Source organism: Betta splendens, chromosome 4 (assembly GCF_900634795.4).
Source record: "Betta splendens chromosome 4, fBetSpl5.4, whole genome shotgun sequence".
Classification (NCBI taxonomy): domain Eukaryota; kingdom Metazoa; phylum Chordata; class Actinopteri; order Anabantiformes; family Osphronemidae; genus Betta; species Betta splendens.
The window spans coordinates 25,258,989-25,542,066 of NC_040884.2; the positions used below are offsets into that span (position 1 = coordinate 25,258,989).

Consider the following 283,078-nt stretch of genomic DNA (forward strand, 5'->3'; position numbering starts at 1 on the left):
CAGTCACTCAAGCTGCGTTTGCTTAGGGAAAATCTACATCTGACGGTCTGATTGATTTACTGTGTATTTGTAAAGCAAAGCAAATCCTTGTCCACATTATGTTATGTTTAAAACAATGCAAATAAAAATAATAGAATTGAATCCCTAGAAGTGATAAGTATTGTAATACTTATACTGTAAGAGATGTGAAAGTTGGACTGTCTGGGGCAATTCTCATTTCTATTCTTGTCTCTAGTTTCTTTGAAATGTTAAAGAGATTCCTGCTCCAGTTCTCAAGAGACCTCAAGGGAATAGAAGCTTCTGGATTAAACTAGTGAATTTACTGTAAACACAGGTAGTCGCCACGCTGGCTCTGTTTTATTATTTAGTGGTGCATTGTTTGTCTGTCATGTGGAACTGCGACCTGAAAATCGAATTTGGGAGCAGAACAGAAGCAGAAGGAGCGCGTCTCCAGTGACGAGGCTTCCAGCTCCTCGTGCTGCTTGTTATTGCTCGCTCGTCCCTTCTCTCTCTCGCCACTCATGCTACCAGGACCAGGACGCGTCCAGGACGATGGTCTCAATATGTGAAGTCACTTAAAATGATTCTGAAGTTCAGGGAAAGTTAAAGTCGGCCGCTGAGAAAGCAAAAAGAGGTCAACGTGGCAATAAAATATTGTATTCCAGATAATTTGAGAATATTGTGTGTATTGTGTTGCGTTGCCCATTTTCCTTTTCTGAGCCCACGCCATCAGAAGCAACCCTGGTGTGCACAGAGGTAGATAAGGAATTGCATGGCTTCGTCGTTCCTTTTCATAAAACACCGTTGTGTCTTTACATGCAGCCTTTTCACCACACGTCACCTGTTATGTAATATGATTCCCATAATGAACAGAGAACAGAGGAGATGATGTCCCTGAGCTGAGTGGCAGGTGAGTACAATTCAGGCAAGGATCCTTTTTATTCACCGTCCTGCTCGTGGAGCAGCCCAAATCCCATCACTGCTAATATCACGTCTAGAGCCAGTCTGTCATGTAGAAGCCACAATGTGAGGTTAAATCGCATCGCACGCTGTCAAAAAACCTGTAGCATCAGAGGCGAGAGTGACCTGAGCGACGGCGGCGTCCCCATCTCCCCTCGCAGCTCAGGGGGTTCAGTAAACAAACAGCAGGAGGTGCAGAAGCTTCTCCACGTTCACGTACGCCTCCAGATACAGATGAACTGAATCAGCTCCAGTCCATCTCTCGTAATAGTTATTGCTGAGTGTATCATCTTATCAATAATAATATTGTCTTCTATGTTATCTTCTGGCTTTTATCCTGTGTCTTGTGATTGTTTGTTCTGGCCGGTTGTGCGATGAGAAGATTACGTTTTATCTTACTGAACGGAGAAGAAGGAAACAGTCTGCGTTCAAAGGTATAAATCACGTTATCATCAGCAGTAGAACAACGTAGACGTGAGGAGAGAATCAACGTTCGCGGGTCACAATCATAAACAAGAATCATTCTAATAATAATAATAATGTCTGAAATGGTAAACATGGATTTTTAGCGTTTTGAGTTTAAATATTTTGTGGCAGTTGTGCAACAAAACCGCTCCACCTTATCCTGGCTTCCACCCCTCATCCCCCCGTGTGGTTATAAACACATTCTTCTTGGGTGACATATTTTGCAGTATTTTGGAGGCTGCGGATGTGGGGGCAGAGGATCCCGAGCCTTAAATATTATCCCCGCCAATGGGTTCAATTTTCCCCCACCCAGGCAGGCAGCTGGAATCAGCGCTAGCACCAGCTCTGACAGACTTAATTCATTTTCTGTCAAAGATTTCCTCAGGACTTCAGATTCCAGTGACTAGAAAGTAACATCCAGGACTCGGCTCTACACGCACAGAAACCCTCATTTTCTTATGCTGGACTTAGAGACAAAATGTGCGTCTTCATCGCCAGCGTTCTTCGTTCACATACTAGAACTTAACAGCGGGATAAATTGCAGAGACGATGTTGTCTGCTCCTTCATGACTGTCTTTAATGGCGCCATTATTCATAACAGCCCCTTTGCATTTAAACAAATTGCTACGCTTAAAGGGCAGGAGGTGAGTTTTGTCATGCGAGGCGCTCACCAGAGGTCAACTCACTGGAAACGTACAGCGCCGCCGCTGATAAATGCCTTTGATCCCCGGACACCTTGACAGCCGGTGATTAAGTGTTCCCGCCGTCAGGGCTTCGGCGAAACACGCCGGCGCTCTGACATCATCGCTTTGAACAGGTTTAATTAAGAGCCCGCTCTCAGCATTGCAATGAGGCTTCACGGCAGAGTGTGCGGCTCGCGCGGGGAGAGGCTGAAGCGCCGACGCAGCCGACCGCTCGGCTCAGGGTTCTCAGTGGGAGGTCCGAGCTCCAGTGCCATGTAGGAGATTGTGTTCTGTTGATTTAATTAGGTTCCGTGGAACCGCAGCGGCGCGGTCAAACGGCAGCTGACAGCTCGGAGTGGCGGCGGCCTTTAATAGCAAAGGCGTATCGCTGCTCACACAAACTGAACTGCACAGCGAAATGAATCACAAATGAAATACAATTGAGCCGGCCTCTAATTTGTTCTAGAGCAGCTTTCCATTGTGTGACTGCTTCCTCTGTGGACAGTTCTTCTTGGTGCCCTACACTCAAACCTGACCACAGGTTTGTGCTTGTGTTTGAGCGGCTCCGCTGCAGCCGTGAGAGGGTGAGCGCATCGTGAGCGCGCCTTCATGTCTGTTTGGGCTCGGCTCAGTCCCCGAGAGAACTCCCCTCAAGGCTCCAGCTCGGGCTTTGTGGTTTTCCTCCTGTTTCTTTACATCGCAGGTGCACAGTGAGGTACATACAGTACTGTGCCTGCAATAAATGCCACGCGCCGCAAGAAAAGCGTATATGTAACTGCTTGACTTAACTCCTGTAAAAACATGAAAACCATTGACAAATTAAAATACATCAGTATTTATTTTTAGAACTTAAACAATTTCTCTTTTATTCCAGATGTACAGTAATGTGTGTCATACAGAGCCTTGCGCTGCTTAATGGACTGGCTCACAGCGCAAAAACACAGAAGACGCCAGCCAGCTTGACTGATGCTACACTTCACAAGCACAAGCAATTTCACTTCAACTGATAGTGACAGCGAGGTGTAAATGACTATTATAAAATGCTTCTCCTCCTGTTCGCTGAAATGTCACTGGGAGCTTTTCACCGCACGCCTCTAACGCTGGAGGATCGTTTTGTTTATGGAGCCCTGATCCGTTTGTGTGCAAAGTGTCCTGAGAAACGACGAGAGGCCTTTCTCTGAAATGGCACTGGCTTAAACAAACATTGCTGCTGAGTCTCAAACTTTCCGTTGAGCCCACATAATCCTGAAACTAATATAGAGCGAAACAAACGGTAAACACTTTTATAATTATGCTTTTTTTTATTCTGTTGGAGGTAAAAGCTCATCTTTTCTGTCCCGTTCGGCTTTGCCAGAGAACATCACGCATTTCAAATGTTTAACACAGCCCAACACAATAGATGGGATAATTGAATCGAGTTGTTATTAACCTTACATGCACTGAACAAAAGTGCTTTCTTGTTTGTTCAGCGCCTTATTGTTCCTAAATCTTAATGATTTCCTTGGCCAGTCATGCCTCCCGCCTGCTGCAGCTTTCATTTTTTTCCAGACAACTTTGTACGCTTTAATCTCCATAAATCTCATTTGCATGGGAAACAAATTTCCCATGTTTTAATATAGTCCAGGTCAGTGGAAAGGTCTCTTTTTTGTTTTACAGAACACTGATTGCTATCATAAGGAGATGAGTGTGCTTCTCAAGAACTGTGTTGACATTTTGAATGTTTGCACTCTTAAACTTATTAAGTAGTTTTATTCAAAGAGTATCAACAGTGAGGATGAGAGCCCTCGCCGGATTTGCAACGCTGACTTCATACAATGAATGCAAATTAGTTTCTCATTAGAAAGTCGGAGGCTTTTTTTTGTTTAGCATTAATCAGCATTGAAAATCAGATCACACAACTTTTTCTTGATGGATATAGAGATAAAGATGACACAATGCTAGTTAAGCAATGGCTTATGGCAGGAGAACTAACAATCAGCCTCAATCAATTCTGTTGGCTTGAAAGACATGCTTTATGTACCAATAATACACTTAGATATTTGAACTAAAGCTGAAACAACTGGTTGGTTAGTTAGTTAAATAACAGAAAATGCATCAGTGACTATTCTGACAAAAAATTAATTAATTACATTTTAAATTAAATGGTTTCTGATTTTGCTTTCAATTTGTAGTTGACATTTATTACCACATTTAATTGGTATTAAAATGAAGTATATTGTGGAGAGTATTAGTAGTAGCAACCATAACGCAGTCGCTAGCTTTAATCACAGTCACAATCATTCTCCCCTCTGACGTGACCTTGTTTCATGTCTCTAACAAGACAGAGCGTGGTACGTCCCCAGTTAACACAGGGCAGGGCATAGTTAGGTGATTCAGATCCTCTCAGTGAGTGTAGATAAAACAGAGCTCTCTCCAGGCTCCCTCTCAGCGTTCTGGGAAGTCTCCCTAAGGAGATAATAAACAAAGCAACAACAACAGCAAACCAAGTTGACTTGTGTGCCCACAGAAAACCGCTACGCTCTAATGGTGTGTGTAGTCAAATGTTTCCATGGCCACGTGTGTCAGTATGCGTTTACTTGTCTGTCATTTACCTGCTGAACAATAGCATGCGTGGGAAATATATGTGAATCCCTGACCAGAAAATGGGTGGACGGATGGCTGGATGGATGGCTGGATGGATGGATGGATGGATGGATGGATGGATGGATGGATGGATGGATGGATGGATGGATGGATGGATGGATGGAAGGATGGATGGATGGATGGATGGATGGATGGATGGATGGATGGATGGATGGATGGCTGGCTGGCTGGCTGGCTGGCTGGCTGGATGGATGGATGGATGGATGCATGGATGGATGAAATGTCCTAATAAGCTCAGTAATGAATATTCATGATTATTCAAAATTTGTACTGCACCACGGCCATTTATTTGGACCATGTGTTCTGTATATATATCATGAAATTTGCATTCAACCCAAAAGCGGTTGTGTCATGAATCAGAAGTTGAAAACAATCACGTACGTGCTCACCACCTCTGCCATCACAGAGCAGTCAGGCCCGTGGCCATGTTTCTCCTCCGTTCATTAATCCACGTTGTGTGAAGGAACACGTCACCAAAGGTCACGGTCAGTCTCATCGAACGCTCCGCATTTACTGTCTGTCATGTCTCAAGCATTGACTTGAGCAGAAATCTGAATGCACAAACTCCGATTGAGGCCGTAAGTAGGTCAGAGTCTTTGAAACATGTTGGCAACAAAACACACGAAGAACTAAAAATAACCTTCGAATGTTCCGTCTTTCAGCCCCTCATTTAACATGTTACAGATGCGAACGCAACGTTCCTTGCTCCTGCTGTGTGTAAGAGTTCTCCATGGGAACATCTTTACAGTTCCACCAGTTAGAAACCTCTTCCTAACACATTATCCATTTATTGCCTTTTGTATTGTTCAAGAGTCAGTTTGAGGATATTTACAATTACTTCACAAAACAACAGATTGCTGTGTTACCTTTGACTAATTCTATAGCTTGAGTCAATGGGATTTAAATCCTGGTTTAGGTGATACACATGATAGTGTAAAGATATGTGCATATATATAGTGTAAAGATATGTGCATATGTGAAAAAAGAAAACTGAAGCATGACTTACACAGAATTAATTTAACTAACATTGCTAAACATGATTCATTCACAAGATAAATCAAAAATGCATATTAATCTTTCATAGCTCTTTCGCCTCCAGCTGTGAGCTCTGTGCTCGCTCCGCCTGCCTCCCTGGCTTTCGCTGGCCCTAACGAGTGTGTGATAATGTGTAATTGCTCCAGACACGCGTGACAGGATCTGCCCTGGTCTGGTTCGGGCATATCAAGCTTCCTTTGTCTTCACCTGGGCTTCATAACATGTCAAGTAAGAACAGATAAAGTTTGAAATGCTGGCTGGTATTTTAGCAGCTTCATTGTTCCTTAAGGCTGAGTGAGATGATCATCAGCAGGAAAAGGTCAGAAAGCTAATGAGGCTGAGTTCATCCCAAGGGTGGCTGCAAATAATGTTTTTTTCTAGAAAGACTGCCAGTCACTGGAATAACTAGATCTGATCAGCATCAATTAAAAAGCTTCATTTCGTTCAGGTCTGCCCAGTGGGTCTCTGGGTTCAAAGTCATACTTTGACTAAAATACAAAATCTGACAGGAGCTGCTCATTCGTGTGTGATTGCGTTCTGTCCCGTGCTCTTTGTTGTTATAATGCAGGAAGGCAAGTGAAGTGAAGAACAGACTTTTACCCAGATGGTCATTTTGTGGTTCAGACTGACATTTCTGGCTTTGAGTGACATGTTTATATGGATTGGAACCAGATTTTGAAGATAAATTAGAATATTACTGCATCTCCTTAATGATTCATCAGTTTGAACATCAGCCCAGATCCTGTGCGAAGGCTGAGCTGATGCTGTTCTAGTCCTGGATTCTGTGCAGGTCACATTTTCCCTCATTGAAAATGCTTATATGAAACGATTTCTGCCGTAGGTGATTCAAACAACCCCTAAAACATCAGTTCACTCCCCTTTTCCAGGACTAAAGCTAATGGTTTGTTCACCGAGTGTTTATTTCCTGTGTATATGTGTCCATGTCTGTGCCTCTTCCGCTTTAAGCTCAACGCAAATAATGCGATTCCTCTATTTTTGAAGCGTATGCGTAATTCACATCTGGTGCTTGGCAGACAAGCCTCCACGCTGAGCGTGAGGCTTCCTGGTATCTAACCTCCGAGTTACATGCAGAATTTTTCTGATCTATTTTGGGGACACCATATCATAATGCACTTCCCTTTAGAATGTGCAGGGATTTGAAGTTCACAGGGGAGTTGATTGACACTGACGTGTTTTCCCTGAGGGACAATAAAAGAGATCAGAATATTTGAATTTTATCTCGCCGTGATGTCTGCCGTGCATGGGAATCAAGCCAGGGCACAAAGCAGCCAAGACACCTGAGCGGCTCCAACAAGCCGAGAGTCAGACAAGGAAGGAGACCAGAGACGATTTGTTGAGCATCAGCCGGATTATGTTATTTTCCAGATGGAATATGTGATGTTGCTCCTATAAGATATAATATATCAGAGTTTGGTTACTTCCCTATCTTACTAACTTTCTTTCTGGCTAAAGTAGTTTCAGGTTATTAAATAAGTAGTATACCAGTATGTATACAGTATGTGCTGTTTGACATGTACAGTAGTTGACAACCAGGCAACAATTAGAGATTACAACTATATTTTAAAGTCAAAACAACATAACATCATTTGTATTACATTTGTATTAAAATATGACACTGAAAATAATTCCCTTTGTTTGTCCCCATCAAGTCAGTAACAGTTACATCATCAAGTCCGTAACAGATGTATCTTTGGACGCAGCTACAGCAGTGAGCTCATTGGGAATTCCCAGTTCTTTCTTGCTCCAAAATGGCTCCAGCTTTGTCAGCCTACATGGAGATTAAAGTCTTGGCTGTGACTTGGCTACTTCACAACATAAAATGTCTTATCTGATTAGATTTTGATGGCCAAAGGTCAAAGGTCAAGGTGACCAGCTGTCCATCCCAGCACTACTTGGCAAACAATAATACATAAATATCACAGTAATTCCTAAAATTAAATGCATTTAAGTATGGCACCATCATATTACTTCATTTATGACATTATGATAGACTGGTTTATTGTGCATTAGTCTTCAAAGGTGAAAGGTCAGTGTCTCTGAAATTGTCACTGAAGTATGTGATCACTTTATGTAACTATTTATGAATATAACTAAAGGAAATAAATGACTCAGTGTCATTTCAATGAGTGAGTCCAATCTTTCATGCATAGCTAAAATGCATATCTAATATTTCCATGTGTGGGGTCCCCTTCACCCCAGGAGCAGTGGATGAGAACTATGCAACTCCCTATGTGTGTCACCTGCTCTTAATGTGTCTGTGACCCGCTAATGAGGCGCAATTCAATATTCTAGAGATGCAAGTGTGATTAGGCCATAGAGAAAGGTCAGCTCCAGGGGAGTTGTGTGAGTCGCTACTACCACTTCCTGTCCCAGGGGGAACTTGGATGAGTACGGAAGGTTTGCTCTCATAAGGACAAAGAGTTTGTGTGAATAGTGTGTAAGAGTGTGATGATAAGTCCATTAGCTCACTGTGTTTTCTTCCACTGCAGACACACTCATGTTTCTGGGATTTACAGCCAAGTGGCAATGATAAAAGAGGTCAAAGTCTTTCTTCCCTGTGACTTCATGTTCTCTCCTACAAGTGTCTCTCCCACTTTATTGCAAGAAGGTTTACATGACTTGACTCCATCTATTCTCAGGTGCTGACTTAAACAAAAGCCTATTATCTGTTCCCCAGACCTGTTACTTTCTCTAATATTTGCATTGAACTAAACCTTCTCTACGGTTCAGTTTCTCCATATGCAGTGCCCGATCGCAAGCGTTATGAATGAGAGATAAACCCGGGGCACTTGTATTCTGTCAATGTGAACAAGGCAAGCTGCTCGGGGCAAAAAATAACTGTGTGAAAACTGCTGCTGTGTATGTGGATCCTCGCACAAACAAAAATAATGAAGTCCGGTGAAACGTAGGTCAGGTGTATTGAAAAAGGCCAGTTCTGCCGCTCCTGTTCAGGGCCGCTGGCCGGGAGGAGCAGAGCGAACGCATTAATGCTAAACAGTTCCTCTCTGCAGGGCACTGGGTCGTTATCATTTCATAAGCTCTGCATGCTGAGATGTCATTGTACGCCGTTTGGCTGTAAACCAGGAAGCGTGCCCGCTGCTGCGACGGGGCTGATGCTGAGCCCTTCTTTCTGCACCCAGCAGGGTTTACCACGCGCCCACACTACACGTATCAGTCACGCAGCTATAGGTGATTACAAAGGCAAAACTCCCAGCTCATAAAAATACCAAACAACAGATCCAGTATATAAAGATAAGAGCTGGGGTTTCACAGAGCCACGATGATGAGTAGATACTATTGTGACACTAAGTTGACATCAGACAAACTGACATTAAGCAAACCTGCTTCACTTTTCTACTGTACACCAGCCTCTTTGCCTAATGCAGCTCCTGGTAAGCACAGCTGCCTTAAAATCCATGTCTCTCCATGATGAATTATTGATTGACCACAATATTCAGAACGAGTAGTGTTGTGATATTTAGTAGAGTCGGACTCTTCTGGGGATAGAGACAGAGCGGTTCTGTGGACGTATTGACTGAAGGTCGCTCACTAATTCTCCTGTCGTGCTAAAAGTCATTGTGTTTCCAGCAGGACTGCTTTTACCGACCAGGGCTCCTGGGGTGACGGGGATCTGTGAGCTTCAGTTGACCCCCCCTCCTGTCCCTCCCTTTATGTATTACAGGTAAGAGATGCGCTTTCAAGTACAACACATACAGCAGAGAGCGGCTTCGGATGTTATCACGCCATTCAATGGTCATTATCAGTGGTTATCAGCCCATACGTATGGGCCGGTAGGTGCCCATCTACCTGCTGGCAGCGGTGAATAGGTGCGGTAGATCGTGGTCAATGATCCGTAAGGTTGATCACGGCTCGGATGATTTAACCAGCAGAGTCAGTAGGGGCGCTGTTGAGCGGTTGTTGTTCCGACGGGAAGATCGAAGTTTTGGATTTTGATTTATTAGCGAGCATAACTCGCTAATATAGCAAGTAGCTAGCGGTGTTGTGTTAGCTAACTGTAACCTGAACCCCCCACCCGTTATCCAGCCCTAACCCTAACCACAATAACCTCTAAAGCTGCTTAACATAGCAACTTAGCTAGCTGTTAGCTGTTAGCGAGGAGGCAGAGCAGGCACCTACTGGCCCATTCGAATGCGCTGATAAGTTCTGATCAGCCCATTCGTAATGGCTGATAACATCCGAAGCGGGTGCAGCAGACCACTCATGCACTTTATATATAGTCAGCAGACGTGATTATTTTAAAAAGGATCAGATAAACACGCTACGAATGAAGCAGCTAGAAGCCACGACACAGGGCATCTGCATTAGATATGGGACCTTTAATGAATATGCACTTTATGGAAGTTAATTAAACAAACACAACTCAAAGAGGTGGTGATGCTGTTGTTCCCAGGCTCGTTCCATATTCACGGCTTTTAGAACTACGATGTTCACATTGGGTTCAGGAGCCTGTATAAAAATTCAGCGAGCACCAAAGCAAAGCAGCACTTATTGTGGAAGTGATAATAGGCAGAAGTGTCACAGTGGACAAAAAAACGCTAAAACCACTCACGGGGCCGCAAATGCCGCCCCGTTTGCTGCGTCGTCATTCCAGCAGACGGGAGATTTCCCCGAAATGAAAGTCATCTTCTCATTCTCATGCCGCCTCATAGGGGATGATTAGGGCAGCTTTCCGCTGTCTGTCGGACGGCCGTGCCTGTCAGCAGTGCGTCTGTCAGCACTTTGGCTCAGGCGTTATTTGTGCGGCAAACACCGAGCGGGAAAACGCAGAGCCATTAATAAAAGAAGAGAGGAGCGAGTTCGCCTGACGTCAGACGCCCTTGTGTCGGCGGGATTGTTTTACATCAGCATTAGCATCACTTTATTTTTCAACCCCTCAGCAGCTTGGCTGCCTAATTCATCTCCCCATGTATGTGCTCTGAATTCCAACTTGGTTTGTCCTACTTATTCCAAATAGTCCAGATTGAGGGCCTCTAATTGAATCAACATTTCTTTCTCAGAGTGTCAGTCTGCTTTTCTACTGAGGCGTCAGATCAACAAACGCCTCACGTCTCCCATCATCTTGGTTGCCGTCACAGACAGGCTGCGAAAGACGGACACCTTGTTCCTGGATGGACGTCAGACTTGCTCCTCAACCGAATGCACGCCTTTAATTTAGCTGGAGTTCAGCTTTAGTAAATGAATGTTTCTGATCTGACACCTGCAGCGACCGTGCACATCAGTGTGCGACACAAATCATGAGGCGTGTATACAACCAGTGCACACGAGCACAATGGAACCCCCACATATACTCAACTCTGTGTATGGTGGTATTTTGTCCTACCTTGATCAAGGACAAGTAATTGACTTATGTTTTGGCACCTATCGATTTTTTGTCCTTTTTTCAAGATCAATGTGAACAATGTTTGAAACAACCATTGTCCTTGTAGGCAAACGAACCTCACAGGTGTTTGAGAGGATTTAACACCAACAGGCGTTTCAGTTGTTTTGCTCGTTTATTCTCTCATTTGTGTCTTTATATGTCTTATGTATAGCAAATAGCTCTACTAATAATTTACATTTGAAATTATACTTGGTTTCACATTTTCCATTTCGCTGTTACTGTATAAAATGCACACAGTTACGCCATAGAACAAACACAAACACTGATATTGTCCAGAGGCAGAGGATAAACAGCCAGAGTCACTTTGTAACAAGTGAAAACATGAGCAGAGTGAAACTTGGAGTCTCTCTCACCAATTGGTTGTTGTTGTTGTTGTTGTTGTTGTTGTTGTTGTTTTCTCATTTCAAATAAACACACCTTTAAGGTAAAGTAACACTCACATCAACCAGCCTTGACTCTTTTACTTTGTGAGTCAGTCATTCGCTCCATCCACTCGCCAGTCGTCCGGTCAGACGTCCATTTGGACCAGAACCATGACAGCTGGTGCCTCAGCCACTTTGGCCTTCCTGCGCAGCAGATGAGACAGGCTCCTGAAAGACGGGGTGGACTGGAGCAGGAGCTCCTTCAGCCCTGCGCGGAACTCCCGGCGGATCAGGCAGTAAAACACCGGGTTGAGGCAGCTGTTGGTGTGCGCCAGACACACAGTGAGGGGGAAGGCGTAGGCCTGCGCGTTGTAAAAAGCCTTGCTGAAGGGCACGAGGTCAAACTTTATGAGGACTCCCCAGAGCGTCAGCGCCTGGTTGGGCAGCCAGCACAGGAAGAAGGACAGAACCACAATGGCGATGGACTTGGTGACTTTGGAGCGCCGCGTGTGCCGGCCCGGGTCCGAGCTGGCGGCGCCGGCGACGCGCCGGCTGAGGATCAGGCGGAGTAGCAGCACATAGCAGACGGTGATTATGACCAGAGGAATGAGGAAGCCCAGGAGTACCTTCTGCAGCTGGTACAGGCCCAAAAGAAGCTGCGGGTCCCAGTTGCCCGAGTCCGGGAAGCGCACCAGGCACAGCTCCTCGTCCGACACCTGGGCGCTGGTGGAGTAGATGGCGTGAGGCAGGGTGGCCAGCAGGGACACGGCCCAGATGCCCCGGCTGGCCCACTTGGCCCTGGCGCCCGCCGCGTGCCGGCTGTGCATCTTCAGCGCCGACGAGATGGAGTAGTAGCGCGTCACGCTCATGGCTGTGAGGAAGAACACGCTGGCGTACATGTTCATGGTGGTGACGGAGTTGATGATCTTGCACATGACGCGGCCGAACGGCCAGCGGAAGTCCAGGGCGGTGTCCACGGCCCAGAACGGCAGAGTCAGCACGAACTGCAGGTCGGTGACGGCCAGGCCCATCACGAAGCAGTTAATGGACGACTGCTTCTGCCGGTAGCGCGAGTGCAGCAGGTACAGAGCCAGCGAGTTCCCCACCAGCCCCAGAGCACACACTATGGAGTACACGCACGCTATCATCACGCGCACAACCACACTGGAGCTGTCCCCCTGGAACTCCATGATGGACTCCTTGGTGAGGAGCTGCAGCCAGCAGTGCAGGGACAGGTTGCTGGTTGGAGTCCCGGCCGCGTCCCCAGCGTTGTCCTCCTGGAGGATCTGCTGCTCGCACGCGTCTGGAGCCAGAGTCCGGACCCCGGTGTCGTTGAGCTGCATGGCCGCCCGCCCGCGCGCGCTCGCTCGCTCGCTCACCTCGAACAGCAAAGTTGGACGGAGAGTTGCCACAAAGAGAGGGGAAAAGTTGCCCGGCGCGTCATTCTGAGCGTGCCCGTTATCTCCCGGCGCGGATGTCGTCCTCCGCCGCGGCGAGCGTCTCCTCCTCGCTCCACGACAAGTCGCGGCTGTGCGCGCCGCGTCTGTTTATAGGTGCCACGCGAACGCGCAGCGCTCGGCCGCGCGGCTGACGCGCTTCTCCTCGCCAGCCGGCGTGATTGGACCGGGGCGAAATCCGCCGTGAGAGCCGCAGCCACATCAAAGTCCCCGCGGCGCGTCCGTCAGAGGTGAAGCTTAACGCGTTGTGACGCGACACCGACACCTTCTAGAAAATCGTGTTTGCGTGGTGTCGGGCTTTTCCGGGACGCGAGGAAAGAAAGGCGCGCGCGAGGACCACGGGAAGGTGCGGAGGAGACGGTGCCGGTGCCGAGTTCCGACTGTGTTCAGGTGGAGGAGCAGGATCAAGGACACGAGAGCGAAAAACATGATGAAGCTGTCTTGCTTTTTTCTTTTTTTTACTGTGTTTGCGTTTGCAAATCCCCTGATGCAGCGTTTGAAAGGACGGAGTAAACGGGGTCAGCGGAGAGCGACACATAAATAAAACATCTTAGAGTATTATTTTATGTATTGTAGGGTGTTTTGTTCCAAATATTACATTGCACTGACCTATTTATCTCAAGCAGCAACGGTTTGTAAATAATCCACCTTTTTATGCATTCAGAGAAGGGAATTGAGTTTTGCAGGAACATTAGGAATGTAACGCGTTTAATGGGAAACCGCCCAGCAGAATTTAGCTTTCTTGTTGGGCTTTTGTGCTCCTCCGCTCACTCAAGTAAATGTTGTCTTTGATCACACGCTGTGCTGCAGAACCACCGTTATTTAATCAGAATTCGACTTCCTTCAGCTCCCGTCGGCCTCCAGCTGGCATTAAACGGGGAAACACGCTGCGCCCCCCGCTGCGCTCGCGCTGCTCGACAACAGAGCCCAGGTAGCCCTGAAGACCGGCGGGGGTTGATCCACACAGAACAGAGGTTTCCACGAGCCCGAACCCCGAGCAGACGCTTCCGAGGAGCGCTGCCCTCGAGAGCAAGTAATCTCCCCCGCAGTTTCCTTTTTGTCGAGGGAAATTAAAAAGAAAAAAAAAATAATCTGCATCAGTGCAAAGTCACTCCTTGTCATCTTAACGCGCTTAAACCCCCCAAATGCGCAAGTACTGACAGTGTGTCTGCTTTAATGTTCTGAGCGTTCAACATCTAGACGCAGATTAAGCCCGCGCATTAGGACGCGCGTGGCACTTCGCTGCCTGCGCACCGAACCACTTTTCATTTACGCAGCGTTATTATGCAGCTGCGAACCACCTGGCAGCAACACCGCGATCAAAACTAAAGGCACCGGTAATTGCGGAGGCAAATGTGAAGGAGTCTACTATCAGTTATACTCCTTTTTGACGGTGTAATATTGTTTTTCTGGTTAAAAACAGCAATCCGCGCGTTCAAGGCTGAGAACCCATTTGAGGAAGAAGAACAACTATGTATTAGACTTCACCAGCAATCCGGATAAATTGCAGTGGCTGAACCCCTGTTCTGGCTCTGACAGCTAAATTAAACTAAATGCTCCGGAAGCAAGTGGAGCATAGTGGGATGCAATATTTATGTTAAGACAGAAGGACTTGTGGGGGAAAGCGCAGGGAAAAGTCGGCCGTCACAGACAGTGTTGGAGACTAGACTCAGTAAGAGCACTTTGAGGCGCGGGGAGAACAAAGGGCAGCAGCAGATCAACAGGAGCATCCTGAAGCCCTGACACACGAGCCAGGTGCAATAAGGATCGACTGCTGTGGCAGGAGGAAGCCGAGCGATGCCGCTGCCGCATCTGCCGCTGCCGCTCCTGCCGCTCCTGCCGCTCCTGCCGCCGCCGCTGCTGCGCTGAAGCAAAGCCAAGGTGATGTTCAGCTCTGCGTCTGTGTGAGAGCTGCTCTGACCACGTGCTGATGGATGCGCCCGAACGACCCGCGTCTGACGGACCCATTCGATCATCCTGCGGTGACAGCATAATTAAAATATTATCTAGTGATTAAAAGAATGCGTTGTGATGTGGATATGGCTGGAGTTCAGACCGCCTGCTTCGCTATCATGTCCCGAGGGAGCAGAGATAAAGCTAAGTGAATACTGACATCGTTTTAATGGCATGAAAATGTGAGGCCGGACCAGCTCAGTTCACAAAGCCGACCTTGGACCCGCAGTCGGGATAACCTTGAAGCTAATTACTATTCCAGAAGAACAATTTTACATTCTGATCCTTTGGGCTAATATTTGATGTAGGCGCTGCGAGCAACTCTGCTCTTAAACTTTAATCTACACAATCGTCATGACAAAATGCTTTACGGACAATTTCAACTCACCCTGTGTCCAAATAAACTGCTTTGTTTGTGCCCTGAATTCAGAATTAGCAGCAGTCTTCTCATTTATTCTCCTAAATGCATAATGACAGCAACCCATTAGTTCATTAAATGCAGTGTCAGGCCTGTGTTTCAGTGCTTTGGGAGCAGCTTGGGATTTTGGTGCTGTTAAACAGTGTGTGGCACTGTTTACTTGCGTGTCTTTAGGTGAGTGTTGCAACCAGCTCTGTGGTGACACGGTGCCCGGTTAATGAAACCTTCCCTTGTTTGCACTGTTGTTACACTCCGGGCGTGTGCACACAAGGCTGCTCTGGTTTGTTTGCAATGAATTTCTTCTTCACACGACATCGTTAAAAAGTGCAGATGAGCTTTAAAAGGGGACGAACATCTGTCTGATCGTAATAAAAGTCTTTATTCACAGATTAAACCAAACATATGTCAGAAGCATCGTTCGACTGTAGTTATGCAATGGGCTTATTGTCAAGTTGTTCCCCTCCCAGCATGATGTCTGCTCTGCTGACATTTTACAATATTCACTCCACCCACATGATATTGTATTGAACACAATTGTAATGACTTCCAGACGCCTCCAACCATCTGCGTCCTCAGAATTTATTCAGATCCATCCAGGCTGGTAGGAGCTTTCACTGCAGCTGCTGTGATGTGTAGTTCAGGTGACGATGCATAACATCCAGTGGTCGTCTGATCTTTATCTGCATGAATATAACAAGCTGTGTCGACATCAGTGGAGGTTAAAAGAGTGGAGTGCTGACTGATTCCTGGCGTAATTCATGCTGAGTCAGTTGTGATTTTATTGATTTGGTTATGTGTATTTGGTGTTTGGTTGATCTGTCACGGAAAGCTGGTCTTGGTGAAGGTCAAGCTATTTACACAGTTTACAAAACTGCAGCTGCACCATTATACAAAAACATGATAAGTGATACGACACTGGTCAGAAAAGTAAAGTATGAACAAAACAGCTAAAAATAAACGTGTGTGTGTGTGTGTGTGTGTGTGCGTGTGTGTGTGTGTGTTTGTGAGAGAGAGAGAGTGAGAGACTCATTTCCCTACTTTTGTTAAACTGCGCCAGAGCTTGACGCCGTCATGAAGTTCATTATTAATTCTGCCTGACTTGCAGTCATTCACAGAGTCAGTCATTAATGTTGACTAGAAAATGTGTACAACTTATGCACAGACAATGTTTGAATGCTATATTAAAACAAGTAGGTAATGACGACATTAAATCCACAGACCTTTTGCTGTCACACGGCTCATTTAAGCAAGAGCAGAGTTCCTGATTAATTGTTGTGCTATTTAATGTTTGCCTCTGGTTCCTCACAGTGGAGATTATAAATGGGAATGAAGCTGTGGAAAAAACTGAGCAAAACAGAGCATCTCTGCATTGTGGACAGGTCAACAGGCCATCACAACCTGCAGCTAAGGTCACATCCTGTATATGTGAGGTTATCAGTCATCCAAGGTTGTGTTATGGTGAATAAATATAACGCTGACCCCTCTTCTAATTGTTTAGCTTATATAGATGTACTATATATTTTTAAGATACACACAGATAAGTCAGCTTTGTTTTATAGCACTTGCCATTAGTTAAACACACATCACAACCTAGCAAGAACAAAAAGAAATAAAAAATAAAGCTGTTGATCGGACTCTGCTGCTGAGTATTGATCCAACCCTGCGCCTTCAAGCTTCACTACGTGTTCAGACGTTTTAATTCTGTCCTCCCTGTGAAATTGAAAAAAAACTAAAAAAAAAAAACCTATTTTGTTAATTGTTCCTTCAATTTCTGTTAGGAAAGTTTGGAGGTGCTCAGGAATTTCCCATCAAACAGGCAGCACGCCAAGTTTGCCCGAGTCAGCGTCACACCTTGAAAGTGGAAGCCCATTTGTAGATTAGAAAGCAGACGAGGCCACGCTTTGATTCGGGCCTCCCACCGTGCCCTCGGGTGGAGCCAAACGGTGGGAGCCGCTGTGCGGAGGCCGCTGTGCGGAGGCCCCTGAGCTCCGTGGGGATTTGGGTAATCAGAGAGATGGGCTGAGGTGCTGATTAGAAACGCTGGTAGTCAACAGACTCTTATCTTGATTAAAGACAACGCTGGACAGACTGGAGTAAAAGGAGGGAGAGCGTGGCCGATGGGCTTCGCCGAGTCAAGCCATTTACACATCACCCTCTCATACTGACACAGCACATATTGTTTGTTCACGAGTGCATGAATTACATTCATTACTTTTATAGCTACGGCTGATTGTGTTAATGTAACACTCAGATCGCATCAGACGGAGGACAGAGGGTCTTCTGCAAACTGGTTTCTTATTTCACCATTAATAAAGCCAAATGTGACACTTTAATATTGTCTGTTTGAGCTGGGAAAAGACAGAATGTGGTCACAATCAGTCGTTACAGATACGGTAAGTATTGGATGGACAGCTTTGCTGCTGGGCTGTGACTCAATATTATCGACATGTGGAACCAGGCCATAACAACAATGAAACAGTATGATGTTTTAATATTGACTCATGATGAAATGTTTGTGTTTCTCCATATTTGTTTGGAATAATTTTACTAGATTTAAAACATTTTGCATACTTTATATCAGTTTTCCTCAAGTTGCATGTTCTGTACATCCCCACAGAAATGAATCCATAAGTTATGTCTGATGATGTCTGATTTATGTATTTAAATGTTTTCATTTATGTAAATTGTTTTCCACTCTGTTTATTCATGTATTTATGCCTGTTGTCATGCAGACTCTGATATGCACAGATTATAGCTGCTATACTTGGAGACATAGACCCCACGCGCCACAACCCAGGCTTCAGTGTGGACACCTTTTCCCCCCTTAAACCTCCTCTTCACCAGAAAAAGCGATCTGTTGCTCCAGGCAGAATCACATCTTTGTGTTGAAAGTTTTAACTTTCCCAGCTTCAGTCTTTTATCAGCTGGCAGCTGATTTGACGAGTTACAGGCGGCACAGTGGAGCACGACAGCCATTTGTTGGTTTAAAGAGCTGCAAGTAAGAATAGGTTCAAAGAAAGAAATGGCTGCACTCACTTTCTCTATCACACAACCAAACATATTCATGATCATTTAATGCTGATTATTGTGATTTGATTATGACTTCCATTTTAGGTTCAGTTCAAACTGCAGCTTGTTTAAATGTCACGACTGTTCAAACAAAGGTCACACAGATAAGCCGCGAAGGGATGAGTGACAGCAGCGTTAGGAGCCTCCACTGACGAGAACGCGCTGCTTGTCTTCACCGAGTAAATATATCGGCACGGTAACTAGTCTGAGTCATGAGATAAGAGGTCGACTGTCCTACCTTTAACCCAGTTTGCTGTTTCCCAGTAAACAGTAAACTCACTGCTTTTTTCAGGCAGAACCTTTGAATTTTTGCAGCTCCAAACTAAAACAAAGCCACATTGTTCATACCCCACTGATCCCAGTTTGTTACATACTTTTATTTCATGCAGAAAATCTGGACTCCTCCAATCAGTTCTTCATGAAAACATGCTTTTTAAAATCCAAAAGAATCAAAAATCCAAACTATACAGATCATCAGAACACGTTTAAGCCAGTGTTTTCTAATTTACATTTTACCAAAGTCAGGTAGCAGATTCACACTTTACCCTGGCAGGATTTAAACTCATGTACTGATATAAAACAGTCTCACAAATGTATACAGACGTCACATATATTAAAGGCGAAACAGGAATAATTAACAGCTAACGTGTGTAAACAGCAGCCCCCATAATTCCCTGCTCTACCATTAGGAGCAGGACAAATCGGGGAGTTTATTGGGGATCATTTCTTCATCTGTGCTACATGTCATCAGCATGCGGTCGCAGCCTGGCAGAGCGCTGGGGGTCCAAGGTCACGCTAGCTACGTGACCAGTAATTGGATCTACATGAAAATGACCCGTGCCTCCCTCCTGAGTGCCGTTCAGAGACGCGGCCTCCAAACCGGATGGCTCCCGGTTCACTGCCAGCTCCTCCATCAGCGCCGCGATGCCGTCCAGCCCCCGGTCTCCCGGGAGGTGCCGGTGCAGATGCTCGGACTCGTCCTCGGCGGGCAGCGGGGGATCCATGACATGCAGCACCCGCGAGGCCTGCAGGTTCTGCAGGGACCGTGACTGGACTGGGTGAAAAAAAGGAGGCCCAGCGTGATGACATGACCTTAGCTGTGTATCAAAGTAATATTTAGTGCAGATAAGTAAAGCCTAATATCTTATTGACACATTCCTCCAACTAAAACCTCTCTCGGTGAAGTTGCCCTTTAAGCCAATAGCAAATCCTCGGTCGGCCGAGGACCGCAGGCCCGGCGGGGCGGCCGGTCCCGCTGCGGGTGAGAGCGGCGCTCTGAAAGAGCTCATGGGCTCTACACACAGCCACTGGATTACCTGGCAGGCGGGCGCACGCATCGGCCGCCGCCAAAGGTTACTCACTTCTGACTGGACTGAAGTCTCCTTGGCTGACCTTGGTGTCGGAGAGGGGCTTGAGGCTGGGGAAGAGGATTAGAGAGAAGGACAGCAGCAGCACCTGGGGAGCGAACAGGAAGGGGAGACGTGGAGTCAGACACAGGTCTGTATGCGGGCGTTTGTGCGGACGCGCGCGCAGATGGCGATGCTCAGGAGGAACAGCTGTCACACCGTGCTTTACTTGTAGAGCCACGGAACTGAGACGCATTCATATTCATGGGCAGAAAACCCCTCGCCACTCACGCCGCCTGCAGCCTTGAGCCTTATTACACTACAGCGATCAAAGGCAGTAAATGGCTGCTGTTCACACAGCGTGTGTGCGTATGTGTAGGGGCACTGTGCGTTCCTGTGCTTTTTTTTGTCCTGGACACATCCGTATCGAACCCGTCGCAGGGGCCACAGCGGCTGCAGCTCCCGACTGTGGAGTGGAGGTGGGTGTTTGGGATGGAGTCACATGGAGCATCACTTACCAGTACACATGTCCCAGCCTGGGCCGTCTTGCCAGATGTGTTCATGACCAGAGCCTGCAGCCGGCGCAGCTGTTCCATCAGGGAGCTGCAGAGGATGCGGGAAAGAAATCATAATTTTAAGTGCGGGGCAAAGCTGAAGGCATGTCATACATACAGAGTCAGGACAATATAATGGCTCACATGTTGCACTTCTCCAGCTGGGACACTTTTCTCTGCAGCTCCTGGTTGTGTGCGTTGCAGGCAGCCATCCTGGAGGACAGAGAGAAACCACGTTCAGCCCGGTCGCACCGAGACGTTATAAATGTGGCATTTCCGTCAACACGCGCGCCTTAATCTATTGTTCCAGTGTGTGTCCACACACGCGTCAGCGAATCTATAAGTCATTTTCTGGACACATACACACCATGCTACGACGATGAAGTGGAAATCTGACATGATAAAGCGGATTATCTCTGAGGCGAGCTGTCGTTTAAAAAAACACAACGACATTGATATTCTTGGTGTCGGCGGCCGCGGGAGGCGCCGTGAGGAGGGGTCAGACGACAAATGGCAAAAGCCAGAATCAAACTGGGATTTATTCAGCCCCTGGGATGCCACAAGGTGACTTTCATAATACAGGGAAAGGAAATGACTTTGGGCTGCCCTGAGGGTGTGAGCACAGAACCAGCAGGGCCAGTGTATTATGGAAAAAGGATGACAGTAATGGGAAGATTTGAATATAAATAATGGGCTACGAAATATTCAAAAGCATCGTGATTTTGTTTGTGCGCTTGGTGAATAAATCCACATTTACCTGCTCTCCAGCCCATCTATATACTCCTTCTTCTTCTTCCTGCTCTCCTGGGCAGACTGCTTATTACGAATCTTCCTCCGTATCTTCTTCAGGATCCGTTCCTCGTACTGGCGACAGAGGGAAAGTTTGAGCCCCTGCGGGATCAGCTCTTGGGGAGTAATAATGGTTTCTCATTGTTAAATCATTGATGGGTGTTTACCTTGGTGAGAGGCAGCTGAGTGGGCAGCGTCACCCCTTCTTTGGCTAAAAGCTTCTTCTCGTCCTCGTTGAGAATCAGCTCCTGAATGGACTGCTGGGACGGCGGTGGGGGCTGAGGGAGAGACGCGAATACTAAGACCGGCGGCGTCGTAACCAGTTTGACTCCATTTCCTCTTTCCCTCTCTCTCCCCAGAGCCTCTATCAGGCCACCTTTATCAGCTTCATTTCATGCCTCCCTCAGAGTAATTACAGTGTGGCCGCCCATGTTGCATTCTGCCACTCACTGCTTCATCTTATTAAACTGGGCCGAGGAGATGGGATCAATACCCACAGCGTGCTGGAATCCACACAAACTTTCTGAAGCGCTTCTTCACATATTTACTTCGTTACCTCGGCTTTTTTGGGGGGTAATTAAATCGGTAATATTATTCATACGATGCAGCATGAAAATGCAACGTGGTGAACTTGCAGAGTTCTGCGCTGCTCTCACTTTAAAGAGGTCATCACTTAAAAAAGTGACAGAGTGGAAGTTAGAACTTCCAATCCAAGGAAGGTTTAACATTTGACTCAGTGATTCCGCCCTCACAGCTCCAGGTGGTTGCCGTGACGCCACACCCTGGCCAGCTGTCTCATGGATGGAGCAGCCATAAACCCCCCCCCCCCCATCGTCCTTCCACAGACACTTACGGGCTCCGGCGCCCCAGACAGGAGCAGGTCTTTGACGGTCAGAGGGAAACCGGAGCACGGCGGCAGCCTGCATTGGGTGATCCTCGTCCTCCCTGTGGGGAAGCTGGGATCCCAGCCATCTGACACAAGGACACACCAACGAATCAATGGGTGGATATGCTGGTGTCACGGTTGGTTGAGTGTGATAAACAAAAACACTGGGCTTGTTCGTTACTCATCATTGATGTTACTGATGTGTGTCGATGGACTTACTGAGGTCGATGGAGACGTTGGCTTCCAGAGCCGCCTTGCTGTGGAGCTTCGCACCAAAGAACCGAGTGTCTCCGGGGGGGCTCTCGGGTCGTCGTGGGCTGTCCATCTGGTCTGAGGGAGGGTCCTCGCTGATCCCACTGTCGCTGGGGGACGGCGACCAGAGCGGCGAGCCTGACTCCGAGTCGTTTCCACTCAGGAGGGCGCTGAGGAAGTCGCTGTCCGCGCGCTGCGGCGGCTGCAGCATCTGCAGGGAGAGCGCCGTCATCAGTCTGTCTCTGTGCACCAGACCTTCTACCCATAGACCCATGGACCGCTGGCAGGAAGACCCCTCGGTTTCACGTACGCTGGGCTCCGGGTTTGGCCACGGGTGCCGGCTGCCGCCGTGTCCTGCCTCCACGTGACGGAGAATGCCGTCGTTCTGATCAAACAGCCAGTCGAGCAGCTCGATGCCGTCAGAGCCCTTGAACGAGATCAGGACAGCGAATGGCAACGAGCAGGAAAGAGCCCGGGAAGACGGTTTACTGCCACAGCTGTGCAGCTTTATGGCCAACAATCATTACTCCTGAACACACTGTACTGAGCTGTGTGATCAAATGTGGAGATATCTGTAATCAGTGACACCGAGGCACAGTGGTAATTACCACCGGCTCAGTATGTGTTCACATTTCACTGCTGTAAGCGTGAACATATTCCTTCAAAGCCAAACTTTGCTCAGACAGACTAAAATGTGATAAAACATCAACGCGTTGATGTGATTTACCTGATCTGAGTAATGCTCCATAGTTTGTCTGGCCGAGCGACTCCAACGACGACAACCCCCCAACAACGGAAAATGAGATCCAGCCGAAATATCCAATTGGCCGAGTTGTGAGTGGCTCTGTCTTGGTCGCTGAAGAGTCTCCGCAGTATCTCTTTACTCCTCTACCGGGGTCCAAAGTTTAAACTCCAACACAACACGCCTATCCGGCCAGGCTGCTCCGCTCCCATTGGCCGCGGGGAAGATAAAACCTGATTGGCCACGAGCAGACGGCCAGCGAAGGAACGTCAGGAGGAGACAGAGGAGCCTGAAAGCACCACTAAGGTCAAAGTCTGTTGTTTCCTTTCCTTTTATTTTTTTGATAACATATTGACATGAGGACAGCTCTGACCTTTGGCATATATTCATAAAATAATCAACATGAAGCGAGCAGGACGTAGAAAATACAGTCAACAACCGTGGTTTTAGAAACAGCATTAAACTTAAATACTGCTTAATTGGTTCATTATGGTAAAATAAATATAAAACAAAAAACCTAGTTGCTGATTTTAGGTTATGTTTTAAATTGGTTAAAAGCATCTGATGGAGCCTGATGCTTTCACTGGTGAGCTTTTCAGGTGCTTTTAGGCAGATTTTGACAGAAGCCTCTCAATCCCTCTGAGAAATGTTGCAATAGCTCAGTTTTCAGTGTAGAAAATTTAAATCCTCTTGATATTTCCTGTGGGGTGTAAAACATGGCAGAACCATCTCTTCTCTCTATTCCAGCACAATTTCACCCTCTGTCTCGCTGTCGTGCTGAAAGTTGAAACAGGGTCAGAATCAATTCTCCTGTCGTCGATGGATGTAGGTTAAATGAATCTGGCTGCGTTCGTCCACGGCTGCAGCAGTTCATTTCATCAGTGGGGTCTGCATGTAGTGGGTACGCTGGATAGCCTCCAGCATAGTGTACAGAACCCGCAACCCTCATGTGGATGAAGATGAGCAGGCAATGGGAGGACAGCAGGAGGCTCAGTCGCAGGTGGAGGAAGCAGAAGCAGAACGAAACGCCTGAGATTCGACAGGTCGGACAATCTGGATGTGGGCTGACACACAGAAGAAGCATTACCTAATCATTATTACTCTGTGGATCCAAAGGGTAAAAGCTGGTGCCTCCCCTGACTGATGACTCCGAATACAGGAATCAAACTAACCGCAGAGTAATAATAAACTGAAATATAACAACGCCGTTTTAATTGGTTCATTTGTTTGAGTGAAGTGAGAACGTATTTACTCTAGCAGCATCATGAATGATGCTGTCGCCACTGTTTTGTTCTGCTCAGCAGCTTGGCATTTAGTTTAGCTCAGTACAATATCCCAGTATTACTGATTTTATGATATTTTTTTGTCAAAGTTCAATGAAATGTTATGATCCTCTGATCTCTGATTTAAGGTTGAGAGGAGGCCGAGGTTTGTAATAAATATGCCATTTATGACCAGATACGGGAGAAATGAAGCACTTCTCCTCAGCTCACCCCGTGTCCTCATTTCTGGCTTATTGAATGGTACGTGGTGAGTTATTCATGCCGCAGGGAAAGCGAGTGCTCAGAGGACAATAGACACTGGAGACATTCAAAAACCCGTTCCAAGGCTAAATTACCACAGAGTCTCTGTAGTGAATCGCGTCAGTTGAAGATATGTTTGTCTGCAGCAAAAAGAAAAGCGTGTACTGGTGGAGTGTTGGAGGCGCTTCACTACAACCGGACTGAAACTGAACTTGGAGGCTCCACCCACAACGAACAGCAACACGAGTTATGCAACGCCAGGTGACCTCACTAACGAAAGCGATAATCTGTGCATCTCTTCTTTAAAGCCGTGAGGAGTTTGCAGCTCTGACCAGGAGTGTGTTTCCGTGCACGCGCCTTCACATGCGCCCCAGGAAACGTGAGTTAACGAGGGTCTGAAAGAAGAAGATGAAGTGTTAAATATTCATTCAAAGACGTCTGGAGGGATTCAGAAGGCGTTGGACTTCCTGTAGAACCTTTGTGATGAAGTCACTGTGAACCAGGCCATTTAGTTCCTATGAGGAACGCCTTTCAAGGATTATTGACAGCTCTTTAGTGTATGAGGCCCTGCAGGAAATAAGAGCTAAATGTGCAGAAATGTGAAGCCGGGGTCAGATGAAGCTCTGCAAATGTTGAAGGTGAAATTGTGAAAATGAAACATGGGCCAAGCTGGAGCTGTATGACCGCTGTAGCCGGCAGGCATCCTGCTGAATGCTGTGGTCAGAGTTAACTCTAAAGGCAGAAAGTTAAACTGTAAGGACGGTTCAATCCGGAAGCATTTTGCTTTTGCATATTCTTAATACATTTGCAAGTCTTTTTAGCCTCTTGAGACTCAAGAGTTGTCAAACAAAGAAGAGGAAATAAAATCTGCTGCAGCTGATAAAGGATCTACCAAGAATACAGAGTATCAACTCAAGGTCTGACTCCCAGAAACTATTTGCATTTCAGACCAGTTCGACACTCGACTCATTTGCATCAATTCTCTCGAGTTAAGGTCGACATCAAGGCTCCGCGAATAACTCTGATCTGGGATCTGTGTGATGTGTTTTTATAGGAGAGTCTAAATACAGAAGGAAAGAGGGACGGGTTCAGTTTGATGAAAGAGATGTTACTGAAACAACACTCTAAGATCTTTAGTTCAGCACCAGCTAACAATTTGTAGATTCAACTAAACAAACTGAAATGCATGTATAAAAAAAACAGGACAGATGGGGTTTTATACTCAATACTAAATTCTCATTTTGAGAAATTACAGTAGATTCCAGCAAAGATACAAATGCTTCATTAGCTGTTATTAACACTTTCACAAAATGTGTGAAACCAAGTTGACCAAAAATGAAAAAAATGTTCTCCATTTCAATACTAAAAATAACATTTTCATAGAATATATGAAGAAGTTGTGCACACGTACAAGGGGTCAAGTAAGCAGAACTAGATTGAAGCCATAAAAATTCATCAGCAAACTGACTGGACCAAACTGCATCAACAAAAACAAACTGACCTAATGAACTAGACCCAAGTGGGTGAATGTTTACTGGTTTACTCATCAGGCCATTTTAAAGGAGAGGGGCTGCAAAACCAAACCGACTGAATCATAGACGTCAGTAAACACAGCAGAGTCCAAAACAGTTAAGATAAAAAATAAACAAAATTCCTTCAATTAGAAATCCCACCCATTCCTAAATAGTCATGAAAAAACACCCTAATGGATGGATCTTAACCTGAGTGTCAGCTCTGCACTTTGTTAGAAGAGCTGCTGAAGCCTTTACTGTGAGAAAGCAGCTGACCACCCTTAAACACTTTAATATGGAGGGTGTTTGACTTCTTTTAGATCGTTTAGTTGAGCTGCATCAGTAGTTTTAATAGAAAAGGACACATTTCAGTTCTGAAAGCATCGGCCTGTGTGATCATGACTGTGTGATTCTGGACGAACCGAGCCGAGGTCATTCGCGTGCAGAGCAACAGCCAAAGTACCTGAAATTTCAGGTGTGGTTGGATTACAGGATTTAATGTTGCTGATGTTTTGTTGTCGTCTGCGTCTCAGAGGCGACAGAGTCAAACTTTTCTCAGTAGCATGTACAGAAACTCACAAACCACAGTCACATCTTCACCAAAATGCGCTGAAGCGTGAATGGTGATTCGCCTTTATGCGTCTGCGCCTGCTCTTCTGTGTCTTTCCTTGTGTGCGGCTAATTGCTTTGTTTGCTCAAATTGCTTCATGGTAAACATCGCGTGTGCGTTCCAGCTCTGCTGGTGATCGGACTGAAGAAACGATACCCACTGAGGTGTTGTGCCTAATGTAAAGTTGCTTCACAGTGGTTTTCCAGCTCCTTCAGCTGATAAAGTTTCTCTCTCCCAAACAGCGGCTATCAGGATCTTCTTTCATCTTCACACAGTACATCACTGTTATCCAGCCGCTGTCGCCTAGCAACCACAACCAAGAGCCAACATTTTTGTGTGATGTCTAGAGTCATTTGCATAATGATGTGGTCCTTCTGATATTATTTGCATATAAAGGATTGACCGTCGTCAACATTCTGTAAATAATAGGACATTTCCTCCAACCTCAGGAGCTTGTGTCAAGTTTTTTGTCTCCTTGCAGTGTTGGCCCACGAATGAGCTCCATGGATTTCATCTCCCAGTAGAATGGGAATGACTGGAGCTCATCCATAACACAGCTTGAGGGGGTTTGCTCAAAAGGACATCTGTGTTGTTTTGCTCCCTTGTCACAATGAATGTTGACAGTATGTGCCAATAAAATACAAGAATAGCCTTTTTTTTTTGTCTGAGAGTTATTATTAAATTAGTCATTGTTTCAATGCAACATGCAGATCACAATACAAGAAGCAAGATGACGATTAGCCAGTGATACTGGATCGAACATGATCAAGTAGGTCGTGGTTTAAAACAAGATTTTCTGTTTAAAGTCTAAGTTTGTGTTTGTGTAAAAGTTGTTTCTCAACAATATTACCACAAACTTTAATCCATCTACATGTATAGCACATACACACAGCTCTTTCACAATAGGATTTCATTTTTATAGTGTAATAGCGCCAATAAAATAGATTCATATCTACCATGGATATAAATCATCACCTCTTTTACAAATTACAAGCAATTGCAACAGGGATATGTCAGCAATACTTGAAGCAGCATGACTGATAAGTGACAGTTAAAATTCCTCTGCAATGAATTAGGCTAAACAACAGAAAACGTCTGCATCTAAATATATAATTCACTCCTTTGACTAGAAACAGCACAAAAACATGAAACACTGGTGTTTTACAACCCTATATTGTGGGGAGCAGAGGCTAAACTAAGTGGCAGTGAATGGCCAACGTGATGCGTGGAACTCAAAATGGATGGACGCAAAGCAGGTTTGACCTTTGACCTACAGCACAGACATCAAACAGACTGTTTCCAGCCAGCTTCCTGCTCCCAGGTCTGTTTTGAAGTGAAGAAATCATCCAAAGTAATTATCCCAGTGAGAGGGTGAACATGATGAGGACACTAACTGAAGTGAGAACACGCCTCACACAGGCAACGTAAGTGGGAGCTGCCTCCGCCAGGCGCAGACACGATCCTGTGAAGGTAGAAGGGAGCACATACAGTAAATGAACACAGTAATACACACTACACCACAAACACGCTGCCAGTAAATCCAGTGCACAGTGAGTGAAGGTGCTCAGGGCAGCGACGACCCCTGTGATGCTAATTATTATTTAAGTGTTGTTAGCGGGAAATATCTTAACTATTCATAACCTGCTGGGTCGTCGCCCACCGTAATTACCTGGATATGTGTTATTGATGCTGATAGAGAACTGATGTTGAACTGAAACCATGATACAGGCTTTAAAGCGTTTAGGGTTAAGGTTAGGGGAGAGCCTCGGATTTCTGTCAATATGGATTATTAAACGCATATGTGATATTTAAAAGTCCGCTTTAGGGGAACTGGCAATAATTTATGACAGGTTAGTCATTATTTAGGCTCAGACGCCCTCCCGTGACTTCAGAGGAGACCCACAGTGGAACACAGGCTCCATCTGGTGGTCGGCGGCTGGAAGTACAGATTGGATCACAGCTCAGAGCTTTTCAAATCACCTTCAACCCTGACTCTGTTTTCTCTTTTGCATTTCTCTTCAGACATAACTGAAACATTTAACTTTTCTATTATTCATAAACATCGCATGGATAACAGTAAAACCAATTTTACACCTCATATCACATCTCACAAGTGTCCCCTACATTACATTGACACTATTTTAAACAGTCTTAGTGGTTGCAGTGATAAATTCATTTGAATGTAGTTATGCCATTTATCAGAAAAAAGCTTGGGGCTCAACGGGTTAAACAACTTTGTGTGTTTTAGAAGAATTTGGGGATTTCTTTAGAGTGAGAAACACTTGACAAAAACAGTTATGAAAATTCTGACTTCTACAGTTCTTTTGATCTGAAATCCTATAAATGACACTTGTTGTGTAATAAGTCAGATTTTCATTGTACTGGTTTAGCAGGTTATTAAAACATCAAGTAGCTTCTTGACTTCTCTCTACTAATGCATTCACTGCATTCACGCTCCAGTTTAACTGGATCATCAAATGCTTGTACAGTTTGTTTGCCTGCAAATAATAACCCGTGTGTTATTTACCAGAGTGAGGGATGTGTCTCTAGAGTCAATTCTGGGTTCAGATTATTATTAGGTTTTTTTTGCATTTTGTCAACAGAGGATGGACGAGTCAGAACAAATTCAAAATGATGAAACATTCTTCGATTTTATGTTAGAAACACGCTCACAAAAAGAGCTTTGACGGCTGCAACAGGACCAACGCCGGTGAAAACACGGACCTCCCTCTGAGGCGAGCGGCTCTGATCGATACGGCGAAGGGTTCTCCGCTGCCTTCGGCGCAGGGCAGAATCACCTGGAGACTCCAGCTCAGCCTGCTCTCATCACATCTCATCCGCCCGTTAGGCCAGCGGTCCATAAAGGCCTCTCCTCCAGCGTGATGTGGCACCATCACTTCCCACCCTAATTTCCTTGAACAACACCTCGCAGTCGAAAGGCCGCGCTTCGCAACGCGTGACTGGAGCGCGGCGCCGGATCGGGCGCCGGGGGACGAGCGCAGCTCTCGCCGCTTATTAAAGTGCAGCGAGAGCTTTAAAACGTCGCCGCGCAGAGGAGACGCCGCTCAGAACCGGGCGGCATATGGCGAGTTAGACTCTCTGCTCGCTTTTTGTTGTATTTACACGGGATGCAAATGAGCTAGTGTTGGTTTTGGATAATTAGGGGGAGGATAAGTGACAGGGTGCAGCGTGGCTGCCTGTCTCTGCCTCCCCGTGGATCCTCCAGACCTCCCAAGCCAGGCTGCCTCCCTCTCTGGGCCCCGACTGGTTAACAAGCATCAAGCGCAGTCAGTTAAATTGTATGTAACTTTTTAGTTTGCACTAGTAGTGTGACCTTTATTGATTTCCTGTCTCTGCCCTCGGCTCGGCAGAACACTAATGGTATTGGTCAATAAAAAAAACATGAAGTGGAAGTTCTCAATACCTCTCCCCATGTGCTGACCACATGTCTAAAAATACCCCCCCCCCCCCCCCTCGCAGGCCGGTCCTGACGGCTCCTTGCGGACGAGGCCGCGAGCGGGCCGACACGCTGGGCCGTGGGCCCGGGCCCCGGCTCCTGCCCCCATTCAGGGCGGCCGCGTCCGGCGAGCGCCCGGCCTCCTCTGATCAATCGGGCTCCAACACAATGAGGCGACGCTGCGACCTGGGCGGCGCCAATCGAAAACAAACAGCACTTTCCCTCACACAGGCACCGTGGGACCGGCGGCTCCATAGAATCACATTCACATTTCCAAAAAAGCAAGTTTACAATACGACTCCCTGCGTCTGTGCGGCGACCGCCCACTGTTTTATTGACTGCTAATGTCAATGCGTGGCCCTGCCTGCTCATGTATTTCCCCTCACACTCTCACTTATTGAACTTCGGAGACACAAATATTGTGAGCGGAGTTGAATCGAGCTGAAGTGAAGCGGCCCCGGCCCGGCGCTGGTGGGCCGCTCCGCCGCCCTGACGCTGTGGATGGGGGGCGTTCGCTCGCCTCTCAGATTTGCTGCTGAGCAAAGAGCGAGGGAGGCAGCTCATCCAATTCGTCCACCCAGTGTTGCAGCCACTCAAAAGTTGAAGTTGTGGGAAGGAGGAGGAGGAGGGGGCTCGGAGGGGGGGCGGTGCCGCTCCCACGCAGTAAGCAGCAGCCAGCAGCAGTATTGATTCTCTTTGCCGGCTTGAGCCCGCTGTCACAGACAGTATATCACTTTATTCAATCTGCTGTTAAATAGGCTGTAATTAGAAATCTGTCCAGTAAATGTGTTTTAGTTAAGGGGTGGTTTGTGGCAAAGTCGCCAGTCAACTGCACTCCCTGTTTCCACATGAATCCATTTTGCCACTGTTGCTCCGTTCCAGTATAATGTTCTGGTGGCGGATTTGGATCTGAGCGCTGGTGACAGTGTCTGCACAGAGAAGGCGAATGATGCAAATAAGCCGCCTCCGGGGGGATTAACGCGCTCGCTGTTTGAAAAGCACTTACAGTAAGTCTGCTAATTGTGGTTAATGTTTGTTGGTCCCTTGACTCGATCTAATGACCGATTGCAGATGGCCGTATCGCTTGCCTTGGATATAACGCACAGGCACAAACGCTTTATAAAGTTTTCAAGCCCAGTAGAGTGATACAGCAGAACACGATGCTGCTTCAGACTGAGGCTGTGAGTTTTGCAGCACTGTGCCTCAAGCTGCAGAGTTTAGATAAACAGGATACACAATTATCACTGCATCTGGAATCATCACAATAAGTAACTTACAACTTACTGTACTGAGAGTCCCTCAGTAACACGGTGGTGACTTATGGTTTAATTCCAGCATCATTTCAGGAGATGGTTCTAATCTTTTGGTGGTCGTATTACAAATGAATGAGGGGCAATAAATCGCTCTCCACATTTGCATATTTCAGGTGTTTGCGTTTCCCCTCCAACTCCTTCCTGAGGTGAAGTACCGCTTAAACGCCGCTGGGTGTCGCTCCAGAGTGCGTAATAGCGCCGCTGTGCGTTCACGCCGCCACCGTCGCCCCCCTTTCTGCCTCGTACTGTGTGTGCGTGTGTGTGTGTGTGTGTGTGTTGTGTGTCGGATAGAAAGTCAGCCTGGTTTCCAGCTGAGTGCTTGCTCTCTCACAGTGTGTGTGTATATGTGTGTGTGTGTGTGCGCGCGCGCGCGCGTGTGTGTGTTGTCATTATTATCCACTCTGCTCCCAGCTCAGAATGGCCAGATTCACTCAGACTGAAACAAGAAGGCAGCACCATCCACAGCAGCCCCAGCCCGCTCACTCCAGCTTGGTTTTCACCGGACCGGGGGCACCGCCGACCCAGCCGCCACTACTACTTATCCCACATCAGCACCAGTACCCTCAGATCACATTTCCGAAACCCATGAACGGGTCAGAACCCATTTCAATTCATCCGGAGAACGGCAACATGAAAGACCAAGATGCCATTAAGCTGTTTATCGGGCAGATACCGCGGAACTTGGAAGAAAAAGACCTGAAGCCCTTGTTTGAACAGTTTGGGAAAATCCACGAACTGACAGTTCTCAAGGACCGATACACCGGCATGCACAAAGGTAACGTGTCGCCCCTCGAACGGCTGCGAGGCCCATTTAAATGTCTTCACAAATGCTTTTTAACACCTGTACATTCGGAGTTGTGTTGAAATAATACGGCGTGAACGCGGCAGGATGCTCGCTACTTTTGAAAGCGTATACGTTCTAATAATCTATAAATGATTCCAGTCTGTTTCCTGACAGTCATCGGTGTAACGCGCGTCCCCGCTTCCATGTTCTGATACAATACTGAGGTTCGGCGTGTGTCACGTTTCTGCTTGTTTTCGCTGGTGAACGCGTCCACACGGAGCAGCGTTTTTTTTTCCGAACCCGTGTCCGCGTCTCCATCCTGCTCGTCCCACGCTTCTGCTCGCACACGGGCGCCCAAAATGGGAGACGCGCGAATGGTGCGAGTGTTTTTTCGGGATCACGAGTGATTGGGTGACAAAATGCGTTGGCTCTGATCTTTATTTTAATGCAGCCGAAGAGTCTTAACACGCTTTTAAGTGGGGCAGAGGCGCTCGGGAAGGATGCATTTTTAAAGAGCCTTCCCCCTGCGAGCCCATCTATCGCGGAGGGGAGGCATCATTTATTCATCCGTATGCTTTCTTTAACATCACCCCCCCCCCCCCCCCCATGTGCGCGAGCGGCGCGGGCTGGGCGCGATCGCGACACGACGCGCGGTCAGTTCGGTGCCACGGTGCGTCCAAAGGGCGCAGGAGCCGCCACAAGATGACGGACGGCGCCGCGGAGAGTGGGGCAGCGACGCCGCGCCGCTCCTGCTGAAATGGAAGGCAGCGTGGCGAGCGGACCCACGCGGCGCGGGGCGCGCGGCGGCAACTTCCACCCTCCCCAGTGAAGTTGATCGTTAGGGATGCACAATGTAGAGATCGCGGCGTGGGCGGGGACGGGCATTTCACAATATGTGGTCTTTGATCAGCCCAGTGTAGCATCATCATCATCATCATCATCAGAACCATCCTCATCCTCGTCGTACATCGGTGCTGTTTTGTTGACTGATTTGTGTTTGCACTTGGTCAGGTGTCTGGTAGGGCTTTAGAATGGTTGAAATAATCCCAATGACATGTTTCCATGGCAATAAGGACGATGGCACCTATCAGCAGCAGTTTTACTTTAACGTATGTACATCTATTCCGGTGTTAAAATGGTGAAGTCCCTGCTTTCCCATCTCCTTCCTTGGACACCTGCAGGTGTTGGATGACGTTAGAAAAGCACGCTTAGAAATGAATTTGGGAGAAGACAAATGAGCGCTCGTGACAGTAAAGTAAATGTCATTTGGAACCATTACACACGGCGTGATGTCTTCTGTGACATATAGCATCACCACCAGGTGATGTGGAATTTGTTATCATTATGTTACAGCACCCTAAAGCTTGATTCTGCCGGCCCAGTCAGACCGATTGATTGACAGCATGTGACTGTGGCATGACACGATTTAAGGAAGAGCATGGTTTCAGTCCATTTCTTCAATGTTATGCTCATGTTAAACTTCTATGCTGATCGAAAGGATCTGCTGCAGTCTGATTTTTAGTCATCACATTTAGAATACGAAAGGTTAGTTTGAGCTCTATGAATGGGTTAATGTTGTGTGTACGCTGGTTACGCTACCACAGCTTCTATTAATGGTGTGTTTCACGAAGCCACATTCCTGCAGCTGATCTTGTCAGCTTGTCAAGGGGACGTCGCCTTTTCAGAACAGTGCTCGCTTGGCATTCATCAGTGTGTGTTTACATGTGCATGTGTGTACATACATGCACCAAAACGTAATTGCCCTGTGTTGCATAATCATTGCAGTATTTAGCTCTTGAGTGATTGTTGCCTCATCGTGGTGGCAGGAATAAGACAATTTAGACAATAGAAACCAAGACAATAGCTCTGATCGATCTACATATAATTCAAGTGTTTATGACACAATGATAACCAGTGAATAAATTCAGGAGCATATTTGTAAGAGGCAGTGAATCGTTTATTGATTCAGAGATTTCTTTTTACATTTGAAAGGTTTTCTTCATATTATCATCATCAATTAAGAGATGGATTGAAGACCTTAAGAGATATAAATGTTTTGAATGAAATGTCCAACTGCCCGTATTCAGTTATTGTCAGAATGTTGTTCTCATTGCAAATTCAAAAAGCACTAGTAATTAAAAAGCCCCACAAAGCTTTCTATGCCATGTTTTGAGTTTGGATGCTTTTTAAAAATAAAGCAACACACACACACACACAAGATATTGTCTAAATGAGAAAATATAAGTTTTTTTCTGACTTTTTCTCGTACTCATTAACTAACCTAATTTATTTTAGATAAGTCAGTCAAATTAAATGGCTTAGAAAGTAATGAATCCTGGCCACAATATATAATCAAACCCTAATACTGAATGTCATTGATCTTTGATGAGGGTATTTTACATTTAATCATGTTATTAAGAAAAAAAAAACAGGATTATGAGCATGGACCCTGGTAGAAATAGTCATACAGAAAACACATGCAGGCTGAGAAATACACGCACGCACGCACACACGCACGCACGCACGCACGAACACACACCCTTGTACCTACGTCAAACTGAGGACCTCCATTGACATCTAACCCTTGCTCTAATCTGAAGCAAAACTAAACCTCAAAACCATATCTTAACCCTCAAACAGGAGAACCAGCCAAAATATCCTTACTTTGGTAGGAAAATACGTTTCTCCTTTACACACACACACACACACACACACACACACACACACACACACACACACACACACACACACACACACACACACACACACACACATATGTGCTGTGAGCACATGTTTTGCTCTTCTGATTTTCACTTCATCCACTCTGTGTGTTTATTGTTTCCTCTTTTCTTAAGGAACTATTTTTTCCCCGTGGTAATCCATGAGGGAAAACAAGGAATTAGTTTGTAAAGCGTGATAATAATGCATGGCCATAATAACTCGACTCAAGAGGATTAGCAAATGTGCATTGTCTGAAGCAGCAGTCTCCTGGGTGATCAGCTGGTTCCCTCCCTAAACAGTGGCTGCCTTTGCCAATTAAAAATTCAGTCTAGTCTGCCTCTTCAAATGATTAATTCTGCCCACGCTGTCAATGGCCTGTCAATTATTGTTGCCCAATTGGTATTAATAGACAGAGGATTTCCTGATGTCGAATTTACCACATAACTTCTTCCTTTGGCTATAATTAGCTTCCACTTATATCACCTTGACGACGCATGAATGCATTTATTCAAGTATGCGTTTGAAACCGAAGCTTCAATCAATAATCAGCGTTCCTCAGTGTGTTCAGCTTTTTTCTATATCAGCAGCTCCCTTAAAAAACTGAATAGTGAACCTGTTTGACTGAAGACTCTGGACAGATTACGTCCTGAGTTTGAGTCACGCAGTTAAGTAAAATGCACTCAAACGAGAGTGAAGGGAGGAAAGATTTTCTTCCCGCTACAGGTGTGATTCAGCAGAGTGAAAAGACGGACAGACAAAACAATCCCCTGCACTGCTCCAGTCTGCTGGCTAAGGCAGCCCAGGTATCAATATTAAGCTAGTGTCGGGTATCATTGTGTTAATGCATTTATAAATGGACCTGAGATATTGCAATAGACCCAAGCCACGCAGAAGCACATTAAATCACAGAATAATCTAATGAAATATTTATTCAAGGTTTTTTTCATGCATGTGAGTCTGATGGATAGTATTCCTCTGTGGTTCATCCTCACAATAAAAATGAGTGAAGAGATGGAACAGAACACGTATATCAGACCAAAATGATGTGGTATTAATACGAGACGAAGCTTCTCTATATCAAGTGATGCCTGAAAGGCTGCATGTTAATTAAAGTTTGTTACAGCCTCGCTGTCCCTCTCTACTCTTTGATGTAGTGGGAACGTGAGCGGATCTACACATCTCCATATTGTGCGCGCCTCATGGAGAGAGTGAAAGATCACGGCACTGCTGTAGGACAGATACCCCCCGGAGGAAACAGATGGGACAGGTTCACTTACAGACCATAAACAGAGCGGGAGCAGTCACATGGGCGGTACTGTACATACTGTACTGGAACCAGAGTCTGACAATTCATTCAAATAAACGAATTAAATGGAACACGTGAAGAAGGTCTGGAGACTAAATATATTCCGCTCCACCCCCCTCAGCCTCCGCGTGCGGCCATTCGATTGAACAAATCCAGAAGCGAGCGCAGGCCACCAGGCCGGGCTAATGCAGTAACAACACCCGCTCCGCAATCTTTAAACTTTCGTAAATATTGTAATAAGCACCGGGGCTTTCCTCATAAAAGATGCAGCAGGTCGGCCCGCGCTGACAGACGCTATGGGCCTTGACTTCAGGATGAGGAGCCGCTCCTCTCCTGTTTTCTGCTGCCTTTCCAAAGAGATTGCCAATCTCAGATGCCGACAAGAGCGCGCTGTGCTGGAGGTTAGCGTCCGCACAACAAACAGGCCTGGCTGCTGTTCTGTCTCTGCTGCTTTCCCCTTAATCCCTGCCCGGGAGAGCCTTTCAGATGGATTGATTTCCTGCGAAGCGGCATTCATTATGGCTCGCAGTATATTATGCTTACAGTATTTTGGAAGCGCTATTATTTTATGACCTTTGTGGAATATGTTCGCTCTTAATGGGCAACTGTGGCGCAGGAAGGTACGGAGCGGTGCTGTGAGTTGTGAGGGAAACGAGGAAGCGACTTTGGAGCGATGCCGCCCAACTTAACCTGTGCGGTGGCATTACACTTATTGATTAGTTTTCATGATGAGCTATTTAATATCAATATGTGCAGCGTTAATGCAGCAGGTGCAACAGAAAGGATGGGAATTTTAATATGTCGTAAAACGATATTGCTTCTGCCCGAGCTAATAGTGCCTGAGCTCTATTCACTGTGTTGCAGGTAACATTTCTCTTCTGAAGGTAGAAGTCTTGTTCGCGCACAAAGGTCACAGCTATTTCCTTAGTCTAAATAGAGGGATAGAAGCCTATCTATTTTGTATGGGTAGCTTAGCAGAGAGTGCCATTGCCTTCAGAGCAGAGTGTACTCTTATGAAGGGGGGGGTTTATAAAGGCACAGAGGGAAAAAAAGAGGGAGCGAGCGAGGAGGGGGTTGGTGCTTTCTGATAGAATAGCATGAGCTCTTTAATGTTGTGTTTGAGCCTGGCTGGGCACAGATTCATTTTAGAAGGAAAATGAAATAACAAGGGAGAGGGGAGAGAGGAGATTTTAATGCAATGTTTTGTGATAATCCCTCTCCATTTTGGAATGGTTCAGGAGAACTCATGCGATAAAGCCTTGTACAAGCCTGGAAAATAATAAGTTATTTGTCTTGCCTTATAGTACCGTGCCCTTGGAGGGCTCACTAACCTCCGTGTTTTGGCCAAAAAACAATCACAGATTAGTCAAGCTGTCACATCGCTCTGATTGCCAAATGGCTGAGCCCTTGATGCTGGTATGAGTGAACAATGCATAAATGTCGTACATGTATCTGTGTAAGAGCGCTCGCAAACACGCAGCTGTGTGGGGATGACTGAGCGCTGTCAGTCCCCCCCCCCCGTCACGCCGCCCGTCAGGAAGGGATCGGACCGGGAGGACGGCACATGTGTGCGGCAGAACCCACCAGGGAAATGACAGACGCACGGGCCCAGAACAATGGATGCGCGGACAGATGGATAAGTGGAGGGCTAAAATAAACTGTTTGTCGGAGATGCAGAAACAAATGGCTGTTTATATCCCGAGGCAGTGGGAGAGAAGAGTGATGCCTCAGCTCGGGACATGACGACTTCTCTGACAGGTTGAAAGCTGCTCGGGGGGGGGGGGCGCGTGGGCGAAGGCTGGAGGATGAGGAGCAGAGGCCGCGTTTAGCCAAAACAAAGCTACGGTGGGAGCAGCTAGCACGCAGACATAAACGATTGCTAAAATAAAAAAAAAATGTAAAACACATCTGTCCCCTCAGATTTTGCCTTTAGTATTTTTACTGAACATTTATTTGAAAAGTAGAGTAATAATTATTTTTAAATTATTACTTTATTGATGATACAATCTAGAGTTAAGTCATAAAACTAGCTAGCAGCAGGTTCACACAACACGGTCAACAAGGTTACTTTTACTCCCTGTGAGGATTTCTATCTAACCCGTACTTTTACCTGCAACTGTGCTGCTGCTTCTCCTTAATTAAATCATCTGTGGTCTTTCTCCTCTGCTGCCGTCGGTGTTATAACATTTTAAATGCTCCACTCCCTCAATGCCACTTACGACAATGATAAGCATCTCCATCAACATCGGGCCCCGTGAATCCTGAGCAATCCCCAACTTGTGATGAAGACGCGCTTGAGACTGTGAATTCTTAGGTCCGCGAGGGACGCGCGAAGATACACGCTGCTCAGCGCGATTATAAATAGAAATTCTGTGGTATTTCCGAAAATAGGTTAAGCTGCCATCGCTGCACGGCTGGCATGACATCACTGATTGCCTGCCAGCCTTCCCCAAAAGACTGCTGCCATATTGTGCTCAAAAGGAGAGAGAGAATGAGGGAGCATCTGTGGGCGACTGTAAGGCCATGTCCCCTTCTTTCTAGTCCCCCCCCCCCCCCCCCCCCCCCCCCCACACACACACACACACACACATGCACTGTTCCTTTCATCCCAGCCATCTTCTCCATCACTCCTTGCATCTAGCCTTCCCATTGAAGGTGCAATGCTGTAGTTAACAGTGTCTGTGCTTCACTGCCAAAGACACAAACTGGTGCAGGGATTAGCACTGAGGATATATTGCAACCGTATCCGAATTTACTTTGTGCGTGTGTGTGTCTGTGTGTGTGTGTATGTGTGTAAGGCAAGATGACTAGCAGACGAGACAGATGAAAGATGGAATTTGTGTTCTTTTTTTGATGATTGAATGTTAATTTGGTTGAACGAGCAGAGTGTGTGGACTTTATGGGAGTTCCAAGATGGCACTCGATCTGTGGATTACTATTCAGTAGAAGATCCGGTCTAATTATAAAAGACAAGAGAAATGAATTAATGGATGACATGTTCAACCTATTTGTCTGCCTGCCTGCCTGTCTGTCTGTCCGTCTATGCTTTGTTCAGCTCGCCAATATTTCTGGAGTCTTCAGGACTGATTGTGGTTACTAGGAAATTCACGTCAATGCAATTCAATTAACACCCTGGTGCCTGCTTGTTAGTCAGATGATTAGTGTTAATTATTACTCTTCTCCAGCACAGTGGTGACGAGAGATACTTAAATAAATAAATAAAAGAAAGCTGCCGACAAGGACACAAAGTCACATTTCTGGCATACAGGGCATAATTGAAAATATGCATTTTGATTACAGCACGTTATGTTCTATTCGCTGCATACATTGAATGAATAGAAGAGCCATGAGAAGCTCCCACTCAGCCCTAGTTTGTTTATAAAGACACGTCCAATTAGTTTTCCCTCTCATCTCTGGGTGGCAGGTGTGTGTGTGTGTGTGTGTGTGTGTGTGTGTGTGGAGGGCGGGGGGGTTCTCCACCTCACTATCTCACTATCTTCCTCACTCCCCTTTCAGTCATTATGGCAGGGAGGGTCTTTGAAGTGCTGTCTTTAAAGGTATCTTTCAGTTTGTAAAATCAAAGTGACTGAAAACCTGATCTGTGCCTTTGTCCGCAGTCGGTTCGCGGCTGCCAATCATCTCTGATTGTGGCTTTACTGCGATCAATTTATCTGTCTCAAAGGTTTAATTGCCTTTAACCTTTTCCAAAAAGGACAAGCATAGTTAGGAAGATGCCAATTATTTACATCTAATGAAGACTGTGCATCAGTGGGAACATACTGTAGTGCTCAGAGAGTACTATACAACAGAAGTGAGAGGGGCTAAGAGAAACTTTTATTGATTTCTGTGTAAATCCCTTTGCTGGAGCAGACTTGGCTACGGAAGGGAGGGAGGGACGACGCACTGAGACGGGCCCGGGCGCTGCCCAACGCATCATGGCAGGAGGCACTAAGTGTGAACATACACATTATTTACAGCTCTGTGAAGCTTCATCCATTAACAGTATAAATTAGCTTGCTCATTAGGGATGTAGACCACTAGATGTATTTATAGATCGGGCTCTGGCTTTAACAGCAGGAGAGGGATGAAGTAGAAGACTTACTTTAAAGGCTGCAGTGCAGCAGAAGATGCCAAAGTGCTGTATCCTTTGAGCATTAGCCAGAGAAACATATTGAAAGAGCTCCGGCCAGTTGGGAATCAAGGGCCGGCAGCAACCTATCACGTCACCTTCCAAAACTGTACCTGCCATCAAACAGCAGCATCTTAGGAACTGTGGTATTGATTTTAGCCTTCTTAACACTGGTACATCCCAAGTAAATTTGTCAGTTTTGTAGAAAAACGCTGTGCATTTGGGCTACATGAAGCACCACTTGTAGTCTGACAGAACCTAACCTCTGACTAGCTGGTAAGTATGAGCGTGTCAAAGTCCACAGTATGTCCCTGTGTGGTTCTAATGGCTTCTTCGCCCCAGTATTGCTCTTATAATAATGCACAGAGCCTTCTGGAAAGAATTTATTGCCCTTTTCAGACTCATTGTCATGTGTGCGTGCCCTTAATGCACACTCATGTTCTCATCTGCACATGGGTAGTCATCTGTTTTTTTTGAGCCAACAAATCACGGCTTAAGTGACAGAGATTCCCAGGGAGAGACCGGGACTATTTCTTGTGCTCATTATGGTCATTCCGATACTCTTCGACTCCTCCTCACCCTCCCTTAATCACTGGTCAAGGTGAAGAGATGATATAAAGGAAGTAAAAAGAAAAATAAAGCCAAAGGTTTTGGTGATGGATGCTGCAAAGATGAATGGATATAATGACTGATAAAGGAGTGATGGTTGGCTCAGGAGCTGGTCACTGAGCACAGATGGCTGCCTTTAAGGTGACTGTCCGACTTAATTAAGGTTTACAGGTTACGCTAGGCTACTGCTCATATTAATGCACTAATTACCAGTTCATTGGCCAATGGACAGAGAAAATATTGTTGTCAGAACAATGAGTGAGAGTCTTTTGGGAAGTCACTGCTAACTCTGTGCTCATTCTCATCATTTTAATTATACTTATCCATCAGTAATCCCTTAGTCTGTTCACCTTCTCCCCGAAAAGTGACATTATTGGTTTGAGTGAATGAGCATTGACAACCTTCATTTAATTTTTAAGAGCAAGGAAGTGATTATTTGAGTTAAAAGCTTCTCCGAGACCAAACTGCCTCCCCGGCTAGCAATAATTCAGATTATAATCACATTGTATCTGTGCTGATGATGGGTATTTCAGCATCTGACCCCTCTGAAATGGTATCAGTTCCCTAGGAGCCCCACATAGCAGTAAGCAAGAACACTACCCACAGTGATAGCATTTTCCAAAGAGTGCAAATGATGTGTGAGGGAGCGGGCGAAGGTAGTGCCAGAACTGGCTTGGTTTCTGCTACCTTCACATTTTCTGTCCAAGTAAATGCCACGTTCAGAGCAAGTTCACACTTTTTCATTACACTGGGGCAACTTGACTCCTCTGGGACAAGGAGATGGAAAAAACAGAGCAAAAAGGGTATGAACGGAGACTAAAATGAGGGAAGTTGTCTTTTAACCCAGCCCAGTCTCCCAGGATTTATTTGCCGATTTGAGAGTGAAAGCTTTAGGCCCAACAATGGCAAACATTGAGGCTGCCATTTCCTGGAGGGCACAAATGAGGCTTCAGATAAATGTCATTATCTTCTAAGGCAGTTGGTTTGTTGACAAATGTTGCAAAAACAAAACAGCCAGTAGCTTTTAATACAGTATCTGCTGATAATTATCAATAATCAGCAAACAAAAGAAGGCATCATTGCTCAGTGTTATGAACTACGTCTTTTTGCACTTTAATTTATTAGCTACTATCTATAGATTTCTCATTGAGCTGGTTGGTGCAATATGGGATATTTAGCCATTTGTTCCGTCAGAGAGAAGCAACACACAACTCAGTGACTTATACCAAAAGTGCAAATATTACAGCATTTGTTTTTTTGGATTGTTTGACTACGCTGTGTAAATACTTTCAAGAACCCTAGAATTAGCTTTGGAAAGTGACAATTTAGCTAAATCGATTTTGAATCTCAACTAGCCAGGTTACAGCAGGCATCGGTCAGATCCGACACAGCTAAGCTGTAAGAAGTAAGTAAACAAGTAAATGTTTCTTAATTACGAAACATTTGTGCTTTTGTTGAAGTTATGAACTAATCCCACTTTGCCGGTGTTAATAACTGCGTGTTCAGTAGAGTCTCAAGGTGGGATGACGTGCGAAAGCTCTCGTGAGTCTTGAGAGAAAAAATCGTGAGAAAAAATAAAGGTTACTAAAACAGTCAGCTAGCATAACAAGTGAATTACACCATTTGTGACCAAATACAAATAAAGTCAACTTTATCAAATACAATTTAGATAACAGTTAAGCAAGTTAACATTACTTAATGCAATTGCTACTGGTTTTAGTTGCTATTAATTGTTAGCTAGTTGCCACTAGCTAACAAATCAGTGCTTAATGCTAGCTCTAGCTAACTAAGTAGCACATTTTATTGTAGTAACTACAAAATGGCATTCAGTGATCCTCCATCATATGTTATGATGTAAAAAATATGTAGTAATAATAATAAATGCTAATAATATTTCACCCAATACAAATAACTTAGTAATTATACTATCCACATATTAGAGACAGGTTGCAAAATCAAGGCAAATGGCTGCTGTCACCCTGGCTATTTCCATTCACCCTCTCTTCCATGTAGGACTCTGTGGGAACTGTACATTTCAACACAGGGGAAATGGGGGGATGATTCCCAAAATATGCGCACTGCACACGGTAAAAATATATTATTTAGAAATAGGAGACAGGCAGAGCTGAGTTGAACAAGAGAAAGAAGTCGGGACTAGGAGAGGAGGAGAGAGGACGGGGCAGGAACAAAGACGAGAGGAGGAATCTGTTCTCTTTAAAGCTGAAATCAATGCGTGAGATAAGGCTGTTTTAGGTTTCTATCCGACCATGCAGAGGATCATCTCCTCACAATGGGAAGGCTTCCCCCACTGCAGTGTCAGCAGGCTTCGATTACTGTGCCTTTTTGTTGTGTTTCAAACTATTTCATCATGCACCCCCCCAACGCACTTTTGCGCTTGGTATGCAACACAGCACCAACAATTTGTACGTGTTTGGATTCCAATTATGGAGTTGTTAAAGCTTTTTTTGCCCGTGGCCTGTAAATTCTTATTAAGCCATACATTAAAGAGCACAGAATCACATTTAAATGGAGTTCATGTTTCTCTTTTGTTTGCTACTGTTGTTGTTGTTATTAATTTACTCTGAACGCCCCGTGCTTTACGCATTAACAAATAAATTTTGTGATAGACCTTGTGATTGTAATGCAAAGTACTTCTTTCTCATTTGGTGATACAGGGCCAGCATTTGTCAAGTAAACCAACAACTACATGCCCGCAGACAGAAAAAAAGAGAGAAAAACAACCACTAAAACAGAGTCATTCCCTCCTATTACCCTCGCCCGTTTGAGAAACAAACAAACAATCCCCAAACAGCACTGACATTTCCGCAGTCCTAGTGCTTTTTTTACAAGCTGATGCAGAAAGAGACGGACAGCAGTGTGAGTGACTGAGAGATCTTCTTTGCAGGCATCGGAAATCATTATATTAGTGGTGGTGGGACAGGGGAGGCCACTGGGAGGGCTGCAGCACGGCCGTCCACCTCAAAGGTCACGACCCTGAACAGACTCAACCGCTGTCTGTCTTTATCAAAAAAAAAGGGCAGGGTGATGAGGGACTGTCTCAAACTCAAGGGGACATTTCATTACACAGGAAAGAAATGTATTTACTTTAATTATAGTGGCCAAAAGGTGTTATACGTTAAAACAAAGGTGTGCTGCCACAGACACACGTGTCACTCTAGATTTACTGAGGCGGAGCAGGTTACAGGTCAATCAATGGGTCAGCGTGTCTCATAGCATGTTAATCCTTCTCTGTGGTGCAGAGGTTACAGTGAAGGCCAAGCAAGTGTAGGTCATTAAAATGGCTTAAAACTACACATGCACACACATAACAACAATAGATGGTGTTTAATAGGCAAACGCGATCTCGCATGCAGCATGAAAAACGGATTGGAATATTGTCAGTGTTAAGACACTTAATCCATCACCACCCACTGAATACATTTAGTTTTTGAAATGAGATCCAAAATGCAGTGGCTGCTAATAAACCGCCTTTAGAGTGGCAGAAATATGATGTAGGGTAACCCATATGAACCTCATTAATAGAACACAAGCAAGTCTATTTATTTAGACAGTCAGGGGGAAAATGATTGCCTCGGTACTCCATCTGCTCGCTTTCTATCTCGCGCGTCTCGTCTTCATACAGTGGATTTGACAGATGTTGCGTGTGCATGTTTCACACTGGCTTTACAGTAGTGCTTTTGTCTTTGTGTATGTGTGCATGCACGCCGTCATATTTTGAAGTCTTATATTCAGGCGTTCACCCTGGAGAACTTTAACACTACTTTTTGCTTGCTCTTCGTCTGCATTCTTACACTGACTTACTCCCATCCCCTCTTCCCTTCCTTTAAACCCCCCAGTGCTCCCCTGCTTCTCTTCTTCGCTTTGTCTCAGCTGCTGTCACAACAATTCAGGGTGGGAGCTACAGTATGGCCGGGCTTTGGACAGGACATGGCATCGGGGATGGGGAGACCAGACATGCTTAGCAATTCATCTTTCCAAATCTATGCCCATCTCTTACTTTGCTATGATTTTATTTTTCTCTCACCCGCTGCCAACAAAATTTACATTTAGTGAAATGCAAAGTTGCTTGATCTGATTTTGCAAGGTGTTTTTATAACAGATCATACACTAATGTATATTATTCATTTTTCGTTCCAGGTTGTGCATTCCTCACCTACTGCGCCCGGGAGTCGGCCATCAAAGCCCAGAATGCCCTGCACGAACAGAAAACACTGCCAGGGGTAAGAATCTGTCTCTTTCCACGTCTCTTGCAACGGTGGGCAGCCGTAGCATGTACACCAGGCTGCACACCAGCTGGCATTCTCCTTGTATAGTTCCAAAGATAAAAAACACTTCAATCAATAGCTCAGCCCTTTAAAGGCCTAGTTTCAACTTTTACATGTGCCTGTTCTCTAGGGGATATTGCCAGCATTGATCAGACCAGCGCTGCCTCATATTTTTAAAGCAGTCACATACAGTAGAATGTCAGTTTGTTAGTGTCAAGGCAGTTTGTATTTCTGTCTTCAGCAGATATAATTTTAATAGAGCCTAGATTGACTAAGATAAAGTGAACATCACCTACTGTGTTTTATTGAGGGTACTATTCAACTTATTTATACTTTATGCCTGTTGTTTGTCTGGCTTTTGTTCTTTTGTAAGTGTGCTTGTAACTGTTTCATATTTAGAGGTAAGAGTCTCTATGGAGGTCAAACAGGAGAAATTTTGGTATTTATTTGCAATATTCAATCATTTAGCCCCCATTCATAACCCCATAATAACGAAAAAGAGCCTGAAAAGTGCAGCTAAAAGGCCAAGGTTTTGAGGTCTGTGGTGAAGTTGTTTCATTCATTTTGTCTGGAGGGTGTCATTGTTCTCCTTTTTCCCACTGCATTTGACTAAGAAGACAGAAGACGGAGAGAGGGAAATGGCACTCCTCCATTACGCCAGAGGTTTTGTTCATGGGTTAAAGATGGGAGCATTTGGCTGTTTTTAAGCACACGGTCCAGCTGGGACCTTTCTCATGATGTGTTGCAGTCATAATGTTGGCCCCAGCTCCAAACAGGCTGACAGGGTGTCTGTGAGACTTTACTGTACATGGTGCTGGGATTAAATAGCCTTAACAAAAGAAGCCTCACTCTAAAGAGAATGTACAGAACTAGTGAACCTCCTCTTACCAGGTGCACTTTTCTCAGAAACATTTTAGCTTTACCATTTGTGTAGAAAATGCTCTCACACACACTGCGACTTTGAAAGTTGACATCACTTGAGAGAAATAAAACCATTTTCTTGTACCTTTCAGTCCCGCTTTAGTCCTCCTGCTGACTTCCCCTCTACCCCACCCAGTTCTGTCCACCCCGCATCCTCCTGTCTCCCTTCTCTCCCAGTGCTCCACTGCCGCTGCTCTTCCTGAGACAGAGCGTGTCATAGAAATGGAACAGGCAGACGTTGATGAGTGTCAGGCCTCACAGAGGATGCTGCTCTGCTGTTCCCTTCCTTTCAACTTCACTCACACACACAAATGCCAGCGGTCCATGAAAACGCAGGCAACGTTTGCTATAATACTGCAGCTACACGTAACACATGGATGTAGTACACTGCAAAACACATTACTGCAGCAAGTGAGTGTCCCCTAACATCCTGTAGAAGCAACAGTATTGATTAGAAAGTCAACACATACTGCTTTATATACATAGCGTTTTTGTTTGTCTGCTGTGTAATGCTTCTCCTGCCATCATCTCTTGAGCCTCACACACATTACAATATTTAAGAATATTTTGCAATATGACCCCTGTTGCTTTTCTGCTTAATGGTAAGTACATATACCGATTGTTTGTTTGCAAAATCCTGCTTGATATGCACTTTGCCTGGGGCTGCGGTATAATTAATGTAAACTAGGAATTCTCCGGTGATGAGTTATGAGTTATTAATGTCTGCATTTTGTCATTAACCTCAGTGTTGCTGCTCTTTTGCATAAAACTTTGACCGGTTTGGCTTCATGTCAATTCGTGTTATTTGGAATGTTAGAATTTGAATTCATGTCATAACCTAAAATCCTGCTGGACTTGTTGCAAATGACTAGACCAGTGTAGGGAAACTGTACCACCTAACAAGCTACTCCGAGTCTCACGCTGAGCCCTTTACTGAAGGAAAAGCACAAACAAGGCTGTGCACACGCACACATGCTAGCGCATCCACAGACACCAGCATGTACACCATCATTATCAGACACGCACTTGAATTTCATGAGATGGAGTATTTCTGGGTAACTTTAAATAGAAGGTCTGTGTCAACTGCAGTGTCCTTGGACAAAGCTTTGAATCACTCACTTCTGTTTTGATGAGACAAGAAATTACTTTCAAGTTAATATTGTTAACATAATAGGAGTGGATCATTAAGTACGTTGCTACTGCTATTGTTATCAGGTTGTTAGGCCTAGACATGCATTGTGCATCCGTACAGCAAATAAACTGTTGGCTGAAAGGATCCCTGTTTTAATATTCAGATAAACACAGTCAGCTGTGTAATCCGGTGTCCTTGTACTGAACTCGTGATTGAATGTTGTTGGCTTTTCACTTTAGCATTGCGATGAGCACATGCATGGATTGTTGCCTTGTTTGTCTCTGCCGCACACGTGCACAATTGCCTTTCGCCCAGGGAGCCAATTACAGAGTAGTTCTTTAAATATCATTTGTTTTTCCATGAAACAATGCATTCTAGTATAAGTATTTTAATTACAATGACAAACATGTGAGTGCGGTTGCTGTCCATGCTGCATGTTTGCACCCGCTCACATGTGGGCATGAAGCCACTAGAAACACACACGACCAGTGCCCTCTGATTACAAAAAGAAGTGCCGCTGTTCTTGGATGTTATTATCCACGTCCCCCTGTTACACATTAGCTGCTGAAAGGAACAGTATGGCCTAATGGAAGTGTACTGAACTGGAATATATATTCCTGCTGTGAAGGCTGATGGGAACCTTGGGAATACAATCGCCTGACATAAGTTTGGCCACCGAACAGGAGAAGCTCCGACAGTTGGCCAGGTGTGCGTTGCTCGGCTTTATTAGCCGCGTGTGCTAGCTGGCCTTGCATTGTACTGTAGTGGGCCCTGCGATATGGGGAGTGGTGTATAATGGTGGGAAGAAAAACATGTGCACATGGCAGCCTGCCGCTATCACACACCGCCCACAACAGTGAGGCTTGAATGTGTTATTTGCGTGCTTGTTTGCAGCTGATGGAAAGGCAGTGCTTTTTCTGTTACAGGTACGTAACCATATGAGTACTTTAGCGTATGTAAATATGCGTGTGTGTTAACTTCAACACTCAACTCATCAGGTTTTGTTTTACCATGTTAAGTCTAAGCAGTTCCGGATGACCTAAACTATATAATGTTTTTGATAATCCCTTACACATACTTTGTTCTTATAGATGTGTGTGTAGGTGTGTGTTTGTGTGTGTGTGCGTGCGTGTGTGTGTGTGTGTGTGTGTGTGTGTGTGTGTGTGTGTGTGTGTGTGTGTGTGTGTGTGTGTGTGTGTGTGTGTGTGTGTGCGTGTGTGTGTGTGTGTGTGTGCTTTTGAGTGTCATGGCTCTCTACACAAGTCCGCAGGAGATTTACTCCATCCAGCTCAGCATCATGACAAAATCCTGCTTCCTTCACACTATCCGCCCTCCCATCCCCCTCACTCAATCCCCAGCTACCCCTCTCTACTCAAACTCTCTGTCCCCTCAGTGCCACTCTTCAAATCCAGCAGATCCAAGAAATAATATCACTGCTGCAACTCTGTTTACTGTAGCACAGGAAAACATGCCACACTCCCCTCCATTTGGTCATGCTAGCATTGTGTACAGCAGTGATTGTCTTGGAGAGGAACGGGTGGATATGTGTTTGCTGCATGCATTTGCTCCTAGTATTAGCACAGCTCGGCCTGGGGAGAGTGCAAGAGGCTGGCAGTGATTCAGGAGGCAGGTTTATGGAAATAGCACTCACATTAAAATCCCAATGAGAGCAGGAAGAAGATTATGCTCTGGCACACACATGTGGGCTCCTGCAATGTCAACACTCTAAGTAGATCCCCTCCCTCTCAATTGCCGCTGTCTCCATTTCTCTCTCTCTCACTTTCTCTCTTGCACTAAACCCAATGCACATACACACATACGTTGCGTGAAATCTTAGCCGATTGTGAGTGCATGCGGATTGGTGTGTGTCTGCATACAGTACATGTGCATGCATGGGTTTGCATGCATTAGCATGTGTAATTGTGTGTGTGTGACTGGATGTATGCAGAGCAGGGAGCAGAGCTTAGCTGTGTTGGCCAACCTTGTTCAGTGGAAATAAGGCTGGCGAGCCACCATACTTCTTTGTGCATGCTACCCACCTGTTTATCAACTACAGCCAAGCTATCTTGCGTGCCGTCCTAGCAGCCGCAAAGGCTGAATAATTCAGTGCTACCCTCTGTGAAGGTTGGCGGGGTGTGAGCGTAGTGTACTTGTATGACTGTGTGTGTACTGTATGTGCCTGTGTTGAGTGGGCCGGGGTGGGGGCGGGAGTGGAGCCGATCGGTCAGCGTGAAGCCAATTGGTACTGGCAGGATTGGAGGCCTTGTAGTCAGGGAGAGGGGACTCGTCGGAATTTAGCCCTTGGTTAACAGAAGAGTGTGCATGTATGTATGTGAGCTTAAGAAAATCATACTGGAGGGGTAGATGAAAGAGTAATGATCAAGGTCTTTTCCTCTTTAAAATAATTTTTTCTGCTTTATGTCGAAAATTAACATTTGTATTACAGTAAATTACACTGTGTCCTTGCTGCTCAGCTTGTCTTATGTTTTGCCTTTTTTATATTAACCTTGGACATAACGTTATTAATAAACTCCTGTATTTTATTTGGGTTGTGTTCCTGCAAGATATTTTTTCCACTGGAATAAGATAAGTACACATTAAAGGACTCAGGTATTGGTTAAACTACTGAACATTGTCTGTGATTTAAATTTAATTTCCACACACACAATTGTTAATCCATGCCAAAAAAGCAGAGATTTGACCAAAACCACAGGAAGGTACTATAGGTCCAAGAGCTGACCCAAGTCAATAAAAACAGTATCAAACTAAGAAAATGTAACTACAGAACCATCAAGTTCAATTCAATGCAAAATAGGGTTATAAAAGGTCATGACTACTTTAAATCAGAAAATTCAATTCCACTGTTCCAAGTGCAACGCATAACAAATCTGTCAAAAGCACAAGATGCTGCATTCCAGATGATCGTATATGACAGAGCTTAGGATAACTCACTTTTGGGGCTTTTGTGTGATGCCCAATAGGCCACTTCACAGTGAGAATTGTTCTATTTTTTCTGTGGTACAGGTTCACAAAAAAGCTGAATTATTAATGTTTTTGATATTTTTAGCCCGTTTAACCTATTTCTGGTTGCGGCTGGAGACTGCTCGCCTGCCTGTCATGTGGCTCGGCTGTGATCTGGGTTAGAATTTGTTTATCTGTGTACTGTAATTAGGGAAGGGTGTGTGTACATAGTCTGTGGGTAGCTTTGTTTTTTACTTTCATTGGCAGCACACCTGTGCTCTCGTGCCTAATTTTGATGCAACACAGTTTGGATTATCTTATGTTTAGTGCTGTGAGGCATCACTGGTACCAGAGGGCCTAAACCAGATGAGTCTGGATTTATTCCAGGCTGGAGGGCATACAGTAGCTGTGCAGACCTGTGTAAAAGGCAAGGCCCAGATACCAAATGACAATCCGTCTGTGGCTCCCTGTACAGACTTGTACAGGTGTGCCACTGCCTGCAGACACAGAAGGAGAGTGTGAGTGAGCAGAGGGGGCACACATGGATGATAAACCTCCTGAACACAGAGTCAGAGCACTGCACAATAATATAATCAAACTTGCGATTTCAGCCAGTGCAGTTATATACATGTGAATGCCCCTGATTTAATTGATTATTAATTAATTATTATTAATTATTTAAATATGCGCTTGTAAGGTTGAAGCCTTTCTTTGTTAGTGTGCAAATACCTGGTTATCTGTGGTCAAAATAATACGATGACAAGTCATTATCTGATGACGGTAAAGTAGAAGAGGAGGCTGAACATTTTTCTGCTTATATGTAGGGTTTAATATTAGTGACATGGAGCAAACATGGATGTGTTATGTAAATCACTAAATATACTGTAAGTAGCAACATTATGCGACAAATCTTTTTTTTCACAGTATGAAGTTTGGTGAAAGTCTTCACATATAGAGAAAGTGGACTGGACACAATCACTCAACAATCAGAAAATAACATTCATATAAAACTTTCACTACTAAGATATTGTGACTGTGTTCTTTTACATTATACATCCATACATGTTACAGAGACCAACTAACACAAATCCTGAAACCCAAATAGAAGCCGTACAGTGCAATGACAATTTCAGTTGAGAACATGTCACTTAACTCATTAATGAAGAACACAGTTAACATGCATCATTAATAATGCTGATAGGAGCTGACATCTCTATTTTTGGACCTTGCACCATTGCAGGACAGAAGGAGGTGACCCCTGGACCCTGTCAATACGCTTGAATCTTAAACAACCCTCCTGTATGTAACAGGTCACATTCTTTACTGCATGTGTCACCTGCTCCTCTGCATCCATCTCCTGGTCTACTTTACACAGTGTGTGACCGTATTTGACACAAGCTAAACAGATGCTGACTCATCATGTGATTGTTATTGAACATCAGCGGAGACCAGGTTGTCACATTTACACAATTATTGCAGCATTGTGTCCTTATATACTATACACTGACGTTGCAATCAGAACTACCATGAAGTGCAGTACTAGTTAAATACAGAAAAAGAACAGAGGAATACCCACAGTAATGTTGCCACCTCACATTCAAAATTATGACACTTGTTTGTGCATACGCTGCACATATGAGCCATGTGCCGTACAGTCTTTGTATGCAGATGGAAAAGTGCGCTGAAGCCAGAGGGAGCTCATTTGTAAGGCAGATCTAGCTGTGCTTTGGTGTAGTGTCCACAGAGAGGGTAAGGGAGCTGCACAGAATGACAGCAAGCATTTGTCAGCAAAAATCAGAACTAATGAAATACAGTACACATAGCTGGAGGGCAAGGAGAGGATTGTGACTGACAGGAGGCATGAGTGGAAACAGCCTGTGGCAGCCCTCCATCACGGCTACCAATGCATCAGCCAGGCAAAGCGATTTGTTTTAAGCTGCGGTCCCCTTCCTGTCCTAGATAAGGGCAGCAGGATGAGGCATAGGGTGCAGGAGGGGAGCAGCGTGTGGAGGGATCCCTGGGGATAATGACATGGAATACAAGTGTATTGGGAACGCCAGTGATGGGGCTGCTCATGTGGAAGTGGGTATTTGCATTGCAGAGGAGGCCTGTCAGCACAGCTCTCTCAGGGAGCCAGTGTCAGGGTGATCGCTCGTGGTGAAAACTTCTGTCGGCTGCCCTGCAGAATGCCAGGGCGCCGCGTACAGCAGAGCCGGCGCTGGCAGGATCCGGAGCGTCTTTGTGTTAGGGTTCAACAGGAGTTGTGGAGGGTGTGTTTTTGAAGCTAGACTTTGCCGGACCCTCTAATTAAGTGATTCCTTTTTATCTGTCATGGAAACCTTGATGGGTACAAGAATGTACAAGAGCATTTATAACCTTCTGGACACGAGGTATTAGTACTGTAGGAATACCTCCAGACAGTATGCTCTGCATGCAGTACTACATTAAAACATCTGAGGTAAACATCCACATTTTTCGGATTCATTGGCCCAGTGTTTTGGGGGTTTGTCTAAAATACAATTTGACAGAAGGTGTACACTACAGTATGTGCCAGGTTTTATTGAGCAGAGGTGTGCTCACTTTTGTTGTAAGTTGTTGTACAGCATGCGGCCTCTAAACTATTTCAGTCCCAGCTACAATAAGGGGCAGCTTTTCAATAATTCAGAGTAAAACAGTATACTGGATGACTTCCAGGCAGCAAGTGAACATTTAGATGAAACACTAAATTCCCCTCTCCCACCACAACCCAAAACCTTAGTGAGGCTGCATCCGATACCCGTGAAGGGCTTGTAGCGTTCAGTTTGTTGGCACGGTACAAAGCTTTACATTCATGTGTGTACATGTGTGTGTCTGAGTGACTGTGAGTGAGACTGTGCTCGTTCACCCTCCTCTGTAGCTCCCATACATTTACTGTACCTATGTGTGGCACGGTTTAGAGGGTGCAGTCTGCAGAGGGTTAGCCCGTGTGCATCTTTTAATGTGCTTTCTGCACATTTGCAGACTGGAGGTGGCTCTGAGAAGTCAGCTTGGAGATAGGGAAGAGAAAATGGAAAAAGAGGGCAAAAGATGAAGATATGTGGATTAGAGAGAGAGACACACAGGAAAATGAGTGGGGATGGGTCAAAAAGTAGACGGGGCAACTGTGAAAGCTATTTGAATCACTGAGTTGTGAAGATTAAGAAATGTCATGCAGGGAGTGAAAGTGAAATGGAGAGAGGGAAATGGAGAGTGGGAGATATTGATGGAAGGCCTCGCTGCTTGATTAGGACTGGTGGTTGAAGGCCTTACTGTATGAATCAGGAGGAAAGCTGCACAGCTGTGGTCCTTCCTTTATTGAATCCGGTGATGAAGTCCAGCGGCATCCCAGAGGCAATCGTTAGGTTGACAGTGTGGCGCTCAGATGCCACCTCTCAGATTTTCATGTTAGAATATAAATGTATAAACTGGGTGGATAAAAACTAGTAGAGCAGAGAGCAGCGTCAGGACAGGAAGGATGTAGTCATGTACATCCAGCTGGGATACGCAGTTTGACTTTTGTTTGTTGTTTTGCCAATATATTAATATTTAGTATTGATGGGGTCCATGGAACATCTTTCAGTATTTCAGTGGATGAGACCCACAGCAGTGGTTCTGTATTGCCTTTAATTTATAGGCCTGTATTTATTCATTACGTCATGTGATGACATTTGTATTGTTTGTACTGCATCATGGTTTCACAAATGTCTATAATATATGTATATGTATATATAATAGTGTGTTAATGTTATGTACTGTACTAGTAGGTGACAGGTGTGTGTGTGTGTGTGTGTGTCTTCCTCTGATGCTGATTACTGGAAAGGAGCCCTCCCTGCCCTTTGGTATGAGTTAGTATTTCATTGGTTGGAACGTATAGATTTGATACAAAGATGTGTAAAATTCAACACGGTGCTCAGGCAAATGACTGCAATGGAAGTGGAGGCTGAGTTACTGGTTAAGTGAGGAAGCACATGTACAGTCCATTAAGTATGAGGATACAGGGCGAAACAGCACATTATTTAAACACGTTATTTGACCTGCTTTTCTTGATTCATTATTTATGAATCCACCAATCTGGATCACAGCGCAGCAGCATCAGATTGAGTTTAGGTCGCCACTTTCCAGCCTTTCCACTTTTTTATGCGTCACTTCTGTCTGTCTGTGTGTCTGTGCATTGTCTGTCTGTCTGTCTGTCTGTCTGTCTGTCTGTCTGTCTGTCTGTCTGTCTGTCTGTCTGTCTGTCTGTCTGTCTTCCTGTTTTGCTTTCAAAACCTTTGCTTTGTTCATTGAAATGTCTACTGTGCAAACCACCTCCTCCCTCTCCTCAGTTCCTTTCTTTTTTTCTACCTCTCATCTCTTTGTATCTTACATCTTTGTCATCAGAGTATTTCCCTCTGTTCTTTGATCTTTTATTCCAACTCTAAAACATTTTTAAATTATGATGATGACTTGCAAATTTATCTCAGATTAATTTGATGGGTTCAGATTGTACCCATTCGCCTCATGGGTGTGCTTTTACTGCTGTGTTATTAATATATTCTTGAAAGACTACTCTCCAGTGCCCTTGTTTCGAGACCGGGGAAAGCCAGAGCATGTTGTCCAACCCGCTTCATCTACTCTTCTCCAGTATTTCTATAGTTCTAAGAACCTCTTTCCTCCCAATATCCCCTTTGTGGTTTGCTCTTGTTCTGCCAGCTGAGGGACTGCTTTTAATGGTCCTGTAAAGCATTATACTTGTTTCTGCAGATTGTTCAAACGTCATTGGAAAATGAGACGAGAGAGTACAGTATGCGTTATGTATGTCCTACAGTACGTATAGCCATCAGTAACAAACTGATTTTGAATGCGTCTTTAAAAGGAAAACCGTAACACTGACCCTTGAAAGCTCTATAGGGGACTGTTAACTAACTTAACACTGGACGGATTGGACTCATGGGAGGAGCAAAGAAAGTCTGTCATTTCCTCTGACACGTCTAAGAGCTCTTAGGCCGTTTCTGCTGACTGACCACGATCTGATAATACCACATTTGTTATTGTGTTTGTATATAGTGAAAGCCCTGTGGGTATAGGGTAGTCGGCTATAGTTACAGTGCCTGTAGAGTAGTTTCTAGGAAAGAATTTTCAGCAAGAAAACATAAAATCCTTTTCTATCTCTTGTTCTCACTTTCACTTTTTCTGACTCTCTTACAGTACTTTCTTTGTCAACACTGCTATCTTTTGCAGTCCAGCCTCCCTTATTGAAGATACTTGATAGTGGTCTGGCTATAGCTTACAGAAATGGGACACACAGTAATAAAAGCAGAAGAGATGGCAGGTTATCTGAGGATCAGCACGGAGCGCAAAGAAAATAAGAAATTACAAATATCAAAAATGTTGACCCACCCCAGCCATATTCTATCAAACCACAGCATCTTTGAATTGTAAATCCTGGCTTATTTTTTGCTGCAAAGCAAAAGGCAAAAAAATCATCATTCCTCTTTCAATAAAGAAGAATAATGGCACATTGCCGGGGTTAAGATGAATGCTCTGATAAGTGTGTTTGATAGCTGGTCGGTCGGGACAATGCGGTGATGTGTTATTACTGAATGTCACATACTGCTCTGTACAGTAAGTGTAATGTGCAGGGAGATCAGCGTGGAGTTGCTCTAAAATTAATTATAGGAAGTAGTGCTGCACTGCATCTTTTAACATGTTTTGAGATACAGATGCTTTATAACAGGAAGCCTCTAGGACAAGAACACAGGCTTTGAACATGACCTATCTCTCAGCCTGTTCAAATGAAAAGGCAAAAGCAAACTCTACAACGACAGAACTGAGCTAAATTTCTGTTAACGCTGTTTATATAACGCATAAGTCATCCGTGTGTTTGATGTGACAGTGTCCAAATTAACTCACATTAGGGAGGACAACACAGGCATGGCTGCTGGATCCGCTCTCATTGCCTGCGAGACAGGAAGAGACAGGGTGAGGAGACAGAAACGAGGGCATTCCAGAACAGCAATTCAAACGCAAATAGCAGTACTTTTATAGATTTTATGTCTGTATACGTTGTCAAAACATTTTTCTAGTCACAGTCTATAAATGCATCTCTTTTCAAAAAACGAGCACTCATTGAATAAAATAGAATCGTGTGTCGTGGCTGCAGAAAAGCCTGCAGTGAGTGATGTACACAGTAATCATCACCAAAGGCATAAACTGTTCCTGAGATTCAAAACAATACAAACATTTAAATACCCCCCACTCTCTGCTGAGCTCCCATTTAGCGTTTCTTCTACATTTGGAGCCATCACAGTGTTTTGAAACAAATTATGAGCTATCTGTGTGTTTGACACTGCAAGTGTCAGTGTTTAGTTTGACTAATGGATTTCTTCTGACAGAGATGTGAACGGGATCTCTTAGTGTCACTGGTGAAACGCAAACACAAATGGATGGGCTTGTGCTTGTTAAGTGTGTGTTGTGTTGCCTGCATTCCAAGCGCAGACAGAAGGAGTGTTTATGTGTCTGCGTTGTGGTGAGGCCTGTTTTGAAGCATCAGAGAAGACGATTCAGATGGTCTTAATATTTGCCAAAGACTTTCTCTGGGCCGTCTTAGAAATGCTTCTGACCATGTTATTATTGCAAATGGACCAGTGGTCCAATTCCACAGAAAGTGCACAGTTGTGCCTCCAGATTTTTTGAACCAGTTTGCCTCCACCAGACTAACTGTACTCTGTGTTTAAAGAGCTGATTGTATCCTGTGCTTTTTCAGCTTGGAAGGAAGATGAACCTTTTTCCCACTGAAGTCTAAGACAACACTGGAGGCAGTGTGTTATTTGTGTTTAGGTCGCTCAGTGGTTGGAGCATTGGACCTGGACTCAGGTTCAAATCCTGTCATAGCCACCCAGTGCTCCTTGAGCAAGACACCCTCACTAGCTCCCACTAGCTGCCCACTTCTCCCCCCTAGGGGATGGACTACAATGGTGAGAACAAAATTCATTCATTGTAACATGTGATTTGTGACAATAAAGGTGCATTCTTCTTATTTCAGAAGAGAAAATCTCCCATTCTTCATACCACTGCAGTAATATTGTACTAACATAAATATGACCTCCACATATTAGTCACCACAGAACATGTTGCCTTGCAGCACTTGTACCTTCAGTACCATGTTCTGCATATTTGCTGTCTATTTGAACTGGAGCGCATACAGTAGCAGCCGCGTGTAGCACAGCCGCAGCCATGTTCTGTATCTCTGGATCATTAAATCTTAAAGTCCTTTGGCCCTCTGAGTGAGAGCCATTAAGTCAGACTAAATTAAATTAACATGGCTGCTTCAAATGAAATGTCTTTGTTTGACTGTTGATCACAGTGGTTGGCTTATTTAGGTTTGCCATGGGTTACAGGATGAAGGAAGGTTTTACTCTCCTATTGAGGAACTGTGGAAATGGCTTCTCCCCTTGAGCCAAAACAGTCTCTAATGCATTGCCTCTTCTCTTTGATGTTGACTATAAATATGAATGGACTGGGGGCTGTGAGTATTATTGTATAGAAATATTTTTTGGAGATGTTTATGGAGAAAAACACTAACAGCAGGGGAACTACCAAGAGATATAACTCCATAGAATTGTAGCGATCAGTGACCTTAATTCTCATTCTTAACAGTACTATTAGAAAATTAATTGTATCATTCACGACAACATATTTGTCAGAGTTACTCTCAAAATAAGGCGAGATGAATGTATCCTCCTAAACTAGGCTATGTGTTGTGGGAATGTGAGGACTGTTCAGCGTAAGGAAAAATGATAAGAGCTGTGGCTGTCTTAATATTACAGAGCTGTGTAGAGGTAAAGCATTGCATCTTGAGCTTTCACTATCCCACACGCTCCCACGTCAAGCCCATATATTTAGCAGGGGGAAAGCTTTTTTTCTTCTTCGTGCGCTGTGGTGCGAGAAGTGCACAGGGTTTCTGAAATGTTTGTCTTTGTTCTCCTGGCAGAGTTTTCTGTGTGTGGGCGTTCACAGTTTCTAGGAGCACCTTGGGAATGCATTTCAGCAGATGGAGGTTTTAACTGGAGTGTTGGCTTCCAAAATCAGGGCTATATGCTTTTGTAGCCTGCTATTTTAATTTGTTTGTTTGCTTGCTTGTTTGTTTGCTTATGTGGTGTTTTCTAGCTGGATAATCACAGGGGTTGCAGACAATAGTGCAGTTGCAATTATGTTGTCATGTAGCTATAGGGTGAGGACGCTAATCAAATATTTGCCATGTCTGACACAATATTTTATGGTCTGTGTTCTCTTCATTTGATAGCTAATTAAAGAGGATATTTTTAGATGTAAGCTGTCAGACAATAAACTCCACTTAACATAATGCAACATTAAACTGAAGATCAATTTTAAGAAGGGAGCACTAAACTCTGCTGCCTGTAGTGCTGTCCATGGTGCTGAAATAGCTACTAGCATAGGCGCCGCTTCTTGTACATGTGCAAGCGGAGTGCTCCACAAATCAACACATCTGACCTGATTGAAATTTGTGTGATGGAAGCTCTAGATCACTGGATGGAAAATGTTTTTTTGCAAAGAAAAACAATTCTTCCAGCGCAAAAACCGTTATGTTATGACATCTATTCACTGGTCTACTTTCTGTCTTTTGTCTAACTCGAGTTGACAGCCTTAGAAAAGTGTAATTGCTTTTGTGACCTGTAATTTTAACTCAGGCCTTGTATAAACCAAAATGCACACCTTTGAATTTTGTCATTCTGCCGAAGCTTTGAATTACCTGAACCAGCAGTACAGTATGTGGGCCAGGCTGTAACTACAGTCTCTCTGCACGGATGATGATTTTCAGTCCACAGTGTTTTGCATTAATCTTAATGAGTACAATGATGACTATACATTACTGTATACTGCTGTTCTGTATGGGACATCTATTTGCATACATCTCGCCTCATACTGACTTTATCTTTTGGACAGTCTGTGTCTGTTTGAAAGCATCCACTCATTATCCTCTTTTTCTGTCTGACTTGTTTTTCTGTCTCCTCCTCAGCCTTTATTTCTCACTCTCACCGCGTCGCCTCTTTGCCTCTTCTCTACATATTTTCGTCTTGGTGTCTTAAAGCCATTTTTCTTCTCACTCAGCGGTGGTGGCACTCCTCTTGGGACCATGGGTGCTATAAAGCCTCAGGCTTCCCTGGAGCCAAAATGTAGCCTACAAACAGTCTGTCTAAGACCAGACAGGACTACTTTATATTAATCATTAAGTAAATACAATAATTGAATATCTATTGCAGTACAAACAATTTGTCCTCTAGAATCAGTCAAGCTAGTTGTCCTCAATATTCCATTTTTTCACTTTAAATAAATAAATAAATAAATAAAATTCTCAGGCTCTCAAGTTCAACTTCATATTCTCATAATGCAATATTTAGTTAAAATGTTCATAGTTTGTACTGTATAAAAAGGGCCAAACAAATAGGTCACTGTTATGGTAATATGCTATAAATAGTGTGTGGGTGTGCATGCAGGCTAGTGTGCAGCCCTGTGTGTGTCAGAATTGTTTTGTCTAATTTTAGGCGCTCTGGAGAAGAGAGCAGTGAGGAGATCAGGAGAGTGAAGGAGGAATAAACCCCAGCTCCAGTAGCTAATGGTTTAGTGTGTTAATAACTTGCTCAGGAGTTATCTCATGCAGTAATGTATCTCTTCAGCCAGATAGCCCTCCATGCATTACCAGTGTGTATAAAAAGCTGAATCCAGCTTTGGCTTTCCATTAAGTGGATATTATTAGAGCATCTATGTCTAATAAATAAAGCGGGATGTGATCTGCATCACCTTCCTGTTTAGACCTTATTCCAAGCCGGAATGAAAGCATGGGTAAAGTAGATCCTGACAAGAATAAATACAGACAGATCCTAATTTATTAATGCACTTTTTCTAAACTTCAGACTGACTTGCTCTCCGTGCGTAATTTTTAAGAGAAACTCATTAAAACCTAGCGCTCTATAAATAGAACAGATAAAAAAATAGATAAAAATGCATTCACAGGATTATGGAGATGAAATAACCGTTTTAGTTTCCAATTAAACTCATGCTTTATAATTAGCCCTAATTTCAGTCCTGTTTTTTTTTCAATCCGCCACATTGCAAGTGAAATTAAATCACTTTGTGCCCAGTCATTCATGTGGAAAGCTCCCTATTATAGTACATTTTGTTTTAATGCAGAGAGACAGCTCTGTCCTTTATAGTCATGGCCCGTTCCTGACAAATAGACCCCGAGCTCTTCATAGTCAGTTGCTGCTACTTGCGCAGGCTTAGTAGTCAAAAAATGTTACCACATTTACTACGTTTACATTCTTTGTACTGTAATAGCACTAAAGACGGACTCTAAATAGTTACGGTTTCTGACTGAGAGGGGAATGCATAATGCTGACACTGATGATGTACAGTACTCATGATTCAATGAACAGTAACAGAAAATCTTCAGATTCAATTGATTTTATTACTTTTATTATTAATATTCTGCATTGTCAGCATGGCATACTGCTTTACTTGAGCGTCGCAATACTTGCTAAGCATTGCTCTTTTCATTTTATATAGTGTCAATGCTCATTCATAGCTTTATGCAGGACGGGCACAAATCAACAGTAGGTCCTGCAAAGTAAATGCGAGGCTGTGAACACTCTCACTTGCGTTGCTGCTGCTGTAGAGAACCATTCCTCTCCTGGCCCAGCAAGAACAAACAGTGCACAGTGGTCATTTTTTACTCGGCTTTGATATACCTGCTCAGTTGCCTTGAGAAGAAAGAGCAGATTGTTTGTTTTGCTGAGGCGTCTTTCATTTTGCGCAGGAGAAAGAGACCATTAATTTTGTCTTGCCATACATCTTATACACTGATAATGCAGGCATTGCTTGAAGATGAAAAGAAATAGTGCACCCTGTCACCCTGGCAAATGACACATGAAGCTCTCACTGGGCGCCCGCTTTGAATTGCCTCGATGCTATTAGGTAGCAGATGCATAAGGGAAACAACAGGAAAGCTGAGGAAACAGGAAGAGTGGAGGCTGGCGTGGCGGAGAGAGGAGAAATTAGGTTTGATTAAATCACCGCTGAGGAAGGACAAATGACTTAAAGAAGAAGTGGGGGGAAAGGAACAGGAGGCAGTGCAATGCTAAACAAAGAGAGCCACAAAGGATATGCTGGAAAATCACAATATTTATGATATCCCATAAAGATGATACAGAGACTCTGCTTGTCCACAGGCTCCTCTATAGAGAGTTAGTAAACAAATCACTACAGAAATATTAGCTTCTGCTGCAGTCGAGAAGCCTTAAATCTAGAATGCTGGTGCAAAGCAGCAGTTTTATAAATACATTGAATAAAGGTAAAGGCACAACTGAGCAGCGGTAAATTGGCAAAGCAGCAGTGTCACAATGACAAGAAGTACAATGTGCAGTTCAAGGTTTGAACTATGATATAAATATTTGCATTTATTATCAATTGGATTACAGTAGTTCACATGCCTATAGGCTCAATCTAAGATTCATAAAAATAACGTGGCCATGCTCAGTTTGTAAGAAAGCAACATCGTTGTGTATCCGTCTAACACCTCACAGCCTTAACTTATTATTATGTTCTGCATTTTTTTTTGTTTTGAATTGCTGCTCTCTCCCCCCTCGTCTGTCCCTGCTCGTCATGTGATCCAGCTGCAGACTTGTGGGAACTGTAGTGATGCTGTCAGGTCAAAGGCCTCCCCAGAGCCCGGGAGGAAACAACAGAAACACAGGAACAACCTCAAAATGTCGACAAAACTTGTGTATTTGTCAGGCTGACCTGGATTCGCTCAAAACAGCACTCAGTCTCGCCGTGGAGAACTGTCACCACACAGCATACGGCTTTATGAGCGATGGGGAGGCAGATGGGTTTGACATTGTTAAGTGCAGTTCCCCTCTTAAGATGTTGCTGCATCTACTTGCGCTGGAGCAACTTGCTATGCCCAACGAGACAGGAAGAAGTCGCAATGTTAAAGCATAGGCACGCGCTATTGTGCACAGGCCTGCTCATATCAACCTTATCTGTTTGCTAAACACAAGTGTGGCATATTTACATTTCCCAGATCCCTCCAACAGATCTCTACTGCGCCTTTGACGCTCCTCCACCCTGCACCCATGGCATTCAGACTACCAACCTCTTCCTGTTTATGCCTCACTGGCAGACTCAGCTTTATTTCCCTAGTGGAAATATGGGACTGTCAGTCAGATCAATTGCCAGTGTCCAGGGCACTTCATGGTTCCTCTAATTATAATCCTGTGCAGCTGGCGCGGACCCGCGTAGCTGTGGGGCAGCCATTGTAATAGAGGCATCACTAGGCTATAGATGGATAGAGCGAAGCACTGGCCAAAGCCTTGCAGTCATTGCTCGCGTCGGTGGAGAGGCTTTACTCCAGCAGTCAGAGCAGGGGCCAGGGTGTCTTATCTAGCTCCTCCATGCGGCTCGCTGTATGCTGGGGGAGTGCATTACCAATCCCCCCCCCCCCCCCCCCCCCCCCCTTCCTCGCTAGCCCGTGTGCCACCCCTCGCTCCTCACATCCTCATGAGAAGCCCAGGCACTTTGCCATGTTTGTGTGCAGAGACAGAGGTGCCGTCTTCTCTGGAATACTGCATCTGAATGGCACAAAACCATGGCCTTGTTGCTTTGTCGAGCACTTAAACTGCGCGGGACTGAGTTAAACTTTATTTTTGGGGACGGCAAACTACTTTTTCAGGAGCTCAAATGCAACTTTATCCTCGTGAATATTCGGCAGTTACATTAGCGGTTAACCGGTGGCGCAGAATAACCTTCATCTCTGTGTCTGTGACAAATATTGCCACACATTTTCTGCTTCTGAGCCCTGCAGTGCTCGTTCATGTCTCCACAAGTGTGAATACTATGTAGAAATGACACTTCTCCACCCCCTGTCCTCACTGGCATTGTGCGATTCCCATCTCAACATGCTGAAAGAGGTGTGAGAGAGAAGCACATGTGACAGAAGGAGTGGTAAAGAAGACAGAAAGGGAAGGAATGGAATGGAAAAGAAGGCAGTGTGACAGGGAGGAAAGCAAGGGTGGAGAATTGAAATGAGCGCCATCCAGATACGGCTCGGGGTGAATAGCGAGGGAGCAAAGCTACGTGGGGGATGTGGGGAGAAAGAATCAAATGTAACAGAAGAGAGCGCTAACGTGAGGAAGTGCCCAAAGCAGACACAGGTGGGGACAGGGAGGTGAAGAACAGAAGAAGGAAAGGCAGAAATGAGGCATGCCATGTGCAAAGCAGCATCCCAACAACACAAGCTAACGGAGTTACATAAGCTGCTGCCGCCGCTGCTGGGGAACCGTGGGACTCTGCTTGAGACGAGGAAGGAAGGAGGGCAGACAGCGTGGAGTACGACAAGACACGAAAGCAGACAGAAAAACCGATAGAAGCCTGTTAGAGGAACTGGAGGAGTCCTTGCGACAGGCTAGAATGTTGTGTGCTGGTGGCTACGTACTGTATGTTTTATGTTGTTGACACTGAGAACATGCTAGTTGTAACTTTGCTCTTTTATTAATAGTTTGTGTGTGTATGTGTGTTTCTGGCCTCAACCATGAATTCGCAGGGCTGCTGATAAGGGCAGAGGGGAGGAAGCTGCAAAGAAAATAGACCAACAAAGGGAGAAATACACACACACACACACACACACACACACACACACACACACACACACACACACACACACACACACACACACACACACACGCGCTCCTATCTCCCATCCACTCCCCAATGCCCAATTCCCAGTGGATCACAGACTCCAGCTCTTCAGTCCATTCCTTTGTGTTTCAAACCAGTGGTTCCCTTTGCTTCCCTTCATCTTTTGTTTCATTTCATTTTTTTTTTTTGGGGGGGGGGGGTCTTGGTAACGTTTTCCTTCACTGCCTTTCTCTCTCTGTCTTTTTCTTCTTGGGATTCTCCATCCCTTCTTCTTTCACTCTCTTACCTCTTCTGCTGTGGCCCCTGGTCTGTCAGAGGTGTGACAGGTATGTCACAGCTCTCTCCATCACTCTCTCAACTTATTGACCTTTGTCTCAGAGATTAGCCTGCTCACAGCTCTGTCCTTGCCAGCTCGGATTGACAAGATATCCCGGCAACACGAGGTCTGGCTGATGCATTGTGACTATGCCACCCAGTCAGCTGCCCTCATTCCAACCTGCCACTCAGATGAACGGGCTCTTGCATGTGGGCAAGCTCATATTTTATGTGTACTGTACCTACAGTAAGTAGCCCGTATCGTCTAATCTGTCTGAACAGGGCCTGAATAATAGGTCCAAACATCTCAGACATTTTGTAAAACATAGAAGAAAGTTGATTATGAAGAAAAAAGAGAGAGGAGCGTTTGTATGTGTCAGGACGGCTGCCTATCTGACTCTGAACTACTGTTTCTCCCAGTGAGAGTGGTGTATAATCGCTCAGTCTTACCACAGCAACGACACCATCTGGGCCCTGGAAGAGAACAGGTTTCCTTTAGTTCAATAATAGATTCCATAGATGCAGAGCGACTTCTCTACTCTCAACCAGGAAAACAAGTTTGGCTGATGTTCACCATTGAAGGTGTTTCATCTGTAACTCAACCTTTTTGAGTGTCCATGCATTTTCTACCGCTTAATTCCTTATGCGGGAAAAAAGGGGGTGCTGGAGCCTATCCAAGCTATGTACTGAGGGGGGGGGGGTACACACCCTGGACAGGTCGCCAGTCCATCGCAGGGCAACATACACAGAAAGACAACCATTCACACAACTAATAAACATTTTTGGACCGTGGGAGGAAGCTGGAGAACCCAGAGCGAACATGCACCAGCACTGTCAGTGCCAGTGTCCAGTGAGTGAGAAGACAGTGCAGTGAGGACAGATGTTAGTGTTTACACACTGTATAATGCAGCTGCCAGTGTCCAAGGTGTAATTAAAGATACAAAATCCTCTCCTCAAACCTATAGGCGCTGTAATCTGACTGGACAAGTCAACGGCTCCTTGTCTTCCTTAAATAAAGCTCTGTCACCTCAAGGTGTTGTTGGTAGGACTGAAGAATCAATTTAGGTTCAGGTTTTCAAATCACACACACACACACATACTATAAATTCATTTTTGATGATGGTGTCGAAAAAGACGGCACAAATAAAAACACGACAATGATGGTTCCCAGTGACCTGTTGCCATGGGAACACGTCTCTATTGATCTACCCAGCGTTTCCCTCTTACATTTGCCTTCGCTCTCGGTCCCCCCCCCACTACCTCTCTTCAGTTACTCTCCCCGTCCTGGGCTTCTCTCGCCTTCCATCTGTCTGTCGTGTTCTGTCATGGAGATTGATGCCTTGTGGGGCTATGCTAACCTTCACCTGTTTCAAGCATACATTCTGCTCTTCTGTTCCAATCTGTCAGATTAGATCCACCGCTACCTGCCTCATCCATAAACACATTTATTCAGAATTTAAATCTGAACCTCGGGCGATGATTCAGTAAATACTTTGAAGTGCGGCTGCATAACGTGATTGCATTATTAAGTGTTCTCATGCCCAAATATAGACAAACTGCAGACTAGGAACAAAAATGTACTTCATGCTCATTCACATCATTGTAATTCGTTCCGTAATCTATGCTGCATTTGGCCCCTGACACCCTGTCGCTAACATGCTCTGCACGTTTTCCATTTTATTTGCACCACTTTTTCACTTGAAAAACCACAAAATAAATAATGCCTAAGGTTTAAAACTACTGTTTGTATATAGTGCAGAGCGTGTACAGTACTCACGCTATTGTTTTACTTAGAGTCAGAAGAGATCAAGATGACGGGAGTTTTTTTAAACATGACAGATGTTCACTTGTGTTTGTTCACATCTGGAAGCACACACGTTTTCCAAGGCCGGTGTGATTTTGTTTTGCGTGACTTATGCACAAATTAACCTTAAAATTCAAGCCCATCTCTGTGCCCTGAGGGCTCCTCTCTAACGTATGAATGTACTAGTGTGTGTTCATTTACTAGTCATATCTAAGGGGCCTCTTTTCTCTTCGACTCTCAAATATATTATTTAACCAAACAAAGAGAGGAGTGTTTTTTTTCTGACCTGCATGGTGACTGCTATTTACATTGTGATTTCTTTCTTTTTAATCTGACGGGACCACGAGAAGCGGCAGGGAAATGTCGAATGTTGACAATTAATATTTTGAGTGTTGAGCTGGACCATTTTATATAGTCCAAGGAAGAAACAGTTTTAAAATGGAAACCACACAGGCAGGTCACAGACCTCCTACACAAGAGTACAGTTGTAAAGCACATGTGTGGGCCTGTGTGTGCACATGTGTTGTGTGGGTGCATGGTTATGTACTGCTTCAGGCCACTAGTAGGTGGCTAATACTTCATATTACTGCTGCTAATGGACATCAAGGAACACATATTAAATGGAGCTAATCTTCGACCTCCATTATCAACTCGGAAATACAAAATCAAAGGTTTCATTCAGTGTGAGTATATTGTAGCATAGAGCTATAGCGCCATAGATCCCACATACAGCACAATTTGTAGATCAGCCTTTAGTCTTACATTGGTGTAACTGATGTCATATAAGCTGACACTACTTGGTGACACGAGGGCATTCGCAAATCTTCAGCCATCATTCAATCACTTAATCATTCAGTCTGTGTCGTTTGTGGCATGTTGCTGTCAATAAGATCCTCTTTAGAAAGCGTCAATGTGTTATAGCGCTGACATCTCTTGTCAATAGTCTGGTGTCTCTGTTTCTCCTTGCATCCCATCTTTCATAGTTGTCCGTTATCCTCTTTGTGCGGCTTGTTACTGGCATGGCTCCCCACCTACAGCCTGCCCCCCCCCAAGCCTGCCTGTACTCCTGCCTTACTGCGTGGCTGCCTTCACAGTATGACAGTCCACTAATGAAAGCAAGATAAGCATGCCAAGTAAACTGTTCATTTCAAATTAGAAAAAAATCCCCTCACACAAAAAAAAATACAAGTTTCTCTCCCCTTATCGTTGCTGTATTCCTCCCTCCGCTGCCTGTCCCTCGCTAGCCGGAGCAAATTTGATTGGGTCTGGATAGGGAGAGAATGGCAGTAGATAAGGCACCCGAAACTGTTGCCAAACGAGGCCTGATGCAGCTGAGGATAAGGGCTGAAATGCAATTATGCTGGCAGAATTCTTATATTAAACCCCAAACACCAGAACAACACTGCCGCCACCTCCATCGCCATTTCTCCACCCCTCATCTCTCTATCCCTCCATCCATACCTTACTGTGAATGATGAGTGTCTAATCTCTGTGGGTACAGATCTCTCTCTCAGGTCTTAACGTGGCTGTAATCACACCCCTCACCCCCTTCAGTCCCTCGGCCTCCCGCTCTCCTTCGCAGCCCCCGCCCCCCGCCCCCACCCCCCAACTCAGATGGACTGTGCCTGATAACAACGCCGCTGAAGAAACATTTTTTCCCCTCGTGCAAAAGGCCAGCCTTGCTGTCAGCTTGGAGATAGTTACAGCTGTTTTCCTCTTTCCCCCCTTAATGCGTTTCACACTTTGACGCTGTAATGGGGGGGGGGGTACATGTCACAGCTAAGAGCGGCACGCATGGTTTCAAGTTCTCAGATTGAAAGCCTAGTAACTGTATGGTGTCATGGCATATTCTAATTTATCCTGTATAGATTACATTTTTATTCTATTACCTTGTGCCTTGTTCATTACAAACGGCTTAAAGAAGACTATGAAAATTTTGGACAGTTTTTCCTTCAGCTACTTAGTCACAACCTTTTCACGAGTCCTTTACTGGGGCTTAAATATTTTCTGCTAATTACATAGGGGCATTCCCTTTGCCTCTGCTCTCTGTCAAGGGAAATGGACTCTAATTATAATAAGGGTGAATAGCTCTGACAGTCAATAGAAATACCTGCCTTTTTTCCAAATGCTGCATTATCAATATCAGTTTTCTGGTGTCTAGTATGTTGGACAACTCAAAGATATTTGGACATTTCAGATTCCCAGTCCCAGATTGGTGTTGACAAATACTGGACGCTAGTCTTCAAATAGCACTGATGGGATTATTATGCAGGAAGAAAATGAACTGCACCATTGTGAATAAGGGTTGATGATGGGATCTCGAGAGGAGAGTGGTGGACATATATATAGGGGGTTGTAGTTTGGAAGAGGCAGTGGGGGGTGAACATGCAGTATTCTGCTGTTTCCTGTCCTCCAGCTGTGAGGGCCGTGGCTGCCACAGCACTATTAGGCGGTCTGGGTCACCGCCTGCCGAGTGCTCCATTGTCAGTTGTTCGCCTAACAGATAGAGAGGGGAGAGAGTAGTCCAACCTCTATTGTGGCACCATTGCAAAACAGCAGAGCAGATGAAAAAGAAAACATCTGACTGTATAATTACACAGTGAATCCAGGCTCTCCCCCACCAGCATTTTGCCTTTTTTCCTATTCATTCCTTTTCCTCCCCCCACCTCTTTCTTTTTTTTCCGGTAGAGTGTCTGCTAATTAAGCGCTTCCATTAGGCAGCCTGTAATTGGTCTGAAAAGTAATGACAAGCAGGTTTATTTACAAGGTAATTAGAATAAAGGCAGGCTTTGTGCTGATAATAATCATTTACAATGGCAGTAAAAGAGAGGAAAAAATCATAGTCACTAGTTTTTGACAGGCAGGCGGTTCGCCACACTACGTATCTACCAATGTGTTGTGCTCTGTGTAAACACGCTGCAGCCTACTCATGGGCGGTAATGCCCATGCACTTGGACATCTCTGCCCTTCACTTTCCAGGCAACAGATGGAAACAGTGTATTAAGGCTATGCCAGGGTGCCCAGGGGCAACCCTGGGCACCCTGGCATAGCTAAGGCATGGTCAGTTCAGGGGGAGCAGGTGGGCATCTGTTCCATGCCCTTAATCGCTTGCCGCACCTGCTATCCCTGTGGTGAGCTTGGCTTTTTTGTGTATATATGTGTTGGAGTGTGCACAGGGATGTATTTATGTCTGTGTGCAGCATGGGTGTCCTGGCGTGTCACCTCTCTGCTGCCTTCAGTCCGGAGTAAAGGAGATTTACTCTGTGGCTGCTGCCTGGCTTCACAGACGGAGGCTTACAGTGGGAGCTGCACTACAGAGGCTTAGTCAAATCACCTGAGGAAGATGTAAATATGACTGTGTTAGACAGGGTCAACGGCATCAGGCGCAAAGGACCCTAAATAGGCAAATAGGTACTGTACATTCACTGGTATCCTCCCCTTCACTACTACACAGCAAATAGGACAATGTTGTCAAAGATGAGCCATCTGAACAAATGGGTTGAACCGATGTCCTGAGCTGGTCTCTGAGTGTGGCGTAAATCTGTGTCGGTACAATAGAGAAGCAATGAGACTGCATGAAAGCAGTCCCAGAGAATCCAGCAGCGTTTTATGTTTGTGGGCCTAATGTAGCCGTGTGTCTAATTGCTAAGTGACTGCAGACACACACTTCTGTGGTAAAGCACCGCTAAAGATTTTGCTCTTGCCAGCTCCAGTTTCTGTGCATAGCTTTTTAATTTTGAATCAGCTTTTATTGCAAGCATAAACAGCATTCAGTAAACGTGATTGGCAGTCATGTTTCAAAGCCAGGGTAATTCCATTAAGCTATTGATCCCTCCCTGCCTTAGCTCTGGCCCTGTGTTGGCTATGAATACCTGTTTACTTTGTCCTGGCCCTGGGCTGCCTGTCTATTGGCCACACTTACAGCAGGAGAATACCTTTTTTAGACATCTCTCAACACGGCGCTGCTGAATAGTGGATAAAATAAAAAGGAGCAGCTTGCACAGAGGCGCGTACTGTGAAAGATAGGTGGAGGCGATTCTGTTACAGCTCCAATATTTGCTCCTTTAGCCTGTGAATGATCGTTGTTGATCTGATCTGAGTGCCTAACCACGTTTTTTTCTACCATGCACTAGTACTGACTTCCAGGATATCACGTTGTTCTTTATACTCCATGTTGTCTATTATCTTATATATCTTTTCATGTTTTCTATGTCTTCCTTTGTCGTTTGTGACTTGTTCTTTGTCATCATTTCGTACACTGTATTCATCTTCTGCCCTCTGGCTATATTTCAGTCCAAAATGATCTGTATAAAAAAGTATATTACGAGCTCTCCCTGCCTGAGCAGTGCACTTTATTGCTGTCAAACCAAGCTTGAGATTTGGTGGGAATCGGGAGCAAAGGGGAGGGGGGTGGTGTGAGGGATTGAGGCAGGAGGTGAGGAGAGACGGCGAGAAAGAGAGACGATGGCTCAGGCTCAACTTGACTGCTGTTCCACTTGAGTTTTACTTTACTGAGCAAATCATTTGGTTGAGTGGCGTGGCCCCATCCCCTGTCTTCCAGATTGAAGAGAAGGGTGTGTGTTGTGGTGGTGGTGGTGGTGGAGGAGGGGGGGCGGGGTGCCTGGTCATGAACTGGGGTATAAGCAATGATAACTTGCCACAACTCCCAGTTCATTGGGCTGCTGGATTGGTGGCTCCACTCCATACAAACAGCAAGTGCTGCTGCTGCTGTGTGTGTGTGTGTGTGTGTGTGTGTGTGTGTATTTGCGTGTGTGTGTTTGCGTGTGTGTTTGCGTGTGTGTGTGTGTGTGTGTGTGTGTGTGGAAATTGTCCTACTTTGCAGTCAGTGAGGAGCTTATGAAATTTTAAAGTTAGTCCCAGTATGTTTTTGTCTGCTTTCACAAACAGACCACACACACATGTAAGCCCACACAAGCGCTACACACACAGATATAAATGATGCACTATGACTATACGGTGGAGTTTATTGTCTTTTGCCCCTAGGTAGGATCTGTGAGCTACTTCACAGCACTGTCTGACATATTATGGACTCGAGAATGAAGTGCTACTTAGGAAAGCAAAACCACATCCTGATCTTATTTCTCTTTCACATTTAACTACACACAGACAAAGGATACACATGCAAACAGCGGAATGCACACGCACACACACACACGCGCGCAGTAGCTGAGCTCTGAGGAGTAACGAAGCAAACAATGAGCTTCCCCAGTGCATTGTGGCTCGGCTGCCCTGCTTTAAATGTGAGCCGAGTCATCAGCACTTAAACGCTTGATTGATGGCACAGAAGTGAGGATGATTGTGGGATATGCCAGCTCCAAATGACAAGCAATTACTCATTTTGTGTAATGAAAACCTTAACACCAATCATTGGAGCTTTACACCGTGCTAACGCTTTATGTAATTTTATATGTTCCCTTCATCCACCCCTACTCCCACCCCCGCTGCCATCCCTCGGGTGTCGCGGCAGACGTTTACTAAATAACATAATTTGTAATGGCTGAAGTGATGGCACAACAGGCCTGCTAAGTGAGCGAACGGAGGCGAGTGTTTTATGACTGAGGGTTGCTTTTGCATCAAAGCGGATCTACGGCGCTGGGAGCAGGTCTGCGTGCCACCGCCCCGTGGACGTCAGTGTCATCACGTCTGGAAGCGCTTGCGGCGCTTTAAACTAACACCGTCATCCGCCCAGCAAGGTGTTTCTATGGAAACTTAGGCCTAATTGCGGTTTCACGCGTGCGTGTGTTTGCGCGACTGTGCGCGTCCGTACTGTACGCGCTCCTTAGCCGGAGCTGGCGTTACATGCGCGTGCGTGTGAATGTGCACTTTCTCACAGGGGAACATGTTCGTCAACAGCTCTGTGGCGAGAGATAGTGAAAGTGCTGTCCTTCTGCCTCGCCTCTCCCTTTCCTCTGCCAAGACTACAATTACCCCTGCGCTCCTCTCCTCCACAAAATCACTGTAATTATCTATAGCCTGCATGGGCACACTGGCTGGCAACAGGTGCCATGTGAATGCTAATCCCCTCCCCTTGGCTGCATGCTATTCTTCTGCCTGGACTTTGACAAACCAACTGTCACTGGCAGAGGGAGAGACACTCCAAAGCTGCACTCCTTCAGAGCCGCATGTGTGTGGACAATAATTAGGCTGCCCTGAGATGTTAAGTTGTGGGATGTCAAGTGTAGTTAAAATGCAGAGCTCTTCCTGAACATCCACAGTGTGTGTGTGTGTGTGTGTGCACGTGCATGTGTAGGGGGGGGGGGGGGGGGGGGTGGGAGGGCATGTGTATGAAATATAGGAGCCTTTCACTTTTAAAGCAACACACACACACACACACACACACACACACACACACACACACACACACACACACAAACACACACACACACACGCACACACACACACACACATACACACACACACACACACACACACACACACACACACACACACACACACACACACACACACACACACACACACACTTGACATCAATCCATGGCATTAAATGAAGTGTGGAAAACCAGGTCAGAGAGGACTTCCTGTCTTTGTAAACAGCCTAAACGCTATCCAGATGTTCCATGCCTCTCCTGTCCCTGTGAAATCTGCTCATGTCAGCGCTGAATGGCAAAATATAGCCTCTTTAAATTGATATACCCTAACTGAGTCAAGGACATTACTGTATAGTGCTTTGGCTACTGCACTTTGACGACGGTCTGGAGTAAAAATGTCAACTTCTTCTCTCTATCTATTGTGCATTTCACTGTCTTTGCTTTAATGCCATCTGGGTTTAATGAACGATATCTCTGTCTGTACAGTACCTTTGCCTGTGTCAGGGATCAGCTGTGCTTGCTGTGGACTTCATGGCATGACACAGCTACACAGAACAATGCGCATCGATTTGGTCACTCTTACATAGAAGCAAAATGAATGAGTGCGGGCACAAGGGGAGGAAAAGCCTTAGCAGAGCCCAGAGCTGTCCTAATTATATTACTGGCTTTTTAGGAAACGGCCTGTATCGATGCGGAGCATTTTCAGCGTGGTGCCAGTGTGGCGTAGTCTGAACAGGGGGATCAGGTGTGGTTAAGTGTATTTCGACTGTTTGAGACAGTGTGTCCTACAGTAACTGGCTCCCCTCCAGCTCTGTGTGGTGATAAAACTGCTGCATATACATGTTATTGCCACGAGAAGGAATATCAAATATCTATTCACATTTTTTGTATTACAACAACAGTAACAATACAACACTTGGGGTCAGATTACTATGAATCAGTACATGAATGAATGCAGGCCACACCCAAACCCACTGGTGCACTGTGGTGGTTCTTGGCGTCTTCCCAAATGGCTGTCAGGAACATTGGTCTGACCTTTTCATCTCTACAAAGAAGCAGAAATATCAGGACAACTGATTCCTGTCTCCCTCTTTATTCCTCCTCCTCTGCCATGTTAAGTCACCTATTATTCTGGACGCAACCCTTTTGACATGTGGGCCGTGTTTAATGTTTAATGCTGTTTGTTTTATATTCCTGCCTCATTTCCTTATATAAAAATTTATGATGACATTCTCTATCTTCCATAAAATATTCATAAATGTCATTACTAATAACTTTCATAGATCATCTAAATTGATCCTTCTGTCTGCCTTTATCTACAATGCTCAGCATGGATCCATTAGTTAGGAGTGCATTTGGTTACTCACTGTATAGGCAGATGTAGGTGTGTGTGTGTATGTGTGTGTATGTGTGTGTGTGTGTGTGTGTGTGTGTGCGTGTGTGCGCGTGCGTTGTTTGCTAGACGCTAGACACGTCAAGCTCATGTTTCATCTTTACCTTTTGCATCCATTTGTTTGTAACAGAGATTCTGTTTGTTCTTCTTTTCCTGAAAATTCCTGAAAAATATATATATAAAATCTATTTATTTTATACCAATGACATGTAAAACAGAGAGGGAGATGAGATGCTAAGGAGGAGCCTTAGTGAAATGACAACAATTTGTTGTATTGTTCCCCTCATCTGTTCCTCTGGATTTGCTGCTTGTCTGTTTTAATGATAGGTCTCAGAATCTGAATGTCCTTCTGTCTCCTGTCCACCACCCTGACACAGAGTTGAAAGATGAAATGGAGATTGTGACTGATGCAATTATGGTGCTGCTGATTGAAGGAGAGGCCAAATTATCACCGCCCTGATTGGGCTTTGTCTGGACTGAGAGCATGACACGCTCTGATTTAAGTGTCAGAAATGTGCATGTGTGTGTGTGTGTGTGTGTGTGTGTGTGTGTGTGTGTGTGTGTGTGTGTGTGTGTGTGTGTAGCACAGTAGAAAGGCTTTGGACGGTAGAATGGAAAAGACACTTTGTCTTTTTTAACCTTCCCACTTGAGTCCTCCTCAGCAGAAACAAAATCAGTGTGCAATTTCCTGAATCAAACTTTGACACTGCGATGACATCAAATTAGACTCCTTTGTCAAACGTATTCCTTTTTGTCTCTTATCAAAGAGAAGCGTTAATAATCATTTCTTCAAGTACGACCTGATTCCCTCTTTCCAATCTCTGGTGCATGTCCACCTTGCACCACTGGAGGCCTCCTTTCTATCTGTCTATCAGAAGTGCAAGCTCATGATCTTCACATACATATTTCACTTACTGAGTCAACACATGTTTTTCTCATGGATGCTTTTCCGTCTTCTATCGGGCTCCTTTCTCCTCTCCCTCATTCTGGACTCCCTCTCATCTCCTTCTCTACTCTTGCATCAGTCTTTTTCAAACGGCTTGTGTTCAGCTGAGCCCCAACTTCAAACATACATTTAAAAGAACCGAAACTATCTCATGTTAGAAAAAAGCCCCAGAGTCTTATTTGCCCAGCGCCGCCACACTCTCTCCCCCTTTCTGCTTCTCTCCAGCCCTCCATCCATCCCTCCCCATCCAAACTGCTGTTTGTTTATCATCATTGGAGCATTCTAGCTTCAGGTTGTTGCATCAGAATTAGCAGGCTGAATAGCTGTGGCGAATATGTGTGTGTGCGCGTGTGTGCTCTTGCATGGGGAATGGTGCTATTGGTTCATTTCAGATTTCACAGGGAGTTAGTTCATCCCTTGGGCTGATCCCAGGAGCCAGCGGTTGGCTGTAGCTTGTTCTCACTAGTCTCACACCATCGCAACATGGAGGCAACAAACATCGTAATATTACCCACCCCCCACGATCTTGTAAAGGACCTTCTTCAAAGAATATACTTTCTCTCAGCCAGAGACTGAACCCTCATTGGTCTGTCTGTACATGCATGCTTCATTCTACATGTACAGTATATCTGCTCTCGCCTGTTGTACAGTATATGCCATAAAACAAGTATTTTTAATTACAAATCAGAAGCTAGAGCTCAGTAAAGTTTAACCCTTTCAATGTGCAGTGGGGTTCTACCTACTTTTTGCAGGCGCCTGCGGGTGAAAGCCTGGGTGTTTTAAACCAAGCCTGATGTCATTTGTGGGAAAAAAGGTCTGGTGACAGCACATCCATCTGGCGATCCCAGAGCTTTATCTGTAAAGGGAAGCTCTGAGTGGCAATGTCTGAAAACAAGAGGATGATCCTCACCTAAAAGTTTAGGCGGAGTAATATATAATTTCCGCTTGTTGAAAATATATGCATTGGATTTGACGTTAGCACCCATTTCGCTTGTTTATGGGGATAGTAAGTCTTCATCTTCAGTGTGGGGCTTCTATTTAGGTAGTGTGGTGAAGCAGGTGGAGAAAAATATCCTAACAGATTTCAAGCTATACATACAGTAATAATAGGCTTATTTGCTTCTGTTATAGAGACAAAAAGAAAAGAAAAGGCAAGAAACACTCGCCCACTAAACACTCCAAACTAAGATCTGGAGAACAGCTATATATGGACGACTTCTATTGTGTCTTCAGTAGCTGAGCTGTACTTTTTACCATTCCACCTGCCAAGTGTAGGTTGGGTTGAGAGTAGTTGTTGGGATTTGGCTTCGTCCAGGCTCCCACAGATGTATATACGTATGAGTAGTGTTGGTGGACGGACCCTAGCTCACAGCTTGAGTCCTGTTAATGCAGATGGCTGCTAGCGTATGGGCAGCGCTAGGGTGCGATGCCAACTCATATTTATGTACTTAAGTACATTAATGGTGGGAGGCTCCTGTGGTTGTGAGAAGAAGACTGGGACTGAGAGCCTTGGCGATTGTCAGGGGGGCCGAAAGGGCACTGGAAACTAGCTCGAGGGGATGAGGATTCCTATCTGGCTTTAAGGCTTAAAATGTCTTTCTCTCTATCACTGGGACTGAAACATGAATTTGCAATTCATACATTGGGTTAAAGTTTCTGGGCAGTCTATCTTGCGATAATGAAAAAAATAAAAGGACGAAGGGGAAGAATAAAACCACTGGTAAGTCAAAATACTACTACGACAATATAGTCCTAAAGCAGCTGCACATGTTTGTGTATAGTAAGTATCTTGGGGTTCATCAGCATTAATCCCCTTTAAGAACTTATAAATAAAGGTAGCAGATTCTCTTAAAGTGTCTTTTTTATCACTTAATGTGTTGTTGACTTTATCTTCTGGGTGGAGTTTGCTGGACTTTCATTGCAATGGCAGACTTATGGAGAGCAGCCTTAGTACTCCACTATTGAGTATGTAGTGTGTACAGTGCAAGGACACTACTAATCAAATTCTCTCTCTTTCTTTTCCCCATGCCTCTGCCTCTGGTGCATCTCCAACATCAGGTAAGAAATTGGTCCATCATTCCAACAATCAATAGCAATATGGCCTGTGGCTAGCAACACACTGACACTGTGTACACTCAAAAGATTTAGATGTGTGCAAATGGCAACAGTGATATTTTACTCCAGACACCTACAATATTATCAGAGCTCAGGTGGAGCAGCATAGTAAATCCACCGCTCGCCCTTTGTTTGGATGTTTTATCAAGACTGATACTTCCCATGTAATGAAAGCTATTTGGCAAGAGCTGTCGCTGTGTGAAGATGGCCTGACTCACGGGGAAACAGCCCAGTGCTAGACTCAGCCAGCTGTTCCGCTCCTGCCATTGTGAGCTGCGTTTCAGTCCTCAGCCTCCTGTCACAGCCTCTCCCGGCCTATAACAAATGGCGGGGCGCTCGTCAGGCTAACAGGGAGGTAATGCCGGTTGGTTCATTAGTAGTGCAGGTCACAGTGGGTCAGGACCAGACAAACACTGCTCGGCGCTTCTTGGGCCGATGCTGACGGGAGGAAATCTTCCTGTTGACATATTCATTTTTCAAATAATTCCACTATGTCGTCTATTCATGTTTGAAATCTCTTCTAATAATGGAGTGCTTAAGCTGATCCCAACTAACCTCTCAGCTGACCTTGGCCCCGCAGACTGGAGTGTCCCTCTGGTGATTAGCTCACATTACGTGTTGTTCGCGCCATAAAGGTCATCACTTTTCAATCAAAAAAGTCTGTCACAGTTCTATCACAGCTTGTACCTTCAATCAATAGTCCGGCTCAGCACAATCCCGCCGAACCATTCTGCTCTTCATTTTTCACTCGCAGCAACCTCATCTCACCCCAAAGTCTCTCTGTTTATCACCTCGTCACTCACACTCTGTGTTTCTCCATGCTAACTAAGGGCTCTCGGAGGGCTGCAGTCCAAACTGCTGGCCCTGTCTTCCTATTAATAAATGGCATTAACCACCTGGCCCTTTGGGGACTATTCATTTTAAAGATGAACTACCTTAAAGTACAACACAATGCTCTCTCATTTTTACTGCTTCCTCATTACTGCTCAGGGCGGCTCAAGACTCATCACTGACACTCCTCCTCCGCCCTTTCACCCCCCCCATCCCTCTATCTTTTCATCTTGCCATAGCCACTCCCCTCTCTCGCCGTCCTATAAGCCGAAAGCGACCCGAGCATCTATAGCTAAATCAATAGTAGAACAAGAAAAATGATTATGATCACAATCATAGGAAAGTTGCCTTTTCTCCAGATGGATTTCTAATTTTACTAAACTCCCATCAGCCCAATGGTTTGGCCTTTGGATAGCCACAGTCCCTATTCCCAGCTCTCTTAACGCACTCGCCACAATTGTGATAATAAATCTCAGCCTTCATGTTAAAGTGTTTTATTCTTACATAATTACCATAATAATCAACTTTATTGTGGAGTGGCATGCTATGTGGTACCATGGGCTTTTCAGAGCAATTACTGTTATAAACGTGCCACATTGGCCGTATCTGCACAATACTAAGCTGCCCGGGCCAATTTACTGTGATCCATGACAATGTACACTCCACTCTACTAAACAGTTTGTATTAGAATAAGTAGATTCCATCTTAGGTTTTAAATAGATACTAAATAAGCGCCAGCATCATGATTGCTTATTCCACATGGAGATCTTTATATTGGCACCAGTTAATCAAAGTAAAATAAACCACATCAGCATTTTCTTATTTAGTTTACAACATTTAAAGTGTTTCTCCTGCCATTACATTGATGTTTTTGTAGAGGATGAATTAGAATCATTGCAGCCATTGCAGACATCTTTCCTTGTGTCTTAATGTCAAAATATTTGTTCCGGGTTTGTTTTAGAACCCTGGGAAATGGGTGAGGGGAAGATTTGAAGTTTTAGAGGAACAGCCTCATTATACTCACCAAGCTGCACAGTTATTCTGTATGAAGTGGAGATAAAAGCAAGTGAAAAGCTGAGAGCAAGAAGAAATAAAGAAGATGGGGGGTGGGGGGGGGGGGGGGCATGTGGAAAAAAAGATGAAGCTTGAAGGAAGAGAAACGTGGGAATAAAAGGGGGCAGGATCAAAAAGATAAGGGGGAGGAAGAAAGGAAGGGAAGCGCCACGTGTTTCTAAAGAGGAAGCAAAATACAAAGTGAAAGAGATAAATTATACCAAGAGATACAGTAGTGACCCCACCGGTATGACTGGTTTATCAGCTGGGCTTAATGGTTTAAAGTCTCTGTCTCTCACTCATTCTCTCTGAAGTCCTAAAGACAATTTAAGATTACCTCATGCAAATGTTAATTAAAAGCTGAATGCCTTAGCCCTTACTGTGCCCATAAATGAAGCATCACACCCTTTCTTTCATTTCTTCCCTTCTTCCTCGTCGCTAATTTAACACAGCTCCAGCATGCATGAGGGCACTTACTGTACAGTACTAGTAATGACAGAAATGTCCAGAGATCCTGTATAGTGGAGATTTTAATCCATGATTCCTTGGCCTTATTTGATTAACGAGGGTACTGAACTAGACCTTCGCACTGTGATGTCTAATATGTTAATAAACACAAGTGATTTACTATAGAAGCTCTGAATTCTGGAATTTTCAAATCCCTAGTTTTAATGAAAAAGAAAATTTAATGCATAGCTATGCATTCAGACCAGCCATACTGATCTTAGAGCATGGCATGATTATAGGGGAAACTATTCACTTCTAATGGAATGAAATTATTAAGATCTTCTATGCATCTGAATAATTTATCGTCCTTTGGCATTCTCATCGTGTACTTCGCTTGCTTGTGTGCTTTATGTCTGTGTATGTGTATTTTATTGGTAAAGGACCGCCATTAGCACACCTCTGGGTTACAGCCACAGCCCAGTGTGCAGCACAAGGAAAGCAGCTGCCAAATGTGCTCCTGAAGACTAGTTCTGAGGCAGCAGTGCACACGTGCTTCCAGCTCACTAATAGAAATTTGTGCACTTGACACTACGCAAACTTTGCTCCACACTTCACCAACTCACATTTTCATGCGGGGATTCGTGCAGCGAACGCAACACATAGACACTAATTCACGTGCACATGCGGGCTTTCCCAAGGTAGAGGCGCACAATCGAGACACAGTCCCATCATTCCTCAAAGACCAGGCTCCACTGGCTCTGTTTCATTCTTGCCTTGTCTGTCTGTTAAAGGAGACAGATGTACTGTATATTTCTGTTGAATTACTGAGTCGAAGAAAATCACTCTGTTTTTGTTCTGAGATGCGTCAGTCACAATCCCTCAATAAGCCATCTGGCATCTTTTTGGCAGTGGCTATTATTTATAGATGGCATAATTATATTAGGATTGCATGACTGATTATTTGGCAAAAGACAAAAGCAGACTTATTGTTTCCTACTTGTCTAAAACCATGTACTGTGGGAGAATCTAGTTATTGAATCCACAGTTTCAAAGACAATATGTAAATTGCCATTGCAATGTTATAATAGCACGATTTCACAAATGCGACTGTTTACACATGGCCACACAAGAACTGAGCCTTCCACCTAATATAAAAAGAAATAATGAGATGCACCAGGGCAACAGTAGCTAATAAAGGTGTAGATCTCTCTGTTCTGTCATGTTTGTCTCCTCCCACATTGAATATGCAATCAAAGAGCTCTTCTAGCTGATTAGATGGCATCCAAACTCTCATATCCTCCACACGCGAGATAGGAAGGCTTCTTATAGTGGGTGTGTGTGCGGGATTAGGGGGTCGTACCAACTGTTGGAATCTGGTCTGTGATGAAAGATTCAAGAGGTGTCGCCAGAGTGTATTCAACTGTAAGCTGTAAAATGAAGCCCTGGGAAAGCACTCCACCATCACAGAAACCTATTGCTTTCATTATCGTCAAACTTTGTGAATCAAAGCCTGTGTGTTACTAAAATAACCTTTATGTTGTCATTCTTCTACAGTGGGAGGCTCTAAATGGTCATTTGCATACATTATATATGCAACTGCATATATACTGTAACGTGCTAGTCAGAAACATTACTGCAGTATTTTTATTTTATTCGAAACATTAGAAAGCATTGAGTTTGTACTGAATACCCTTCGTACACATTCTAAATGAAAGTAAATAGGTGGCATTAATTGCACAATGTCTGAACTACTGCGAGCGGTTAATCCTACCGTTGATTCAGACCTTGTAATGATTTATGAGCACTTTTACAGATAATAATTTTCAGAATTTGCAGAGGAGCAGTGGAGAGTTTGTACAGTTGAGTGAGGGAGTAGTCGTATAGTGAATCAGGCCAGAGGCAGGGTGGGCTTAAAGTTGCAACACGCAGAGAGGAACACAGAGCGTCCCCTGTGGGAAAAGACGGACCACCGCAACCGTGGTCATAACATTTCCGCAACTCAACACTGACTGATTCTCTGACTGATTAGGGTTACTGGGCCAAGGTGAAGCCCAGTGAATGGTGTCACATTGCTTTATGGTTCCCATAGGTCTCCCCCTGCATGGATCCTACAATGCATTAATGCACATCGTACACTGAACCTGTCCTCAGCAGGGAAATGTCAACATTGGTTCAGTTTAAAATGGCCTCATTTTCCTACAGTAACCTCTCGTGGTCCTGATGACACAGGCTGCTGTCTGTAGAAGTATTACTAAATATGCTGCTTGTAACATACATAATCTGTATATGCTGTAATATGCTTTACTCAAATTGGCAACAGATTATGGTCCTAATGACTGGAGTCAGTGTGTTTAATCAGAGTCTGGATAGATTCAGATAGAACTACTGTGTGCTGCCGTGCTACATGCTCAACTACTACAGCTACAATTAAAGCAGTTTAAAATTTGTACCCCTATGATTCACACTTCTGCTTTGCATATTCTCTTTAGCGAAGGCAGCAGAGGCTCATGGGTATTAGAGCCATCTGCTGTGCCACGCTGAGATAATTAGAACTCCTAGCCATACAAAAAAACTATGGGATAGCTACACTATCCAGGAGACTACCATGTTTCTGCACGGAGTAAGGTGGAGAATGTAATTGAAAGAAAACAATACTTGGAATTCAAACCTTAGATGAGAGGAGAGGAACGCATATGCACGATGTGAAAAGAGAGAATGTTAAAGGTCCTGGCACGTCTTTGTGAATATGCAGCATGTACAGGTACATGCTGCAGGTTCTATAGGAAGTGAAAGTGCACAAATCTGTGTCTCTGGGCTCGGTCTCCTGCCAAGCACACAGACCAGATCCCAAAGGAGAGATGCAGGTTAATCAGACATGTTGCTCTGAATTAGAGTTTCGCAACCTGTCACCGCCGCCGCTATCGCTGATTTCCTCGGGCCTGCCATTCTCCATTCTGCTCAAGACCGGGTTGCTCAGCAGTAATGGAGATAACTGCCGTGTAATAGACTTTTTTTGTCGTATCCACTGGTGTCAAAGCTGCATGGGTTCCCAGTGACGTGACTATCGATTCCTGATTGGGCCTGCTCACTGGAGAGGTTACAGAGATGGAGAGAGAGATGGAAGGACAGCCCCAGGGCTAATGGGCCAAAAGGGGCAAGGCTGAAGGGTAGAGCAGGTCCAGGATAGAACTCTTCAATAACCGTCCCTTAGAGCTACACTGTCCTTTAGGTAAATGACTCATTTCATTATAATGATTTACTGGAAACCTCTTTCTCCGTCCGCCTGTCATTGCCTGTCTTTTTAGGAGTCTATTGCTCTCTCTTGTGCTTTCCCGTGGCGTTATATATTCTCTTGTTCCCCCTCCCACTCTGTTTCCACCCCTCTCTCTGCCTTTTTCTTCCCTAGCCCATAAAAAAGCGAGGGGCCATAACTCAGGCCAGGTCTATAAAAGCATCAGTATGGCAGCAAGCATGGACCTTGCATTATAGGGTCAGCCTGGACTTCATTACCACAATTAGACCGAGGTGCTGGTGGCCAGCTTAATGGGTTACTGCTCAGCCCACTTTGCCACTTGCCATCGTGGATTTCTTCTACCATGGCTAAAACCACAAAATGCAGCGGGCGTTTTTAAAACGGGCTGTTTCCGCTGCCAAAGGCCTGCACGGCGATGCACAGCGACTGCAATAGAGCCCGAGAGAGCCAAACTGGTACGTAGTAGAGTGTTGCTGCTGGAAAGGAAAAGCAAGCTGAAAATTACAATCGGCAGCTTCTTTTTTGGCATTAAAATTGATTGATTGATTAATTGAATATGTAAATAAACAAACAAACAAACTACATCAGCCCAATTTAATATGTGAAAGCATGACAGGGGGGCGGTGCACATGAGTGCTGCGTGTGAAAGGCCGTTGGAGGATTAGAGTGAAAGGCAAGACAGGGAGAAAGGGAACACAACATAATAAGGCAGAGCAGCTGTTCAAAAGGGGACAAGAGTCGAGCGAAAGCGAGTGTGGGCCTGAGAAAGTGAGAGAGGGGGAGATTGCGGGAAGAGTAGAGAGACACTGTATTTTTAGGAATTAAAGATTTATTGAGTGGGGAGAGAGCTTAAGGAAGTCAGAGAGAGAACACAGGTGATGCCTTCGAAAGGCCAGATTGAAAAGCCTTTTTGTCCGTCGCATTTCAATGTTTGGGTTGCACCGCACGTCTCAATGGAGCGCTTTCAGAGCGAGCAGCGAGCGGACCCGTGCCGCGGACACGGCCTCCTCCAGTACAGGCGCCCGTGTGGAGTTGTTTGTGCCTGGCCTGAACTCTGTGGATGCACTTGGACCCGGGGATTGACCTCCTTGCTGCTAGGAGCCGTCATTAATTCATAGAGTGGTGAACTCAAGTGCTTTCAGCTCACCAGGTGTGGCCTTGAACGATGCCGGTTAAAAAAAGACCTCATTTCCATTCTGGGGACTTTAAGCACTTAGGCTTGTTATGCCCAGGAGGGCAGTACGGTGTGGTATGGAGTAGAGCAAGCAAATCAGTGTGTGAACTAAGCAGCTACTCTATGATTTACCGGCCTAAAACTGAAGGGAAGCGGGTGCTATGGCCTCTCTCCTTGGGTCCTTGGGTCCTTCTCTCTCACTAGGTGACTGACTTGCAGCGCTGAGTGGGGAACTGATTTGTTGGCTTTATCAGAAGAAAAAGTGCTCCAGTGCCCCCCACCCCCCGTAAGACGGCACCATTAATATGCATCAGCGGTATTTCCTCTATCCTCTTTAGCACCTACTCAGACTTTACTCAGATTTGCACAGCTGAAGTTCATGTATTATGCAGCATTAATTGCTACTTCAATAGTCATTAATAAAGAGTTGGCTGGCCTCTCAATAAGCGATGATGCATGAGGATGATGAGGTGTGTGAGCGATAGAGGGCAAGGAACATTGCCTGTCATCTCTTACAGCCCATGTCCTTCAAACGGTTATTTATTTCCTTATTGTGTGGCATATTATAATGTTAACGAGGACAGTGGTGTCAAACGTAATTATAGCGGCGGCGGCGGCGGTGGCTTTGGAGAGCTGACTTTAAGCTTTAAAACTTTTCCAGGTTTGCAGGGGGCCCCGTGTGCTCGCTGTTGAAAATTCTATTGAAATATTTGTTTGCACAGCTCAGTGGCATTTAATCTCCCGTTGTTCATCAGTTTCCGCTTGATTTATTTCTTCACCTTCGCCTATTTATTGAATTTAATTACACTTCAAATCCCAATGCAAACCCGCTGCTGTTAAGGGCTGGTGGGGGAGGAAAGGGGAGAGGGCCGGGGAGCAGTGGGGGGAGTAGAAGCCACGGCTCAGACAAATCGCCTGCCCCTTCCACAGACGTACACCATGTGCCCTCGCATGCGTGCATGTGCTCGCTCTCATGTGGACAAACAGAGGCACACGTGGACGCTCACAAATTAGCCACGGAGGTCAGTAAATCAGTCTGAGAGCAGTCCATAAGGCGCGCATCTTCTAAATCCTGGCAAATGATGTGCAGTCTGTCGGCGGCCTCGCTGACCACATAAAATATCGGCCAGTTAATTAGGCAGTAATTGTGCAATGTGCTCTCCCTTTTATGTGCCATGCATCGGGCCATAAAGAGGCCAGCGCGAGGCGGGCTGGGACAGGAGCACGCTGGGCTGTGTGTATGACATGGGCCTGTGGCTGCAGTGTGGCCAGAGGTCACACACATTTCTTTTTTGGAGGCCCAGCGCCTCCTGTACTTATCTGACAACCTAATGACGGAGGGAGCAGGTCTATAACTCTTAGTATTATACAGCTGCACCTGTATTTAGAAGTGAAATCAGGCCGAAGGTTCGCTGGTTGTATCACTTTGAGCATGTTTCACCCTTAAACCTTCACTCTTTAAACCTTCACTTGTGCTTGTGGAGGCACAAAACTTCAGACAACGATTCTTTGTACATGTTTGCTGAATGCAGCACAGAACAAAGCTGAGATGATGCAGCAGAGACTCTGGAGGAGGCACCTGGATAAACTGTGCTTTCCTCACTGCTGATTGAAAGAGAGTGGACAAGGTCATCGGGTTTATATATTAGAACGAGGACAGGTTTTATGCTTTGCTTCCCAGAAATGGAGTGAGGCTGCTTTGATTAAGTGTCTGTGCTCACTGTGTTATACCTAAACTAAAGTTGTTGCGAATGAGCACATGCAACATGACATCCAACTCTGTAGCTATGCATCTGCATGTGCATATATATCCCCAGGTCGGCTTGTGTGTTGTGAGTGTGTGCATGTGTGCTCAGGCCACAGGGCTGTGTGTGTGTGTGTGTGTGTGTGTGTGTGTGTGTGTGTGTGTGTGTGTGTGTGTGTGTGTGTGTGTATGTGTGAGTCAGTGTTGTGCGCTGCTGTGCTGCAGGGCCAACAGCACACGAGAGCGAGACAGAGATGTGACAGTGATGGCTCCTTAGCCGCGGGCCACAGCTGGGAGGCCGGAGACACACCCACACCACTGACCTTCACTGTCCCCGCTGCAGCAACACACATGCACCCAGACACACACATGTAGAAGCCCACACGCACCATGTATGTATGTATGGTGTTCAAACATACGTGGCAGACATATGGGTAAACACACACACACACACGCACACACACACACGTCCTGCTCGCTTTCCACCTACACACTGCTTTTTTCTCGTCTGTTCTTCCCTCCTCTCGGTGAGTCAGAGCTTATCAGGCAGGGCGCAATGATTCACCACCAGTGTGAGTAAGCTCCTTTCTGCATCCAGCTCCGTCTCTCAGACCAACTCTATGTACTCATACTTCATTATCATCCTTACTCACCCCTTACCCCTGCCGTTTCTTCACATACACTCACTATCACTGTCTTGTGTTTTGTTTGCCGTTCTGCCTTCTCAATAGCTTCCTCTTTTGCTACTACTGCCATTCTTACGTGTGTTGCACTAACAAACTTAAGAACCACAAGAAGCACTAAGTGTTGTTTTGAGAACAGGATTTCTGAATCCAGAACTGCCACACATGCACCAGGCTATGATGACTGTCCTTGACCTCTTCTCTATCTGCTTCTCTATCAATATTTATGCCTGGGGTGGTAAGCAAACCGGTCGACACTCGGAAGACAGAATGAAGCATGATGTGCATAAGTATGCATCAGGCAGATGGGGGGGAATTAGAAATTTAAGTAGAACAGCTAGAGCCGCGCACCTCTGAACTCTACACCCTATAACGTTGGAAGTTCCTGTTCTTCTTTCCAACTTAAAACCGGTGCCTCCTCATCATCATCCGTCATGCTCATGCTATTTTAGTACGTATTCTCTGACGCAATTATTCATCAAAACTGTAAAATCCTATTTTGTATCAAAATATATCTGACTAGTGGAGCCTATAAGCAGTGATCCCTGTTGCTTTACTGTCCTTCCTTGTATAGGTTTTACTGTGGCTCTGTCACTGTATAGCAAGAAGTATGCTAACAAGTGTTTTTTATGGTTACTTAGTCTATAATGCATTGCAAGGAAATACCTTTGATGCTACACAACAGAACAGAGGCGGATCAGCAATAATAGGGCACAGGAGAGGACAGAGGTTTTAATGGGGCAGAAAGGAGGAGATACGTTTGTGTGTCTTAATCACGACTGTGCCACCGGTGGCTCATGCACTTTTGTTGATCCACAGTAACGAAACTCTGCGTGCAAACATGGGGGTTTGCTACCAGATGCTTAGTGTGCATGCATGTGGAACCAAACAGTATGTTTATCATCTGCTAGTGTGTAATGCTATTTGAGCACCACTAAAATAACAAATGTCATGTGCTCGTTAGTCCAGCAGGAACAAAAGGGAACGGTTCACAAGGAAATGTGGCAAGTGATGGTCTTTCCTCATGTAATGGTGGGTTTGTAGATGGACCACTTTTAATATCAGTGATGCTTATAATGAATTTGATCAACTAGCTAATTAGGAAGTAGGAAAACGTGAGAAAACATTTATGTTTTATCATCAGGATAATGTTAATTTACAATTTTAATATACTGTATTTGTATTCACAAAAAAAGTTAATGTGACGCACCACCACTATACATCTGCACGTGATGCAGGTACATGTACATATGCATTCCTGCTTGCGTAGTAATGTGTGTGCGTGCCAGCGCACGTTAGTGTATGATGTGCATGCGAATGCGCAGTGCATGCAGCTGTCAGCACACGACATCGTTGTATACTAGGACCATGCAGCACCATTAGATCGCTCCGTGGCATCTGATTTACACAGGCTGTCAGGAGCCTTGTGGGTTTGGCTCCTCTTCCTGGAATAACCCACGGTTCCTCTAAGATTTAAATAGAGACGGAAGAATGAAGGTGTTACAGTGTGTGTGTGTGTGAGTTTCTCCAGCGATTTACAAAACCCCACCTGTACGTACATGCAATGAGGAGTGTGGAGTGCGAATGCAAAGCGACTCAGATTGAGAGCGTGTTTCCAGTAGCGCTCGTCCAGCCTCTCTCCAGCAGTTGCTGTGAGTTGAAAAGGTGAAGCTCCAGCTTTTACTCTGGTGGATTAGAGCATTCTGTGTTTGGCATGACGCTTCCACCAGTCACAGAGTACCAAGCATCCAGGGTGGGGGTGAGCTTATTGTTTGTGTATCCTTGCTGTAAGGATAATGATGTGATGAATGAACGAGCGGCAGCGAGTGGGAGAAAGAGAGAGATTTCAAGGCTAATGCCTGGGGGGATGTCAGACAAACCTGTGTATGTGTAATAACCACGGAGGTTAAAATGCTACACCGGCACTAGAGATGGCTGCCAAATATTTTGACATCCACTCTACCTCCTCCGCACAGATGCTGCTGAGGTTGAGGAAGAGAAAGAAGATTTACAACAGAGAGAGAGATGGATTAGTGTGAGTGAGAGGCCGGAATGTGAACGTGTGGGCAACAGAGGTGCTGATGTACAAAACGGACGCTTTGCCCGCCTGCATGTTTCCTCCCCTGATTCCTCTTTTCCCCAGCTCTCAGCCCGAGGATGCGTCCACTGCTGGTTTCAAGGTTGTTCTAAATGCGACCGATGTGCGCGGCGCAGTCAACGCGCCGCTCGCTTTGCTTTCCCTCACTTGCGCGACACGCAACAAAAAGCCGTGATGGGATACTGGACATGAGAAGAACACGCAGCGTTGCTATCTCCAGCGTGACCTCACGCAGGGATGAGTGTTAAACGGCATATTCAGATTCCCGCATCCTTGTCAGCTCTTTAATACCGCTACAAGACTCGATTATGGGCTGCCAGATACCGTAGGTCACTGGATGCACTGTGTTTATTACCAGTACGGGGGAAATTACATGCAGTAGATAGCGTGCTTTGTTTGCGTGTGCCTACACACGCGATGCCACAACCCCCCCAGGGGCTGTATATATAGATTGTGCGTCTCATCTTCTTTTTATTCTGGTGTATATGGATAAATAACTCCTGTTCCTTTTAGATTAGCCGCGACCTTTCTGCCCCTTGCATGCATCCGGCGCACACAAAGGTTAGGTCCCCAACAAGCCTTATCCCATGATTGCATTGTGAATCCTCCTCGGTAACAAATGTTGCCTTTATCGATCGTCTACCTTCGCCTAAAATAGCGGCCGTCCAGAATGAGAGGGGCGTGGCGCGCTGTGGCCGCCGGGTCCCGGAGCTGTGCTTAAAATGTGCGTCGTGAGAAATTGCGGAGAAAATAGAAAACCTTACTCATTAACGTCAAGTCCACAACCTCCAGATTTCATGGATTAATCAATGGTAACCTACTTTATCAAAGACACTTATCTTCCACATACAGAAATCTATGCGTGTCCCCAGCCAAAAGGTCGATACCAGGAAATATTTCACATCGCCCACCTTTTTTTTTCATTACTAATTCTCCTTCCCCCGTCTTCCCTTTACACCTCACCCTCTGTCTTCTGCAGTCGCTGCATCTGCGTCTCTTCTTTTGCCTAAATGTCCTTGGGATCGGAGCGTGCATAGAAAAGAGAGACCCATATCAGATAACTTATTGGTTCATTTTGCCCATCTCTTTCCAATAATGTGTAACATTACCAGTGTTATTAGATGGGAGATTAATGGTGCTTGGCCCCGCTCCTCCTCTCTAGGATGGGACACAGAGGAGAAAACATAAAGGAGGCAGCAAGAAAAGGGGAAGGGAGTGAGATGAACACAGCGCGCGGGAGCGAGAGGCAGAATGAGAACGTGTGAATCCTCTTTGACTCTGGAGGCCTTAATGTCTGATTTAGCCTTGTAGTTGGAGGGCCATTTCAGGGAGCTGACTGACAGACAGCAGGGTCCTGAACTTTTATATGTGTTCCCCGTTTCCATCCCCTATACCTCCTACGCCTCCATTCGCCTCCCTCCTCCTCCTCCTCTATCTCTCCATCTTCCTGAGTACTACCATTCAGCAGCCTTTGATCCTCCTCCTTCACATCAATCAATGCCGACAGCAAAGAAAAGAGAAAAAGAGGAGAGGGATGACTTGTCTTCCACTGCTTCAGGTGCTGTCTCCACCATGTCAGGCACAGGTCTTATGCTCTGTTTGTTTATGCACCTATTTATGTATTTATTAAGCAGAGCTGCTCCCCTTCTGTGCTTCATTTCCCCCCAGTGCCTCCTCCAAGGCCCAAGCAGACCGTCTGCAGGGGGGGATGGGCTGTCAGGTTATTTGATTTTACCAGGGTCATAATGGCGTAAACACTGCTGATCTTAGGAGCCAAACTGAACAGCGATCTCTTCATATCGCTGCTGCTTTTTGAATCGGACTGGATTTTCTGCCACTGTCTGTATTTCACCTCGCTTTCCTCCCTTCTCTGCCCTCCTTTCCGTTTCCCTCCACCGCTCCCCTCTCTGATCCCCCCCTCTGTTGTGTGGTGTAATAACTTGCTCATTATTGGATGTAGGAAATATCTACTAAGAGATTATGCCAGATATAAAGAGCTCACAGGTGATGGGAGTCAGAACCTCGGTGCATCCCTAATGAGGCCTGGGGATTGCAAAGCCCGCTCCGCAGAGACGCCGCATCCTCTGCTAGCCTTGCAGTGAGGCCTAACTCAGCTTAGAGGGAGAGAACCCGGCCCGGCTCAGCCCGGCTCGGCTCAGCCCGGCTCAGTTCTGCTCTGCTTGACCTTGGCTTGTGTAATTAATGTATTTACTGCAGGCTCATCTGCTCTCGGTCTGTCAGTCATTAAGGCTCGGGAGTTGTGTTGTGCTGCCGTACTGCCGTTTGCCCCCTGCACTGCTGGCCCGTACCGCATCTGCCCACCTCCAACGCTTAGTTCTGGGGAATGAACTGCTTACTTCTCTGGAGCTTTGTCAGCTGAATGCAGCGGATTTCTTCTCTCATTTCTAGTCTGCTATCGTGCCTGCGTATTACTGAGAAAACGCTGCCATTTCCAGATACAGTATGTCTCTCACTATTCTATATGTGTTATTGTTGTTTCAGGTACTGTATGCAACAAATTATTAAAGTAACTATAGATGAAACTTTAGGGAAACTACAAACAAACAGACAGAACCCAACCCGCATGCATCCCACCGAGCTGCAGAGGCATCCAAGTATCTGGATGGAGACTGAAAAGTTGAGACAATAAAAAAGACAGACAGAAGGAAGGGAGTAGGAGGCAGTGTGGGAGCGCAGACAAGGAACATCTTTGCCCACCACAGCAACAGTGAAGGGCAAATGTTTGAATCATTTAAAACTCCAGAGACAGGGATCTGTTACAGTGGCCAGTGGCAACAGGGTCTGTCTGTGGGAGCGCATGGCACGCCTTGGGCCATCAATCCTCTCCTCCATCCCCACATCGCAGCACCTCTCCAGTCTTCATATTTTATTTTAACCTTTATTAATTCAGGGTAGTTGCTCTGAGAGGCTAGTTTTCTGTTTTTGAACCCGATGTCCCGATCACAGTTACACGCGAGCCACGCTTTTAAGCTGTAAAACATGGACTCAAACTTAGTTCAGTTCATTTGATGTTTAATTGTTAGATTGACCTGAAATGATATAAAATCAACTTACTTAGCTTAAGGAAAGTGTTACTGCACCTCTTCCTCCATTAAAGTGCATAGTCTGAGATGTGGACGCTGAGAATCTTACTGGAATTCACACATAGTTACTGTATTAGATCCAGTTAGATTCAGTGGGTCCCCAGATTCACTAAAGGTGAACGTTGAGAATGCTGCAAACCTATGCAAATCTGCTTTGTGTTTCTATCATCATTAAATGGCAGATCTAGTGCTTTACTTAAGTTGTTTTGTTAAAACTATACATATATAAACACACATATTTTGCAGATTTTGCAAATTACACATTACTTGCCTTTAACTAATGTACAAAGACAGCTTTACGTGATGTGAAACACACGTGGCTGTGGTGTCTCCTGCTCTGTCTCTCACACACAACACACTCGGCAAGTTAACGAAGCCATCGAGTAGCAACCTCAGACTAACATTTCTCACATAACTTTTTGTCTTCAATAATGCAACCATTCCTTCTACTTTAGACTTTCTCACACCAAGGGCGACTTACTTGAACTGAAAGTCATTTAAACGTCTCTCCAGGAGCAGCTCAGGTAATAACAGACAACATGGTTCAGATCATATACATAAGAGCTTTTAACGCACAAAGGTGTGAGATGTCATGTTTGCGGCGATAAACATCCCAGCAGGGTGAGGTTCTATCGCTCTTCTCACATCACGACACAGTGCCCACATACCTACTCTAACAGTTGTGTCTTTTCTCATTATTATTAATTAAACTCTAAGTAAACATTATGATGCTTGAAGTTAGCAGTTAATGCGGTTCAGGGGAACTGAAGAGGGGAACACCTTCTCTCCAATAAGGCAGCATTGCTGTTTGGAAGTGGCTATTTAAAGGACGCGCCATCACATGGGCTCTTGCTCTGAAGCTCCTGGGAATTAACGCGGTAATTATTATTCCGCGTGTGCGTACGTGCGTATTTGCATAGCTATCTGTGAGTGTGTTAATCAGTGTTTTTTATGTGCGGGCGCTCTGTTTATACCCTCGCTATATGTCTTTATTTGTGCGTATTTGCGTGGTGGAACAGCTACTTCTCAGTCACAGCACAGCAATTTTTTAAAAGTTGTTTGTCTGGCCCTGAAGTCTTCATTAAGCAGTCGCAAAGCCTCCACAGACAGGCAAGGTCACCATCCAGCTGGCCAAATAAAGATGCAGCCCTTAATAAAGAAAGCCCTTGGGGAACACCAGGCACATAACCAAAACCACTGCTTGAACATGTAGGCACATGTGGAACCGTGTTCTGCTTTATCAACCCATCAGCTGTGATTTTACACCGCACAAACAATGACAAAGGGATTTTACAGTCAACGGAAGCTGCGCCCGTGGAAAAGTGATGCCTCAACTTAGTGAAAATGAACCTGATTCCATATTTATCCGTGCTCATCATTATAACTATTCACACTAAGGATATTATTGCTGAGTGTGTTTGATCACTTCACTACAAACAGTCCTCCCAGACGGCTTTGTTGTATCTTCTTCTCCTATTAAGCTGTTCATTAAAAATGGCCTTGTCTACGCCTACAGGGTGTGTGTGTGTGTGTGTGTGTGTGTGTGTGTGTGTGTGTGTGTGTGTGTGTGTGTGTGTGTGTGTGTGTGTGCGCGCGCGCGTGCGTGTGTGTTTGCGTGTGTGTGTGTGTGCGTGTGGGGCAGGTGCGTCGGTTTCAGTGTGCGATTTTGGGTTTGTGTGCATTGGTATGTGTGCATGGTATTGTGTAGGTACATGGGGAAGCGTGCATGTGCTGTATGTTTGTATACCAGACCCATTATCTCCGCTTTGTGGCACTAAGTAGGTTTACAGATTAGTTCTTGTCAAGGTTAATAAATGAAGAAATCAAGGTGAGGGTGTCTCAATCCAGACACAAGGACACTGGGAAGTGGGGTGGGGGGAATTAGACACCCAGCTGGTACCTCTGAAATTTTAATTAGGCCCTCTCTTTATTTCCTCTCCAAAGCCAGACATTGTGGTTGAGTATTCAGACGATCAGTGGAACTATTTTCTTCCTCAGTGTCACCTAAAGCAGTGGCGAGATACTGGGAAGTCATGGGCTCTGTGGCAACCCTGTCCCCCACTTTGCACCTCCTTCTGTCAGCTTCGTCTGGTAATATTTTCTGTAGGTTGCATCATTATAGAGAGCGTGCAGAGCTACTGTATTGTATTACCACAGAGGAAACATTCATGCTCCATCCCACAAGTGTGAACTCCACATATTGAACAGTACAGCGGGTGTTGCTGATGCAGACATCCAGACTAGCGTTGTTTAGCATGTTATCTGAAGGCATGCTACCGTGCACGCTTCACTTCTTGTGGCTGAACACATTATGGTCCTTCATGTAGGGAGTTTAAGGTGACTTACAGTAGCATGTGTTGAGGTTACCCAAGCTTATATTCTAAGCTTTTTATCATTCGGTGCTGACTTAATGTCACTGTGTGAGCTAAGAATGGCACTTAAGTAACGGCTTGCTTTCAATCCTTGGTAATTAATCTTTAATGAAATGAACCTTTAGATGCTACTTTAAGCACCGTCGACGGCTCTCCACTACTCTTTAAGTACCTTGTGACAAGTCTGTGTTTAACTCAAAGCCCCACAAATATATAGCGTGTGTGTATTTGCTGATCTTAGCAGCAGCATGTACATTGTTCCCATGAATGGCCACAGAGCTGTACATTAGAGATGCAAACAGCTTGTTTCGATGTGTGTGTACGTGTGTGTGTCTAAACAAATCAAATTTATTAGCTGCCGTTCCATTGTGATAGGATTTTATTGCCTTGGCAGGAAGGAATTGGAAACCTGAGCGAATCTAACAGAGAGGAAACTCTGAGAATGGAAATGCAGCTGTTGTGTATGCGCTTTTCATTTTCATTTTCACAAGCTACAGAACTGTGCTTTATGGCTTGGCTCGGTACTGTAAGAACGGTCCCTCCGGCGACAGTAAACCTGGAGAGGTCTGAAAAGTTGTCTTTGAAACACACTGATGGGAATGATCGTCACCTACAGAAAAACACCTTTACGTCATAACAAAGACACACTGTAGCGTCATCCTGTGTCTTTGCCACTCTTCATACATATAGCAGACGATTCCAACACATGAATTATTTACTCACCTTTAATCCAAAACATTTCAGTCCAAAGAACCAAATTAACTTTCCAAACTACGCATAAATAAAAGAAGCACCCTACAGTAGATGAAAGATAACTTAAGTAATTTGATAATGAGATCAATGCATCATCAAAGCCAAGAATTCCTTTCATGAATTAGTTATGACAAACAAACTTGGAACTCGCAGGCAAAGCAAAACGTGAAACCAGTCGGGCAGTATTCATAAAAGCCCACTTACACACGTCTAAGACTGACCAATAGACAAGTAACTAGTAATTATGGGATGCTGAAGGGTCACTACTGTACGACTAGCTTTGAAGGTACACTTATACAGTAGCAACTGTACCTGTCATTATCAAGGAAAAATGGATATATTAAAGACAAAAGATAATGCTGTCTTGAATTTTGTTAATCATTGAAGAAAAAAGGTAAAATAGAAAACATTTAAGCTTCACCTGCCAAGTGTTTCCAGCTCCCCCTGTATATTAATCTCATTACAAGAGTTCTATAAGAAGTAGGCGAGGCACACTCCATTATTTATGGAAGTGTAATTATCTACGGTGTCACTAACAGGCAGAAATTTACAGGACCCCGGTTCTGCATCAGCACAATGGCTAGCTAGGTAATGAAGTGAACACACCTCCAGGCCTAACAATACACTATCTGATCTGCTTCACTGTTTTCACTGGTGCCTTTTACTGCACCGGCCTGCACCACTGCAGTGTATCTCAGGACTGGCAGCCCACCATAAATAGCCCAGAATTACTTGTAAGGTGAGCAGTTAAAACCAGATATGTAATATAATCTAATTGAATAAAGTTCAACAGAGGTAGAACTTGTTAAAGAAAAAAGTTTGCACCCCTAGTATTGAGTGCAGAGATCGATCAATTAGCTTATGAATGCAGGCATACACTGCCTTGCTCTCGCAGCCTGGAGACATGCTGGGAGGTTCATTGGGAACAGTAAATTGCCCAGTGTGTACGGTCGCACCTGTCTGGTCTTAACAGGTACTGTAAAGCCTAATAGGATAATGGATGAAGTGGATTTGTGAACGAATGATAGGTGGCCTTATTTTGCTAATCTGTGCTGACGTTATGAAAAGTTAAGAAAGCGTATGTGTGCTGTATAACTCCAGGCAGGTGAGGACGAGGATGCGTGAAGCTGAGACAGGACTCAGCTACTGTAGCCTGTCCAGCACCTCTCAGGCCCAGCGTATATGTGTACAGACCTAGCAGCAGCCTCAACAGCAGCTGCGGCGGCTACGATGGGGTCATTTACATATAAATGAAAGTTGCCGATCACATGCTGCTGACCCCATTTATTTCAGTGGACAGACAGACAGGCAGGCAAGGCAAGTGCCAGCGAGTTGCCGAATTACTCCAAATTACCGCATTTCCATCTCCACATCAGGCCTGTCAGGCCGGCAACCATCGTCCCAGCAGTTTTTTTTTTTCCCTCTCTTCGCTTCCCTCCTCCGCCGTGCAACCACCGCCACCAGGTCTGGAGTGACTCTAATTGGCAGTGGTGAATTTAAAGGACCTGTCAGTGGCTGAGGCCGTCACCACCCAGGACAGCGCGGCAAAGAAACAACACAGCCGGCTTATCACAGCACAACACAGCATCGCACGGCGTGGAAGTAACAACACGGCCTGATTAGCATAGCACACAGACAGGATAGCAAACTTTGCACATGACAGTGTGAGAACACAGCTCGGCATAGCGCGGCACAGCACAGCATGAGCAAACAGCAGCTAATCACCAGGCTCAAGTTTATGCTGGACGTAACACACGTCTTTATCTTTCACCTCACTTCTTCTTTCTCTTCTTTGTTTGCTTCTCCTCATCCACAATGCATTCCTGCCATTGCATGTTGTATCACAGCACATTCTCACGCCAAAGCTTTTGGTTTGGAACTCTGAGCCACATGTCCCCCCAACACACACAAACATGCATTCTATCCCTAAGAGCCACCGTGTTCGAGAGCCCAAGGTTTTACAAGACAGATTAATGCTACCGGCCTGCATGATCTTAATGTGGCAGACGTGTCCTTTTCCAGGCATGCACACACACACACGCACACACACGCGCACACACACTGTGTACTTACTGTATGTAGCTGGTAGGGCGGCCCCTCTTTGCACGTATTTGTTCTTTTCCTGTCTCATTCTTGGTCAGCCAAGCACCCACTCTTATTAGTTCATTAAAAGGAGTCTGCTGCTGCTGCCTTACTTTGGTAGAAGCGAGCAAAAGAGGGAGAGAACACAGGAACAGAAATGGAGAGAGTCAAAACACCACTCTCTAATTACTCGAGATTGATGCGTCCATTGAACAGCCCAGTAATCAGTGTTGTTTTTATTTGCTTAATGGTAGAACAGAGATCACAGACAGGCTGACCTCTGTGATCTTTAACAGAATTAATTCGGGCAGACTACGCCTGAACCTGCTTCTGCTCTGGAGGACAGTGTCCAAGTGTTGGTTCGTTAATGCACATTGCGTTTGTACGGATGTTTGCTTCACGTCACTGAGAGGAGCCAACCGTCCAAACCCACGATGTGGACTCTGATGATGTCATTCTATGAACAATTAGTTTAGTTTGGAGCTGAAACGGTTGCAGCTGTCATCAGTATTGGTCATGTGTTACCTTCGCAAACACAGCAAAAATGTACCTTAACACACATTTTTGTGACCAATAACAGGTTGAATATTCACAGTTGTTTTTTTTTATTTCATTGAACACGTTGACCACCTCACAGGGGTATTGCAAAGCGCATACGAGCTTAGGTGAAGTAGGCAAAATGGAGGGCACAGTCTAATGGAGGTAATCGTTTGGAAAGGTGTTTTTTTAATTTAATGACCATTAATTAATGCACACTGCTGTAAGTGTTTAAAGGGGATTCTTCAAGCTACGGCTGCGGTTGACGAGCTATGTACTGTAAGTGGCAAATACTGTACCTCTGCCAGGAAGAAGGTGGTCGAGTCAGATCGCTCAGTAGAGGATCTACTGTAACTACTACTGTAGAGGAGCAGCAGCAGCTTGTGTCTCGTGTGTACAGTATGTCCACATACATGAATTTCTGTCCAACAGAAGTGCAGGTCAATTGTGTTTTTTCCCAGCTTGGCTCGATCCATGATTACTGCAGTGGACAGTATCACTCGCCTAAAAATGTGATGGTGTCAGGCAAGCTAACACGCCGGCTGCCTGCATTTTGCGAGAGGGGCCTTTGAAAAATGCAGCACATGCACTTTCATTGTAGATTGATGCTCCACTATAGGCGAGGAATGATGATGATGACAGCAGGCGCGATGCTAAGCTAAATGTTGTGTCTTACACTGCAAACAGGTGTGGGTGCAGGACAAATTTAGTAAAAGAGTCTGCAGTCCCACACTATGTTTCCTGGGTGTGCGTGTGACACACACAGTAGAATACCCAGAGACTAAAAGTGCCAGTAAAATATGCAAGGGTCTAAATCCTCTCTTCATCTTCATCAGGAGCTCTTAAGACTCTCAGAGACATGTTTTCTCTGGTGACCAAGATTTTCTCTGCACTCATTGCTCACTCATACATCTGTGTGTGTGTGTGGTGTGTGTGTGTGTGTGTGTGTGTGTGTGTGTGTGTGTGTGTGTGTGTGTGTGTGTGTGTGTGTGTGTGTGTGTGTGTAGGTGTTTATAGTGGCTTAACAGCTACTGTACCCTGTCCGTAAGTGGAACATATGAAGCAATTTGTGCTATGAATCATGGGTTCCACTGCTGTGCGCTGCGGTAGGATATTTGGGATGTTAATGATGGGCTAAAATTACCACTGTATCTTTGAACTGAGAGGGAGAAAGGAGGGATTTAAAAATTCAGAAAGTGAGAGAGGGCAGCGACTGCAAGGGCTCAGTGAGTTTAAAGTTAACTTGTGCCTGAGCCTTGAGTATGTTCTGAATGACGGTGAATAGTACACTTTAAAAGTCTTCTCCCGGTTGTCTTTGACACGCCAACATGGCAGTGAGGCACGAGGACCTTGGAGGCATTTAAAACCGTGGTTGTTCCCACTGTCCTACCTCAGGCTAACCTCAGCAGCCACAGTGCTGTAGTGTCAGCAATGACATTGGGATTCTATTAGCAGGTTGTACGAGTTGCTGGCCCCCTGCCCCGTGGTGAGACCTACCATTGATCTGTCATGGGAGATGGCTGTTCCCTGATCCCCGCTCCCATAGGGCTCAATTTGAACCTTTCCAAAAACCAGGGCCGAACCCTCTGGTTGAAATCTACCTGGGGAGCAGACGGAGAGGAGAGCGGGGAGCGGAGAGCTCAAGGTCAGCGTGACAGCAGTGAGCAGATAAAGACGACCAGGTATGGTCCACGCCGACCATAATGGCCGGTGAAAACTCTGGTTATTTGTTATCGATTCTCAATGAGGAAAATCACCGGGTCTATATAGTGCTGTGTATGGCTTTTGCGAGAGCTGTGTGTGTGTTTACCAGACAGTCAATGTGAAGCAGCGAGCATCTTCTGAAGGACAGAGGGAAGAAATTAAAGTCGTTCGCGCCTCTCCGACTCTCTCTCTGCGTCCGTTTGGAACGAGTGCATAGTGACCTGTTTTCCCAGCCAGCCTCATTTGTATTTTTACTGAATTACCCCGGATGCGAAACCTGAACCCACTTAAGCGTGTCACTTAGCGTTTGTTGAAGTTTGCCGAGACAGGGCCCTCATCAGGTTTCAATGAGGGAGGCTGCGGCTAAGTGGCCACTTGTCATGTTTATTTATTTCATTTTTACCTGATTCCCACATGATGCCGATGTTGGCTGTCTGAGCTGCTTAGAACCGAACGCAAGGCCAGTGGTGGAGTCGAGGGTTTGTTTGGATGAGCCCTGTATTGTTGTCGTCTCCTGTTTCTTATGTAAACCTATGTAAACTGGCTGAAATTGAGTCAGCGGTGAGGCTTTCAGAACAGGGGACGTCCTCCTTTAATGAAGCCCAGGGTTAAATACACAACGTGATACTCCTCTCGTTGTGAGTCATCTCCAGTAAAACGTGTTTACATGCGGTGACGTCTTTTAATCCCCTTTGTCACACGCTGCATGGAGCGACGCTAAATAACACAGGGTTATATGCGAATTAACAGTATGAAAGCACAAACAGAACAGAATATTGAAATTGTCCCCACAGGCGATTCGAGGCTGTGCCGTGGCAGCGAGACACTTTCTGGTGCTGCTCCATTTTATATGTATGAAAATCTCTCACGAATTCATGATATACATTATAGATGAGGGCTCCCGTTCTGCACTCCAGTCACTGGAGCAGAATTTTCCATGATACGCACCCCCACCACCACTGCCACCACTACTGCTGCCCCCTCCTTTCCTCCCCTCCTCTCATCCCTCTCTCCATTGCTTCTCCTTCCATATGCCCTCCCGTTGGAGCCTTGTTTCATCCCACAACCAGCTGCCTTTCATCCCTCTCCAGCCCTTTGGTCTCTAATCATTTCATCCCTTCATAAGTCAAACCTTACATCTTTATGCTTCCGCCCATCCGTCCTTCCTCCTTTCCCTCATTCCATCCCTCTCCCGCACCGTGGGGCGAGCGAGAGAGGAGCATGTGACCAGAGAGGTGGGAGCCTGCTGGGCCTTCCCCTGCAGTGTCACTATACATTGATTTGTCTCCTCCGGTTCCGTATTGATTTTGCTTTAAACAAGGGAAAAATACAAGAAGAATGAGGTGCCAGAGGTGACATGAAATAAAAAAGGGGGTAAGGGGGAAAGGGAGTGTGTGGGGTGAAGTCATTCTGTATCAAATCTGAGTCGGGTCCCAGGTGGATTCAGGATATTATCAGGAGGTTACTGTATAGAGGCTGAACTCAGAAAGATTGGAACAGAGGAGAGATGGAGCGTGGACGGGGAGCGAGTGTGAGATGCTTTGTTTAAAAAAAGCCTCTCCTATTCTCGCTCTCTGCGCTCCGTGCTTGCTAAATGACTTGGCTACGTGGCGAATGCATCTCATTCTACATCATGGTACAGCTCCTGCCTTAAAATGATTCTCTGCTTGGTTCAATTTAAGTTGTGTGCAGAATAATCGATCCCCCCATTAATTCTACTTAGCTAAGCTTCACAGTACAAGCCTGGGCTTGACTGGTCCACCAAGGCCAGCTGCTGAATGGCTGACCTTTACACGGCTCGGACTGCCATTGATTTTCAGTAGGACTTATTTCATGAACTGGGGTTTGGGACAGGGCATCCAGATGAAGATGAACTATGAGGGAAAATCAGTTTCAGTGCCCCTTTCCAATTTCCCTGCACTCCTCTTTATTCTGTGCCTTTCTTTTTCCATGTCCTCTTTACTTTACTTTGGAATAAACAATAGTGCTGTAAGTCATCATCATTGTCCTACCCCGTGCCCTCTAGACAATACGTTGAACAACACTCTAGCATCCCGGGTTGTATTTTTTTTTTTTTATTATTTATCAAGCTCAAGTCTGATCAAATCTGTCCATTCATACCGCTCACGTTGTGCTGTATTTTTTTACTGCTTAAAATTACATTATTGAAATGCCAGAGGAAAAAGCTTTTTTGCATATTTCTTCACATCGTTTTATCTCAGCTCACCTGTGGATTCATTTCTACTCTCCTCCTGCTGTTTAATGTTAAATAACACAAAACAAAATGCATATTTATGTCCATGCAGAAGTGTATGTAGTGTTAAGCTCTTTCACCGATCTCCCTGTTATACTGTATGGTCCCTCAGCGTTAGCTGTTAGGCAATGCAGAGTAGAGAGTGTGAACAAGTCATTAGAGCTGACAGGTCTGCCCTCATAGACAAAATGTTGAGGAAAACAATCCTGATCTTATGGAATGACGCGCTCATGACTGAAAGGGTGAGGGGGCGGGGGAGGAAAGGGAATGAATCTCGAGTCCCGGATGTAATTTCAGTAGGATTTAAGGAATTGAACTGAGTGATGTTGAACCTTTAAGTCCTAATTGTTAGACAAGTGTGCTCAGATGAACATCATTAAAATGAATAAATTAATAAATTATAAAAGCGACGACAAGGAGGCGTGCGAGTGTGGGAGGCTTGTGAGGGTGAGTTCAAACAGAGTGCACACAGAGCGTCTCCCGTTTCTTCCCCTTCTCTTACTGGCCTGCATTGGCTGTATATCAGTTACTGTAAAAAGCATCTTTAGCTTTATCATTAAATTTAATACACGCTCATGAATACATGCATGCATACAAATGTCCCTGGATGATGGGAGGCACGAGGAGGCAAGTGAGGTCAGAGGCTGTGAAGGGCGTTGTAGTAAAATGGAGGAGGATTCAGGACGGGTTCAGTTTTGGGGTCGATGGATGGACAGATGTGTAATATTTGGCTTGGAATCTGGCTAATTAACATGCTACTAGTTCATCAGTAAGTTAGCTGGTTTATGCACCTTGCCACAGGGACTAAAGCTGTAAACCAGCATGAACCAGCTGCTAGAGGTGCTGTCTAAATGAACAAATCGCTCAAATCCCTCTGTTACTGCCCCAAAGCATCACATTTCAGTTTCACTGCACTGTGGAGCACAATGTCTTTAGACTGCTCTGGCTTCTGACAAAAGGAATACAGTGCACACTCCAGCTTCATTTATTCCATTTTCATTCATTATGTATACAAAATTTAGACATGTACAACACAAATCCACTTACAAAACCTTATTTGCATTCGCTCAGCCACTCTACACCCTAACAATGAAATACGCCACCTGGGGCCTTGGGAGACAGTGGGGATTGGGAGTTGGCAGCAACGCTTCCAATGCGATTTCCACTCCAGCGCTTCTTGTTCTCACTTCGTCAGAGTCTGTTTGCTGCAGATTGGGAGAAATGGCGAGAGGTCAGGTGTGCTGCCTGTCTGGCCCTCGGGTTCCGAGCAGTTCAAGGTTAACCAGGCCCAGCAACAGAGAGATTCTGCTGTTATTTAGCAAACAATTTCACTGTGGCGCAGTGTCAGACTTGAGAGGAGCAGAGGAGGAGACGAGAGACGGGGCTATAAGACGGGCCCGTTCCCTTTGTTTGGTGCTGAATGCGCTTATAGACGAGCGGGGATTTTCTCTAAGTGTCAGGATGAAACACAAGCGAGCTTTACAGCCAAGGACTGAAGTGGTGGGAGAGTGATGGAACCACCAGAAGTCACAGGTGACAGAATGCTGTGTGTGTGCGTGCGTGTGTGCGTGCGTGCGTGTGTGCGTGTGTGTGTGCGTGTGTGTGGATGTGGCGTATTGATATGCTGGGAACGGAGCTCAGAGCAGATGGACGGAGCAGGCTGGCCTGTGTCGATCCTGTGAGCTCTGGCTCCTTCCTGCCGTCTCCCTTTGATGGACACAGACTCACACACACATAAGCATGCATGTACCACAGTCCTACGGGACAACAAATGGTCAATCGTCCTGTTATTAATAAGCACTCCGCCGTGCTGAACCTTTGCTGTGGCAGATGTTGCGGTGGTGAAGTGAAGTTAAGGAAGGACACTAGCTCTTTTGAAGCACTGCTGCTGTTCTGGGGGACGCATTGCTTCACAATGCACTCTCCTGCAACCACTTTTCCCTTCATTTTGTCCCCCACTTCTGCTCCCGCTCCTCCTCTGGCGCCCCTCAGACCTCTCTCCAATCCAAGGCCAGCACGCTTGGCTGTGTCCCACTCCCTCCTTCCAGCGATGCCCGTCCTCCTCTGGCTTCCTCTTCTTCTCACCTCCTAGGAGGAGCGGCCTAGAGCATGCAGGGCTAGAAAAGTGCAAGAGCTGGTGAATTGCTAATAGGCAATCATAGTGTTCAGAACAAGGATGCCTACTGGAGGTCTAGAGGCCATTAAAGAAACGTCAACTCGGCATAGGTATGCTGAGAATTATGAGTCAGTGGGCAGGCAACATTTCTTGGCTCCTATTGGTCCGGGCAGCAGGCCGTAATCTGTCACAATCCTGGAGTTGCTGTGACAGCAGCGGGAGCATTCTGGGCTCAACACAGAGGGTAAAGGAAACATGCAGCTAAAAGCGTGTGCGCGTGTCCATATATAAGCTATTTATGAATGTGGCTGGGTGCGTGCAGTGCTGTGCAATAAGTGGAAATTCTTACTTAAACTGACATTATCAATTAGTTACCAACCTGATGTTCGTAGACTCCCATAAGTTGTGAATTGTAATGTTCCCCTTTTGAGGCACGGCAGCGAATCTCATTTAATCCTCAGAACAAACAACTAATCGCCGCGGTTGCGTCATTCGCCAGGGTTTAATCCAAATTACGGCTGTCAAGTTGCCATTGCTGCCTCGAGCGGCGATTTTATTAACCGCGCGTCCCCGGATGAACCGGGACAAAGAAAACAGGTCACGTGCGGCAGAAGATGCCGGCGAGGGAGACGGCGGTGCAGGAGGGGCCGCTGACGCCGCGTCCTCCGCGTGGGCGCGGTTTGGCTTCAAAGTGCACGCTGTCATGGAGCGATGCCGGCGGCAGAAGCACAAAGCTGCAGCGGTTCAGACCAGCGTTGTCATCAGCGACTAGATTGACGAGATAGAAGCGTTGTTGCTCACTCACTGGTAATGGCCCCTCTATTGATCTGCACAAAGACAGGATAACATCGTTGGTTATTGAGGTAAATGTTATAACTAATCGTCGTATGGATTTCAGGTCATGTTGTACATCATTACCATAGATGTTGCTCGCTTATGGGTCCGGCAGGAGAAAATCTTGAAAGCACATACGGTATCAAAGCTGCAGCCGGCGAGGGAACACAGTGTCAGTGCACGTGGGTACCTTTAAGCACCAAAGCCTCACACAGCTCTCCATCTGCAATTCCGCCACGGAACATATCTGCCATTTCATTACTTCCTGCGTGGTGCGGACCCTCGCTGGGGTGCATGCTGGAATTGGCGTGACGTTGCCCTTCTGAAGCTACTGGGCTGGGCCCGTCATCATGATCTTATCTGTCTAAGGACAGTTCCTCAAAATGAACCGAGGAGCGTAAACCACATCAAACAGCGGGCGGGATAGGAAACGGAAAGAGAGAGAGAGAGAGAGTGTGTGTGTGTGTGTGTGTGTGTGTGTGTGTGTGTGTGTGTGTGTGTGTGTGTGTGTGTGTGTGTGTGTGTGTGTGTGTGTGTGTGTGTGTGTCTGTGTGTGGGAGAGATGTGAGCCCACCAAAAGCTTAAGCCTCCAGTGTGCTGTGCAGATAAGATTCATTAGATAGGTCGGTAAATGCAAGAGAGAGGCAGACGCAGAGCGAGGGGAGAGAGAGAGAGCGAGCGAGAGCGAGCGAGGGGAAGGGGGAGATTGAGCTCGCTGCTGCTCCAGCATTTGTTGACACAGATTTACAATGAGTCTCCCACTGCTTCACGCATTACAGTAACACGCCATGTCAATAGCTCTCTGGGCTTGAAATGCATTCGTGCCAAAGATGTCTGGGAGTGATGCCCTTCCCCTGATAACCAAAGTGTGGCTCATAAGTCAGGAATTGAAGGAGAAGAAGGGGAAGTATCAGAGTCCAAAATGATTTCTTTTGTCTTTTTGTTTCCTTTTTCTCTTAACAAATCCCACAGCCACTCTTCTCTCTCAATCGCCACAGTGCATCTACATATTTTCATTAGTGCTCTCTACCCCAACACTTCTTTAAGATCCTTTTCCTCCTCCTCTCCATCTCTCGGCCTCTTGCTGTTCCCTCCCTCTGTTTCTCTTTATCTCTTGGACGCCCCGCTACAGGCTCAGTAGGACAGGATTTAGGCATTAGCTCAATCCCCCTATCTACTCCCCCTCATGATTGCACACTGTTTCTGTCACACTCATACCCGAGTTCGCTGAGCAAGTCTTGTACAGTAGGACCCAGAGTCTCTTATATAAATACTGGTAGGAGAGCGAATACTCCCTGCGTCAGGAAGCTGCGATCAACGAGACAGACAAGTATGGCACGAGAGCCGGTGACAGTATCTGTGCGAAGGGTTGGGACACTGATAAGCAACCCACAGGCGGGGGTGGTGGGGGGTAGTTTGAGATAAACAGACTCTATGTGTAAAGAGACGTAGTAAAGAGTTTGATGAGAGCCAACGTTCAGTCATTGCGTGAAATTCCGCCCGCCGAGTCACGGGGCGCGACCAATGAGGCGGTCGTGATGTGTGACACTCACCTTCGAGAGATCTGGACGGGAGCTGAGTACCGGCGTCTGCGTGACGAGGGGCGTAGCAGGACGACAGGCGGCCGGGCACTCCGGCTAGCGAAGCTACGATAACCGAGTGGGTTGGACGGCATTCGATAGCTGGGCTCTAGTTTGTGTTTTCGGGGAGAGACAAACAAGAACTTGGACGCGGCCGGACAACAGAAGGTCTAATGGTCTGAATCAGAGATGGTGTTTGGTACTCGACGTAATGGTACAACAGGCACGGCCTATGTTTGTGCGTCTGCAGCAGCCTCATTAATTGGTTAATTGGTGTTTTGCTAGTCTTTCATTGCAACAGATGGGTATCGAGGGTTCGGTTCCAAGGGAGAGTGAACGCTTACTTGCACGAATTACTAGCAAAGCCAACATAAAGGAGCAACTGCAGCCCCCATGTATTAGGAAACGGCTCTATTCAAAATGGCTCGAGCCTCACAGAGTTAAACTTTTTGTATTTACAAGTGTGATGCCTGGCTGAGGTGTGCAGGCGTCTGTCAGTCCATGTCAGTGCCTCAAGCTCTAAATCCTGTTGGTTCAGATAGGAATCCCAAAGCTTATAGTGGCTGCCATCTTCTCAGCGCTGACTGACGCTTCTTATCAGGACCACCACACTGCTGCTGCCAGCACATTTTTACGTATGGGTAAATTATAAATTGGCTGCACAAACACCCCCCCCCCCCAACACACACACACACACACACACACACACACACACACACACACACACACACACACACACACACACACACACATGCATCCAGGCACATATATGAACAAGCTTGCATGGATTCATTATAGACACACGGAGCCATGGCATCTCCAGCACAGGCCACACTTCATTTGCTACTGTATATAAACCTTTAAACTTGTTTTTATGTGTAGATTTACTGTAAATGAAGTGTTATTGAGATTCCAGTGAAGCGATTCATGACTGTTAATTGTCACGCTGTGACTCTGGCCTTTCCCACTGTCTCTGACTCGCTCCTCCGCTCCCTGTGTCCTACTGTATACAGTGCAGATTTATTAGCTGGAGCCGGGGCCCCCGGACAGCCACCACTCAGCACTCCCTCAGATCAATAATTGGAAATATTAATTTTATCAGCATAGACAGTGCAGTCAGATGGGGGCTGTTTATGCTCCTGTTGCTGAGCAGTGCAGCAACATGATCTTTGATGGCCCACTAATATGTATTAATGATCTCAGGGCAAACATTATTCTATATTAAACCTGAGTGAAAGCCAGAAAACATAACAGGCGGATTATATGGCTATTAAAGTTGTTTTATTGCAGGCACAGTAAATAAGTGCTGTTGCATCACAGTTGTGAAGTGACTTTTACTCCCGAGAAACGCGCTTCTACTAAAACGAGAACAAGATTTACTGATTCCTGTTTTGCTGCCTTTTTTCGCCCTGGATTTTAATCTTTTTGGATGATATGAAAGTTAAACACTAGCGAGGTCTGGGGCTTGGAGTTGCACCAGGTCTTTGAACCCAGTGAGCAGTAGCAGTGTTACTGGCTGTCTCTGGAGCTTCGGCAGTGTGGAGTCTACTAGTCATGAACTCATTACTGTTGAAGCTAGTGCTAACAGTACAAGCTCAAAATCCTCCCCACTAGTAATGGACTAAGTCCTGACCACGCTTGCTTGACTTGTTCTGTGTAATTTGAAATCAGACAGTGGAAGGTCTTTTGTGGCTGGAGCCCAGGGCCTTAGTTCCTCTTTGTACTGTAGCTACAGTAATAATAGTTTTAGTAGAGAGATACTTTTCTAGTCATCACAAGCTACTAACTGGAGATAACGTATAGATGTATTAATGTCTTTGGGGTGTTCTCACAATCTTGTGCACTAACAGTCAGACTATCAAAACCAAACAAGCAAAAGCAGAAACCAACAAGCTGCGTGTGTATATTCCAGACATACTCCACACTACATTATGCATTTCAGGCCTCAGGGTTTCTAACTCACCCTCCATACAAAACAGCAGCATGCTAAGTGCTAAGAGCTTTAATTCAACTGACTGGAGGCTTAACTGGGCAAACTAGGCAGCTCAATAGAAGCATATGGAACTATAGATTTGTCAGAGGCCTTAGAGCAGCACAGGCTGTGAACTGAGAAAGACCAGGGAAACTAAACCTAGAGGAGGAAAAGGAAGTAGCCCTGAGTTATGGTGAGTCATCAAAGCAACGCTTTAATACCGCTGATATTCACTTCAACCTCTTCATGGCCTGTTAGAACAGAACTACATCAAATCAATAAACATTTGTCCTTAGAAATCCCCTCCACATCTTCAGCCTCTCACTAACATGTAAATGCCTGACTCACTAATAGGCCCTTTGACTTCAGGACCCCACACTTGTTTTCTGCACTTCTTTACTTGCTGTAGTGCTGTTTTAATGTGTCCTTAAGTTTAATCCCTTAAAATGGTGAATAAGTCAGAACTTAAAAATGTCTGTGACCTGTGATACAGTCAACAACGCACTATACTGTACTTTGAAAATGATTAACAGTGATTTATACAATATGTGCTGAAATATTCAAAACACGGGGGACTACAGCCATGTTGTCCTCGTGGATCTTCGAATGCAAATATTACAAAACATATTCAAAAGGAACAAATATTTTGTGGAGGCAAATTATTTGTGCTTGGCTGGATATCACATTTGCATTGCAGCATGCCTAGCATTCAAAGCTGCAAGAAATCCATTTTCATTATATTCCCACAAGGATTATCATCTCTGGTTCCTGAACCTTGTTGAACAAAATCAAGCAAATCAAATACAGAAAAACATGTCAGGCAAAACAAAATATCGCAACATCCACAAATTAGAAGGAGTGTCCCAAAAACGTTGTGTAGTGAACTAAGTGGAGTCTGTTGAGAGGCCTGTGGTTGGAGACCGTACAGTAGATAGCGATTAGACTCCGTTCTTTTTTTGGTGAGTATAGCAAAGTGAAAGGAAGGCGAGAGCATTAGAAATGTCACTCAGCAGAGAATCAATCTTATCTAGAAGTTGCAGGCAGCTTTCTCTATCTCCCTCACCTTTTCTCTATATATACTATATCTCTCTTACTTCTTCCATCTCTTGTCATTTTCTTTCCTCGGCATTCGAACGCCCCATCGAAGCTCTCTCTCCCTTTTGCAAATGTAGAAATGAAAACCTGTTGTTATTTGTAGAATTAGAGTTTGACGCTGTTGAGTTCAGTAGCTCCTACTGTAGCATCAGCGTATTGAGGTCAGAATGAAGCCACGCCCTAGAGCAGCTGATGGCACTGAGTTGCCTCCTTGGCATCCGTGAGCACTTCGATGATTTTGCTGAAATTATTTTACGCTCAGAATGGGCGCCATCGGTAGTGACTGTTTAGGACCATAATGCATTGCTCACGGGCATATAAATTGGCCATTAAGCAGGCATTTTGGAGGTTGAACAGTAACTAGCTTTAGAGAGGGCTGCCTCCCACGCACAGGCATCCTGTGGGGAGGGCTGAGATCTGAGAGCTCAGCGAGACAAGCCTCAGCCGAGAATCAGGCCTCCTCCGTCGCGCGCACACAAGAATCAGCCGGCAGCGCGAAGACGCCTTTTGTCCGTTTGACACGTCAAAGGCAAATTCAAAGGTGTCCTGTGTTGTTGTGAAGGAGCAGAGGGTTGTAAAGTCGCAGTCTGTGTGGCGATGCTTCTTCCCCCCACGCTCAGCAGCGCCGGATCCTGTGTTCGTGCTGTGGAGGCATTAGTGCTGGGTTAGTTTGCTCCCGTTTTACCAGGACCCAAAGCAAGTGTAGTTATGGAAGCGAAGGGACGGTGAGCAAGCCGGAAACAAGGAGCACCAGTCTCAACCTTCACAAGAATAACTTCCTGATGCTTCTACCTCAAAGACTTACAGTCGTCAGTGCTAGTTATTATTTACGATGAGTAAATTTATGGAATCGTTCCAGTGAGGGAAGGTTACTTAGTTCCTCAAGGTGAAAATGGAAACATTTAGCACTTAATGAATCAGGCTGGGGCTTCTCCCCCATATATCAGCATGTTATTAAGACATTTTAAAATCCCATTATAGTGTTTCTCCTTGAACATGTCATGCTTTTATTGGGCTGCCCTGTCTTTAAATCTGACCTTTTCTGGTCTGCTCTGAAATTGAGCCGAAAAAAAGATGTACGACCCAACGATGGAACAAAATATACATATACAGTTATAAAACTATCAGGAGAAGATGATTGTTTTTAAGTGATTGTACTTGGAAGAGCAAACGGTTTCTAGGAATATAAACCAACCTCATGTGCAGCTACAAAATGTGTGTAAATTGTAAAGTGGGATATAATAATGTTTTATGCACTTGTGGTCTATTTGTATTAATTGTAAGATTTATTTTTCTCTTATTAAATCTTAGTCAAAGGGGAGTAACTAAACATAAATAATCTAAGGCTTTACACTATGCTGCCATGCTATGTGTGTGTGTGTGTGGGGGGGGGGGGGTATACTATATACAGTATGCTCATGTGTGAATAAATTACATGTTCAAATTTTAAAAAGCATCACAGCTGCAGCAGACATACTGTAAATCACAGCTTCAGCTTTGCAAGTTTTCCTCCCAAAGACTGGTAAAAGTCTTCAGCTCAACTTTAATGACAAAAGGAGGAGGTAAAATTGAGGATGGAGGGGAGCGTGACACAAAGACTGTGATGACAGAGGCATCTAATCCAGGCAATGCCATTCTTATCAGGGTCCAGTGGATTAGAGTGAGCCTCCTAACCAGAGAATCCTTCCCAGCCAGACACTCTCCACAGCCCAAGGGCCTGGATCAATAGGCCTGCATTGATCTCTCTCCTCCTGTGGCTGGATTCACTTTTATTAGGACTGCCTTGGTCTGTCTCACTTAGACACACATGCGGCGCTTCAGCCTCTCCGTGTACCTGCCACGAGGAGCCCGCAAATACAAACGGACAGAGCCACATATACGCACACGTCCCGTTTCATGCGAGGACGAGAGCTGCGGTTGTTGTGTTTACACTGAATAATGGGTCACAGGAACACTCCAGTGTCAAGTCAACTTAGCCGAGCGATGGTGTTTTGGTTTCCTGTGTAGCCAAGGTACTTTGATCAGTATCGCCCAACAGCTATTAGTATGGGGGAGAGCGCCGCTCGGCTCCTGTGCTTTGTGGCCCCTCACGGCGGCGACAGCCAGCTCTAACCTCCCTGCTCTGTCTCCTCTCTCCTCCAGATGACGCGCCCCATCCAGGTGAAACCAGCTGACAGCGAGAGCCGTGGAGGTAGTTGTCTTCTTTTCTCCATCACTTATTCATGTCCCATTTTCATCTTCCCCTATCTAGGCTAATTCCTTTCAATCTTTCCCTCTGCTCCTCTGCTGTCAGTGTAATATTTCTGTTTTGATCCCACGCCCATTGTTGTTTTTTTATTTTATTTTCATGCTGCCACACACACGGTTTTAAACACATGGAAACACATATTAAGCAATGATCACCTATGTTGCTCACTTTTTAGCATCGTCTGTTCTATGTCGTTGCAGCACTCACACATTAACTTACTGGTACTGTACCTTGCTGGAGAAAGTCCATTTGATGGTGAAGGACACTTCTTGTTCTCCTGTTTAAAGCCCTGACATGCAGCAGTGCATTTGCCAGATCAAACGCAAACAAAGTGAATGTCTGCTTCTTCTAATGGCAGTTTGAAACCAATTAATGGAAATGTATATAATCCCATTTCATACTGTACATCACAATGTTTTATTATTGATTCACATTTGGTGGGTTTGTGCAATTATGTTTGCGTTTTTTGCACGGTCGTTTCCCACTTGAGCTCTTGAAGTGGATGTAATTGATTAAGGTGTCGCTGTTATTCAAGCATGTAGGACTGTGGTGGATGCTCCTGCTGCCACTCTCGCTTTTCTTGTTTCATATGCCAAGTACATTCTCATAGCCTGTAAATTATATAGTGATTATGCCCAGAACTAGGACTATATCTATTGAAGAGCCCAATGAGGCCCACACTGTCTGCATTTAAAACGTGAGCGTGAACGCTATAGAGGATAGAGGAGCACGTACAGGCTGCCAAACAATCAATAGATTTGCAGGGTTCCTGCCAAGATCCTCATTACGTGGCCTTAATTCTGTTGTCTTTGATCTCCTCTGCTCTTGGAGGTTTTCATTTACTGGCTGCCTATCTGCATATATGTTAATGAGACACAGAGGCATCATTCCAGGCAGCGGCAGGGACAATGGGCCTGGATGCTGTGGGGTTTTTTTTTTTTCTGTGTGCGCATCTCAAGCTGAAGTGTCACCCCATAACAAAGCGAGTGCCGTTTTGTTATTAAAAGGAGGAACACTGGAAGGAGAGGAAATGCACAAACAATGTCAAGCGCATACAGCTGCTGCGCTGCACGTCTGAGGCTTTACCTAAAAACCCCGGCCTGTTTTGGGTGAATTATGGCGACTGCCACTTGGCTGCCTGTCAATGCACATAGTCCTGAAAGGACACCATAACCCCCTGAGATGGATGGAGGGAAGGCCAATAAAGATCACTTTGCCTTTCTTTCTTTCTTTCTTTCTTTCTTTCTTTCTTTCTTTCTTTCTTTCTTTCTTTCTTTCTTTCTTTCTTTCTTTCTTTCTTTCTTTCTTTCTTTCTTTCTTTCTTTCTTTCTTTCTTTCTTTCTTTCACCGCTCTTCTTTGACAATCAACTCTGTATTTGTTTCTTCTTCATTCCCTCCTTCTCTGAACCATTCACCTAGAGCTTTAGAGTGGTGAGACAAGCAAAAGGGTCTTGTGCTGTCAAGATTGATGGCCCCTATAGCTCCATTGATTTTGCCATTGTGGTGCTGTGTGTCCACATTAACAATGACACTCAGCTGTCTCTTTACTTGGTTGTGAGTGGCTGGTTTTAGCGCTCCCAGGGCGCTTTGGTCAGTATTGGGTCCTCTTATTGGCCAGCCATGGGGACCCTACTGAGGAACAAATGAGTGCTGGAACAGACCTGAGAGTTGCACATCATCTTAAATGAACAGGTCAGAGTGGCGCCACAGGGGCAATCAAACACTAGCATGACTTTAACAGGTTAGGTTGAAGGAACAAAAGGGAGAAACACAGAATCTGCAAAGTGAAATAGATCTGATCTTCACTTTTTAAACATCCTATCCTCCTGTTTTTCTACTTCATGCCATAATTACTGTCAACGGTATTTTTCAGCTGGTCTTACTTATACTTGTGACCTACTTTTCCCAGCATTTGATTCTTATTTGCTGTAAAATATTAAATTTCAGGGCCTTGTGTTATTAGTGTTCTTATTTCGTACTGTCACGACAGCCAAGATCAAATCTTTGTTATTTTCATCTTTACTGGCCTGCTGTTGGCAGAATCCCGATCAATAACCCAGCGTGGAGTACATGAGCTGGAAGAGTGGATGAAAAAAAAAATTAATTAGCCTCGGAGTGTTGTAGAGGGAGGGACGCCAGGGACAGAGCCAGGCTGGCCCGCTCTCTCAGGGGCCACGCTGTTAGTCCAATAGGGGGCACATAGTCCTCAGCACATACAGTCACACTACAGAACACAGTCATACTAATTAGTCCCTTAATCTCATTATATGGGGACAGTTCAGATCACCTGCACCAGGTTGATCATCCATTAGGGAAAAACCTGTTGCTGTGTTTTTATGCCTGCTGGACCTTCGCTCCTGCAGGAGCAGCTGTCAGCTGTTATTAAGACTCGAAGCCCGGCCCGGAACCGTGTACTCTCACTGGGTACGGAAAAATTAAACCTGCTCTCTTACAGTCATTAAACAGGAAGAGCAGCGTGGCACATTCTTTCAGCTGTCTACTAAATATTTGATGACTCATGGACATTTGATCAAAACTGAGCAATTTACAGACCTTTATCTCACATGAGATTTTTACTTTCACCTTATGGGAATCATTGAAGTAATGAGTAAAAATGACTCCTCTTCACTCAGGCCTTTGAGTAAACCGTGTTGCCTATAGACAATAAAAGGAAATATACGGTAGAGTAAATCCATCCCAACACTCTGTTAGCCCCCGCTGCTGCTTAACAAAGACGCACTGTGAAATGAATATTAATGGCCAATCACCTACCTAATCTAGCAGAACCGCAGCAGTTACCAATTGAGCCACCAGCACCGTGAATTTCCCCGTCACCGGTGACGCAGTCTGTGCTGGGAGGTTTCTGCAGGGGAGACGTTTAAGGAGGCAGCAGGGAGCTGTCTCTCTTGTTGTCTCCTCACGGGTCTCTGATATGAAATTGATTGATTTTCCATCACATATGGCACTGATGAGTGGCAGTGTCTGCTGCTGATATTTCATTTTTGAAGGGCTGCTCACTGCCTCCTTAGAGGGCTTGGTGTCCTTACACAGGCTAAATCAGCTTTAACCACTTTGATTTGATCCTAAACTCTTTACCAGCAGCTCTCCTGTTAGCATTTCACCATTACTTTGTCCCCCTGTGCTCTGTTTTTGCAGGGATGTCATTTCATACCCTACGATTTCATATACAGTACAGTATTCATTCTTTTCAGATTGTGATTGTGCTGGCTAAATTGTTTTCCTGTATAAGTGCGGTGCAGGATTTCTGTTTATGCATGGCTCCTGTCATTTCCCATCATTTACCATCACTAAAGCCAGAAATCAGAGCGAGAGCAGACTAGCTGTCAGCTGCAGCTCAGTTGGTGTTGTAGCAGGCCCGCCTGGCACAGCTACGCAGCGCTACAGCCCACTGAGGAGGCCTGGATTAGAAACAGGCCCTGGCACACACACACACTCACACACACACACACACACACACACACACACACACACACACACACACACACACACACACACACACACAGTGGACAAACAGACAAACGCATACATGAAGGCACACACACACATGCAAACATACATACTATACACACAATGAGATGGGAGATGTACACAACAGGGATGAGTGTGTACATGTTACAGGTACATATTTGAATACAGAGACAGCATATCAGAAATGAAATTGGTCAGTTATCTCTTTGGCTGTGAATTGCGTGCGTATGTTTGCGTGTTTACTCCCACTGAAGGCCGATGAAAAGGTTTGCTTCAGTTCACCGAGATGCGACATGCGAAGAGAGGGAGAAACAGAGACGTGTTGAGTGGAAACGACAGGAAAAGAAAAAGATGGGGAATTAAAATTGAGAGAGCAGCCCTGCATGCTCTGTTGCTGCTCTGTCTTCAGTCTTTGATGATGAATTTATCTGGCATAAAAGACAACACAGTGGCCCATGTATTAAACATCAGTGGTGTTCTCCTTTTCTTGCTGTAGAGCAAGCTTCCCATGTCAGAGCAGCTCAGTAATGAACCAAGCAGGAAGGCCTCTAAGCTCCACTGATTCCTTTTAGAAAAGAGGATGAATACAGGATAGAATTATAGTTAGAGGAGGCGGAATGAGAGGAGCGAAGATGGATGGTGGGAGTAGAGAGTTGAAAGAAGGGAACCAAGTGCAAAATAAACAGCAAAGTGTTGATAAACCAGCAAGAGGGAGGGGTGGCTGGGGCGAAACAAAACGCTGAACACTGTATCTTCTCCCTTTGGAGGGAGGAAAACTATAGATTACTGGCGAGAGTGTGCTTGGCTGGGCATAAATGGAGAGATCTTGAAATAGTAGGGAGCATGTTCAGAGGTTCTGGGGATCAGGGGGAGCTAATCCAATGGTAAGGCCAGCTGTGGGTCGCACAGTCAGGGCTCACACTCCTTGTCCAAATCCCCTCTGGTGCTCTTACACAAACAATACTGATACACAGGCCTTTGCGAGACGAGACATCAGTCAGCCGACTCCACCGAGCCGGGCTGGATAGTTCAAGTCACTCTGCCTGTAAGCTCTCAAATTTACTCGCACTTCAGCACAAATTGGTTGCAGGGGCGAGGGGCTGAGGGGGCGGAGGAGGAGTGTGTGTGTGTGTGTGTGTGTGGGGGGGGGGAGTAAGGCTTATGAATGACACGCATAAGAAGAGAGAGAGAGCGGGAAAGCAACAGATAAACAGAGAGAGGGAGCGAGATAAAGATGATTAAATAATTTCTTTACGGCTGTGCTTTGCTCCTGAGGGTCACAATGTGCTGAGGCGGTGGGAGCGAGGCAGCGGCGGAAGTGGATCACAACAGTTTGCTAATACACTGGGTAGGTGGAGATCAATTAGCCTTATCTGACGCACTACTAATGATAACGCCCATGCAAAACTTGCTGACGCGGCAGAGAGCTGAAGAACCCGGAGTGATGACGTAATGAATTTATGTAGTTCAAACGCTTTCAGCAAAAATACTTGACTCCAACTTCTGTGGTGCATTCAGCTGATACAGGAGCAGCAGCGGCATAAGGTCAGAGGTCACAGGACAACACATTCGCACCACTGTACTTGTGTTGTGCTTCTAATGCCGGCTCCATGTTCTCGCCTGTGAATACGGACACATACACAAATTCATCTGAAGACGTCCTCTCTGCCGCCTTAACAAAGCACACACACACACACACACACACACACACACACACACACACACACACACACACACACACACACACGCCCTCCGTCCGCTCCGTCCCGCGCTCGTTGCGACGGTCTCGCAGCGGAGGCGGATCAGCAAAGGTTACTGTTGAACACAGAACGGAAAGGTCAGAAATCATGTTTAGTTTTCCTGGGGCCGGGAGGTAATTCCAGCCAGCAGATTGTGTTCAGACGAGCAGGCAGGCAGGGCAGGCCAGCGGTGGAGATGCTCATGCAGAAGGGGAGCGAGGCGGGGATGGGGACAAGGTTATCCAGTCAGCCATTGCCTCTCAGCCCCTCCGCTGTCACCCTTAATAACACCCTCTCCCTTATCACCGCAACAATCACCTTGAGAAACAAACTTGTCTTCCTTGTGAGAGGGACGGCGACGGGGAGAAGACGGCCCCCATATGCATCTGCTCTGCCGTTCTCATTACAGGGACAGACAGACCGCAGAACAATTTGCTTCCCAATTCTCTGCATTTTATTATTCGCTCTTTCTTCCTCCTCGGCTTCTTCTGCTCGTTTTCTTGGTCCCCTTTGAACACGTCAAAACATGTAGATAAGGCGCCGGCGTCCGACCGACGAGCAATAGCGGATAATAATCATATCGCAGCTACCAGATTGAAGAGACAAGACCCAGGGTAAATGATGGCCTGTTATCACTTAGCCACCACTTAACTTTGGGCGTCAGTTAAGAAGCTACAACACAGTAGCTACAACGAAGTGCTGCACTGTGAGACAATTGCTTCATATACAACTTTGTAGAAATCAGCTTAGGAGTCGTGTTTAACCTCAGAATGCTGTTTACCCAGTGTCCTGCTGCTCCACAGAGGCCTGGAGAGGGATAAGGACTTTGACCTTTTAGAAGCTTGCCTCATTCAATCTTTATTTCAAGAACTTTTGCCATTTTATTGAACAGATTTTTACACTAAACTACACACTATGAGAAAACCCCTGTTTTTTTAAAGGTCATATATTATGGAACATCCACATTTCCGTCATTTCTCGACATTCACTATATATGATCATGCATTTAGAATCCCCCCCTTCATGTGTGCTGTACTGCATGTCCCTCCCCTGGTTCTGCCCCAACACCTCCCACATCAGCGCTGGCCAAAACTTGCTCCCCATCATCACGGTTCATTCACTTCAGCAGACTATAAGAGGAATGAGACTCACCCGCAAACGCTGCTCAGTTGTTGCTACAATGCACACGCTCTCTTTACCATTACCATTACCATTTACCATTAGCACAAGACAAGCGTGGGGTCTAGTCACCTTCTAGGGCAACAAACTCTGTGTATTGGTGATCAGCACTTCACCTTAAACTACTTTGAGAATAATGGCTTATTGCCCGCTTATTGCCAAGTCTCAGTTTTCATGGGAAACATGTGGTTGCACTCATGCACTCTATGTGAAGTCTTGTATCTTGGCCACTTGGTTCCTGTTGGCCTTCCGTGTTGAGACAGCTGCTCTTTCACTAAGCTGTGTGTCTCATTGGGGACCACCAGGACCCCCAGAAGTTTTCACATACTGTAATCTCAAAATTTTATTAAAAAATAATTCATGACTTTATTAGACGTGAGCTTTGACCTCTTGATATAAAATTGACTGGTATATGTATTCACTTTGTAAGTATATAATGACATTGAAATGAGCGTGTGTGTGTGTGTGTGTGTGTGTGTGTGTGTGTGTGTGTGTGTGTGTGTGTGTGTGTGTGTGTGTGTGTGTGTGTGCATGCTCTAAGTGGACTCCAAGCTCTGTGATTGCAGTGGATCTGGAGGAGGCCAAGCGAGGGTTCTGATTGGAGGGCAGAGTCTGAGCATCTTCTGCCAAATCACTGCAATCACCCGTTTGCTCCCTCTTTCTGCTTTAATGACACTGCTTCATAAGGAAGCAGGCTCATCAAGCTGACACACACACACACACACACACACACACACACACACACACACACACACACACACACACACACACCCAGGTGCACTCAGTGAGGTCACGCTCAGCAGATCGGGCGAGGCGCAGCAGGCCTCAGTACAGGGAGAGGAGGTCCACCAGCAGATGGATGGAGATTAAAGGAGGCTGGAGACACATATACAAAAGACACACAGGCTCATACAGAGATACAACTTATACATCATCAGAGACTCAAGAGCCTGAGTTAGAGAGTGTCATGACACACACACACACACACACACACACACACACACACACACACACACACACACACACACACACACACACACTGGAGTTTTACCCATGCCCTCTTCACTGTCTGGCTTCTTCCCAGTGCTGAATTATCTGCCCTAATTTTTAAAGACCTTTGCTCTCTACAGTCCATGTGGAAAGAAAATGTCCTGTTTGTTCACTGAAACAGGCCAAATACTGTTAGGAGCTGTGGTTTAGACAAAAACTGACGGGAGAAAAACAAAAATGAGCTCATGCGCAAACACTTGCACATTAAAATCCACACAAGCGCCGCGCAGATCGCGATAATCAGATATGCACTCGTGAGCATAAGCTTTAATGCAGTCTACAGTTGTTAGTTGTTGAGCTAATAGCTGGCTGTCTAATTAACAGCTTTACAGTATTTACAATCTGTAGTGTTTATAAGGTGTGACAGCGGCTGTTTATTTATTATTTACTTCTGTTGTTTCTGTTCTATTAAAATGACCTTGGATCTGTCATGGGTGACGAACAAAAAAGGAGAAGCAGCAAACAGCAGAGACTGAATGCCAGGGGAGAAAAGAGCTGCGTAAAAACAAGAGAAGGAGGAGCATGACGCAGCTTCATTCAGAATAGACAGAAAGCAAAACGTCTCTTTAATCACTTAACATTTCAAATGTACAATAAATGCAATTCCATCACTTTGCATCTTCATTGGCACGAGGCAGCGCGCTGCGTTTTACTCTTAAATGGAGGACGACTCCGCGATGATGATCTCCAGATATGCGAAAATGCCAACTCACGTAGCGTATGTGGATATTTTCTGGTGTAACTGGCGTGCAATGATGGCCGTAATTTACTTTAGCCTTTACTTTTCACAGGTGTAATTCGGTTTTCGAAGCAGACAGTCAAAGCATCAAAAAAAAATGATGTGAAGAAAACAATCAGGTGTAAAATTAGATCTGTTTTGTGATTTGGCATCTGCTCCTCAGCTCCCCTCCGTGTTTGCTCCTCCGGTTGTTCCTCTCCATCTCAGCATATTAACTTCATTAGCCTCTCGTATCACCCTCTGTCTCTCTCACTGTCAGTTCATGCCATTCACCTAAATCACTATGTCATGCTACCCTTGGACTGGGAAGTATTCCTGCTTAAACACAGATATGCATGCGCTGTAGAGGAAAATGCTGTATTTTCTAACTTTGCCTTTGTGTGCAGCTTAAGCTGTAGCAGCTATTAAAGGAATAAGTAGACACAAGGACACGGGGATGCGAGGGACGGCACAGGGATGACGTGTGTGTGATGCACCATTAGGGAATGCCAACGTTGGTTCAGTGGGCACCGTAAAGAGGCTTTTAAATTAGGCCCAGCCGTGTCTCACCTGCCGTCGCCGTTTCACTTGCTGAGACGACAAATAGTAGTGCGAGGAGGCACGCACTGTGACACACAGTCCCATGATTACCTGCCCGCCCACTCCCCATCCGCCGTCTCTCCACCCATCTGCCAGTCAAACGAGCACGGAGCTAATGGACGGAGAAGCGGTGATTCCGCGGCTGTAAAACTGCAGCAGCCGGGGAGATGATTGGGGTAACCTTTGCTTTGGTGCATGAAGGAAGGAGGAGTGTTTGAAAATTATTCATTCAGTATTTTGTGTGTGTGTGTGCGCGCCTGTGTGTGTGCCTCATCATTACAGTGGAATCAGCCTTGATGTATGTGATGTGAATTTGTTGTGACTGCTCTGAGCTCGCCGCTGTTGACGTCAACCTCGGTTTGTACTTTCTCTGTTAAACTTACTCTACATTCTTTTCTTTTACCTGATCCCTCAGATCTTACAGTACTATAACCTATCCCCTAACGTCAGTTTTGTTGGCCTTTTCTTCCCTTCATCCTTCCCCTCTGCTCTGCCGACTTCTCACCTCCTTCATTGATGAGTCTATCAAGTGAACCGGTGTTGTCGAGGATGATTGGCGAGCGGGTCTCCGTGCAAAGAAGTTAATATGCGTCTCCCCAGACACTTCAGCTCTTAGGGGCTTGTGACCGGGCCTAAACACAGGCCATCCTGATTGCCTCTTTGCATTAAACATGAAGAGAGCCCCCGCTAAAAGACGGCCGAGGTTGCACTGGGAAATAGGTAGAACGGAGAACGAGGCTTCACACGACTGCTGTACCTTTGGCGGCGCGAGTTGTGACCTGACACTTGAACCAATTTTAAAGAGTGTGATCTTCAAAGGCCACTTTGATAGCGGGGGGGTTTATTGGGTGAGATCTGAGGGAGTGAACTATCTTTTCATTGTAGATTAGCTTGAGTTGGACTTGGACTAATGACACAGGTGGGGCAGTGTCTTGCTAGGAAAGAGATTCCCATCTAGAACAGATGCTATTTCTGTGGCATAACAACAGATACTGATAAAGATCCAAGAAACTTTTTTTTAGTATTATATCTCACATCTTCCTTCTTACATCCCCAGTATCCCCCTACAGCAATAAACTTGTCACAAAACCCAAAACATGACACATCATCGCTTGAAATATAAATAAGCCCATTCGTTGCCTATTGATTTTCCTACCATTAGGGAAGAGAATGACTCGACTGCTGTTGATGTGGAAGATATTGTGGGTCAATATTGTGTTGCTCTTAAAAGCCACTGGAGGTTTTTTAGAAATTGGGCTGGTGCAGAGAAAATAGGCCACGCTACAACTCTAATATTAAGAAAATGTCTGGACTAGTTGAGGGAAATCTGCTTGGCGTTAATGTTATCAGGGAATCAGGGAGCGGCGCAGGCACAATGTGCTTTAGGGAAAGGTACAGCCCTCGACAGCTGCCTGCCCGGACCGCTGGCACACATCACCCTAATATGCTGAACTGGAGGCAGGCATTGATTCCTGCATGCTGGAGTGAAAGCTGGGAGCGCCGCCGTGACATCTTCCTCCGGATGTCGGAGGGACAGGTGCTTTGTGGGGCCTCCTAATCTGCTCTCTTAATCTGCGGCAACGCGCCACGCTTTAACATGACCAATCTGACAGCGGGAGCGGCGGCGGCTAATAAAAGGAGCGCCGCGTTAGAGCCGGCCCCGTCAGGTTCAGGACAGGACCATGGCACACGCGGGCCGCGTCGCGCGTGTGTCAGGAGCTGCCGCCTTCCCCAGGTCAAGGAGGCACCGGGGGGTTGAAATGCAGAGACATGCCAGAGTCCCTGCCTTGCTGCTTGTCAGGCTCCGTGAGCAGTAGTCATCTTGTTTCCGGCACCCCCCCCCCCCCCCCCCCCCCCCCCCTCCTCCCTCCACTCTCCCTCCATCCTGTTATTTTAGGGATCTATTCTTGGCCTCCCAGCGTGTACTATCTGAATTATTTATCCAGAGAAATGAGATCCCTGCATGACAGTGAAACAGGATTTTATTTGTACCATTTGATTCCATTAGAATAAACAAAGTACTGATCCTGTTATATAGTTTAACCTAGAACTGTGAAATAATGCATAGCATTGTAATTTATCAAGTACATCTGTCTTCCTACCAAAATATATTTTTTCCCAGAGAAATCTATAATAAAACCTAGCTCCATGGCATTATGGTTTATATAAAAATATAATTTTACCACTTTGGAAATTAGGTTTCACTATTTCCACATAATACATGGTATTAAAAATGAAATGTTATTCATATTGTGAGGAAACTTCAGCCATCTCATGTCAAGGTGTTCTGCAGCTCGTGTGTAGCCGCAGCCTGCTTGCTTTCTTTGGAGACTGTGTATGAGTAATACATCTGCTAGCCTGTATTAATGTGCTCTCTGTCTTCATTGCACATGGGCAGGGCAAATTGTTTATGTTCGTTTTATCTCATGAGCCAACAAACAAAATGGAAAAGGCTCAGAGCAGCACAGCAAAAGCTCAATCTCAGGGTGAAACGAATGTGGTCTGTAACTGCAGAGAACTAATGCGCAGCAACGCCACAGAGGAAACAAAGGGCCCTGTCAAACCCCCTGCCCTATATCTCAGCGGTGTGTCTATGAAATTCATTCTGTGCTCGTGCATGCATGTCAAGCTGCTTTGCCTTGTATCTGGATGACATTAATGAAAGGTGAAAGAGGAAATAATCAAAGATCACAATACTTTACCCTTGATACAGATGCATGTTCGTACGTTGCTGGCAGGAGAGATCCCTGCTCAGCTCTTATCTGACATTAGGATTCAATGCTACATTTCTCTCTCTCCAGCTCACTCGTCTCGCTTCCCCCCCCCCACCTAGCTCTGCCCACTCAGCCCGACTGCAGCTAAAGGGTAAATGTAGCTCAGGGGAAGTGCGCTGCCTCCACCACATGGTCCCGAGGCCCACTATGTGACCTCCTAACATCTTCCTCTTGCTCCTCTCCTCCTCCTCTTTACCTTTTTTCTCCGCATCACGTCTATATTTGTCTGTCCACCTCGGTGACCTCATTCAGAGCGACACAAACCTCTAAGAGCGAACAACTTCTCAGCCAAACAACGCTTGGTTCAAAAGTTTGCAAGTTTTGCAGAATATCAGTGTTGAGCTTTCAAAGTACCAATAAGGCTTTTTCCTATAAACAAAACCGAACAAAATGTATGAATTATGCAACAGAAGGCACAGAATACTCTGGTTACAAATGATTCTTACTTGTTGACATTTATAGTAATACAAAATGAAGGAAAAAGGCTAAAACAACAATAAGCATGGCAAGAAAAATGCTAGTAAAGCAACAAATTATACTGTAGTTATTATAACTACAGTGTAAATACATGCTGTGTTCATATAATTTAAATAAAGCAAGGAAAGAGCATGAAATGTGCAATTGAACATAAAATGCATAAAAATGATAATAATAGATATTTATTTTAACATAAACTAATTAAATACAAAATGTTATTATACTGTAAAATATTTACGAGGGACATTAAAGAATTGTAAACTTGTGTGGCTTTTATAGTCAGACTGTGTTTAGCCACCATCCGCGCTTTTTGCTAGCTTGTTAGCTTGTTAGCCAGCCCGCTGAGCAGGTTCGTTTGCTATGCGCAGACAGCAGAAGGTGTTACTTTAAATACTTCCGTGTCCGTGCATGTGGTTTAACTGGGTTCTCTGTGTGTGTGGAGCTGCACGGCACCTTTCAGAGTGGGGCTGAGACCATGTGGTCCGCTCTGACTGCTTTGGAGGGAGGCTGAGGGCCCAGCTGGTTGAGGGAGAAGAGCTCTGTGGCTAGCCAAGGCAGCCGCGGCGCCTGCCAACCGGCCGCGCGCTAGCACGCGCGCACACGCAAGCATGGGTTGTGGATAAGAGGGAATCACATGCTGCCTTCCATGCAATTAGAAAGATTTATCTGAGCGACAGTGTCATTAGGCCCTGACTTGTGCAAGGTGCAGCTTGCGTGTGGTGGTTCTAGCACATCCAGGCGTCCTGTTTACGTGAAGACAGTGCTATGTGCGCGCACAGAGCTTACAGAGTTTCAATCATTTCAGCTGACCTGCAGCCAGGATTTGGCGAAAATAGCCGCCTACCTCCAACAAAATTGTCTAATATCCTTGAATGCAGCGTGAAGGGAAAAAAAAAATCTTTATTTGTTGGCAGCCAGGTGCTGGCCCTGCAAATTATACATGACCACAGGTCTTATTGATTCTCTTTTGTTTTTCTCTGTCTGATAACACATTGTTAGAGGAAAGTTGGTTCAGTGGACTCTCACAAATTGTTTTGTAAACACAGAGGGGAAAATAAAGAACAGTCCAGAATCTGTCACATAAAACAAAATACGTGTTTCGAGGCTACAATTGTTTATTTCTCGTTGATTCCATTTTTGATGGCGATCCTGTAGTTTTGAGATGCCATAAACAGTTTCGCAAGTTCCTTAATATTTATATATATTCAAGTAGTACATTTTTTTTGTTTGGGTCTGCGCCACACGAAAATCATAGCCCTACCTGCTCGACCACATCTGCAATGATAATACCAGCGATCACTTCTTCAGAATATTTGACAGCAAACAATAGCTGCTAAAACACTACATCCTTAAAATGCATTTCTCCCACTGTAGGTCATAGCAGCTCTATTTATTCTGACCTCCATCTTGCCATACGGTCCACTGGCTCTCCAGTGAAATCTGAAGTGTATCTCTAAATGGTGTGCAAGCGCTGGAAGACTCGCACAAATTAGCTGTGTTAAAGTATATGTATGCTGTCGATGGAGGGAGGCTCACTAGAGGCACTGTGCTTCTTATCTGAACAGTGGGAACGTGGACAGAATGATTAGCTAGTCTAACCACAGGCATCCACCGCCTCTAGCTTGGCCATTTTCACTACTTTTCTGTACAGCGGTTTTCCTGCAAATAGTCTAAAGGGTAAGCCTAACCAGGGGCTATGTGTAAGTGGATAGATGACAGCGAGAAACAAGAGCTCTAAAAGGAATTTGTCATTTTAAACAAATTGCTTTGGAGAGAATGAATTGGAGTTTGTCTCCGTGTTTAGATCCCTCTGTCAGCATGGACAGAGAAAAATAAAAAATGCCCCGACCTGAAGCGGGTGTTGTTGCTTACCTGTAAAACCGCAAACATGTGAGAGGACCTAACAGCGTGTGGTCCCCAGTTTCTCCATTAGACAGTCAGCTTGGCATTCGGACAGAGTAATTGGCTAGATGGGGTTTCAGCAGGCTTAGCTGCCCTGCTGGCACAACAAGGCTGTCTGTCCCCTTCCCTGAGTCGCTGCTCTGCTCGGCAGGAGCGCGGCCAGCTCCACTGCTGCCACGGCCTCTTCAAAAGCCCACCGAGAAGCTGGGGATGGCAGCAGCTGTTGTCCCAGGGGAGCGGGAGGAATTCAGGGCCTCTGGTCATTAGTGGGAACCAGTGTGCTGGGACGAGTCGGAGGCTTAGACAGCTGGGAGCCCGCTATCGCCGTTCACCCCTTCATTCCACCGTCCATCCGCTCTCTCTCCCATCCCGGCAAGAAGGATCCTGCTTGTTTTAAACATTCCTGGTTCTCACGCAAGACAAAGAGAGGAATTCCCATGTGGCAGGTATGGCGGCACAGCAAGAAGGTAGTTTGACTTATAATAATAGTATATATATAGTATAGTTTTACAGAGTGATTATTGAGACATCACTGTTTACCTTGTACAAATATATGCAAATATCCTTTGTGAGAAGGGTGTCACAGGAGAGAACCTGAGATTATAGACATGACTATAGATAACAACATGTATCTTGGCCTCTTGGTTTCTCTGGTGATTATATTTGGGGCGTGATTGTGTGTGCGTGTGTGTGTTCAGCATGTTGTGACACCATCTGACTTATGAGTCACTGGCATTTGGCGACATAGGCCTCTGCTGAGTGGAGTGTGAGAGGGAGCCTGTGCAGGTCTGTGTGATTCTGTGCTGCTGGGGCCCCATCCATCCATTTTCTAAACCGAATGCGGGGGTCGCGGGGCTGCTGGAGCCTAATCCAGCTGGCTATGGACCCTGGACGGGTCGCCAGTCCCGGAGCCACGGGGAGAACATGCAAACTCCACACAGAAAGGCACCAGGGCGGCCTCTGGGAATTGAACCCAGAACCTTTTTGCTGTGAGGCGACAGTGCTACCCACAGCACCACCGTGCCGTCGCTGCTTACATGCAGCTCTTTGTCTCTATGGAAAATATATGCACATCCCTGTAAAAGCGAGACATACTATGAGGGGTGAAAGTATTAAGGGTATAAAATTTAAAATGGCTTCCAAAGGCAGAGATGCCCGTGATTAGTTTTAAAGCTTGCATTAACATATTTACAGCAAGGGACTGAGTCAGTAAAACCGCTGATTCAATATCTTGTAACGGTTTATGAAGCAGCATCTTGACCATTTGTTGAAAGCATAGACACGGTGATCTGTTTTATGTTGTATACACTCATGGCCACTTGCTGCTCTGCAGCAAAGCTGTGGTCGAGGTCGTCCTGACTTCATGTCAGACATTGCGCCTCAGTGAGACGTCACCCGTGAGGCCTAAGTGCAGATTTCATGTGGACGTCGTGATACTTTTTCCCCACTGTGAGTCATTGTGGCTGTTGATTGTACAGCTCCAGATGCACCCTGATGTTCAAACATAGTTCTTTTACAGTGTTCCTGTAAGCCGATCATGTCCCGACACACACCAGAAGTGGTGAACACCAGGATGCAGTTGAAAACCTTTTTAGTCATGATTGCCAAATAGCACCACAGAATACAGTATGTACATCACATAATATCCATGAACGAAAGGCTGTTAATGCAGTGTTAGTGTGGCTTTGCATGCAGCGCTAAATGGGACTGATGGACGCACCCTGGCCATTACTCAGTGCGTTGCTCGGCTAATTTCAGTGGTCTTACAAGTACAAAGATGTCAAGCCGGAGCAGGCTTACCTTGGGTTCCCCTGAGTCCATTAATCCTTGGCCGCTGCCATCCCTGCCTACACTGACTCAGCTGGTTCACAGTGCTGCCAACAATCTGCTCTTTACAGTATTTCCCCATCCTGTTTGTTTAGTTTTGCTCTGAGTCAGCTCCCATCAACAATAACATCTGATATGAGTTAAAAAGGGTTATGGAGATGGATGGATAACAGCTGGTAAGCTCAGTTTTTTACACTGTGACCTTCATTCATTTTGGAGTCTTCAGTGAATGCGTTTACATGCGCTTAAGAAGTTCTAACATTTTATCGGTGATGTAAACAGGAGCTTTAGATTCTGTAGTCGGGGCAGGCTAATCATTGTTTCATTGTGTATTTCTTTAATTCAGTTCACAAAGCCTAAGATGACGGTGTAGGAATAAGACCATAAAGGACCTTAATGATGCAATCAGTTGTTGTTTCTAAACCTCATGTACAAACATGATAATTGTTCTATTTGTATGCATGTTATACTGTAGCGTTTCCTTTATTCAGTGTTATCAAATTGTTCTTTGTATGGTCACACACTAACATCATGTAGAGAATGTTAGGATTTTGTGAATTACACAACAATCCAACAGGTCTTTTTCTCTTTGCATTTGTCTCTTTGCTCTTTGGTTGAACAGCCGTCCTGCTTGTCAGGATGTGAGAGCGCATCTTCATCCAGCAGTGAACGGAGGGAAGCAAGGCCGGCTGGTGATGATGATGCAGGGGGAACAGAGGAGGTGGACTGTAGATTACCTTTGCAATTTCTGGAGCGAATGCAGCTTATAATGATCCGGGATGTTCCCGGTAAAGGTCAGCTGAAATTGCAACAAGCATAATTAGTAGCTTATCAATAATGCATCCATGGGGCTTGGTGGGTGTGCGGTCTCGCCTCGCTTTGTATAGGTCTGTATGTGGGCGTGCGTGTGCAGCGTGCACACGTATGCGCACCTGTCTGTACCCAGGAATGACCAATGAGAGCTCCTGACTCAGGGGAGCTGCTTATGTGTATTAGCATGCAGATCCCCTCTAACAAACCATACACTACCCTACAATAGTGTGGACTCAACTGATGGTAGTAGAGACTGATGGAAAACTTCAATAGACACATCGATCACTAAGTCAATTACTATTGATCACGATGTCAAAAGTATTGGCCGAAAGGGAGGAGAATATAAAATAAGGGTATATTTTGCATGAAATATGCAGAAAATATTGAAGTATTATGCAGAATTAGTATTATCTCTCACGTAATCACCGCCTAATTATCTGGTAGTGGGAAACATTCCCTCCAGCACCATCTATGTCCAGGCACACTCGGTATGACTGGCCTCTGTTGAATGTCAAGTTCTCTCTTAGACCAAGTCCATTATTCCTCCTCCTCCTTGTAAAGCTGACAGATGCCACACAGAAAGCGCCCGATGCTGTGCAGCTTAATGCCGAACAGGACTGTTGATTCTTAATTATGAAGCTGCTTTCACACCTGCACTGGAACCCGATCTGCCTGTGACATAGTGTAACAGACGTATCCAATCAGAGGGCCCAGACTTCTTCCTCCAGGCCTCCAGGTGACATGTAATGGTCAGGAGAAATCACATATATTCAGGTTCCTGTTTATCTGATGTGCTCACCTGAATCTGGGCCTGTGAAAGCAGCTTGAGTCAGTTAATTAATTTGATTTCCCACGACTAGTTCATATTATTTTAATGTTTGAAAAAACAGAAAATGCATAAAAGAAACAGTGAAGGTTCAGGTGTGTCTGACCTTGCATGCGCCAGATGATCTAAGTCTTAGTGCAACATCTGATTCAAAGGCATTTTTCACTGATTTCACACACTTGCATCAGAGACATTATCAAAAACGATTCTCTTCACACGAGGTAATGTCTCTCTTGATCAACAGTATTTCCTTTTCCTTCCATCATGCTGCACATCCACGCGAGTATTAGAAAATGTAGCCAGTAACTGATTGGGTGATTTCAGAGCATATAAATAACATATTAACCTAGAAAAAAAATATGAGGATCTTGCATAATTTATTAGGAGTACGACTAATAAGGAGCTGGAGATTAAGGTAGATATTACCTCACTCACGGACGGTGCTCGTTAGCACACAGGCCTCCTCTAACTGCTGCAAAGACCAGAGAAGCCGGGGTGCATGCTGGATGTGGATGGCTGTGGGATCAAGCGGACCTTGGGGAATGCGTCTGTATTTGCAAATGTTGTTGATGTGTGTGACGTGGGGGTGGGGGGGGGGGGGTGTGGGGGGGGTTCTCAGGTTCTTTGGCTCCGGCCTGTTGATAAGTTACTGCGGAGCACATGAGCAGGGGAAACGGGAAGCGGGTGAGATGAATGTGATTGGATTGCCGGCCGAGTGCAGGCTCCCCCATCTGTCTCAGAGTCTGCCATCCCATCTCGCAGGCGGTAGGAGGTAATTGGGTTCATTGTTCTCACCACAGGATCCCCCGGATTGAAAGCTTCATTATCTGGATAACCATGAATGTAAATGAACCACGCGTATGCAGTGGGGTAATAGGGAAAAAATAGATCATTGCCTCGACTGAAACACATAGCACATCTCCAGACGCAGACAGTACAGTGATGGGCCATTTTCACCTGTAGTTACACAAAAATACCTCTACATGTGCACATTATCTCTCTCGCTGATTATTTTTACACTATATACTCTGCACCACATGTACATTTTTGCTCTCCTTTACTTGAGCTCGTATTTTAAGACTCTGAGCCTCTGGACAGTTATGTCACAGTCGATGACATGATTCACTGGCCTCGAGTGCTCGCCGGCCTCAGCCAGGGAAGGGTTAAAGCATCTGCCTTCTGAAAATAAACAGGAGCTCACACTGGAGCCCAACCACTCTCACATCCTCTGGCAAATCCATCAATTAGCTGCAGATGTGATCTGCATCCAAGATTACTGCAATTTAAGCATGTCGGGAAAAGAGCCTAATCTGGTCTCCGATGGTCGCTCCGGTTTTCAATTTACTTTCCAGGAGGGAGCCGGGATCTACCAGGACCTGGTAGCCTACAGAGAACAGCACTAATATACAAATGAATGGTTGCACCTCGGGATTCACGGGCCTCATTTTGATTTTCAAAGTGCAGTCTGTCCTGGAAAAGGGATCGCCGCACATCACATCCTAAAAATAATAAGTGTCCGGCATCAGAAGGATCAGAGCGGATTCAGACCTGATGCAGCGCAGGTCATTGTACAAATTGGAAGGCGGGAGGGAGGAATGAAGGCAGGAGAGGAATGCCGAGGAAAGCGCCGTCCTCTCTGATTGTGCCATGCTGTGCCTTTGCGTCTGTTGTAGGGCCCTGTCAGACTGTGTTTACTTTGCTGAAGGACATTTCACCTCTGGAAGCCTGGGAATGAATGAAGAACTCATTTCTCCAACAGAGACTAGTCAATCACTCCGCATTTATTCTCCTCCGTTGCAGTGGCCTCTCCCCAGCCAGGCGAACAATGGCACCCTCTAAAACCGCAGATGACTTTGACTCGAAGCGAGGCCGTATATGCAGGGCACGTCAATATTGCTAAAGAGCATATTAGACAGAGGCCAGGGCTTCCGAGGGCACATTGTAATTGTAAAGTTTTAACCATCTGTATAGGATGCTAAATGCGGGAGGTTTGCATTTGTTTGTGCAGCAGCACTTGACACAGAGAGGATCAGGGATTCGCTGTCTTAAAGAGGTCTGAGGCTTAGCATGGCTGCATAGTTAATGTCATGACTTGGGTCTAGCAGATGGCAGAAACAGTTAGGGATCTCATTAGATCAACCAAGCATCTATGCCTCGTCGCAAAACCTTTCATTAAAGTTCCACCGCCGGAATGCGACTGTCTCACAATATTGGTCAAAGTCAAGAGAGGGTAGAACAAAGTGTTGAAAGTTTACATCTGCATAAAGCTGAGAGATTAAGACGACGCTCGCGTCTAATGGGGAGAGATGGGAAGCGGCGTGGAGCGCAGGGCCCGGTATATGTGCTAACCGGCGTCTTTATGTCTGTGCGCGCTCCTCTATTTGTGTGCAAGTGTTTGTGTGGGAGTGATGAGTGATGCATCCTTGCTGAGCATAGCAAACAGGATTGTAATGGTCACAGAGCACATTTTGTACCATTTGCCTTGTAATTAACTGGAATTTGTTTAGCACAAACGTACTGCGAGCGTGGGAAAAATGTTCTTGTGTAAATTATTGACAGTTGGTGAAGGCAGATTTCTCTTTTTTCTCCTTTTGGAGGAAGGTTCCAAAGTGCCGCCGCGTTAACACTTATTTTATTTGTATTATCTTTAATAACACAGAGGCTAAATGGACCAGAGAGGGAACTGATTAGCAGCACCCTACAGCTTGGCACCCCCGAGTCAATATGCTTTATGGGCTTTTAAAAGACATTTAGAATAAATTCTCATATATGGTTTGAGGCGTGGGGCTAATCACAGCGAGCAGTCTCCCTATGAGTAATGCTTTGCACTGTGAAGCATCAGATTTTCTGTTCGGGCTGCAATTGTTACTAAAAAGACAATAGGCACAGCGGATTGGAATCGCTGTGTCTACAGGCAGGTTTTTACTTCTTCATAGAAGGTGCCATTATTTTTAATGATGATTGATGCTATTAGGGAGCGATAGGGAGAGATGGCTTTCTCTTATTGGATTTTTGGCCTATTGCTGCTCCTTCTAGTAATGATACACAGCTTAGTTGACTGCTGAGCTTAATCTCACCAATTTTACCAGGATTGTCACAACAGTTTAATCAAGGGAGATGTACAGTAGAGGAAAGGAACAGGTTTCAGGTGCTATAAATTAATTGTTGTGTTCTTACTATACAGCATGTGCCCCTGCACATCACAGGGCACCAAAATCAAACGCCCAACTGCAGGTTTGATCTCTGAGAGGCGATGAAGCACAACGTGCCTCTGCCCAGGCGCACTTGGATGGAGTTTAGTTGTTGTGAGCATTACAGATCAACACCTTAGGAAAGCAATCGGCAGAACCATTATGCACAGTGATTTTCGCCAGTTACCTCTGGTGATAGGAGAACGCCAAGGCGCGTTCCCGGCGCTCGCTGGTAGACGGTGCTTAGCGAGGATCTGTGGAACAGAAAACCAAGCTATTTACAGAGAATACAGCAGCCTCAGAAGTAGCTCATAGCCTCGGGGTGTAAAATACTTGAAAATAAGCTCCTGGTCTCTTTGATGTGTGTGCACCAAATCTAAAGGCATTTCAAATAGTGGTGCCTTTGAGCCAAGGACGAGTCTAAATTGTCTCTTGGAGCTGAAGATGGGTTAGGTGGGGAAGAGTGGTGAGTAAAAATCATGGAATGTGATATTTTTCCTGATGGTTGCATTATCATAACACACGGCAGCTGACAGGCACAGTCCCAGTGGTGTTTTTTGAAGATGACTATCAAGGATATCTGAAGCGCCGGGGCCTTATTGTTCATTCACTGATGAGGGAGGACAAACATCCTGGGAGGTCCTCCGATGACGAGATGAGTTGTTATAGCAACACATGGTCCCTGTTTAACGGCGTTCAAATGATGGAGGAAAACTGCTCTGGAGCAAGTTAAGCGACTGCGTGACATCCGCCTACTCATAGTTATTCCATTTTGTGTTGCTGCTGCATTAAAGGCTCTGTTCCTTGTGCCCGTCTGTTGTGTTCAACAGGTAATTGTCACAGCACGTAAGGCATCTAGCAGCTCTGACCATGTAAGTCTCTGAGGCTGGAAGTTATAAAGTACTGGGCGACACACTGTGGCATTTCAGAGTTGAGCATAGATATTTAAACATATATACAAAAGATGTTGAGCTTTTGAATGTCAATGTGCAACGTAGCTAAAAATATGATGAAAAGAAGTGAGGGCACATGAGAACAGGTCAAGACGTCAAGCGGTGCTACTGTAGGTGGCCACTCTGCATGGCTCCAGTCTAATCTATGGTTGGTAAGGGAGGAAGAATGTGAAGGGCTACTCCAAAAAAAAAAAAAATCACAATTTCATCCCGTCCATAGACATGGTAGCAAACTGCAAAATCCCCAGGGGCCTGAATGGCACACAACATCTGAAGAGGCCTCAATTTTGAAATAGGATGGTTACTAAACTGCTGTAACACAGCTTTTCAGGTTTCCTTGTGCCTCAGAAAGGAAGTTGAAAAATAACATTTCACAATCTCTGGACCTTGAATGCTTTCTTATCCTCCAACAGGAAGGGGGGAAAGACATTTCTCAGACTTTCACGCTTCGACAGCTTGGCCTTTTTTTTCTTGTCCTGTGGTCAGTCAATCGCCACCCTCCATTTTCTTTGCAAACACACATTTAAAGCAGAGGTTCCTTTTTGCTGGCTGAAAGGCACATTTGAATGCAAATTCGAATGAAGCATGTTTCATATTTTGACAGGTGGATGTGCCTGTGGTGCTAAATAAACACGGCCCGGCCGCTGGTGCACTCACATGGTCAGTTCAGAGTTCATTCAAAAGGGATTATGCAGCACCTATTCCCTTCATCACCAAACTATGACTTGTTCAGCTTTGCTGCTTGATAAATTACTTTAAAAGTAATTGATGAATGAAACACTCAGCTGTTCGACTAATATCAAGTGTGCGATCAAGTGTTTGACAAACCTGCAACTAATTGCATCCTGTGTCACACTAGTGTGGGACCAAAAGGTGTTTCATCACTCACAGGACGGTAGCGACACGCTGGCTCTTTGATTCGTCCTAATTGCACATATCGTATCGTTGCAGATACAGTATATGAATTATGCCTTCGAAAATGTGGCCAGCTGGATAAGCTGATGTTCATTTTTGGATGTATGGTAATGTGAACAGATGTGATGCAGCCTTAGAGGGCACGGCCTTCTTCGCCAGCTACTGTGGAGACGGTATTTACGCTCTCCTTCTTGTTTTCCTGCCATTTCTCAGCCTTTGATGTCTGTAGAGAGACACAGCTGTAATTCTGGGCTGTATTTCTTGTTTAAGCCTGTTGTGTTGTGCATTAATCCCAGGTAAAACCTCCGTATCAAGTATTTAAATTAGGCCTGGGAAGGATGTCCACCCCACAGTCCAGCAAGCCAGACTGTGTGATAGATGGATTTTACCTTCTCTTCACAATGTGAAGCAACTGAGGGCAAATCGCAGTTGTTTTCTACAGTGACTCTGGTACACACCTAAATTACTTGTTGTCTTCTACAGAAACACGTTTGTTTGTCTTGGTCCTGACTGGTTTAAAGTTAGAGTGCATGTGTGTTGGTCTGTGTCTGCGATCTCTCTGTGAAAAGAGACCCAAAGATCGTCCAAAATAATAATTGTCCAGTGTTAGAAAAGCAGGAGGCCGTTGCCAGCACTCGCTTCAGAGTGTTTTACTCCCGGCTGCATTGATTTTTTGTTGTAACTGCAGGTCAGCGGGAGGAAATTGAATTGGAAATTGTAGAAACACTTTTATCTTGTGGCATTTGTATTTTTCTCCCCCACCCTGTATTTTGAGGTGCCAGTACCAAAGCTAAAGGGAAGAGCGGCTACTGTCAGGACTGCTCTGATACCGACTTCTCCTAAAACACTGTCCTTAAATGCGAAAGGTCACACTCACCCTTGTGGCTTTATACTACACGGGTTTGCATCTGTGAAAGCTCTTCCTCGGTGCACATGGGGTTAGTTCTGCTTTTAGGCAGAGAACATTGGGTCAATTTTGGTGGAATTGCTTGCTAAGACACATTACCTCTGGGGAGGTATCAGGCATTGGAGTAAGAGTAAGTTGAGTGAAGGCAGTCTGAGGGAATCTGAGTGGAAAGAGGCCGTCCAGGTGGACGCGACACAGGACGGTGCATTCACTGTTAATTTCACACAAGCTTTGACTTGTTACTGGAATCCATGGACTTTTAACCGTGTGTTTGTGGCTTTGGCAGCCCTTTAACCTCACCTTCCCGTAGTCACAGTAAGCAATCCATCGACCTGAAGCCGCAGTCTGTAGCCATGCTTTAATGTTGTTTCATTTTAATTTGGTAATTTTGTCAGATTTTAGAATATGCAGCGTGACATTGTGAATCCCTTTAAATAAAGCATTTTAAATATTAAAGTACAAATCCAAATGTTCCTTTTGTAATATCTTACTCCTACATGAGTTGTATTTTTTTGTTTTAAAAGCTCTGTGTGTTTACAGTGTATGCCTGAATAAAATTGGCTCATTGTCTCTCACACTTCCCCATGGGTTGCTGTATTAACCAGAAAAGCACTTTATGAATTAATTACTGTATGTGGAAAACAGAAATGCTTGTTTAGTGCTGAATCAACTATATATTGTATTATTTGATTGGTTATATTAGTGTTCAGTTAAAAAGCAACTACTGGAAAGAAAAGAAATCTAAAGCAGATGTGGGAGATGAGTTGTAATTCAGTAAATAGATGTTTATCTATTTTGTATTTTACATATAGATCTGACTGTCATTAAACAAGTAATGTACTGCAGAGCTTCAGGTTTAGTCTCTAACAGGCATGGGGAGCTCAGCCTGGTCCTGGTATCGTAGCAACAGTCGCCATGAGAATAAAAACCTGTGGAGAGGTCAATGTGTTGGCCTCCACTTGGCCCCTTTGTGCAAAAACACACATAAAACGGTTTAATTTCCAACATCTACAGTACTGGACACCCACTGCAGCAACACTCCCACCTCTGCCTGCAAATAGAAACCTACTTGAATCTGAGGCCACATCAAACTAATTGATGATGGACACAACATGTGCTTCAAGTTGCACAAATCAGACTTCAGTAAGACACATGATGTTGTGGTTTAGCGTACATCCATCATGTTACTACGCTGCAGATGCTTTTCTATCACTTTGCAACACGGGGAAACTATGCGAGCATGCGATGTTGGCTCAACCTCTCATGGGACAAAGTCTCTAGGGACCCATAATTGACAAGTATGTAAAATAACTAAAAAGTAGCAAAGCAACTGCCCTTTAAAATGATGACGATTAACTAAACTAATTTCAGATAATGCCTCAGCAAACTGGGCCGAGCTGACGGCACCAGCTGATCTGAAACGTACCGTGAACACCCCGACGTCTGCCGGTCATTACACTGCACAGCTCTGCTGCTTGTAACTAACCAAGAACCTTAAAAGCAGTTTCACAGCAGTGAAGCACGTCCACGTACACAGTGACAGTACCCTGTAGCACGTAGACCTCAGTGAGTACATGCAGTATATTTTACAGTAGTGCATGTATGAACCCTAATGAGTTAATCTAAAAGGACAGGGTTAAGTCTGGCGGGCGTTTTGTGCCTTATGAGAGATTTACTAATGTGAGTTGTGCCTCTGTGTCGATGCCTAACCTTTCCCCCTAAAGCTCCATAATGTGTTTTGTCAACACGACTCTCTTCTGCAGATTAATATTGTCACACAGTTGTAGAGTGAAAAGAACAACATGCTGTTTTTATAGTGGTGGAAGAGACTCTTGACCTTGACCTGACATTAACCATCAGCGCGTACCTAAAATCACCTCAAAAGCCCAAACCCAGTACACAAGCTGTGCATCGCATGCGTGTACTAATGCGTGTGTTGTGTTGTTGATGTAAACTGTGACTGACTGTAACATGTTACAGCGCTGCAAGAAGGTTGGGGTGCTTAAAATTAATTGGGAGTCATTCAGCAGGTGTCTAATTGCCAGCGTTTCTCTATCATTACATCACCTCTGCTGTGTGATTAAGGAGTCTTGCGAAGGTTGTCGAGGAGAGCGGCGCTGCGGAGCAGCCCTTTGATTACGACGAGCGCCGGACTGAGAGTTGACAGCCTACAGGCTTTTCAATCAGCTGAAATGGCTCAGGAGTTGTGTTTGAGCGCCGGTCACATGTTGCTTTGTTGTTTCAAACGACATTGGAGTTTATTACCACGAGCAGCGGACGCGAAGCTGAACACTAGACGCTGACGATCCATGTTCATATCAGTGGGTGTCACAGGCAAGGATTGCTGGTTTATTTCTAAAGGGTAGTCAGTTTGTGCTAATCTGAAAGTCTCAATGGACTCAGTGCAAGACGTTCGCTCGTACTGTACGATGATCCGCACGGACTCGCGGTCGCGTTCGGTGCATCTGAGCTCCACGTGCGCAGTGGTTTGGTCGTGTTCCGCGTGTGCGTTCAGAGGTTTGCGGTCAGTCTGGGCAGCAGCGATAGTCGAGGCAGCAGGATAAAAAGAAGGACAGGATGTGCAGGAGCTTCCTCGTAGATAAGTGCGCTCGCGGAGCCATTGTCCCCCTCGTCCCTCCATGCATTTTTCATCGCACGCTCTGTTTTTTTTTTTCTACTGTTTAGCTTTTTCCCTCCCCTCTAAATTTCCATGTGGTGCGTGCTGACATGGCATTTCTCGAGCTAGCACACAAAGCCCTCTGGTGCTCAGTGTACTAGAGTTGGAGCAAGGCCGCGTTTGTGTTGCCAACGTGTGTGTGTGTGTGTGTGTTTGTTCATGCGAGCGTGTGCCGTGTGCACATGCGTGTACACATGTAAACACTGGGGACAGTATGTTCGCCCACTCTCCTTGTTTTCCTCGCTGTCACACGCTTTCATCGCGCTCTTTGAGATCCCACAATCCCATAGGCTGAAGGGGGAGGGAGAGGGCTTCTGCAGGAGGTCCATCCCAAACCACGACACGACCAAGACTTCCTTCACCGAAAGGATCGTCTTAAATTATTCCGAGTAAAAATTTAAATTTCATTTTGTTTTGGCCTTAAGCAATGGACAGAAGTGCGTGGATGAGATCAGTAAAGGTCAGGCGGAATAAAAATGCTTACAGTAAGGTTTGTCAGAGAGAGAGAGAGCGTTGGCAGCGGTGGAGGGCCACAGGAAAAGGCCGTCTGCCTGACGCTGTCTCTTATTAGATATCAGCTTGGTGGCTTTTGTCATAGCTGTCATATTTCAAGATATTTAAATTTTAACATTCACAAGTGAGAAAGCAACGGTTCAGTGGTACCACCGGTTTGCTTCGCAAAGCATTACTCTGCGCTCGGACACCAGATCGTTGCAATCGTTGCTGCAATTATAAACAAGGCCCATGAGTGACGCAAGATGTAAAACAGCAGCTCCATATATTGATATTTGTTTCATTAGATATCAAGCAAAACATCCTGGAGATGAAAGTGAACGTCTGTTGGGGCTGTCGGGTGATTGGGGGTCTGTGGGGGGTGTGGAAGGCGGTGGGAGGTCAGTGTGTCCACACGCACTGGTAGCACTGGTAAATGTCACGCAGATCGCCGTCAACCGTCCACTTTGATACAGCTTTGCACGTAGATCATATGTGTGTGTGCGTGGAGTGACGTTCGCTTACTGGGTCTGAGCAAAGTTTCCCCCTCAGCGTGAGCTTTTAAACTAAGGATGTGACTGGAGACTGCTTAAACACCAAAGTTTTCTTGCACATTTCTTCATCTTCACTTTTTCCCATAAAGCACACGTTCAGGGGCCGTGTGGCACGAAGCTCTGTGGAAACATAAGACGGAGGCAGCGCCGCATGTTTGCCGTGGGCCCTGAAACGCTGCTTGTCCCTGATTATGAAACGCCTTCATTAGTATCCCATCTTCTAAAAAAGTGCTGATTGACCTTCTAGCCTAATTAAAGTGCACCAGCGCCAACAGAACGCAGATAAGGTTGCCTGGCTGTCAGCGTGAGTGACAGGGTTACACTCTCCCCCTGCAGTCACATCAGCACTACAGAGGCCGCGCACACAGAGCACGCGGCACAACACAGAGCGCGCTAAGTTTAGCGCCCTGCCTCCCATTATGAAACCTGCTCCGGCTCATAATATGGAAATGGCAAAATAAAAATACACACCGGTGACACGCTGCAGGGCTTTGGCAACTCTCTGCGTCTCATGTCTGTCAACTGCGGGTTTTTATTCCCGGCAAAACTGGAATCTATGCAAAACGAGCGCTGCTGCCGATGCGGTCCGGGCCGTGTCTGGACCGTGTCTGGACCGTGTCCGGCTGGTGCCCCACTGCACCCCATGGTCCCACGCAGCTCCTAGGCTTCAGGACAGAGAAAGCTGACATGCACTGGGGCCTGTAAGCCTCTTTGTCCATGTGCAGTGAAATCAGCTGTCAGCTCCGCCGCCGGCGTCCTGACTCTGCTCTGAGCTGGTTGGCCTCTCCTCTTTCACTGTATCCACACCCTTTTATAGTAATGCAGTGGTAATGTTTTTTGTGTTGTATTGCATTCTATACGTAACACAGCATGACAAGCGGTCAGTATATAAGTCACTTGCTGTACTCCTTTTTGTGCTTCTGCATGAAAAAAAGGTAATTACTTGAGAGCAGCCACAAAGGCTAATGAGTTACCATGAAGGTTACTCATTAGGCATCCAAGACAATCACAAGGTACTATGAGAGGAAGCCAGAGATGAAGACAGAAAGGGAACGGGACCCAGTGGAAAGTGTGGGCTGTCAGAAAGTGAAGGAGCCCAATGAGCAAGCGCACGTGGAAGGGAAGGGGGAGGGGCTTTGTGGAGGAGGCCGGCCCAGGGGGCGTGTCCAACAGGACCCTCATGAATCAGTGTCATTGAAGCAATGAGAAAATAATTAAGAAACAGGCGAGCGCTATGTTAAATACTGCCAAAGGTAAGAGGCTCATTGTGCTGCGCGGTTTCCCAGTCTGGACGGCAAAGAAGAATGGCAGCAAATGGGATACGGGAAAATGGAAAAGAGAAAATCCATATTATAACGGATGCCCAAATGCCCTTCAGATGGCATTATGAAGGGAGACAATACAAATAGCGCTGCCATATTGTAAATGTTTATATACAGTAGCTTTGTATACAGGTTACACAGCAGTTTCAGGATTTATGACCACATCCTTAATACACTGAAGTCAACACAAAGCTGTGAGTAATACTTCACATTTGTTATCATATTGAGGATAAATTTGCTAAGACGTAAATGGGGGCGATGAAGTATTTTAGAGTTTTTCTCCTTTCGGCTGCAGCACTGGAACGGGCCGTGAGCTGATTCCAACAGCGGAGAGAGGCAGGAAAAGGAGCGCTCCAAACACTGGCGGCCCAACAGTTATAGTTACACACCTCAGAGGTTTTACATAGAGAGCGAGAGTCAAATCACAATCCTGTAATTGTGTGTCCGAGGCTCCCGGGGAAGCCGAGGCGCCGGAGAAATCTCCCGGCCGGCGGTGCAGCCGTTAGATCACGCTGATGCATAAAATGTGTGAAACCCCGGAGAACACGCAGAGACGCGCAGGGGGGGCATGCGTGTGCGCATGCACTCGCGTGTTTTAGGCGCCATGTATTATATCTATCATTCTTCCTGTCAGCAGCACTGACAGAATTCATGATCACTGGTCTCTAAACCCACGCCCCCCGAGATGGAATGGACTCGATCGGCGTGCGTGGGGGGGAAACGCGCGTGGACAGAATGCAGCAGATATGGCTCCACCTTAAGACGCTCCACGTTAAGACGCCATGGAGGCCGCCGATGCTTCGCTTACCCACTGCAGCCTCCCACGCATTAAAACTATTTGTTTGCAGAAGGTGAAGAAGATGCTTCTTGATCCCGTGTCGTTTAATGGATGCAGCTGCACTGTTTACTGTGCGTAGTGTATATTGTCCTGGATGAGCTCCAGGTGATATATCTACTTGTATTTCTGTGACAGCTAGTAAGCAATTGCATGTGTGTGTGTGTGTGTGTGTGTGTGTGTGTGTGTGTGTGTGTGTGTGTGTGTGTGGTTCTGCAGTGGGCTTCCTGCGTCTCTATGGTCATACAGTACAGTAGATCTATGTGGAAGGTGTGAAGCCTAATCTCTCCCAGAGGAGCGCTTAGTGAGCGATGCTCTGTTCCTGCTCCGTGGCCATCAAGGCCTTGCATACTGTACAGGGCTCTGTGGCGTTGTTGCTGACGAATGTTATGGCCGCTGCTACAGAGCTGCCGTGACACCACAATGATGACACTACGACATGAAATCAAGCCAATGTCACCGCAGGTGATGGTGAAGTTAGGGGTCCGCGGCGCTGTTGGTAGGACGTATGTGTATTATTACACCCAGCATCCACACCGTAACCGACTGTGAACGTCATGAGCCCCCTGGGAGCGCAGCACCGAGATATAATATGTTTAGCATTCACATATGATTAAATGTAAGTCCGCTGCCAGTGATCCCTATTTATGTGCCATTCAGTCACATGTGTTTGGGTAGAAGTCCATTTCTCGTTGCTGTGGTGCTGAAATGACCCAACGGGGAGCTCTGGGTTTGATGGATCTCTGGTGAGCGCTCCAGTATTGTTTTCTTTTGCAACGCTGTTTCCAAGCAACATCTCCTAAGTTGCGAGCGAAAAACAGCGCTAATAAGCTGCCTCATTAGGGCCGACGCCTGGTAGGCCTTACAGTCGGTGCTGTCAACGCGGCGGGTTCGTGTGCGAACTTCAAAAGACAGCTGCAGATGCAGCACCCTCACACCAGAGTGCTCATTTACTTTAGAGATTGGTAAACAAACTATTCCATCAGCCCACTTTCCCCTCCCAGTTCAAGGTGCACTGGTGGAACCTACGCACTGGTCTGCGTCTGAAGGGGCTCCAGCCTCTATGTGGCGACAGCGCAGAACATAAAAAGCTCATTATTCAGGAGTTCATTTGGCAGCGACTACTGGTCCTGAGACTGAGCCAAGCCTTCGACGCGCTCCCTCGTCCCACGGATGCCGCACGCCCACCTTAGCTCAGGCCTGCGTAACACCCCACACACACACCTCCGCCTGTTGCTACCGCATCGACCCCGGTGAATTGGATGAATCCACTCCGGCTACGCGCCGTGATCATTTAGGGTTAATTCATTTCGGTCCATTCTGTTTGTGTTTTTGTGCTTGAACACACGCTGACACTGTTATTGTGTGGCATCCTGCTCATTGGAGGAGTATAAAAGGAGAGGAAGCCACCATGTTTGGTGTTCTGGCTACGGAGTGATTTCGCTGTTTGACATAGCAGTGAGCTACGGTAGCTAGCGCTGCGCCGTGGCTCCTTCTCCTCCGCGCAACCTCTCCCCTGCGCTCACCCCCCACCCCCCACCCCACCAAACGATGGCTTCTTGGGGGCCCTGTTTCTGCCTGGATGCTATCTCATTTGGTTTTAATATATTTATCCATTCATTATTGTTCCCTTTTATCAGCCAGCTAATATTGTTCATAATTTGTCCTTATCTCCAAGCCTGACAGTCAAATTTACACTGTGGCACTGTAGCAGACAGATGGAGAAATGACCCTTTTCCAACCCCTCCCTCCCTGACTCCTCTCCTCCTCCTCTCCAAACTCCAATGAAAAATGACTGACAGCCTCCTGTATAAGTAGTTGTCATAGCAACCTCCCCATCCTTCTGACAAGTGCTTTTTCTCTATAGCACACTCTCTCCCTCTGTCACAATATCTGGCTTCCATTTCCTCCATCCACACTCCCTTGCTATTGCAACGATGGAGAAAAAAGGAGATGGGAAAAGAAAATTTGAAAACCAGAGAGCACCTAAGGCAGTTAGTACGCTTTCCTCCCAACCCTTCACCCTGGTTCCCTTCCCTCCCCCTCTGTCTTCTCACACTCTTGCTTTCCCTCTTCCTCCTGACAATGATTTACCAACTACTACGCTATACCTCATGCGTCCATCGCTGCTTATCGAGGTCTGCAGGACCGCATGCATCCTGACTTTCAGTATATGCACAACGCTCTCATTCACCTACTCATTCACTCCCTCCCTCTCTCCTTATGCTCTCATTCTTTCTCCACATCTTCGCCTCCCCCTTTTTTTCATTTTCTTGTGGCTCCAAAACTCTTACTCTGCCCCATTGCTATTCAGTGTGTCTCATTTCACTGTCAGGATCCTCAGCACTCTGCAGTGTAATCATGGAGCATAAGTCTTCAGTAGGCTGGAATGGAAGTACACTACAAGAAAGTCTTCCCACATTGCACTGCAAGATGGAAGGCTGGTTTGCAGACACTTGAAGCTCAAAACATAAGAAATTAGAGTTGCATTGTTTGTCCTGCACATGCTGCCATGATCAGCAGGTGTGATTCTTTTGTGTACCACATCAAGCCCTTGCACAAGGCCAGTGAGCTCATACTGAGCCATGTGCGATCATGTTCACAGGGTCCAAATGGGCCAAGTAATCTCCAGCATGTAAAAACAGCCGTCACTCAGACATTTTATTATTCTGGAGTTTAATTCTCAATGCATTTATTCCAAACAAGCGTCTAGTAACGAGTAAATTAAACATGATGGGGGGTGAATTTCAGGACAGCAGCGAGCTGCATACAGTCCTGTGGCACAGTGAACTGTAAATGCATCCTAATGCCAGCGTGCTGCACAGTTATCACAGTTACCTTTCTGCTGGTTATTACACCCCTGCATTACTTAGGTGAGAGCATTTCACTGTAGTAGAGCTGCTACAATTTAGCATCATGTAATGTTGTCTTGGCTCTGCCATGACGTAAAAAAAACAACTTATTCTTATTCTTATTCAAATGACTTGTTTTGTATGCAGCAGAGAGCATTTACCGCCGGTTATGAGCTGCAGCAAACAGGGAAATGTTTCAGCTGGATGCGAAGGAAAGAGACATTGAAGCACATTTTCATATATTTTATTATTTTCTGTATTTGACAGAAATGTTTCGGCATTTTAGAGAGAAAAAATGGTGCAACCACGGTCAAGTAGAGCAAGCAACTCTGTTCAGTTTTACCTGTGCCTATACAGAACTGGGAACAACTGTCCTGTTTGTGTAGCGTATAGCACATAGCATAAATGAAAGAGAAATGAAGAATGTCCTGTGAACGAGTGAATGTTTAGAGAAACACTGATGGGAGAGAGAAGTGCAGATGTGAAGCTACTGCGGAGCTTTAAACCTCAAAGCTGGACCCCATCTATTTGAGCCACATTAAGAAAATGTGAGCTTAATGCAACGCAGCAGCAAGAGTGTGCGATGGAAGCAGTGACTCTTTCATGTGTGTGGTTCCCGTCTGTCGTCCAGACTCCTTTGTGCCGCTGCATCAGAGGATCTTCCGGTTTTTAAAGGCATTCTGCATTTCCCTCTCGCCCTCGGGTGTCTGTAAACGACTGCATGTGTCTCACGCGCTCCGTGCTCCCTGTGTGCGCATAGGGGGATGAGGTGATGTTTCTATTGTTTCTACCTGAATTCCCAGCGTAGCGTTTGAGTTAAGACCAGCCGCCGCGCGGTCCTCGACGGTGGAACAGATCTTCTAGATGATCTGCTTTCATGCATTGTTAACTTGTTTTCAAAGTGCGTTCACGTTTTCAGCTCAGTGTTCACTCAGCATCTCACGTGCATGAGGCGGCTCACGATGGTCCAATGGCTACGCAGGGATGTGATGAATGGTGGCTGATGGTCAGCGTGGGCCTTATACTGGGAGTCCCATAAATATTACTCCACTCAGCTGGAGGTGACCTGCCAGTTAGCAATCTCCCAGCTCAACAATGGCCGCCGTCGTATTTTAAGACACGCCACGTGCGCACCGCTCATAGTGTGAACGTCAGCATCCGTCGCCATGAAACTGATAAAGGTCACGCGTTAATTCAGAACTTGTCACGTCCACATCATCGACTTGAAGGGGGCGAATTACAACCAAAGCAGGGAATATCAAGCGACGGCCGCGGTCGCTCGAGTGCCTCCGCGCTCTGTGTGGGGCACTCCGCTTGTACACAGGAGCGGATATGAGATGCAGTCCGGCGGCATTCTGGGAAATTTGTGCAGTTGAGCCCATCCCCCCTTTCTGCGACTCATTTCCCCCATCCAACCTCAGAATTTATATTCTCCCTCAAGCAAAGGAAGGACCATCTTGGCCTTTCATTTTCCAGTTCAGGGCTTTCCTTCTTTTGCAGATAAATGCTCTCCAATCCACTCTGACAGATGTCACATTGCATCACTTCCATTTTGATACATAGCCTCTGATCCTGCCACTTACAATAAGGAGCCGGCACCAGGGACACCCCTCCCTAGACAACGCTCTGACACGCCTGATTATTTTAAAGGTGCATCATTGGTGATGCCGAGTGTTGAAACCCTGGACGGACGCCGCGTCCGCGTGCGCTAGCCGCCGCGGTCGCCGCCGCGTGGGTATCGGCTCGTGTCCGGGTCAGGAAGCGATAACAACACGACACACTCGACAGTCGTCACAGGTCACCCTGACACCGCGCTATACCCCTGGCGGCAATTTGTGGCGCTCACAGTAGCGGCCGCTAGCGCTGTCTCGCAGCCAGTCTCCCCACTGTGGCTTCACAGGTCAGAGTTGGAGAAACAATCTGTATAAAGGGAAGGTTTTAGTGCTTTTGCTGCCAGCAGAGACACCGCGCACTGTAGCATTAATCATACAAGGCCAGAGTACATCAGTAAACACAGTGTGTCAGGTCAAGGTAAAGATCAGCTCCCACAGCATTTAACAAGACTCAATAGCATACAGGCTATCTATTGAAAAGTCAGCGTTATTCATGGCATGTCTCCCAGCTTCCAGTGCTCACAGGAGAGACACGCCATTGTTCACCGAAGAGCACACTGAAATATTTCTCCGGCTACACAAAAAACACTGGATCAGCAGCAATTAGTAGAGTAAGAGAGAGATAAAGAGAGGAAGGGAGGGCGGGAGGCAGTTGAAAAAGAATGAGGGGGGGAAAAATGTAGAATCAGCGAGAGACAGCGAGGGAACGGGAACGAGGGAAGGGACAGGGCGAGCGAGAGAGACAGTGAGTGGAGGAGAGAAAGTAGGTGGGCGGAGCTGCCTGGAGCCCCCGCCGCCGCCAAGGACCGAAGACCTCCTTGTTGAAAACTCTTGAGCAGTCTTTACTTGTGTCCTGCCCACTGACTTACCCCCAGCAGCTACAGTATGTGTACCTAATGTGACAAAACCTGTGGTAGAAACAAAGGACCGAACAGTGCCGAATAAACAAGACATCCACTGCCATGCAACTGTTTGCTTTTACTGCCTATATTCATTGTCGGAAATTGTGTTCGTAATTGAGGTCAGAGTTATCATTTAACCTTTTGTCTCTGTGCTCGTTCCAGAAGACAGGAAGTTGTTTGTGGGGATGCTGAACAAACAACAGACTGAGGAGGATGTTTATCGCCTATTCGAACCCTATGGAGTCATTGAAGAGTGCACAGTCCTGAGAGGCCCTGATGGAAACAGCAAAGGTAGGAGCCGCGATCCGCTTGTCACCATTATTTAGGTCACTTACAGACGAGTGGCTTTGTGTGTGAGTGTCTGTGTCAGCTGTGCCATGTAAAATACATGTGACACATGCGTCAGATGTGGGTCAAGCAGCAGTTTGATGCAGTTTCATCACTGGCTGCAGGCAGCAACTAAATATTTAGATTAATGTATCCAGTAGAGTTTGATTGATGTGGGATTGTCATAATTATGAACAATGAGGGCCATTAAATCCGGAAACCTCATGTTTCCACATCAAACATTGGTAATTTTACAGTGTGGGATAAAATCAAAAAGCGGGTTCAAAGCAAGGACACGATGCACTTTACCCACCAGCAAAACAGGACACGTTAGTAATTGTAATCCCATCATCTACAGCAGTAAGTCAGAGTAATGTAATTTTAAAATGCTGACGTTGCCATCGCAAGCTCTTTTCTCAGCATATTGCTCATTTCAGGAAAAAAAATATCTCCTCTGCATTACAAAACCGTGATTCCTATTCTGTTACTGTCCTCGTTTTTGCAGCGTTAATCTGAAGCATTTTTTTCCCCGGGTACTGTAGTGCTGATATCTTCCAGGCCTTTTCTTAAGACAGCGCAAAACTTTTTGAGACATCAATTCCCTCTGACATGCAGCAGAGAGCAAAGGGACTAGTGGTTTTTCATGTCTCTAAAGCCTATTCCCCGGTCAGCGCTTATGGAAATTGTTGTGGAATTATATCTAAGGGGGTTTGGAGCCAAAGTGTTCTGACTCTGCAGTGGTTTGGAGAAGAAGAAGGGGAAACATGGATGTCAAAACAATTCAAGTGTCCCCACTGTGAAGATGAGGGCAGCAAAGAGAAGCTGCATTCCTCTTTGTGGCTTTGGAATATGTGTATTGTGTCTACAGTGAGCGAGGTTTCTGGGTTAGAACACTCCGAATATCAGACTTCAAACTTTACTATCACGCTCATCTTTGTGTACTATTTCCACAAATAGCAAACTGCTATGGAATCGCTTTGGTTTTATATGAAAGCTCGTGTTTGGCTCATTTTTTGATGTACAGGCAATGTAGAACTTGCAGAGTTCTGGAAAGAAAGCAGTTAAATGCCTAATAATCAGCATTTTGCACTTCCCCAGCAAAGTCCTTGTACAGGTCGCCCCGAGCGCCAGCTCTTTTTTTATCCATATCTCAATAGGGGGCAGTGGTTTGACAGCTGAATGGGCATCTTGATTGGCTGGTGTCCACAAGGGTGAGCCCATTAAGAAGAGAAGAAAGGCAGGGCGCCTGGGTCAACCCGGATAGATGATAAGGAGAATAAAGTGCGAGAGATTAAATAAGAATATAAAAGGAAGTTAAAATGAAATGAAATTAGACGAAATAGGGTATAATGATGAGAGGACATGGTGGCTCACAAGATAGTAGTGTTGACGCAAAGCCATAGACCCCAGTTCAGTCCTTCTGTGTCTGTGTGGAAATGTTGAATGTTTGATCACTCCTTTCTCTTGGAACTTCAGGCTAATGATAAGGCCCATATGATAAAGTCAGTTCAGGCACATGCAAGCGCGGAGGACTTGACCCCCAGATCTATGATGTCATATCATATTATATCATACCACTAGAAATAGGTGTATATCTTTGCTTTGTAACAAACAGCCCTGCTTCCATATCAGTGCATCATCAGTCATCTCCTCCAGTAAAACACTTCTTATTCACTAGATCAAAAATAAATAAAGAAAAGTAATTACATATACTGTACCAATGTCAATATTGTTTGATTGTTTTTGATTAAATGATTATTAATTAAGATTGGAACCAATCATCCATTGGTTTCAGCCCTGCACATGAGCCTAATATTAAACCCAACTTGAAACACTAACTGAAAAGTAATTTTTTTAATGTCACCATGGTTTTGAAATGGGCGCAGTACTTCAGCCTAATAATTCAATAATTCATGTGCAACAGCAGCGTGCACTTGGAAACCACAACGCCTACTGTATCCTACAAACTTGTTTTCACTTTATCTACTCTTCACAATGTTCCTCAAACACATTACAGCCCAGCGTTGTGGTTGCGCTGTTTGTTTTGAAGGCTGTGGTTTATGTCGGCCCATAGACGCAAGTATTGATCAGGACATCCTGTGATAATAATCTGGTCTGCGTCCTCAAATGGGGTGCTTTTCCCCTGAAAAAATTATGGCTTTTTCCGTTTTAGCTAGTATTTAATATGCATAGACAGGCATGTGGTGCTAAATAGCATGCTTTTCTGCTTCATCAGTGCAATCAAAGCCTGCAGCTTCTGCCTGCTTGTCTGCCTGTCTAATGCCCAGAGTGGGGCAGCCTGCTGTGCAATGAGAGCCTCTCACTGCACAGCCATTTCTGTAGTGTCAAATATAATCCAGCATCCTCTATTAATATTCCATGGGCCTTTAAACATTTACTGTATGTCTGTATTCTGCGGCCGTGTGAGTACCTGCGTGTGTGTGGCACACATCTGCTCTCTCTTTCAGGCTGCGCCTTCGTCAAGTTCTCCACGCACACCGAGGCCCAGTCTGCAATCAGTGCCCTCCATGGCAGCCAGACCATGCCAGTAAGTACCGCACCTCCTCACAGAGGAGCCCGAACACGTACACACGCTGCTCAGCATCCATGGCATGCACAACACAGGCGCAGGTCCCAGCGCTGACCAGCGCAGTGCTCCACCTCTTTCGATTAAGAGCTTCAAACCCTTGGTGTTAAGCCGCAGCTTCATCGTAAAGAAAATGCAGCCATCCTCATAAATATCTAAGTAAAAGAAGGGAAAAAAACTAGCTTTCGCTCTCTTTAATTAACATGGCACATTTTTAAAAATCCAAATCTAATTTCCAGATAAAACTGTTTAGAATGATAATTGAAATTTGGGTGAGTCATCAATCAGTAGTTCTGCTTGCATAATCAGTGAATATAACTCCAGTGTGAGATTACATTTGCTCATTATGTAAGCACACCGTGTCCTCAGAATTCTCTCTGTATTGGATTTACTATAAGCACAGAAGCTGCGCTGCTCATTTGTATGTGTCTCATGTTTAGTCATGGTCCCTGTATACCTGATGGTGTCAAAATAAAAGCTTCTTACTCTGCACTCCAAGCCTGAATGGAGTTATTCTGTGTGACATTCGTCGGGTGGACAGGGAGTTGTGTCCCATATTATACGGCGTGGAAGTGTGCTCTGCCTGTAGCTTCAGCTTTGTTTTGGGAACTCTCGCCGCACAAAGGCAGGGACCGTGAACTCTCGCCCACTGTATTGCACAGATGTTGTGTTTCGCAGCATGATTTCATTATTAATAGTTGCCAATGTGTGGCTTAAAAGAGGAAAGGAAAGAGATGCTCTCGAAGCCAGTTGGGCCTTTCTGGCACAAGCTCTGACTCAATCTAAGTGCAAATGACTGCAGGTCCGGAGGAAAGACTCTGGATGTCCACTCTCCATTGAAGCCCTTCTTCTCTGTTTCTCCATCCCCCTATCTTTGCTCACTTTCTGCCCTTCGCTCATCTCTCTTTGGCAGCCTCTTGGGATATTAGGCAATAGACTTGTTTACTCCACCTTTCACCACATTGACTGCTGAATTATTCATCCAACTATAAGCAGGGGGCTGAAGGGAGGTGAGGAAGAGTTGGAGGGAGAGAGAATCAGAGGAAGAATGAGTGAATGAACAGGATTTATACCTCCTGCTCTGGTAAATTGATTATAGAAATCTGATCAGCATCTCATATCCTGTGGCTGCTGGAGGAGAGGGCACAGTGTGACTGCCTTGCCAGGATTTGCGAACCACTGGTAAACTATTACGCCTCGGCGGAGCAACACTGCTCTATCGCGAGAAAAGTGTTCATCAATGTACAGAAAGAAAAATGAATGAAAGGTCCTGAAAAAACTCAAACTGCATTTCCAGTTCAGGTGGAGAAGGTGAATGAAAACTGACTTTAATTTACAATTCTGAGAAACGTCAACAAAGACCATCATCCTGCATAAGACATCACAGAACAACATTTTAGAAACAGAGATTCTAACACATACATAAGTGGCTTTTTGACATTATGTACAGTAAATACAACAAGCTGCCCATGTCCACCAGATTAAAGGGGTACACAAGAGTTATAGAAGCCAGTAGAATAAACTGGATTATCTTCATTGAGCCATCCAGTCGCAGAGTAATGACATAATGGACCCACCAGGGTGAACAATTAACATTATTACCAAAGCTTCTTATGGAAGAAGGCAGCCCATGATACCAATGCTTTGATGGTAGTGGATCAGGAACAGGATCTACTAACCATCACCGTGGCACAAATCCAAGAAAGGGTCTCCAGTATGAAGCGCTAAAGAGAATTAGCCCCTAACTTGATCTAAGCTTACTGGCTAAAGAGATTAACATCACTTCATCAGCATAAATGAACTGGTTGCTATGACTGTACGTCATCAATAGGTTTCTGGTAGACCTTCATCACAAAGCTGTGAACAACAGCTATAGAGGGTGGGGCATTAAGGCAGATGTATAAGACATTATCAAGTGCAGGATTTACCAAGACGGTATCCACTCCTGCTCTGCATAAGCCTTAACCGCCTTAACCAGATCATCATGAAGAAGGTTAAAGATGCTGACTGCAGTAATCTGGCCAGAAGAGGGGATAAACCCAGTAACATCAAGCCAAGGAAGTGCCTTACAATGCAAGAAGGGCGTCAATGCAAAGCCATCAAAAGTAATAGTAGTAATCAAGTCAAGCAGAAGAAAGCTGTGACGATGAAGGGAGGAAGGAGGAAGTAAATAACGGACGCACAAATCTCCTGCACCAGGTTGATATTTACAAAACTCCACCCGTGGCTGGGGACAGCTAGAACTAATCACGGCCACACAGGAACAACTGTGAGATCACAGCAGACAGGACAACGATGCCCTTGAGACAATCTAGCACATATCACTAGGGTGTGAGATGCTAACAGGCAGCGCACAGAACGCCACAACCCATTGGCTGGAACGGTGCACGAGTCCATCTGTGCCGACGTGGAATGGACCTCCAAAGGTGGCTGGGAATGACCAAGCTACCATCCTGTGGGACCTTGAGATCCAGACTGACAAACTGGTAATTGCAGACTGACCAGACAAAGGCATGATAGATGTAGCAATTTCAAGACATGACACCAAGAATAAGGAACATGAGAAGCTTGAGAAATACCCAGGGCTGCGAAAAAGATGTCGAAGGTAAAGGCAACAGTGGTCCCTGTGGTAATCGAACACTCAGGGCTGTGACCGCAAAACTAGGAGAGTGGATCCAGCACATTTCAACATCTCTCTGTCTCTCGCTCCCTTTTTTCACTCTCCCTCTCACCTATTATAATATTTATGCGCGTGTGCGTGTGAGACAGAATATTTGTTTCTGTATCAAGGCCTTGATGACCATGAATAAGGCCCAGCCAGTAGCACTGGTAGCTGAGGTGTTGAGGTGTCCTGAATAATAACACTGCAACTAACTGCAGCGGTTTGATAGATCTACTGCCAATCCCCCACAGCACAAACACGGGCTCCTTAGAGTTTATGAATGTGCACAGACACGCACACACGCACGCATGTGTGTGCATACATAACAATCTACAAACAGAGGCACTTTGTGGGATGTGCATTTACATGAGTGCGTGTGCACACACACACACACACACACACACACACACACACACACACACACACACACACACACACACACACACACACACACACACACACACACACACACTTTCCACATCGCTCCTCTGCCTGTGTCACTGTCACATGTTCGTACAGCCACGGGCCGGGGTCAGAGAACCTGACCCTTCTCATTTTCCAGCTCACGCAGTTTGAGCTGAATACGTTTGTGCTATTTGTGTGTTCTATGTCCTGTGTGTATTGTAAGAAAACCTGCTACAGCAAGACTACTACTGTGTATGTTTTCATCTTTATACATTTGTGACTTATAGCTGTTTATCAGCAAATATGCATATGTGCATGTACATATGCATCATCCCGCCATCTTTTGTTCTCCGTCATGTAACCCACACATAGTGTCAGATATTCCTGGCTCAATTAAACATTTACACACCAAAGCAGTATGGCAATTTGCTGAGATTCAGCTGGGCCGTGTAGAAAGCAAGTCCTGGGACAGAATTACACTGAAGCGAGGGGGGGGTGCAGGTCACGTCCACAGAGCCTCGCCGATTACTTCAACTCTGTATCCACATCAGCTCAGGCTGAGTTTGAAGTTCTTTTTTTTTCATACAACGCGGGGACTGAGATAGAAACAATGGAGCAGGATGATGGGAGGATAAAAGCAGAACAAAGCAAAGCAAATGAGGTAAAGTTTGCACAGAAGAGAGAGACCGATGATTCAGTGTGAACAGAAGAGGAAAGGGTAAAAGAAAATCCAAACGTGATTCCCCCAGCTGATGGATCTTCTCTATTACCTCAGACAGAGGACGCGCACGTGCAAGTGCAGAGTGCCAAGATCTCATTTGACACATTGTTTTAATGCACAGATCAGTAAGTCGCTGCCTTAAATAATAAAAATGAAACAAGGCCTTAGATATTATTTAAAGAAACTGTAGGTTTTGCAGGAATAGAGCAACGTTATTAATGTTTATTCAGTGTGATGCAGAGACTTAGTGTCGCCGTATCAAGATTTGTGTTACTGTACTTCTTCTCAAACGTATTTCTAAATGAAACAGTAAAGATCTTTCTCTCGTGAGTATTTTTGTAGTATTTGCAGCACTTGACACTGAGTAAAAGTGTAGCATACTCACAGCTCTCTATGTCCTGTTGTGGTGTTAGGGTGTTAATAATAAAGTCTATAGTCCACAACCTGATTGTAAAGGTGTCATAAAAAGGACGTGTATAGTAAAACCCTCACACTGTCAAACAGTATCCAGAGGAGCAGCACATTCTATGTACTCATGTTCTCAAATGAATCACTCTAGTCAAATAAATTTTTAATACTAACTCATAACTTCTTAATATCATTTTTTGGTCTATCACAGCCTATGTGCATAGAATGTGTTGGCCTGTTCAGTACAGATTAAAAGGGGCCTTATTTAATTTGCAGACAGTCTGCTGTCAGAATATTAGAATCCTGTTTATGATAAGGACAGGATGTCATCCATAACTGCTGGCCTTGTTCTGTCCTAAAGTGACTAACACAGTAAAGGCCTTTACCATGTTTGAACCAGTAGAGCACTATATCAGTGCACGCCACAGATCATTTTCCTTTCTAGCTTCGCACTGAACTAATTTGAGCTAGCATACTGTGCGTGTTTAAAATAGAATATATGGCTGGCTATGCATCTCCTCTCTTCGAATGAGGGAGTGCAGCTTGGACACACATCAACCCTCTCTGGCAATGAAAAGGAACAGTAAAGAGGCAGACTTTCCTTGTGGATCGGAGTCTCTGTTATCCTCCTGGTTTAACTCTCCTTTCTTTAGTGGTTCTCCCGGCAGCCGGGAGCCGCCCGGCAGGGGGATTCTGTTCATACTTGGCAGCTTAAAAATTTAATGAGACTTTTACTTCGTACTTCATCCTCCTCTCTTTATAGCAATAAAGATTCTGCTCGCTGATAACCTGACAGCCCTAACTGGGGAAAGCTGCCAGACAAACAAATGTGGCATTACATGCTCGGCTGACAAGCCATAGCATTCAGGTGCATCGAGAAGAACCAGTGTAAAGACCTTGACAAAGCTTCGTGGAGGGGGGGCATCCGATACATACATACATACATATACTGTATATATAAATATATAAATATATATATATATATATATATATATATATATATATATATATATATATATATATATATATATATATATATATATATATATATATATATATATATATATACAGAGTCTCTGTTATTCACACAAAGCTAACCCTGGCGCTACTTGGAAAAGAAGTTGTCTGGAAAGTTCCCAATCAGTATCCTCTGATTATGAAAGTCAGCCTTCCCCAAGTATAAGAGCAGCAAAGCAGGAGCCTGCAGCTCTCATTATCGAAGGAAGTAGGCCTTTAATAGCCTCCTTTATTGGTGAGAGTGAGCTAAAATATTCAGTGTGTATTAGCTCGTCTCTTCTGTATTCTGGTCATGCGCTGCCCTGCGCTGGACTCTGCCAAAGTTAAACTTCATAATACAGTTAATGATGCGGCTGGACACACAACAGACAAACCAAAGTTTACCTTGAAGTGATTGGGCTCTGTATTATAGATGAGGCGTCCACTGGGAACGAGAATTTATCCAGTCACATTCTTTTACTGCTGCAAAGTAGCGCTCCCGGGAGCCAGTTCCAAACAATTAGTCACCAGGTTTAAAGTTGGGTGATTAATCTGTCAGCCAGTTAGTCAACCATCTACACAAGAAGCCTGCTAGTCAGTCAATAATTCACCTCCAGTAACTAGACAGTTATTTAGGCAGCCAGCCATGTAGCCAACTAGTCATTCGCTAAGAATCCTTTAAACTTATGTTTCAACTAGCGAGAAAGCCAGGGGGAGAGGGCTACGGGGAATATTGAAAAAAGTGGGGAGAAAGAGAAAATCTATAAGCTACAGTCGAAAGGTTCAGTGCATGTCTTTAAACATCTCTTCCTCTCGCTAGACGTCTTTATCAGCTGATATCTTTAGTCTCAAACAGCGCAAAACCATAAAGAAAAGGAAAGAAAGCCTGTAACGTAATAAATACAAATCGAAATGATGGTTTGTAAATGCTGGTGCAGCTCCTGCCAGGTTTGACCCAAATCCAAGCAAAGCAGGAAGTCTCCTTTAGCCCCCTAAAAACCCCAAGACGTGCTTTGTCAGCCTTCAATCAAGCCGCTTCACCAGCCACCACTGTTATTGACAATGGTGCGTCAATTTCACAGGGGCTCTTATTGTGACTGACAAACAACCTTTCTGCTCTGTCAGATCAGAGTAATATTTCGGCCTTTTATGTGCATTGATTGGCCAGTTTGGGGGCACAGAGGGGCGGAGAGGCGGAGCGCACGAAAGGTCAACTGTGGCGCTAAATCATTTGAAGATTCTTAATGAAGGGTGTGTGGCAGACACACCTGCTGGTTTCATTATTGGGCTGCAGGAAGAGGTAATAGGTGTTCATAAAGGGATGGAGCCAGAGCCGCAGAGGGAAGGACGCAGGGGGAAGAGAACAGCATGAATAGCATGTTTTCTTAGAGGAAGCCTTTCACCAAGGTCAATAGAAGCACTACGGGTTGTTGATCTTACTGGAAGTCATTGCATTTACCCTTAATATATTCTGTATATTTGGCCAAACACACTCTCCATGTGCAATAAGCCACATTTTACTGTTTGACCACTTTACTGTCTTTACTCAAACGATAACCTGAAATTGTTCAAACAGGTGAAATAAAAGATTTCCGCAAAGTGCACCCCATAAACTGACGAGGTAATGGGTTCCCTGGTTGTATGAATGAAGGGCCCGTGTCTGCACATCTGCCCACAGCGCTCAATAGAGTGTTTTTATTCTTCCGGCATCTCCGCTGTGTTCATGTTTATGCATGCCAGTCACAGAATGAGGCACACGGCTCTGCAGTAATACAAATGTGCAATGATGTTGCATCGAAAATGCCCAAAAACCTCTGACATGCAATTAGAGGAGCTCATTAGGTATCGATGTTAACAGCAGTTGTTGTTGCAAACCAACATGGCAAAGCAAGAAATCAGAAATAATAACCGGCGCTATTCGTCATGCTCCAGGAAGCCCTCTATAAACGCCTGTGTCTAAATGTGTGGTAAATGATAGCAGACTCTTTGGGAGGTGACTCAGCGCATCGGAGGCATCTGCAGGCGGACGCTTGCCACTGTTAGTGCTAAAGGTGGCTGCGGGAAACCGGGGTTAACTGTCTCTGACCTCCGTTGTCTGAGCTTCTGTTCCCTCTATCCCCTCAGGGCGCTTCCTCCAGCTTGGTGGTCAAGTTTGCCGACACGGACAAGGAGCGCACCATCAGACGTATGCAGCAGATGGTCGGGCAGTTCGGCATCTTCAACCCGGCCATCGCCCTTCCCTTCAGCACCTACAGCTCTTACGCGCATGCGGTGAGTTGGACAAGACATTTGCATCGCCAGCCAGAAGGCACAGACAGAAAGAGATCTGCCTCCATATTTGCAGAAATGCAGAGTTTTAATTCATCTTCAGCGCTTTAATATTAACTGTAATAGCTGCTGTAATCTAGTTTTTAAATCAACAACAGATTAAATGGCGGAAAGTTCTCCTGGCTGCTTTAGTATCACATTTCTTATATTCATCCCTTCTCTTACATCATCGCTTGGAAGCATTTGTTGGAAGAGGCTCATAAACAAATGACAGAAAAGCAAAGTTGGCAACTTGCAAGCGAACACTGAGGAAGAAACCAAGTTTTACAGAAACCTCCTTGTGGATTTGCCCAGTGTCCTGTATTCGGCTCGAAATATCTGAAGCTTGCTCCATATCTGCTCGGCACAGAACCACATTAGCTCATGTCACCAGATATATTTCTTCTTCCCTCGGGTGGGCAAAAGATCAAAAAGGTATATAGGTCAGTTGACCATAGGTCAAAATCTATAACGCTCATACATTTAATTCCACCGACCGTGCTGACAGAGCGACTGATGTTTGATGCAGCTAATCAAACCCCCGCTGTGAATTCGATCTGGGGACAATGAGAGGAATGACTTGAAAGCATAACATAAGCTGCACAGCTTTGAACTGGGTTGTGTTTTTTATAGCAAATAAGAATGATGCCATCAGATTAGCCTGAACGTGAAACTGTTTGCACATTTAACAAGACATTTCTTAGAAAGTGGATTGGGATAAGCACTAGGCATCATTATACACAAACATATATTTATATTATGCATTAATTTTTATATATGTTTCTTACAAAAATACAGAGTTGGTAACATTGCTTGTTGTGCTTTGCATATTTTTGTGCCGTCATTAGAACCTGCTAACGTTGCTAGTGAGAATTAGCCGCATGGGCTGAACGTGCTCAGATCATTACGGAGCTGCCTGCTGTCACATCCACCCTTAGCACTCAGGCACACATGCGTTCCGTTACCCTGCGCCTTTCAAAACCTCTGCCCTCCTACACATGTCCACCGTGCCTCCAGGACACGGCACCACACTCACACTGGACCCCTGGCGCTTTGATGAGCTCAGATGGCTTATGCAGTCTTCTCACATACAGCCCCCTCTGTGCTCGATCACACTTCCTCTCTCCCCTCCCTCCCTCCCTCTCTCTAGCTCTCTCTGGGCCCATGAGATGCTTCAGGGGCCACAGTTGATTCGGAATATTGCATGGGCAACTTACAGTATCTCCACACAAATGCAGTGTTCCCTGCTGAGGCAGAGCCCACCCACACGCACACAGGTACAACTAGTAGAAGTGGGTTCAAATAAATTCTTACATTGAAAGAAAAACTTATAGAGCATGATTTTTTTCCTCTTCTTCTTCTGATAAAAAGTTACATGTTTTTTGCATTTTTTAAGATAGCAGGACTAATTGCTGATGTCAGTGGGGTCTTAGGGGCTCATCCGTTTCCCTCATTTTCATATCACAGCTATGAGAGCCTGTGTGAAATGTGCAAATTGACCATCCCAAAGTAATTGCGAGGCCATCTCTTGTGCGCTCACCAGTAAGACTCCCACCTTTATTACCATTCATGAAATGCAGCCCTTTCCCAAGAAAATGTGGAGAAATGCAAATGTTTAAGGGGCGGTGGGGGCGGTGGTCTGCGGGGAGGCCATTGTGCCCCGCTCAGGTTGGCCATGACTCTTATTTACTGTGGCAGAGACCCGTGTCGACTCATACATTCGCACACAAGCGTGTTCACACTCATACACTGTGCAGAAAATGCCCTTTCTCTCTCTCTCTCTCTCTCTCTCTCTCTCTCTTTCTCTCTTTCACTCTCTCTCCACTCTCTCGCTCATACACACATATAATATGACAAAGAACAGGATGATGCTAGGAAATTGAGTTCCAAGCAAAAGTAACAAGGGCACTGGGGATACTTCAGCATTAGAGAGAATCAATTACCATTAAATCTGAAGGAGAAATTGCACGTTTGTGGTTTGTCGACACAAAGATTATACAGCATGAATGATGGTAGTGAAGGTGAAATTCCCCTTGTATTAGTATTATAGATCACAGAGGCGGTGGACGCCATGTATCGGTATGTAATGACTTCAGCAAAACAAAGCAACTTGGAAGAGGAACTTGGAGGCAACCTTGGAGATAGACTCACCTCAACTTTTGAGGAAGTAATGAGCACACCAGACGCAATGGCCCCTTGTTTTCCTATCGCACTATGAGCCTATTTGTCTGGACTGGTGGCTAAGTAATAATGTAGACTAAAGGAAAATATTAGTTAGTGTGGGTGTCCGGTCACGATTGCATTGCATTTACTGGTGGTGTGCAGCCCTGATTGGCCCGTGCCCACCGGGAATGTGCTAAAGTGATACGATGAATGTTTCTTCACTGCGAGATAAACTACACACGTTCCCCCAAGACGAGGAAACCTGCGGTGACAGAAAAAGGACTTTATCTCCAAAGACACACTACATGTTCGCCTACTCTCCATATACACCGGCCAAGAGAGGAGGCGGTAGCGCAGTATAGAATACAGACGTAGGGAGAGATGGTATATATAGCTATAACCAGGGAGTACAGTAAATGGTAAATTCAAAGAGCTACCCCTCCACTACAGCAGTGGATAGGATTATAGAGTTGAGCTGACAGCCAGTAAATTGGATTTTAGTCAAACCAGGAGAAGGAGGGGGCACGGAACACAAATTGGAGGGTTACAACACTGACAACATATGCCAAAAATGAGAAATGTGCCATTTTCACGATAGAAACAGACACTGGTGAGCCCTGACAGGAAACATCCTATTTGCAAAAAGGTGATTTTATAAAACACAAACCGAAGGCGAGCGAGCGAGCGCGATCCCGTGTTTCATTCCGGCGTTAGCGGTGACTGATAATAGTTCTGCCTTGAATCACTCAATGCAAGTAATAAAACCAGCTTTTATTACCTTTTGTATCTCCCCTTCAAGACACAAACATCCTATTTGTACACGATTAGATTTGATTGAAGTCACTTTTCTTCCCTGGGCGTCTGCAGCTTTGTGGGGACAGCCATTTTAGCACGGCCCCGGCCTCTTAGGGGAGACGGCCGCCCCGGCCTCCTTAAAAAGGTGCATTTGCGCCAGATAGATTCACACGAGCGTGGCTTCGCTCGGTGCTAATAGTGACAGTGTGTGGGTGGATGAGAGGGATGATGACTGTGAACTCATATTAGGAAACATCTCCCCCTGTTGGAGGGACGCGCTCACCAGCTCCACATGAGGAATGATGGTGAGACATTACTGCGCCATTTGGCTCCTGCATGTGTCCACGCAGACGCACACATAACAAAGTGCATCAGAGATTTTTATGGAAATACAACCTGCTAGCATCGGTGGCAAATGAGGCCCCAGAGCTTTCGTCCTCCGTCTTTTACTCTACTTCATTGACCTGCTGTCTCCCTCTTTTTCTCATTTCGCTTCAACCTTTCTCACCCTCTCCCTCACTTTGTCTCTCTTTGTCCCCCTTTGTCTCCCGCCCCGCCGCGACCGGCTGGGCTATAAGGGGTCACATGTGACAGTGCTAAGAGTCAGCGAGTCACAGAGCAGCGCTACAGAGATAATTGCCATGTGATAAAGAGGTGATTGCCTGCTGGCACCAGGGGAGAGTAATGCCATCAGGTTGCAATAAAAAAAGCAGATGTCTGACACTAAATGAATGCTGCTAGAGCCTGGGCAACTTTTTTTTTTTCCTCCCTTTCATCTCATGCGCTCTTTTGTCTCCCTTGTTTCTGTCTGCCTTTTCTTCCCGCTCCTTTTCTTTTCAAGAGGAAGCAGAAAAGGTTGTGTCTGTGATGATGAAGACCCAGTTGTGTTCATTCTCCAACAGAGACATTTGCTATCTGCTGGGTAGTGCAGAAATGAAGAAGGGGGTGGCTTTTGAATGTGGCGCCTTTGAAATTTTGAAGAAGAAAAAAAAAAGAGCACATATACATGAAAAGTAAAATGGAACGACTTTCAGTCTTTCTGCCAACATAACCTCTCTGCTTTCTGCTCTTGTTTTCTTATCAGCTTAAAAACAGCATTCCAACATAATTACATGCTTGACTTCCCAATTTGTTGCATTTTAATTTGGAATGAAGCATCGCTACATGCCACCGTTGTTGTCTGTGACAATCTGACACATGACATTAGGGCTCGCATTATCCGAGCCATGTTCTGGGGGAGAGGCTGTGTTGTGGAGCCACAAGGACTCAACCCCGCGCTGCATCCAGGCCTGCAGCGCGCGTCCTGCAAGGCAACATGGCTGACAGCAAACGGGCTGCAAGCTTATTAGAAGCAGCCCGTTGTCCCGAGTCCGCACAGAGCACAAGGAGAGACAAAAGAAACTGTGAGTGATGTGACAGTGTATTTATTTTAATACCAGCCTAGTCAGACCCTTCATCCGACTCTGTCCAGCCCTATTCCCATCCTAATAGGGGGCAGTCATGGCGTTGCCAAAGCACGGGAGCCCCGGCTCTTTGTTTGTTTCTGTGTCATTGCTTTTGTTTCGTTCCCTGCTCCCTCGCTGTCTCCTGCAGCTCTGCCCTCTTAAAGGCTCAATTCATCTTATTTGGAAACGAATGGATGATCCCCATTTGTCACGTTGATAAAATTATGCAAATGACAAAAGACGTTAATAGATAGCAATGGCAAGGCATGTGGCTAATGGATGAGATGCCACTGCTGGGCATTCTGCACGGGGACAGCTGCTTTCAGGTTACCTGACAGGATCACTGAGGGAAAATAATTGGCTTTTCCATTGCTGGGTTCCTATGCAAATACAAGCAGAGTGGCAGTCTTTACCTCCACTGTCTCACACTATCGTCATTAGCATTAGTGCTAGTGGCAGAGGAGTTTGATTTCTGCTTATGCAAGTCAGTCTCAGGACACGGCCATCAGCGGCTCCCCAGACACGCACGGCTATGCAGTATTAAACAGATGCAGAGATGGGTGCGAAAGGTCGGCCCAGCTGTGTTTATATTCTTACACCACGCAGACCTGCGCGCCTGAAGGACAGCTACTGTACACAGACTGCAGGAGGGTATCGATTCCCCACACAAACCCACTGGTTCGTAAGCTGCAAGAGCCATTGTACAAGGATGGATTTTCTTTTGAATTAGGCATTCCGCATGTGGTTTGTGCAGAAACTCAGCCTCTGTCACTCTCTACGCGTGTGTGTATGTGTGTGTGTGTGTGTGTGTGTGTGTGTGTGTGTGTGTGTGTGTGTGTGTGTATGTGTGTGCGTGTGTATGAGTGTGCGTGTGTGTGCACGGTGCAGGGCAGCAGTGCATGTGAGCATGTCCTGCGCGTATGAATAAACACTCTGTGGGCTGCGTTGGATGGAAAACAGCTCCGGCGCTCACTTCTCACTTCATACTAAGTAGAAATGCAAAGTGAATGAAAAGCTATTGATTTTATCTCTTCGTGGGATTGTCCAGTGGGTGGAAATTGACTGCCTTTGCAATTTTCGGACTAACATGCTGTATTAGTACCGCGGCCCGAAATCTAAGGTGTGGGACATAATGCAGCGTTTGTCAGCGGAACGACTACCGTCGTGAACCCTGCGCAGAACAACCTCCGTGTGTTACAGCTGCACCCAGAAACTCGGTGGTTTCTGACAAGCAGCAATTTTGTCAAATACATCAGGAAAATTAAAGATAAGCCAGGGAACAACAAAGCGAGTGGGAGACGTCTATACAGTCACACTGGGCATTGTGAAGGTTGCCGATTGTGGGGAGAGGCATCGCAGCTCCTCTGCAAACTTTGCCTGTTCCCTGAGCGCAGAGATAATGTGCACATGTCAGGGCCTTGATTTGTATGAGCCCAACAGACAACTATTAAATCGCTTCTGCAGCTGGTGACAGGCCTCCTGCTGGGAGGATAGGCAGATTCACTAAACATAGGTTGACAGGCTTCTTTTTTCTCCCCTTTCTTTTATTCCGCTCTACTTTCTCTGTACTTCCCATGCACTATCCATCCATCAACCTCAACATGCATCCCTCCCTCTGTTCACCCCTTGCTATGTTTCTGTCCCGGCTCGCTCAACTTCTCCCATCTTTTTCCTCACTCCTTCACAACTTACTATATTTTTCATTACCATCTGTCCTCCTCTCACCTCTCTCACCCCTCCACTCCGTCCCATCCAACCTACCTTTCCTCCCCCTATCTCTCCGTGTCCCTCTTCTTTAGCTCATGCAGCAGCAGGCAGCCATCATGGCAGCAAGCCACGGAGGTTACCTCACGCCTAGCGTGGCTTTCCCCGCCACGCAGATCCACCAGATGGGGGCACTCAACATCAACAGCCTCCCACCCACCCCTATGACCCCGGTGTCGGGTGAGTTTCATCAAACCCTGGGTGAGCACTCACTTTCATTCCCTTTCCTTCTGTGACTGTGCGTTTTTAGAGTGAACTTCTTTTAGTGAAAGAAGGAGCAGGATGCTGTGTGATGCTTGTTTTAATGCCTAATGCCTGTGAAAGTATAAAGGTTTTGTGTGTAGGTGTGTTTGTGTCTCGTGTGCAAATTACATTTGTGTTTTTCATAATGTCTCTATGGATATTTGCATGTGTGTGTGTGTGTGCAGAGTGAGGATAAAAACTAATGCTACAGCGAGGCCAAGTGGCTGCCGACTAGTAATCCAAAATTATTCTAGTGGAGAGGAAGAGACGCCGGGATGAAAAAAAACCAACAACATTTGGTTGGATTTGCATGTTTATGTTGTTTGTGAATGCAGGGAAGGTTCGGCCATAGCAGCAGTAGCAGAATAAAGAATATCAATAAGTAAGTTTACAGATAAGACGCTAATTTCCCTGTAGTATTTTGACCTTGTGCTTTGAAGCACTTGCGCATGATCTGCATGCAGTTGGTTTTGTTTTCCATAACAAACACCTCCTATGCAGATACATTACAGAGGAAAGGGAAGGACTTTGAAATGCCTACCCCACTGCATAACATTTGCTTATTCAGCAGTGCTTTATTTTCCTTGAGACAGAGGAAACTTCAAGATTCTTCGTTCAACAAAGGCATGAGCCCAAATAAATAATACAGTATCCAAGTCTTTGTTGTGCTCTGCTCACCTGCTTTGTCAACACTGCAGTATTAAGTTTTTAAGGCGATGACTTTGGTAACTTTAAACCAATCACTATAAGAGAGACAAATCCTTTTGCATATGGTCGTGGCATCCAACCAGCTCGCTGTGCTATTATATTCAAGCTCGGCTCTGCTGTGGTTTCTGTAGAAAAGGTGTACAGTTTCTTTCTATAATACCTGTTTGATATTGGTTTCATCAGATCAAACCATTCGGTTGAAACAGAATCCGTATGACAGGTGGCAAATAAATGCTACAGCTTCTAATCAAGTAGCCAAATGTTGTGCCATACATGAGACAGAGATAATGGAGCAGGGCGGCAGACACACACATGCTTACCTTTACTGCAGGCAATATATCTAGAGAGGAGGCCCATTTGTCAAATATTCACAGTGATGTTTTTCGGTGCAAAGTGTGCAGTTTTGGGAGGGCATAATCAATCAGATACAGTGATTAAAAGTGGAGCCCGGTCTTGCTGAGAAGTCTCTTATTTTGATGGGTAAAACACTGACAGTGTGGCAATTCAAGATCTCTGCGTTGGGCTTGCACCACAATAGTGCTGATGAAAGAGGGTGCAACCGTACCGCAAGGAGCGAGCCTGTGTGTGTGTGTGTGTGTGTGTGTGTGTGTGTGTGTGTGTGTGTGTGTGTGTGTGTGTGTGTGTGTGTGTGTGTGTGAGGACGCTTCATCCTCCAGTCTTATCACATTGTTTGTGCTCTTTGTGAATGTCTTCTTCGCCGTAGCCTCTGGAAAGCCAAACCTTTCCTTACTGGAAACAAAATACCGCTGAGTTGTGTTTGTATGTCTATTTTGGTGAAGGATCAACAAAACTACATATGTATTAGAACAGAGACGTCTCCTATCGATGGGGAGCACCGGCGGCTCGGATTAGGCAAAGACACACACGTTTATGCTTGTGATTCAGAGACGGGGGAGAGAGGGAGAAACAAAAGAGCATCTGTGAGAATGAGCAGTGAAGTGGAGCCATTTCAGTTACACCTGCAGTCCGCTGATTGCCTTTTATTATTGAACGCTAAGTTATTAATCATTGATAGAGAAAATATTAGAGATGCCTCTTAGTGTAATATGATGAGTGCGATCTACTTTGACCTCAATAATTCATATACAATTTTCTGACAGCTCCAACAAAATGCGAATGGCCCCATCAAGCAGAGTTCACATGCTGGGCTGTTGCATTCGATCACACGCGTGCACCCAAAACACGCTTCCCCTCGTTCACTGATTGAAGTGTGGCTGCCAGCAGCTCCAGTAGCATGTTGCTTTGGTATGTGCAGCTATTATCTCTCTTCTTTTTCGCACTTGTGGCTATGATTTATTTAGACTTCACTGAAGGAATACATAACATTACTGGCAAGGCTGCCTGTGTAAGTAGGCCAGAGACTCTGAAACTACTGAGAGACTGTAGGATGTCTGCCACAAGTCAATGGAATAATTTATTGTAATATTAGAATCTGTTTTTAGGGTCTGGGAGCAGACTGCCTCGCTCCTTTGACAGAGATTTCATTTATGCATTGAGTTGTCTCATCGACTACATTAGCGTCCACAACAAACCTATGAATTATGACATTTGGAAGCTATGAAAAATGTACATGCAATGCAAGAGAGGTAGAAAGGTTAATGGCCCTGTTTCTACCAAAGTGAGCGCTATTGCCTTGTAATGGTTACAGTACGGGTTTTCTGAATTACATCCACCGCTTCTTCCTTCTCACGAGGACTCAAGGACAGATCTCGAGTTAAATGAGTGGCCTTAATCATTCATTTAAACGATCAGCGTAACCTTTGCAGCATGAAAAGCCTCATTTGTGACAGCAAGCCGAGGCACGAAGAGGCGCAGAGGTTAAGGGGGTTACTCGGAAAACAATGAGACATCCATTTGATCAACAGATGCAGAGCATTTAAGCTTGATGGTGCATAAGCCGTTTGCCAGATGGCTCAGCTGATTAGAGCATGTATCCTTACAATGATGCATGATGATGCTTTTTGAAAATAATGTTCACCAGGTGCCGCTCCCTCAGCACTGTAGACGGAGTAAAAGTTAGACAGAAGAGTCGCAGGGGAAGAGAGAGCGGGCGATGAAGTAGGTGAGGGAGGAGAGAAAGCGAGGGATGGGGAGGCAGCGGAGGGATGGGAGGGATCCCGCTTCCCTCCCGCTGGGTGTGTGTGGTAAGGAAGGCGCCGTGTCAAGGCTGCTTTGGTGCGATGTGAGGAGTGCGCAATCAAAGTCGCTCTAATGTTCCGTCGCGTGGCGCCGCGCTCCAGTGACGCCGTATATGCACAAGTACATACTACACAAAATATACTTCAAATGCGCCACAGTCGGAGAAAATCCCACGCGCGGGCGGCGGGATGTGCGCGGCGCCGCATCCCGCCGGATCGGAGAACGGTTCCACCTTTGATGCAGAACAACACCGTGACACTAATGAGCTGTTTGACAGAGTGATCTCTCTCAATATGTGCAGCTGTCTTCCATAGTGACGCGCACGTCACACACGCCTTAAATATTTATGGGGTAATTTTGGAAAAGGCAAACGCTAAAGGTTAATAAGGTTAGCCGCTAAGCTAAAAATGTGGAGCTACTGTACGTTTCTAAGTAGCTAACTAACATCTGAGTGTCTTTTGTTTACTGGTCTCAAATAGCCCACTTTTCTAGGATTTAACATCATTTATCAAAGCCAAAATATCAGTTTAGAAAAATGCCCGCTGTCCCTCGGATACAAATTTCCCCACTTTCAGTTTCCACGAGGACTATTGCATCAGGAGCACGAGCCGGTCCCCAGAGCGAGCGCGAGCCGCTCGCCCGTATTCCTGGAGTGAGCGAACACCTCCAGAGCCGCAGCCGCTCGGTGCGTCCGGGCGAAGCTGAGGTCTGCGCGAGCAGCTGGGTCTGCTGGGACGCGGGGGGTTGGGGGGGGGCACATTGTTATGGTCAGTGCATTGTATGTACATGAGTCCCTGGAGCGCTGCAGTTAGCAGCGAAGCAGGAGCAGAGAAGGTGATATTTTTAGTAATGAGGTTTAAGGGAGTCCCTTCACTTCACTGATTATGTGCTAAGTCACAAACCTGTTATTGTAAATATCACATTGGATTCCTGTATATGTGACATCATCATTATTTATCATTGGTTGTTCTGCTTTAACTTTATATTTGGTGCAATCCAAGCGATGCCTTTGTATCCCACTGGTCTTTGAAAGCGCCGGCCCTTCCTCATTCAGATTTATTATTCACACTTTAAGAACCAGACAGACATTTTCTCGGAGTCTAAATGCATCACATTTTAAATCAGTTCGATGAAAGCATCTGTTTTGAGTGCTTATTACTTGCTCCAGCGAATGACAGCCCTTGTGCTGGTAATGACTGCACTCTCCAGTATGGGTACACCAGTCCTCACTGATTTGAATGTATAATTAGCATAATAAATACTTCTGTCGCATGCGAAGACTTCTTTCATGAGGCAATCATCGCAAAGTGCAAATCAACAGTTTTACCCTCTGAGAAGCAGCCGGCGCAAATACCAATGTTATTTTGCTTCCATCATATCCTGTAAATATATGTGACATACACATATACATAATGTTTATCAGTTCAGGCGTCTTTCTGTCAGTAATAAAAGCTGAGAAGTGATAGTTAGGAGCCGGCTCTATAGAATCCACAGTATAATCTGCCATCCTGTGGCACTTTCCCGAGCGGGGAACAACATGTCATTATTACAGGCCAATACACATAGAACAGACTGACAGCCGCATGTATAGTTGCACTTTGTGCATTGTAAAGAGGCTATGAATACAATTTACTGCCGTGCCAGAAGTACAGTATATATCCACTGAAGGATAAAATGAAAACGCCTTGTTATTTTCTAGTTCAGGACAGTGGGGGACATTTTGCCATTTCAGGCCTGGCTCTTGGTGGAATCCTGGGCGTGAGGATGGAGGAAGATGAGGATGACCAACTTGTAATCACTGTTTTATTGGGCATGGTGTTCCCAACATACCATAACAGACACCGACTGAATGTTTTATCATTCACTTCCCTTAAGTCGCTGTGGTAAATGTTTTACCTCACCGCACCATCATTGTTGTCTTTATTACACTTAATATTTCCTGCTGTGACATTTCCAACATAATAACCAGACTGCAGACGGTGACCCCAATCTGTTACACGTGTCACGGACTCTCCTTTACGAGAGACTGGGCCCCGGGAATGGAAAGCAAAGGGTCCACGCCACCACCTACTGTACTATCGCCACGAGTGCCGCGCACACGTAGACGCTGGCTCCAACAGCACCGCTAAGCCTCGGAAAATGAATTTGCCTGATGATGGAGAGGGTGCATTATCTGGCGGTACAGTAGAGTGCGTGTGGCCTGAGCAGACTAGCTGTCTCTAGTCCTCAGAATAGGAGCGGCGGTCTCCTGGGTCCTGGTGGGAGAATGGGCCTGAGCTGCAGTCTAATTCATCACGGCTCCCCAGGAAACAAGCAATCGTGGGGAGGCGCCGGGAAAAAACTGAAACCAGCACAAAAGACACAACAGCCCTCGCTGGACCCGAGCAATTCCCCTGGTCACTGCCGTTGCCTGCCTTACTGTCAGACCCCTCATGAGTTAAATGCTGAGGCAATGAGAAGGAGATGGAGCGGGAGGAGGACAGGAAAGGATAGGAGGAGGAGGAGAAGGTAGCGAGTGAGGAATAAGCAGTTTCATATAAATATGTATATGATATTACTGTGGTGGCGGGTTCCAGCGTGTGATGTACAGCATTAGCATAAATCTCAGCGCGTGTTATTTGTACACTGGATTGTGTACCCTATCTGGACCACCTCTCGCAGGGGCTTCTTTACTCAGGCACCAGATTGTGGGGATATGGCATACAGGACTGTTTCCGTGACAACCTGGGCTTTCTGTCCAATCAGGGTGAGGGTTTCCAGATTGAGAGGTGGTCCTCGGGGGAGCTGTACTTCAACGGGCTCGGATGCTTTGCCACGGAGCAGCTCCTTTGGAGAGACCATCACACAGTGAGATTCCGCTCAGAATGGGTACTTTGACGTTCCCCGCATAATTGGAAACACTTTCCAAAGAAGGGTTCTTTTAAAATGCATTGAATGAGAGAGGACAAGGAGCATGCAATTCCTATTCCACTCATGAACCGTCCTGCAGCTGCCTTTCAGGCATGTATCATATATGTTGGGCCCCACCCATTTGTCAAACTGCCAGCTGTTGTGATTTGGACTTTTTTTTACGACGTATAAAAGGAAGAGGCGTCTTTGTGTTTTTACTACCTGCTCGTTGGAGCACATCTCCCCCTGCAATCGCCCTCTATCTAGACCGGATCTTTTTCCTTTTTTTCCCCCGTCTCTCTCAGAAGTTGCATAGTGGTTTCATCATCTTGAGCAGTAGGCGCCAGCAGGATATCGCGCAAACACTACAGACAGGCTCATTTTTCACAGGTTGACTCCCCGGCTCTCCTGCAGGATGTGTCACCACGAGCGGCGGCTGTGTGACAGACTCACGCCGCGGCCGTGTCCTTGCATTAGAGGGGAGCGGCGGCGGCGCCGCCAACCTCCCTCTGTCGGCGCCGCCGCTGCTTATGCGAGGACGTGCGCGGGTGTTCGCCGCGTGTGAACCCTAGAACGCACGCGGCGCGTGTGTGAGCGGAGCGTCTGCGTGCTGCCTGCGGCCGCTAACGCCGGCTCCTCCTCCCCGCAGGCCTCAGCTCCCCGCCGGCCAACATCACCACGTCCGCCGTCCCCAGCATCGTCACGCCCATCGTCAACGGCTTCACCGGCATCCCCCATCAGCCCAACGGACATCCCGCCGTGGAGACGGTGTACACCAACGGCCTGCCCCCCTACTCCACCCAGAGCCCCACCGCCGCTGACACCCTTCAGCAAGCCTTCACCGGAGTACAGCAATACACAGGTGAGAGACGCACACGCACGCCTTGCTAATAAATGTAGATATTCAGGCTGGCTTCTGGAATAACATCAGGCGGGCGTTGATTATACATGACATGCTTGTGTGATTCACATTAAGCATCCTTGACACCGTTCTCTGTGGGATCCCGGCATTTACACGCCCCCCGCCTTTCTTCACAACCCCCCCCCCCCCCCTCTCTTCCCACCTTGCTGCAGCAATCTACCCCACCACCACGCTGACTCCCATTGGCCAGACACTGCCCCAACCTCCCCAGGTCATCCAGCAGCAGCAGCAACGAGAAGGTGAGGGTGAGAGAACATTATTACTTTTACACTTCACACATCTCATCCCGTGTAATGGATATATAAAGAAGATGAGCGTGAGCGAGCGATATTGCTTTTACACGGTACACACCTCATTGTGTGTAGTACATATAGAAAGAATGTGGGGAATATTGCTTTAACGCCATACACATCTCATTTTCTGTAATGGCTAAATAAAGTGGAGTGACTGGGAGAAGAGCGTTGCTGAACGCAGTTCGCACCTCATCTCAGCTAATACCCAAATAAATCCTGAGGATGATTAAGATGTGCCAATAGAACTACATTATACTGTGTAGCCTGGTTGATGTAAAGTTATAAAGTCATAATTACAGCCACAGCGTTGCGTGGCTGTCAATGCTACTGCTCCTTCTGTGAGCACGCTTTGGCTGGAGGAGAGCAGGGAAATGGGACGAGTTAATATCTAAATGAAATTTAAGGGGGTTGATTTCATTTCCAGCACATGGACCGCGCTGCAAACATTTGCGTTCGGGAGCGTAATCTACCATCTCGATTCACTCCGTCATATCTACATTGAATCTGAAAAGTTTGTCAAACGTAAATAGCGCTTGCCTCTGTATCCGTTCGCTATCGGGAAATGAAAGCAAAAAAAAAACTTTTTTAATTTGTTCTTGTGTGTTTAAGAACAGTAACGTTTTATCACTGATAATGTCACAGATGTCCTGAAAATCTATTTCCACTTATCTTGATTTAGTCAGATGGGAGATGAAAACGACAAATTGAGAGCTGTGTCTGTATCCCTCATCCCCCGGACCCCCTGCTGCCCCCCTCCCCCCTCCTCTTCCTCTGTGTCTGTGTCCATCCCTCTCTGGATTCAGGTCCCGAGGGCTGCAACCTGTTCATCTACCACCTGCCACAGGAGTTTGGAGACAACGAGCTGATGCAGATGTTCCTGCCGTTCGGTACCGTCATCTCCTCCAAGGTGTTCATGGACCGGGCAACCAACCAGAGCAAGTGCTTTGGTGAGTTCCTGACTGAGTCAGTGCACCGGACCTCCGCTGTTCCTGGTGTCATGACCATGTTCTGACTCAGAAACAAGCTGCTGGGGGTTGATTAGCCTTAAAGAATTGGTCTGGATGGTCCATTTTATTGCGTATTACAGCAGGGGAACATTTACTGTTGGAATAAACGCTGCAAAGTAAAGGCATAATTACTGCTTTCACACTGCTTTCTTAAAACAAAACCCGCTCTCTCTTAGCTTTTTTCAAAATATTTGTGACATCTGTGGGTGTTGTGCAAAAGCTCACAGTTTAGGCGTGAAGAACAAAAAACGGGTTTCTATTTACTTTCACGCGGCAAAAATAGAGATATCATTTTTTCCAAATGCTGTAGATTCCAGTGGATGTTGAACAGACACACACAGAGGCCTGATGGATCCTCATCCCTGTCTGAATGACCTGAATTTGCATCTTGATGACTCCAGCACCATGAGTACATTACAGCCCGACTCGTCACCACGCAGTCGATCAGAGACCACGTCCTTGTTTCTGTTCGGCAGCTGTGTGACCTGGAAACCTTGAAGTGCTGGATCAGCATCCGTGCAGCCGTCCTATAACCCCAATATCTGTCAATACCCGCACGGCCGAGGGTCCTGTCCTGCCCGACTGTGCACACGCCAACGCGCCCCCGGGCTCCTGGAGCCTTTGAGGAGGCGGGCAGGGAACGGGGGCCAGGAAGGCAAATGACAATTATGGATCAGCATTTGTTTTCACTTCAGGGAACCACAGTTCCCTGTTCAAAATTGATTGCCAGTCCTGTCTCCCCGGAGAAACCTAATAACATATAAATTCATGAACGCAGAGCTATTTGCAGTATTGACTTATACACTATGCATTTGCGACATAATGTTATGCCTGGGGAAGGAGGCAGCACGCTGATGTAATTAATCTGGAGCGGAGGAAGAGGAGCAAACCGAGAGCGACGGTGGGAGAGCGACAGGGAGGAGACGAGCGCTTGTGAGGTGTGAGGGACGGAGCGGGGGGGGGGGGGGGGGGGGGGGGGGGGGGGGGGGGGGGGGGGGGGGGGGGGGGGGCTTTAAGCTCAGCCTCAGCGCGTTAACCCGGTGCCGGGTTAAGAGGTCACCGCAGACTTCCTGCTCCCTCCGTCCTCGTCGCCGCCCCGGTCCCCGTCCTAATGGGCCGAACCGGAGCCGAGCAGCTCGGGCGGACGCGTCTCCCCGGCGGCCGCGGACGCAGAGGAGCTGCTGCTGTTTTTCTTGGGTCATCGACTGCTCCTAATGACACCGCGCACCCAGGGGAGCGCATCAGGCGGAGACACGTTTCACTGCAGTTTCTGGTCACTGGATTCTCAAGGCTTTATTTTTACACATGATGGAAACAGGATGTTCGGCACAGGATCGAGGAGGGGTGCATCTTGGGGGAAATTCACCGAGGGGGTTTTGGTTCTGTATCCTTGAGATGAACTCTGCTCGCTCTGGTTTTAGTCAAACTACTTGGCGCATTAACTTGCCCTCATTCGTTGCTATATTTAGGGTTTTCTTTAGATGTCGGCACAAAGAACAATATTAAGTTAAATAGTGAGAAAATATTCATGACCTGGTTGTGATGCTGATTAAGTGTAAGAGACACACTGTCAAATCAACTGCTCATGGTTTATTAGAAGCCTCACTTTGATTTTCAGTGAGTTATAACATACAGTACTGTCAGTCTGACCTTTGCCAGTTAACCTCCACAGTCTTCCCATGTTTGTCTCCCTCACATCCGGCTCAGGGGTCACAGAGCAGAGAAAGAACGAAAAACAGGACACAACATCTGGATGCTGATTTTGTGCAGCAGTCTGGCCCCAATTGTTGTATTCAACGTCCCGATATTTATTATTTTAGCTTTATCTTGATGAAATGTTAGGATACTAAAAGCAGATGGTGTGGACAAGTCATTAAAATAGCATGAGAATAGAGCAAACAGACCTGTTTTATGTGTTAGGAAAACAACCTAACACCGTGTTGCATCAGGCAGCGAGTTTGTTAAGAAGCCTGTGAAGCGTTACCTGCCTCAACAGCGCCATCTAGGCTCGATCAGAGGGTAGACACGCTCAAAGTGTGAAAGGAGAAATGTTCAATAAACCTCCTCTTTCTCATTCTGTATGTGTCCCTGGAAACATGGGATTAAATCCATGCCTCTAAACTTGTTTAAGTGTAAATAATCGCCGCGTTTTGAATAAAGTCAATAACCTTGTTTCGTTTCGCAGGTTTTGTGAGCTTTGACAACCCTGCTAGTGCACAGGCAGCTATACAAGCCATGAACGGCTTTCAGATTGGGATGAAGAGGTTGAAAGTTCAGCTAAAGAGACCGAAGGATGCCAGCCGCCCTTACTGACACAGCCTACCTTCAGTATTCATCGCAGCAGCACAGGTGAGGCTGCAGTGTCACTGCTTCAAAACCTCCAATTGAATAGATTAAATATACGCCGTTGGGTGAATGCAAAACTAAAGCCTTAAAGATCGGAGTGTAAGAACCAGCAGACGCGTGGAAACGGCCAGAGTGGATTTCATATGCAGCACAGTAGGCGGATTAATTACGGGAAATGTCATCATCCTGATTGACAAAGATTGATTGGTGTGCCATTTTGGGTGCGCTCTCTTCAGGCCATTACACTGGTATAATAGAGCCATATTGAACTATCCAAAGTTTAAAGAAATGGATCTGTGGAATGACAATTTAATGAGCAGCCAGATCTGAAATTGCCTTTTTCTTCTGTTTTTTTTTTTTCTTCTTCCAGGTTTTAGAGGACACGTAAAGATATCTTGGAGGATTTAAACTTTTTTTTTCCTTTGACAGCAAAATATGTTTTTAAAAAAAATCAACACATAAGGAAGTTTTGAAGACATATCAGCATTTACTTGTGAAGATGTACGGTAGGTTACGGCCGAAATGATGAGGAGGCGAGGGAAGGAGGAGGGGGCGCGTCACCGGGGGACTGAGCAGCAACAGATGGCACAGTGCAAGAAGAAGACGAGCAGAAAAAACACTGAAAAAAAAGAAAAAGATGTGACGAGACTGAACAACAGAACTCTTTTTTCTTGTTGAGACTTGAATTGTTAATTAAGCAACAAACTAACAAACAAAAAAGCAGCAACAACAAATAGATTTCTATATACATATTATATACACATATATATAAGGGACGAGGCGCTTGTGGCTTTTACTGTACTGGACAAATGAGGGTTAAAACTTGAAGATCAAGAAAAACAGTGGAAAAAAGAAGCTGTTCTATACGTCCACTGACAGACTTTCTTTCTCTTTCCCCTCTTTCTCTTACTCTCTGACCGTCTCTCTCAGCAAGCGCAGAACTATGACTCTTGGAGGTCACTGAGGTTTCCACTAGCAACAGTAGAACTGCAAATCTTTCACCCTACGGGACCAAAGGACCAAACATTTTTATTGCTCTGAACAGTAATATATATAGTATTGATGATACTAATACAACAAACTACTACTAATAATATTACAAGTTAAACTTAAGAAGAAATACTAGCTTCAGGTTGAAAAAAAAGAGGAAATGGGGTTTGCTTTCTTTTCCTTTTACATTTATAGCTACTGGGTTTGAGAATATTAAAATAGAAAAAAAAATGTCTTAAAAAAAAAGTAAAGTTATCCTATGTTAGTGGTGTAGAGTATGTGGGTTGGACGACGTTTTGGGCATGTTCAGATGTGCTTCTTTCGCACCTCATTGCTTCATCTGCATCCACAGCATTTCATCTCCAAGGTGTGACCTGTGTGTGTTCTTGTGTCGGAGGACGGGAGTCGTCCCGTAGTGCCAAAAGTGACGTGTGTGTGTGTGTGTGTGTGTGTGTGTGTGTGTGCGTGCGTGTGCGTGTGCGTGCGCGTGCGCGTGCGCGTGCGTGCGCGTGCGCGTGTGCGTGTGCGTGTGTGTGTGTGTGTGTGTGTGTGTGTGTGCGTGCGCGTGCGCGTGCGTGCGTTCGTGCGTGCGTGCGCGCGCGCGCGTGCGTGTGCGTGCGTGCGTGCGTGCGTGCGTGCGTGCGTGCGTGCGTGCGTGCGTGCGTGCGTGCGTGCGTGTGTGTGTTCAGCCGTGGGGTGCCATCTTCTGCTGTGGGCACGTTGCACTTACCCAACCGGAGCAAGGGTTCCGTCCATGCCATCGTTGCAGATAATCTGACCATAAACCACTGTGGTAAAAGTGCCATCCGACCGGCGAAACAGCACAGCGAACCATTACTGCTTAATAAAAAATATACAAATGAGCCCGACAGCAGTTGTAAAAATACCCACCGGCGTGGTGTCACGGCGGTCCCTGTCGGGTCGTGCCCTCTCCCGCTTTCATGCCCCTCCAGCTGCTCTCAGCAGGTGAGAGGAGACCCCCCCACGACCACCGCCGCCACCAAACCCCCCCCCCCCCCCCCTTCTTTTCACCTCCAAGTACCAGCATATCACTCTACTAATAGGGACCATCAGTTCACCAGGGGCCCGAGAGCTAACCCACAGCATAATTAGAATAATGATAATATTGATCAGATGGGGAGAAGCACCGCAGGGCAAGAGATGCACAATCAATTCCACACTGGCATTTTGAATGAATTTACTGAGTGACTGAGTTTATTCTTCTCTCAGTGGCTGGATGGGAGCCCTCCCCTTTTACTACTGTAGTCTTAGTGATGAGCAGGTGTGTGCGCGTGTGGGTGTTTTTTCTTTTCAAAGGGTGTAATAGCACAGTATGAGCGTGTGCGTGGGGAGCAGCCTGGCATTACCAGCCTTAGGAGGTCAAATTAAGAGCAAAATGATCCATCAATTAGACAGCGGCAGGCCTGGAAGCGTAGCTGCTACAGCTGCTGCCGCTTCGACGCGACGACAGCTCGCCGTTAGCGGCGGTCGCACGTGGGTCCCGAACGGAGCGGCCGCGACGCGCTGCGCGTCACGCGCAATTGGCCAACAGCGCGGACGCTTGTGCGAAGATACGCGGGGACGACGGGGATGGAACGTGTTTTCTTCACGACTCGTTTGCATCGGCGGAGTCACCTTTCATTTGCGTGGAACATCTGCCCAGCTGTGCTTTTTATTGGTTTGAAGCGTTTGCCAGCGCGTTGTTCGTGCGCTCGCTCTGCTCTCTGGAGCCACGTGCCCCTCAGGACTCCGAGACCTCAGTGCTCTAAACATTAGACACGTCACTGCCTCAGTCGTCCAGTCTCCAACCGCACCCACGCGCCTACTATGACATTTGATGTGTTTGTGCGATCACTAGTTCACAGGAGCAGTATCATCAGAAAGGAGGGTTTATTTATTACTAGACCCCTGACATATATAAGGAAACCTCTGAAAAGAAAGTAATTACAAATGCCTTTCTAATCAATCAGTTGCCAAATTATGCAATCATATCCACTGTCTCGTGCCAGATTCTTTTTCATTTATTAATTCTAATAATATAAATGTGTTACTTGTCATGAAACATTCATTAGCAGAATGAAATACTTGATTTTAGGAGCAGGTGTAGATAAAGGTGTAGGACAAGCGTCAGTTCAGGCTGTGGTGATATACAGCGGTTTTGTAGTGAAAAGGTTAGATTTCATATATATTTGAGCGAAGACGTTTTTCTCCCCCCGGTGAGTTACTGTTAGTTTCCTCTCTCCTGTCAGGGCCCAGCAGCTTTAGGAAGCTGTGATATATGCGCTCCTTTCCTCGGGCCATGCAGAGCCTTATAAACCCACTCAAAAATCTTTTCTTATGGGATTTCTGCTGGAGAGTTTTTTAAATTATTAAAATCAAATTAAATTTGGCCCTCACAACAGCTTGGGTAATGCAAATTAAAGATGCCAGCTGTGGCTGAAATTGGATGAGTTAATTTCATTCTGCCAAGAAGAGAAAAAAATAAATAAATTTGATTGAATGCAATTAAAACAGCGAAGCTTTGTGGATGGAGACAGTTCCCAACCTGATTAGTTTTCGCAGTTGTGAATGGACTGTGTATACATATCTGCTCTGAAAACGAGGAAAATAAAATTAATGAGCTGTTTAGCATTTGTGAATTAGCACAACTGGCTTAAAAAAGAGTGAATGACAATGTTGTGCTAGAGTTGACGCAGCATGTGTCCGAGCTGAAGTTTATCTGCTTGGTTTTATATTTGCATCTATCTTTTATTTATTACATTTGTTTGTCATCCTACCATGGTGCCCTGTCACTTTCTGAGCATGCTCAAGGGGGGGGGGGGGGGGGTCAGAGATTATGATTATTGTACTACTCGTATTAACAATATGATTCTTTAACTATGGTTTGAATGCTAAGGATAGTAGCTTATTATAAATATGAAATCTGTATATTATTGAAAATCAGCACAGGACCTTCCTTTGGGTAAATATAGCTGGGGTTTGAAGTGGGGGAGGGAGGGCGGGGTGTTTTTCGCTTCATGGAAATGTTAACTTTGTGGTTTCTCAGCACAAAGCGTACAAAAACATTCTAAACAGCAGTACGGAGTCTGTGGAGCAGCCTTTACCGACACGCAGGGCGCCAGAAGAAGACAAAGGCTGCTTACAGGTTGTATTATTTTCTAGTTCGTTTGCTTTTTAAAGGACAGCGCCACCTGTTTTTTGTGGCAGTGTCAGTACAGCATGGATTACCTGACAGGGAAAGCAGTATCTTTTTATAAAAAAGGGAAACAAAACTAAACAAAAACAAAGACGACTTTAAAAAACAACGTGTTCTGTATTAGCCTGAGAAACCAAACATTTTCCCCTGTTGAAATTTCTTAATACTTGCTGCTTAGATTACTTCATATTGTTGATTGATGATCTAATAATTTTATAATTAATTATCGGATCAAGTGTGTAACTTGATGTTTATTTATTTATTTATTTATTTTGATATTTATTTATTTATTTATTTCATTTGACCACTTACTTGACTTTTACTTTATGGTTATGGTAAGATAAAGATATGTATCAAAAAGAAACGCTTATCGGGGCTTTTCTCTCTTTCTCTCCTTTTTTTCCAATTTTACAATAAAAAAACTCAAAATGGATGTTTTGTTTTTCACATTCCTGTTGGATGCAATGTCGTGCTCGGCTGTGAAGCAGAGATGGAGGGGGGGGGGGTCACTTGAACGGAGAAGCCCTGACATGTTGTCTGATCAGAATCAGAATCAGAATCCTTTTTATTCGCCAGCTTTGCACAAGACAAGCAAGGAATTGCGTCCGGTCTGACTCCGATGACGCGTCCACGGCTTCTCTGTACTTTTTTTTTCTTGCCACTGGTTTTCGGGAGTCCTTCTCTCCCCGCAGGCAGGGGGTGCCTTCATCCCACGGCGCCGGAGGCTGAGATGCACTCGCCTCACCCCCGCGTGGGAGCTGCACGTCGCAGCGTGTGTGGGGATTTAGATCATCTGTCATTGACGAGACCGGAGGCTTGTTGCTCTAACGTTAGCAGGTCATCTGACGCTGCTCTGCTGCTGGGAGACAACTGAAGTATGTGTCATGACGCGCAGTGTAAGACGCAGGAACAAACCAGTGCCTGTAAACACCAGACGCTCTCAGCCGGGGAAGTGTCTTAAAGAGGCTGTGGGAGAACGACAGCAGAACAAATAGACTTTATAATTGTGACAAGCAGGCAGCTGTAAATTGATATAAGGAAGCCAGTGAATATCACTCAAGTTTATTGTGTTGCTTTGATCCCAGTAACAAACCCTGATGCAGCATCTGTTGACAGTGACTCGCCTCCAAATCCACCTTGTAATCACCGTCTTCATACATCGAGAGTTGCTGTAGCAACAGCAGCGCTGCAGCTGAGACGCAGGATTGTGGAGAAACAGATATGAAAAAAGGGGAGCGGGATTGAGGGGACAAAAAAGTAGAGCCATTGGCTCATGAAATAAATTGTCCCAATTACAATAAAGTGTGGCTCTTGGTCAGTGTGCACGGCAGGCAGTTCATCTTTATTACAATCAGTTAATGAAAATCAATCCCCCTCTTGATAAACTCTTATCTCCACAGCCTTTGCGCACCCCTCGTGCAGGGAGATAATAAATTAGGGTAATATTGCCTTTGATGAGGGAGTGAATTGCAAATTATTGTAACTTTCCAAGATTTATGATGCAGATGCTTAATTTCCGAGCTGGGTTTTTCGGGGCGTCAGGGTGCCGCGGGGCCATTTGTTAAAAGTTTGGTGACACGGGCTCGTTAATAAAAATACACACTCAGACAAGCAGATGTTCTCAGCTGTTTTCTACTGTTACAGTAGCGGAGGAGAAACACTGCTGAAGCGGCAGAAACAGCAAACTTGTGTGGTTTTTCTGTCTCTCTCTCTCTCGCGCTCGCTCGCTCGCTCGCTCTCCCTGGGACGTTTCACTATAAATACATATGAAAAGCCACACACCCTGGGGATGCAACATGTTTACTAAAGTAGGACTGCCAATCACACGGTGATATTCCACCTACCCCCATCTCTATCGCACGAGCCAAGAGCGTATGATGTGATATGTAGGTCAATACCCATTCTGCAGCGAGCCACTGGGTGAGATATGTCTAGTTGCTCGCTGTCATACTGATTATTGAGGAGACACTGAGGGATCGAGCTGGTCAGGTATGAGGGGGCCTGTGGTCAGAGATAGCGGCGTAATCCCAAACTCCCCGAGAAGCGCCCAACTTTTCCCTCCCCTCTTTGTTCCGCAGCACTGACCCATGTAACGAGGTGTAATGTATGTGTATGCTGGACGTCTTGTGCAACAGTCAGACACTGAGTGCATCATTAAGCAAGATGCCTCAGCCAGAGAGTGTGTGTGTGTGTGTGTGTGTGTGGGGGGGGTCTACAGGAATGACGCAAGGCGATCATTTAAGGAGACACCGTGCGAGACGGACACAATCGCACAGCAGCATCTGGATGAGCTTGTAGCTACAGCTGACCAACATCCTCATACGTCATTAAGCATCAGCGACCGGAGTCCGAGCAGATAAGGCGGCGCTCGTTTATTTCCCGCACGCCGGGACCCCTATTAATCCTCCATGTTGTGTTTTATTCATGTCAGCGTCATGTAAAATGCATCGGTGGCCTCGGATCCGCTCTGCAGCTCCAGGTGCGGTAAACACGAGACGGCATGAGAGCGGATCCGAGCCCCACGGCGCCTGGCGTGGCGCCTCCTCATCAAGGCCGCCTCATAAGGCTAAGGAACATGTTGCATTAAGACAGCCATCAATCCATCTATTACCAATCAAGGCAAGGACTCACACACCACTATCTATTTATCTTGCCAAGTGCTCTGTTAATATCAAATTAATTTCCCCATTGAGAGTATCAATCACTCAAGCAGTTTTTTTTTCTCAACTCATTAGCTTGGTAATTGTCCTTGTTTACAGGGGAAAGTCAAGACAGGGCGTCTCAGAGAGGGGGGGGGTGCGGTTTGTAAAGGTGTGAGCCATTTCCTTCACACCTCTGCTCCACCGTCTGTGACGACACACAGATGGGAGCAGTCTGTGCTTTTTGTTTTCAGCGTCCGTGCTCGTTCTTAAAGCGCTCGCCCGCCGCTCCTCGGCCGACTGAGGGGGCGCTCTGGTCATTATATAAGGCTGGTGCTGCCTGACAGCGCTGTCAGATGGCTGCATCTTCACAGATAAAGTGAGTCAGGACGAGGCCGCCAGCGCCCTTAGCTTTGCTTAAAACCCGAGAGCGAAATGAGGAACAGATCTCATCATCTCGGTTTACAAAACAGCTGCCTTCGCACATGATGAGCATTCATGGGGGTAGAAGGATTCTTCACTGCCTTTACTTTAGTGAACATGCCACTGTAATAAGCAGTGTGGAAGCAAAAGACGCACTTTGTCCCCATTAAATAACATGATTCACTATTCAGCCAGATTTTAACCCGTATCTATGTGCTGCTTTTGTGATAATACAATCAATATAGGCTGTGCAGTGACAGGCATGTTTCACCACACTCTGACATTTAATTGAGCAAATGATTAAATCAAGAAAACAATCAGTAGATGAATCAATAATGAAAATACGCTCAAGAGATGATTGATGTGAGAGGCAAGAAATCGACTGAAATGATTTCATCTCTTTGGCTCTTGAACGTGACGGACGTCTCTGTCAGAGGCACCTGAACCCACCATGTGTGAGATAGATGCATGAAGGTGCAAATAGCCTGCACCCTAATAGTAAAGCGCCATCGCCCCGGTCCTCCCAGTATGAAGAACGACGGCTTCACTCAGTGAGGAGCAGCCTGAGCTCGGTTTGAAGGAACGGGACACGGACTCGGTCTTTGACCAGATCAGGCTCAAAATTAGCTCTAAAACGGATTAGATCATGTCTCTAATCAAAGAACTCATTGTTCACATGTATTGCAAATATCAGCACCGTGTGTTATTGTTGTCGTTGGCCCTGACCCGGTGTTAACCGCAGACTAAATCTTATTTGGAGCCACGCAGACAAAAGCAAGGCCAGCAGCCAGCTCAGCACTCAGAGGTAACATTTACACAGGGGGCTGAGAACATGCTGTGGATCCCCCACAGCTACACAGCCAGCTTGTCACAACTGTCTTGTATATTTTAGGGCCGTCGGACCTTGTGGACTGAGGACCCCATGAGGACAGAGCGGGCATTACAGATGCTTCTCAATAAAAAGTTCAACACAGAGATGAGGCAGGGCTTCGTGTGGAGCGTTCAACACTTTAATACAGAAAATTACAAATGCAACACATATTAGGTTACTTTTATTAAAATGACTCAAAATAGCAACTAAACACAACAAATGTAAAACACATTACAGTTAAAAGCATCTATACACAATATAACACATATATACACTCTTTTAATATATTATTATATAAAGATTTGTTTTTTCCTTTAAACTGGGAGCCAGGCAGCTTGAAGAGGGAGCGTTTCACAGAATAATGAGAACTGTTGACACCGACGCCGTACATGGATAGGTAGTTTTTTTTACATACTGTTGTTGGATTCTGTGAGTTTGGCCGGTCTCTGAAATACTGTTGCAGCGAACAAAGACATGACAGTGATATACAGACAACACGCTGTTAGTGCCAGTAAGTGCTTTTGATATTACTGGATCATACAGTGAGGAGTGTGTTTGGAGGTCGGGGCTCGTTCTCAGCGAAAAATATATTTACAAGATCGGTGTTTGACGGTTGCAGAGGCGGTAGTACCCCCAATTAATACTGAGCTGCTGAAAACATTTTCTTCCTGATGCCCAAACTGTGTGATTTGATGATTTTCTCCGAGCACAGAGATGCGTGGATGAATCTGCACTGTGTGAAATCCTTCAAATGACAACGGCAAAAAGTTCACAACATTCACAAGTTAAAATCAAAATGAAACACGTCAGCGCTCCCGTCACTCTGTCCTCAGGCGGGTTCTGCTTCCTCGTTTGCCTCCATGAAGAATCCTTTTTTTTTTACAAAAGCAGCAGAATGAGGAGTAGGAGCGGGAGAAGGGAGTTCCTGGCCGCTGCTGCGACCGATGTGTGCGACAGCCCTCCGCTGTGAGGACGAGGAGTCCTCGGGGAGCTCTGCTTCAGTTTACTGGGCGGCAGGGCCTTTAGATCCTCCAGGGCGCCGAAGGCCGCCATGGAGAACTCGGGGTCCCCTGTGGTCAGCAAGTCAAACACGCACGACTGGAAGTACACGTCCTCCACCTGCAGAGTCTCCCTACACTTGGCCGTGGCCCGCTCCACCGTGTAAACCTGGTGGGGGGGCCTCAGAGGGCCCAGCTCCGTGTTGGTGCCCTGCAGGCGCGGCTGGCTCTGGCGGCTCAGCGTGTGCTCTTTGATGAGCTCGTTCCGCGGGCAGCCGTGCAGGCAGAGCTGCAGGCCGCCGTTGTCCTCAGAGAAGTCCAGGGTGTCCTCGGGCATGCGGATGGCGAAGGTCAGGTAGCTGCCCACGCGCCGGATGATGATGGAGGTGCCGATGTAGCGGGCCTGGATCTTCACCTGCCGGCCCACCCCGGAGCCGCCGCGCTCCACGATGCTGAGGCTGCCGCTCTCGCCGCCGCTGCGCGTCCCGTCCTGGAAAGCTGAGGGCAGGTCCTCGGTAGTGGCTTGATAGACCTTCTGGTCCGTACAGCCGTGGTAGGACTTGAAGATCACTGTGATCTGAGGCAGCAGAGGAGAGCGAGGTTAGCATGAGAGGATGCATTGAACATATGCAATGTTAATTCAAATGTCATACTTCATGTAACACATTCAAACGTTTTGTGAGTGTAGCAACTGGCTGCGTGAATCCGGAATGGAATCAGTACCAATTATAGCCACAAGGTGGCAGCAGTTAATCACACATCTAGACAGCCATGGAGCGTGTTCATGGCCCTCGGTGGCCTGTGTTTCTGCGGCTGATGGTGATTAGTTCACTGATGTCATCTACAATGTAAATGCATTTGTTACTAGGCCAATATTCAGCAGATTGCGGGCACTGGTCTTTTTGTTTGTAAACTAAATTTCTACAAATTACTGCCGATAAGTTGCTCTTCAACATTTGCTCCAACGACTCACAAAAGCCTCAGCTCTCCAGCTGTCCTCCATCGCTTCTCCTGCTCGCATTTGCTGAGTGACCGACTGCGATTCGAGCTTTGAACGCGCCTTGGCGAAGCAGCGGCTGTGGTTATGTTTACACTCGCAGGGATACTGTATTTGACGGATGATTTCCTGTCCCAAGTCTGTCAGCTCCAACGGCATGATGGGGGCATGCAGGTGCTGGCGTACACTTCGCTGCACCAGCGCCACAGGTTTACATTAGGCAGCTCAGCAGGGGGCCCAGTGGATGCTTGTGGAGGTATCTGTGCAGAAACCTCTGATGCAATAGCTGCACTAGTTCACTCCTTGAATAAAAACGGTGGAGTGTGGGACTGCTACAGATTACTTCAAAGCTTTACTTGAGAAGTTACTTACTTTAGTAAAACAGGAATTATTTACACTTCAGGTATAAAAGAAACATTTAACTAGGAGCTAATTAACCTGGTTTAACACACACAGTCAAGGCTACGTCCAGATGTGTCTGTGCCAAGATTCAGATATAATAGACTTAAAGGTCTCAAACATAAAAAGCTGAAAACACAAACGACTGGCCTACTTAATTAACAGAATCAAAAACAACCTCTGCTGCTGCTCAATTATGAGGCTGATTCCTTTATTTTTCCACATTATTCCATATTTACACAAAAAGCGCCTGTTAATTATTTGACCAGAGGGGTGAAAAAACATTCCACATCGTGGCGGTGGAGGAAAATGTTTGAGTGAGCGTTAATCACTACCATATGACCACCCATGTGTTAAAGGTAGAGCGCTCAAGCATGTCTGTGATTCAACACCAGTGAAGGTTCCTCCTCCTCCTCTCCCCCCCTCACAGATCTGAAGGAGCTCCAAGACAAGAGGAATGCTGGAGGCTCAAGAGGCACCGAGGAATGACTATTAACTTCACGTTTGATTCCTTATGCGCAAAAACAGCCTGCTCATATAGTCTGAGCTGCTACACTGGGAGGGTTGCAACTAGTTGTAGTGAAAACAGCTGAACCTTTATTTGATTAACATTTGCACAAGCTAATGTAGTGTTTGGGCTCTTCCCAAAGGTCGCTTGACCTTATTTATTTCCACCCAGTCACCTTCATGTATTCACCCGTCTCACCTTGCTAGTTGCCGTGGCGCTGGAGCCGAGGACAACGGGCACGTTGGTCACCTGCACCGACAGGAAGCGGTTGTCGATGAGAGGCCACGCCCCCTCCACCTTGCAGGTCTGAAACTCGTCCCGGAAAGTCCGTAGGTGCGGGTCCCCGAATAATCCACAGTGGGCGTATTTCTTCTGCTGGCCCGCCGAGCCCGACACCAGCACCCGGCTCTCATAGTCGCACAGCTCCAGCACTGCGGGCCGGGACGTGCTGGGCACCTTGGCGGAGGAGGTGGGCCCGTCGCTGGAGCAGTTGTGCTGAGAGAATAACTCCTTGATGCGGAAGACGGCCGAGTGGTAGACCAGGTCCCCCCTGCAGCTGCGCGCCTGCTTTCGGGTGCACAGGGCGTAGGCCCGGAGCGCGATGCAGTAGTCCACGTCTAGAGCCACGTCGTCCTGCAGGCCGCTCGACGGCGAGGTAGAGGCCACGTACTCTGCATTGCAGCGCTGGATTCGACACTGCTGGCAGTGAGCTGGAAAACACAGGCAGCAAACATCAGGCCTGTGCACTGAAATATGGGGATTTTACGTCTCCCGTTCGCGTCTGACATGTGCGGATCCATTACCTCAGCCCGGAGCACGAGGCAGCACAGTTAAAACTTTTCCACTATCAAGTTTAGCTCAATCAGGAGAGCCATTAAAAGCCAAATGCATGAGCTCACGAGGCCACGATCCCACACTGTGCTCCAGAGTCAGTCAGAACTTATTTCCCCTACTAGCCCTCACAGAAACACCAGGCAGCCTCACCGTAGGAGGAAACCGACCCGTGTTAGTTTGCCGTAGGGTGTTGAATGTGGTTTGGCTGTTGCTCAGGTAATTCAAGTCCATTAAGTTGCGCTACACGGCTCTGCAGGGTTTGGTGAAGCTGAGGGGCAACAAACTTCACGAGAATCACAAGAGGAACATCACCGACCTGATGTCCCAGCAGAAGCTGGAGGGGGTGGACAGCTGAAGCAGCAGTGTCGCCTACGCAAGGCTCAGATTATGACTGGAATTAACCAAGGCCTCCAACTAGTTACGTGGGGAATAAATAAGTGGGTGTCAATGAAGAAACATCAGTCTGCATTCACTGCACATCAATCGGTTCCTCTATTACGATGCAATAGTGTTGAGTTTACACCACAAGCTCGATTAATTCTCCCTCCAGCCTGGACACGAGGCGAAATAAGCCCATAGCAAACTCTGGTGCACTGATGATTAACGCATCTTACTGCTCTTCAACACGAGTCCTGATAAACAAAGATGGAGCGAGAGAGGTCAAGCTGGAGGCACGGAGCACCGCGGCCCGGTATCGCTGCGAGGTCACCCGAGTCGGCTGTGATTGACACCTTCTGACAATCACTGCATCAACAATCATGCATCTCCCTAAAGGGCCTTTATGGTCGCTGACCTTAGTGGGCTACCAATAAACGTGCGGTCGGGCCTCATGGGAAACACAAAAGCAGAAAAGCCCATAGAGAAAACAGCAAAAGCAGAACGAGCAAACAAGCGGTGTTTGTGTTAGTAATAGTATATTAGTTAGTACATGTTAGTACATTAGTACATGTGGGTTACAGGAACTAATAAAGACGTGTTGCTGTTTCTGATTCTTTTAGAGTAATCTTTATTCAGCCTATCAAGTGTTGAATATCTCACGTTTTTACTTAAATAGCAGCTGATGTAATATTATTATTAAGTATATTTGCAAAGGTGACCAATAAAATGACACCAGATAAACTACTTTTGAAAAAAGATCAACTAGTGAGTCACTTTTGACTCTGTTCCTATCGTTTAAGGTCCTCAAGGTGCCAAGAAAAACTTTTGTCAATGCATAAAAAGTTTATGTATTGCATTGGGAGATCTTGATAAACGATCAGAGATGTAGCTTCAACAAAATATGTTTTGCATTTTCATTAAACTCTAGTTACACCAAGTTATTACAAGTCACCAAAACAATAAGAACCCGTAGAGAGTGTTTATCTCAAAACTAATAACTGTTTGTTTATATGTTCTTATTCTATGTTTTTCCTGAGTTTTCATAAAAACATAACATAACAATCTTACAATGACAATAGTTTTTGTTGTTGTCATTGTTCTTGTTGTGTTTATTGCTAAACATTGTAGTAAATACACAGGCTGGAAACAAATTCAATAAACAGACTAAACTATCTCAATTATTTATTATGTTCCCACGTGTTATAAAGCAGGCGCTGTGTTTAAACTGTGACATTAGAAGATAAGAAGAAGAACAACAGCTTAGCAACAAATCAGGATCCACAACAACATGATGGTGCGAGTGAAGCAGCGAGGCCAGAGCTGGACGCAGACACGCCGCTAAGGCTGGAGACAGGAGAAACACGGCACCGAGCAGCAGCAGCAGCAGCCGTCCCGCGTGGCCGTGGAATTAACCGATCGTGTCCGTCCATCCCGTGGTTGTGACTGAACGCACGCTCCGCGGCTGCGGCGCCTGGACGCAGGCTGCCGCCGCTGCTAGCCGGGCTATGCTAGCTCGCGGCGGAGCCGAGACTCCGCGCAACTCGGCGGAAACTTCGCGGCAGCGGCGGCCCGTGAGTTGGGGGCGACACCCAACCGCGTGTCGGGCGCCGTCGCTCGCGTCGTTGCCGTTGTCGTCTTGTGCTGAGCGGCTTTTAACGGCGTCTCTGCGCGGCGCCTCCACTCGTGCTGCTCGGCTAGCGGCGGCTCGGAGGCTCCGCCGCTACTTTGTGCCCCGAGCGGACGGGACACTTCCAAACAACGGCGACTTTTGTCCGGCTCGAAACTCCCCAAAAACTCCTCAAACCCCAAAGACGGACGAGTAGAAGCAGCGCATCGCCGCCACAAAGTTCAGCTCGAGGCACGCGACGCCGCCGAGGTGAACTTTTTTCCACGGCGGAGCGTGCGGCGGCGCGGTGCGGCGCGGGGAGCGGAGCGGAGCGCCACTTACCTGGTCGAAAGAGCAGCGAAAGCAAGACCATCGTCAGCGTCACACAGTCCCACAGCTGCCGCTTAGCCGTGATTTGAGGTCCGCTTCTCCCCATGCCAATCCATTCAGTTAGAATGGAGATCCTCGACTGCTGCTCATGGACGCGGCGGCTGCGGGAAATCACACAAGAATTCGTCTCCTTCCCAAGCGCTGTCATTCAAAAGGGGCCCCCGTCTTCAGGGCGGCTCTACGAGGGAGGGTCTAAAAGCGTGGCCGGGGCCCAGAGGTGGTTGCTGGCCAATGAAAGACTAATTATTCACTAACCACTTGATATTTACATGCAGCGGCAATTACCGAGGGTCATCATGACTGAATCATGGTGACGGTGCTCCGTTTATACAGGAGCGGGCCTTTTACATGCAAAGGTGGAAGAGAGTTGATGAGAGCCCTTTGCACCACAGAGCATCTGTGCCGTTTGTCTCCCCCCCCCCCAGGACAAATGTTTGCGTGTGTGTGTGTGTGTGTGTGTGTGTGTGTGTGTGTGTGTGTGTGTGTGTGTGTGTGTGTGTGTGTGTGTGTGTGTGTGTTGCGCATTAAGCAGGATTTTCTCACCTGCTGTTTTCTCACTCTCAGACTCCACTGCTGGAATAATAGGCCTTGATTGACAAGCGTGACTGCCAACCGACAGATAATGTCTCGTTCGGTTTATCTGTTCGCTCCAAATCCCCGTTTTAGACTCCAACCTGGTATTATCGTGACATTAACGACTGATAAGTAATGACTCAGTAAACAGAGTCCAGCTTTAACGGCCGTGTGATTCTCTGCGCTGAACTGTATTCGTGTGTATCTGGAGCTGAACGTCCTGTTTACCCACTGGTGTTTACCTGCGAAGCACCGAGGAATTCTTTATGTTTGTCAGTCACAAAAGTGCGGAGAAAATTCCCAGACTCCATTATTTTCCTCAGAGCAAATCTCGGCGCGTTATAAATGTTTCCATTACATTTTCCGCCAGCGACTCGTGTGTTACTCTTTTCCTTTTGTGGCCAACTTTCCATTTCTCTCACTCCTTCAACGACACTCTGTCTTTCATTTGCACAGCTGCTGCGAGGCCGGACCATCTGCGAGGCACACAGCCTCACCAGCAGACACACTCTGTGGTTTCTGGGCCGTGCAAATAACGAATTTTAACGCACCGGCCAATTACTGAATAAAATATTGACTTTTTGTTGCGTGTGTATTTTCCAGGGCCGGATTAAAAGGTAAAGTTTTGTTTTGGCGCAGCTCGACGGCTGGAGGCTGCAGCCGAGGGTCTCCCTCCGCGCCTCCCTGCTGACTTTATGAGGGAGAAGTGAACCCAGACACTTATTGGATCACTGATTTTTCTATACACATGCAGGCTCCTCCGGCCACACAATTGTGTGATTCAGGTGGCCTGTCAGGCCTGTGAAAGGTCCTCACAGGCCCGTGTTGATGCGGGGCTGATATATATAGTGGAGGGAGAACTGAAGACAGCTCAACCCAAGTGGAACGTGTGGATTGTCCTGCGCCGCCAGCGGGGCCTCTGTCACACTGGAGCCACTGTGCCAAGTTTATCCCCAGAGGGCTCTACCTTTCTCTGTTTGTTCAGCTAATTTTGGAGGCTTGGCCGGGTTGATCTGCTTTATGGGCTCACTTTATGGTCACATTTGCAAATTCCCTCCAACAGGTTGGATTTTGGACGCAGGGCAGTGACGCAGTGTGTGTGTGTGTGGGGGGGGGGGTTTCAGACGACTCACCTGTTGCAGGGTTTGTCTTTACAATCAGCTGGCACCATTTCCTGAGGAAGAACGGAAAAAGGAAAACACGTGGTTTAATAATCTAACAGGTGGAGATAAGAAAATGCAGAATCAAAGCCACGGTTGATGAGCTGCAGCGAGTCGCTGCGTGAGCCGCGGTTCCACGCTGCAGAACTGACCAGTGGAGCAAACAGGGGGTCCAGGTGGACGCTAAGGATGGATTCAGCACATGAAAGAGGCCGCCTGTCAGCCTTGACGGGTGGAGAAAGACCTCTTTCTTCCAGCGTCTCCTTATGAGCATATTGCATTGCATGACCCTGCAAATATGTATACACTAGTAGCTCCACAACAAGTTGGACTGAAGCGAGGAGTGGGCGGATGACGAGGGCGTAATATCGGGGAAAAAAAACACGGCCGGTGACAGTGGGCCGCTTGTTCTGGTACAAAAGAAAACACATAAACAAAGAACCCGTTCTGTGGGGCCGACAAGGAACACGCCGAGGTTTTTTTTGTGTGTTTAGAACAGCATTACGATTAAAAAAAGGAGGTAAGATTTTCAAAACTTCAGGCACTGAGACAGAAAAGTTGGAGAGCGAAGGCAAAGAATGGTAGAGAGGGGGGAAGGGTGGAGAAAAGGGGGAGAAAAGAGGGAGTGAGGGATTGGGTTTCCTCTGACTGAGTGTCTGGGCAGCTCCACATGTTCCTCATTAAGGTCCTCACACTGTGGGACCAGCTCCACACCGGGATGCTTGTTATTGTTATTAGGCCGTACGTGCTGTGGTCTGGTGGAAGCCCAGAAACACGAGCGATTCAGGACCGCGTCGTCAAACCCGGGACAAACAACTGCGCTGACCTCACTGCCGCAAACCCTGTGGACAAGTCACTGACACGGAGGCTTTACAGAGTGTAAATGTAAAACCACAGAAGAAGAGTCAGGCACTGGAAAACTTAAATGGCGGTGTTTTTTTCTTAGGCAAATGTGATGTTTATGAAATAATAAAAGGTACAGTTGCAGGAAACCGTTGATGCTTCTGGTCCTTGTTTAATTTCATGCCCATCTAGATTTGTCAACTGAGACGTGTATCGTGTTTCTCCTTGAGCCCGATAACATCAGCGATTTGAATCAGGGGCAGCGCGCGCCCTCTGTAGCCCCCGCTAGCACCACACGGTTGCAATATAACAGACACACTTATTGAATTTTAAACAGGAACCGGAGCAAATTGGCTGTTTTTTCTTCCGCGGGCCCCCTGTCTGAAGCGAAGCGGGCCGCGGCCCGGCCGAAACGCAGGGCGAGCGAGGCAGGGAGCGAGCGAGGCCGCTGTCGGAGGGGATCAGTTATCTGAGCGCAGATAAGGTGGGCTGTGGTGTGAGTGTATACAGTGCGGCGCTGATAGCATCTCCGCTCAAGGATCCCACTTACGGAACCCTGATTGATAGCTGACGGCGCGCGGGGGGGGGAGTTACCCCTCGGTAGGCGTCCACGTGAGCATCTGTTTGCTGCCTCCTCCAGCAAACAGCCACGATCACACATCGGCTGTGCAGAGACTGTGCTGCTCAACAAAGGCAGCGTTTAAAGACATACACAGGCGAATATAAAAGGAAAATCTCGCTGGTACCGTCTCATATTTCAGCCCGTCGCTTCTGTCCGCACCGCACAGAACCAAACCTGCCACAACCCAGTCCTCCCTCCTGTTCCGCAGAACAAATGTTGACACAGCGTCAACCCCATCCTTGTGAATAGACAGTCAACTAACAGGTAACCCAAGCTCCGGGGTCACGGGGTCGACCCGGCCTGATGAGGGATGATGGCCAAAATAAATGAAGAGCAGCATACAGAGGAACCTCTGATGTCCTCAACCCTAAAGGGAGAGAGTTCAGGGCCATTTGACCTCTGACCCGAGCCCTGACTTTGTGTTTGTGTGTGTTATGAGGCTTAAATCTCCCCAACGTGAATGTTCCTATTATTTTTCTACCTTTTTTTTTTCCTACAATGTTAAATGCACCCGCCCATTGTGTCCTGTAGTGTTAATGAGACCTTATTCTTACCAAACATGAAGACGCTGTAGCTCATTGCTGATCAATGCTGAAGGTCACATTTTGAACCTGATGTTTTACTGTTCATGATGCCGTTAACGCTTGCAGCCAACTACAACATGAACTCTGGGTCTCATGCTTCCAGTGAGACGACCCAGAGGATCCTGAGCTGATTCTCTCCTCACATCAAAATATTTCCTTTATACTTTTTCACTGGTCAGCAGTAAAAATCATCTGTAAATTTAATTTTCCAGGGTTATGTGTTAATATCACTCCTATTGCTTTAAACGGGTGTTTAGTCTATAAGGGCATGTGGGAGTAATGTGGGACTGCTGTTAGGTCCTTCACCTCCCACGCGAGGTATTTGTGAGTGTTTTTCCACCTGTTTGCCGCAGATGCACATGTGATAAGCGCCCGTCCTTCACTAAGTCTGCAACTGTCACTATTGTTTGGGACCCGGCCCACCCCAGCAAGAGCCCCGCGCCAGGAATAGACGGCAATAACTCATCAGAAAACAAACGTAGCCACTCGTTGAGGGCGGTTTTACCCGAGGAGGCGGCCGGGGACAGTGCCTCCAGCAACGGGGCCAAAGCGGAGGCTTCTGCCGATGCTCCGCTCTCAGCACGGAGCTGTTAGGTGGGAGCCCTCCACGTGGAATGCTGGGAAACTGATACGGCCGTTTCCACCCCTTTTGCCTCCCAGCAGATGTTTCTCACATTTACTTGCCTAAGTCCTGAGACGATCAGCTCCTTATATGGTTACATGGGATCATGCTTATCACACAATCAGAAAACCCACTATTAAGTAAACCCCAGCGCTACCGTGGGATTGTCCCCGACTCACCGTTAGAAGTTAGCTGTAGTGTGTTTTGCATTTACCCAGAATTGTGATGCGTTCGTTAGGAAAAAGCCAGACCTTTATGAACTATTAGAAGATTAGCATCTTCAGGCACGTTAATGCGAGGATGAGTCACGGCAGAGAAGGAGAAGCAAGACACTTACCTCAGGTCAGTATATTTGCGGCACTGCCTGTGTGGCGAATGGGAGCACTGGTCCAACTGGCGCTTGAAGCAGCAGCCGCAGCGAAGCCTGCTTCCTCCTACGGCCTCTGCCAGCCAACTAAGAAGCCGGCCGCCACGGGGACTGATGGACGGCGGAATCAAGGCACATGACAACAGCTGTCCGTTTCAAGAATCGGCACTTTGATTAGAGCGGGACGGTGGAGAGCGACGCGGCCTAATTCCTACATATCTGGGTAGGGCACTTCTGAGAAGAGAAAAAACGCACAAAGCGCTGCATGGAAAAAAGGAGCACAATCACATGTGTATGCTCAATCAACACACTTATGAGCACGCCCACATTTATATTATGCCACTTATATTCATAGATCCTGCATGTGTCACTCTTGGAAAGCGTCCCGTGTTTCCTAATAGTGCGTCAAACGGGACGTGACAGCAGTGTGGGTTTGTATCTGCCCGTCGTCCATCCTCGTCCTCATCCTCCCGGCCCCACCCACGCCCACCCCCCCCCAGGACGTACCTGGGCGCCGCTCGTTCATGTGGCATCGCAGCCAACGCGCCAACAAGCGAGCTCATGCCCCGTAATGTGCGTTTGGTTATCAGTCGGAGACGTGAGCGTGATTAACTTCGCCAGACTGACTCAGCGCGCTCGCTCCAGGACACAGGACGTGAGTTCCTGGTGATTTATAGACGCGGAGCAGTCAGCCACAAGGCCCCGGGCTGAGGGGGAGCGAGAGAGGGAGCGCAGCAACAGTGCTTAATTCAAGTCTGACAAATATTCTGCAGGAAATCCATACAGATTGCTCCATCAAATGTTTCAGACCCCCCCGGGTCCCTCCGCCGTTGTAAATAGCAACTTGTAAACTCACAAATTCCAAATAAACAAAGCTAAAAAGAAGGAGCGTCGCCGTGTGCCTGGCTCGACTGCGCAGTAATCCACCACGCTGCTCCTGTCCTGCCCAGGCACCGTAGAAAATGCATCTTTGCAGGCTCCCTGGGAAACGCGTCACGGAACAGATGTGGACGTCCAATAAAAGCGATTCCTAATCCTGCATGCATTTTCCCCAGTTGCGAAATGGCAAAATTCCTCATAGGCTGCGCATGATTCATCCCGCATTGTTCTCCCGGCCCCCTCCCGCTTGTTCGGGCCAATCTTTTTAGGCGAGCAGCTGTTCGCGCAGACAGCTGCATCCACCATTCATTACAGCCGAGGGGCAATTAAACAAATCAGGCCAATGTTGTGTTTCCGTTGATCCTTTGCTGTTTCTATGTATAACCCCGGTGACACCTCAGCCCTGTGTGTACGTGTGGACAGCCCTCGTCACAAGCCAGTGATGAACCCGCTTCTTCCCAAGACAAATTGTGTGACGCGGCACCGATGGATTGGAGGCATTACTGAGGCCAGAGACCAGAGGAGCCATGTAATCTCCAGGAATTACTGCGCCGCAGATTTTTTCCATATCTCCTCCAGTGGAGGTATGCGGCCACACAAAGCCCGGCTGGCGTCGCACTGGCATTCGGGCGGACGGTTAAATCGAGCCGAGGCCGTGCCTTGTGCCGCGAGCACCGGCGCATTCTTGCGCCCCCGTGCATACGAAAACACACAGATTCGCCGAAGAGCTCGCATGCCCCGTGCGCCTCCCGTCTAGATCCACACGCGCCTCCAGTTGTTGCCTCCGCTCACAGGGCGCAGCAGGTGCGAGCCGCAGTGCGGCCGAGCGGGAGAGTCGCTGGATTATTTGCAGTCTTCGGAACAGATTTGCTATTGTTTCAAACGCGTGTGCACTTTTGGAACTGATTTGGAAGCTGTAGCGGGATTAAGACGCTTGGCACATGTTAATTTATGGCGTCATATAATTAGATTTTACCATATGTGAAAGATTCATCTTGCAGTTGGTTTAATGCAAATGTGTTTTTCATTTCTAACATTCAGGGTATTTTTGACAACAGAGTAGTTTCTTTTTATGACGTGGTGCCAACAGGGCTCCACTTTCAGTGCCATAAGCTGCACCCACTAAAGAGCGAAGGCGTTGGGTATGAACACAAGCTCATGAAGTGCTGCAGATGATGGAGGACACTCACTTGTAGACTGAAAGAAGCACCACAAGTAGCTTTGGTGTGTTGTCACATATCAGACATTGGCCGATTTACTGCTGAGACGCCGACGCTGGAATTAGAAACTAACGCACTGCCAAGAACGACTTCTGCAAAACTGCAGCAGGCTGTGCTCAAAACAAGGGGTTTCTTCTCCTATTCTGCAGTGGCTCAATGTGAAACGCTGAACAAGCAATTATTTTCCCACCCTCCAGACAAACATCCTCGGCGCTGCCAACTTCTAGAGCTGCAACTAATTCAGAGTTGTGGAAGCAGAGTGACATCAGTTTCGTAGTTTCCACAACTTTCAGAGAAACGTGTCAGAATTATTATTCGTGAAAGATTCATTTCTTTCAGTTTGGAGGGAAACTATTAGACGCCATCTCCCAAACGGGCTAAAATCTGCAGCCTTCAGACGCTTCTATAACATAATGCTGCTAATGTGGAGTTGGTTTCCGTCTTCACTCACTGTCTCTCTGCGTTGCTCTCCACAGATGCCATCACTTTGTCACTGCAGTGCATAATTGTCCTATAACCAAAGGGATGATCCACATGATTTATCTGTAATGGCTGTTGCACAGAGAGACCATTATGTACGTTGAATAGCAGGCCTTAACCAGCTGTGGAGCTCCGTGTTTACGCCCCCACACATACATTCTGGGATGAGTGGATCATATGTGATGGTGATTTCTGGTTTTATCCAGCGGCTGCTGAGGATGAAGGGGCCTCGCCTTCCTGCTTCATGTTTGCTGCAGCATCCATACCTTCAGGACACAGGTGCCTGTCATAACTGTGTCCTGAAACATCTGTGACGTGAAATTATATTTAAAAATTAATTGACCTTCTCTGCAAAAGAGATTCTATGAACTGCACTGAAGTTTTTTTTCTAGCTCTATATGAAATCAAATATTCCTCTCTCCTTCTTTTTCTTCTCTTTCATGTTCCTCTCTTCATCTTCCTCCTCTTACTCCTCTCAGAGAGCATTACACAGTAATAGCACTCAACTATAGGAGCTTTTTGGTAATTGCCTGGGCTCATGTGCAGCGGAAAGTCAAAGCAGAGGCCAGCGGCATCAAAGACTGACTGATCATTTCTCAGCCTTTCTTCACTGAAGGGGGGTTGGGGAGGGGGGGGTGGAGGAACACAAATACAGATGGACAAACAAACCAGCGAAGGTCATAGCTGAAGCAGATGTGCTGATGGCAGTAGATGGACAGACGGAGTGACAGCAACCTGACGCCGAATGGATTCAATTCTCCTTTCTCTCCTGCTCCAGCATCTGTTAATGTTTAATGAAACAATGGAGGCAGCAGCAGCAGTAGAGATGAAAAAAAAGTCAAGAAAAACAAAAAAAGTCATGTTGAGGTGACATCATGGATTATTAAGGTGGGGGGAGGGTCTAATATGGGCCTGGCTTGGCCTGGACGGTAAAGAGGGCAGGAAACCGAGGCAGGAGCAATTTGAGAAGCTGAGGCCTCAGTCGGCAGCTGTGCACTCAGTTTCTCTCCCAGCTGCATGAGACCGACAATGCTACAAGTATTTGCCCGTGACCTCTCCTCTACTTCACCATCCAGCGCACACGTCACTCAAGAATATATAAAAGAATATCAAAGCTCTCTTTGGAGAAGTGGTGAAAAGAACAAACATCCAGTCAAGTCCACTAGCTTTTTTTTAAAGTTCTGCTTGACGTCTAGTTCTTATTTACACTAGATGTGGAGCATCAGGCACATGGAGAGCGCCTGGACATCACATCCCAGCAGATGGTGTCCAGATCACAGGAATTAGCGAAACAACACAAGCTGGAGTTATAAGAACGAAGAAGAAGAAGTTATAAGTCTGTGTGACAGCGAACTGCGAGCAGAAAGAGTCCACGGCGCTGCATTCATCCTCAGCGGACGCAGCGATTACGGCCAGCTGATGCCTTTAAGGTGGAAAGGAGCGCGGGACGGATCTGCCGGGACGGCTGCCAACCGGCGGCTTGCTGAGAGAGAGAGAGAGAGAGAGAGAGAGAGAGAGAGACCAGAACAAAGCGAGGGATGAGGCACCGGCCTGAGAGCTGAGCCCTCTGCGACGCCACTTTTGTTGCCAGATCACAACCAGATGTGCCAAGTGTGTCCAAACAGGAATGACTGTGTGAAGGCAATTTTCAGCAATTTGTCAGACTTTACCCCCCTCCTCCCTGCACCCCATCCTCCCCTCTCCTCCGCCCTCTCTCCCCCTCCCTCGCCTCCTGAAAGACAAATACAAACATTAGAGGAGCACGCAGAATTTTAAACGGGCTCCCACAAACGCTGGCCGCTCTCGCCGCCTCCGGCGCAGTCACGTGGCGAGAGATATACAGCGCGGCGTCTGAGCGCGGAGGAGGCAAGACAAGGCCTGTAGTATTGACAAATAACCACCCACCTAACTTCCATGCATCAGCATTACTGAGTCTACTGATCCAAATGTGCGGCGCATTTATTTACACTCTGCTTGTTGAATCCAGATCCCTGACAGCAGTCACACCCCCCAGATCCATCATCGTTTAGACATCCCTGTCACCAAAGCGAAGACGGAGATGAATTTAAAAAAAGGTTGTTAATCTTCCTCTAGATGGCTCATAAATTACAGTTTGACTCTCAAGGTTATGCAAATACCCCAGCGACTGCTCACACAGCTCACTTTGCTCCTTTTGTACCTTTCCTATGTGTAGTGTGTGTTTTTGAAAGAGGAGTCTCATCTAATTTAAACATCAAACTCGTGTCAACTTAAAAGAAAAGCTCCTTGTGGAGGGAGCTGTGTGAAGCGCCAGGTGATCAGGTGAGACCGCGAACCAGCACCAGGGAGTGGGAAATGAGTTGCACAGATCAGAGGTGAGGCTGGGGAGGCTGCTGCCAGGTGCCCCCCGGCCGAGTTAATGTCGGCGGGACGTTTGGACAAGATAATGTGTGAGTGTGACCCCGCTCGATGCCTGCTGACCCCCGGCTGTCCACCACAGGCCTCCAGCACAGGAAAGTGGCCCGAGAGCAGCCCGCCGGTGAAGGGATCAGAGGCCTGAGTGTAGCGTTTAAGTGGCGGCACAAAGAAGCACTCAGCCTCACCTCGCTCCCCTCCACTCCCTCCTCCTCCATCTCCACAACCTGAACAAACAACAGCCTCCGTGGCCCTGGCCCGGTTGGCAGCCCCACCGACACTGCGCTGTTGTTTCGTCCCTGGAAATGACACCCAGGAGGACGGTCACGACGCCCGCAGCTCCAAATGCACACTGGGATCATTAGCTGGGCCGCGCGCTTGTTGCTGTGTAGCAACCGATGCTACCTAAACCTGGGTGGATCACGTTGCAGGAGAGACCGCGCGGCTGTCGCAACGCTGCCAAATGGCGCAATCACGCTCACATTTCGGCCGAGCATCATGTGGAGCTGGTTAAAAGCGCCTCGGCTGCATTTTTCGTTATGATGTGATAACAGGCATCTTATTTGTGTTACTTGCTTCAGGTTCCAGCCACCTGGCCCTTTCTCCAGTCGCATATTTGGGAGGCTGTCTGAATCCTGGGACCGATGAAAGAGACAATTGTGGGTGGGTTTGCATAATGTTTCTGTCAGTCATGAGTCTTGTTATTCTGTTAGAGAGCTCAAATTCGCCGCTAATGCGTGTTTTAATTTGTTGCCTCATTGCTCTGGAATCCAGAGTAAATTGCCGCTGTTGTTCGCGTTGCTCAGAAAACAAGCAGTCTTGCTTTCGAAGTTCGTCAGTGTTTACCATATTTATTAGGGTTTGTTGTTCTTGCTTACATAAGAGGGAGAAATTGGCTGGTGCTTAAGAAAAGAATAAAGGCCCAGTCAACCGCTTCATATTTCAGCTTAGTTGTAATTACACTATATGTGTGTACAGTACAAAACAAGGGGAATCTAATTGAATCCATGCTGAAATGTACTTACTAGTTATATTACACAGACGAAAGTGTTATTGAATTTCTAGATATGGTTCTTGACTTTGGATCAAATCTGAAATGGCCAAAAAAACAAACTGTGACGCAAACGGTCACGACCGAGAAATCAACTCAGCTCCATCCAGTAAAAGTCTCAAACTGTGGGTTTTCCCTCCTCGGGGTGTGAGTCTAGTGTTACGAGTGGAAGACGGACAGCAGCGCTGGAGTTTCCTCGCAGGAATCCGTGTGGGTGTGAGAATGAGCAAGGCGCTCGTTCCACATTCAAGCGGTGCGTGAGCGCCGCGGCCGACGTGACTTTTTGTGCGGCGCTCGCATGTGTTCCGCGCCACCGGGGACCAGATTCTATTTGTTTATCTGTTTGTTTTCCAGCGACGGGCAGAGTTTGCTGCGGGGGTGCGGACCAGATGCAGGCTGAATATTTCAAATAACAGCCTGGTGTGTGTACAGTACGCATCGGCGCGTGTGTGTGTGTGTACAAACATGCCTCGTTACCTTACAGTGCCATTCCTTTATGTGTGGGCCGTGCATTTACATGCCTGTGGTTCCATCTATATGGATTTTCCTTTGACTCAATTATGTTGGTATGCACTGCACACACACTCATGTAAATCCAGAGCGCGCACATGGTGTGTGTGTGAATGTGTGTGCGTCTGTTCGTGGCCATGTACAGGCACTGTGTAATACTGTAAATGGCATAGCAGCTGCTGGACGCCACCTGTGGCTCAGCCCTCCCTCAGACCTGTTGTGTCTCCAAATGGTCCCCATGGGCTCCAGCTGTGAGTGTCAGCGCTGCTCGGACACACACTCCAAAGCCGAGGACGAGCGCTGTTTATTCACGTTCTCTAATCCCCCACATTTCCCCTCCGTTTACGCCAGTCCGCTCCTGGCCGACAGATGTCCGTCAGCTCCAGGGCCCACGATGCAATAAGGAAACGGCGATAAGTCCGTGATGCAACACAGGCCTATAAAAGGATCGCCTGTGCTCCGGCTGTCAGGATGTTTATGATGTTTACAAAATCACTTATTCCTGGCATTCGCAGTGCTGACGCCAGTAATAAAGCAGGTTACCAGACCTCTGTGATCAGCAGTTGGAGAAGTGTTTATCCCACATTAAACTGTATTCAGTTCTCATAAATACGAGATCACATTGCGATCAGATGGCCTGAAGGAGAAACGGCTTCATTTTAGTTCATAGCCTAATTCAGCTTCATACAGTTACAGACCACAACTTTTAGATCTGCTGAGAGGAAGGTCTACTTATTTATATGAACTACAAACATGGCCCTATCTCTGTTTTCTGTTACATTAGCTTTCATTGTCTCCATCTGGCAAACAGATAAGAAGAAGAGTGCTGTGATAGGTTATTGTGAAGGTCTCAGTAGGGATTTCATTGTGTGGCATCTTGTGATATCAAAGGTAAACAGGTGTAATGTGATGCAGGACACGTTCGTCCACTGACACGTCCAAAGCTTTCCTCCATGATTCATTGTGTGTTTAATTTGCACATGTCGTCTCCCCACACGTGTCACTTTTCCAAGGCTGGAATGGTAAAAAGCTTTGAGAATGTATGTGTTAGTCATTTGGAAACCTGGAGGGAGGAGGAGGGGGGGGGGGGGGGGGGGGGGGGGGTTACCGGTGTCATATCCCACAATGCACCGCTGAATTCCTTTAACATGTGGTGAGTCAGGAAAGGGGTGGTTGACCTATGCCTTCCCATGAGCCCCTCGGGAACAGCTTTGCTCGGTTGCTCTAGAAATCTAGGATCACCGCACAAACTGCAGTGTTTAGTTGTGACTGGAATTGTAATCACCTCCAAACTCCACTCTCACTGTTCCTTTGTCTTCTTTTCGCCTTTTCCCTTCGTTTGCTCTGTCTTCTCGTTTGTGCCACTGTTCTAGTGTCTGTTTTAGTCGTCTTAGCTTTTGGCTCGGCACCAACTCGTGCATGTGCAATCCATTACTCAAGGCAGAAGAGGGAGAACGTACAGGAAGCTGAAGGTGAAGCGTGGTGCTCCACTTTCTTCAGTTTCTCAGATGAACAGACTGCTGCTCCTTTGCTTCTCGTGTGCTGTCCCTATTATTTGACTGGTGGTGAGTTTGGCATCGAAGACATCTGAATGTGCCTCTACGTATGATCAAAACGCTGTACTTTCAGTCCTTGAACACTGAAGAACTAGAACTAGAACGCAGGTACCTTGGTGCAACCAGCCACTTACAACACATATTGTGGACACTTCCTGGACAGAATCTGGAAAACACCCATAGATTCAATGGCACAGCTGTTGTACTACAGTAAAGTATCTTAATATCAAAGATTGATACATCTCTCCATCGAATAAATGAACCAGAATATATTGCAGACTCTAAAATACTGGTCTGCCCTGTGCAGAATCCATCATACACCATTATGACCACACTGAAACAGTGACCTGCACAAGCCACTACAGGGACATTAATCACCACCAGGATCACTAATAGTTAGTAGAAAAAACGTATCTAAAGCAACTGGTTCTGGAACTGAGGCCTCGGGGCCTAGAAAGTCAGGGTCAGGCTTTGGGTCAGGGTCACCAGAGGCATGCGTCTCCGTCCTTTATTGTAACAGTGAAAAGGGGACTGTTCTTAGAACGAGGAGCAGCTCGGCTCAGCGCTCGGCCGATGGTGGGAGTGCAGCCATCGACGGACATGCAACTAGTGGGGAAGAGCGATGGCAGAGTGGGAAGTGGACAGCTGCACAGGAATGAATAGGAGGTCCCTTTGTGTCCGGCCCCAAAAAAAATCTGTGACCAATTATCTGTGTCTGTCTCTCAAGGGGGAATTCTTGAAGACTTTGGCTGGGTGTAAAGAGAGGATGTAAAGAGTCATGCAGCTGTGGGAGAGAGAAGTGGAGGGTGCTCTGACGGCCGGAGAGCAGTTTGGCTCGACTTGGTTTGTCTTTTTTCTGGATTTGTCCGCAGCTTTTTCATCTGTTTAGCTAACGACAGAAACAAAAACTCAGTGTGCATTATTAGGAGACATTTTTACATTAAAGACATCGAAACACTGAGCCAGTAAAAATGTTACTTTGCATCTCCTGTGTTTCTATTTTAGGCACAGGAAAATGACGATTTGTCCCACAATTGGAGAATTAGGCCGGCCTGCGCCTCGCCCCCGCCCCACTGACACAGCTTCCTATTTGTGTGGTTAGGTTTCCAGCTATGTGAAAAGTGTGTCCTGCAGAGCGAAGGGGAAAGTGGTTGAGTGGAGGGAAGTTGGGCCCATGGATGGTTTGTACGCCATGTGTTAGACATTAAAGGGCTAATTACAGTTTTAAAAGCCCCGTGTTTACCGCTGAGAAAAGCCTTGTTAGGTGTATTTTACTGTCTTCCTTGAAATTATTCATCCTTGACAGGCTCAATTGACATTATCATAATTACAAATGTGATTGCTGTTAAATCGTTCCAACCGCTGCGTCGTTGTTTTAAGTGTCTGCAGCGGAAGTCGACAATGAGCCCGAGCGCTTGTCTTCGACCATCCATCACCAAACAGGATGTGGGTACAGGATGGCTGCTTTCTCGTAATAGCGCGCAAAGTCATTAATATTGATGCGATTTGCTATTTGCCGGCGACAGGAGAGATGAGTCACACGGCTGCAGAGCAGATAAATGTTGTCGTCTTGGAGTTCAGTTTGAAATCGTGCTGGTGTGTTTGCAGGAGGAGGAGGAGGAGGATGAAGACAGGATGGGAATTGGGCTTGTGAAGCACAGGTATTGGATCACTACAACCCCCCAAGAATCAAACAAGAAACAAATATGTTTTAAACCACTTATTATTATAGCTAATGATACTGAAATCTCCTAAATTCTAATTTTATTGACTCTACACTACACTAACTGCAATACAAGCAAGTTGAGTTCAGTGTTTTGCTCAATAAAGGGGGAAGCTGAGGAAGTGAAGTGAAGATTGAAGCTGTACAACTAAAGTTAACACAACTCTGTTTCCCACCAATCCCTCACGGGAGCACATGCTTCCGCCGCTAACAGCTGAAATTAGCATGCATGGAGGTAATTACTCAACCTATGGCTGTGGTACAGGGGCAGGTTTTGTGGAGTTACTGAACCGTCGTTTGTGTGAATGCACCCAGAGGCCTAGACTTGCCTTGAGCCGTTGGGGAACAAGAGGAACCGCGGCCCGTCACTCGGCAGCAGCGGGAGGCTCGCGCTGTTTCGCATTTCTTCACTGTGTTTCTTCCTGGGATTTTTCTTCTCTTGACAGGAGGTGTCAGGAGCAAACCGGCAGTTGAAAGGGGAGCCGCATTCTTTCAGCGCCGTTTTCTCCATCGCCGCTTTTGTTCGCCGCTTGTGTTTGTCTGAGGGCTTTTTTCTCCTTTTCCGACCCTCAGACGCTGTTTGTGGACCAGTTGACGTAAGCGGCCACAGACAGGGAGAGGCGTTGGCACAAATCGCACACTTGAGATTGGATTTAAACAGATCAGAGGCCTCACGGTTGCTGAGGACTCGTTGGAGGGTGCGCGGTCGCGTTCTGTTGTCGTAATGTCAGGCCAGCATTAGCATGCGGGTTATTTTATTGGCTTTTCACAACTGCCCGTGTCATGTGGTTTCTCCCAGAGTGAAAGTAGAATGGAAACTGTCCGTGTTTATAGGAGGAGCAAATCTCAGTGAACTTGATTGAAGTTGTGTGACTCAGCGAGTGAAGCCTCCCTGTAAAATGCCACAAGTCCTCGGTGCTGCTCCACTAGCTCCCGACTCCCTTCAAAGTCTTCAAAAGAAGGGAGTGAAGCCTTCTGGCCGGCATTCCCCCCTCGTTGGGAATGTTTTTAGAATTAAAAGACAAATCTGGCCCCGGATGCTTTCCCTGGGAGTGTTTGCCTCCTTTACGGGTTAAGAAAATAACCCCGTGGCTTTACCTCAGCGCGGGCCGGGGTCGAGGGGGGGGGGGGCTGGGGGCTCGCATTCATCCACAGGTCATTGTTACAGTAGAAAGCAGCACAATGGACCTGTCCTGTGAACAGATTCCCTTCTTTAACTCACAGTGAGAGATCTGTAGAGTGCCCCCCCCCAGAAGGCCGTGGAGGCGAATGTGGAAATTGAGGCTACCTGTTGCATGAAGCAGCTCAGGCATTATGCATGCTGCCGGCCTGCCACCCTCAGGGGAAGACGGGTGCAGGCTGCTGATGGAGACTTGGCTGTGGAGCTTAAAAGCACATCTGGTAGAGATTGTGAGGAGTTTTTTTTTTTTTGCAGATGTGCAGATGTTCTTACATTGCCATTAAAAATGCTTGGATTCTAAAAGAATTAAGTCATTACAATATATACAGCCTATAGGAATTTTATTGATTTTAGGGATATATACCTTCTGGTTCATTTAACCTGTTGCTAAACTTAGCGACTCTGCAAACAAGGCCACACTGCTGCAGAGTAGAGTCTTTAGAATTACTGTAAAGCAACAATCCAACACCTGACTGGTTGTTCTCTACAAAGGTTGCTGTTCTCCTGCTCACACTGATCATGTGTGTTCACCAACACCAGAGCCGAGGCCTCGAAACGAGCAGCAACGCAAGGACACGACTCAAAGAAGAGGTTAAAAAAAATCATCCGAGCGTCTAGAAGCGAGGAACAGGCTCGAACAAACAACCCGACTCGTCTCTGCGTTAGCCCTGCAGCACGTGGAGCTTTTCTGGCAGCGCCCAGTGTCTGTTGACTCACCGACGTGCTCTCTGCCAGCTATTCATACCTTTCCACCTCTCTCACTTTGTTTCCCCTGCAGATCGCTCAGTTAGCAGCTAACCAGGACTAAAAAGGAGCTTCCAATCCAGTCTCCTACAAAGATCATAGGTTGTGCAAGCTTTATTTATTAGTTTCTTTGTTTCTGATAATCTTTGGTGTAGTTCAGTTTAGGGTGTGATGTCTAAGGAAGTCCTGAGGAAGTTAAACACGGTGGGATACGTAAGTGTGCACATGTCTGGGTTTAAAATGAGCCAGTTTCTGTAAAAAAAGACGAGACTTGTCAACGCTGCTGATCACATTCAAACTTCCATTAATGATCTCTTTCGTTGCACAGGAAAAGACGCAGAAACAAAGCGAAGCGTGGCTGAAGGTGAACCAGGTTGTCAGCCTCCGGACGTACATAGAATCCCAGCTTTCGCTTAAATAATGTAAAGCGTTTTAGTACCGTGTTGCTGCGCCGCCGGTGACGGCCGCGACGATGACAGCGACGGTAGTCACGCAGACAAGAGGTTTGTGCTCTTCTTCCCCCATAGAACCGCCGCAGAGCAGAGCAGGCTCTCCCCCGCCGCTCCGGCCTCAGACCCAAGCCTCTGTCTGGAATGCAATCTGCCTGCCATCTGCAGGCCTCCACGGCTCTGTTTGATATTCAAACAAACACCTGTCAGAAGTCCATGTCTCATCTCACATAGCTCTTGGAAACTGGCAAAAAAAGTCCCAACCTCTTCCTTGCACCAAAAACAGAGGGGAAGAGAGGCAAATGTGTTTTTTCATTCCAACCATCTGTGCATGTGTTAAATATAGATTTTTATGCAAGGCTCAAAGGACCAGTTCTACTTTCCACCGAATGTTAAAGAATAATGGGCCGCTGAACGTGTTGCATTGGGCTACGGACGAATCGACTCGTTGTTCTCCCTCAGCCGGAGCTGGTGATTGACCTGCAAGCGTGCAGACGTGCTTGAATTGGGCTCTTCGGAGGACGTTCTCCGGTAGAGGTTAGTTATGGAGGCTTTAAACAGAACCTGTGTCCTTCTCTTCCTCCTCCTACACCCTGCTGTTTTCCACATCTCCCTCTCTCTCCTTCACATATTGAGATGAAGCGTTTGCTGTAGCATGACGGGGCGCTGCTTGGCAGCCGTCCAGGCCCCACATCTGCCCGACTGCTGTTCCCCAACCCCAACCCCCCCGACAGCCCCCCCAACAGTACTGCTTCAGTTGTCAGCCCATTCCAGGGTCTGTCTCAAGGTCTGCACGTTTCTCAGAGCAGCAATGATGGACTCTTGCAGAGATCTCCAGTGTGAGTGACTAATGGTGCGGAGACATCTCTGAAGGCATTGAGGAATGGATTCATCCAGCGTCGTTTATCACACGGCCTGTCAGTGCCAATATAAACGCCTGATGGAAAGCACACGTTCACCTTTGAGTGGAAGTGACCACGAAAACCTGCAGCACATCACAGGATGCCGCTTGTTTACAGTGCAGCATTGGAAAGCAAGACATTTATTCTAAAATCCAACATACAACATCCAACAGACGAGCAAAATAAAGGACCAAGAATGCATAAACACCTTCAGATGAGAATAGAACAGCTGCTTTTCCCATGCCGGCGAGTGTGGCCTATGCTGACCATCTGTGGAGGTCATATAACTTTACTTCTTCTCCTCTCTTGTAGGGGTTTTATGATGTGCTTCTTGCATCTGCCATGTGTAAAGCTGAGCAAGCCCAGTGTTATCCATGACAGCCACAAATTTACAGCAATGCAGAGAATTGGGGATTCTTTGAGTTTACCTGTGTCTGTCAGTGAAAGTTGTACGGATGATACACGAGTCACAGGGGCCAGAAAGCGTCGGGTTCTGTGTGAGAGGGAGTGTAACACGTCGCAAGACTGATTTAAAGAATAATGAGACTGAACACAATTACAGCCAAGAGCGTTTCCAGTGTTTTATGTAAAGATGTTCTAACTGTTGTGGGCGCGAGACAGACACAGGGAGAGAAAGGTAAAAAGGAACAAGGAACTGACAATTAGGGACAACTAATCACCAAGTGTGTAGCCAAGCGCATCCCCCCACGCTGGTGCCAGCGCTTGCACTGTGCTTGAACCTGCGCTGAATGCCAACGGCAGATAATTATAAACCCGCAGGGCAGGCCTCCTCTGTGCAGAGGGAGGGATGGAGCCTCAGCCAAGCCTGAACTCCTGACCTTCTTCACACACGAAGCGTCTGTTGTGGGCTTCGGGAGGTGCAAGATGGGTCACAGCAAGCCGTGAGGCAACCGGGAGAGAATGAGGGAGAGGGAGGGACAGAGGTGGTTGAGGACCAGGGGGGGAGCTGTTAAAAGGGAAGGGGGGTGGGGGGATGGGTGAGGCGCACAGGGCAACCGAGGGGGAGGGGGTGGGGGAGGGGAGGAGGGTCACTTTTTTGTTGGCATTCTTTAGTGAGCATTCCCGACCAATCGGACGGGAGAAGGAACTACTTTGCAAACCACAGTGGGAGAAATCCCCATTGTTATGTGTGTTTGTTATCTCCTCTCGCTTTATCAGCATGTATTAGGTGGGGAAATGAACTCCATTCAACTCCTTTGTCTGCAGAGAGCAGGCTTTGTTTGAACTTGATCATCTTTTAAAGTTTCACTAGCTTATCATTACACAGTCACATGTTATCAGCTCTTAAGGATCCCAAGTCTTCATTTTTAAAAGCATTTAATCTCCTTTTTAAGCTAATTGTAGCCTCAGCATCATCATCAACATATGATGACATGATAAATATGTGCTTTTAAGATCAACCTAAACTTGTATCTTATTTAAAACAATACCAACGCCCAGCGTTGGTTAAAGGATCAACAGCTTAGAATTAGCCCTAAATGCTAAAACATTTAGATTCTGTTGCCAGAAGCCAACTGATAGCGACCAAAGGCACAGGCACAGTATGGAAATAACAATATTTACATACAACTATGGAGCTATGGAAAGGTGGCGTTCAAATAGTCAGATTAGATGATGTAGATTGGACAGTAATTCAGTCAGAGGAGCATGTAAACAAAACAGACCGAATCAAATTATCAGACAGCAAATATCCACCGCGAATATTCTACCTGATGATAAAACAGGTATGTTTATTTATATAAGGCTCATAACAGCACTGATTATTATAGTTCACATTTAGCTACACTTTAATTAGCATTTGTGAAGTTGCCATTTCTAAGAATTCACTTTTCAATTATGAATAAAAAAATGAAACAGCACCAAAGTCGAACTCAAGTCACCAACGCGCAAACTCGTCCACACAGAAAACATCTCAATTAGAGCCACCGTCTCATTTTCCCTTCTCGTTTCAGTCGGAGACGTCGACGGAGCACCTCGCCTCATCTGGCCTCCTGCTCTCATCATGAAGCTCTCCCTTGCTTTACACTTTGCCAATTTCCCATGATTGAATGTAATTGGGACCAGATAAGCCCGCTCTTTCTCTCTCGCTCCCTCCCCAGCGCCCTTTGATCACTGCTGACCTGGCTGCGGCTCAGCTCTGACACGCTGGCGAGCGTTTCTTGGGTGGCTCGTGATTGCTGGCAGACATATGGCAAGATATACTGAGCATTGATGTGCAAGCCTCCAAATCCAACGCGCCACGGAGAATGTCACAGCCCCTGTCCCGCTGTTAGAACCCCCCCCCCCCCCCCAACAGTCGCGAATGCGTTTGTGCGAAAAAACAGTATGAGTTATTTGTGCGGGGCTGTTTATGCATGTGTGAGCGATTGTCTGGGGGGAATAGAACAAGATGTGCGCAAACATTCCCCAAATTCAATTCAGATTTGTAAATCCTGTGCAAATTACTATTGCCTCTTTCTCCTCTCCCCGCCGTGCTCCTCTTTGAAAGCCGTCTTCTGAAGCAATCACTCCCAGATGGAGAATATTAGACGTAATCACTTCCATTTGCCGGTTCTTTTACTCTCACTGCGAGGTGACGTGCCATCTCTGTCTGACATCTCCTCACAATGGACAATTACTGAGCACTCATCAATCAAGAACTCTGATTCCGCCAAAATCTGGTAAAAAATCATCTTCTTTGATAACCTCCAGAACTCTGGAAATATACTTGTGCGTGTAATAGGGTCATATTCTCTCCCATTGTGTGCAAGTGCCACTATCTGGGCTGTTCTAGGCGTGTGTCTGAGTGTCAAGTGCACTCAGCCAACTTTTATAAGCCCCTACACTTAGACTGTAGCGTGTATATACTGGAGGGGGTGCGTTTGATCTGCTGTTTTGTAGAAAGTCTGTGTCAAGTGTCTTGGCTGAGCTGCAGAGAAGCCACGTGCTGCCGGGCGTTCTGCTGAGGGGGAGCCGTCTTTCAAAAGTCTGCCATATGGAAAAACCCAGAATAACAGATGACATATGGAATAAGGGATGTCTACCTCTCTACCTTCAGACCGTATACATTTTTTCATCCCCCTTCATGTCAAAATCTCTTCATCTATCCAATTTTCGTGCTCTTTTCCCTTTCTCCCGGCTCTTCTTCCCCTCTTGCTCCACCGCCAACTCCCACCCTCACCTCCAGCGTCTCTCTCTCCTTCTCTTCCCTCTATCCTTCATTCTCTGAGACAGACAATAAAGCAAGCTTTTCCATGGCTGACCTGCAATTCACCCCTGCCTCCACACCATCCCAAACCACAGACAGAGGGTGAGTTACAGCCCGGGATCCAGCGTGCTGCAGAATGGCCGTCGATCTGTGGCCAGAATCTGGGTCCCACTGGGCTTCTGGTCCCTGTGGCTGGTCGGCTCTGTTCTGCTCAGCGCCGCTGATGGGGTCAAGCAGACTCCAGACGCGTACGCAGCACTCAGATCGAAGGAAATTCCTACGGGTTCAGAAGGAATAAAGAAAGCGAGACTGAGGGGAAAAGAGAAGAATGTAGAAATGAAGGAAAGAGGAAATTCAGTTCCACCGAGAGCCCTGGAGTGATTCCTCTTACATGTGTCTGTTCTTAGGGGAGAAGTCATTTCTAGCGTCCAGCTAATTTCAAGCACGTGCTCCTCTTCTGATTCTCTCATGACCCTGATTTGACACAGCCACATCACTGACCTTTGGATGTGTCATTTGGCAAGCTGAAGTTATAGTTCATGTGAATCAGATGTTACAGCGAGGAGACTCCTTTGTTGCCTGGCAGCTCGACCAGAGGAGGAGCACCTGCTTCCACATAAATCTTCAGATAAAGATGATATACTGGAGCTGGCTCAGACGTCTGTGCATGTGGAAATCTGATTCCTTCTGCATGTGCACCGTGCTTTTCACTCCCACGTGAATCCGTCGACCGCTGTCGCAGGTTCCCTTCATCCGGAGTGAGTCCTAGAATTCAGGATTTGAAGCAGAAGTTGGAGTCACATGTCTCCCAGCATCATGACCCCAGGGTCTCAAGGTTGAGGTGGAGGCCCAGCCGGAGCTCGCTGGTGGAACCATGAACCGGGTCAGGTCATGTCAGCCGTGGGCTCACACGGCCCACACCAACACAGTCCAGAATGCAACTTATTTGTTTTAACTATATAATAAATAACTTTGTAAAAGCTAAGCGTGTACCTAGTGCAGCTTTGTCTTTAATGTACAGTCATTAATGAACTAGAATTCTTCTCACTTTTGCCTTACTTTTACAAACATGTTGTTTCAGAACCTCTAGTAGGATCCACATTGTCTTTTTCTTGACCAAAACTAAACCCATGTGGACCCTGGGTTCATCTCCAACAATAATCCATTTTAACTGCAACGTAAAGAAAGAGGAGAGTACAGACCTGGTCCCAGGAGGTCATAAATTGTTGAGGCAGACCCGGTTTGAGCAGCGAATTGAGCGTAGGCAGAAGCTCTCTTAAAGAGTCTAGTGGTCTCTGTTTCTTCCAGGGTTTAACCCTCTCACCTCTTCTCATTGGCCCCACTTTTATTCAGGAGGCTGATTTATTGGAGTTCACCAGGGAGAGAAATGAGCACAGCACAGCCATCAGCCGTGCTTGTGATAAATGACCCGCGCTGCGATCTTCATCTCAACTAGGGCCCAAAGTTCCGACGGGCGAGAAAGGAGAAAGTGTGCGTAAACTGCTACATTCTTTATAGTTTGAGGATGGTGGACGAAGGAAACTAAGCATAAAAGGACAACTGTTATAAAAACAAAGAATTCAAAATGCACAACAGTGTTGTGGAAGTGAATTGATGTTTTCGGTCTCAGGGTCCCCTTTTCCTGGGCCTGCCCCTGGCGGCACCGATGCAACACAGCCCCTGCGCTCCCTAAATGAAATTCTTTGGAAAGTCATTTTATATCACCCTTTGACTGTGCATTGAACTGTAAAACCACCCCATTGGAAACAAAATAAAAGGATAGGAGAGGGAGCGAAGGGGGGATGGGGCAAGGAGGAGAATTATAATTCTTTGCAGGCCTTTGGTATTAACCCAAACACCAGAGCTGTCAGCAGTTCAGAGAGGGAGGTGCGAGGGGCAAACATTCAGTGTTAATTGGCACTTTGTAAGTTCTGAGCCTTCCTTTTGTGAGGGAAGTGGAAGAGAGTGAGTGAGCAGAGGGGAGGAGTGAGAGAGGGCGGTCGACCAAAAGGGGGGGCGAGAGAGAGAGAGCGCGAGAGCGAGGGAGAGAGAGAGACGGCCCTTGTTCCTGTAGGTTTGTTGGGCCTTGTTGAGGGTGTTTACGGTTCACTTCTTATCCTTTGTTAATTGGGCTTTTCTCCCCCAGTGAAAAAAAAAGAAGAATTCATGTAACCCCCAGCCTGCCACCCATGTTCCCTGTGACTCTCCTCACCAGCCTGCTCAACAACACACAGATGAATGACAAGTATACCACGAAGGGAACGCGCCAATAAACAGGGTTCTCATCACATGAGGTGTAAATGCCACTGCGAACACATCAGAGCTCAGGAAGCATGCTCAATATTTGTTAGTGTTTCGTTTTAGTGAAGGAAAATGGCGCCGTCACTAAAAACCTCAAGCTGATTTTCCTCAGCGTTGTCTCTTCCTGCCAAACAGCCCCCCCCCCCCTCCAGACTAATGGAATGCTCCCGTGTTACTGGTGATACCGCGAAGCGATGTCGGACCATTAGGTACAGGATGTGAAAACACTGTCTGCGTTCTCGCTGCGGATCTTCTCTCGTTGGAGGTATCAGGAATAATTAGAGAGGATGGGACTGGCACAGAGATAGGAAGGCACCTGTCTTTGAAAGGGAGACGACTGGAGGGGGGTTGTTGGCACGAAGCTGGTGCACTCTGCTTCACAGCACCTCTGGCCTCTTTCTGTCTTCCCCTCTCTCTCCCACTGACTGATGTAAATAATAATAGTGCCAGTACTGAATGGACACAGGTGTCAACTATTGTACTGCTCTGAATGGACCTGGGGGAAGGAGGTCAGAGGTCAGAGGGCCACCTCAGCCACCGCTCACACCCACAGTTTCCATTCACACTGACGCTGCCTCCTACGCTCCCTTCCCCCCGTGGCCCTGCTTCCTTTTGTTATCATTGCTCAGTGTTTTGTGAAAACTTCAGACATCACGGACGAGCTCAGATTCAGGAAGATTAACATTCTTCTCTAAATTAATCTGCTCACAAAACTGTGTGGATCGATGGCTGATTGGCTGAAACTTGGATTTTAGGGATGAATTCCACTAGTGACAGTTTTACTACTAATACTTATATTTCTTACTCGGTCCTCTCTTCCTGTTACAGACCACTGCCTGCTGCTGATTTCACGTTTTACTATATGTTTGAACGTTGTGTTTTTTGACATTGTGGTGCATTCAATAACATCTTTAATCCAGCTAAATGTGGCAGTGTCTTGGTGGGACCAGTTGCTAAGCAACCGACGAAGGCTGTAGGAAGTTGTTTCTGATGTTTATGCTAAGCTAAGCTAACCCACTTTTCATAAATACCAAACTATCCTATAATTGATTTTAATTGAGTACATTTAATTATTAAAATGATTTAAATTTTAATCAGTGATGCTAATTATAGAGCATTTTTAAAGATTACTTTTGTGAATTAGGTTGCCAGTGTGTAGCCATGTGACACACACACACACACACACACACACACGCTCTGGTGAGTTAACACATATGACACGTGTGACATGAAGGTCGTCCTTCCGTGTCTCTGAGGAGCTGATGGCTAAAGCTGCAGTGATTTGTGGGGCAGTGTCCTTTGTGGAGCAGTGCAAGGGAGAATCATAAATTGGGATCCATGTGCCCGTATTCCTTCAACGGGTAGGTGACTGTTTATGGTCTGAAAATGACATTTCTGCTGCGTCAGCAAACGTTGTGGCCAAATATAACCCGCGGACATGCTTTATTAACGAGTGCGGAGGAAAAAAAAAGCTTCCAGACTTATTTTACATGTCATTTGATTTTACTACAGTTGCACACGCACACAGATTGTCTTTATCTTTCGGCGCGTAGATTAAACAAATGTGTTGTTTCACGGATATTAAAACACAATTCACCCCCCATTACAAACCCCTGTGAGTACGAGTCCAAATGGCCAATCTGTCTGCCACCTTTCAAGTTTTATGTGCACTCAGTAAAGCAGCCAGCCTCTGCTTTGGTCTTGGCCTTGACTGTTTGCAGTCATAATGAAAATGTTTGATCTTGATATAGAGCTCCGGCTAAACCCTGGGGAAAACACACCACTGAAGCAATATGATAGTTATTATGTAAGCGGTGGAGGGTTTGATTTCCAGCGTGCGCCGCAGTGCGTAATGAGAAGAACAATATAAATACATCCATCGACTCATCAAGGTTCCATTGTTGTGGGTGGATACTCCTCGGCCCATGAGATCTAAGCGTGGTGAAGATGGAGATGCTGGAGAAGGGTGAGAGGATTTATTGCCCAGCATTAGGAGCACTAATCTGTTGCAGGTGCTCCTGGTGTTCTCCTAGACCGTGCCTGCCCTCCTTCCCAGGAGGCCCCATTATGTGTGTGTGGGTGTGACAGAGACAGAAGGAGTCAGAGGGAAGGAGACAGTTATGTTTTACTTCTTGGCATCTGCAGGTAGATTATACCATCTCTACAATCCTCTCAAATCACCAGGAGGCTCAGGATGTGGACACGGAGAACATGAAGTCCAATGGCTTCTCCTCATCAGTCACATCGCCTGCACAGCTGCTGCAGGACAGATGTGTGGTCCCCATAAAACGCCGGGATGAAATATTCAAGGACACTTTTTTGGCTTGTTCGTTTATACGGATATCTGAGAAATGACTCAGATTTCTCAGTCTTTCAAACAACACATAGTTTTAGTGAAACTTCCTCTCCTTTCTTGGCACTAATAACTCATGGTGGGTATACAGTAGGAAACCTCTCTATCAGCAGGAAGGATGCAACCTATGGGGCGTATTACAATAAAGAAAAGATCCGCCAGTATGGATTGAGCCAACGGCTTCACAGGAAGCCTGCGGTGCTTTTGGTGACGATGAACAAAGACACACAAAGAGACCCGCTGAGAAAGTCCTGCTCTGTAGGAAGCCTGCAACGCCTGCTATGGCCAGCTTTGCAAAGACAAAAGTAAATGAAATAGAGACGAATAGAGATGGGGAGGAATCCAGGGGCGGAGGACGGCAACGATACTGCAGGGAAGAGAAACACGGAGAGCGACAGAAGTTTGAAAACATCACGTGGTTTGATCATGTGAACCCAGTGGTTTTATTTTACCAAGCAAACACTTGATTGTGTTACAGAGCATATTCCAGGATTTGGCTCCGTGGAGTTCACAGGCTTCAACATATGGACTAGAGGAGCTGGGGATCTGACCACTAGGCCTGCAGTAAGTGGACAACCCAGTCTAGCTCATATTCTACAGTTCATCACGTAAGAATTTAAAATGGTTTGTCAAATATCTAAACGCTACAGCGTAAGTGAAGCGGCACTGAAAGGTGACTTAACTTTGGTAACAGTGCCCTCAAGTGGACGTGTGCGGTACTTCATCCTCCTCGAAAGGGCTCCTTTCCAGAAAACATGTCATCCTACGGTTTACTGCACTTGTTGAGAAATCAACAATGAGGCGTTTCCTGTTTTTCCACTCAGTAAAGTAAAATGTTCACTGCACAGACTGTTCAGTGCAGACAATTCACTCCCTTTTAGCCTGTTTGAGGCTGGTTACAGTAGTTACAGGCTTTTCTCTCCTGTGGACTATAACTGAACACAAATCAGTTGCCTGGATGCATGGTGGGCGAACACAGGGAAATCTAAACAAATCAAATATACACTACTGTTCAAAAGTCTGGGGTCACTTAGAAACGTCCTTATTTTTTAACAGAATGGCACTTTTTTGCAATGAACAATTCAGAAATACACTGTTTACATCACTAATGTGGTAAATGACTATTCTAGCTGCAAATGTCTGATTTTAGCTGCAATATTTACTTAGGTGTATTGAGGCCCTTTTCCAGCAACTGTCACTGCAATGTAGTAATGGTACAATGTGTCTGCTCATTGCTTCAGAAGGCCCAGATAACCAGATGACCTCAACAAATTAACATCCAGAATGCCAAAGGCCTGCAATGCTGTGATTGCTGCAAGTGGAGGATTCTTTGATGAGAGCAAATTTTGAGGATTAAAAAAAAATATTATTTCAAATACAAATCATTATTTTAACCTTTTCAATTAGACTATATTTTCTATTCACTGGTAAATAAAAGTGTGACTTTTAATGGTAAAACACAAAATTGTCTTGGTGACCCCAAACTTTTGAACAGTAGTGTATGTCACAAGTCTACAGTGAAGCTGCACCTACAGACGACTGCTGAAGACCTAAGTGAGCCGACTTCTAGCCACAGGTCACACGTAGAGTTAAAGGCCAATCAGTCTAACTCACATGTTTTTTAATAGGAAAGTTTAACATTTTTTCTATAATTCATTTTTTCATTTAACTTTTTAAACTATATTTAACTCTGCATATAGACACAACCAGGGCATGTCATGGTTTGTATTTGTAGATGTTCTGGATGACGCGGTTCATGACAGAGGGAAAGCAGTCATTGAATAGGTGAAGACTGTAGGTGAACCAGGGGTAGAAGAGCTCCTGCTGCCTCGTGGCTCCTGCAGTGATGATGTTCAAGGCTGCGTCTGTGGCAGGATAAGCTGGTGCATCAAGGACCCCCCTAAAAACAAGATATTACCCCCGTACTTTAAAAGGCAAATCCAAAGTACTATTAGTGATAAAACACTTTAGCATTATAGTATTTGCAAGCAATTGACTGACCTGACTTTCTCCATAGCTGACTCAGTGTCAATGAGGCCCAGCGTACATATAGAGATGGACACATTGCTCTTCTTCATGGACAGCTCATGGTGAAGGACCCCAAAGAAACCGTCTAGGGCAAACTTAGATGTGGTGTACGGAGCCATGAAGGGAGTCGGAATTCTACCTGTGAGCGTCAACAGCTGTTATAGTCATGGCAGAGGGGAAATATACAAAGGCTTCATTTGTTCTTTAACTCTACCAGGTAACAACTTGTGAAGCTATTTAGAAGTAATAAACTTATATAGAAAAAGTAACTTCACCCAGAAGTGATGAAACCACCACCACTGCTCCTTTGCTTTGCTCAAGGGCACTCAACGCTCTCCAAGCCATCTGAACGTAGCTGAAGAAGTTGGCCTTGATGAAGCACACAGACAAACAGAGGTCAGTGCACTGTGTTCATGATGACGACAGAGCGTCACAGCGACGCATTACCTTCATCAGCCACCTCATGTGCTCTACGTCTCCGTCCCACATGCTGAAGGTGGTCGAGCCAATGTGGTTGAGGACCAGGTAATCCAGACCTCCAAGCTTCTCCAGAGCAAAGTCCACCACTTTCTCAGGCTGCGCCTCATCGGCCATGTCTGCTGCTACGTACACAGCTTTCTGGGCTCCCAGACTCAGGCACTTCTCTACCACCTGGAACAGCAGCACAACGTGGGTCAGGTGGGCCTCCAGCACACTAGGGGGCGACAGCACTAACGGTGCATGTTTGAAGGTCACTGACCTGCTGCAGCACCTTCTCTCTCCTCGCTGTAATAACTATCTGGGCTCCAAAGCGGGAGTAATGATACGCCATTTGTTCACCGATCCCAGTACTGGCCCCAGTCACCAGCACCCTGGCTCCTCTCAGAGATTCTGAAACACAGTCATATAGATTGATTAATGGGACACATATTGTAATACACAAAACAAGTTCACAAAATACACAGAGGTATTAACAGGCATTGTTTAAAAAACAGAAGTGAACTTTTAGAAGTGATGCGTGCTTTGACTTTTCAATAATGATTTGATGTACATTTTATCTAAAAAAAAAACTAAAAATCATGATTCATTATCTCCCCAGCATATTTTGGAACAAACTAACATACATCATAAAGATAAACCCGGCAAATATGCATATGTAGGCTAAGGTCAAAGGGCTTTCAGACACTGGAGAGGTGTAACTATAGACCAGGGCACTAAAATTCATTCTAGTTCACTACTATTGACTCTGAGCAGCAGAATAAAATGTAATGGATTTCATTAACTTGTGGTTTCTTTTCATAGTTTTTCCAGAGGAAAGCATTATTGATAATTTGTTCAGCGTATTCAGCTCAACCATCACCCAGATACAGGTACGGTAGAGTCAAACCCACATTCATGTACGTCAACGCTGCAGAATGTTGGGGGACGAGGACAACTCAGTTAGTCTACGTGTGAATGGTGTCAATGAGTAATAGCTATAACTATTCAATTAGAGAGACATAGAACTATGACACCTAAACATTTTTGTGGCACATTCTAAAATGCTTTCTTATTCAAGCCCAACCACACAATCAGCAAAATATTTCTCTTGCAGTTGTATGATCGCCATCATGAAGCAGTTAAATTTATGTTTGAAATGCTGCTTATCAGGACGATCTGATTTAGATAATCCAGAGAAGACGAAGTTAATAAGCCTGCTGCATTTATAGTGACCGCTGCATGTTAACGGCCACGTTCACCTCCAGTGCACACAAGAGGAACAGACGGGTCTCACCTGCGTCGAAGCTGGGTCCGCTCCACCTGACGGCTGCGTAGACGACGCACACGCTCACCAGCAGAACTTTAGCTGAAGTTCTCATTGTGCTCTTTTGTAGCAGCCACGGTTTGTACGTTTTGATGATAACCACTGTCCTGGAAGCAGCCTGGAGTAAAAATCTGCAGCTTTACTGTGACTTTTTTACTCTGGACCCCTCCCTGTGAACATACATAAGCCTTCCTGTGTCATGAGGCCCCTTCAAGACGAGCAGGTTTTGTGCATGCGGCTTATTTTCGGTTCAGCTGGCTCTCGCGTCTCAGACAACGATGGAGGGCCTCATGTTTTACGGCAGCTGTCTGTCTTGTGGGAGACCCCAGGGCACATAGCTATAGTTTACAGGTAGACGGGCTTCATATTTACTGTAAAACGCTGCTCATGACAGTCACAATAGTTCATAAGCTTTAACAGTTGCACGGCCGGAAATACCTGGCTCTTATCAGATCTGAAATCTGTTTGGTTTTCAGTTGGTTCAGGTGTCAAGGTATTACATACAAAAGTCTCGTAAGAATGTCAACATCCTCCCAGAACTCAAATGCATCACCATTTAATGACACCTAGCCACAGAGCATGACCATGATGCAGATCCAGTGAATGGAATCACACAAGGAGGCGAAGAACGTTCCCCCCAGAAGTCTCTGAGCAGCAGACGAGCTTCTGGTGGTTTTGCACTGCAGCCGATGGCCTCAGGCTTGCAGGTACGCTGCAGGTCATGTTGAGCCACCAGCCGCGGTCTTTCAGGATGAATGCGTCATGGGCATAATCAAAATACATGATTTATTCTAGAATTCTTATGACTTACATCTTATTTTAAATAAAACAGACATCGTTTGATGAGAATTTCAAGCTAATTCATGTTAGGTGGTTGATTTCTGTAACGTTGAGAACATTCAAAGTTCCCAGTTCAATAGTTTAGTTCAATTGTTTTAACTTTTTTTACATGTGTTCTCACATGTTCTTCTGCCTTTTTTACAACCATGTGAAATTTACAGATGTCCAGTATCTAAACCAAATAAACTAGTAATCAGGATCTTGTTATATCTGACCACACGTATATTTGTGAGACCATAAATATTTCACGTTGTGTATTGTAATTAGTCAGTTTGGACTCTGTAAGTGGCATCAATCCTTAATTCCACCGTTAAGGCACAACCATAAGTTTGGTCTTATTACTACGGTGTTCATGTTCTAATGACTACGCTTATTCTCCTAAAAATGCATTGTGAAGAGAGCAGCTGTTTATTGATGTTTTTAAAAACACCTGTTACGTATGGAAGATAAAGAGGACATTTAAACATTTCGTATACAATTCAAATTTGAAATGAACAAGGTAAAACATTTAGATCAGTGGTCCCCAACCTGTGGGCTGTGGACTGGTACTGGTCCATTGGTCTATTGGTACCGGGCCACGAAGAATACTTAACTTACATTATATCTGCTTTATTTATTGTGTGATTCTGAGCGATGTTTTCTTTTGGAAAATTGGAAAATCTACAAATCACTCTTGATTGAAATTCCCAAGCTAACAAACAAACATCTTTGGAAAGTTTATTTTAAAAGAGCTAGTGAGGAGACAAACGAAGGGGCTTCTTGTAGAAAGAAAAATAAAGCTGCATTTAACAAACAAGACCAGGAGTCCTACTTGAAACATGAATTTAATACAGGTTGTTCCCACTCTGCTAATATGCAGCCACATGCAATGAAGAACTGAAGAATTTTAACTGCATCACCACAGTTCTGCAGACTGGTCTGTGAAAATGGTGTTTCACATTAAGCCAGTCTGAGGACGGGGACTGCTGGTCCAACGACTGACAGCATGAAGACAATAAAACACATACTGTACATTTCACATTTTACTCGCACAGAGGAATTGTCATGGTTTGTATTTGTAGCTGTTCTGGATGAAAAAGTTTGTGACAGAGGGAAACCAGTCTTTGATTAGGTTTACATTGTAGGTGAACCAGGGGTAGTAGAGTTCCTGCTGCCTTGTGGCTCCTGTAATGATGATGTTCAAGGCTGCGTCTGTGGCAGGATAAGCTGGGACATCAACGACTCCCCTACAATTTAAAACAGTAACACATTTGAAAATAGTAAATAAACAGCAAATGAGCATTTTTTAAATACAGTAGAATTGACTGACCTGACTTTCTCCATAGCTGAGTCAGTGTCAATGAGGCCCAGCGTACATATAGAGATGGACACATTGCTCTTCTTCATAGAGAGCTCATGGTGAAGGACCCCAAAGAAACCATTCAAGGCAAACTTAGTTGCGGTGTACGGAGCTGTGTAAGGGGTGGCCATTCTACCTGTGAAGCGTCAAGAGCTGTAGATCTGTGTGCATGTAGATAATAATATCTTAATAATTACATTTTTAAAAAAAGCCGAAATGATAATAATCACAATCATTATGGGTCAGAACCACAGTGACATTGACTTATTAATGGTTCCTTTAAAACTGATGGGTAAAACCAGGTGTTATTCAGAATGCGATGTCAGAATATTTATTCCAAATTACACATTAGAAAAAACATTTACAAGTGAACTTGTAAAAATGTACCCAGAAGTGATGAAACCACCACCACTGCTCCTTTGCTTTGCTCAAGGGCACTCAACGCTCTCCAAGCCATCTGAACGTAGCTGAAGAAGTTGGCCTTGATAAAGAACACAGACAAACAGAGGTCAGTGCAGAGTCCTCATGATGACGACAGACCATCCACCCGCTTCGGATGTTATCACAAATAAGGAATGGGCTGATCAGAACTTATCAGCGCATTCGTGCGGGCCAGTAGGTGCCTGCTTTGCCTACTGGCGAACAGCTAGCAGCTAGCTAAGTTGCTACGCTCAATGGCTTCAGACGTTATTGTGGTTAGGGTTAGGGCTGGATAACGGGTGGGGGGTTCAGGTTAGTTAGCTACAGTAACACAATACCGCTAGCTACTTGCTAAGTTATGCTCGCTAATAAATCAAAATCAAAAACTTCAATCCTCCCGTCTGAACAATAACTGCTCAACAGCGCCCCTACTGACTCTGCTGGTTAAATCATCCGGGCCGTGATCAACCTTATGGATCAATGACGTTGACCTACTGCACCTATTCACCGCTGCCAGCAGGTAGGTGGGCACCTACTGGGTCCAACGTATGGGCTGATAACCACTGATAATGACCATTGAATAGCGTGACAACGTCTAAAGCCGCTGGACCATCACAGTGAAGCATCACCTTCATCAGCCACCTCATGTGCTCTACGTCTCCGTCCCACATGCTGAAGGGGCTCGGGCCAATGTGGTTGAGGACCAGGTAATCCAGACCTCCAAGCTTCTCCAGAGCAAAGTCCACCACTTTCTCAGGCTGCGCCTCATCGGCCATGTCTGCTGCTACGTACACAGCTTTCTGGGCTCCCAGACTCAGGCACTTCTCTACCACCTGGAACAGCAGCACAACGTGGGTCAGGTGGGCCTCCAGCACACTAGGGGGCGACAGCACTAACGGTGCATGTTTGAAGGTCACTGACCTGCTGCAGCACCTTCTCTCTCCTCGCTGTAATAACTATCTGGGCTCCAAAGCGGGAGTAATGATACGCCATTTGTTCACCGATCCCAGAACTGGCCCCAGTCACCAGCACCCTGGCTCCTCTCAGAGATTCTGAAACACAGTCATATAATTTCAATTTTCACATGGAGACATGGATAGAAAAATATTATATGAGAAAGAATACAATAACAATACAATAATTACAATAAAATTTAGCAATATAATAAAAAATAGTACATATAATAAGAAAATAATAAGAAAAATAAGAAAAACCAAACCTTTACAAATAGATTATGTGTGTCATTTGAGCTTGTTGAGAGCCAAATATACAGTACATATCACGCAGTGATCCCATTATCTCCCCAATTTATCGAGAACCAATTACACCGTAGAACATATACCATAAAGATAAACCAAGCAAAGTCCTGCATATGCACATTCAGGTCAAAGGGCTTTTAGGCACTTTACAAATCAACCTCGAGCCTAGGATGAACTAGTGAATGCAGTAATGATACACTTAAACGTCTTTCTTCAAAACACATGACTTATTTTTTGCTTTGTTACATGCATTTCCACAGGAAACGTTGCATTTTGTTCAGTGCAGATCAGTAAATATATTCAACACATGCTAAACAGTTATTAATACAGTACCAAAATAATACTGTTTCTTTTAATAGAGAAGCAGTATTACATTGCAACAGCACTTACTTGTTACACAATCCTCATCACATACTCAATGCAATATTGCTCTTGACGTTTTACGATATGCAATTGCAGCCAATATAAAAAAAAAAAAGCTAAATTGGCCTGAGACGTTTTAAATGCTGCTTATCAGGAAGTTGTGATTTAGATAATTTAGCTCAGACGGGTTGAAATGTCTGCTGCGTTTAAGGAGACCACGGCCACAGCCTAGCGCCGAACCCCAGCATCCATCATCACCCGCAGCTCAGATTAGCGGAGAACGCGTTCCCTCCGTCGGGTCTCACCTGCGTCGAAGCTGGGTCCGCTCCACCTGACGGCTGCGTACACGACGCACACGCTCACCAACACCACTTTAGCTGAAGTTCTCATTTTGCTGTTCTGTCGCAGTTACACTTTTGCCACAGTCCCTTGTCCCTCTGTCAGGCTGGGGCAGGTTGACCACGCTCCGGCTGTTGCCAAAGCCTTGCGCTGACGTCACGCGCGAGTAGGGAGGATGACCTCGCGCGACCGAGGCGGGGCACTTGGTGAGAGCCGGGAAACGCATGGCTCTCGCCTGGTTTACGATGTTATTGGTTCAGGTTTGGATCAGGTTTATAGAAAACATTTATTATTTACTGATTTCATTATTGACAACACAATAAAACCATGCCAATAAAGGGAAAACAAACTGAGTTTTACTTTAGTTTGAAACACACAACTTTAATAAATAGAAACTCTGTGATTCATAAAAATTTATTCAAATGTTCTTCTTCTACTGAACATCACTCGTGCACTTCTAAACACGTCAATAATGGCACAGTAAACTTATAGTTTTCCACAACACATTTCTAGAAAGAGTGGCTGAATTCCTTTTAAAACTCTAAACAAAAACAACTTAAGAGTTATGGCTCCGAAGGTTTCATAAAAATAAAAGAGCCCTCAGACCAATTTATTTTTCTCACAACTGATTCTTTCTGCTAAAACCATCCACACAATCACGTTCAGAACACCCACTAAACAATCATGTTGATTTTAATCCCTACTGACAAAAAGAAACAAATGAACACATCGCTCCATATCCAGTCCTGGTGGTGTGTTGCTTCTGATTTTCCTGTCTGTCTGGTTCAGAGGTGGGATGTGGAGTCTCTTCAGGCCTTCACCTTCATTCATGGTGGCTCCATCTGTGGCATTCATTTACATGCACGCGATCATTCTCTTTTGACTTCAGCAGTTTGGAGTGAGGCCGGACACTAAGCTTCAAATTAAAAAAATGTGTGGCTCCCATTTATCATGTATAAAATAAAAACTCCAAGTATTTATAAAATGACATCATGGCTCAGTACATGCAACTGTCTCTAATGAGCAGGCTTCACATTTTCAAATTATTGGCCTCATGGATATTCACAGTATTGGTCCCTTCAGGTAAATGTGCATTCAAAAATCAAAAACACAGCTGAAATACAAACATTAATAGAAAGCTGTGCATGGGGTAAATGCCATGGTTCACTTATACTAAGGTGTGAAAGTCTAAATTCTGATAGAACTGAATGTTTGTGGCTGTAGATGGACAGCCCTCTTTTTCACTGTTACCTTATCTGTATGTTCGCCTTAGAGCAGGTACTGGAATTAGAGGCTCTCAGGGTCATATTTGTAAGCGCTCCGGACAAGATGTTCCGTAAGAGACGGAGACCAGTCTTTGAACAGATTGATGACGTAAGTGAACCAGGGGTAGAAGAGCTCGGGTTGTCTGGTGGCTCCTGTGATGATGATGTTCAAGGCAGCTTCTGTGGCAGGATAAGCCGTCGCATCAAGGACCCCCCTATGATGAGGGTGAGTAGGTAGCGTTGGTCAGTAGCACATAGTGGAACCTAACCAAATGTTTAAGCGTGTGTGGTAGAAGCGACTGACCTGATTTTACTCAAGGCTGTTTCAGTGTCAATGAGCCCCAGTGTACATATAGAAACGGACACGTTGCTCTTCTTCATGAATAACTCATGTCGAAGGACCCCAAAGAAACCGTTCAAGGCAAACTTCGTGGACGTGTACGGTGCGGTGAAGGGGTTGGCCATTTTACCTGTGAAGCATTGACAACCACATATAGTAAGCATTCCTTTATTTTTGTCAGATATGAAAAAATAAATATTTTAATATTTTTATCCGATTGAGTACAGAGGCTCTGCTGTGCATTCATTACAAGGTTATAAGATGGTTCTAATGTTTTGGCTGCCGTATTAAAATTAAATGAGGAAGCTAAAACCATCTCTTAACACAATTCACAGTACAATTTCATCACTCAATCAGCATTCTTTTAACTTTATCATCTTTCTGTCAACTTCTACTAAGAAAGATTAGGTTATACTTCAATACATTAGATATCAGTTCATCCATCCATCCATCCATCCATCCATTTTCTTAACCGCTTATTCCCTAATGCGGGGTCACGGGGGTGCTGGAGCCTATCCCAGCTGGCTACGGGCGAGAGGCAGGGTACACCCTGGACGGGTCGCCAGTCCATCGCAGGGCAACACATAGACAGACAACCATTCACTCACACACTCACACCTACGGGCAATGGAGAGAAGCCAATCAACCTAATGCACGTCTTTGGACTGTGGGAGGAAGCCGGAGAACCCGGAGAGAACCCACGCAAACACGGGGAGAACGTGCAAACTCCACACAGAAAGGCACGAGGTCCGCCTCCGGGAATCGAACCCAGAGGCGACAGTGCTACCCACCGCACCACCGTGCCGCCCATATCAGTTCATATATAGGGAAAATATAAACATGCAAATGTAGCATATTTAGTTGTAGCTGCTATGTTGGATTGAATTAGACTTTACAGGAGCTGATAAAGTGGCCGATATTAATCTATCAACAGCAAAGGTTTGTGAGCAGCCCACCTGAAACTGATGAAACCACCACCACTGCACCTTTGCTTTGCTCAAGGGCACTCAACGCTCTCCAAGCCATCTGAACGTAGCTGAAGAAGTTGGGCTTTAAAAAGACAAACAGAGGTCAGTGCAGAGTCCTCATGATGACGACAGAGCGTCACAGTGAAGCATCACCTTCATCAGCCACCTCATGTGCTCTACGTCTCCGTCCCACATGCTGAAGGTGGTCGAGCCAATGTGGTTGAGGACCAGGTAATCCAGACCTCCAAGCTTCTCCAGAGCAAAGTCCACCACTTTCTCAGGCTGCGCCTCATCGACCATGTCTGCTGCTACGTACACAGCTTTCTGGGCTCCCAGACTCAGGCACTTCTCTACCACCTGGAACAGCAGCACAACGTGGGTCAGGTGGGCCTCCAGCACACTAGGGGGCGACAGCACTAACGCTGCATGTTTGAAGGTCACTGACCTGCTGCAGCACCTTCTCTCTCCTCGCTGTAATAACTATCTGGGCTCCAAAGCGGGAGTAATGATACGCCATTTGTTCACCGATCCCAGAACTGGCCCCAGTCACCAGCACCCTGGCTCCTCTCAGAGATTCTGAAACACATTCACATTGTTGTCACACAGACCAAAACCCTCCCTAGTGTGATTCCAAGGCATTTGGACACTTTTCAAGGTCTGCTCAATCCCTCCTCTTTGGACCAGACACTGAATATTGCCTCAATCTACACATCTTGTTTATTTATTAACTAATAACTAAAATATTAAATAATAAACTATATTTTAATTTCTTCAGTGTGTAAGTAATAATCCCCCCCATAAAAACAGCATCTCCGTGTAATGCAGTTTTCTGCAATATAACTTGATGATGAGCACTTGACTCTAACCATGACATTTTATTACTTCAACTGTGCACTCTGACCTAACAACACAGACAAATGCTCTCTTTGTCTCGTTGGCCAGACTTTAGGAAAACTAACAAAAGCACGCCAGATCCCGCTTTTCAAAATTTCCACAGGGGGAATTGAAATTGCACCATCTTTTGCTAATTTAAAGTTTTATAGTTTAGGCAAAATCACTGCTCAAGTGATGGCATTAATTCAGAGCCAAATATAGTAATAAACTCTCCACTTTGTATTTTTCTAATGTAACCTTTAGCCACAGCAAACAGTCTTCAGACCTCCTCACACCACGGTGGGAGGTGCTGCTGGGATGACACCATTAGCCCAGTTGCTCTCTTCACAGGCCTTTTCTTTTTTTTTTCTGAAAGGCTTTGAAACTTGATTGGTTCAAATGACTAATAACACTCGTGATTGCTTTAAATAGAGCTGCAGGATGTGTACGCGTCTGTGATCATGCAACAGGTCTGGGAGCACATGTGCAATGTGTAGCACAGACGTGTTAAAAGATTTGATGAAAAGGGGGAAATGAATTCTATTATACTGTAAATGTTGTAGGAGCTAGTTCAGCTACAGCAACATGACCGAAGCACAAAGCACACTTTGCATTTGAATGTCTCTTACCTGCATTAAAACTGGGAGCAGTCCACCTGACAGCTATGTAAGCAACACACACACTGGCCAGCAGCACTTTTATCAAAGTTCTCATTTTGTTTATTCTAAATTCAACCACACAGGCACAGAGAAGCTCAGCACGTCCAGCCGCACAGCACAAGTCATGTGTGAAACAGATTTGCATCCTGTCCCGCCTCCATTGCTCCGCTCCAAAGTTCAACTCGTTCGTCTGTATTGTGCAACTACACAGCAAGAGAAAAAGCAGGAATATTAACGGTTTGGTTGCATTCAAAAAGCAAAATCCACCGGCATGAAGAAATTAAGAAGATAAGCTGATCTTATTGTAAAGAAAAAAAGCCCAATTGTTAAATCAAAATACAAAATGAGTAAAATCTAAATTTTGTTAAATTGGCGTCATGCATGAAATGCCAGCTTCTCCTCTGGGTTAGTTGGAAACAAGCTACAACTGCTGGAACTGGAGCTGGAACTAATAACATCCAACCTAGTTAAACTTTGAACCTCTTTCAACCTGCCACTGCCCTCACACTAACTGCAGCCAAGCGAAATTTTCCTCTGCACATACGGTTATAAAACATTATTTAGTAGGTCAACCCCTCCCTTATAGTTTTTGGAGATTTTGGTCAGGACACCTAAAAATAAGTGCTTGTATAAATGATACAGTAAGTAGCGACCCCTAATTATAGCATTTTAAATTAAATGGACATCTGGCTACTTTATTTTTTGCTGGTGTGTTATTTCCTTATTAGTTTACTTCCCAATAACAAGTTAAACAGCCTAGAGTAACTAAAGTTATTAATAATTTACTAGAAGATCACAGAGTGTAATTCCTTCAGATGATTTTATGATTGAAATATTTAATGATCATAAATGCCAGGAATGTTGAGCTCACATTCCTGATGAACCCCGTTTAGATAGACATAATTCTAATGTTCGCTGTGCTTGGGGCCAGGTATTATCCAGGTTAAAATTTATTTAAATATACCAACAATCATTACGTATTTGAATATTTTAGTTTAGTAAGGTGTCTGAGTTAGGAATGCTTAAAGCATAATACTAAAAAATACATACTTTTATTGAACTTTCCTACCAGCTGGTGGCGGTAATGTACCGCTGTGTTGTTTGCCAGCTCCACCATCACAAAGAAGAATAAAACTTTATTGTAACAACTCTCGCATACAGGGGTGTCCTTCAGTGCAGCTAACCTTCACTTCGGCTAGTTTTAGACGTGCTTACGTTTAAGTTAAGAGTACGTAAAGGGAACCTTCACCGCTGTGGATCATGGCGGCGCGAATTTTACCTGCAGTGAAGTCAGTGTTGATCATTTCATTGATAATTGTAGCTGTGTGCTAACTATAAGCTAACGGACGCTAGTTAGCTCTGTCTGTACAGCCACTTGGCTCACTGTTTTGACATAAGTTATTTGTTAATTATGACAATTATAACATTTTATGAAGTTATTATGTGGTTTAAATTGGAATTTGGGATGATCCAGCTTTGGGCTAATTTGCCTTAGCTATGGTATTGTTTGGTCACCTAAAGTAACGTTACTGCTAATTGTTAGGCTATTTCATCATCTAGTACAAGGTGATTATCTAAGGATAATTTACAGTCTAATTGTGATTTTAAGTAGGTTTGAGCATTTGTTAACTATACAATTACGATTAACTTTCCTTCCAGATTGGCCACCAAGTTGGCCATTGCAGGAGGAGCTCTCTACGTTGCCTGTGACTCTGGTCTGTTGGGAAGCAGTGAACAGGGTTCAGAGGCTCTTGAAAAGGCCAAAACAGCAATACCGCCTGCTGTAGAGGAATGGACAAAGTACTTTGGCCTAGAGGTATTAATAAAGTAGATGGTCTGCTTTAAGATTATCAGAATCATAATGCAACTCAAAGGGTAGTGTATTGGACAGCTCCACGTTTTATCCAGTTTTGTTTATGTAGGTTTAACAATACAACAGTAAGACAATCACAAATCAGTGCATTACATGTTAGTAAGAGAATTATTCGATTTAGGTCTTGTTGCACAATTAATTGTATTTCTCAACAGCAAAGTAATCTACTGTACTGTTTCTTTCTGTTTTAGGCTCAGATTCCATCCATGCCCAAGATTGAATTCTCGCCTGTTCAGGCGTGGAACTCTGGTAAGACCTTTGGCGTTTTTGACTGCTTAGATTGGAAGCGTTGTGCCTATTTTCTGAGCATGTAATTGAAGATGAATATAAGATCACTGTTTACATATGTATGTTTTCAAATTCAAATCTCTGTGGGTTTTTTTGTACATATTTTATTTCAGGAGTGCGATGGACAATATCATCTCTTTCTGAGGCTCCAACGAAAGTAACTGAATACACAAATCAGGGTGTGCAGTACCTGAAAGACCTCACCAAGTGAACTCAAACCTTTCTGGGCAGCATTATTAACAGCCTCTCTGACTTTTGCACTCAAAGAATGACATTACTTCTTCAAAGGTTACAAGAAGGAAGAAAGAGGTTTTCTGAATGGTAGTGGCTATGTTTCTGGTGTAATGCAGATTATTGTGTATACAAAGCAATGTTGCTCCCCCTTGTTTTCAAACCATCCAAAAAATGAATGAAGAAGAAAGTTGTATATATGGAGGTACTCCTTTAGTGACTATATAATACATTGATCGAAAAACAAGTCCAATCTGTAGTTTGATTTATCGAGTCAAAATTTGGAGGGCTGGATCACAACAGTGTTTGAACACCAAACAAATGTGCAAAACCCTTTTATTACTCATGACAGAATAATAATGTCACAGATTTCCTCATTGATACTACTACAACTTTCTGAATAGGAGTAGATCACTGAAAGCACGAAAAAGAGCGTGCAAAGTTGTTTGCAAGTCCACATAACCAAAACACTCAACAGCACCACTTTTGGTAATGTACAGTGTTAAAGAGTTTTTTTTGATGCAGCTAAAAGAAATGGCACTAAATCTGCTGTACAATCACCTGTCCACTGTCTAAACATATTCAAGCACACTGTTCAGATGTTCCATGCAGCGTTTTAAATAATTAAAATAATAGCAGTACACCTGATTTACTTTTCTCAGACTGTAAAAGACCAAGCCAGTCCAGCAACTACAACACTGACAAAAGTGGGAGCTCTATACTGCAAGCATCAGGTTTACAAGAGTAACACACAGTAAGCTACTGCTTTGTCAGTTAGTTATACTGGTCAGTTTATAATTTATGTATACTCATCACCCTTTTACTATACGCTGATGGTGTTGTAGTGACATATTCATATAAATGACAATAACAATCAGACAACATTACAAGGCAAGTTGCACAGGTTAAATATTGTCATCTGGATGTATTGCTACTGTTTTTCCCCCTCATGCGTGATATAAAGTAATATTTTGCCACATCTGCTTTTAGGACACAAGCATTTTTGCAAAGCTATAAAGCATATAACAAGCTCCAAAATGAAAACGTGAAGCTATTAAAGTGCTCCCCACCAGATAAACAGTGAGGTTATATAACGACAGCACGTGTAACATCTAAAGAACTTCTTTATACGGCATTAGGTGCAAAACAAAGCACGTATGTGAAATGATTGTTGCAGAACTGTCCTCAATCTGTCAGGGTTGTCACTCCTACATGAAAACCGAATAGCAGCCTTTGAATGCAATAATTTCTTAATATATACAATATTGCAAAATGAGCAGCCAGAAGGCACTTGATAATTTCTGTGGGATCAAATTCAAAAGGGGGAATTTAGTGTCCTAACTGCCAGAACTAAAGGGCCTGTTCCTTGTGCTGCTGTAGTACACCTGTGCTGAAACTTTCCTTCAGAAAAACGTGTCAAGCTTGAAAATGTGGCTTAATAATAAAACCAACAATGGTAAATATTGTGCAAAAGAGCAGGACTAAATTTCCACAAACCCAATTTCCATTTGAGCATATTAGGGCCTCAAAGTAAGTTTATTTAGTTAGCTTACAACAAATGTGTTGGATAAATACATGTCAGTTACTCTCCAGAAGGCATCTATGCAAAAAAACATGTATCCAACTTATTTCTTATTACTACTAATTATAGTTTTAGAAATATAATTTGAGCGTCTCATTTAGTCATTGTGGAATATATTACTGTAATCACTTATCAGTGAAGATCTTTGGGATCACAATGCAAATACGGAATCCACCTGCCCATTGCAACCATTGTCTGTTCAAACATGAAAGTATAAAGTAGAGCAGCAACATTAAAACAGGTGTACTTCATCTCCCCGACCTACGTAGCCAAGCATAGCAGTGCTACAGTTCTGCTGTGCATACAAAAGAGAGATTGCACTTTCTTCTGAATAATAAAGCGTATAACAACTATTCAACCCTGTCATTGCTTTGAACAGGTTATAACAATGAGTGAAACAGAAGCAGGCGGAGGAAGGCTGGGGAGTGAGACAAAAACGTCCACTATCTTTAGGTAGTTTTCACCAGGTCGTAGACATGAATATGAAAGTCATCATCATATTTGATATAGTACACAGAGGGCTTGGCTGGGACCTGGTAGATGACCAGGCCTGTTCTTTTCACACCCTTGTCAGTAACATATTCCACTTGTTTTCCCACCAGGCTCTCTGTCTCTTCTCCCGGCTTCCTGTCTGCAGGCAACAGGTGCTTGTTTTCTGAGGAGTAAAACAAATGTGTCAAAATATCTCAGTTTTAGATGCTGTATTTAAAAAAAACCTGAACATCCCACAAAGTGTCTCGATACTTGACAACTGCCACTTGACTGACGACTTATGTTATTATTTTAATGTGTCAAAAGCTTCCAGGGACCCAGTGATTTTACACCTCTACCTTAGATTTGTTCAACGCTTCAGGCTCTTTCTCCACCACACTAGGTTTAAATTACAAAAAAATATGTGCTAAATTACATTTATTATTATTATTTATTATATCACATTTCATTAAGTTACTGAGAAGGTTTATGTGCCAATTGATTCCCAGATTAAAAGGAAAGAAAAAATAATCAACTTAAAAAAACACACTTTTTTAAAATATTTGACACTAAATGTTTGATTGATAAAAACTTTCTGTAAAAATATCCAGACTTTCTTGACTGCTAACTAAAGGGTTGCCTTTGAACCCATGGCTTTCACTGGTACCTGCTTCAGGAAGAATCCTGAGGTCTCCATCAGCATAGTCATCCCACAGCTGGTACATATAGAGCACGGGGTCCTTTTCATAAGTTATATAATACCAGTTGGTCATGATTGGGGCTCTGGAGAGGACCATGCCTCTCCACTCATTCTTCTCTCCATCCTCTTTTTCAAACAAATGCTCCACAGCTTTGCCCACCAGCTCCTCCGCCCCTGGAGGTATCTTGATTTTATTGTTTACTGTGGAAACACAGGTGCAAAAGATCAGCGTAAGAGAAAAAAAAACAAAAAACTAATATTTGGTGCACGTCTATAATTCTTATGACCAAAACAGAGGGTCCGCATGAGATGTTTCTCACCAACTTTTTCTGACAGGACTTGCAGGTTGGACACCCTGTCGTCCTTGAACAACTCGATGCCATAGACGCAGTCAAAGCCATCGTACTTCACCATGAACAGAGAAGGGTTCACACTTAGCCGGTCCAGAACCGTTCCCTTCCATTTGCTCTGGTTCCCCTTCTCGCGCCAGTTATGTTGAATACGTACTCCCAGAATGCTGTTGGGGTCTGGGGTTACTGTGTCACTCAGCTCCCCGCTGCTTCGCTTCCTGCATGAAACAGGATGAATATGTATGTTTGTGGTTATGGGTTGATACTGTGGGTGAGTGTAAGGCAGTTCCAACAGTGTTAATCTTACAATCAAGGTGGTGATATTTGATTTTGGCCTATTATATTTGCAAAGTATGATTGCTTTGTTTCTACATACCTGCCCCTTTTCTTGGACATGCCTCCAAAGATCTAAAGGCTACAGGTTGAGAGAAATACAGATTAATGTTCAGTTTGTTTGTGACACTGCGTACAGGAAAACTGTCAGGCCCGTCATTGAGCTGGAGGCTCGGCTGTCAGAGGAGACCTTTAATAGGCTGCTCTTCCGAGATTGACAACTCCAGCAACCAATGGATTAACAGAATTAACATGACGGAAACTTCCTAGGTATTTACTTCAGCCACAGCCATGGAGGTCGGAGTTACAGTAATAAGGCAGTACGTGAAGGCAACACCGTGCAGTTTGTCACGTCCCGCAAAATTACAAATCGGTCTCGCACAACTTTAAGAGGACACAAAAGCAATATCTGTGTACGTGGAAACAGCGCGCACTTAACCGGTTCATGTCAACGTTGAGACATGAACGTAAGTAACGCAGCTAACGTCACATTTGAAGACAAACTGCGCAACAAGTCCGGGGCTGCTAGCCCACCTGTCCTGGACTAAGCCCAGCACACCTCCACGTCACGCGGCGCGTTACCGGCCCCCGACTCCCCCGGCTGCCTCACTGCAGATGTTGCCGGAGGTGAGCTAACTACAGCAGCCGCCTCGGCGTCCTGCCGGGGAGCTAACGAGCACCGGCGACTCTTAGACATGAACAACGGCTTCTCCTGTCACAATACACGTTAATTACCTTCACGCAGATTTCATATCAGCGCCGTTCGGTTCGCCTGGTACATAAATGTTACCACACACCAAGCCGCGGACGTAAGTCTCGCGAAAACAGAGGGCACTGGGCGAGAGCGGGGAGAAAGAACCACATTTCCCGGCGAGCACTTGTGCACGGTGACCGCAGAGGTCGACACGAACGCAAGCGCAAGGAATAGTGGGAGTTGATGTTTTAGGGATAGTTTTTGCGGGACTAACGGCAGCAGTTATACAGGTGCATTGTGGTGCTGCATTTAGGCAATATGGTAATTACAGCAGTAAACGCACAGTGTCAATATTACACCATAATTAAAGCTACAATATAAAACAGTTGCTGATATATTACCTAAATGAACAGACAACATGTAATAGACATGTACATGTTTATCAGATTAAAAATTGGAAAATATCCCATGAAACTATGAATAACAACTAGACACTGAATTTACTCAAGCTAAAGATGAATACTTCAGCTCAACATAGTTTTATTAGATAATGAAACATTGCATTTGGGCCTAAATTACAGTACCTTATAAGAATGAAGCTACCAACTGAAGCAATCATAGACTTTTAGCCACAAATGAAACATTTTTACACTTCTCATACAACATCTAATTGTTGTTTAACACCGTTGTAATCCATGGTGTGAAGGATGAAATGCGTGTGTAGACATCAGGAGTCCTGGGGTCTCCACACCGCCGGCCAGAGAAGGAGACGACACCTGCTGTAGCTCCATCACACACCAGCGGTCCACCTGAATCCCCCTTAAAAACACATTCATAACAATTAGTTAACAACATCATATAAATGGTATTAAGTGTTTTACAGACTGTTCCAATGTGTATTCTCACCGAGCAGAAACCTTGAAAGACGCCTGCCCCAACACCACAAACCATGGAGCCGGTGATGGGAACCATTCCCCATCTGCTGCGGCACGTCTGTTGTGACAGAATGGTCACGTTGACTTCCTGCAGCGTGAGTGGCAAGGTATTGTTATCCCCAATGTCCCCCCAGCCCACTGTGATGCAACTATTCACTGGTCTGACTCTGCCTGCCTTCAGGGAGACCAGTTGCACAGTCTCAGTCAGTTGGGCACTGCCATTAAGCTGTGACAATGAGATTTATTTTAGAAAGATAAACTGTTAGACGTTGATGATGTTACGAATGGCAAGCGATCTATTATTCTGTTTGAAATGTTATGCTTTACATTTGAATATTTACTCACCTTTAGCAGCATGATATCGTTTGCATGTCCATTGTACCTTGGGTGTGGAATTGATCTAATGCTACTGAATACCTGCTTTGTCGGCTCATCAGCAGAAAGGGAATCAACTCCAAGCACCACTGTGTATGGTCTAAAATTAGACATGTGACAGAGCTTTAGATGTGATGTTTGCTGTTAACTATAATTCTCCTCATCTCCCTACAGTATAAGTACATGCCAAGAGTTTTAAATTTCTACATGATTATTTTATAAAAGCAAACATTTGTAAAATAATAAATGAATCTGACTTTTCTAAAATTGTGAAGAAGAAAAGTCTCAGCAAGTTGCTTTACATAATAAATCAACATGAAACAAATGAAGCTACTATGAGGAAACTGCAGACAGCAACAGCTAGCAATCCAAAATTTTGTACCTTAAACAGAGCTTTGAGTATTTTCCTATTAGAATTAAAGGATTGTATATCAGCTTTAAAACAGTTTTCATACTTACCCACGTATCTGACAGTGTGCTGCTGTGAGCACAAAGTCCTCTCTGACCAGTGCCCCCCCACAGTTATGCTGATTCTGAATTTGCAGTGAGGCCATGTAGGGGCGCGAGTGGGGGGGGGCATCTCTGCCCCCGACGATATGGGTGCCATCAGCTCCTGAAAGACAAAGTGCATCATGCAAGTAATAAGAAAAGTCCAATAATTGAAGTTGTTAGTCTGTCATATGGTTTATGACAGCTTTTTGATGTTTTGTAGCTTACCGGTTAGGACAGCGAAAAGCAGAAGTACAAAGCTCATCTCCATGGCCTCTGTTCAAATGCACACTTTGCAACCTAGTGTTTAGACTTTCTAGAGAAGAGCCCTGAAGATTTATTGCTTCAGTGAATTAGCTAACACAGTGTCTGGTGTTGCCCATGAAGTTACAGAAGAAAACGTTTTCAAAACACGGTTTCACAATTAACGAGAACAAACCTCAGGTTTCTTAGTAAAAGAATTCCTTCAAGATGTTTTACAGACGTTTAGAGACACAAAATGCACCAAAATCCTCAAGGTAAAGGTCCTGTAGGTAAAATGTATATGTTAAAAAAAAAACAAAACACAAATATGTAGTCATTACCAAGTGGTAATAGGATAATCAAGCAATCTATTTCCATAGCCGAATAATATGTAACACAAGGCGCTTAATAGACCCCACCCCCAAGATAGATAGAAAGGAAAGCAGAAATAAAACACCAATAAACATGGTTGTGTGTGGCTGCACTTAAAATGAATCAATTGATTCCATCTAAATCTAGCGACATGTTCAGGTTTTTCATTTTTCAGGTGTTAACAAATGTTGTTAAGAAACAATGTGGTTTGATGTGATGCAACAGGTCAAGTTTCTCTGTTCTGTAGGTAAAAAAACACAAGCCTCATTTGTAAACATCTGTCTTTCTCACTTTTTTAGCTTTATTAGGTTAATTAAACATTTCTTGACAGTAGGATGATTTGAACTGTTTTCTTAATATAAAATTCTGCATAGTCATGTTGTGTGACTAGAAGCTAAATGAGCAGTGATGACAATCAACCTCTAACCACAGATTTGAGTGTTGATGTTGACACAGTTTAACTAACATGACATGAAAGTGACTTCAAGGAACTGGATGAACGGCTAAAATGTGGAAACCTAACGAAAAAACAAGAAAATGAACATTTTCATTCTGGCGTGTTGAAGGACACAAAACACAAAAGGACGAACTTGTGTATAAGTGATATTTGTTTGTATTCAGAAACTATTTTCTGTTTTCTATTTTTTATTGACGTTACTTATAAACAAACCTTTTACACAACCCACAGCTTCTTTAAGCTAAATCTGGGTTTACATGTTTGTCCTGTTTTGAAGTCTGACATCGACATTGGTTGATATGAGTATCTTTTTGCTTGTGCTTTTGCTGTCTGTAGTAGATGTAATGTAGTCACATTCTGCCCTTTGATCTCAGTTTCTCTTCTGTTCATTCTGAGCTTTTATGTTTTGTACTGTATATAGTACAGTGTCTATTTTAGCAAATCATGGCTGATTCTTTTACAAACTCAAAGTTTACAACTCAGATGGTGCCAAGTGTAGCTAGAGAATTTACAAAAGGTTTATGCCAAGAATAAACTTTTAAGGAAACAGGACACTCCCGATCTTAATTTAGACCTCCACCTTAAAAGGAATGCTTCCAACCTTTAAACATGAAATATTCATGCATCACCTAAATAAAAGATTTTTAAGCACTTTGAGAATGTTTATTTGGCATTGAACTGAATACATATACAGTCGTTTACTACGCATTTTGTTAAAGTATATAACAAGAGATTACCAGGAGTAAAATCATTTTTTAATTGCTTTTTGTGTCACACTGCAAAAGCACATCACAAAAATGCTGTTGCACATCTTAATACAAGCTGAAGAAACTGATTGACAGACATTTATGTATTTTACCAACAGTCCTTCCAACTTGGATTGTTTATTTTGTCTTTGATCCATACATGTTTTGTTGATATGTTGGCAAATGTGGTGCTGTTGTTCTTCTTCACCACACCAACAGCTTTCTCGTCACACACCAGAGGACCACCAGTGTCAATCTGTCAGAAAGAGTGTTTGTTTATTGTTTCTTCATATCACTACTGTTAATGGAACCTATTGACATCTTTTAAGACATACCTCACAGAAGCCTGTCTCACTTGTGCAGATGTTTGTCGCATTGTGCGGACAGTTGAACACAGAAACAGTCACCATTCTCAGCTCTTTCACTGGACCTTCCTCACAGTCTTCTGGACCCCATCCAGCCACAACACACTGTTGGTTGACTTTCAAATCTATTTCAGAGTTTGGAATTTCAGTGGGTTTTACGTTGTCCCCTTTAACATTCTTTCTCAACTGGAGACAGAAAATCAAAGAAAAATGTGAAATATCAGTTTCATAAAATCCATCTTTTAATATTTTAGACTAGAGGTTAATAATGTATATGGTATTGTGTCGATAATATGTTATCCTTTGCCACTAGATATTCAAAAACAATACTACAAATGTCTTAAAAACAATAACGTCTGTTGAGTCTATGTACTTACCTTGAGGAGCATGATGTCAGAATCACTGGATTTGCATTTTTTCTCAATATTGACAGGTTTTATCTTTTCCTCCAAGTTGTGATAACCATAATAAACAACTTTAGGATCCCTGAACAGAGGAGAAGTAATGGTGTCAGTAAATTTGCCAATAACTAAAGTTTTTTATTATATTGTTTTGTCTCATAAAATGTAGTTTTGTATAAACATATTCTCAATTACTATGAAGCACATCAACCTTTATTTAACGCTGTTAACTTACCGTTTGTCACAGCTTGCAGATGTGATCAAAACGTTTTCACTGACAAGAAACCCTCCACATAGGTGTTTACCGTGTCCATCCTGCAGTGAGACCATGTACTGCATCTTGCTCTTTGGGACTATTTCCCCACCACTGATTCCATGTCCTGCAAAGGAACATAAAAATAAATATCAGATAATTTTCCATTTAATGGCTGAAGAAAAACAATCAGACTTTAGCATCTCACCATTTTGTCCGAGACCTGTCAGAACATATAGAAGTAGGAGTTTGTGCAGCCCCTGCATGATATCAGCAGCACAGTCAACTTGTCTTGTCAGAGCTGTGTTAAAAGCCTCTAGAGTTTGTTTTGTTGGAAAGTAGGATATTCATCAGCCTTATCTTTACATCTGACCACAAGCTTTACACATGCAGCTAACTTTGAATCATAACATTGCTTTTCCTGGTTACGTTAAATACATTGATTGCATGAGTTTCTCTCTGACCACACACATTTGCAGATTGTAATTACTTAAATGTCTTTGCTTCTCGTTCTGTCTTGTGAGCAGCTGGCACATGTTGGACATGTGTGATTAGTTTTTGACGGCTGAGACGTGACAAATTATTAGTTCTTCCTGTCACATTTTCAATTTCACTCTTCGTAGGTTTTTGACAACATCTTGCTGTACGTATGAACCCAGATACAAATCTATTGCTTTGTGCTTGGCTCAGCAATATCACACTGTTGTTGGCCTTTGAGCAATTGTTATTATTTTAATGTAAGTTAAAAATATCTTAAACGTTGAACTCCAAACATTATATTAAATTTGTGACTGCTGAACTGAGAAATAAACTGAGAACTGTATTCTGTCAATAATTAGATCCTCAGTGTGTCCAGGCATCAAGACTGAATCCCCAAGAAGCAGCACCTGAGTAAATGATAAGATATACACTGAGAATTGTTATGCTTCCCTAAACTAAAGTTCAATATCGTGTAAGTATAAACAATGTATTGTGGAACTAGATACAACACATTAAACACAAGGTAAAGGAGTTTAAGTCTGTAAGTCAACACTGTGAGTAACACCCACATCACTGTTGTCCTGCAGTGAGTCCACATAAAGCTTCTGGTACTTTTTTCTGTCTTTTTTTTCTCCACAGAAAAATAGAAGTCGATTTAAGATCACTTCCCATAAAATGGCAGAACAACAACCTCATTTTTAGCATCTTACTATTTTGTCAGAGACGTGTCAGAACAGGAAAATCATCAGCAACACAACCTACTTGTCTCCATCATCTCATGTATCTAAATTTCTAACCACAGCCTTCGTGTATGTTCAACTATCTCTAAATCATCCTGTTCATTCATGTTAGTGTGTTTGTAGGAGAGGAATTTATCTGTTATGATTGAAATAGCAGATATGGAACAGGAGGTCAATTTCTATGATGGTGTATTGCAAATTATTTGAATTTATTATTTTACTTTTTAGTATTGGGACATTGAAATACCTTTAAAAGAAAAAACTACAAGATTGTTATTGAATTTAATCATCACCTCAATAAATGACTTTCAAATACTTTGAGAATGTGTCTTCTGTACTGAACTGAATCATTTACTGTAGTAGTTTATTACAAACTTTGTGGACTGTGTTCTAAAAAGAGACTAAACACAATGTTTAAAATTATTTTTTTATTGCTTTTTGTGTCTTACTGCAAAAGTACATCAAATAGCATGGAATGTGTAATGTTACCAACAGTCCTTCCAACTTGGATTGTTCAATTTGTTTCCAATCCATTTATGTTTTGATGATATGTCGGTGTACACATAGTGATATGTGGCGTCATTATGCTTCTTAATGAAAGACATAACAGCGACAGCTTTCCCGTCACACACCAGAGGACCACCAGTGTCTAACTGAAAGAAAAAATTTGATAATTTGTTAATTGTTTCTTCATATCACTGCTGTGCATGGAACCTACTGTATTGACATCTTGCATGACATACCTCACAGAAGCCTTTCAAATATCCATATCCACCTGTAAAGATGACACTGGCAGAAAGACCTGGCACATATTTTTTACAGACTAGTGGGTTGATTACAGAAACAGTCCTCATTCTCAGCTCTTTCACTGGACCTTTCTCACAGTCTTCTGGACCCCATCCAGCCACAACACACTGTTGGTTGACTTTCAAATGTATTTCAGAGTTTGGAATTTCAGCGCTTTTTACGTTGTCCCCTTTAACATTCCTTCTCAACTGGAGACAGATAATAAAAAAAAGAAATATCAGTTTCATTAAATCCATCTTTTAATATTTTAGACTAGAAGTTGTATGTATGTATATTTTATTATATTGATAATATGTTAAGTTTTGCCACTTTTTAAAAATCAAACGAATTCAAAGTAAATGACTTGAATATAATAACGTCTGTTGAGTCTATGTACTTACCTTTAGGAGCATGATGTCAGAATCACTGGATTTGCATTTTTTCTCAATATTGACATATTTTATCTTTTCCTCCAAGTTGTGACAACCATAATAAACAACTTTAAGATCCCTGAACAGAGGAGAAGTAATGGTGTCAGTAAATTTGCCAACAACTATCCATCCATTTTCCAAGCCGCTTATTCCCATATGTGGGGTCACCATGTGAGACCATGTACTGCATCATGCTCTTTGGGACTGTTTTTCCTCCACTGATTCCATGTCCTGCACAGAAACTTAAAAGTCAATGTTAAATAATTAAGCTATTAAATGGCTGAAGAAAAACAATCAAACTTTCGCATCTCACCATTTTGTCCAAGACCTGTAAGAACACATAGAAGTAGGAGTTTGTGCAGCCCCTGCATGATATCAGCAGCACAGTCAACTTGTCTTGTCAGAGCTGTGTTAAAAGTGTTTAGAGTTTGTTTTGTTGGAAAGTAGGATATTTATCAGCTTTATCTTTACATCTGACCACAAGCTTTACGCATGCAGCGGACTTTGAATCCTCACATTGCTTTTCCTGGTTATGTTAAATAAATTACCGAGCAGGCAATTCAGCATTAAATCATAGTTGAATCAACATTATAATTATGGTAGAATGACCTTTGGATTATGTGTTGATTTTAAAAGGTGAATCAACGTTGATGGGGCAACATTATTTCAACGTCTTGCTGTTAATGTTATGTCATTAAATGTGAACATTGAACGTTGCATCGTCACAACAATAACTGACATTATGTCAACCATATTTTAACATTGAAGGTCGGTTGTGCTCGTGCTTGGCAGGTTTCTCTCTGACCTTACACACATTTGGAGATTGTGATTACTCAGTCTTTGTTTCTCGTTCTGTCTCGTGAACAGATGGCACATGTTGAGCATGTGTCTTTGATGGCTGAGACGTACTCTGACACAGTTATCCATTATTATTCCTTCATGTCACGTTATCAATTTCAGATTTAATGCTTTTCACCAGGACCCTGCTGTAAATATTAGCCCAGAGAGGTAGAGTTGTGTTATATCAAAGGCCATCATTACTAAGTCAATTTGCACTCAAACCTACTACTCTGCTTAGATACAGGTGTGCTTTCCTTTCTTATTTCCTATAAAATGGCAGAAGAACAAAAACCCAACTCTTTGCATCTCATCATTTTGTCTGAGACGTGTCAGAATGTAAAGGAAATTCATCAGCAGTGCAATAAACTTGTCATTGTCATCTCAGTTATTTTAATTTCTAATCACAGCTTTTATGAACCCTCATCTATCTATGAATCCTCCTGTTTATTCACAACAACTTTAACAGGAAACACAACAACGTTAACAGGACACACAACAACATTCAGAGGAAACAGAACAACATTAACAGGAAACACAACATTAACATGTTGTTGCAGCAAAGAGCAAAGATCTTCTTCACACAACAAGGGTGGATCAGTCTGTGACTGAAGCTGCTCCCAGATCAGACAGTGTCCTGCAGTGGGTGAAAGTTAACGTCCAGAATAGATGTTGGCTTTGCCAGGACCATTCTGTCACCCACCTCCTGTATTGCGTCCAGAGCACAGCCCAGGACAGAGCTGACTTCTGAACTACTATGTTCCTATTTTGTCAGTCTTTGTACCTGTTTCCAGTAAAATAGTTTTCTGCAACCAAATGCAGGGTAATTTGGCATAGACCCAGTTCTAAATTGCAACTCAGCTCTACAGTTTGTTCAGTGGTCTCACATGGACATGTCTAATGGAAAAATTGTGCCTTTGTGCTTTTACTTATCCAACACAGTCGTCATGTGCTGGTCAGGTGCAATACTGAACTGAACATTCTTACACAAACAAATAATCTCTTGTGCCCTGACGTACATCAAGTCTAAACATCTGATGTTCCATTTGACTGACTAATAATTTACGATATATGTTTGTCTTTTACACCAGGACTCTGGCTCCATCCTATCTGACTCCCCTCCAGACCCAAGGCTGTTAGAGCGAATGCATCTTGTCTTTGAAGCTTGGTGTTCCTTCCTTTGGATAACAAGACATGACGATGCAGAAGTGAGAATGTTTGCATTCTCACTCACAGCGAGATAAGGTGGCACAAACAATTCCATTGCTGCAGAGAGACATTCCACCAGAGCCAGAGAAAGGGGTTAAAAGGCAGAAGCAACTTGAGGATCGTCGGCTCTTTGCATCATACCTTCGTGGTGTGTGCACTGATCTCCCCAGCTGGGTTTTGGTTTGTTGATTAACACGTTTGTTGTATTTCCTGTTATTGTTGTTGTGTTTCTTGTTAGTGTTGTTGTGGTTCCTGTTAATGTCGTTGTGTTTCATCTTTTTCTTTGTTTGTGACTTGCACTTCAGGGCCACCGTACACCTCACCCCGACTCTCACACTCAGCACTGGTTCTTTTCAGGGCTGTGTTTTCAGCCCCCTGCTATATGCTCTGGGGCCCGTTTCAAGAAGGAGGTTTAACAAACTCTGAGTTAAAACGAAACTCTGAGTTGATTTACTCTGAGTTTGCAAACCTGGAGTTTTCGGTTCCAGAACAGCTGAAAAGAGTTGGTTTAAGCAACTCTGAGTTGTCTGACTCAGAGTTAAACGCGTGCACCGCGACGATACAAAGCCCTGATCAATGGAGTGAAGATATTACGAGTCACCATGGCAACAGGACAACAAATGGATATGTTACGTAAAGCATATAGCGACTACGAGCCTATAATCCGTAGAAAAGGCAACACTGCTGCAGCGGCGAAAGAGAAAGAATTAGCTTGGAAGAAAATAGCTCCTCGAGTCAATGCGTAAGTTTACATTTTAATCATACAGCGTAACTAATTACTAAATAATTTTAGTATTGTTGTTATATTTCACTCGTAAAGTAAGGACTTTTTCACTCATCTAAGGCGTTACTTCAGTAATTGCATGAAATACCGACGTTTGTATGAATTAAAAGTGCAGTGTTATGTCTATGCATTTTTAAAATTCCTGTTGTGGTTGATGTGGGATTTGTAAAGTAATGATAATTCAATAATCCAATACGTTTTATGGAGAGCAATTATTACATTAATCTAATTAGGTTTTTAAAAGTTACCCAAAACACGTAATAATATAAGAAATTAATTTCAGTTTTTATGTAGGCGCAATCCTGCAGACATAAAGGAACGTGGCTAAAAATGGAATGTAAAAACATAATTCAAACAGGTATAAGGCACCATCATGTCATGGGTGTAGACTACCTGACTTTACAATATTTGATATATTAAATAACTAAATAGCATGCAGAGTATAGCAGTGCAGCAGCATTTTCAACATGGCTGTAATGTTTTCACACAGTTAAACATTTGACTTCTACTCAGCCAACAGAAAGAAGGCAGAGGCTAGAACAACTGGTGGAGGACCTGCACCTCGCAGGAGGAGGTCAGTCACATTTGCTGCACAGATGCACACGGTTCAGTGATGTTCAGTAAATGCCAGAGTTCAATTCTGTAAGAGTAATGAGGAACATGTCATGTCAAGATGTCATGTAACTCTAAATCTTCTGTATTTTAAGTTACCGGTTATTGAGTTGTATAAACTAAATCTCAAGGAAATGTTATACTTGTATCACAAGATTGAGAAGCCAGATCTAGAAATTGAAATTCCCAAACACAAGCTGGAGATGAGTGTATAGTTAAAGGTGAATTTTATGAATTATTGGAAGAATCATAAAATCTAACATTTGCCTTTTGTATTTGTAGGAAATGAAAAAAAAACAAATAAATTATGATTTACATCTATTCAGTTTCTTTTATTGGTGGTGGTGGGGATGGTTGATTAAGACATTAAAGCAAATCTGTCCATCCACTCTGCAGATTACTGTAATGGAAGGAGTCTCCTCAGGGTCTTGTATTTGTAGGGCAGGGTGTTGCTCCTCTCTAATAATTGCAATAATGTGGAGAACAACACATGCCACAATAATGTCACAGGCCTCTCAGGTGTTTCCCTGAGGTGACGTAGACACTGAAGACGTGCTTTCAACAGGCCTATGGTCATTTCCACCCGGGCTCTTGTTCTGCAGGGCCACATTAAAGCGCTGCTGGGGGCCTGCTTCAGGTTCTGGGTCAGGCGTCAGTAGTGTGCGCCTTCATGGGTAACCCCTATCTCCAGCAGAAAGCTGTCAATCTCTCCTAGAAGAAAGTTCACATTACTTTAGTGCTGCATAGAAGTGTTCCTGTGAGTGTGAGTGCATGCATTGAAATAAGTGTATAGGACATACATGTACTTACCACAGTGCAGCCTGTTACTTAGGGTTGAATCACGATATATTCATGAGTTCACGTTTATGATATGTGCAGCATCACATATGATCTTGGTGATGTAAACAATGTGATGTCAGTTACAGTGACCATTAGAAAGAGTAGTCAGTGAACCTGCACATTTATCAGTTTATTTCAGATCACAGCAAGATATTATTAACTGATCATCATTTTTCAGATTAGCCTCAATGAAACAAATTAATTACCACATACCTGCAATCCTGTGAAACTCCTCTTTAATGGCTTTAAGGAGTTTGTGTCAAGGAAAGCGCTTGAGGTCGAACTTTTCTACATACAGTGGCTTTACTAATGTGCTCAGCATCTCCAATGTTATAAAGAAAACTACCGTTTGCAAAAAAAAAAAAAACGTAACGCAACACAAAGAATCTGTTCGGATGTAAAAGCACGGCCACGATGGGTGATGTGTTTGACGTATGGGTGAATAAGATTATTAATGTATGTATGGAGTCTCGATAAAAACGGTACCGCTAAAATAAATATGCACGGCGATATGACAGAAAATTAACTCGTGGCGTTAAAATCCTCTCGCGGCGTAAATTCAATGCCGTGTGAATTAATACAGCGTCCTCATCTACAGCATCCTCTAGAAACGGACATTTTGGTCTCTGCGCGAAGGAAACAGGTGAAATCTATGAATGAACTGAAAGATTAAACAAGGCATTTAAACACTGTTCACTTTAAAAAGGGGCGGAGACCGAAGGAAACTCTGGGTTTCCCGAATAAAACCTGCTCGCGACCAGGTTAGGTTCACAGAGTAAGTTGCCATAGTAACTGACTCTGAGTTTCGGTTACCTCGCTTCTTGAAACGGGCTTAAACCTATCCCGCTTTACGGGTTTAAGTAACCCCGCTTTCTGAAACCGAAAACTCTGAGTTTTCCTCATTTCGGGGTTAACAAACTCAGAGTTTCCACAAAACCACCTTCTTGAAACGGGCCCCTGTACACCGTTGACTGGACGCCATCCCATGCAACAAACACTATCATAAAGTTTGCGGGTGATTCAATGAGTGAATCACCCGGATGACGAGACAGCATACAGGGCTGAGGCAACGAACCTGCCGGTCTGGTGCTCACAAAACAACCTGTGACTGAATGTCCATAAAACTAAAGAACTGTTTATGGACTTCAGGAACCATGGACATGCAGAACGTGTGAAAGCTGTCACCACCATCGGATTCCTCAACAAACAGAACTCAGCTGATATCTCCTTGTCCCCAAACATCTAGGCCATAGTGAAGAAAGCTCAGCAGCGGCTGCACTTTCTGCAGATCCTCAGGAAAAACTACCTGAAAAAGAAGATACTACTGTCTTTCTACAACGTTTCTGTGGTGAACACTTCCAGATGTTTGGCGACTTAGTCAGGTGCCGGTGCTAAAGCAGAGTCAAGGCCATCACAGGAGATCCCTCACACCCTGCTCATAGTGTCTTACTACCGTTTTTATTTTGGTGTTTCCTGCTGTTATCCTGTCTGCCTTAGTTCTGGTTTTACTTATCCGGTCACATGATTCATCACATGTAGTCAATCTGTAATCAGTCATAGTATTAATCCCTTCAGTATTCACCTCAGTCCTCTGCCAGATTGTTCGGTCACCTTCTCATGTCAACTCTCCAGCATTTCATATCAGTAAGTCCTTGGTTTGATCCCAGTGTGACCTTGTTTTGGCCTTATCCCTGTCTGCACCTTTGCTGAAGTGTTTTTGGATTACTGTTTTTTTGATAATTGCCTGTTCCTGAGTGCCTTCGCCCTAGTCCTGTCTGTACCTTCATCTGTGCCTGCCGTGTGAAATGATTTCATTTCTTGTGCTTTCATATAGCCAAGCCTCATGGTGTTACATGTATATTTTATTAAATATTGTATTTCTTTAATATTTCATATTATGCTCTGGTTTCTTTTGTTGTGAATTGCTGCTGGGTGCTTCCATAGGTACATTGCACTCGTACTAGTTGTATCCATAGTTAGGTAATCGTACAATGACAATTTCAGGTTTTGTCACATTTGCGTTAACAAATGTTGTTTAGAAACAATGTAGTGATGCAATGTGATGCAACAAGTCAAGTTTCTCTGTTCTGTAGGCAAACATGTAAAAGTTTCATCTGTAAAAATGTTATTTTTTGTTTTAGCTTTATTCGATTCATTCAAATTTCTTCAGATAATTTTAAGTGTATCCTTAAATGAAATAAAAAATACTGTTTAGTCATGTTGTGTCACTAGAAGCTAGATGAGCAGCGATGACAACCCACCTCAAACCGCAGATTTGAGTGTTGATGTCCACACAGTTTAACTAACATGCTACGAAATGACTTCAAGGAACTGACAGAGGCCAAAATGCTGAAGCTCAGCTCAACCAATGAGCATGACATCTACAGCATTAGCAACCTGTCAATTTTTTGCGTATGTTGCAAGAAAATCAAGATTTTCATTTTTGCGTTTTGATATAACAGAGGAGGTAAAGAAAGTACAACCAGCTGCTGAAAACAGATGAATCAATAAAGCAAAACAGATAAATAGAAATAGAATATCACACCGATCATAATCAAATATTATTAATAGTAATAATAGTAAATAACAGCATTACTTACAGTACAGCTATGAAAAACAATGTTTATCGGTTCTGGTGTTGAGTGTCCCACTACGAGGTCAGTAAAGCTGTAACATAACATTATTCACCAAAAGGGTGAGACAGACGTTGGTGCATGAAGAATGCCTCTTGTAAAGGCCAGGGTGATGAGAGGAGCCCGGCTGCTACACCCAGCCAAACGAGTGGAGGGAGGAAACCTAGTAACCTGGGAGCCTGCATACACGACCTGAGCTGCCTACACAGAACCCTGCAGGCAGTGCCACAGCAGCCACAGATACGACGCCCGAGGCCCGACCAGGACACGGCCAACGACGTCAACTCCAGGACAACCAGAGGCAAACAGTCCCCCCCAGTGAGAGGGTCAGCTCGAGAAGATGGAGCCTGAGGACCTACGGTTTGTAGGGAGCGAGGGACAGTTGGTGAAACCACTTCCCTATAGACCCCAGGCACCAGGGGTCCACAGAGGCAGATTCTCGACTTTTATGTTCCTCTCTTTCACTCTTTACATACGGTAGTCAAAGTGTAAAACTTACAAACAGGTGCCAAGTGCAGCTAGAGAAGTAATTTACCAAATGTTTATGCCAAGATGAGACGTTTAAGAAAACAGGAAGTACAGTACATTACTTTCCTGATTACTTAAGTAAATTAATTGCATCAGTTTCTCTCTGACCACACAGCACTGACTGAAGGGCTGGGAGTGTACAGTACCTGGGAGGTGTGGTCCAGAGCAGGAGAAACAGAAGGATTCTGACAGAAAATGTATTCTGTCAATTGTTTGATCCTCAGTGTTTCCAGTCCTCAAGACTGGATCACCAAAAAGCAGCACCTCAATAAATGACATTATATACAATGTCAATTATTACTATATGTCTCACCAGACATACAATATAAGCACAGTGTACAGTAGATGCATATAGTGTACTGAGGAATTAAAGGCAGCACATTAAGTATTACAGAAAAAGAACGTTAAGTCTTAACACTGAGTTGATAACACCATCACCAAAATTCATTAGCAACATAATAAACTTGTCTTTATCGTCTTGTGTATCACAGCTTTTGTGCACGCTCTGAATCATCTTGTTTATCCATCTAGTGAGTTTGTAAGAGAGGAGTTTATGGATTATTATTATTACTAAAATAGATATACCGTAAAACAGGAGGTGACATCTGACTGGAACCACCAGGGGGAAACCTGGCCACCTCTTGTCTTTACGTGTTCTTGGTTGGTTATTTGTGATTTCCTGTCATTACAGTACTTTAATTTGCCTCACCTGTCTTGTCTTGTATCTAAGGTCTTAGTTTGTGGCCAATCATTGTTGGTCCATTGATTTCCTGTTACTACATGTATGTCCATCGTGCTCCTACTGTCAAGGCTTGTTTGTTGTGTGCTTTATGTTTTGTGTTTATTCTATGTTTAGCATTGTGATTGTTTGTTGGTCAGTTTTCCCTGCTACGCAGTGGTCTTAGTTTAGCTATCTGTGTCTTAGTTTGTGTTCTAAGTTATTTGTATCCTGCTCTCTAGCAGCAGCTGTAGTTTGTATTTCCCTTTGTGTTTATTTGTTCATTTAATAAACTGTCTGTGGGTCGTCGCATTTGGGTCCTCCCACTCCAGTCTTGTCTTTAGGCCTCAGCAGCCTGTTTCTCCCTGCCCTTATTGAGCCCTTCTCCACTTTAGTTTACTCTCGTCTGTAACAAATATAATATAATGTTTCCTTAATCAGTAATGGCTTCCACGAAGGAGTTATGACACCATAAAAAAATTTAAGATTTAGTTTTACCTCAATGAACTTACTCTAAATAACAAAACTAACACGTCTAGTGTGGTTGACACGGAAGGAAATGAAACACGGGTGTGAAATCGTAATTTTATTATAGCTCTACTGGTAGAGTATGACAGGATGCTATAGTACGTCACCCTGACATCTGATGCTGATTCCAAACTGGTTCAGATCAGATCAGGGTTCAATGATGCTGTTGATCCATGAGAGATGCTTGGATATGTTAGTGTAGACATTGGGTGCATCTGGATAGTTACAGATCATGTCCCTGTTGAAGGACACCACACCGACCGCTATCCCGTTGCACACCAGGGGTCCGCCTGAGTCGCCCTGCCAGGCAAATGATCATTTTCTTTATTCATAATCTTTCTGTTGACACCTTCTTGATTTCCTGGAAACCGTACCTGACAGAATCCTTTTGTTGTGCCGTATCCACCTGCACAGATCACCTTATCAGGCAGCTTCGGCCAGCTCTGCTTACAGACCGGCAGACTCAGGACGGACACGTCCACCATTCTCAGCTTGTGCACAGTGGAGCCATGGGTGTAAGTCTTTCCCCATCCAGCCACAACACACTGCTGGTTTTCTGGCAGGTTCATTTCCGAGGCTGGGAGTGGAATTGTCTCCACTCTGTTGTTGATGTCAGCTTTTTTAGACAACTGAAGAAATGTACGATATCAGTGCTTTCATCCACAGCCTGATAGTTTTCATTTATTAGTCTAAGTTAACTAATCTGGGAACGCTGATATTAGTGGATCATAACTAGTGCTGTGTAATTTAAACTCACACAACCTGAAAATAACACTTTTCTTATTTGAACATAATCATTAAAAAATATTCGGCCTCTACTTACTTTGAGGATCATGATGTCATCACCACCTATTACATTCACGTACATATTGGGCTTGTATCTCCGTTCAATGTGCCTGTATGTCACCTTCTCTGTGTCCTTGAGATCGTGGGAGCCGAGAACAACGTGTGTAGGTTCCCTGAATGGGGAACAACAAAGTGGGTGTGAGTACGTCCCAGGGTCACATCTAGGAAGATTGTAAATGAGGAGGCTGGTTTTTGGTGAATGCTAAATGGTTCTGCATCTGTATAGAGCTTTAACACTGCCTCTCACCCATTCAGACACACACACATTCACACACCGGTGGCAGAGCTGCGACTGCTCTTCCTTATGCTGTAACCACAATGTTAATCTTAAAAAGATTGCTATTAGATGTTTAATATTTGCTTAATGTTTTGGAGTTTCAGTGTAACTAGACTGTAACAGAACATGGCGTTGCTTAATAACAGGCCTTGCAGATATAGTGTGCTGGTGTGGCCTGATGGTGCTGATCAGGCTAAACAGGTCAAGTACAGATTCTGTTCAATGTCTGCTGGTACATTTGTCATTATAATTTTAATTACAGCTGTAGTATTATTCAATCATTGTTTTAAATTGCTTATTTTAGTTGCCAGTACAAAAATGACTCGAAATAACACAACAGTTCTTAGCTGTACTCACGCTCGGTCACAATGCGCTGCAGTGACCACAAACCCTTCACTGACCAGAAATCCTCCACACACATGACCCTGCTTGTTCTGCACTGAGACCATGTACAGCATTGAGTTCTCCGGCACCACTTCCCCGTCGATGATTCTACTCCCGTGTCCTGCAGTGCAGAAAAATGCAGTATTAAACCTACAATATATCTCATTAGATGGCTAACAGGTACCGTAAGTCACATGTGCTCATACCGCTCTGCACCAGACTTGTCAGAGCAAGCAGTAGAAGACTTCTGTGCAGACCCTGCATGGTGCTGGCGACAAACAGCTACTGTACACTTGTTTACAATGGGCCGTCTCGCTACTCTTTTATAGAGCATATGCTTTGGTGGAAAGTCTGACTATTGACAATCTTATTTTGACTTCTGACCACAGCTTTCGTGCAACTCATGAGTGTAACTGCAGTTATCTTTCATCATCTTAGTGGCTAACGTCTCTACATCCTGGTGCAAAGACCAGTCTGGCACCAACCCAGCATGTTACTGTTCCTCCTCTTACTTTAGATGACCTTTATATGCTTTAATAGCTTTGATGAAATACACAGTGAAACTGAATGGGTTTGAAAAGGTTGTAACATCTTGGTTTAAACGGGTGAAAAAGCATCAGATCTATTATAAAGAAAGGACACATTATGTATAATGAGGCCCATATGGTTCATTGCTGTATCCCAGTACAGTTAACAGCTGTTATTTAGAGCAGAGGAGATCAAACACCTTATACACTGGTTTTCAGTTTGAATCTTTTTTCCCTCTGTGCTTTTGTGTGTGACTTTTTTTGAATTTTGCTATTTTTTCCATTCTCTGACATTTATTTTATTGTCTTCCTGTTTCTCTGAATGCAAGTTAGTCATCTGAACCTTTGTTACTTTAATAGTCAGAAAACATTTATTTGAAATTCTTTAGTTGCAAAGTAAATTAATTACAGATTCCACAGAAACCAGAATCAAAGGGGAGCATCAACTATGTCATAGTTTGAGGTTTTTGTGTAGGCTTCCTGTTTTATTTTGAAGTCACTTCCAGTTTTGTAATAGTCATTCCACATCCCGCTTAATGTTTTAGTCACAAGATCTATCAGCTGTTTTCTATTATTGGGTCATTAGCGTTGTATTTAAGCACTAGCACTTACTGTACCTGAGTTCTCCGCCAGATCATTTGACTTAGTCCATGTTGCCCACTGTTGGCCCTTGACTTAGACTTAAACAACTAGAGTGTTGGCCCTTAGACTTCCAGCATTCTGTTCTCAGTTTATCTGTTGCTGCTCTGTCTGATCTCTGTCTGTTGTCAATTGCCGGAGCTGCTGATGTCTTTACACGGTTCCCAGGCCAGCCGAGAGACACAATCCCTCTTTCAGCCAATCCAATACAACAATATAAGAATAATACATGACATAAAATAGGAATCTATATTTATTCATCAATCTGTTTTATAAATGTATTTTATATGTTTATGTGTACTTCTTTGTTCATTATGAAGAAAAAATACAAAACAAACTGGATTTTCGTTTTTCTTGATATAAGCGACAAACTGAATTCAGGGTGTTATTGTTTTTTCGACAAAAAGGCACGGAGTTGGAATTAAAGCTGAATTTTTGTTTTGAGAAAAAAGCAGAGAACAAAAAAATAAGTCGTTCTCTAGTTATAGCGGCTTTTTAAACTCTTAAAATTTACTCAGACCGCAATGACCTATAGTTTGCTCTGACTCTGAATGAAACGGAAGAGCCAAAATGACAGATGATGTGTCCAGACAGAGCTTATCCAGAAATGTATGCACGTGCGAATGTGCAAAAAAGTGGCGTCACCGTCTGTGTCAGGCTACGGCAGATGTCGGACCCACATGCACTCCCGGTCAGCTAGAGCGGCGTCCCGACCGGAGTCGACGGGAACTGGGATGGCGTCCTCTCTGGAACCAACAGGAACTGGGATGGCGTCCTCTCTGGAACCAACAGGAACTGGGATGGCGTCCTCTCTGGAGCCACATGCAAGAACGGAAGCGTGAGCCACTGGAGCGGCGGCAGGAGCAGCTGCGGAGACACAGGCGGACAATGCGTGCAGAGCGCGTGCCAAATCCCTCTGCAGCGAATGGAGTTTCTTGTAGAACGCCTGCACTCCGGGATACTCACGCCTCCAAAATTCAGCCGTCAACAACTCGATGCCCAGCTCTACTTTGCGGAGACGGACTTCAAGGCTGGGCTCTTCCGCATATTTTTTAGTGAACCTCTTGAGGTCTCCGCCATATCCACCGGTAAACTCGGGCAAAAAAAATCCATTAATCCGGTACGTGGTTCGTGCACGGAGCCGAACAGACAGGGAAAAGAAAAGCAAAACCGGTCACTGACCTGGGTGAAGGCTGGGCACTGGCTGGGTCCAAGTCTGGCCAGATTGTTCTGTCAGGCTACAGCAGATGTCGAACTCACATGCACAGTGCACACGGGATGATCAGTTAACAACCAGCATTATTGTACAAACGTAGTCAGGGCAATCCAGGTCATACACGTTAAGTCTCAGGCTAAGGCACAAAAAGAGCAGGCAAGATTCGGCTCTGGGGACAGGCAAGGTGTCAGAAACTAGTGAGCTCGGCAGAAGTACAGATAGGGACTAGGCAAAATCATGGTCAGACAGTCAGAACGTTACCAAGAGATCCAGGCGTCGGTACAGACAGGGTGCAGGCAAGAATCGGCGATCAGGAACAAACGGGATCGAGGAACAAGGTAGGCTATACTGGTACGCTGAAAAGTGGTATGGAAACTCGACAATCTGGTGTCTGACAGCTGGCTGAGGTGGTGCTTAAATACTGGCTGTGATTACTAACTGTTGACAGGTGTTTTTGGTGAACAGGAGATAACAGGAAACATGTGTGGTCTGAGAGAAACAGGAAGTCTATAAAAATAAAACAGGAAATAGAAACTGGAACCAAAACATGACAACATGGATGAAAACTAAGTCCTTTCAAAATAAAACTGAAAACAAAAACACAGATAACCCATCCCCTAGGGCGTCTCCCACAGCGTCCACGGAGGCCCCCCAACCAGGGCGGGTGGAGGTTGGTCACAGGAGGAGGGACCGAATCCCCCCCCCCCCGCCAAGGCACACAAGCAGGGTGGGCGGAGGGAGTACCGGAGGAGGGACAAAACAAGGACCAGGATTAACATCCATAATGAGTCCAAACAAAGAAGATTTCCAGGGACTCCACAGACGTGATCGACGCCGGTCCACCAGTAGCCGATGCAGACGCGGCCGGACCACCAGGGGCCGTTGCGGACGCGTCTCTGCAAGAACCTCCGGCACCTCCCAGAACGGCTCCTGTGCACAACGGAACAAGAAAAGGGGTCTCTGCAGGGCCGATAGGAACCCTAGTCTTGCTAACGGCTACAGCCAGTCAACCGAGCCTTTGTCCCTTTTTAAATGTGCTACTCTGAGTTGGCGCAATCACACACCTGTGTGGAGAACAGCTAATAGCTATGGGCCTTTGATCGGCGACAGGCAGGGAGCGGTGGATCGAGCTTTTGTCCTGTTGACATGTGCTGCCGCTCCTATTTGTGTGTCGCGTCAGCCGTTAGCATGCCGTTAGGCCTTTGCACTTTAGAGCTACAGCTGGTCGATCGCTACAATAAGAAACTGCAGATGAACGCGATTATGTTTGTTATTACCCCGTCCTGTGTCACAGCCTAAGTCAACTTATGATACAGGGTTATGCCATTGTTCTATAAAATTCTAACATGATTATGTCACGAACTGGCAATGGAGGAAGGACCCAAATGCACAGCATTGGCTTGGTTAAGATCAGAGTTTTAATAATCACTGTCAGGAAGGCAGAGGTCATACACGTCGTGGTAGCAGACAGGATCCGACAAGGAGCGGGCGAGGGAAGATTAAAAATACAGGCAAAGGTCAGACTTACAGCACTGGATTGTCGGAGGCTGGTCTAGAGGCAGAGTCGGTGGCAAGCAAGGTCAAAACACAAGGCACGAGTACAAGAAATGCTGGAATGCTAGTGAGTAATCAACGTAGACAATCTGGCAAGGTGCTATGGTGAGAGGTGGTGCTTAAATACTAGGTGACTGATTACTGATGAGATGCAGGTGATGTTAACGAGGACCGGAAGTAAAGCTGGAACTGAAAACATGGGCACTGAACAGGAAGTGGTACAAAATAAAACCGGAAATGGGTGAGAAACGTCACTAAGAAACATGAGCTAGGTGTGCCTAACTGCCACCCCCGTGCAGCAGTCCGAGGTGCTGCCGTCTAGCGGCTCCGGTTGCAAGTCCATGCGTTGTGACACAAGGAGGTTGTCAAACAGAAAAATCGATGCAAACTGTTGTTACACAGACATCTGCTGCCCAGCTCAGGAGTGAAGGTATGTACATTTATATGTAGGTATGTACCAATAGTAAGATAGGCAATATAATATTTAAATTTTAAAGCGAGAGCAGCGAGATTGGACAGAATGAGGAACGAGCTCATCTGAGGGACGGCTAATGCTGCCTGTGTTAGCAACAAAGCCAGAGAGGCCAGACTGAGGTGATTTGGACATGTTCAGAGGAGGGAGAGTGAATATATTGGTAGAAGGATGTTGGAGATGGAGCTGCCAGGCAAGAGGGCAAGAGGACAACCAAAAAGGAGATACCTGGGTGTGACAACAGGATATGAGGTTGGCTGGTGTGAGTTTAGAGTGAGATGGAAAAGGATGATTCGCTGTGGCGACCCCTGATGGGAAAAGCCGGAAGAAAAAGAAGAATATGCTACATGCTTATATCCTCATAAAAAATGGTTGTGCCTTGTAAAGTTGATGTAGACACACACTTTGGAGCATGTTTTGGACCAGTACTGTAGGTCATATGGTTTCCATGGTATTGATATATTGCTGGGCGGCATGGTGGTGCAGTGGGTGGCATGGTGGTGCAGTGGGTGGCATGGTGGTGCAGTGGGTGGCATGGTGGTGCAGTGGGTGGCACTGTCGCCTCACAGCAAGAAGGTTCTGGGTTTGATTCCCGGTGCTGTGTGGAGTTTGCACATTCTCCCCATGCTTTCGTGGGTTCTCTCCGGGTTCTCCGGCTTCCTCCCACAGTCCAAAGATGTGCATTAGGTTGATTGGACTCGATTGTACCCTGCCTCTCGCCCATAGCCAGCTGGGTTAGGCTCCAGCACCCCCGTGACCTCGCATTGGGGAATAAGCGGTTTAGAAAATGGATGGATGAAATATTACTGTAATATTAATACTAAAATATTATTAAGAAGTATGCAACATTAACTACAATGAAATACAGTAAATAATAGACAATAAAAAGCAAAGAATAAAAGGATGAACTTGTATAACAGCATATGAGTGATATCTGTTTATATTCAGGCTATTCTCTCTCAAACCCAAAGTTTACAACTCACATAGTGCCAAGTGTAGCTAGAGAAGTAATTTACCAAAAGTTTATTCCAATAATAAACATTTATGGAAACAGGAAACTCCTTATCTTAATTTAGACTTCCACCGCAAAAGGAATGCTTCCAACCTTTAGACATGAAATATTCATGCATCACCTGAATAAAGAACATTCAAACACTTTGAGAAATTTATTTGGAATTTAACTGAAATACATACACAGTCGTTTACTACACATTTTGTAAACATATAAAAAGAGATTAAATCAAAAGAAAGAGAAAAATCTTTTTTTTTTGCTTTTTGTGTCACACTGCAAAAGCACATCACAAAAATGCTTTTGTGCATCTTAATACAAGCTGAAGAAACTGATTGACAGACATTTATGTATTTTACCAACAGTCCTTCCAACTTAGATTGTTAATTTTGTCTTTGATCCATTTCTGTTTTGTTGATATTTTGGCAATTGTGGCTCTGTTAAGCTTCTTGTCGAAAATCACCACACCAACAGCTTTCTCGTCACACACCAGAGGACCACCAGCGTCAATCTGTCAGAAAGAGTGTTTGTTTATTGTTTCTTCATATCAATGCTGTTAATGGAACCTATTGACATCTTTTAAGAAATACCTCACAGAAGCCTTTTTCACATGTGCAGATGTCTTTCACATTGTGTGGACAGTTGATCACAGAAACATTCACCATTCTCAGCTCTTTCACTGGACCTTTCTTACAGTCTTCTGGACCCCATCCAGCCACAACACACCGTTGGTTGACTTTCAAATCTATTTCAGAGTTTGGAATTTCAATGGTTTTTACCTTGTCCGCTTTAACATTCTTTGTCAACTGGAGACAGAAAATCAAAGATAACTGTGAAATATCAGTTTCATAAAATGCATCTTTTAATATTTTAAAATAGAAGTTAACAATGTATATTTTATTATATTGATAATATGTTAAGATTAGGCCCTTTTTAAAATTCCTACACATTCAAAAATAATATTACAAATAACTTGACTACAATAACGTTTGTTGAGTCTATGTACTTACTTTGACGAGCATGATGTCAGAATCACTGGATTTGCATTTTTTCTCAATATTGACATATTTTGTCTTTTCTTCCAAGTTGTGAACACCATAATAAACAACTTTAGGATCCCTGAACAGAGAAGAAGTAATGGTGTCAGTAAATTTGCCAACAACTTATCTATTATTTAGTTTTTTCTCAAAGTAGTTTTGTACAAACATATTCTCAATTACCATGAAGCACATCAACATTTATCTAAAGCAGGACGCCAACTTACCGTTTGTCACAGCTTGCAGATGTGATCAAAACATTTTCACTGACAAGAAATCCTCCACATAGGTGTTTACCGTGTCCATCCTGCAGTGAGACCATGTACTGCATCATGCTCTTTGGGACTGTTTTTCCTCCACTGATTCCATGTCCTGCACAGATACTTAAAAATCAATATTAAATAATTAAGCTATTAAATGGCTGAAGAAAAACAATCAGACTTTAGCATCTCACCATTTTGTCCGAGACCTGTAAGAACATATAGAAGTAGGAGTTTGTGCAGCCCCTGCATGATATCAGCAGCACAGTCAACTTGTCTTGTCAGAGCTGTGGTAAAAGCCTTTAGAGTTTGTTTTGTTGGAAAGTAGGATATTTATCAGCCTTATCTTTACATCTGACCACAAGCCACGTATGTAGCTAACGTTTAATCATCGTGCTGCTTTTCCTGGTTACGTTAAATACATTGATTGCATCAGTTTCTCTCTGACCTCACACACATTGGCAGATGATGTCTTTGCTTCTCGTTCTGTTTTGTGAGCAGCTGGCACATGTTGGACATGTGTGATTAGTGTTTGATGGCTGAGACGTACTATGTCACATTATTAGTTCTGCATGTCCCATTTTCAATTTCAGTCTTAGTAGGTTTTTTACAACTTTCTCTTGTACTAATGAACCCAGAGAGGTACAAATCTATTGCTTTTTGCCAAACTCAGCAATGTCAGACTGTTCTTGGCCTTTGAGCAGTTGGGCAGTTATTTTAATATAAATTTAAAATGTATATATGGAATGTATGCAAATGAAAGGTTGAAATTTGAACAGTATATTAAACTTGTGATTGCTGAACTGAAAAATAAACTAAATAAATGATATGATATACAATGAGAATTGGTCTGTCTCACCAGACTGACTATCAATTTTGTGTAAGTGGACAGTATATTGTGTATTGTGGAATTAGATGCAGCACAATAAACAGAAACTTAAAGGAGTTTAAGTTTGTCAACACTGAGTTTCTGTTTCTTTTCTTCACAAAAAAATAGAGGTCAATTTAAGATCAATTCCCATAAAATGGCAGAACAACAACCTCGTTTTTAGCATCTTACCATTTTGTCTGAGGCGTGTCAGAACAGGAAAATCATCAGCAACACAACCGACTTATCTCCATCATCTCATGTATCTGAATTTCTAACCACAGCCTTTGTGCGTGTTCAGCTATCGCTAAATCATCCTGTTTGTTCATGTTATTGTGTTTGAAGAATTTATCTGTTATTATGATTGAAATAGCACATATGGAATAGAATGTGAATTCTGCTGAAGCAGTAATGCATGCAGGTGTATTGTAAATGATTTGATTTTATCATTGTTTTTCTTATTCATATTTCTTAGTATTAGTACTGTAAAATACATTTAATAGTCCAAACTACAAGATTGTTACTGGATTTAAACATCGCCTCAATAAATAACTTTTTTGAGAATGTTTCTTTTATACTCAACTGAATCATTTACTGTAGTAGTTTATTACACACTGTGTGGACTCTGGAAAAAAATTGCATTGCTTTTTTGTGTCACACTGAAAAAGTACATTAAAAAGGTTGCACCAGTGTAGGTAACTAACAATCCTTACCACTTGAATTGTTCATTTTGTCTTTGATCCATACATGTTTTGTTGATATGTTGGCAAATCTGGTGCTTTTATGCTTCATGTCAAAAAACATTACACCAACAGCTTTCCCGTCACACACCAGAGGACCACCAGCGTCAATCTGTCAGAAAGAAAGAGTGTTTTGTTAATTGTTTTTTCATATCACTGCTGGTATTAATACCTATTGACATCTTGTATAATATACCTTCTCATATCAACCTGCACAGATGACATTGGCAGGAAGGTCTGGCATTGTTTCCTTACAGACTTGATGACAGAAAGAGCAATCATTTTCTGAACCTTTCTGACAGTTTTCTGGACCCCATCCAGCCACAACACATGTCTGGTTGGCTGCTATTTCTGCTATTTCAGAGAATGGAATTTGAGTTGTTTTTACTCTTGAACATGTAACATGCTTTGTCAACTGGAGAAATAAAATCAAAAAGTAAAAATGTAAATAGTCAGTTTCATGAAATGCATCTCTTAATATAAGTGACTTAAAGTTAGAAATGTATATTGATAATATGTTTTGCTTTGCCTCTTAAATGTCATTAAACCACACAGATTCAAAGATAACACTACAAATGATCTGACTACAAAAATGTCTGTTATGCTCATGTTCTTACTTTAAATTTAAATTTTTTGTCAATACAGATATATCTTCTCTTTTCCTCCAGATTGTGACAACCATAATAAACCAGTTCAAGACCCCTGAACAGAGATAAGTAATTATGTCAGTATATTTACCAACAAATAAAGTAATTTATTAATTTATTATTTTCTTCTTATAAATGGTAGTTTTGTATAAAAACAAAAAAAACATTGTCAAAAATATTCTTAATTGCCATGAAGCACATTAACATTTTTTTAAAGCAGGACGTTCACTTACTGTTTGCCACAGTTTGCAGATGTGATCAAAAACCTTTTACACAAGAAATCCTGCACATACTGTAGGTGGTTACCGTGTCCATCTTGCAGTGTACTGCAATGTACTGCATCATCTCTCTGGGCCTATTTCCCCACTGATTCTATGTCCTGAAACAGAAACATAAAAGCCAATCTGAGATAGTCTTCCATTAAATGTGTGAAGACTTTACACACATGACCATCACTTAGATCTGTTTTGTCTCACTGAAACCTGGCTGCAGCAGGATGAATATGTTAGTTTAAATGAGTCGACTCCAATGAGTCACTTCAACTATCATGTTCCTAGAAGTACAGGTAGAGGTGGAAGAGTAGCAGCAATTTATAACTCCAGACTCTAAAACTCAGAAGCCAGTTGTTTGTTGTATTGTTTTATCGTCCTCCTGCTCCATATTCAGAGTTCTTAACTGAATTATCAGAATTTTTATCTGTTTATCTGTTTAACTAACCTTGTCTCTTTCTTTCCAGTAGTTGTGCCCCCCCTCTCTTTCTCCCACTCTGTCCTCACCTACAGGTATCATTGGACTCAGAGCTGTGTCTGTGATGGGCAACTGCGGATCCAACCATCCTGCCTGTGTCCAGTTCCTGGTCTAACCATCTTGCCTGTGCTCTGTTGTTACTTGTTTGTTGTTGCCTTTTTCTCTCTGTTTATCCCCTCATCCCATCCGGTGGAGGCAGTTTGCTGCCCACATCCAGCCAGCTTCTGCTGGAGGTTTCTTCCTCATGATGCTGTTAAATTGTAATAATTACAATTTAAGGCTTGCTGTATGTGGGGTTTGTTGGTTTTAGTTATGTAAGGTCTTCAACCTTACCTTGTAATATGCCTTGAGATAACTTTGTTGTGATTTGGTGCTATATAAATAAAATTTAATTGTATTGAATTGAATTTGTTATTTGTTATATGAAAAAGCAGACATGGAAGGAGGTGATATCTGGTGAAGGAGTGATACTGGAGGTATGTGGTAAATGATTTTATTTTATAATTATTGTTCTTGGGTAGTTACTTAATTAGTTAGTAGAATGTAATATACAACACCCACTACACCATAGTTGCAAAAATGTAAAAATGATGAGATGCTGGCCGCCAGTTGGCCTGCAGTTGTGACTTGTGTCATTTAAAATTTAGTTTTTCTATGTGAGGATGCTCTTCGTGGAGTTCAGCTCTGTTTTCCATACCATCATCCCAAACATATAGTAACCAAACTGTTTAATCTACAGGACCCCTCCCCCACCTGCACCTGGATTAAAAACTTCCAGACAAACAGACCACAGTCTGTCAGACTTGAGCCATGTCTCCCCGACTCTCACACTCAGCACTGGTTCTCCTCAGGGCTGTGTCCTCAGCCCCCTACTATACGGTCTGTACACCGTTGACTGGATGCCATCCCATAATGTTTGCGAATGATTCGACTGTGGTTGGCCTCATCTCCAAAGGGGATGACACAGCATACAGGGCTGAGGCAGAGAACCTGCCTGTCTGGTGCTCACAAAACAACCTATGACTGAATGTCCATAAAACTAAAGAACTGTTTATGGACTTCAGGAACCATGGACATGCCCATGCCCCACTCATCATAAACAGAGAACGAGTGGAAGCTGTCACCACCATCAGATTCCTCAACACCCAGATCTCAGCTGATATCTCCTGGTCCCCAAACATCAAGTCCATAGTGAAGAAAGCTCAGCAGCGACTGCACTTTCTGCAGATCCTTAGAAAAAACTACCCGGAAAAGAAGCTACTACTGTCTTTCTACAACACTTCTGTGGTGAACACTCCCTAAAGTTGACGATGACTTAGCCAGGTCACGGTGCCAAAGCAGAGTCAAGGTCAGCTTGACATAGACTAATCTTGTCTCTTTCTCCCCAGTAGTTGTGCTTCTCCCCCTCTCTCTCTCTCTCTCTCTCCCCCACTCACAAAATGCTGTGTAATTTTATTGTGACACACAGTTCAATATCAGTGTGGAATTTTCAATACCTCACTCAGACAGGCAATATTACTGTATGATTTCATTTCTTGTGCTTTCATATAGCCAAGTCTCATAGTGTTCGATGTATATTTTTGTAAATATTGTATTTCTTCCATACTCCAATTATATTTCAAATTTTCTATTTCTTTTGGCATTTGCTCTGGTTTCTTTTGTTGTGAATTGCTGCTGGGTGCTTCCATGGTTACATTGTACTCGAACTTACTAACTAAATACTCTGTGTTGAGTTTTTTCATTTTCCTTTTTTCTTTCAGGTTTCATCACATTTGCGTTAACAAATATTGTTAAGAAACAATGTGGTTTTACGTGATGCAACAAGTCAAGTTTCTCTGTTCTGTAGGCAAACATGTAAAAGGTCATCTGTAAACATACAGTATGTTATTTTTTGTGTTAGCTTTATTGGGTTCATTCACGTTTCTTGAGATGATTTTAAATGTATCTTTAAATGAAAAAAAAAATAATATTTATTATTTATTAAATATTTTTTAATAAATAAAAAATACTGCATAGTCATGTTGTGTGACTAGAAGCTAAATTAGCAGTGATGACAACCTACCTCCAACCGCAGATTTGAGTGTTGATGTCCACACAGTTTAACTAACATGTCACAAAAGCGACTTCAAGGAACTGACTGAGGCTAAAATGCTGAAGCTCAGCTCATTAAACCAAGAGCACGACATCTACAGCATTAGCAACCTGTCAATTTTTTGCATATGTTGCAAGAAAATCAAGAAAAAAGAATGTTTATCGGTTCTGGTGTTGAGTGTCCCACTACGAGGTCAGTAAAGCTGTAACATAACATTATTCACCAAAAGGGTGAGACAGACGTTGGTGCATGAAGAATGCCTCTTGTAAAGGCCAGGGTGATGAGAGGAGCCCGGCTGCTACACCCAGCCAAACGAGTGGAGGGAGGAAACCTAGTAACCTGGGAGCCTGCATACACGACCTGAGCTGCCTACACAGAACCCTGCAGGCAGTGCCACAGCAGCCACAGATACGACGCCCGAGGCCCGACCAGGACACGGCCAACGACGTCAACTCCAGGACAACCAGAGGCAAACAGTCCCCCCCAGTGAGAGGGTCAGCTCGAGAAGATGGAGCCTGAGGACCTACGGTTTGTAGGGAGCGAGGGACAGTTGGTGAAACCACTTCCATATAGACCCCCTCAGTCCCTCCATCAGTTGGACGCCGCTTACAGACCTACAGTAAGTGGATGAGTGTGGAGTGAAGTAGTTGGGAAGCGAGGCACCAGGGTTTGCACAGGCAGCAACAACAAAATTCTTCAGCAACATAATAAACTTGTCTTTATTGTCTTGTGTATCTACTGTACATTTCTAACCACAGCTTTTGTGCACGCTCAGTTGTCTCTGAATCATCCTATTTATTCATGAGTTTTATAGGGGAGGAATTTATTAGTTATTAGGATTAAACCAGACATACCTTAAAAAAGGAGGTGACATCTGACTGGAGGTGTGCTGAAAATGATTTAAATCTGTTATTATTGTTCTTAGTTTAGGTATCTGTCTTAGTTTGTGTTAGTTATTTGTATCCTGCTCTCTAGCAGCAGCTGTAGTTGGTTTTTCCTTTGTGTTTATTTGTTCATTTGATAAACTGTCTGTGGGTCGTCGAATTTGGGTCCTCCCACCCCAGTCTTGTCTTTAGGCCTCAGCAGCCTGTTTCTCCCTGCCCTTATTGAGCCTTTCTCCACTTTAGTTTACTCTTGTCTGTAACAAATATAATATAATGTTTCCTTAATCAGTAATGTCTTACATGAAAGAGTTATGACACAATAAAAAAATTTAAGATTTAGTTTTACCTCAATGAACTTACTCTAAATAACAAAACTAACACGTCTAGTGTGGTTGACACGGAAGGAAATGAAACACGGGTGTGAAATCGTAATTTTATTATAGCTCTACTGGTAGAGTATGACAGGATGCTATAGTACGTCACCCTGACATCTGATGCTGATTCCAAACTGGTTCAGATCAGATCAGGGTTCAATGATGCTGTTGATCCATGAGAGATGCTTGGATATGTTAGTGTAGACATTGGGTGCATCTGGATAGTTACAGATCATGTCCCTGTTGAAGGACACCACACCGACCGCTATCCCGTTGCACACCAGGGGTCCGCCTGAGTCGCCCTGCCAGACAAATAATCATTTTCTTTATTCATAATCTTTCTGTTGACACCTTCTTGATTTCCTGGAAACCGTACCTGACAGAATCCTTTTGTTGTGCCGTATCCACCTGCACAGATCACCTTATCAGGCAGCTTCGGCCAGCTCTGCTTACAGACCGGCAGACTGAGGACGGACACGTCCACCATTCTCAGCTTATGCACAGTGGAGCCATGGGTGTAAGTCTTTCCCCATCCAGCCACAACACACTGCTGGTTTACTGGCAGGTTCATTTCCGAGGCTGGGAGTGGAATTGTCTCCACTCTGTTGTTGGTGTCAGCTTTTTTAGACAACTGGAGAAATGATTAAATCAGTGCTTTAATCCACAGCCTGATAGTTTCGGAACGCTGATATTAGTGGATCGTGACTAGTGTTGTGTTTTCAAACTCACACAACCTGAAAATAACACTTTTCTCACTTGAACATAATCATTAAAAAATTTTCGACCTCTACTTACTTTGAGGATCATGATGTCATCACCACCTATTACATTCACGTACATTTTGGGCTTGAATCTCTCTTCAATGTGCCTGTATGTCACCTTCTCTTTGTCCTTGAGATCGTGGGAGCCGAGAACAACGTGTGTAGGTTCCCTAAATGGGGAACAACAAAGTGGGTGTGAGTACGTCCCAGGGTCACATCTAGGAAGATTGTAAATGAGGAGGCTGGTTTTTGGTGAATGCTAAATGGTTCTGCATCTGTATAGAGCTTTAACACTGCCTCTCACCCATTCAGACACACACACATTCACACACCGGTGGCAGAGCTGCGACTGCTCTTCCTTATGCTGTAACCACAATGTTAATCTTAAAAAGATTGCTATTAGATGTTTAATATTTGCTTAATGTTTTGGAGTTTCAGTGTAACTAGACTGTAACAGAACATGGCGTTGCTTAATAACAGGCCTTGCAGATATAGTGTGCTGGTGTGGCCTGATGCTGCTGTTCAGGCTAAATAGGTCAAGTACAGTTTAACATAAATACGCAGACGTCTGCTGGTACATTTGTCATTATAATTTTAATTACAGCTGTCGTATTATTCAATCAATGTTTTAAAAGACTCAAAATAACACAACAGTTCTTAGCTGTACTCACGCTCGGTCACAATGCGCTGCAGTGACCACAAACCCTTCACTGACCAGAAATCCTCCACACACATGACCCTGCTTGTTCTGCACTGAGACCATGTACAGCATTGAGTTCTCCGGCACCACTTCCCCGTCGATGATTCTACTCCCGTGTCCTGCAGTGCAGAAAAAATGCAGTATTAAACCTACAATATATCTCATTAGATGGCTAACAGGTACCGTAAGTCACATGTGATCATACCGCTTTGCACCAGACTTGTCAGAGCAAGCAGTAGAAGACTTCTGTGCAGACCCTGCATGGTGCTGGCGACAAACAGCTACTGTACACTTGTTTACAATGGGCCGTCTCGCTACTCTTTTATAGAGCATATGCTTTGGTGAAAAGTCTGACTATTGACAACCTTATCTTGACTTCTGACCACAGCTTTGGTGCAATCAATAAGTGTAACTGCAGTTATCTGTCATCATCTTAGTGGCTAAAGTCTCAACATCCTGGTGCAAAGACCAGTCTGGCACCAACCCAGCATGTTACTGTTCCTGCTCTTATGTATTTGTAATGTTTAGGCACAACAGTAATAGTCTCCAGATTGAGTTGCCTTTAAATGACCTTTATACTGTATGCTTTAATAGCTTTAATGAAAGACACAATAAACACAATGAAACTGAATGGGTTTGAAAAGGTTGTAACACCTTGAGGCTCAGATAGTTCAGTACTGTATTAAAGTACAGTAAATAGCTAGTAATAATAGTAGTAATAATAGTTATTTAGAGAAGGGCAAACATCTCTCGGTTAGAAAGCAGCTTTTTGTGAATGTTCACTCACAGGCAGTCAACTATCACTACATGTTAATTATTTTCTTCTGACAACTGCTTCTTTCTCAAGCTAAACCAAAAATGATGCAATGACAATGAAGCAAAAGAAGCACACTGACTTTGTTCACTTTCGGTCTTTGTAGTTATGCTTTTTCATGCATCACATTGTTTTTTAGTTTGAATCTTTTCTCTTTCTGTGCTTTTGTGTGTCACTTCTTCAGAGTTTTAATTTTGCTAGTCTTTCCATTCTCTGCCATTTAACTAGTTACTTTCATAGTTAAATATGTGAAAAACGCTGATATCGCACAGCCCACTAAAACATTTCTTTGAATTTAGTTGCAAACTAAATGAACCACAGATTCCACAGATACCAGAATCAAAGCTGAACATCAGTTTCCATGGAGCATGGTGTTTAGTATAGGTCTCATGGTCAGATTTTGTTGTTTGACAACAAGTTTGATAAGTTAATAGTTTTATTCAGTGTGCTTTATGTACAATTTAGACTTTCACTGAACTCACATTTGCACATTTAAAACATAACTTGGAGTCACGGTGAGTTGTGCTTGATTAAAGCAAGAGCTAAAATGATTCCTGACTAGTGTCACTCATTTAGTTTCCTGCAGCCACAATCCGGGTATTATTATTGTAAAGCGTGACTGCTTTGCCCTTCCTTCTAAAGTTTGACCTGTGAAACTCCCCAGTTTTCCACTCTGGATGAATTAATGACTGCTCAGAGTTCGATAGAATCAGTACCAAACTGATCACAGTGTCATAAATGTTACTCCTCTAGTCACTGTATAGTTGTACCCCATCAGTGATAATGACCTATGAATTCTCATTTGATGCATGCATATCATGTCAGTGTCCTGGACGGGTTAAAGGCACTTGGTGAAACCAGGTTTCAAAATGAGCTTTTAATCGTCATTTTAATAAAAGAGCTAAAACTGTCAGAATGAAATAGAAACAGCATCAGGAAATGACATGACACCAGCAGACAGAACTTTGCTTAGTAAGTCAAAATGTGGTTTCTATTTAGATCATCTTATTCTGTTGTAATTTGTAAGTCGCTGACACCAGCTTCCCGTCTGTTTGATCCAACCCTCCCCTGACTGGCCTTGGCTCCCCTCTTCACTGATAACAATAAGTTGTCTGAAATGTAATAAGAGAATATTTTATTTTATGGGCATTCAACATTCTTGGACAGAAAATTAAAGAGAAAAAATACCATAACATTTCAGACTCAACAATGGACTTACTTTGAATAAACTGCAGTGTCCTTGCAGCTTCTTCTTGGTATTGCAGGTTGAGCACATGCAGTAGTAGGCAGCAAAAACTGCAGCAACCCCTGTAATGTAGCTTTGCTGGGTGCCTTCACAGGTGACATGGCTTTCAATACTGATCATCCACTTTCCAATTGTGACTTCATCAGCAGCAACTAATACCGATCAAGTTTATAGTTAATGTCTTGAAGCAGTACAGTATATATTATAAGAGATTTTATGCTTTATACGTGTATTGTGTGATACTTACCCAGTAGTACCAGCCGTGGACTAGGGGTGGGCAAATCAATCCTAATATCAATAATATCAATAATATCAGTACCCTGACAAAAATATCAATACTTTGGTTGAATTCTTTACTCGTAGTCTTCAAAAGAAGTGCCTGTGTGTAAGTGATGTGCCTGTACAGTATGCCAGAGCAAAGCAGACACACACCAACACCCCTCCCCACAGACAAAAAAGAAGGATGGAAGCAAGAAAGAGTGTGGTTATATTTTCAAGCCAAAAATGGAACAACGGCAATCTGTACAATTTGCAAAAATTACAATATGTTAAATACAGTGGCAACACCAACAATTTTCAGTATATTAAATATTTATACTGTTGAACTTTGTCTGGATTTTATTAAATTAATAATACAATTTAAAACAAAACACCTGAAAGTCATGAAAATGTATTTATATTTGATAATGCGTTAATTATCAAAAGTATTGACATCGGCAATACTGTTCCAGTATTTACTTGGTATCAGATCGACACCAAAGCTAGCAGTATCGCCCTTGTTTGTGTATTGTTCCCTGTTTTATTTTGACCACTTCCTATCGATTTCGTTTGTATTACTTTGTCTAGCTTCACTTCGGTCATGTGATTCATTCCGGCTTGATCTAGTTTGTACACAGCTTTTGTATATAAGCACAGTGTCTGCTATTACTCATTTCCAGATTGTTTGTTCACGTTCGATTGATCAACTTTCCATCATTCATCCTAATAAATCTATGGTTTTGATTAGTCCCTGTTTTTTGACCTTGCCTTTGCCTTTTTGATCACTGCCTGCCCGACCACCCTGCTGTCTACAGTTCTGCGCTTGCACCATAAAAACGAATATATTCTTAGCCCCATTTCGTAGCTGTTTGTAGGTAGCCCTTCCTAATGCAACACTTTCTATTTATCCAGGCTTGGGACTGGCAGGGTGCCGGTGGAAATTGGACTACTGTTGGTTGAAGAAGGAGAGGAGGCAGAAGGGTTTGTGGACAGAGAGAGAAGAAATGCAGCAGACTAAAGTCACTTCAATGAACCAAAAACACTCCTGCAACACTAAACATAAAACAAACAGGTGGGGCAAACACTCAAAAAGCGAGAGGTGCCAATGCACGTCTCTGCAGTGCAACACATGGCTAACATAAGCAACCTGACTCAAGAAACGATGGCTAGGGCATATGAGGAGGCAAAACATGAACTAAAGACAGGTGCCTTTGCACATCTTACGGGCAAAGCAACGCATAACTGACAGTAGGCGTTGTCCCTTGAAAGCCAGTGGTGGGTATCTTAGCTTGAGCAGCATTGAGTGGTGAGGTGACAATGACCCGGCAGCAAGTGAAGATGTCTACTGTGGGAGAAAAAGGGAGTGGGCATGGTCCAAGGCAGAGGCGTGGCATGGTAATGGAGAAGGTGTGGTCCAGAGTAGGAGAAACAGTAGGGCCCAGGATTCTGACAGAAACGGGGTAGAAGTGATCCTGAAGGGGGAGTTAGTGAACAATGTTCTAGAGGTGAAAAGAGTCTCAGACAGGGTGATGAGCTTAAAACTAGAAATCGAAGGGGTGATGGTGAATGTAGTCAGTGGGTATGCTCCACAAGTTGCCTGTGAGTTAGAAGAGAAGGAGAGATTCTCGAGTGAGTTTGATGAGGTCATAGAGAGTATCCAAAGAGGAGATAGGGCAGTGGTTGGAGCAGACTTTAATGGGCATGTTGGTGAGATGAACAGAGATCATGAGGAGGTGATGGACAGGTTTGGTGTAAAGGAAAGGAACCTAGAAGGACAGATGGTGGTGGACTTTGCTAAGAGGATGGAAGTGGCTGTAGTCAACACTTATTTCCAGAAGAGAGAGGAACACAGAGTGGAAGACAAGAGACACAAGAGTGGAGGTAGGAGCACGCAGGTGGACTACATCCTATGTAGACGAGGTAATTTGAGGGAGGTTAGTGAGTGGAAAGTGTTGGTAGGAGAGAGTTTAGCCAGACAGCACTGCATTGTGGTGTGTGGCTGGTGGTTAGGAAGAGAAATTGAATGAGGAAGTACAGGACTGCATCCAATGGAAGAGGTTGGCTAAAAGGAAGTGGGATGTAGAAAGGACTGAGGAAGTTAGACAGGAGTACAGTACAAGGAAGAGCAGTGCAGAGAGAAGAGGTAGGTGGCACCAAAGGATTCTGAGCTGATAAATGAGGAGAATGACAGGGAAAGAAGGGAGGAAGATGTGGATGTTGTGGATCAGTAAATAGCAGAGATTAGAAAAGATGAGATGAAGTCTCTGAAAAAGGATGAAAAGTGGAAAGGCTGTTTTTCCTGATGACGCACCTGTGTGGGTGTGGAAGTTTCTAGAAGAGACAGCAGTGGAGTTTCTAACTAGCTTGTTCAACAGGATTCTAGAGAGTGAGATGATGCCTGAGGAATGGAGGATCTGGTGATCTGGTACCAAACAAAGGTGACACGGAGGGAAATAAAGTTGATGAGCCACACAATGAGGCTGTGGGAAAGAGTAGTGGAAGCCAGGCTTAGTAAAAAGGTGGAGATTTGTTTGGTTTCATGCACTGTAAGAGCACCTCTGATGCCATTTTTTGCTTTGAGAATGTTGATGGAAAAGTACAGAAATGTTCAGAAGGAGCTGCATTGTGTCTTTGTTGACTTAGAGAAGGTGAATGAGAGTACCGCACACAGTGTCTGTGTGACAGAAGTGTGTCAGAAAGACTCAAAGGATGTCACACTTTGGACTCATGCATTGATTTTTCTGGTTCTTTTCCTGATCTCCAATTCTGCCTGAACCCTGTCTGTACCGTCGCTTGATCTGATCATCTGTTTACCTGGCTAACATACCTGTATTTCTGGACCTGTGATTAAAGCCTGTAATCGTAATTGACCTACCTGTCAAGTGCAATGCATGTGGGTCCACCATATTAAGCCGTCTGACAAAGGAAAGGTGTACAAGACAGTGGCGAGAGCAGCTCTGTGGATTCGCTGTGGGGACCCCTGACGAGAAAAGCCGAAAGCGTTTTTGTCATACAGAACATTTGTCCTGTTTTGAAGTCGGCCATCGACATTGGTTGATATGAGTATCTTTTTGCTTGTGCTTTTGCTGTCTGTAGTTTGTCACATTCTGCCCTTTGATCTCAGTTTCTCTTCTGTTCATTCTGAGCTTCTATGTTTTGTAGATAGTACAGTGTCTGCAAATCATGGCTGATTCTTTTACAAAATCAAAGTTTACAACTCACCCCAAAAGGAATGCTTCCAACCTTTAGACATGAAATATTCATGCATCACCTGAATAAAAGACTTTTAAGCACTTTGAGAATGTTTATTTGGCATTGAACTGAATACATATACAGTCGTTTACTACACATTTTGTAAACGTTTATAACAAGAGATTAACAGGAGTAAAATCATTTTTTTATTGCTTTTTGTGTCACACTGCAAAAGCACATCACAATAATGCTGTTGCTTATCTTAATACAAGCTGAAGAAACGGATTGACAGACATTTATGTATTTTACCAACAGTCCTTCCAACTTGGATTGTTTATTTTGTCTTTGATCCATACATGTTTTGTTGATATGTTGGAAATTGTGGCTCTGTTAAGCTTCTTGTCGAAAATCACCACACCAACAGCTTTCTCGTCACACACCAGAGGACCACCAGCGTCAATCTTTCAGAAAGAGTGTTTGTTTATTGTTTCTTCATATCACTGCTGTTAATGGAACCTATTGACATCTTTTAAGACATACCTCACAGAAGCCTGTCTCACTCGTGCAGATGTCTGTCACATTGTGCGGACAGTTGAACACAGAAACATTCACCATTCTCAGATCTTTCACTGGACCTTTCTCACAGTCTTCTGGACCCCATCCAGCCACAACACACTGTTGGTTGACTTTCAAATCTATTTCAGAGTTTGGAATTTCAGCGTTTTTTGCGTTGTCCCCTTTAACATTCTTTTGCAACTGGAGACAGAAAATCAAAGAAAAATAAGAAATATATGTTTCATGAAATCCTTTTTTTAATATTTTAGACTAGAAGTTAACAATGTACATTTTATTATATCGATAATATGTTAAGCTTAGCCACTTTTTAAAAATCATAGATATTCAAAAATAATATTACAAATAACTTGACCACAATAACGTCTGTTGAGTTTATGTACTTACCTTAAAGAGCGTGATGTCAGAATCACTGGATTTGCATTTTGATTTGCAACACTGTTGGTTGACTTTTAAATCTATTTCAGACTTTGGAATTTCAGTCTTTTTCACGTTGTCCCCTTTAACATTCTTTCTGAACTGGAGACAAATAATAAAAAAAAAGAAATATCAGTTTCATAGATTCCATCTTTTAATATTTTAGATTAGAAGTTTTATAGTTGTATGTATATTTTATTATATTAATAATATGTTAAGCTTTGCCACTTTTTAAAAAAACAAACAAATTCAAAGTAAATGATTTGAATACAACAATGTCTTTTGAGCTTATGTACTTACTTTGACGAGCATGATGTCAGAATCACTGGATTTGCATTTTTTCTCAATATGGACAAATTTCATCTTTTCCTCCAAGTTGTGACAACGATAATAAACAACTCTAGGGTCCCTGAACGGAGGAGAAGTAATGGTGTCAGTAAATTTGCCAACAACTAAATTATCTATTATTTATTTTTTTCTCATAAAAAGTAGTTTTGCATAAACATATTCTCAATTACCATGAAGCACATCAACATTTATTTAAAGCAGGACGCCAACTTACCGTTTGTCACAGCTTGCAGATGTGATCAAAACGTTTTCACTGACAAGAAACCCTCCACATAGGTGGTTACCGTGTCCATCCTGCAGTGAGACCATGTACTGCATCATGCTCTTTGGGACTATTTCCCCACCATTGATTCCATGTCCTGCACAGAAACAGCACGATTAAATAATTAAGCCATTAAATGGCTGAAGAAAAACAATCAAACTTTCGCATCTCACCATTTTGTCCAAGACCTGTAAGAACACATAGAAGTAGGAGTTTGTGCAACCCCTGCATGATATCAGCAGCACAGTCAACTTGTCTTGTCAGAGCTGTGGTAAAAGCCTTTAGAGTTTGTTTTGTTGGAAAGTAGGATATTCATCAGCCTTATCTTTACATCTGACCACAAGCTTTACGCATGCAGCTAACTTTGAATCACCGTTTTGCTTTACTTGGTTACGTTAAATACATTGATTGTTTCTCTTGTAATTGTAATTGCTAATTAAAAGTTGTAATTACTTGAATGTCTTTGCTTCTCGTTCTGTCTTGTGAGCAGCTGGCACATGTTGGACATGTGTGATTAGTGTTTGATGGCTGAGACGTACTCTGACAAATTATTAGTTCTTCCTGTTACATTTTCAATTTCAGTCTTCGTAGGTTTTTTACAACATCCGGCTGTACTTATGAACCCAGATACAAATCTATTGCTTTGTGCTATGCTCAGCAATATCACACTGTTCCTGGTCTTTGAGCAGTTGTTATTATCTTAATATGAACAGTATATTAAACTTGTAACTGCTGAACTCAAAAATAAACTGAGAACTGCATTCTGTCAGTAATTAGATCCTCAGTGTGTTCAGGCATCAAGACTGAAAAGATTGACACTGAGAATTGTTATGTCTCACCAGACTAAAGTTCAATATCGTCCTCCTGCTACTTTTTTCTGTCTCTTTTTCTCCACAGAAAAATAAAAGTCGACTTATGATCAATTTGCATAAAATGGCAAAACAACAACCATTTTGTTTGAGACGTATCAGAGTGGGAAATTCATCAGCAACACAATGAACTTGTCTCCATCATTCATGTTAGTGTGTTTGTAGGAGAAGAATTTATCTGTTATGATTGAAATAGTAGATATGGAACAGGAGGTGATAACCATCACCTGAATCAATAACTTTCAAATACTTGCATGAGAATGCATGCAGCTAACTTTGAATCATCATGTTGTTTTTCCTGGTTACGTTAAATAAATTACCCAGCAGGCATTTCAGCATTAAATCATAGTTGAATCAATATTATAATTATGGTTGAATAATCACTGAATGTTGATTTTGACAGGTGAATCAACATTGATAGGGCAACGTTATTTCAACCTCTTGTTGTTAACGTTATGTCATTGAATGTGAACATTGAACGTTGTTTCAATGTTGCATTAACATTACAACAATAACATTATGTCAACCATATTTTAACGCTGAAGGTCGGTTGTGTTTGAGCTGGGCAGGTTTCTCTCTGACCTCAGACACATTTGCAAATTGTGATTACTTAGATGTCTGATTTCTTAGATGTCTGTAAAAACTATGTCAGAGCAACTACTGTAGTTCTGACTTTTCTCTCTCTCTCCTTTCGTACAGTATTTCCTATAAAATGGCAGAAGAACAAAAGCCCAACTCTTTGCATCTCACCATTTTGTCTGTGACATGTCAGAATGTGAAGAAGAGGAAATTCATCATCAGCGCAATAAACTGTCATGTTTTCGGTCTCAGTTCCGGTTTTATTTTGAAGGACTTCCTGTTTCAACCACCACAGCTGCTCTCATGCCAATCACCAGCCTAAGTCAGACACACCTGCTAGTAATCATGTAATCAAGCTCCAGTATTTAGGCTCCAGATCACACACCAGTCACTTGCCAGATCGTCGCGTGTACTCACCAATTTCCAGCATTACTGTATAGCTTACCTGGTCCGTGATCTTGTTTGTATTGTACCTTGACTCCTGATTCTCACCTGTACCGCTGCCGTGTTCGCCTGTTGACTAACCTTGCCTGTCCCTGGATTTGAGTCTGTCTGCTCCTTTGTGCTTACGTTCGAGCTCACCTGTGTATGACCCTGCTTGCCTTGACTGCAATCGCTAATAAAGACTGTAATCAGTTAAACCACCAACCGGTCCGCGCTGTGCATGTGGGTCCAATATCTGCGTAATCCTGACAAATACACGCAGGAGCTAATGACGCCCAGTTACGCCAATCGGAAGTCGCTAACAATGAGTCGATGTGTTCCTTCACCAAAACAATGTCGGACTCCATAGTTTTCTCTGAACCCCTCCCCAATGTGAGCAGCGATGACATGTATAGCCGTCTGTCATCGCTCCACTGCTGGTTGTTTAGGTGGTGTCCCGCAAACGATGTGGGCTTTGCAGCTAATTGTAGCACTTTTGGGGGGAAAACCTGGGCTGATTAGAAGAGACAGCATCCATCCAACGTTAGAAGGAGCCTCTCTGCTCTCTAGTAACATGGTCATGTTGCTTAGCCTCCCTACTCCCTGACAACTCAGAGTGGAGCCCAGGACGCAGAGTCGCAGTCTTACATGCCTCTCTGCATGTTCTCTACATCCGCCACCCACTCTTAGTTATCGCATAGAGACTGGCTGCAGCAGGATGAATATGCTAGTTTACATGAGTCGACGCCAATGAGTCACATCAACTATCATGTTCCTAGAAGTACAGGTAGAGGTGGAGGAGTAGCAGCAATTTACTGTATAACTCAGATTTATTAATTACTCTTAAACCCAAACATAGTTATACCTCATTTGAGAGCCTCACTCTGAGCCTTTTCTCACCCAGACTCTAAAACTCAGAAGCCAGTTGTGTTTTTTATTGTTTATCGTCCTCCTGCTCCATATCCAGAGTTCTTAACTAAATTCTCTGAATTCTTATCTGACTTAGTTCTTGAACAGATGAAGTCATTGTACAGTAGTGGGAGACTTTATGTAGATGTTAACAGTAACTGTCTCAGCACTGCTTTTACTCCTTAATCGACACTATTGGTTTTACTCAGCAGGTAAATTAACCCACTAATTTTAACCCTCGATCTTGTTCTGATATATGGGGTGGAAATTGATAATTTATTAGTTCTTCCCCAAAACCCTCTGTTATTTGACCATTTCTTATTAACTTTTAAATTTACCTTGCAGCAGCTAGAAAGAAATCTTACTATAGCAGATGTTTATCTGATGACGCTGTTGCCAGATTCAAGCATATGATTCCATCATCTTTTGCCTCATGGTCTTGTAATGTATCAACACAGAACAGTCACCTTAATCCTTATGAACAGGTTGACTGTCTTGTAGATGATGCTCTAGCTTCTCTGCGTTCAATGTTAGACACAGTGGCTCCTCTGAAGAAGAAGGCAGTGGGGCATTGGTTACATCTAGGCTGGACTACTGTAGCTCCTTACTCATAGAATGTCCTAACAGCTCCTTAAAAAGCCTACAGCTTATTCAAAATGCTGCAGCCAGAGTTCCGATGGGATTTAGAAAGAGAGATCACATTTCTCCTACATTAGCTTCTCTGCAATGGCTGCTTGTAAAATGTAGGATAGAATTGAAAGATTCTCCTACTCACTTACAAAGAACTTAATGATAACGCTCCTTCTTATCTTAAAAACCTCAAAGTTCCTTATGCTCCCAGCAGACCGCTGAGCTCCTCTGTTTTCTTATAACTCTTCTATCCAATAACCTTTTATCACTATTCCATATTATATTAACCTTGTCTCTTTCTTTCCAGTAGTTGTGCACCCCCCTATTTCTCCGACTCTGTCCTCACCTACAGGTATCATTGGACTCAGAGCTGTGTCTGTGATGGGCAGCTGCGGATCCAACCATCCTGTCTTTGTCCAGTTCCTGGTCTAACCATCTTGCCTGTGCTCTGTTGTTGCTTGTTTGTTCTTGCTGTGCTTTTCTCTCTCTGTTTATCCCCTCATCCCATCCGGTGTAGGCAGTTTGCTGCCCACATCCAGCCAGGTTCTGCAGGAGGTTTCTTCATCATGATGCTGTTAAATTGTAATAACTAAAATTAAAGGCTTGCTGTATGTTGGGTTTGTGTTTAATTATGTAAGGTCTTAAACCTTACCTTGTTACCTAAGTTAACTAATGTGGGAACGCTGATATTAGTGGATCATACTGTAACTAGTGCTGTGTAATTTAAACTCACGCAACCTGAAAATAACACTTTTCTTATTTGAACATAATCCACGACCTCTACTTACTTTGAGGATCATGATGTCATTACCACGTCCTTCATTCACGTACATATTGGGCTTGTATTTCCGTTCAATGTGCCTGTATGTCACCTTCTCTGTGTCCTTGAGATCGCGTTGGGGCCGACCTGTAAGGTGACAGTGGGAAGGGAAGGGGCAGAGGCATTATTCAAAACGGTCCAGGTCAGCACTACATGGGGTGACAATTAGCATACTTGAAAGAGAGAATGGGTAGGTGTGACAGAGGCGTGAGGTTGGTTCTTGGCTGCGCTGCATGTGGTGCCTGGGCAGTAGTATTGCGGTCCCCGGGTCTCGTCTATCTCTTCCTGGCTGGGGGTTGGGGGGCGGTGGGATGGGTAGCAGAGCTAGTCTGGAATTTGGCTCTGCGGACCCCAGGACCTTGCTTCCCAACTATATCTCTCCACATTCATCCACTTAGGTCTGTGAAGGGCGTCCTGCTGACGGAGGGACCGGGGCTACTGGAAAGTGGTCCGTCCCTCCTAAGTGGGATGCTCTGCAGTTTTAATTGCATTAGTCATACACACTCATCCAGGACTTTGGGGGCCAGTGGTCAGAGCCTTCACTTTGATGGCGGTATTCTAGGATGTACTTAGCCGTGCTTCGCCCTCCTTGCCTAATATTTACGAGCCTTTCCGTCCTGGAGTGACCTGTTTAAGGGATTCTGAGAAGTGCAAAAAAACAAGTTGACCTGTTCTGCCATACCGTCGTAGCCCAAGCCTCTGCGTCTCCGGTAAGATGGGAGACCACGTTTCACCACCACCACCTTAGACTACTCCATGGGGAAACTGGGCGCATAAAGCTCAGCGGCTCTCACTGGCATGCGTCTGGGGCCGGGGCATATATGACGGTACTCACTGTGACTGGCTCCGTCACCTCCGGCGAAGCACTGGGTGGACTCACAGCTCCTAAGCCCATTGTCAGACTCCTGACTAGCTAGGTCAACTCAGTGACTGTGTTTTCCTGTCGAGAGGTGCTACGCGCCAATTCATGGAGAGCGGCATCGGTCCTCCCTTCAAGTATGCTGAAACGTTGCTCCTGAGCCTGCAGGGCGGAGAGCAGAGACTTCGTGCTGGCTAGGTCCATTGTTGGCCAGATTGTTCTGTCAGGCGGCTTAATATGGTGGACCCACATGCACAGCTTCAGAGACCAGGAGGTAAGTATCAGTCAGTTTAATGTTCAAAAACAATTTCCAAAACAACAGGCAGAGGTCGGTACACAAGAAGGCAATCAGCGTAGGTACAGAGGAGCAGGCAGTCGGACAGGCTGGGTCAAAACAAATTACTCACAGCGACAGTACAGGTAGTTCAAGGCTATCGAAGAAACAAGAACAGGCAGTGGTGGAAAAACTAGTTGAACTCATGAATCAAAAACTCACAACAATATGGCAAAGGAGTGAGGTGAGTACTGGAGGCTATATACCATGGTTAATTATAAATAGACCTCAGCTGTTACTGTAGATCATGTGACCGGGAGTGACAAAAAAAGTAAACACGGTGAAACAGAAGACCGGAAAGGCCTACAAAATAAATAGGACATACACAGAAACCTGTGATACCCTCAGGAGCCGTAACACTGACTGGAGGTGTGTGGTTCTTGGTTAGTTGTCTTGTAATTTCCTGTAATTACCTGTAGTTTATTTGCTTCACCTGTCTTGTCTCGTATTTAAGGTCTTGTGGCCAGTCTTTGTTGGTCCATTGATTTCCTGTGACTATGTCCATCGTGCTTCCACTGTCAAGGTTTGTTTGTTGTGTGCTTTATGTTTTGTGTTTATTCTATGTTCAGCATTATTTTTGTTTGTTGGTCAGTTTTCCCTGCTACGCAGTGGTCTTAGTTTAGGTATCTGTGTCTTAGTTTGTGTTCTAAGTTATTTGTATCCTGCTCTCTAGCAGTGCCTTTAGTTTGTATTTTCCTTTGTGTTTATTTGTTCATTTATTAAACAGTCTGTGGGTCATCGCATTTGGGTCCTCCCACTCCAGTCTTGTCTTTAGGCCTCAGCAGCCTGTTTCTCCCGCTCTTACTAAACCCTTCTCCAGCTTAGTTTACCCTTGTCTTTAACAAATATAATATAATGTTTCCTTAATCAGTAATGGCTTCCATAAAAGATTTATGACGCCATAAAAAAAGTTAAAGATTTAGTTTTACCTCAACGAATTTACTCCAAATAACAAAACTAACACGTCTAGTGTGGTTGACACAGAAGAAAATGAAACACGGGTCTGAAATCATGATCATGATTTTATTTTAGCTCTACTGGAAGAATATGACAGGACGCTACAGTACGTCACCCTCACATCTGATTCCAAACACGAGATCCGATCAGGGTTCGATGATGCTGTTGATCCATAAGAGATGCTTGGATATGTCAGTGTAGACATTGGGTGCATCTGGATAGTCACAATTCAGGTTCCTGTTGAAGGACACCACACCGACCGCTATCCCGTTGCACACCAGGGGTCCCCCTGAGTCGCCCTGCCAGACAAATAATCATTTTCTTTATTCATAATCTTTCTGTTGACACCTTCTTGATTTTCTGGAAACCGTACCTGACAGAATCCTTTTGTTGTGCCGTATCCACCTGCACAGATCACCTTATCAGGCAAATTTGTCCAGCTCTGCTTACAGACCGGCAGACTCAGGACGGACACGTCCACCATTCTCAGCTTGTGCACAGTGGAGCCATGGGTGTAAGTCTTTCCCCATCCAGCCACAACACACTGCTGGTTTTCTGGCAGGTTCATTTCCGAGGCTGGGAGTGGAATTGTCTCCACTCTGTTGTTGATGTCAGCTTTTTTAGACAACTGAAGAAATGTACGATATCAGTGCTTTCATCCACAGCCTGCCAGTTTTCATTTATTAGTCTAAGTTAACTAATGTGGGAACGCTGATATTAGTGGATCATAACTAGTGCTGTGTAATTTAAACTCACACAACCTGAAAATAACACTTTTCTTATTTGAACATAATCATTACAAAATATTCAACCTCTACTTACTTTGAGGATCATGATGTCATTACCACGTCCTTCATTCACGTACATATTGGGCTTGTATCTCCGTTCAATGTGCCTGTATGTCACCTTCTCTGTGTCCTTGAGATCGTGGGAGCCGAGAACAACGTGTGTAGGTTCCCTGAATGGGGAACAACAAAGTGGGTGTCAGTACGTCCCAGGATCACATCTAGGAAGATTGTAAATGACAAGGCTGGTTTATGGTGAATGCTAAATGGTTCTGCACCTGTATAGAGCTTTAACACTGCCTCTCACTCATTCACACACACATTCACACACCGGTGGCAGAGCTGCGACTGCTCTTCCTTATGCTGTAACCACAATGTTAACCTTAAAAAGATTGCTATTAGATGTTTAATATTTGCTTAATGTTTTGGAGTTTCAGTGTAACTAGACTGTAGCAGAGTGTATGAAAGCACCAGAGGGGTAGAAAATGGTGTTGCTTAATATGCAGATCTAGTGTGCTGCTGTGGCCTGATGCTGTTGTTCAGGCTAAACGGGTCAAGTACAGGTTAACTACAGGTTAACATGAACACGCAGATGACTGCTGGTACATTTGTTATTATATTTTGTAATTACAGCTGTAATATTATTCAATTAATGTTTTAAATGACTTGAAATAACACAACAGTTCTTAGCTGTACTCACGCTCGGTCACAATGCGCTGCAGTGACCACAAACCCTTCACTGACCAGAAATCCTCCACACACATGACCCTGCTTGTTCTGCACTGAGACCATGTACAGCATTGAGTTCTCCGGCACCACTTCCCCGTCGATGATTTGACTCCCGTGTCCTGCAGTGCAGAAAAATGCAGTATTAAACCTACAATATATCTCATTAGATGGCTAACAGGTACCGTAACAGTCACATGTGCTCATACCGCTCTGCACCAGACTTGTCAGAGCAAGCAGTAGAAGACTTCTGTGCAGACCCTGCATGGTGCTGGCGACAAACAGCTACTGTACACTTGTTTACAATGGGCCGTCTCGCTACTCTTTTATAGAGCATATGCTTTGGTGGAAAGTCTGACTATTGACAACCTTATCTTGACTTCTGACCACATTTTTGGTGCAGTGCATGAGTGTAACTGTAGTTATCTGTCATCATTTTAGTGACTAACTCTCAACATTCTGGTGCAAAGACCAGTCTGGCACCAACCCAGCATGTTACTGTTCCTCCTCTTATGTATTTACAACAGTATTTAACCTCCAGATTGAGTTGCCTTTAAATGACCTTTATATTGTATGCTTTAATAGCTTTGATGAAATACACAATAAACACAATGAAAGTGAATCGGCTTGAAAAGGTTGTAACACCTTGAGGCCCAGATGCTTCAGTGCTTTAATCCAGTACAGTAAATAGCTGTTATTTAGAGCAGAAAAGATCAAACTTCTCTTGGTTAGAAAGCAGCCTTTTGTGAACGTTCACACACAGGAAGTCAACTATCACTACATATTCTTTATTTTCCTCTGACAACTGCTTCTTTCTCAAGCTAAACCAAAAATGATGCAATGACAATGAAGCAAAAGAAGCACACTGACTGTTCACTTTCGGTCTTTGTAGCTATGGTTTTTAATGCATAACATAATATTCTTTCCATTCTTCTGCGATTTACTTTATTGTCTTCCTGTTTTTCTGCATGCAAGTTAGTCATCTGAACCTTTTGTTACTTTCATAGTCAGATATGTGAAAAACGCTGATATCTCTGCACAGCCCACTAAAACATTTCTTTGAATTTAGTTGCAAACTAAAGAACCACAGATTCCACAGATACCAGAATCAAAGCTGAACATCAGTTTCCTGAAGCGGCAGTTGTCACAATGGAGCTGGTACATGAGTCTTGGTCTCGTGGTCTTGTCTTTTTGTCAGGTTTTGTTGTTTGACAAGGTAATAATATTAAGTTAAATAATTTGATAGTTTTATTTACAGTATGTATATTCAGTGTGCTTTATGTACAATTTAGACTTTTACTGAACTCACATCTCACAAAATGGATGAACTGAACTGAAAATGAATGATTCCTGATTATTGTCACTCCTCCAGACTCCTCATACTTTGATTCTTTATTGTTTTTGTATCTGATAATGACCTATGAGTTACCATTTGATGCATGCATATTACTGTATGTCAATGTCCTGGACAGTGTAGAGGCAATGAGTGTAAAGACAAAATGTTTAAAATGAGTTTTTATTCATCATTTTAGTAAAAGCACCAAAACTGTCAGAATGAAATAGAAACAGCATCGGAAAACTGCATGACACCAGCAGACAGAGCCTTGCTTGATAAGTGAAACTTTTGTCTCTATCTACACCATCTTAACCTAATGTAGCTTGTAAGTGACACTCTTCAGTGAGAACACAGCTTACAGTCTAAACACAGGTGCTAAGTTATTACTGTGTCACATTCACACACTGCTTTTTCATCAGTCTCCACAGTTCCAAGGAACATATTCAGAGATGTTTGTATAGATGTTGGGTGCATTTGGGTAGTCACAGTTCATGTTAAAGTTGAAAGACACAATTCCAACAGCCATCCCACCACATACTGTACCAGAGGCCCACCAGAATCACCCTGCAGGGAGGAAGAAGGTTCATTAGGTTCATCTGTGTCTAGTACCAGAGAATATATCCGCCTGCACAGATAACAGGAAGCGTAAATGAAGGCCCCAATATTTAATTGAAGGCCTTTCTGTCAATGATTGGTACATCCACCACTTGTATCTCATCAACAACTTTACAGTACCATCAGTTTTTGTGGAGCCCCATCTAGCCACATGGTGTCAGGAACTCGGGCGGGCGGCGGACCCACATGCACAGCACGGAGACGATATTATAATTAACAAAAGATTTATTCCTTAAGACACGGTCAGGCGGTCCAGGTCAACACAAAAAGGCTCGGCAAGAGTACAGGCAGGGAACAGGCAAAAACTCACGGTAAGTAGGTAATCCGGGGTCGGGCAGGATACACGATGCGAACAGGAACAAAACACGAGAAGCACGAACATTCAGGAAACACAGGAAACAAGGATACACTCATGGGACTCGAAACGACAATCTGGCAAGTGACTACGGGAACAGGAGGTGACTAAATACACGGGTGAGTGATTACTGATGCAGCGCAGGTGAGGATAACGACCGGGTGAAACAAGAACAGCTGTGACGTGACATGACTCGGGAGTGAAGTTAGAACACAAAACAGAGACCGGGGGACTACCAAAATAAAACAGGAAACGGAACCTGGAACCAAAATAAGACAAGGAATCAGCTAGAACAAAAACACAGATCATGACAAGAACAAAAACACAGATCATGACAGTACCCCCCCCCCCTATGGCGCCTTCCACGGCGCCTACGGAAGCCCCCCCCCCAAACCAGGGCGGGCGGAGGGTGGTCCCAGGCGGAGGGACCGAATCCCTACCCCTCAAGGTACATGAGCAGGGTGGGTGGAGGGAGGACCGGGGGAGGGCCAAAACAAGAGTCCACAACAAAGTCCGCGACCAGGGAAGACATGAAGTTCAGAGATTCCGTCACGGAGGGTGACGGCGTGGCGAGACCCTGCTCAGCAGCCGCTGAGCCAGGGTGGCACTCTTAGTGCCCTTGGGCTGGACCGATGTCCCCGGGAGCCACCCCGAATGGCAACGTCCTCCAGGCGGACGCTGATCCAATGGGCTGAGGAGTCGAGGCGGACGTCGCCGCAGGAGGCAGCGCCATCCGGGCAGCAGGAGGCGCCGAGGGCAAGACCACCAGTCCGGCGGCCGAGACGAGGACGAGGCAGGGACCAGCGGCGTCCTCCTTGGCCCACCGCGACGAGAGGCAGGAACCGATGCAGGCGCAGCCGGAACCGGGCCGCCAGGAACCGATGCCGGTGCGGCCGGAGCCGGGACGGGAGCGACCCCCTCCTGGAGGTCGGCAGGAACTACGACGGGAGCGACCCCCTCCTGGGGGTCCGCAGGAACTACGACGGGAGCGACCCCCTCCTGGAGGTCGGCAGGAACTACGACGGGAGCGACCCCCTCCTGGAGGTCGGCAGGAACTACGACGGGAGCGACCCCCTCCTGGAGGTCGGCAGGAACTACGGCGGGAGCGACCCCCTCCTGGAGGTCGGCAGGAACTACGACGGGAGCGACCCCCTCCTGGAGGTCGGCAGGAACTACGACGGGAGCGACCCCCTCCTGGAGGTCGGCAGGAACTACGACGGGAGCGACCCCCTCCTGGAGGTCGGCAGGAACTACGGCGGGAGCGACCCCCTCCTGGAGGTCGGCAGGAACTACGGCGGGAGCGACCCCCTCCTGGAGGTCGGCAGGAACTACGACGGGAGCGACCCCCTCCTGGAGGTCGGCAGGAACTACGACGGGCGCGACCCCCTCCTGGAGGTCGGCAGGAACTATGACGGGAGCGACCCCCTCCTGGGGTTCGGCAGGAACTGCGACGGGCGCGACCCCCTCCTGGGGGTCCGCCGGGACTGCGACGGGCGCGACCCCCTCCTGGGGGTCCGCCGGGACTGCGACGGGCGCGACCCCCTCCTGGGGATCCGCCGGGACTGCGGCTGACGCGACCCCCTCCTGGGGATCCGCCGGGACTGCGGCTGGCGCGGCCTCCTCCTGGAGGCGCGCAGGAACTGCGGCTGGCGCGGCCTCCTCCTGGAGGCGCGCAGGAACTGCGGCTGGCGCGACCTCCTCCTGGAGGCGCGCAGGAACTGCGGCTGGCGCGACCTCCTCCTGGAGGCGCGCAGGAACTGCGGCTGGCGCGACCTCCTCCTGGAGGCGCGCAGGAACTGCGGCTGGCGCGACCTCCTCCTGGAGGCGCGCAGGAACTGCGGCTGGCACGACCTCCTCCTGGAGGCGCGCAGGAACTGCGGCTGGCGCGGCCTCCTCCTGGAGGCGCGCAGGAACTGCGGCTGGCGCGGCCTCCTCCTGGAGGTGCGCAGGAACTGCGACTAGCGCGACCTCCTCCTGGGGGCCGGCGGGCGCTACGGCTCCACGGGTGACGGGGACTGGAACGACCGCTACAGGGCCGACAGGAACGGGGACTGGAACGACCGCTACAGGGTCGACAGGAACGGGGACTGGAACGACCGCTACAGGGCCGGCAGGAACGGGGACTGGAACGACCGCTACAGGGTCGGCAGGAACGGGGTCAGAGACAGGGGTGACCTCTACTTGGCCTACGGGAACGCCCTCTACTTGGCCTACGGGAACGCCCTCAACTTGGCCTACGGGAACGCCCTCAACTTGGCCTACGGGAACGCCCTCAACTTGGCCTACGGGAACGCCCTCAACTTGGCCTACGGGAACGCCCTCAACTTGGCCGACAGGAACAGGAACTGGAACGACCTCAATTTGGTCGACAGGGACAGGAACTGGAACGACCTCGACATGGCC

The 283,078-nt window shown here is 45.0% G+C and overlaps 15 protein-coding genes and 2 long non-coding RNA genes across 34 annotated transcripts; 4 read left to right on the plus strand and 13 right to left on the minus strand.

Annotated features, from left to right (window-relative positions):
- Positions 1–11,301: 11,301 nt before the first annotated feature.
- On the minus strand, positions 11,302–14,475 carry rxfp3.2b (relaxin family peptide receptor 3.2b). The gene has a single exon (XM_029148628.3). The coding sequence runs from the start codon at positions 12,911–12,913 to the stop codon at positions 11,717–11,719; it is 1,197 nt and encodes a 398-aa protein (XP_029004461.1). The 5' UTR covers positions 12,914–14,475; the 3' UTR covers positions 11,302–11,716.
- Positions 14,476–18,823: 4,348 nt separating this feature from the next.
- Positions 18,824–23,187, minus strand: creb3l3a (cAMP responsive element binding protein 3-like 3a). The gene is made up of 10 exons (XM_029149266.3): positions 23,022–23,187; positions 22,605–22,721; positions 22,262–22,505; positions 22,010–22,128; positions 21,324–21,434; positions 21,125–21,231; positions 20,512–20,580; positions 20,332–20,416; positions 19,829–19,922; positions 18,824–19,521 (listed from the first exon to the last, which is right to left on the minus strand). Exons 1-10 carry the CDS (start codon positions 23,040–23,042, stop codon positions 19,205–19,207), a joined length of 1,284 nt encoding a protein of 427 aa, XP_029005099.1. The 5' UTR covers positions 23,043–23,187; the 3' UTR covers positions 18,824–19,204.
- Positions 23,188–31,730: 8,543 nt separating this feature from the next.
- Positions 31,731–175,738, plus strand: celf5a (cugbp, Elav-like family member 5a). 9 transcript variants are annotated; one of them, XM_029149055.3, is made up of 12 exons: positions 31,731–32,225; positions 45,158–45,240; positions 110,764–110,812; positions 145,642–145,767; positions 148,272–148,351; positions 155,707–155,853; positions 162,092–162,236; positions 168,706–168,918; positions 169,131–169,223; positions 170,075–170,218; positions 172,464–172,627; positions 172,995–175,738. In XM_029149055.3, the coding sequence occupies exons 1-11, from the start codon at positions 31,868–31,870 to the stop codon at positions 172,589–172,591; spliced, it is 1,566 nt and encodes a 521-aa protein (XP_029004888.1). In that variant the 5' UTR covers positions 31,731–31,867; the 3' UTR covers positions 172,592–172,627; positions 172,995–175,738. The 9 variants fall into 9 exon arrangements, with proteins under 9 accessions (XP_029004888.1, XP_055363724.1, XP_029004887.1 ...); XM_029149054.3 differs by having other exon boundaries at positions 31,732–32,225; positions 145,639–145,767; XM_029149057.3 differs by having other exon boundaries at positions 31,732–32,225; positions 169,131–169,217.
- Positions 175,739–180,860: 5,122 nt separating this feature from the next.
- On the minus strand, positions 180,861–191,804 carry rgmd (RGM domain family, member D). 2 transcript variants are annotated; one of them, XM_029148569.3, is made up of 5 exons: positions 191,595–191,804; positions 188,560–188,600; positions 186,806–186,954; positions 183,844–184,355; positions 180,861–182,318 (listed from the first exon to the last, which is right to left on the minus strand). In XM_029148569.3, the coding sequence occupies exons 2-5, from the start codon at positions 188,595–188,597 to the stop codon at positions 181,623–181,625; spliced, it is 1,395 nt and encodes a 464-aa protein (XP_029004402.1). In that variant the 5' UTR covers positions 188,598–188,600; positions 191,595–191,804; the 3' UTR covers positions 180,861–181,622. The 2 variants fall into 2 exon arrangements, with proteins under 2 accessions (XP_029004402.1, XP_029004401.1); XM_029148568.3 differs by lacking the exons at positions 188,560–188,600; positions 191,595–191,804 and having other exon boundaries at positions 186,806–187,250.
- Positions 191,805–212,197: 20,393 nt separating this feature from the next.
- LOC114853501 (uncharacterized) lies at positions 212,198–215,236 on the plus strand. The gene is made up of 4 exons (XR_008694493.1): positions 212,198–213,138; positions 214,592–214,819; positions 214,924–214,998; positions 215,099–215,236. It is a non-coding gene; the product is annotated as an uncharacterized LOC114853501 (long non-coding RNA).
- On the minus strand, positions 214,179–216,477 carry LOC114853497 (hydroxysteroid 11-beta-dehydrogenase 1-like protein). Its single transcript, XM_029146925.3, has 6 exons — positions 216,356–216,477; positions 215,342–215,472; positions 215,050–215,253; positions 214,878–214,971; positions 214,576–214,741; positions 214,179–214,474 (listed from the first exon to the last, which is right to left on the minus strand). The coding sequence occupies exons 1-6, from the start codon at positions 216,438–216,440 to the stop codon at positions 214,291–214,293; spliced, it is 864 nt and encodes a 287-aa protein (XP_029002758.1). The 5' UTR covers positions 216,441–216,477; the 3' UTR covers positions 214,179–214,290.
- A 1,559-nt stretch (positions 216,478–218,036) lies between these two features.
- LOC114853496 (hydroxysteroid 11-beta-dehydrogenase 1-like protein) lies at positions 218,037–221,099 on the minus strand. Its single transcript, XM_029146924.3, has 6 exons — positions 220,912–221,099; positions 219,906–220,036; positions 219,614–219,817; positions 218,952–219,045; positions 218,535–218,700; positions 218,037–218,451 (listed from the first exon to the last, which is right to left on the minus strand). Exons 1-6 carry the CDS (start codon positions 220,994–220,996, stop codon positions 218,268–218,270), a joined length of 864 nt encoding a protein of 287 aa, XP_029002757.1. The 5' UTR covers positions 220,997–221,099; the 3' UTR covers positions 218,037–218,267.
- Positions 221,100–221,345: 246 nt separating this feature from the next.
- On the minus strand, positions 221,346–229,677 carry LOC114853495 (hydroxysteroid 11-beta-dehydrogenase 1-like protein). 2 transcript variants are annotated; one of them, XM_029146922.2, is made up of 7 exons: positions 229,624–229,677; positions 225,021–225,253; positions 223,964–224,094; positions 223,672–223,875; positions 223,507–223,600; positions 222,515–222,680; positions 221,346–222,425 (listed from the first exon to the last, which is right to left on the minus strand). In XM_029146922.2, the coding sequence occupies exons 2-7, from the start codon at positions 225,193–225,195 to the stop codon at positions 222,233–222,235; spliced, it is 963 nt and encodes a 320-aa protein (XP_029002755.1). In that variant the 5' UTR covers positions 225,196–225,253; positions 229,624–229,677; the 3' UTR covers positions 221,346–222,232. The 2 variants fall into 2 exon arrangements, with proteins under 2 accessions (XP_029002755.1, XP_029002756.2); XM_029146923.3 differs by lacking the exon at positions 229,624–229,677 and having other exon boundaries at positions 221,346–221,787; positions 222,197–222,425; positions 225,021–225,173.
- On the plus strand, positions 226,165–227,689 carry micos13 (mitochondrial contact site and cristae organizing system subunit 13). Its single transcript, XM_029146927.2, has 4 exons — positions 226,165–226,339; positions 226,710–226,866; positions 227,115–227,172; positions 227,325–227,689. The coding sequence occupies exons 1-4, from the start codon at positions 226,311–226,313 to the stop codon at positions 227,420–227,422; spliced, it is 342 nt and encodes a 113-aa protein (XP_029002760.1). The 5' UTR covers positions 226,165–226,310; the 3' UTR covers positions 227,423–227,689.
- LOC114853498 (spindlin-1-like) lies at positions 227,762–231,763 on the minus strand. Of its 2 annotated transcripts, none has more exons than XM_029146926.3 (5): positions 231,614–231,763; positions 230,922–230,960; positions 230,516–230,763; positions 230,163–230,396; positions 227,762–229,679 (listed from the first exon to the last, which is right to left on the minus strand). In XM_029146926.3, exons 2-5 carry the CDS (start codon positions 230,939–230,941, stop codon positions 229,474–229,476), a joined length of 708 nt encoding a protein of 235 aa, XP_029002759.1. In that variant the 5' UTR covers positions 230,942–230,960; positions 231,614–231,763; the 3' UTR covers positions 227,762–229,473. The 2 variants fall into 2 exon arrangements, with proteins under 2 accessions (XP_029002759.1, XP_055364139.1); XM_055508164.1 differs by lacking the exon at positions 231,614–231,763 and adding an exon at positions 231,413–231,555.
- Positions 231,764–232,071: 308 nt separating this feature from the next.
- Positions 232,072–236,566, minus strand: LOC114852934 (serine protease 57-like). The gene is made up of 11 exons (XM_041070158.2): positions 236,417–236,566; positions 236,191–236,335; positions 235,932–236,040; positions 235,525–235,740; positions 235,303–235,445; positions 234,923–234,942; positions 233,600–233,647; positions 233,342–233,495; positions 232,853–232,982; positions 232,479–232,733; positions 232,072–232,391 (listed from the first exon to the last, which is right to left on the minus strand). Exons 1-11 carry the CDS (start codon positions 236,472–236,474, stop codon positions 232,239–232,241), a joined length of 1,431 nt encoding a protein of 476 aa, XP_040926092.1. The 5' UTR covers positions 236,475–236,566; the 3' UTR covers positions 232,072–232,238.
- Positions 236,567–237,836: 1,270 nt separating this feature from the next.
- On the minus strand, positions 237,837–255,902 carry LOC114854227 (trypsin-4-like). 2 transcript variants are annotated; one of them, XM_055508595.1, is made up of 5 exons: positions 255,750–255,902; positions 255,523–255,667; positions 238,616–238,724; positions 238,172–238,423; positions 237,837–238,081 (listed from the first exon to the last, which is right to left on the minus strand). In XM_055508595.1, exons 1-5 carry the CDS (start codon positions 255,805–255,807, stop codon positions 237,914–237,916), a joined length of 732 nt encoding a protein of 243 aa, XP_055364570.1. In that variant the 5' UTR covers positions 255,808–255,902; the 3' UTR covers positions 237,837–237,913. The 2 variants fall into 2 exon arrangements, with proteins under 2 accessions (XP_055364570.1, XP_029004267.1); XM_029148434.2 differs by lacking the exons at positions 237,837–238,081; positions 238,172–238,423; positions 238,616–238,724 and adding exons at positions 254,393–254,769; positions 254,849–255,064; positions 255,269–255,377.
- On the plus strand, positions 240,857–243,313 carry LOC129604064 (uncharacterized). The gene is made up of 2 exons (XR_008694631.1): positions 240,857–241,433; positions 241,770–243,313. It is a non-coding gene; the product is annotated as an uncharacterized LOC129604064 (long non-coding RNA).
- Positions 247,380–249,196, minus strand: LOC129602932 (duodenase-1-like). The gene is made up of 5 exons (XM_055508594.1): positions 249,048–249,196; positions 248,815–248,962; positions 248,158–248,293; positions 247,709–247,963; positions 247,380–247,634 (listed from the first exon to the last, which is right to left on the minus strand). Exons 1-5 carry the CDS (start codon positions 249,103–249,105, stop codon positions 247,482–247,484), a joined length of 750 nt encoding a protein of 249 aa, XP_055364569.1. The 5' UTR covers positions 249,106–249,196; the 3' UTR covers positions 247,380–247,481.
- A 6,052-nt stretch (positions 255,903–261,954) lies between the features above and the next one.
- On the minus strand, positions 261,955–263,731 carry LOC114854226 (duodenase-1-like). Its single transcript, XM_029148433.3, has 5 exons — positions 263,574–263,731; positions 263,340–263,487; positions 262,703–262,838; positions 262,284–262,538; positions 261,955–262,209 (listed from the first exon to the last, which is right to left on the minus strand). The coding sequence occupies exons 1-5, from the start codon at positions 263,629–263,631 to the stop codon at positions 262,057–262,059; spliced, it is 750 nt and encodes a 249-aa protein (XP_029004266.1). The 5' UTR covers positions 263,632–263,731; the 3' UTR covers positions 261,955–262,056.
- A 5,250-nt stretch (positions 263,732–268,981) lies between these two features.
- Positions 268,982–276,122, minus strand: LOC114854222 (granzyme E-like). Of its 6 annotated transcripts, none has more exons than XM_055508590.1 (9): positions 275,975–276,121; positions 275,544–275,825; positions 274,677–274,795; positions 270,652–274,460; positions 270,431–270,575; positions 270,169–270,277; positions 269,839–269,970; positions 269,419–269,634; positions 268,982–269,339 (listed from the first exon to the last, which is right to left on the minus strand). In XM_055508590.1, the coding sequence occupies exons 4-9, from the start codon at positions 270,707–270,709 to the stop codon at positions 269,184–269,186; spliced, it is 816 nt and encodes a 271-aa protein (XP_055364565.1). In that variant the 5' UTR covers positions 270,710–274,460; positions 274,677–274,795; positions 275,544–275,825; positions 275,975–276,121; the 3' UTR covers positions 268,982–269,183. The 6 variants fall into 6 exon arrangements, with proteins under 6 accessions (XP_055364565.1, XP_055364564.1, XP_055364568.1 ...); XM_055508589.1 differs by having other exon boundaries at positions 274,883–275,825; XM_055508593.1 differs by lacking the exon at positions 270,652–274,460.
- Positions 276,123–276,905: 783 nt separating this feature from the next.
- LOC114854225 (duodenase-1-like) lies at positions 276,906–278,874 on the minus strand. The gene is made up of 5 exons (XM_029148432.3): positions 278,579–278,874; positions 278,344–278,491; positions 277,681–277,816; positions 277,232–277,486; positions 276,906–277,157 (listed from the first exon to the last, which is right to left on the minus strand). The coding sequence occupies exons 1-5, from the start codon at positions 278,634–278,636 to the stop codon at positions 277,005–277,007; spliced, it is 750 nt and encodes a 249-aa protein (XP_029004265.1). The 5' UTR covers positions 278,637–278,874; the 3' UTR covers positions 276,906–277,004.
- Between the last annotated feature and the right edge of the window lie 4,204 nt (positions 278,875–283,078).

Bases quoted from the DNA above. Each gene is read 5' to 3' on its own strand.
- rxfp3.2b (XM_029148628.3), bottom strand. From the start codon at position 12,913: ATGCAGCTCAACGACACCGGGGTCCGGACTCTGGCTCCAGACGCGTGC.
- creb3l3a (XM_029149266.3), bottom strand. From the start codon at position 23,042: ATGGAGCATTACTCAGATCAG. The intron at 22,506-22,604 runs GTACGTGAAACC...CTCTCCCTGCAG, and splicing joins GGCCAAACCCGGAGCCCAGC to ATGCTGCAGCCGCCGCAGCG. The intron at 20,417-20,511 runs GTGAGCCATTAT...CATCCTCTGCAG, and splicing joins CAGCTGGAGAAGTGCAACAT to CTCCCTGATGGAACAGCTGC.
- celf5a (XM_029149050.2), top strand. From the start codon at position 31,868: ATGGCCAGATTCACTCAGACTGAAACAAGAAGGCAGCACCATCCACAG. The intron at 45,241-110,763 runs GTAAGAATCTGT...TCTCTCCTCCAG, and splicing joins AACAGAAAACACTGCCAGGG to ATGACGCGCCCCATCCAGGT. The intron at 148,352-155,706 runs GTAAGTACCGCA...CTATCCCCTCAG, and splicing joins ATGGCAGCCAGACCATGCCA to GGCGCTTCCTCCAGCTTGGT.
- rgmd (XM_029148568.3), bottom strand. From the start codon at position 187,001: ATGACAGCGCTTGGGAAGGAGACGAATTCTTGTGTGATTTCCCGCAGC. The intron at 184,356-186,805 runs GTAAGTGGCGCT...TGTGTTTTCCAG, and splicing joins TTCGCTGCTCTTTCGACCAG to CTCACTGCCAGCAGTGTCGA. The intron at 182,319-183,843 runs GTGAGACGGGTG...CTGCTGCCTCAG, and splicing joins GCGCCACGGCAACTAGCAAG to ATCACAGTGATCTTCAAGTC.
- LOC114853497 (XM_029146925.3), bottom strand. From the start codon at position 216,440: ATGAGAACTTCAGCTAAAGTTCTGCTGGTGAGCGTGTGCGTCGTCTAC. The intron at 215,254-215,341 runs GTCAGTGACCTT...CTGCTGTTCCAG, and splicing joins GAGAGAAGGTGCTGCAGCAG to GTGGTAGAGAAGTGCCTGAG. The intron at 214,742-214,877 runs GTGAAGTTACTT...TGACGCTCACAG, and splicing joins GGTGGTTTCATCACTTCTGG to GTAGAATTCCGACTCCCTTC.
- LOC114853496 (XM_029146924.3), bottom strand. From the start codon at position 220,996: ATGAGAACTTCAGCTAAAGTGGTGTTGGTGAGCGTGTGCGTCGTGTAC. The intron at 220,037-220,911 runs GTGAGACCCGAC...ACTGTGTTTCAG, and splicing joins CGGACCCAGCTTCGACGCAG to AATCTCTGAGAGGAGCCAGG. The intron at 219,046-219,613 runs GTGATGCTTCAC...TTCTTTATCAAG, and splicing joins ACATGAGGTGGCTGATGAAG to GCCAACTTCTTCAGCTACGT.
- LOC114853495 (XM_029146922.2), bottom strand. From the start codon at position 225,195: ATGCAAATCTGTTTCACACATGACTTGTGCTGTGCGGCTGGACGTGCT. The intron at 223,876-223,963 runs GTCAGTGACCTT...CTGCTGTTCCAG, and splicing joins GAGAGAAGGTGCTGCAGCAG to GTGGTAGAGAAGTGCCTGAG. The intron at 222,426-222,514 runs GTCAGTCGCTTC...CCCTCATCATAG, and splicing joins ACAGCCTTGAGTAAAATCAG to GGGGGTCCTTGATGCGACGG.
- micos13 (XM_029146927.2), top strand. From the start codon at position 226,311: ATGGCGGCGCGAATTTTACCTGCAGTGAA. The intron at 226,340-226,709 runs GTCAGTGTTGAT...CTTTCCTTCCAG, and splicing joins CGAATTTTACCTGCAGTGAA to ATTGGCCACCAAGTTGGCCA. The intron at 226,867-227,114 runs GTATTAATAAAG...TTTCTGTTTTAG, and splicing joins CAAAGTACTTTGGCCTAGAG to GCTCAGATTCCATCCATGCC.
- LOC114853498 (XM_029146926.3), bottom strand. From the start codon at position 230,941: ATGTCCAAGAAAAGGGGCAG. The intron at 230,764-230,921 runs GTATGTAGAAAC...TGTTTCATGCAG, and splicing joins ATGTCCAAGAAAAGGGGCAG to GAAGCGAAGCAGCGGGGAGC. The intron at 230,397-230,515 runs GTGAGAAACATC...GTGTTTCCACAG, and splicing joins AGTCCTGTCAGAAAAAGTTG to TAAACAATAAAATCAAGATA.
- LOC114852934 (XM_041070158.2), bottom strand. From the start codon at position 236,474: ATGCAGGGGCTGCACAAACTCCTACTTCTATATGTTCTGACAGGTCTC. The intron at 236,336-236,416 runs GTGAGATGCTAA...GTTCCTTTGCAG, and splicing joins GACAGGTCTCGGACAAAATG to GACATGGAATCAGTGGTGGG. The intron at 235,741-235,931 runs GTAAGTACATAG...TTCTGTCTCCAG, and splicing joins CTGACATCATGCTCCTCAAG to TTGAGAAAGAATGTTAAAGG.
- LOC129602932 (XM_055508594.1), bottom strand. From the start codon at position 249,105: ATGCAGGGTCTGCACAGAAGTCTTCTACTGCTTGCTCTGACAAGTCTG. The intron at 248,294-248,814 runs GTGAGTACAGCT...TTCCCCATTCAG, and splicing joins GCAGCGCATTGTGACCGAGC to GGAACCTACACACGTTGTTC. The intron at 247,964-248,157 runs GTAAGTAGAGGC...ACATTTCTTCAG, and splicing joins ATGACATCATGATCCTCAAA to TTGTCTAAAAAAGCTGACAT.
- LOC114854227 (XM_055508595.1), bottom strand. From the start codon at position 255,807: ATGCAGGGGCTGCACAAACTCCTACTTCTATATGTTCTTACAGGTCTC. The intron at 238,725-255,522 runs GTAAGTTGGCGT...TCCTCTGTTCAG, and splicing joins TCTGCAAGCTGTGACAAACG to GGATCTTAAAGTTGTTTATT. The intron at 238,082-238,171 runs GTATGTCATGCA...TTTTTCTTTCAG, and splicing joins ATTTGAAAGGCTTCTGTGAG to TTAGACACTGGTGGTCCTCT.
- LOC114854226 (XM_029148433.3), bottom strand. From the start codon at position 263,631: ATGCAGGGTCTGCACAGAAGTCTTCTACTGCTTGCTCTGACAAGTCTG. The intron at 263,488-263,573 runs GTATGATCACAT...TCTGCACTGCAG, and splicing joins GACAAGTCTGGTGCAAAGCG to GACACGGGAGTAGAATCATC. The intron at 262,839-263,339 runs GTGAGTACAGCT...TTCCCCATTTAG, and splicing joins GCAGCGCATTGTGACCGAGC to GGAACCTACACACGTTGTTC.
- LOC114854222 (XM_029148425.3), bottom strand. From the start codon at position 270,709: ATGCAGGGGTTGCACAAACTCCTACTTCTATGTGTTCTTACAGGTCTT. The intron at 270,278-270,430 runs GTAAGTTGGCGT...TCCTCCGTTCAG, and splicing joins TCTGCAAGCTGTGACAAACG to GGACCCTAGAGTTGTTTATT. The intron at 269,635-269,838 runs GTAAGTACATAA...TTCTGTCTCCAG, and splicing joins CTGACATCACGCTCTTTAAG to TTGCAAAAGAATGTTAAAGG.
- LOC114854225 (XM_029148432.3), bottom strand. From the start codon at position 278,636: ATGCAGGGTCTGCACAGAAGTCTTCTACTGCTTGCTCTGACAAGTCTG. The intron at 278,492-278,578 runs GTATGAGCACAT...TCTGCACTGCAG, and splicing joins GACAAGTCTGGTGCAGAGCG to GACACGGGAGTCAAATCATC. The intron at 277,817-278,343 runs GTGAGTACAGCT...TTCCCCATTCAG, and splicing joins GCAGCGCATTGTGACCGAGC to GGAACCTACACACGTTGTTC.